The 258,934-nt window shown below is 36.9% G+C and overlaps 1 protein-coding gene, 2 non-coding genes and 1 pseudogene across 4 annotated transcripts; all 4 read right to left on the reverse strand.

Annotated features, from left to right (window-relative positions):
• Positions 1-8,973: 8,973 nt before the first annotated feature.
• Positions 8,974-221,801, reverse strand: XPR1 (xenotropic and polytropic retrovirus receptor 1). Of its 2 annotated transcripts, none has more exons than XM_047840768.1 (15): positions 221,566-221,801; positions 194,431-194,482; positions 87,906-88,001; positions 76,753-76,976; positions 73,753-73,902; positions 73,400-73,483; positions 68,341-68,422; positions 58,711-58,901; positions 58,320-58,499; positions 52,299-52,470; positions 50,931-51,125; positions 23,027-23,193; positions 18,810-18,949; positions 12,771-12,992; positions 8,974-9,596 (listed from the first exon to the last, which is right to left on the reverse strand). In XM_047840768.1, exons 1-15 carry the CDS (start codon positions 221,632-221,634, stop codon positions 9,536-9,538), a joined length of 2,085 nt encoding a protein of 694 aa, XP_047696724.1. In that variant the 5' UTR covers positions 221,635-221,801; the 3' UTR covers positions 8,974-9,535. The 2 variants fall into 2 exon arrangements, with proteins under 2 accessions (XP_047696724.1, XP_047696723.1); XM_047840767.1 differs by having other exon boundaries at positions 87,906-88,007.
• On the reverse strand, positions 37,918-37,998 carry LOC125155883 (small Cajal body-specific RNA 18). Its single transcript, XR_007148399.1, has one exon. It is a non-coding gene; the product is annotated as a small Cajal body-specific RNA 18 (non-coding RNA).
• Positions 38,077-38,218, reverse strand: LOC125155893 (small Cajal body-specific RNA 17). Its single transcript, XR_007148409.1, has one exon. It is a non-coding gene; the product is annotated as a small Cajal body-specific RNA 17 (non-coding RNA).
• On the reverse strand, positions 123,671-126,064 carry LOC125155434 (cullin-4A-like; annotated as a pseudogene).
• Positions 221,802-258,934: the final 37,133 nt, after the last annotated feature.

Raw genomic sequence — 258,934 nt, forward strand, 5'->3', positions numbered from 1 at the left:
AACTCATAAACCGTGAGATCATGACCTGAGCCAAAGTGGAATGCTTAACCAACTGAGCCACCCAGGTGCCTCCCCCAAGCCCACTTCTATAAGTCCATCCACATACCCCTACCCCGGACCCCTTATCCCTAATTTTCCTGTTTTTCCTCATCAGTTAGCCAAGCCATTTGCCACTATATATATTCTAACCTTGGGGCACTTCTCTTTTCTACACCAAGTGGATGACCAAGTGCAATATTCAAAGCTCTGAGCATTGGGAGGATTTTCTCTCATTCCTGTCTTTCAATGCTACCCCTGTGTGAGCCTGTAGTACAGCTGCTATCCAATTTCAGCTTTCACACGTGGACTTGACCCAGCCATGAAACAACTTGGGTTTTTCCCTCCTTTCAGTCAGTCTTACAGGATCCCTCATACTTCTATAGATGTGCCCTGAAAGAGGAACTCTTGGGAAATCATGGTAGATGACAGTCTGAATTACCTGCTAGCACAGCCTGCTTGTGCCCTCTCATCCTGCTCGTGCTCAATCCTGGAGGTACCACTTCCACTTTATGATGGATCGTCCCTGGGTCAGTCTCACCGGGTCTTATAGGGTGCTGCATTTGATGGGCAGTTTTAGGGACAAAATTAGTTGTTGACTCTTTCTACTAGGGCCCCCTAGCACATTTGGAGTTGTTTTCCAAAGGCATACAATTCTTCACTACAGATGGCATGGCCTTGCTGGGAGCCTTGGGAACTTGCATTGTGATTCTCTCATTGGAGCTTGTCACAAACTCCACATGATGTCTTTCCTCACTCTAATCCCATGAGGTCTGTCAGATCATATGGCCCAAGGAGCAGGATTACCTGCATGGTAGCATGGGCTGGTTGCAGAGGCCTTTTCTGCTCTGGGACTCACTTAAAGCTGGCTGCCTTCTATGTCACAAGGTGCCGTGAATCAAAACGGTATCTCTAGGTATTGAATATGCTGACTCAAGAACTTGAAGAGGCTTACCAGGCATGTTTCCATCTTCATGCTGAGGTACAAGATGTAATAATTTGACTTTTGTTTTACACATGTCCTGGTTATTAGACCTGATTCTTGGACTCCTGAACATGTTACAGCTCCTGAATTATCTCAGGGTTTAGCTCCAACTCTCTGAAACACACATGTCTTATAAAGGTCTCCAGTGAGCTAGCCACCTCTTGCCCATCTGACCCTGTCAATATAATATTACTGATGTAATAGATAAATGTGACATTCCGTGGGTGTCCAGATGGTACCAATATGTTTGAACTTAATATGGCCTTGGAGTAAAACTGTAATGTATATAACTTCCATGGAAATGGGAATTCTTTCTGATCTTTTGTTCTGATTGAAAGAGAAAAGAATACCGTCATCAAATCAATGGCTGTATACTATATACTTGAGGTGATATTGATCTGGTCTAATGCAGGCACTGGCCTGCAATTGGGGTTATTATATCTGAGATTGTGATAGTCTAGTGGCCCTTCCTATTCCATCTGGTTCTTTCAGAGACCAGACTGGTCAAAATAATAAGGATTGAGAGGAATTGATGAATAGAATATGGCAATAAATCTCTATTCTCCACTCCCTACAATATGACTTTACATTTTTATATGTCTGGGGTGGAAGGTTAATTTAAGACACTTCCACTTGGCCTTTCCCAGTATGATAGCTGTTATTTTGCCGATCAAGTATAGTATGCAAAGCGGGGGTTGGGCCAACTGCAAAATAGGTCATTCCAGTTATATATTGGCAGACTGACCATGGATGCTGTGGATCTCTATAAACTGGACACTGGTCAGGACTACATTTATTATCTGGCCACTATCATCAGACCCACTGTAACATGGGGGCCATGATGATTCAGGTCTTGGGCCATCAATAACAACTCAGGCCCTATGTCCAACTGTCATCAAATGTCTATTTCCTTTTCCCTAAAGCACAGTTACCAATCATTATTGTGTGTACTTGCCATGATATTGCAGCATTTTTCCTCCTATGGACCCAGCCACCTCTTCTGTCAGCAGTTGTGGGTCTGAAAACTGGCTCAGGTTCAGAAATCGGGCAAGGGATTGTGAACTTTTATTGGGGCAACTGCCCTCAGCTTTGTAGTTGTCTATTGTTTATTTCTTCTGCTAGTATAAGCTGAGTAGTACAAGCTGGGTGACTGCCCACCCATATCGTTTCTAGGGACACTGTTCTAGTAATCATTCTCTTAACTTTCTATGGTTCTGACCCTGTCGGCTGCCATTCTGACCTTGCCAGTGATGATAGTAATTGTGACTTCCTGGCTTTGGATGGTTTTGTGCTGCCATCTGGCTCTAATGTTTCAGTCTTATCATCCCCACTGCTATCAAACAACATTGCTCTGTGGTGGTATCTTCACACAAGAGTCAACTCTGAATTTTTAGTGATGCTAGTGCACCTCTGAACAGCGTACTCCTTAGGACCTTTGTCCATGGTCTGTCCTTTTGGGCTTCCAGCCATAGTGTATCCAGAGCACCCCCTTTCCTGAGCTTTTAGCCCTACCTTCACTGTCTGCCAAGGCAATTCTGGAATTTTAAATCCGCTCAATAACACGGGCCATCACTTTTTCCATGTTTCTAGGAGCCATGCTAGTAGCAAGTTGGCACCAACTCCTGGAATCTTTGCTAGGGAGTTAAATTCTGTATCTTGGGGAGCACTTCCAATTTAAAAACTCTTCTCTATTCAATCTTATATTCTGGCTCCTCTCTTCAAGCAGCCTCAGGATCTCCTCCAACTCCTATCAATATCTGTAGACTGTCTTATGTCTCCTTTAGTGTATAGTCCCTATCCTCCCTTAGCTGGCCCAGCATGTCTCCAGCTGAGTTATGAGAATCCTCAGGGGTGCATGTGCTGTCTTGCACAAGAGAAGCCTCTTTACTGTCTCCCATCATGGAGAGGGGATGGGGTGTGCTAGTAAGGATTATGGGTTAATATGTCTATAGACTCAGACTTTTCCGAGGGGGTTGTGGAATCAAAATCTTTGCAGGGGTTGGGGGAGGGATCCAACTAGATGTTGCATCTGATGTGCCCCATTTTCCCAGTGAGGACACTGACCTTGCATAACAGACCTGCCTTGGTTGTGTAACTGTCTGAAATTCTGTAACTCTATTAAGTTCTGGCTTGGTCTTCATTTTCTCTTCCTTTCTCTTTGTCTTCCACTGTACGAAATGAACTTTGTATGCAACTAAAGAGGCCCTCTGTTTCCACATTTGGCTTTCAATTGTCTGGTACTTGCCCTCAGCTGTTTATTATCCTTCTGTAGGCATCAATGACACTTAGAAAAGCCATCCAATCTCATCGCCCTACAGCTACTATCTCCTCTCTACATGGATATGTAGTGGTAACAGGAGTCCAGCTCTCCAAAATACAACATATCATTTCACCTAATACTTGAGATTCTGTGTATATTAAAAAAAGACCTGTTGCATCAATCCATTAGATGCCTAATATTATCTAAAGAAAAAAGGCCATTTAAGATTATTTTTTAATTTAGTAAGAGTTAAAAATTTTTTCACCCTTGAAGTCTGTTTGCCCTAAACCCTCCTACAAGTTAGTCCAAGTTAGAAGAATCATGTTCAGGAATCCAAGAAACCCAGAGAGAAAAACACAATCACACAAGCCATTCACCAATGACAAAGGAGTCAGCAAACTGTTGGAAAACAAGAGCTTGTAATAATGAAAAAAGGACAGAGTTTGTAACCAATCACTTATTTTCTTTTAAAAACACAAAACCACATTAACTTTTTGCTTTATACAACCATCTAGAAACTATAAAACAGTACCACATTGTGCATTTAACCTACTTATCAAGAAGGGAACTCCACACGTCGTAAGAATTCTACCCATATAAGGAAAAAGGAGACAGCTAATAGCATAGTCACAGATACAACATGAGTCCAAGCAAGCATCAATTCTTTGACGTCACCTTTTCCATTTACCAGAGTGGAGAGAGTAAGAAAGAAAGCAAGGGAGAAAAAAGAGGGAAAGAAGCACCCACAGAGAACTAATCACATTCCAGTTACTTTTGACAACTATAGCTCAGGGTTTCATAGATAGTATCATTTGACCAACACAATGTGGTAGGGGGTGAAGGAAACATGACTAGAGGGAGAGGGTTTGAAAAGACAGATACATTTTACACCCTATTCCCCTCCTAAATAGTCTTGATACAAGCTTCTGTGCTAATCCAGAATATAGCAAGAAATTAATCTTAACAATGTGATAAAGCTTGAATTCTGCTTTTTTTTGCAAATGTGAGTGGCTCACAATTTTACTTTACAGTTCAAAAGAATAACAATGTCATGACCAATTACAGGATTCTTTCAGGATTCCTTACAATCTTTCTCCCTATTCCCACCATGCTGGTGTTGCCACAGGACAATCAGGGACATTTGGGTAGGAACTTCAGGAAGTTTCGGTAGTGAGATGGAATCCTTGCTTTTTCTTAGAAGTCCACACCTTTCTGGTACTAAGTCTCCCCTCTGATTTGCGGTTGTACAGAGGAAAGGGCATAGAACTAAGGTAATATGGTGGAAGTTTAGTCAAGTAACTGGCTTGAAGGTATACAAGATGAGACTGTAATTAGCAGACACACTAAATCCAAGGCAAACAATTGGTTATTTGATTGTCCTCCTTAGGTTGATGGCACCATAAAAAACTGAAGGTGGCTCTGATATACTAATAAAATAAACCAAAGGTCTGCCACAAGGAAACATACTTTAGATGAAAATTAGTATAATGTTTCTCTTCACTTCAGGGGAAACTCTCATCTTGTCCCTCTCACTTCCTCTTCCACCATAAGTATGCAAATATATTCTGGAAGATTCTTAAGGGGCAACTCAGCTATCAGAGTTTTGCCAACTTATGTAAGAAAGGCCATTATGAACTGTACCAATCAGCAGGCTCATCTCCAATCCCAGGCAAACCTCTCATCACTTAAATTAAGCTCTTCCCAATCTAATGAGATTATTTTACTTGTTCATGTTTGGTTGAGTAGATGTGGTTTAATGCCAGTTAAATTATTGATTTGTAGCACTGACCATTACAAATGTCTTATGCTCTAATATAATCAATTCTATCCCACATTATCACTGTGCTCTGACACTGTATATATAGATTGAAAATATAAGGCAGAAAGTTAGCTTTTAAGATTTACTACCAAGATGGACACCTGAAATGCAGAAATGTGTGAAGTAATTTATAAAATCTCATTTTAACTCTAACTCTCCTAATCATCATAATCAAGAAATAAAATTTAGATGCATCATAAAATGAACTAAGCTGGTAAATTTGATTCTTCTTCACCATTTTCTCAAGTTCTACCATAATTTGTATTGTCTTCACCTAGTGACTACAGATCTTATATGTAATGATGCTGGCTTTTTTATTAGGTTTGAGAAAACTGTGACGATTTTGTAGTTGAAAAGGCCATAGATTGAACTTTTTTTTTTTTTTTGAATCTGAGAAGCAATCTTAATTTAAAAAATTTAAATATGCTATATAGCAAGAAGTACTTATTTTCTAAGACAGGCAACTTTCATGCAAATTAAGGAGAATCATAATCTGAAATCTGTTTATCAAACAAAGTGTAATCACTTCAGAGAATAATAAGTTTTTGAATAAAATAATGCCATGGATATGGTTATTTTCTCAATTATTTTCCTTAGACTAATAAGTTTTCAGTTATTGCTTAGAAAATTGCATTTGGGCATAAAGAACCATTTCTTGAATAATGCAAAATAATGAAAAATGATGGGAAAATAAAGGCAGGTCTCTACCAGCAACATAACCACTGAGAGGAGAAACAGCGAGGCATCACCAACGCCACTGAGCTCACACACTTTCCTAACTGTCCTGCTTCTTGCTGCCAGGATCCAACATCTTCCTGCTCCTCTCTGCTATCTCCACAATTATTTTATTTTTCTTCAACTAAATGTCTGTTAATCTGATGCCTGTACAACTCAGTGATGTCATTTTTTTTTTATTCTTAACTTGTTTTACTTCACTTGTTAAGAAAGGATGAACTGCTTTCTCATTATCACGAATGTACTTTGACCAAACCATGGTGAAAGGATACCATATATCCACAACTTACTTCTGGTAAAATCTGTTAAAATCTTAAAACTCTCATGTTGAAAATTTGGGGGAGTTATGGATCCTAGGGACTAGGTCCTTCTTTAAGGGTCCATATAGGTTACTGATGAGGTGTCAGGCATTCTCTCACATCATTGCTTCTGAATCTGAAGTTAAGCAGCTTTCTTAAGAAAAATGAGATACTAGGAAAGTAAGTTGTTTATGGGTTTCCAACTTCTTTCCAAATTTAAAAATTACCATTATAACCCAATTAACAATGACTTAATTTTTGATCATTTTATTGTCTGTCTGTATGGCATGAAACTATCAACTATTCATTCCATTCTAATGGCATAGGCAGGCTTAAGTATAGGTGCATACTTGTGAGTAGAAAATAAGCCATTTTTTCTGGGTCTTCCAATTTTTTACACATGTCAACGAACTTTATTCTTTTATTTATACTTCCTTTTCATTCCTTTGGGGAGTATTTAAACTGATGACATAAATTGATTCTCAAATATAATAAAACTAGAATTTCCAAACCTAAAATCAGATAAAGTTTTACCTTTGGTTAGATTGCTGCTCCTTTAAAATGACCCTGTGATATTAATTTCCTAAGAGTTCTAAGAGTTTCAGTGTACAGACGCCTCCAATAAAATATTAGGTAGGACACAGCATTGGCAACTGCTAGGGCATAAAAAATTTAGAAGAGAAAAATGTACATTGCCTTTTTTTCAAAGAAAAAAATTTAAATGTATATTCTGTCTCCCAAACTCTTCCTCTTGATGAGGAATAGCCCTCTTTTCTCTTTACAGCTTTAGGAGGAAAACGAAGCTGTGTGTTTCAATACTTATTTGAGCATCTGTCATGGTAAGCTGAAAGTTACAGAAATCTTATCATTCTTGAATAGACTACGCTTATAGGACAAACATATCAGAAAAGGAATTCTAACATTGTATTATCTATGAAAAAATAATACTGATTAGGGCCTAGGATCGTAACAGTTGAAAAAAGACCAAATTGGCCGTAGGATACACTGAAATAAAAACACTGGGGAGTTCAAATACCAAAAGTCAACTGTAAGACTTCATGTGTGTCATTATATAGTTTTACTAATAATAGAAAATGAAGTTGACAATTCAAATTGCTCTGGATACACATTAATTAGTACCACCAGTTTTATTTGTACAAGAAATGACTGGTCCACTGGACTTATCTAACTCAGTAATAATTACTGTTATTCCTCGACAGACCAGTGATATTTCCCCCATAGTTTTAAAGTACAAAAACAAAATAGAAAAAAAAAATCCCAAGTATAAATAATGCAACCTTTAATCTATTTTGGGTCACTAAATTGTTACCACTGATTATGATGATTCAATTTATTTAAACTAAAAAAAAAAAAAAAAAAAAAAAAGAGAGAGGTAATTAAACTATTCCGCTTCAGTTTTTGGGCCAACAAACATTGCTTGGCAAAACATAAAAAAACAACAAAAGCCAAAAATTTGTATGATTTTTCAGAAAAAAATCTCAATTTGGAAAGGGAAAAAATTTGGAAGTTTATCAGAATAAAACTGGAATAAACTCCTTTGGAAACGAACTATTTGTCAGTTAACAAATAGTGGATGGAATTCTGGCAGTAACAGTTGACTTGAATATAACCTACTGGATCACGACAGGTATGAGTGAAGACCTACAATACATGGCAGAAGGGCAGATGACAAAAGGGGCTTATTAATGGGTAACACCCACGTGTTTAAGACTAAGGAAGTGATAACAGCTCGCTTGTCTCTCGTCTAAACGACAGAATTTACTTTCACGAATCCACTGATGTTGATGCTGGAATCTTCAACTGGATCTAGGGGGATGGGAGGATTAAAACACACTTCACTTTTTCCTGGAATTTATATTAATTTTGATAGATAACAAAATGCTCAATTTAGTGCCAACCACATTCAAGAAAGTAAAATCCTTTAAGGTTGGAGCTTATTTGGATGATTTAGGAAAACAGGGAAGAAATTAGACAAGGAAGTAAAAATGGGCATTGTGCACAAACCATGAGAGTCCGAAATGTCTAAGAAATGTATTTTTTGTTTATGACCGAAGTTTAGACCCCCAAAATCTTAAAAGCAGGCTTTCTCTCACAGGAGGGCATGAAATACAATATTTATCCTTTAAAACTGCTGGGAGAAATGGCTGCCAAGGTCTGTTTTATTAATGTAATGTGAAAGAGGAAGGATTATTTGTTCTTTGCTCTCAAATATATGGTTTCCCCAAGACAGACTTTCAATTTGATCAAATTTTGGCTAAAGTAGTGAGTCCAGATGAAAAAATATCCAACAAAAGTGTAGGCAGTCTCTGAAATAGCTTTATCTTCTAGCTCAGAGTTAGGAAAGGTTTCAATTACCCTAAATGCTGAAGCTTAATAAGGCATAACTTCAGTCGTTATGGTTGGAGAATGGGCAAATATATTCCACATCTGTTCCTTAAACAAAAAAGTATCAGACCTCTTAAAAAATTTCAACCAGTTGTGTGGAAGTATATAGATGCTTTGTTAGGAGAGACATGCTCAGGATTCTAAAGCAGCAGCAACTTAAAAACTCAGTTATAAAACTTTGGCTTAAAATTAAAAAAAAAAAAAAGAAAGAAAAATCAAAGTCAAAGTGGTGCAAGTTATCTCATGAAAGAGGTATTGTGGACTAAACCCTCAAATGCGGTCCAACATTAGTTTCCCCTGTCTTCTTTCACTGTTACCACCTTCATTGCACAGGAGTTATATCATTCTTTTATGGTTAAGTTTCATAAATAATGAGAAAACTATATGCAACAAATACATCATATTTCCCACCCACCCAGCAACCCTCCCCAAAATAAGAAAAGTTACATCAAATTAAAAAGTAGCTTCGTGAATGAAGGTACTGCTCTAAGTTGCACTTTCCCTGCAAGTGCAGCCAGTGCTTTTGCGCTGGGTATGAAGGAAAGGAAAAAATTCTCCACATAAACGGACAAAAAAGTTAAAAACCAATGTCCGGTTTCAACCAGTCAAAACCGGGCCAAGCGGAAGCCGAGGTATCTCGGTACCGTCCCATCAGAGGGTCCTTGCAATGCCTGTTCTTCATCCTGATAGGTATCTGTGTCCTTGTGATTGTAAACAATCCATAAGATACTATGTTTTTGTTCCTTAAAATGTCCTCTGATTGGCAAAATGAAGTAAATATTTGTTTTAAAAATAGAAAATGAAAATTAAACCAGAAGAAAAGAAAAGAAACACAGTGAGCTTGTTTGGAGTCCATAGGATCCGATCTGGAAGAGCTCGGAAAATGTGTTATGTGTCTTCTCCTGTTTTCGGCTGGAAAGGTACTAGAGGTTGCGTTGGTCGAAGAAAGAATTGTAGAGTAGGAAAACCAAAGATGTTAAACTAGACCAGAGGCTTCAAGTGTTAGCTTCATCATCTGTGTCTTCTATCAATACCTTAGTGTCACGAGCCTTGGATCTAGGGGGAAAAAAAGCACATAGTCCATTATTAAAATACAAACGTGTCATGGTATTGGATACATTTCCAATCTTACCACCATTAAAAACACATTGTAGGGGCGCCTGGGTGGCTCACTACGTTAAGTGTCCGACTTCAGTTCAGGTCACAATCCCACAGTTCATGAGTTCGAGCCCCACATTGGGCTCTATGCTGACAGCTCCGAGCCTGGAGCCTGCTTCAGATTCTGTGTCTCCTTTCTCTCTCTCTCCCCTGCCTGCTCTCTCTCTCTGCTCTTTCTCAAAAAATAAACAAACATTAAAAAAAATACATTGCAAAAGGGCATTATGTACTGCACCAGATGGACTATTCTTGGAGTTTCATATTCAATTTCAGGTATTATTGGAAAAACATTAAGAAAATAGACTGCAACCAGAGGAAGATAAAAAGAAAAATGGCAGGTCATGTGCAACAGAGAGAGAAATTATCCAAAATGAGAAGATCTGAGTTGATCAGCCATAAAAAAATAATGAAATCTTACCATTTGCAACAACATGGATGGACCTAGAGGGTATGATGCTAAGTGAAATAAATCAGAGAAAGACAAATACCATATGATTTCACTCACATATGGAATTTAAGAAACAAGTGAACAATGTAAAAAAAAAAAAAAAGAACACAAACAAAAAAACCCAGACTCTTACATATAGAGAACTGCTGATTGCCAGAGAGGAGGTGGGTGGAAGGAGGAGTGAGATAGATAAAGGGGATTAAGAGTACACTTATTGTGATGAGTGCTGAGTAATGCATGGAAATGTTGAATCACTATATTGTACACCTGAAACTAATATAACACTGTATGTTTATACTTGAATAAAAATAAAAGGAAAAGACCTGAGTTTGAGTATTGACTCTGTATGATGTAACTTTTGGAGTGTTAATTTTCATCTCTGTAAAGCAGGAATAATAATACCTATTTATATAATAGTACTTTTACCTCATGGAGATAGTGTCAATATCAAGTGAGAAAATGGATGAAATAAACATCAGCAAAGTATTAAACAAATTATGATGAGGTTGACAGAAATACTGCCATTTGAGGTACACACGAAACAAGGTGAGTAAGCCAGCAAAAGAGAAGACCTAAGGAGAGGCATGACATTTGTCTCCAAAAAGTTGACTAAGTATAATGTAGCAGAGGGAGGAAGCTATGTTAGAAAGTTATGTTAGAACTAGCATCAACTGGTTGAAGTTACAGTGAAGCATATTTCAGCCCAACATAAGCTATTAGCCACAATAACCATCCAATAATAAAATCAGGTGCCCCATCTATATAAACTTCATTATCATTGACAACTGTCAATCAGCATATGATGACCATCTCATCAGGATGCATTAGAAGAGATTCTTCTACTAGATGAAAAGTGGGATAAGATAATGTTAAGATACTTTTAAATTCCTAAGTCCTATGAGGTACAAGTGGTACTTTGTGAAGTGGGTATTATTACTCCCACTTGACAGAGGTGGAAAACTGATGTTCAAAAAGGTAAAGAGTGTGCTAAAGGTTGCGTGAGTCACAAAGTCTGTACTCAAATTCAGAATTTATTTTAGATTCTCTGCTCTCTCCATTGCACATAACCTGTTCCATTGTTTTTTAAGTTTTTATTTATTTTAGGGAGAGCGAGAGAGCATAAGTGGGAGGAGGGACACAGGGGGAGACAGAATCCTAAGCAAGCTCCACAGTCAGTGAGGAACCTGATCTCATGAACCATGAGATCATAACCTGAACTGAAAACAAGAGTGGATGCTTAACCAAGTGTGCCACCTAAGTGCCCCTCTGTTCCATTGTTTTAAACGTCTTCTTCTGGTTGCAATCTAATATCTCAGTGTTTTTCCACTTAACACCTGAAACTGAAAGTAATAATCTAGTGCCAAAAAGCTTCCTGGTTTCTGAAGCAGAAATAACATATGTTTAGACTGCCCTCTGCTGGTGACTAATAAGGATCAGCCATCCACATTTAGTAGCTCAATGAGACAACTGCCTAGTCCTCCAGTTCTTTTCAGCACTTACCCTGCTGACCCCACCTACCAACCCCTAGTGCCCCTCCTCCTGCTTCAAACTCTACTTCCTCACCATAATCGTATCATGCTTTGTTTTGATGTTCTTCCCACTCACCTCCCTGGCCATTCCTTTCCCAATCCTTTACTTCTTTTTTCTCTTGCCCATGTTTCCTCAGGCTTAGCTTCCTGTTTTCTGCCCTTCTTTTCTGTACTTTGTCTTCTTCAGAGAACTTCCAAATTCTATTTGAAGCCTGAGCAATTTGTACTCTGCCCCCTTCTACCTATGGGTTACTATTACCACCTCCTATTTTTTTTTTTTTTTTTTTTACTTCCTCTAAAACATCTCCTTCTATTATTTTTAGTCCTACTGTAAAGCATCCTAACCCAAGTCCTCAATGTCTGAAATGTAAGAATACTGCAGTGGCCTTCCAGTTGGTATTCTGGCCTTTAGTGTCCCCTTTCCCAACATATTTTGAACAGTGCCATTAAAACTCATGAAAACACTACTTTCCTGTCATTCTTTCATGAAAAAAAATTCTCTGACTCCTTCCTGCCTACAGGATCAAGCTTGTTTTTTCCAGCCTTTTACAATTATACTTCATCTATTCGGCTAAATTTTCTTACTCTAGTTCTAGTCACATGGCTTTTCTCTCTGCCCCTCATTTCTACCCTTATGTTTTCATCCTGTGCCTCTGGCCTAGTCAAGCACTCTCTTATCCTTTAGAAAACTGCTCATGCTCAACGTCATTCCCATCCACTGTGAAATCTCTAGATTCCAAATGCAGCCACAATATATTCTACATTATTGTTCCTTTTAGGATCATACAAAGTTAATGACTTATAAAAATACTGCTGTGGGTATTTAGTAAGAAAATAAACACAATGGCTTATATTTATGTAAGCTATTCATATATAAGAGCTCTTTTTGTGAGGAAACTGGTCTAAATCCCATCATAACCACTCTGTAAGCAGGGGCCATATTCACTTCAATTTTTTGATGAAAGATAATGTAGAGGAATTAAAATGGTTGAATGCCAGTAAATTCATGTGGTTCAACCTGATACCATCTTAGCTTGTTAACCAGTACTAACACCTGAAGGAAATTCGTTTCAGAAAAGCGGAAGCCATACATACTGAGAAGCGAGGCGAGGCCGGCGCAGGGATATGCTCTGGCTATACTTCCACGGACGGTTTTTCTGGCGGTTTCGTACCCCATCATCCTGGTCCATCATCTGTTCTAGGAGTGTCTGGTCATCTGCATTCAGAGGAGCCACAGAAATGTCCCGCACGGCACGGAATTCACCACAGTTATTCAGATGTTCATTCTCCAGGCGGAAGAAGTTCCACACAAATCGCCTTAGCAAAATAGGGTAGGTAGGTAAATTACTTATAAAATTTGAACATACTGTTGTAACCTGTAAACCTCCCAGTGTATCAAGTGTCCATTCAAGAAACAAAAACAAGGAATTAAAGGTTAGAATATTAAAACAGGAAAAGATGGTGTGGTGGGGAGGGGAGGGAATAAGAATGGCATAGACAAAAGGAAAATTCCAAGGGGAAAATACAGCAGCGGGATGGCTATGTGTCTGCAGTTCATGGCAGAGTCTAGGGCTGGAGACTGCATAAAGACAGTTATTTCAAGTCATGGGATTAAGATAAATGTAAGTGGAGGAAAGAAGAGGGCAGAGGATTCAACCCTGGAACACTCACAACATTTATAATTTGGGAAGAGGAAGAAGAGCCAGTAAAGGAGTTAAGAAGGAATAGCCAGGGAGACATAGGAGTTTGGCTTCTGAGAAATGACGTGAAAAAAGTAAAGTAAGGTCAGTACCAAGAACAGACACTGGATTTAGCAAAACAAAGAGGCAGTATGATACAAGAGCATAGATTCTGAACGACTGTCTAGATTCGAATCATGACTCCATCATTTCCTAGGTGTAATGACCTTGGATGAGTTACTTAACCTATGCTTCAGTGTCATGAGGAACGTGGGACAGTAACAGTATCTACCTCAGAAGATTGTTCTGAGGAGTCAATAAGCTGATACACATAAAGGGCTCAGAACAGTGCCAGGCACATAGTGGGCAATACATGTTTGCTGCTATTGTTATTATTACTGTTATTATTAACACAAGATTATTAACACAAGCAATTTAGTTTGAGTATTGGGAAAAAAGACGAGTTGAATTAAAGGGAGAATGGGGGAGGAGTGTGAGAGTGGAGACAGCAAGTACAGACATCTTTTGAAGAGTTTTGTTGTAAAGGAGACAGAAATGGGCATGAATTGGAGGAGGAAAGTAGATTCAAAGGAAGCTCCTTGCTTTTGTTTTAAATGGGTGATAGAACATCTGAGTCTATTATTAAGCAGATAATTTTAAAGGAAAAATGAAATAAGAACCTCAAAAAGGAATTTTTTTTTATCTGTAAAAAAACATTTTTTTTTTTTCAATTTATAAAGCAGCATCATATGTGGAAGAGAAAGAAGTGGGAAGGGAGTAGGTCTTATAGTGATGGAGAGTTTCAGGTCCTAGACCTAGAGATTTGGGAAAGTGAAGAAGAGGGGTTGACACATGGTTTGGAGAAAGTACTGACAGCAGCAAGCACAGTTTCCAGACGCTGTCTTATTTTATCAGACCACCCTGATAGATGTGCCCATCCTGACTCAGAGGAATGCTATACACATCTGAAAATATCTTTATTTCATTTTCACTTGTGAAACGTATTTCCAGTGGATAAAGAGTTCTAGGTAGGCAATTGTTTTCTTTCAGCACATTGAAAATATCATTTTATACTTTCTTTTTTTAAGTAGGCTCCATGACCAGCATGGAGCCCAATGTGGGGCTTTTACTTATGACCCTGGGATCAAGACCCGAGCTGAGCTCAAGAGTCAGATGCTTAACTGAGCCACCCAGGGGCCTCTGAAAATATCATTTTAATGACTTCTGGTTTTCATTGTTACTTTTGAGAAGTCAGCTGTTAAACTGCCATTTCTCTGACGTTAATCCTTTTTTTTTAAAGGATTTGACGATAATCCTGCTTTTTTAAAAAAATAAGCATTTTAATTCAAGTATACTATAGATATACAAAAGTGTGCAAATTATTAAGTGTGCAACCTGGTTATTATAAAGTGATCACACTTTATAATTACCACTCAGAAATAAAAAAAAAATATAACATTATCACACCCCCAAAGCTGCCTTTAGGTGCCGTCCTATGTTCTAGAGAGTTTACTGATTTACCTTTCTTATTGATTTATCTTTCTTATTCATTCACGCATTCATTTATTTCTAATGTTTACTTATTTTTGAGAGAGAGACAGGAGGCAGAGAGAGAGAGAGAGAGAGAGAGAGAGAGAGAGAGAGAGAGAACCCAAAGTGGGCTCTGTTGCTGACAGGGGGAGAGCCCAATGGCAGGGCTTGAACTGTGAGATCACGACCTGAGTCAAAGTCAAATGCTTAATCTGACTGAGCCACCCAGGTGCCCCATACCTTTCATATTTAGTTCTGCAACGGAATAGATTTTGTATACAGTATGCGGTGAGAGTCAAGATTCATTTTCCCCCCATATGGACAGCCAGCTCAGTTGATTCAATATCACTTACTAAAGAACCTCTTTTTCTCCACTATTATTTAGTCACTTTTGTCATAAATCAGGTAATGTCAATGTATGTGTGGAACTGTTTCTGGACTCCCTTTTCTGTTCCAGTGGACCATTTGCCTATTCTTTCACTAACACTAGACACTGTTTTAATTACAGTGGCTACATAGGAAGTCTTGATATTTGAGAGTATAAGTCCTATAACTTTTTTCTTTTCAGCATAGTCTTGGCTACTTTTTTTTTTTTTAATGTTTATTCATTTTTGAGAGACAGAGGGACAGAACATGAGCAGGGGAGGGGCAGAGAGAGAGGGAAAAACAGAATCTGAAGCAGGCTCCAGGCTCTGAGTTGTCAGCAGAGAGCCTGACGTGGGGCTCAAACTCATGAACCACGAGATCATGACCTGAGCTGAGGTTGGATGCTCAACCAACTGAGTCACCCAAGTGCCCCTAGTCTTGGCTATTCTTGATCCTTACTGTTTCCATGTAAATTATAGAATTGGCTTGTCAATTTTCATACACATAATCATTCATTAAATTTATTCCTAGGTATTTGATATATTCTGATGCAACTCACAGTGGTATGTTTGCTAAAATTTCATTTTCTAGTTGCTTGGGACTGTTTGTTAGAACATTACATTTTTATTTATATTAACCTTATATTCAGGGACATAGCTATGCTTATTTTAAAGCTTTTGTGTAAATTCTTTTGAATTTTCTGCATATGCAATCATGTCATGGGTGAGTAATTAGTTTTATTTTTTCCGTTCTAATTCTTACACTGTCTCCCCAATGCACTACCTATGTTTTCAGTATGATGTTAAAAACAAGTCACAACAGGCATAATAATCTCATTCCTGATCTCAAGGGAGAGCTTACAGTGTTTTCCCATTAAATATGACCTTATTTATGTTTTTTGTAGATAATATTTAAATTATTTATGAACAAGTATTGACTTTTCTCAGTATTGTTTTCTACATATCTGAAGATTTTTCTCCCTTTATTCTGTTAATGTGGTGAGTTAACACAGATTAATTTTTAAATGTTAGTGATTTTTGAATATTAAATCTCACATTCCTAGAATGAAACTAACTTGCGATGTACTATGCTATGATGTACTACGCTTTTTATATACTGTTGGATTCACTAGCTAATATTTTCTTCAGGAGTTTTGCATTTCTTTACAAGAGACAGACTGGTCTTCCTTGGAATGTTCTCCTAGGTTTAGAGATCAAAGCCATGCTGGTTGGACAAAATGGAACTGGGAAGTGTTCCTTTTATTGCCTCTTTTCTCTGGAAGAGTTTTGTGTAAAACTGGTAACATTTCCCACATTTCTGGAGGAATTCCTTGGGCCTACCATTTTCCTCATGAGAAGTTTAATATGAATATAATTTCTTTAACAGATATAAGCCTATCAGATTTTCTATTTTATTGGTTTTGATAAACAGTGCTTCTCAAGGAATTTGTCCATTCCATGTCAATTTTTAAGGTTTATTTATTATTTTTGAGGGAGACAGAGGGAGACACAGAATCTGAAGCAGGCTCCACGTTCTGAGCTGTTGGCACAGAGCCTGACATGGGACTCAAACTCACGAACTGAGAGATCATGACCTGAGCCAAAGTCGGACGCCTAACCGACTGAGCCACCCAGGTACCCCTCCATGTAAATTTTTTAACTTACTGGCATAAAATATATCTTGAGGATTTTTCTATTTGTAATTTGTGCATTCTTTCCTCTTTTGCTTAATCATTCATGTTTAGGGGTACCTGGGTAGCTCAGTCGGTTGAGTGTCCAACTCTTGGTTTTGGCTCAGGTCATGACTTCATAGTTTGTGGGATCAAGCCCCACTTTGGGCTCTGTGCTGACAGTGTGGACCCTGCTTGGGATTCTATCTCTCCCTCTTTCTCTGCCCCTACCCTGCTGGCACTCTCTCTCTCTCTCAAAATAAAAATAAACATTAATAAAAAAGTCATGTTTAGACATTTATCAATTTTATTCGTCTTTTTAAAGAACTAACTTTGGCTTGTTAATTTTCTCGACTTTGTTTTCTATTCCATTAATTTCTGTTCTTTATGTTTCCTTGCTTCTACTTTCATTTGGGTTTGATTTGCTGTTTTAAAATCTTCTGAAGCCAAAGCATAAGAGACTCTTAAGAACTGAGAACAAACTGAGGGTTGATGGGGGGTGGGAGGCAGGGGAGGGTGGGTGATGGGTATTGAGGAGGGCACCTTTCGGGATGAACACTGGGTGTTGTATGGAAACCAATTTGACAATAAATTTCATAAAAAAAAAATAAAATCTTCTTGAAGCTGTATATTTAACCAATGTATACACTTAAAGCTATATACATTGCCTTCTAAGCATGGCTTTAGCTGCATTTTCTTCTGTCACATTATCAGTTTCATTATGTTTAAAATATTTTAAAATTTCCATTACAATTTCAACTTTGACCCCTGGGTTATTTAGACATGTATTGCTTGATTTCTAAACATTTGGAAATTTTCAGTTATCTTTTTGTGATTTCAGTCCTCTGAAATTTGTTGAAACTTACTTTACGGCCTAGCATGCGGTTAATTTTGGTAAATGTTCTACATGCAAATAAAAGAATGTGTATTTAGTAGTTGAATGCAGTGCTCCATATATGTCAATTAGGTCAAGTTGGTTAATTAAACTATTACTGAGAAAAGTATGTTAGAATCTTCCCCTAAAATTGTAAATTCACCTACTTCTATTTTTTACCAATGTCAGCTTTTTTTTTTTTTTTTGTTTAACATATTTTTAGGCTATGTTATTAGGTGCATACAAATTTGAACTTGTTATCACAACTGAATCTCAAAATTGCTAGGTTTGGCAAATATACTTAGTGCAAAATTAGCTTTAGTGCTTTGCTTACCTTTAGGGTATCTGCTTTTACTTAGATTTTGGGCTATCTTGTTAGATTACTGATGTTTTTAGGAAGGCTTAAAAAACAATTCCTCTGGAATTTTTATTGTTTCCAGTGAGAAGGCTGCCTCCTGAATAACCCAGAATGCCAAATTGCAAATAATGATTCTCAAAAGATTTTTATTTTAATTTCTAAGACTTTTTTTTTTTTTTTAAGAGAGAAGAGAGAGAGAGAGAGAGAGATAGGAAGTGGGGGAGAGGGACAGAAGGTTAGAGAGAGGGAATTTTAGACAAGCTCCATGCTCAGTGTGGAGCCAGACATGGGGCTCAGTCCCATGACCCTGGGATCATGACCTGAGCCAAAATCAAGAGTCAGATACTCAACCAACTGAGCCAGGCAGGCACCCCTGTTTTAAGGCTTTTTACCTCCCAATTTCCACTCATGAACCTTCCAATGGAGCCCAATTCTAAAAAAGCTTAAAAGCCATCATTAGTAATTATTTTAACTTTCCAAGAATTAATCTTTTAGATCTTCAAGTAGGATTTCCCAACTCTGAGGCTAATGAGAAGTTTGAGAAAAGTTAGAAAATTTAAGCCTTTCAAGTATATGTTTTAATGAATTCTAATTTGTAAGTACTGGGGGTTTTTTTTAGGGGAAAAAACTTTGATAGACTTTTTGGTAGTTTGCTTACCGGAAAACCTCAAGAGGAGCAAAGACAGTAGCAATGATGTCCCCAGAATGAGGCAACAATGTCATGGAGGTAATTGAGATTTGGATAGTCCAAGCAAAGCGCAGAATCACATCCTCTATGATGGCACAGTAGTAATAGGCCTGAGGAACAATAAGCAAATTGAGTACACTTACCATTATGTTTCTCACAAATAAGCATACCTGTCACAGCACCAAGACTCACACATGTCCCATCAACAAGCACAGATTAAAGAGGAAAAATGGTTTTATTTTTATTTTACTGTTTTAGAAGATCTCACCAATTTAATTTTTCTCATAAATAGTACAATATTCAAAATGAAGTTTTACTGCATTTCATTAATCACTTAACAAATATATTTTATTCTCATATTGTATACCATGCTCTCTTTTAGACCCTAGAAATATAAGCCAGATGAGATCCTTGATCTGACTGAGATTATAAAGTGTACATCATATACTAATAATGACTCAATAGCAAAAAGATCAGCAGATTCATTAACTGTCATTTGTACTTTTATTCTCAAATTGCTTCACTCTGCATTTGAAGGAAGTTTTTTGCCTTGTTTTTTGACATCATTAAATAAAATGAAACTTGGATATCATACACATGGTTAAATTTAAGGAATGTTCTATTTTTACATGAGAAAGACAGCATTCAATAATTTTTTTCAAGTGCTAGTACCTAGTATCTAGGCATCCAATTTTAGCTATACAAAAGTTTTAAGTACACAAACTGCCAATAGACCAGAACTATAATTCATGGATTTGCTCATTCTTAATCTCTGGATAATCAGCTTTTTAAATATATGCATTTAAAAACTGGAAACTAGAACTGCTCTATATTACACCATAGCATTTATTTTTTTTTAAAAATTAACACAGGAATACTAGTCATGTTAGAAGGCTATTTAAAAAAAAAAAAAAAAAGCAGTCCGCTTGCCATCTTCTCCTCTCAGTCTCTACAATTTCAAAATTTGTAGCTATCTGTCCGAGGATTTATCCTCCATATTTCTAAATAATGTGTATATATTGCTATATCCTGGTTAATCAATTGTAGATGTTATCCACTGCTTATTATCATAAATCTTATGAAGATTTAAACATATTTACATTTCTCTGTTCCTTTCCCCATCCACCAGTGTAGCAATAATGCAGTTTTTTGATAAATTCACATGCAGTGAATTCATTATTAGGCTTCAGTAAAGAGCTACAATTTCATGTTACTTTAAGAGTCCATCTTAAACTGATCTACAGTTGACTATGTGGGGGCTCATGTTACCAAAAACATGGAAGTCTTTTGGGAGGAATAACTTAACATGAGGTCATGAGACAAAGAAAAGTTTTAATATGGAGATAACAAAGATACTTTCTGGACCTGGATGTGGTGCTCACTAATATGCACTGTTAATTCCTAGGAACTGATTTCAAGATTCATATAACTGTGTTCTTAAGTTTTAAATGAAGCTACACTGGACTCCACCAAAAGTTTCTTTTCCCTTTTCAAGGAGAATGAATCTTATTCCAATATCTGTCTTTTTAAAATTGAAAGGAATGTGGTGATCCAGCAGAACATTTTTCTTATAAATTTGCAAATTATAATGGAGGAAAGCATATACTTTATTTTCTAGGGTCATGAAAATATGCAGTAAGGAAACTGATTGAAAAACTGTATTCACTAATTTTATTACATAGAAACAAATAAGTTAGAACTATTTAAAAGGAGGCATGGATTAACATTTATATAAAGATACAAACAGTTCATCTAAGCAATCAGCATAAGAAGTAAATGTATTATATGGCTCAGTAAGATAAGAACCCAAGGAGCAATAAGGCATATGCATCTGGTGAGCACAAAAGTGCCATCATTAACCTGAGCTCATGTCTGCTCTCTGACTTGACCTTATTAACATTACTGATTTCTTTTCTTCCTTCCTTCCTTTTTTTTTTTTTTTGAAGATTTTTTTTTAAGTAATCTCTACACCCAACATGGGGCTCGATCAAGATCAAGAATCACATGCCCCACTGACTGAGCCAGCCAGGTGTCCCGATTTTTTCTTCAAACGAGATTTACAAAGATATGTCTAGTACCTAGGCCATATATTCCAAATTTGCACATTGGAATTATTGCTATAGCTTATATAAAAAAGATCAGTCTTTTCTGTCTTCATTTGCTTATGTGAAGTTACCCTACTCATTCTTTGTACCCACTCTCCTACCATCCATCTTCAGTCGTCACATGTGAAAACAGCCTTCCCTACTCACCAACTGAATATTACATTTTTACACACTTTTCAAAGTACGGTTTTGAGGTAGTGATGACATTTTGACATAGTATGAAGTATTAGTGACCCAATCTATACATCCCCCCCCATCACAGAATTTTAGAACTGGGAAAGGATCAAGAGATAATCTAATAGAAGAGAATACACTGTAGTATAGTTGCCTAAAGTTACGTAGCTAGTTAGTGAGAGACCTGGGATCAGAATTCACTTACCAGGATTTCTAGTTCACTGTTTAATTTCTTTCAGTATTTGAGTAAAGATACTCTTGGTCTTTTGACTTTTTAATTCAGGTCCTCCTGCCCAAATACAGATAAAATCCTAAAATAATTCCTAAGGAACTATCCATGTATTTTCAGACTACATTGGCACTCCACATTAACAAAAACCAGCTGAAGTAAATGAAAAGAGCAGTCTTCTTGATGCACTGAAGGAGTCAGGCACTTCCTTTCCTTTGTGCTCTCAAAGCCTTGCTCATTCAGTCAAGTATTTATTCACTGACTCCACAAATATTAAGTCTACTATATGCCAGGAACTATGTTGGGCAGTGAGGGATATGAATACCTAAGCAGATAATTATAATACAATGTGATAATTGCTGTAACAGAAGTTTGTAGAGGGTAAAATGGGATTAGGACAAATGGCTAAATATGCTTGGAAAAATAGTCTTTTTAGAGACCGTAACACTTAAGCTGACTTTTTAAAAGGAGGAACAGGAGAGGATGTGGGGAAAAAGAAACTCTTGTGCACTGTTGGTGGCAATGCAATTGGTGCTACCACTGAGGAAAACAGTATGGAGAAAAAGAAACAGAAATACCATAAGATTCAGTAATTCCATTACTGGGTATTTACCCAAAGAAAACAAAAACACTAATACAAAAAGATACCTGTATTCCTTTGTTTTACTGAAGAATTATTTACAACAGCCAAGACATGGAAGCAACCCAAGTATCCACTGATGATGAATGGATAAAGATGTATACACACACACACACACACACACACACACACACACACACACACACACTGGACAATTTATTCCTCAGCTATAAAAAGGATGAGATACTGTCATTTACAACAATATGGATGGACCTGAAGGTACTATGCTAAGTGAAATAAGTCAGAAGAGCAAGACAAATACCATATGATTTCACTTATGGGGACTCTAAAAAACAAATTAATAAACAAAAAGCATAAACAGACCCATAAATACACAGAACAAACTTATAGTTGCCGGAGCGGTGGGAGGTAAAGGAATGGACAAAATGGGTGAAGGGGAGTGGAAGGATACAGGCTTCAGATAGGGAGTAAATAGGTCACTAGGGTGAAAGGTACAGCACAGGGGTTACAGTCAACAGTATTATAACAGTGCTACATGGTGAAGGGTGGTAGCTACACTTGTGAGCATAGCCGAACATACAGAGTTGTTGAATCACTGTGTTGTACACATGAAACTAATGTAACACTCTGTCAATGATAACTTCACTTAAAAATAAATAAAATGAAAAAGGAGGAGCAAGAGTTTGCATGGCAGACAAAGGGGAGAGAAGAGGGTATCTGAGATAGAGGGAACTACATGTCAAAATTAGGTCACAAATTTTGTAAGTTATTTATTCTTCTGTTCTAGACTTTACCACATTTGCAATTTGTCTACTTACCTGTTTAACATAGTTTATGGCCTCTTTGAGAACCAGAACTTTACTTTGTTTTTATTTTCTATAGTGCCTAGCAGTTGGTAAAAACCTGACATTTTTGTTGACAGAATGCATTAGTATTTTTTGGTAATTAGTTGTTTTTCTTCTAAGTATATTAGGTTGGGATTAGGTATGTATCATAATAGGGTTTAGCTGGTGATACACTTGAGTTTTTGGGTTTTTTTTTTTTTTTTTAAAACAAATACAAACACTTTTGTACATACTTTTTGGGGGTATACAATCTCTTCCCGGAGAAAGGTGTTTTCTCCAGCATTCTTATCAAAGAGACCCCAGTCCATCTTCAGATCCCAGATGAGGGTATAGCAGGAACTGATGATACAAAACACAATCCAAAGGTAAAAGAATACCATGGTGTCTGAGTGACCTCGCTCTAAAGAAAATGGAAAAGTAAAAGAGAAAATTACTAGATTAAAGTAAAATTCTTCATTAAATAAACTCATTTAAAAAGCAGATTCTTTCTTTATACAGCTCCATAAAGGAAGTAAGATTTTATATAAATATCCCTGGTTAGGGACACTAATAGAAGTTAAATAGTAAATCTGATTCTCCTGAAGTACAAAGGAATCATCAAGCATTTATCAAGTACATATAATTTGTACAGATGTGCATTTTTGGAGGCTGTATGCTGAATACATAAAAATCCAAATAACTGCAATGGAAGTTTTGAATATTACAAAAGATGTCATTTTAATTTTTGCCATCAGGTGGCAGGTTAGGGTCAAAGATGAAAAAAAATTATGAAACCCCACTAGTAAGAAATGTATCACATGTGTTTCAACAAATTCTTACATTGTTTTTATTTTAGAACATTTCCTTGGTACACTTAGATCTTGTCAATACTTACTGTGAAGGCAACTAGATAATTTTAATTCTAGATAAAATGCCAGAAAGCAACAGACTGATGAGGAATTTATCCTTAAGGACATATATAAAAGCAAATTTCTCTCATTCACAAAGCATATTTTTGCTTCTTTAGAGGTTGTTTATAGATACAAAATGCTGGGAACACTATAAAGTACACTAAATCAGAATAAAATAATTTGTGTATGTACTTATATAATTTAGTATTTTTCACTCTTAAGTACTTCATATATTCTCTAAGGAAATTCTTTGCGAAGTTTTGAGAGTCATCATGATGTTATTTGTGTTCTCTAGGTGCAGGATATAGGTATATAACTACTAATACAGTCCTCAATTATCAGGAAAAAGAGTTATGAAACATCTAATTCAAAAAAGTTAAAATTTTGGTTAGTTTCCCAAAGGTATAGAAAATAAGGATGTATCATGCCCTAACCACAATCCTTCCTATTACAATAAATTAAAGGGTGCCTGGCTGGCTGAATTGGAAGAGTATGTGACTCCTGATCTCCGGGTTGTGAATTCAAGCCCCATACTGGGTGTAGAGATTACTAAAAAAATAAATAAACTTAAAAAAATAAAATTCTTCCTACTGAAACAAGTTTTTATTAATCATTTTTAGGTATTAAAATATTAATTGAGTACAGTATGATTCAAAGGCACCCTTTAGAAATTTATATTACAGTGAGTGAAAATAGCCATTTGTTATTGATAAACTTGAGCTCAAAATGAAGTATAAACAAAGCACTAGGGGAACATCAAGGAGAACAGGAATGTTTCCAACAGCAGGAAATAAGGGGAAGTAGCATTTGAGTTATTTGTAGAAGAATAAACAGTGTTACAAAAGTCAGGCAGATGAGGCAAGGACATTCAAAGCTGAAGGAAGATAATGAACAGTCCTAAGGGTGGGAAAGTACAGGTGTGTTTGAGGAGCTGCAAGTAATCTAAATATAGTGTGGATGAAATATGGAGGATATAAGATAAGGGGTCTGATTTAAAATGAGGCTGGAGGGGCATCTTGGTGGCTCAGTTGGTGAAGCATCTGACTCTTGATTTCAGCTCAGTTCATGATCTCACCGTTTGTGAGAAGGAGCCCCACATTGGGCTCAGTGCCGACAGCACAGACCCTGCTTAGGATTCTCTCTCTCTCTTTCAAAATAAGTAAATAATAAAAAAAAGAGGCTTAAAAAATAAATAAAATGAGACAGGAAAAGACACTTGGGGTCTGACTATGGAATGCTCTCTTGGCACTTAAGATCAGATCTGTATTTAAAAAAAAATAAGCTGGCAGGTTGCCTGCATCAGAATTACAGCTGATTTTAAAAATACAGATATGTTAGAGTTCTAGTGTTAATCAGTTCATACCAGCTCATAAGAACTGACTGTTATATTTTCAAAACTAAGCTGATTGTTAAAGTTATTATTAAAAATTAAATTACATAAACTTACAATTAGTTCTATAAAAGCAAAGGTAATAACTCAAAATTCATTACTTCCTAATTAATTTACTGAATTTTGCTTTTATCTTTTTTTGGATTATGGCATGTTTATTTTATCTGTATAATGGGAATATTATATAATGCTGTGCTGATATACATCTTTTCCCAACATTCAATGTTATCTTAGTAGCTTAACCTGGCTATGGTGGAAGTATTTACACCATGGAAATCAACAAACACTACAAATCAGTACCTCTTATCCCTACTCCTACCTAAGAGCTGGCACAACACTGTTTAGCTTCTTCTGGACCCAGAAACCAATACTTTTTAAATGGTCCACAGTGATACTAATGAACAGTCAAGCTTAGACATAAACACATTTTCAGGTTTAAACTATTTCTTTTTTTTTAATTTCTTTTTAATGTTTATTTATTCTTGAGAGAGAGAGTGACAGAGTGCAAGCAGGGGAGGGGCAGAAAGAGAGGGAGACACAGATTTTGAAGCAGGCTTCCAGGCTCTGAGCTGTCAGCACAGAGCCCGACGTGAGGCTCGAACTCGTGAACACAAGATCATGACCTAAGCAGAAGTCAGACACTTAAACAACTGAGACACCCAGTTGAGCCAGGTTTAAACTATTTCCACAAAAACTCTTCTTCACCAATTGTGTTGAATATTTATACTACAACATTGTGCCACATAAATTATCAATATAAAAGGCCTAACAAAATATTTACTTCTCTAGTTTAGTTGGATGTGTTCTGACATGTTTATTTCACTCTATAGACAGAGTCTAGCTAAGTATTATTCAGTAAGCAACATCATGATTGCATTAAAAATTTTTATAACTTATCTACTAAGGTTTGCAAAGAATAAAGCAAATTCAGCACTTTAATAAAGTTCACACTGTTTCTATATTTTCAAAACAAGATCAACACAAAGAGAGAAAGACAAGCAACTTAACTGTAAATTATATCTGCAACTCTTTCTTTAAAAAGTGAATGCATGGGGCGCCTGGGTGGCGCAGTCAGTTAAGCGTCCGACTTCAGCCAGGTCACTATCTCACGGTCCGTGAGTTCGAGCCCTGCGTCAGGCTCTGGGCTGATGGCTCAGAGCCTGGAGCCTGTTTCCGATTCTGTGTCTCCCTCTCTCTCTGCCCCTCCCCCGTTCATGCTCTGTCTCTCTCTGTCCCAAAAATAAAATAAATGTTGAAAAAAAAAAAAAAAGTGAATGCTTGGGCGCCTGGTGGCTCAATTGGTTAAGCGTCCAACTTCGGCTCAGGTCATGATCTCGTGGTTTGTGGGATTGAGCCCTGCGTCAGGCTCTATGCTGATGGCTCAGAGCCTGGAGCCTGTTTCGGATTCTGTGTCTCCCTCTCTCTCTGCCCCTCCCCCGCTCATGCTCTGTCTCTTTCTGTCTCTCAAAAATAAATAAATTCAAAAACAATTTTTTTTAATTAAAAATTAAAAAAAAAAAAAAAAGAAATTTAAGGGGCTCCTGGGTGGCTCAGTCAGTTAAGCATCCGACTTCGGCTCAGGTCATGATCTCATGGTTCGTGGGTTTGAGCCCTGCGTCAGGCTCTGTGCTGACAGCTCAGAGCCTGAAGCCTGCTTCCTACCCTGTGTCTCCCTCTCTCTGTGTCCCTCCCCCACTCGTGCCTTGTCTCCACCTCTCTCTCCAAAAATGAATAAACATTAAAAAAAAATAAAATAAATTAAAATTAAAAAGTGAATGCTTACTATGTGCCAGGCACTTTATATACATTATCTCATTTCATTTTCACAATAAACTATATTTCTGTTTTCTAGTAAAAGTAATGAAATGAGAATAAACAGATATTCATCAAGAGATAAAAAATTAGTATTTCTCAAGTAAGTTCAGGTAACATCAAGTTTTTACTGAAAGCTGATTTTCTAATTACTAAAGAAATCATCAAATTCAAATTATTATATAAAAGGAGATTGTATGTGGGGGGGGAGTTCAAAAGAAAAGAATTAATAATGAAACAAAAATCAATGTGCTAGTTTTTTTGATGTCTTAGCTTTTAAACACAAGTCCTATTCTTAGAGTGTAATTCTTAAAATGATATAATGGGTCAAGTGTTTCTTTCCTTTCTAAGCTCATATTATTTCCATGAAATTTCTGTGAAACACATACAAGGCCTTACTCACTTTTTAAAAGGCAGGTATTCCAACAGATTATTTTGGAATAAGAAATGTTTTACTTTACTTCTTCAAATAATGATTAGCATATACCTAGTCTACATGTGTTACATTTTGGTCTCTTTTTAATTATTACCCTTATTTGATCTTTCCCATCTCCCAAATGAGGAGTGCTTTTCCCTGAAATCATCTGCCTTTATTGGTATTCAGGGACTGCACTAGAAAGATATTATCACTTTAGGCAAGCAATTACATCTAATTCTCTCTTGGCTAACTCTGGTAGCCCACTTTAGTGATGTTCAGAATCACAGAAAATCAAGTCATTGCTATTCTACCCTGGGCTTCTATTATACACCCACCATGTTAGAAGCATAATTCATGCTGGAAATATTTATGGCAATGGTATCTACTGAATCTAAAACAAATAAAAACAAGCTTCTTAGGGTTTTGTACCCATCATTATCATAAAAGGGATAAAACAAAATAACATGTTAGGAAAAGTGCTGAGAGAGAAACCAGGAAAATTACATATGAAAATCATCCTGAACCACGTTTCAGGAAAGACATTTGGTTTTATTGTATTTTTTTTTTCAGGGAAGGTATTTTAAAAAATGAAAAAAGTGGGACTGTGTTAAGAGAAAGTGAATGGTGTTCTTTTCAACCAAAATCTTTCAACCAGTAAACTGTTTTTTAATCTGAAATTAAATTGAAAAACAAAATAGACTGGACACTGTTTTCAAAACCCAAACCTACACAGGCAAGCTGAGTTATGAACGAGTTTGGCATCTAGCAAATCCAGTTTTAGTCCCATAACCTAAAACATCAAAACACTAAACTGTAAGATTAATATGGTTCTCTAAAAATTAATAGATATAATACTTCCTTGATCTTTAGTGTGTATGTATGTTTCTTTTTAATTTTAGAGACACAGTGAGTGTGTGAGCAAGGGAGAGGGAAAGGGGGGGGGAGAGAGAGAGGTGGGGGGAAAGGGAGAGGGAGAGAGAGAGGTGGGGGGGAAAGGGAGGGAGAGGGAGAGGGAGAGGGAGAGGGAGAGAGGGAGAGAGGGAGAGAGGGAGAGAGAGAGAGAGAGAGAGAGAGAGAGAGAGAGAGAGAGAGAATGAATATCTTAAGCAGGTTCCACGCTCAGCTCAGAGCCCGACATGGGGCTCAATCCACAACCCTGGAATCATAACCTGATCTAAAATCAAGAGTTGGATGCTCAACTGACTGAGCCACCCAGGCTCCCCTGTTTTAGTTAAAATGTGAGGTCACATGTATTATACCTTCTTAGGTGATTATCATATTTATCCTCAGAACAGGCAAGAAGACATTATTATTCCTGTTTTATAGTTAAGAAAGCTTAAATTTCGAGAGATAGTAAGTGGAAAGATAACTGGATTTGAAGTGAGAAAATCTGGGTCTGAATCCAGACTCTGCCTCTTTCCAACTCTGTGATTATAGAGAATCCATAATCTTAAAATGATTGAGACAAAAATGGAAATCATTAGGGGTGCCTGGGTAGCTCAGTCAGTTAAGCATCGGGCTTGGGCTCAGGTCATGATCTCACAGCCCCACGTTGGGCTCTGTGCTGACAGCTCAGAGCCTGGAGCCTGCTTTGGAATCTGTGTCCTCATCTCTCTCTGCCCTCCCCTGCTCATGTTCTGTCTCTCAAAAATAAATAAACATTAAAAAAATTAAAGAAAAAAAAGGAAATCATTAGGTCTACGGATAAATGAGGAAACTAGAAATAGGAATCTTTATCCAAGGAACTTTTTTGTACTAGTCAGCTTTCTCTATGTCCATCTCAATTCTAAAATGAAAAGGCAGTTCTATAAAACCATGAAGTAATATTAAAAACATTTCTATGGTCTGTGAAAAACAGAATTTAAATACTATACACATATTACTTCATTCTGTATATAAAATTATGTTTGTAGAAAAAGACAGAGGTGTCTATCCCTGATAAAGGAAGATTATTAAGGGGAGTCACTTTCAAGCATTTCTGAATTTTCTGAATTCTATTTTTATAGTGATATATACACATCCATGTTTTACTTGTATAATTAAGAAGAAAAAGAAAAAAGTGGGCTAAGGAAAATAGTTGCTATTAGGGTAGTGACATTTTAGAGAAAACTTAAACAAGTCTTTAATACTGCTACATTGTTTTTATAATAAAAAATAGTACAGAGGAATTCATTTTTTCATGCAACAAATGTTTAATGTCTACTATAAGCTGCATTGTTTACTATATAGTTATAAGATTAACTCAAAAGACAAATTTATTTCTATATTTAACAAACATATGGTGAATGTCTACTGGGTTCCAGGTATATTTTAGAGAATGGGGATGTATATAGTGACGAACTATTAAGGGCTTAAGTGTAAAAGAAAAGAGTTATAAAATAAAAACACAGCACGTAAGTACAAATGTAGAACTGTGCATAGTGGAGGAAATCAATCAATAAACCAGGCTTTCAGGAGGGGTAACAGCCAGGAAAAACTTCCTGAAGGAGGTACTACTTGAGTGGAGTCTTGAAAGTTAACAATCTTGAGTTAAATAGGTTTATGAGGCAGAGAGAGAGAGCCATGTCAAACAGTGTAGAAACCAGCCATCCATCCATCCATCCATCCACCCATCCATCCAGTGAGTGAGCACCTACTACATGCACATGGTAGTAAATCTTATTCATTAATGAACAAATTTCCTGCCCCCATGAAGCTTACTACTTAATGGGCATAGACAACTATCAGATATACAATAAGGTAATTTCACACAGTGAAAAGTGACATAAAGAAAAAAGAAAATGGTAATAGGACAGACAGGTAGAATTCCTTTAAGACAGTGTTCAGACAGGGAAGATCAACCAACTGAGCCACCCAGGCACTCCCAAATCATAGCAAATTTAAGAAGACCAAAATCATGCCAATTTTCTTCTCTGACCTCAATGGTATGAAACTAGAAATCAACAAGAGGTAAGTAACAATATCTACAAATATGTGGAACTAAGTAACACACTTGTAAACAACTACTGGGTCAAAAAAGAAATCAAAAGGGAAATAAAAAATTATCTCAACTGAAAATGAAAATACAACATATCAAATATTGTGGGTTAAAGCAAAACGCAGTTTGGGGAGGAACATTTGTAACAAATGCATATATTAAAACATTAGAAAGATCTCAAATAAATCATCTAAATTTATACCTCAGGGAACTAGGAAAAAAAAGGGGAAATTATGCCCAAAGTTAGTTCAAAGGAAGGGAATAATAAGAAATCAGAGCAGAAATGAATGAAATAAAGACCGGAAAAACAATACAAAGGATCAATAAAACTAAAAGCTGGCTTTCAAAAAATAAACAAAATTGACAAACCTTTAGTTATACTAAGAAAAAAAGAGGACTCAGATAAACTAGAAATGAAAGAGGAGACCTTACAACAGACACTATAAAAATACAGACTCATAAGAGACTACTATGAACAATTTTATGCCAACAAATTACATAATGCAGAAACATGCCTAGAAACATACAACCTGCCAAGACTGAATCAGGAAGAAATAGAAAATCTGAACAGACTAATAACGGGTAAAGAGGCTGAATGAGTAATCAAAAACTCCCAACACAGACAACTCCAGGACCAGAGAGCTTCACTGGAGAATTCTACCAAACATTCAAAGAATTAATACTGATGCTCCTCAAACTTCCAAAACATCTAGGAGAAAACACTTCCACACTCATTCTAAGAAGCCAGCATTATTTTGATACCAAAATGAGATAAAGACACCACAAGAAAACTATAGACCAATATCCTTGATGAATAGATGAAAAATTGTCAACAAAATATTAGCAAACTGAATTCACAAACACATTAAAAGGATTATATATCATGACCAAGTGAGATTTATTTCTGGCTTGTAAGGATGGTTCAACATATACAAACCATTAAGATAATATACATATCAATAAATGAAAGATAAAAATCACATCATCTCAACAGATGCAGAAAAAGCAAAATATAACATCCTTTCATGACAAAAACTCTTTAACAGACTGGGTATAGAAGATAACAGACTTCAATATAATAAGGGCCATATACAACATAACCCACAGCTAACATTGCATTCAATGGAGAAAAATTGAAAGTGTTTCCCCTAAGATCAGGAACAAGGCAAGGATGTCCACTCTGACCACTCCTATTCAATACAGTACTCAAAGTCTTACCTAGAGCAATTAGGCAAGACAAAGAAATAAAAGGCATCCAAAATTAGAAAGGAAAAAGTAAAACTGTCATTATTTGCTGATGATATGATCCTCTATACAGAAAATCCAGAAGTGCCCGGGTGGCTCAGTCAGTTAAGCATCCAACTCTTTTTTTTTTATTTTTTTATTTTTTTATTTTTCAACGTTTATTTATTTGTGGGACAGAGAGAGACAGAGCATGAACGGGGGAGGGGCAGAGAGAGAGGGAGACACAGAATCGGAAACAGGCTCCAGGCTCTGAGCCATCAGCCCAGAGCCTGACGCGGGGCTCGAACCCACGGACCGCGAGATCGTGACCTGGCTGAAGTCGGACGCTTAACCGACTGCGCCACCCAGGTGCCCCAGCATCCAACTCTTGATATCAGCTCAGGTCATGATCTCAGGGTCGTGGGATTGAGCCCCGGATTGAATCCCCGTGGGATTCTCTTTTCCTCTACCTCTTCTCCCCATTCGTGTGCTCTCTCTCTCTCAAAAATAAATAAATAAACTTAAAAAAAGAAAAAGAAAACTCCCAACAGTCAAAAAACAGTTGGAATTCATCAATGATTCCAATAAATCAGCAGGATACAAAATCAACATATACAAATCAATTGCATTTCTTTACACTAATGATGAAACATCTGAAAAAGAAATAAGGAAAATCAACCCACCCATAATGGCATTAAAACAATAAAATAAAATACTTATAAATTTAACCATGGAACTAACAACAGACAATAATATCGTACTATAATTATATGTGATCATGCTGTATCAGCAATCATATTACAATATATAAATGCATCAAAGTAACACACTGTACCCCTTACGCTTATACATAGATCAATAGAACAGAATAGAGAGCTCAGAAATAGACTCACACAAATATGCCCAACTAATTTTTGACAAAGGCACACAAGCAATTTGATGTAGGAAAAATAGCCCTTTGAATAAAAGGTGCTGGGGCAATTAGACATCCATAGGCAAAAATACGAACCTCAATCTGTCATACACCTTATGTAAAAATTTACTCAAAATGGATCACAAACTTGCAAATAAGACATAAAACTCTTAGGAAAAAAACACAGAAAACCTACAGGATCTAGGGCTAGGCAAAGAGTTTCTGGACTTGAAACCGAAGGCATGATCTGTAAAGGAAAAACTGATAAGCTTAACTTCATAGAAATTAAAAACTTTTGATTTGTGTAAGACCATGTTAAGAGGATGAAAAGACAGGCTGCAGACTGGGAAAAAATATCTGCAGATACTACCCAGTGACTTGTATCCAAAATATACGAAGAATTCTTAAAGTTCAACAATAATGAAACAAATAACCCAATTAAAAAATGGCGGAGAGGTCTGAACAAACACCTGACCAAAGAAGATACACATATAACAAATAAGTATATGAGAAGATGTTCAACATCAGATGTCATTAGGAAATTACAGAGTAGATGGGCACCTGGGTGGCTTAGTCGGTTGAGCGTCCGACTTCAGCTCAGGTCACGATCTCACAGTGTGTGAGCTCAAGACCCACATCAGACTCTGTGCTGACAGCTCAGAGCCTAGAGCCTGCTTTGGAATCTGTGTCTCCCTCTCTCTCCACCCCTCCCCTCCCCTGCTCACATTCTCTCTCTCTCAAAAATAAACAGTTAAAAAAAAAAAAAAGGAAATTACAAAGTAGAACAGCAATGAGATACCACTATGCACCTAACTGACTGGCTAAAACCCCCAAAATTGACTACCAAATGTTGACATGGTGCAGGCAACAAGAACTCTCACGCACTGCTGATAGGAAGCAATATGGTACAGCCAGTTTGGGAGACAGTTTGGCAGTTTCTTACAAAAAACTAAACATAGCCTTATCATAACTGTACACCTAGATTAAGTTGAAAAATTATGACCACACAAAAACCAGCACACATTTACAGCAGATTCATTCATAATTATGAAAAACTGGAAGCAACTAAGATGCCTTTTAGCAGGCAAATGAATGAACAAAAGTGGTACAACAGAACATTATTTAGCGATAAAAAGAAATGAACTATCAAGACACAAAAAGACATCAGAAGAACCTTAGATGCCTACTGCTAAGTGAAAGGAATCATCTGAAAAGGCTACACACTGTATGGCTCCAACAACAGGACATTTTGGAAAAGGCACATTTGTAGAGATAGTAAAAAGATGAGTGGTTGCTCAGGGGGAAGAAGGAGGAAAGAAAGAGATGAATGGGTGAAACATAGGGGATGTTTAGGATAATGAAACTATTCCATATGAAACTGTTACAGTAGATATGTATCATTATGCATTTTTCAAAACCCGCAAAACTCTACAACATAAAAAGTTAATTTTAATGTAATACACGATGTTAATGACCGAGGTAACTGTATGACAATGAGATGGGACGGGGTGGGGCGGGTATAGGGAACTCTACGTACTATCTGCTCAATTATTCCGCAAATCTAAAACTCTACTAAAAACTCAGGCCCATTAATCATTAAAAATACTAGAAAGAAAATCCTTGTAAATGTTATCTAACAAAGTGCTAGTATCTGAAATATAAAGAACTCTAATAATTCAAAAAAGAACCAAACAATCCTATTCAAAAATGGGCTAAAGACATGAAGAGACAGTTTACAGAAGAGGATATACATACCAAATAAGCCTATGAAAAGATGTGCAACAGAATTAAAACCACAATAAGATATCATCACACACCTATCAGAACGGCTAAAATTTTAAAAAGTGGCATCAACAAAGGCTGGCAGGGATGCAGAGAAACCAGACCACTCATACATTGCTGATGAGAATGTAAAATGGTACAACCATTCTGAAAATAGTTTCGTAGTTTTTCTTAAACATGCAGCTACCACACGCTTGGGGATTAATCACAGAGATATGACAATTTATGTTCATCAAAACCTGTATATGGATGCTTATAGCAGCTATGTCCATAACAGCCTGAACTAACTTAGAAACAACATGTCATTCAGTGGGTGAATGGTTAAACTATAGTACATTCACATCACGAAACACTACTTAGCAATAAAAAGGAACAAGTTTGATTTGTGCAACAGCCTGGATGAATCTCCAGAGAATTATGCTAAGTGAAAAAAAGCAGATCTCAAAAGGACTATATGATCCCATTTATATTAACACTCTTGAAATGATAAAATTATTAAATGGATTGCTAGGGGGGTGGGAGAAAGTGGGGGTAGGAGGGAAGACAAAAAGGTAATATGAGGGATCCTTGTGGTGATAGAAACTTTCTGTACTAGTCTGTATCAATGTCAATATCCTGATTGTGATATTGTACATACTTTCGTAATATCATTGGAGAACCTGTATGAAGGTTACATGGACTACTATTTTTAAAAACATTTTTTAAATGTTTATTTATATTTGAGAGAGAGGCAGAGCACAAGCAGGGGAGCCCTGGGAAGACAGAGAGAGAGGGAGGGAGACAGAGAATCCAAAGCAGGCTCCAGGCTCTGAGCTGTCAGCAAGAGAGCCCAACAACGCGGGGCTTGAACTCACAAACCGTGAGATAATGACCTGAGCTAAAGTCAGATGCTTAACCAACTGAGCCAACCAGGCTCCCTGAGCTCTCTATTTTCTAACAACTACATGTGAATCTATAATTATCTCAAAATAAAGAGTTTAATTAAAAAATATAACTTGGCTGTTTGTCTAAAACCCTTACTGAGTTAACCACTCCCTCTTGTGAACCACCTCAGTACATTACATAATACTGATAATTTGCGTTCTATTTTGTTGTTCTCCCTTATGAAACTAGGAGCTCCAGAACGAGTCTTAAAAGATATGTCGTGTTCATCTATACATGTCTAGCATCAAACACAGTCTAAAACACTCTAGGTGTTTTATAAATGTTGAATAAAATAGATGTGACAGAGGTAAACAAGAAGGCAATTCAACTACTAAGTTGTATTTATATTCAATTTACTATTTGTTGTAATTCTTATTTATTGGCTTGTCAATAATAAAAGGATCTCTTCAGTGATTAAGATTGATTGCTGCCTTTCCAAACTCATTTAGTAGTACAACCAAATAACAATATTTCTGGAGTGGATAAAATTATGTGTTTCTGTCTTTTCTCCTACGAAGAGACACAGTTTCATTTATTAAGTAAATGGAATAGTATCAACCATAATCACTTTACAAAGAAATATAAGGATCCTGGGGCACCTGGGTGCCTCAGTCAGTTGAGCATACAACTCTTGATTTTAGCTCAGGTCATGACAAGCCCTGTGTTGGGCTCTGTGGAGCCTGCCTGAGATTCTTTCTCTGTCCCTACTCTCTCTGGCTTTCAAAAAAAAAAAAAGAGGCAATATAAGGATCCTATAAACTTTTAAAAAAAGTATTTATTTTAGGGTGAGCACAAGTGGGGGAGGGGCAGAGGGAGGAGGAAAGAGGATGGGAAGCAGGTTTTGTGATGACAGGCTGACAGCAGTGAGCTCGATGTGGGGCTCGAACTCACGAACCAGGAGATCATGACCTGAGCTGAAGTTAGATGCCCAACCGACTGAGCCACCCAGGTTCCCCGTGGATCCTATAAACTTTTGACAAGGTCTCAAGTGCTTATTTTATGAAGCTGTAAGAAAGCTTCAGGTAGTACATTCATATGACTAGGAACTTTTTTCTTAATTGAACTGGAAAAAATCAAGTCATAAACACAAGCTAAAGTTATAGTCAATTAAAAATGGAAATAAGATTGGATAAGGTTTTAGCAGCAATAATAGTAGGGTACAGTAATTAGAGTTGAATAAAGAATATAGATCACAAAAATGGAATCTAGAAATGTAAAAAATAAAAACAATATATATTCTACATTATGGCTAATTAACAAATTTAAAAAGAAGTGAGAATATATATAATATGAGGCATGCCTAGAGAGAGAGGGAATGCCAAAATCTTTTCCACCATTTTCCATACAACTTGCCAACATTCTATACTAGTATAACATATCAGATCTAAAAATGCCATCTGAAACAATTCTTAGTCTCAGAGTGAAACAGTCCAAGACTGTAATGCCTTTTTATAGAAACCTTCATTTCTTTTCTTTCAAATACCTTTTCTTTCAAATTACCTTTTCTGTCTAATTAAATGTTAGGAGCAAAACCTGTATTATTTCAAACTTTACCAGTACTTCTGAAACATCTATCCAAATACTTATTCTAGGAACCATCTAATCAATTGTAGTCATCAATACGCTTTGAGATTTAATTAAAAATAAAAAGTTTAAACAGTCTCTAATTACTTTAAGCAGAATAAAAGCTGATGGAAAAACATAAAATCTTTTTCTCAGTAAAGAATCCTTGATACTTTCTGGAGTTTTTTGGGTTGTTGTTGAGACTTCCATTAGAGTAATAACACTTTTGGTCTGTCTCTGCCCTGCTTTCTCATTCCTCCCTAAGGAACTTTACACCTATTTCCTTAGAGCCTTTTTATGAAACGGGGACTGCTGTTATCAGGTAACATGTCCAAGGTACTAATCCAAAGCCCATGTTCTCATTTAATATGTTCTATTACTTCCCTACCATTCATTGCTTGGCAGTCCAAGATCTCCTAAACAGTACAGTAGGAGGAAGCAATATCCAAACTCAGTAGTTTCCATATTTCCTCAACACCATATCCATTTATAATTTCTATTCTTTAAATTCTACTAGTATTTACTTAAGTGTGGTCAGCAGAAACAACATGAGGCACATGTTAAAAAGGCAAATTTTGGAGTCATCATCCTAATCCTACTAAAAATAACTGAAGTTGGGCCTGAGAATAAAGCATTTTTAAGTAACAATCTATGGTGATTCATATACATACTAAAGTTTGAGAATCACAGCAATACATCATGCTACCTTGTTGGAAATATAACTTTTTAGTGTGTAAAAAGGAGTATATTCAGGGACAGAGAATTCTGGTTTTGCTACTTCTGCCATGTGACCTGGGTCAGGCAATTTAAGCTTCCTAGCTTTAAAAAAATATAATAAATAGTATCTGTTTTACTTCCTTTCAGGGTTGATATCAGATACAAAATGAAATAATGAGTGCCAAGAAGCTATGTACTGGCAAATAGCTCTATTAGAATAATAAAATATAAGGGGCTAAAAGCAGGGTGCCTTGGTGGCTCAGCAGTTAAGCCTCCGACTCTTGATTTTGGCTCAGGTCATGATCTCTCAAGGTTCAGGAGATCAAGCCTCTGGTCAGCCTTTGCGTTGACAGTAGGGAACCTGCTTGGGATTTTAGCTCTGTCTGTCCCTCCCCTGCTCATGCTCTCTCTCTCAAAATAAACTTAAAAAAAAAAAAAAAAGGAGCTAAAAGAGCTTCAGAAATATAGTTCAGGCCTTTTAATTTTTTTAAATTATTATTAATATCTTTTTGCCCGGTCTCAGTCCGCTCTGAGCACATTCCATCACCAGGTTCCTAGAACTCAGATTGCGCAGTGGTCACGTCATCATTGACCAGGTCTCACAGTTACAGCTGCAGAGGCCTCCCTAAAGCTCCCTCATCTCCAGCCTACCTGCTGCCCCTAATCTCTCCCGGTCCCGGTCCCCAGCCCCACTTTGCCAGACACATTTTCATAATCTTCTCAGGCTCTGGGTTAGTGGTGACACCAGCAATGGGGCCTGATCATATAAGGAAGATACCGCGAACTCATTGGGGGCTATCTCGGGGACTCGGGGCGTCCCTGCCCTATGACACTCACTATACTCCCTTGGATGCCAACCACCCCCACCTCCGGCTCCCAGTCGCAGGGCCCCTCTCAGGCCCAGAGGCCTAGGCTTCCAGCAGGCCTTTTAATTTTTTTTAAATGAAAACAACTGTTTTTCTTGTTTATAGAAAGATTATACATTCACCATAAAAATTTCATAAAAAGGAAAATAAAGTGATAACATTACAATCACTATTTATAAATTTTGACATTTAATTTTTATTCCTGCTTTAGAAATTTTTAATATTCTTTCATTTCTTGCATAAGAGTAATAGAAGAATGTTAAATAATAGTGATGATGACAGATATCTTTGTTAGTCCAGATTTTATTTATCAAAACAATTTTTTTTAAGTTTATTTTATTTTGAGAGAGAGAGAGACAGAGAGAGCAAGCAGGAGAGGCACAGAGAGGGAGAGACAGAATCCCAAACAGGCTCCATGCTGTGAGCAGAGCCCAATGTAGGGCTCGAACTCACGAACTGTGAGATCATGACCTGGGCAGAAACCAAGAGTTGGATGCTTAACCGACTGAGCTACCCAGGTGCCATGAGAATGTTTATAATATTTCACCTTTAGTCATGATAGCTGTGTCTGTGTATAAAAAATATAGTACTTCTATATTTAAGATGGATCCTTACAAATATATATATATTTCTTAATTAGGGTCTCCTTGGCATTTGCTGAGATGATCACATGGCTGGTGACATGGTAAACTATCCCTAAAGTATCTCAGTCATGGTATATTATTGTTTTAATATTCCAGTGGGTTCTAGCTCCTAATGTTTTATTTGGAATCTTTGTAGGTATACTCATGAGTAAGACTGGGTTATACAGTTTTACTGAGGAATATCTTTCTCTGAATTATGCAGGTTTTTAAAAGAAAAAAGATGCTTTCTTTTTTTAAGTTTTGAAACACTTTAAATGGCACAAACTGTTCCTCAAAGTTTTGAAAGGTTTCACTTGTGAAAACATTTGGGTCTGACACTTCAACAAGAACCACAGGAATAAGGAAAGCTGTCCTTAATCTATAATTTATATTTTCTGTGTTTTCCTGCATTTATTTTGCTAATTTATAATGTCCTAAAAATAAACTGTGCATTTTATCCAGATATCTACTCATAATTATTTTGAATTCCTCCATGTCTGTAGTTGCAACCCCTTTCCTAATATTTTACGTGTGAATTTTTTCACACTTTCATCACAGATCATGGAAAGGATACTAATAACCAACTACCATCAATTATGCTATATTTACACAATTTAATCCTCATAATAAATTTGAGGTAGGAATTATTATCTCAATTAAAAAAATTTTTTTTAATGTTTATTTATTTTTGACACAGAGAGAGACAGAGCATGAATGGGGGAGGGTCAGAGAGAGAGGGAGACACAGAAACTGAAGGAGGCTCCAGGCTCTGAGCTGTCAGCACAGAGCCCCACACATGGCTCGATCTCACAGACCGTGAGATCACGACCTGAGCTGAAGTTGGAAGCTCAATCGACTGAGCCACCCAGGCGCCCCTATCTCAATTTTATAACCTCTAAGAAGTTAAGTCACTTTCTCCGGGTGACATAATTAGCAAGTGACTAAGTTAACCTAGTCTTAGTCCACTTAGCTGTAAAGCCTACATTCTCTCCCTCAGCACAATATAGTGCCTTTCACTAAGATGGTGCTTTTGAAATTCCTACTGTCAGAAGACTTGATTAAATTGAGCAGAGATGGATGTAGCTCTCGAGGTGGAGACACTGTACTTTCTGCAACAGAAGGTTTAATGAAAGATTAAAAAACCCTGATTTCAGATATCAAGTTTTTTCAGTTCTTGAGGAAGGAAGTATACTTAGTCATATAGATCTTCCTCTATTTACAATGGGGTTACATTCCAATAAACCCATGAGAAGTTGAAAATATCGAGTCAAGAATGGGTTCAATATACCTAATCTACTGTGTTCAGAACACTTGCATTAGCTTACAGTTGGGCAAAACCATCTAACACAAAGCCTATTTTATAACACAGTGTTGGATATCTCATGTAACTGCCTGAACACTCTGCTGAAAGTGAGAAACAGAACATTTCCATGTGTTGGTTGTTTACCCCTGTGACTGCATGGCTGACTGAGAGCTGTGGCCGCTGCCACAGCCCAGCATCATGAAGAGTATCACATTGCACATTGCTAGCCTGGGAAAAGATTAAAATTCAAAACATGAAGTATGGTTTCTACTGAAGGAATATCATTCTCACATCATCAGGAAGTCGAAAAATCTTTAAACTGAACCATCTTAAGTCATGGACTGTTTATGTATTCATAACTGAGAAGGAAAGAAGATTATACAACAGATCCTAGACTTTCAGTTCATATTTCCTCAGTAATTCAGTAATTTCTACACCAGCTATGAAACTGAGTAGGCTTCAGTATTCCACTTTGTTTGGTAGATGTTCATTTCCTTTAAGGAGAGTAGAGACAAAATAGTTTCAAGCAATACAATTCTACTTTAAAAGAAATTAGGCCTACGGTTATTATTCAGAAGCAACTAAAAAGTATTTACAGGCAGTCTTGAGAATACTACATGAGGAAACACATCCATGTGATATTTAAACACTAGGTAGATGCTTCATCTTCCCTCCTATTAAGTAGCAGCCCTATTTTTTTTTAATATGTGAAGAAAATACTGCTTTCAATATAAGAAAAATTCCTTTAAAAATTTCCATGAAAACTGTATCTTATACCTCAAAGTACCAATGAAACTAAGCATTAGCTCAGTAGTCTTTTCTTTAAAAAAAAACCTTTTTTTTAATGTTTATTTATTTTTGAAAGAGAGACAGAAAGCGAGCAGGGGAGGGGCAGAGAGGGAGACACAGAGTCTGAAGCAGGCTCCAGGCTCTGAGATGTTAGCACAGAGCCCAACGCAGGGCTTCAACTCACAAGCTGAGACATCATGACCTGAGTTGAAGTCGGATGCTTAACCGACTGAGCCACCCAGGCGCCCCAGTAGTCTTTCTTTTCCTATTTTGTTCACAACATTCTAAGAAGCATGCTGGCAAAATTCCTTATTTAACAATATATATCAAGAAAATAGCCAGCTTTGGGAGCCTGGGTGGCTCAGTCGGTTGAGCATCCGACTTCAGCTCAGGTCACGATCTTACTGTTTATGGGTTCAAGCCCCGCATCAGGCTGTGTGCTGACAGCTCAGAGCCTGGAGCCTGCTTCAGATTCTGTGTCTCCTTCTCCCTCTGCTCCTCCCCTGCTCGTGCTCTGTCTCTCTCTCAAAAATAAATAAACATTCAAAAAAATTAAAAAAGAAAATAGCCAGCTTTAACAAATACCTAATTGTTACCACAGGTATTTCTTTGCCTTTTTTTTTTTTTTTTTTTTTTTTGAGAGAGCACAGCATGAGCAAGAGAGAGGGGCAGGGAAGATGAGGGGAGGAGAGAGAGCAAGAGAGAGAAAGAGGGAGAGAGAGGGAGAGAAAAAGGGAGAGAGAGAGAGAGAGAGAGAGAAAGAGAGAGAGAGAGAGAGGAGAGAGACAGAGACAGGGAGGGAGAGAGGGACAGAGAGAGGGAGAGAGAATCTTAAGCAGCCTCCATGCTCAGCAGAGAGCAACACAGGGCTTGATCCCATGATCCTGGGATCATGACCTGAGCCAAAACCAAGAGTCAGACACTCATCTGACTGAGCCACCCAGGCACCCTTCAGGTATTTAAGTGAATTTTAAAACCCTAACAAAGAATACAACTCTAATTATTCATATTAAAACATTTTCTTATCACTTGAAACAACACTAATATGTTAGTATTTGCTTCCTTCCAATTCAAGAATGACTTTCAATTATCTGGCAGAGAAATTACTTACATATTTGGACTGACTCCACTTTGCTCTTACTAATAAATGTCTTTGACTCCTGTTCCTGGCAACGTCTTTGGCTTTCCATGAATGTGGTGGCCATTAGGATGAAAGGATCAGAAAATGGGCCTATTCTCTTAAAAGTACTGCTTGAATTATTCTCTCCCAATGTAGCTTTGTGCTTTCTCAAACAAATTTATTTGAAACATGTAGGAATACCATACCGTTCTATCTGATCTTTCTTTGCTTACCACAATTTAACATTTGGGAAGAGCTCAGAGCATTCTATAAACTTAGAAGGCAGTATGACAGACTAAAAATAATCACTGGGTATGAATTCTAGCTTTGTCACTGAACAGCTACTTGATTTTGGGGGCTACACTGTTTTATTAAGATTCATAACCTGGGTTCTTCCACTTTACAGATGTAGGACTTTGGCAAGTAACTTAGTCTCTCTGTTTTCAATTTCTTCACCTGTAAAATGACAAGTGCTTACCTCTGACAAAGATGCACTCCCTAACCTAACTCTAGTTAGGCTCCTCCAAGCTCTCTAGGCCTCAAACTTGGTGTCTGTTCTTGTCAAGCCTATGTCACCTAGTGGTAGCAAGAATCTCACTAAGCCATTTTAGAGAGAACCCCTTATCCTCAATATCTGATCATTCTAGTTATCAAAATTCTTTATCCTCTACCCTTCATCTAATCACTCTGGTCTTCCTTTTGGCAAGAATCCTCCTGTCAAGTCAGCTTAACCAGAATCGTCCCTCACCCCTGATGTTTCCTTTTAGTAATTTTCCAACCACTGACCCTTCCTCTTGGCTATAAATCCCCATTTGTCTGTTCTATATTCAGAATTGAGCCTACCTCTCTACTGAGATCTCTTTTCCTCTACTTCAAAACTTCCTGAATAAAATGTGCTTTCGCCACTTTAATTACATCCAGCTTTGATTCTAATACCTCACAGGGCTGCTGTGAGGATTAAATGAGTTAATACATGTTAAATGCTTAAAAGAGTGTTTGGCCCATAGAAATATTCAATAAATATTACCTTTTAATAATATCATTATTCTTCATCTACTGTTTGTAGGTGCTTTGCATTACTTTTGACAAGCTACTATATAATATTCTACGTACCATATTATATTCCTATTGATGGACATTTATTAGATTATTTCAGTTCTTTACTTTATAATGTTGTAAACATAAATTAACTTCTAGCCACTTCTCTAATTATTTCCTTAGAAAAAGTTATGGAAAGGGACTTACTAGTTCAAAAAGTATGAATGATTTTAAGACTCCTGGTAGGATTACCAAATTGCTTACCAATTTATACTCTATCAACAGAATGAGTGCTCATCTCTCCACATCCTTGACAGCAATAAGCATCATCACTTCTTTGATTAAATATTTCAATTTTCATCTCTTTTGCAATCAGTAAAGGAGAACATTTTTCATATGTTTATTAGCCATGCTTAATTACCCTACAAAATTATCTGTTTATATCCTTTTCCAATTAAAAAATTAGTTAAAATTGATTTGTTTTGTGTCAGATTAGGTTACAGTTTAAAAGTATTCATTCTCCCCAACACTCTTCTCTCATGATTCTTGCCCCATAGATGTTGGGTTTAATAATGGCTTCAGGATGGGCAGACTTCCTTTGGGCCTAGACATGTGACTTGCTTAAGCCAGTAGGAGGTTAGCAGCTATGAAGAAAGCAGATGCTTAAAATGTGTATGCAGTAGAAACTGTTTCTGCTAGTACCATGGGAAGAGTTTCCTTGGGGTAACTACTGTCCCTTTAGTTGGGGCTCCATGGTGAAACATGTATAACAGACAAAAACCAAACATGTAGGGAAAAGTCAAAAGCCCAGCAGGAACAGTTGCCTAAAACAGAGCTACCCAGCCACGTCCAGCCTAGTTCCACCAATTCCCAGCTGACCCACAGATGCATAAATGAGAATAAATTACTGCTGTTTTAAGCTACTGAGTTCTGGGGAGAATTATGATGTATCAATAGCTGATTAGTATACTTACTGTATTATACTATAAAACTCTGAAGCAAAGAGATTCATTCATATATAATCTACTACTTAAGCCCTTATATTTGCCTATTCATTTTTTCCTATTCTTTTCTTTCTGCTGAAAATATCTAGACACAATAACTTTCATTGATGTGTATACTTTCCACCAATATTCTCATGTACAATTATATATAATAAATTGAAATGAAAATTTAAAATTCTGTTTGCAAGCAATTATCTTTAAATTCCTTTCCCGTTAGGTAAAATTGTTCCATAAGTTGAATTCATACTGTTCAACTTCTTGAATTTAAGCATCACAGAGTTCTCTCCCTATTTCTAAGAAATACACAGGTTATTTCTAAACTTTAAACTTTGTGCTTGAGTATTTCAAAACAACATAATTTATACAGAAATGCTAACAAACTATATCTACCAGTTGTATGGTAGACTACAGAGGTGTAAGGTGACTACCGAAAAGACGACAAAAATGATCTCAGGGTATAAGGATATGTATTATTTTTTTAAGTTTTTTTTTTTTTAACATGACAAAGAAGATACAAAGGAAATGTAATTTATTCAAAGCTGTAATTAATACTTTTAAAGCAAAGCAATTTAAGGTGAAATATAAATGGGATTGTTGGTATAATATTTATAAAACCATTTAAAATTAGCACAATGCCAAGTAGATAAAAGCTACTCAAGAAATATTTCTAAAGTCAAATTAATAATCAGAAACAAACAATATCACATTTGATTTTAGCACTGGCAGAATTTAAGCCAATATTGACAAATAATGAATCCTTTAAAAAAATCTATTTCTTGTCTGCATTAGTTAGGCTAGAGGAATTACAGCCAAATATATCAAATTTCAAAAGGGTTAAAGATTTGAGCTATTTCAACAGTAAGTCAAAAGTGAAAGCATTTAGGGGCGCCTGGGTGGCTCAGTTGGTTAAGCATCTGACTTCGGCTCAGGTCATGATCTCACAACTCGTGGGTTCAAGCCCCGTGTCGGGCTCTGTGCTGACAGCTCAGAGCCTGGAGCCTGTTTCAGTTTCTATGTATCCCTCTCTCTCTGCCCCTCCCCTGTTCACTCTCTGTCTCTGTCTCAAGAATAAACAAACATTAAAAAAAAAAAAAAAAAAAGTGAAAGCATTTATTCAAATGCATTGTTTTCTTTTTAATTTTTTTTTAGTTTTTATTTATTTTTTGAGAGAGAGAGAGACAGTGCAAATGGGGGAGGGGCAGAAAGAGAGGGAGAGAGAGAGAATCCCAAGCAGGCTCTGTGCTACTAGTGCAGAGCCTGATGTGGGGCTTGAATCCACAAAACCACGAGATCATGACCTGAGCTGAAACCAAGTTGGACACTTGACTGACTGAGCCACCCAGGCACCCTAAATGCATTGTTTTTAAAAATTTTGTGTGTGTGTTTAAAAAAAAAGTTAATGAGGGGCGCCTAGGTGGCTCAGTCGGTTAAGCACCCAACTTTGGCTCAGGTCACTATCTCGCAGTATGTGAGTTCGAGCCCCGCGTCGGGCTCTGTGCTGACTGCTCAGAGTCTGGAGCCTGTTTCGGATTCTGTGTCTCCCTCTCTCTCTGACCCTCCCCCGTTCATGCTCTGTCTCTCTCTGTCTCAAAAATAAATAAACGTTAAAAAAAAAAAAAAAAAAAGTTAATGAGGGGTGCCTGAGTGGCTTGGTTGGCTGAGCGTCCAACTTCAGCTCAGGTCATGATCTCCCAGTTTGTGAGTTTGAGGCCCCCATTAGGCTCTGTGCTGAAGCTTGGAGCCTAGAGTCGGCTTCGGAGTCTGTCTCCCCTTCTCTTTGCTCCTCCCCAGCTTGCACTCTGTCTTTCTCTCTCTCTCAAAAAAAAAAAAATTAAAAAAAAATTTTTTTTAAGTTAATGAAACAAAAGTTTCCCTAGAGAATTTTTAAAAAATTGGTGTTTCTATTACAACAAGACTAAAATTTGGAAAGTCTGGCAAAGCAGCCAATTATTCAGGGTAAAAACAGTTACATACTGGCCATACCCCAGAGAGGAAGCACTTCAGGACTATGTGTGCCCACTCAAAACAATGAAATGCTTATTTGCTCTGAAGGCACTGAACTACTGCTGAGGAATCCTCATTAGGGGGCACAGCACCCCTTACAGAATGTTAAACAAGAAGGGGTCTGGATGGGAACTGGTACTGCAAAACAACCAAGCAAACAAACATAAGTATTTTTAAAAATCTAATAGCAAATGTGTGTTAGCAAATGCTAATAAAAAGTCTAAAGTAAAATATTAAGTATTTTTAAAGTAAGGTTTTTTTTCTTCTGTATATTCAGAGAAGAGCAAAAGAGCAAAATCCACTAAGAATTTATGAATATTTTAGAATGTTGGAAACTGTAAATGAAAAACAGAAAGTCTAATGAAGTGCGCTCTCTCCCCATCAACGGGTCAGAAATAACACAATGGCTTTTTCTGTTATTGTACCTCCCACAGGCTTTTTCTTGCCAAAGCCAAGAAACCTCAAGGACATACAAAAAACATTTAAAACACTTTCTTGTCTCCTCCAATCCTAATTCCAACAAAAAAACTTGTAGGAGTTGGCTTTAAATTTAGGCTTGTAATGAAATGTGATTTCTTAAAATATGGAGATTGGCTGCTAGCTAAATTCCTTTGTGTCTAAAATTAATGATGGAAAATAAAATACACTGCAATGTTTAAAATGTGTTTCCTTCTTATTATACCAAGTGACAGCTAGCTGAAATATAATAAGTAGTCTCCCTAAAACGGGTCTAAGCCCCTCCCTCACCTTTAAAAAAATGACTCTAGGTACAGAAGTAACACTTGTGCCTTCATTCATCATAAGACCTAACCTTTGAAAAAATCTTGAAAATACCCCCAATAATGCAGTTACTATGGTAACTCTTGTAGGCTAGTTCTCTGAAAAGACTCACATCCTTGAGTCTGAACAGGGATACCTCACCATCTTCTACACCTCCCTCCCCTCATAAAATTTATCCTTTATGGTAATACTTACAAATTCAATAGAAAAAGATCTACCTCATTAACCGTACAAAATCTATCCTTTTGGCTCAATGATTATGTTTAAAGTGTATGTTTTCTGATACTTTTCCTCTTGGAATATTGTCCAACAAAACAATAGAAAGCAAATTCTACTAAATGCCAAATTTCCCTGTTTTATGCTTTTTGGTAAAAAGAAAATTAGTGATATAAATACTTAATATGTATCAACAATACAAAGGTTTTTTTTTTTTTTAATTTTATGGCTATGATAAGATATATAACCAATGGTCTCTCTAAAAAAATGCTTGGTTTTTAAAAATTTGACTGTGGGACTTGAATCAAGTTCAGTGAGTGAACATCTGTGTTACATGAACAAGAAGCCAAACACATTCCTAACTGGTACTTGTCCATTATAATGCCCCTACCGAAGGGATCACAAGGGTTTCTCTTAGATTTTCCATAAAGAAAGACACACATATGGCAGCTCTAGACAGCAAAGAGAATTGTATTTCATTTAATGATAAATTCCATTTGTGTAGCACGTTAGAGTTTATAAGGTGATTCCATGTACACTACACCTTATTTAATCATTACAACAAATTTGTGAAGTAAACAGAATAGATACTATTATCTCCACTTAAAAGGTGTGGTTCTGCCTGAGGGAACAAGAGGAAGCCCTAGGCGAAAGAAGAACAGAAGTGGGAAACAGCAACACTTCCACCACTCACAAGTTACACAGCCTTGGGCAAAACACATAATGGGATAACTGGAATTCTTCACATAAACAATAAAATAGCTTAACTATTACCTCTGGGAAGTCTCTACTGGGGGCCGGATTGGGACTTATGTTGTCTGTAGGCTATTATGGTCCCCTGCTTATTTTAATGTCTTTTTTTCCTATTGTGGTCAAAACACTTAGCACAAAATTTACCATCTTAACCACTTCTAAGCATACCGTTCAAAAGTTTTAAGCATATTCACACTGTTGTGCAACCAATTAATGCCTTTTTACCTACTTCCCCTACTAGATCATAAATTTTTAAGGGCTAGAATGTTACTTTGTTTGTTGCTCCATTTTTAGTGCCTAGCACAACTGATACATAGAATATTCTCAGTAATGTTTACTGAATGCATGTTTATTCTATCTGCCTATCTATGCACCCAGCTACCCATTCATTTACCTACCCAACTCAGAATTTGAATTGAGATGTTTACACAGGGGTGTCTATAAACATGTTAATTTAAGTCAAAACTTTTTCTAATTTGGGTGACTGGTTTTCCAATTAGGGGATATGGCAGATAATCTCTATAAACTGTATGAGTGTAATCTGCACTACCAAGATTAAAAAACAACACCATTTAAACAATGTCATAAGATACTGACTGTCCATAAACAAAGAAAGAGAATGATTCTAACGGTTAACAAATCCTTTTTCCATTTAGTTTATGTTTAATATTTTACTTCCTTCAGTTTATTTTTAACTTTTTGCTTTCAATAAGAAAACCTGATAGATTAACAAAAATAATTACTGATGATGGACTACTGTGCATATTTTTTGGTATATAACTGAGGATCTGTCTAGAAAACTTAGCGATGCTCCAACAATTAAACTTCTACCCTCATGTATACAGCTATTTAACAAGGTTTCTCTGAGCTTCCCTATACAAAAACTGCAAAATGGAACAGAATAAGTAATATAGATTTATCTCAATAAGAAATGTCTATGTGATAATTATTAAAATTTATAACATATCTGTAACATTACTTTGGCCAGTTATAATTACAACACAGAAAAATCTCTTAGCATCTTCTAGTAATAGGTAATAACTTAATTTCAATTTACATATATATGTATCAGACAAAAGTCATTAAAACATAAAAATACAAATCATGGTGAGTATCATGCTTTTGTATTTAGATTACTTGGACACATTTAGTAGAAACATTTTAGCAGTTTTGTTTTAAAATGTGAATATTTAAAATACACTGTAAAAAAAAAATAAGTGGGGGGGGGGAAGGGGGGCACCTGGGTGGCTCAGTCGGCTGAATGACCTTAGGCTCAGGTCATGATCTCACAGTTCATGAGTTCAAGCCCTGCACCTGACTCTGTGCTGACAGCTTAGAGGCGAGGCTGGAGGCTTCTTCATATTTTGTGTTTCCCTCTCTCTCTGCCCCTCCCCACTCATGCTCTATCTCTCTCTCTCAAAATAAATAAACATTAAAAAAAATTATAAACACACTGTAAACTACATTTTTAAAAATTATTTAACCTTAAGATGAAAAATTTCAGATGTAAATTTTAAAACGTCAGAAAATACAGTTTAAATAATAGTTTAAAATAATAAAATAAAAATGATAATAATATAGTTTTAAAAATTCTTTAAAGGGATACATGAAACAAAAAAAAAAAAAAAAAAAAAAAAAAAAAAAGAAAGAGAAAGTCTGACAACCACAATACCATCCAAACCACTGCTTCTAGCTTTAGGTTATTAAATGTGAAGCCAGTGCAGGTTTGAGGAATTCAGATTTTCAGCTTCATACTGAAGAGTACCAGTATAGTTAAAGATATGTTATGTCCTAAAATATTCAACCCCAAACCACTGTTACCCAGGATGGGAGAAAAGTAAAGGGTTCTTAAGGCATAGGGTACCATGTATCAAATCCGTTGCCTGACTTATAAATTCTCTAATCACAACCTTGTGAATCATGATGCATGCCCCGACTAAAGAACAGCATTCCTCAGCAGGAGTTAAAATTACAGGAGCTTTGAGGATGTGTTTCCTTCACTGAGGCACTTAGTTAAATTATATCATTTAACAAGAGTGCCTACGTAGTGATAAAATTATTGGCTGCATTATCAATATTACTGTAATTGCAGAATCTACTGCTAAAAGTGGAAGTATGTTATAAAGTGTTCTACTGGACCAAACTGCAAGCCTCACAAAAAAACCACTGCTCCAACCTTTCAAGACCATCAGACATACTTTTTAGATAAGTAGCTAAGAGGTACTAGCTCAGGCTCCTAAAATACAGTGTCTCAATTAAGAAAAAAGTCACTGAAAAAAATTTACTTAAGTATTTAAAAATAATTACAATAATTTCAATAAGTAACATTTCTTTACCACCCAGCCTCTAAGGTGTGGGCTGATACTGATTTAAAAAGACAAAGATGGAATGCATTTTAGTAAAAGGAAGCAAGATCTTTGATTGACAGTTCTTGGAAAAAGGTTAAAAATTCAAAAGGACTGACTGCATGTGGCTCAGAACCTAAAAGCTTTTTTCTCCTCTCAACAGAAGAGCAGTCTCAAGTAATAACTGGTTGCTATGGAGATAAGAAACTAGAGAGATCAGAGAACTCAATTTGCAGTTAAATGGGCTGGAAACAATCCTTACTACTTGGTGAAGGAAAGCGATTAAAAATATACATGATTGCCAGAGGGAATCTTTTTCACCTAGCATTTTCCAACCTCATTAATGAACAAGAAGGCTAAAAAACCAAAACCAAAACAAAACAAAACAAAAAACCAACAACAAAGGAAAGCCCAAGGTGTCTAAGATAGAACACACTGAACATAATTCAGGGTTTCACATATCACAAAATCCTTCCTATTCTGGATGACTTTTTGACGGTACTTGTTATTAAATGCTGGAATGAGACTCAAATTGTGTTCAAGAACAAAATGGTATAGCTGAGGGGACTGGAACTTCAGTGGAAAAAAAGAGCATGATAAATGGAAAAGGAACCAGAGTAAGAAGCAGATGTCAGTAGTAAAAACCCAGGTTTTGAAAAATCTCGTCACAGTCAATCGTAGAATACCTTTGTGAGTGCTGTAAAGGGCTGCGAACGTCACCGTGAAGAAAGTTGTTGAGTATTTCCCAGCATTAACTAAATGAGGAAAGGCCCTTTTTGTGTCTCGGTAGCGGCGCAGGCACTGGATGAAGCGAAGCCAAGCAGGAATGCACTGAACGATGGCCCGCACACCATACGAATATTTGTGGCAAATTTCTGGTTCTGTGCAGATTTCAAAGAAGAAGAATTATTATTAAAAAAAAAAAAACAAAAGACAAGTAACTTGTTCACATCATTTTGTTATATATTGTAACCACTCTCAAGTCCATAAAAGCAAGAAGCCTGGTTTCTGAATCACTTTCTTCTTTGTAACTACTATATTCTCAAACTTTTCATGAGCGATGAAAGCCAAAAAAGGAAGGTAAATATATAGGGTGGACCAATGAGGGAAAATCTGCCCTCCCAGATTTCTGACAACCTGTTCTGGAATCGTTTTCTTTGGAATGTGGTAAAACTGTAAGAAAATTAGAAGATGAGTACAGTAATCAAAGGAAAGAAAACTTACTCTGTAATTTGAAATACTTGGAAAACATACAAATGCCACTGGTGACTCTAGTTAATTTCATGAACTCCAAACTGCTATATCACAATAGGTAGAAAATGTACCTCATTAGCCTACTTTTTAATGAAGAGCAGAGTTTATATTTTTAAATGAGAAGAATGAAGTTGGTAAATACATTTTTCTTCAAATTCTGGGAATGCATTATAGTGGGATCAACCTACAACAAAGTTGTGGTCTGCTAGCAATCAATGAATATGTGTTGCCACTGGCTTCATTAGCTTTTTGCTAGTCAGATGTTACATAATCTGTCTAAATTTGGTCTTTGTCATTAAGGCAAAATTCCTTAATAACTCGAACTCCTGGCATACACCAAGAGTGGGAAAAAGAACCAGAAAAAAACACCCCAAGATCCTCAGTAAGAATTAAAAACGATCTACAATGACTTCTCAAAGCCCTTGATCTAAGTCTAAATACTCAAGTATTTTTGATCATTATAAAGCAATACTGTGATGGAAACTGTTGGCACTAAAGCATCTGTGATATAACTACCAATATACTAGAAATTTTTACTTTTCTTTTTTTTCTAAGTTTTAGAATTCCTTAAGTGTAAGTTGCAAATCTCTTGGCAAATGGATGACTGAAATCCTAACATTTAATTTAAGAGCCAAATTGTATCAGATAAAGAGATTGCTAAAAGAGTGCCAAGTACATTTAATTAAGTTTGTATTATTGGATGAGTTTTCACCGTGATCTTACATTTCTTAGTTATCATTCCCAATATTTCTTGGTTTACACTGGCAGTTCAGAGGTATGGATGCACATTCATACCCTACCTTCTGAATTATTTGGCAACAGGCCCCCACTTTCATCCCATCTGAGCTCAAAACTGTAGAAGCAGATCATATATTCCAGGTCCATCAATATCACTGACAGGCTGTTCAGCTGATCGGCCAGCCAGAAATCAGCAAAGCCTACTTTATGGAAGGGGGCTGTAAATACTCGAAACTGGGAGAAAGAAAAAAATAAAAAAAACACAGAAACAAGAAAGTTCATGTTAAATTTCTCTAATTCTTTTCTGACCAAGCAGCATGATTACTTTAGCTGATAAAATGGAAACCAATGAGCCAATCACAAACACATGGACCTGGCAACAGTGGCTAGGTTGAGAATTAGTAGTGAACGGAATGAGTTGAATAGATAACTAAGAAAGGAAATTTAAGTGGGGTGAAGACAGGAATAGCTACAGTTAGAAAACAGAAAGCAGAGAGGGTGGAAAGAGTTGAAGCTGAAAGCAGAGAGTAGCAGAAGGGAGAAGCACTGAGAGGATGTGTAGTGTTAGGGCTCTAGGGTAAATTGTGCTAGAGACGCATGCTCTATAAAAATTTCTGGAATATCCTCCTTCTTAACTGGGATGAGAGCTTTGCTACCTGAATAGAAAGCTCTTCTTTGCCTACAAGGGATAGGGAGGGAAGGATGTGCAACAGTTGAAGCATGCCTGCCCGTTCTCTCACTGAAGTCAATTTCACTAATGCCATGGTAATAATTGTATTTGTCTTGAAATGATGCCACAAAAATAAGCTCACACCCCACTATTATAAAAATAATGTTAAATGAATTCAGATTAAATGTACTGAGCACTAATCCATGCTGCATATTTTTCTCAAAATGCTTTTTTCATAGTCCACTAACTACAACAATTCTATGAGCTTGGCACTATTCATATCCCCATTTTACAGAGGACCTACAACAAACTCATCCTGACCTATTCTGTGGAAGACTGTTTACCACTGCAAAGGGAAATCTCCTGACATTGCAGAGAGAGGATGGATAGATACTAACGTAATCATCAGAAACAGGCTCCAATAGTGCAGAATGCCGTGAGATGCCCTGAGAAAATTGAAGATGGAATTAAGACAGCTTTAATCCTCGCCCTGTCAGACCGTTTCTATCTTAAAAGCTAAAAATGAACTCCTAAAACAAGGAATTTTGACTAAGCAGCAGTTTTGAGAAAATGAGTCTAAATCTATAGCTCTCCTGCCATCTAGCTATATTCATTTAGCAGACATATTCAGCATGAAAACTAATGGCTCTCTTCCCTCAGACTTGGCTGGTTCTTTCTATTCTACCTCTAAACACTTCTCTTTATTATTTGAGGGAGATAAATGGCTACATTATGAATCCATCCTAGATATCAAGTGTCTATGACAGGTATTGCCTTGGGGCTTTGGACGTTAGATCAGGTATCTGCAGGACCTAGTACAGGCTTTGTGATATTTTCTAGAGCGGATATATTTTGAGGCCATGGCTCAGTTTTGTCATCAGTCTCTTGCTCTTTCAATAAGTTTGCAATAAGCCTGAGAGACAACCTATATCGTTTGCAACCATAAGGTCTAGATACAGCAAACTCTTTTTGGTAGGGGGTGGGGGCGGAGTGAGAACTGGGGGCTTAGTGGTTGAGATGTTAGTCATTTATTCATGAAAAGGTTCTGATGCCAGTTTATAGAGTATTTTAAGAAACTGTGGGGTGCAGAGTGGACTTTAAAAATTCAAAGAGACAAACAAGAGTTCAGAACATAACACCAAAAGGATCAAGAAGTCTAACTCAATCTCTAGTCATGGACTTTTGTGAAAATTATAGCCGAGGGCAATTTTCTTATTTCTCATGGACATGAGACAGACTACCATTACTCTCATAATCTGCCAAATTCAGCCTCAAAAACTAGCTAAGAGAGTAAACCTCCATATGAGCAGAGGAGGAAGAGAATGCACTAAATAAGAAAAGAGGGAAATGGGACTACGAAAGGGAGTGGCATGAAAATAGAAACTGGAAGGAAGGGAAAATTTATAGAAGAGAGCAGATGGAAAAAGGAAGAGGAGGGAGTAGTAAATGTTGGTATAATACAACTAATAAAGGAAGGAATATAATTATAGTCATTCAGCATTTAACACATGTCAGGCACTGTGGAAGTACAGAGATAAATAAAACAGTTTCTTCTGTCAAAGACCCACAGTCTGGTTGAGCAAATATATACCTAAGGAAATAGCGACAGCACTGTGTAGTAAGTGCTATTACAGATAAACATGCAAAATACCCTAGAAATACAAAGAAGGGAGAGAGGGAGTAGCTGCATCAGAGACAGGGTAGGGCTGAGTTCATACTGAATTCCCTGATGTTTACACATAGTCAAATTCATCTTAAATTTATCTGAATTCCCCTTCTTGAGTGAGAATTCTTTCTTTTCTTATTGTGGCTAAGGTCTTTCAACTTCTACATTGTTGTGATTTTGCTTAAAATGACAATGACTCACTGAGTAACAGTATTAAGAAAGCTACAGACAATTCAAAAGATCTGATGTTTTACTCACATACACAAAAAAGCCATTAATAAGTTATTAGAAAGGATATTAACTAACATCATTTTCTAAGTTAATGCCGATAAATATTAAAGAAGATGAAGTTTAATTTCTGCTTTTAGAGGCTTGTGAATAATCACACTCTTTCAATTTTTATACAAAATATATTTATTAGTTTGAACTACTAGATCAAAGTTAAGTATCTTAAATGAAGTGACTACCAGGTTTAATTGTTAAATGGTAGTGGTCAGGAGTACAGATTATGGAATCAGACTGCCTGGGCTCACATTTCATCTCCATTACTTACTGGCTGTGTATTTAACTCCTCTGAACTTGGATTTCCTCATTTATACAATGTGGATTAATAGCAGCTCCAACCTCATGGTTATTAAAAGGATGAAATAAATGAACACATATAAAATGTCCAGAACAGTGCATTATTAAAAGAGACTATCTCTCTGTAATCATAGTAGAGACATATGTAAAAATTTTACTATAAAACCAAAGAAAATATTGAAAAAATCAATTCCCCAATTATATAGGAAAGGACTTTAATTTGAAAACTTTAAGTAGTCTTCTAGAAGAATTGATTGGTATTTTTGTTTAGAAAATCTGAGGCATTGCTTATGTTTCCCAAATGGACTTCCAATTAGGGCAAATATAGATCTACAGAGATTTATGACCTAATAATACAAATAAACTGTACCTAATTTGACATTTAAGTATCAAAATAAATAAATTTCTTTAAAAAATTTTTTTAAAGTTTATTTATTTTGAGAGGGACAGTGAGGAGGGAAAGAAGAGAAAGAATCCCAAGCAGGTTCCACTCTGATAGTGTAGAGCCCAAAGTTGAAGCCACACACTGTGAAATCAAGAGTCAGACACTTAACTGACTGAGCCATCCAGGCACCCCTAAATAAATTTCTAATAAAAATTTTTTTAGCTTTTTTGAAGGAGGTGTATAGCATATAAATTCCATAGATTCAAATTTAAATATGGATATAAACAACATCCAGTGCGTACCACTATGGCCAAATGATACATGTTCTTTTCCATTTTTTAAAAATTGAAGAAGGAAATGTACTTTTACTTAATGATGAGGCTATTAAAAAAGCTGTATCAGAGAAACAAAATATTTTTAACACTAGAAATAAGTCTCAGGGTAAATTTTTTCAGTAAGATTTGAATTAAAATAAGTCAACAGGTCACTTAATGTTAAAATGCTTTATATGTGTAAGATTTTCCTGTATACAATTATTATTATAAATATAACAAACCACAATGCTTCTTTCTGCATTTCACTGATTCTGATAGCACACTTATTATTCTTATTCCTTATTACATCATCATTGCCAACCTATTCCATCCATAAATCCTCATTTATTAACATACAGCAAATGCATTAATAAATGTCTACTCAATGGGGAATCATTTTGCTAATCAGAGTAACTGGTCATGCATCAATCATAGCTAACTATTTAAACAGAGAAGGATGTACTGGGGAAATGTTCACTTAACACACAACGATATCATTCCATTATTGCAATGATGCAATCGTATTAACATCTGAGTCTTTGAAACCTCATTTCAAAATAACTTTATAGAGATTTTACAATAATTGAGGCAGGAAATAATAGGTATTTATAATCTTAACATTATTTCCTTGTAACCAGAAGAATACTACATTTTTGTGCAAATAAGTTTTAAAACTCCACAAAATCTAGCAATAAAATGACAATCTCAAGATAAAAAAGGTAATCTAATTTTGTTGTACTAACGGGAAATGATTTATTTAAAAAAAATTTTTTTTTTAACGTTTATTTATTTTTGGGACAGAGAGAGACAGAGCATGAATGGGGGAGGGGCAGAGAGAGAGGGAGACACAGAATTGGAAACAGGCTCCAGGCTCTGAGCCATCAGCCCAGAGCCTGACGCGGGGCTCGAACTCACGGACCGCGAGATCGTGACCTGGCTGAAGTCGGACGCTTAACCGACTGCGCCACCCAGGCGCCCCATGATTTATTTTTAGTATGAATTTCAAGAGAGAAAAAAATGGTCCAAATATTTCTTCTGTCTTACAAAAAATCCTTTAAAAATCATGTGTTCTAGATGATAAAATGTGTTAAAGGTGATTACATACATAAGACTTTTCAAAATACTCTTGTACATCTAAGTTCTACACTTAGACCTACAGTTTGGCCTAGTGGTGCTATACATAACAGGAATGATTTGCTCTCTTACTTATTAGTATTTAATGAAATTAGAGGAAAATAGGGATATTCTCAATTTGTGGTAAAAATCCTACCAGAATAAATAAGAAATACAAATAAATAACAATCAACTTTGGGGAAAAAACATGAAGGAGATCTAGGCCATTTTCTTTTCCTGATTGCTATAAATACTTACCTGTACTGGAATATAAGTGGCTTTTTACTTGTTGTGTACTTACTTACTATGTTTTTTTTAATAGGAAGAGCATATTTTATATCTTCAGATTCAAAAAATTTAAATAATGCTATATATAGGGAATGTACTGCTAAGAACAGCAACAACAAAGAAAAAAGTTCTGCTAACCGTAAGGGATATACAAAAGGAAAAAGAATACTCTAGTTTCCAAGGTAGTATACTTTTCTAAGGTAGGAAAAAGAGTAAGGCAATTATTATAGGAATTCTGAAAGTATGTGTAGAGATTGGTCAATTGAATCACTAATCTTCACTTTACTGTTAGCTGTAATTCATAACCTAAGAAATAATTACAGGAGAACATTACCAATTAATTGTCAAAACAGAGCTGGTTTAATTCAGGAGTTAAGAGAAGTCCCTTCCCCAAGCTATCTTTACACCATTACAAAAAATACAGCAACTATTTTTGCAAGAGATTCTATATCCTGATGTTTAAATTGAGAGATTTTGAGATTAAAAAATAGGTAAAGTGGAAGAAGAAATGGAATGTATTATAAACAAGAATCAAAGTCAGTTTCTCAAATTAAACCTGGTAATCTGGTAAAATATGCTTACTGATTTTAGAGAATGAATCTTTCATAAAAATAAAAATGTGTGGTTGACTATTTCTATCAATTTGACAGGAAAATAATAGTTTTACCACTTTTTAAAAAGGAAAAAAAAGAAATTCACAGAGTTCTACATGTTATCACAGCTGGCTAAGTAATCTGTACTAAATAATAAGGCACTTAAATAGATCACGAATTATTTATTATTAATTTGTAAAATAATTTCAATATCTGGACACTTCATACTCCCTTTTAGGAGGAAAAAAACTGCATGAATAAGTATTTCTCCCAGGGCCACTGCACTATACAACATGAGGTGTACCAATTACACTATATTCTTTACCCTTGGAGCTAGAGCACCACTCACATAGATTAATTACAAAGTGAACCATGCCTTCTGGAGTTGTGCAACAGCAGCCTTGGTTCCTCCTGGACAAAGCCAATGACCAATACACCACTCTAAAAATGGGAGACAAATTTCTGGACTTACCAGTAGTTTAAGCAGCCAAAACCGGGATTTGTAATAGAAAGTTTTGGTGGGGTTGATAAGAAAGAAAAACATAAATCCATAAAGGACAAGTGGATACACATATGTGGGGATGACACTAAGTGGAGCAAAGAAGCATGCCAGAAGGCTTAGGCACCACAATATCCCGAGGAATCCAGCAATCTGATAAAGGATGGGAAAGAAAAGAGAAAAATTGTTATTTTTATTTTTTCCATTACTCAGAAGTATCTTCAATAAAACAAAGGTAAGATAAATGTTTAGATGTTAAGTCAATAATCTTCCTCAAGTAAAAGATGGATTTCAGCACCCACTAAACCAGCGATATAGCTAACGTGAACTATATTTGTGGGACTTTATGTCTTGCTTTGATTACCTCAAAAAGATGTTGATGAGACAAATTGCTTCTTGGATTAAGTTCAAAGATGAGCACATGATTCACTCCAGCCTGTCTCCAACCATATGTGTTGATGCCCAGTAGAAAAAGGAATTCAATCAGAAGAAAGCCACCCCGATAGATTCTTATCAAGGGCCATATATTTCTATCTGTTTCAAGTTTAAATACAGCTGAAAAAATATCAATTAGTTAGTTAGAAAATTCATAATGTCTCATTTAATTGTCTTTCCTCATAATTCTTGATGACACAGTCCTTGGCATAAAAAGTTTTTATAAATAAAGCCTAAGCTTAGATTATCTCAAGAGCATGATAAACTTGTTTCCAGGTTCTTTCCCTTCATCATTTCATTCTGCAAAATTTCACCAGAATGATTTCCCTAAAACTTCACTTTGGGCATGTTAGTCCATTGTTCCATTAGTTTCTTAGAAATACAGAGAATCACAGAAATACAGAGAATCACATATGGGATGACATAACTTCCTTGGCTTTGTTCAGTGATTAAACTGGTTATAGTATTACCTACCTCGCAGAGTTGCCGTGAAGATTAAAAGAAATGTGACACATGAAAGCGATTGAAAATAAAAGCAAGTGAAAACTGAAATGTCATATAAATGGTAACAGTTAATATTTACAGAATGCTTACTATGTGCTAAGGACTGTTTTCTATTATATTTTGACATATAATAATTCATTTTACTTGTTTGTTTGAGAGAGCAAAAAAAGGAGGGGTAGAGGGAGAAGAAGAGAGAGAATCTTAAGCAGGCTCCACACTCAGTACAGAGCCAGATGTGGAGCTCGATTGCATGACCATAAGATCATGACCCGAGACAAAATCAAGAGCTGGATGCTTAACTGACTGAGGCACCCAGCTGCCCCCTTTTTTATTTTTAAATTTATTTTTAATTTTTATACATAAAAATTCATATAATCCTCACAATGGTTCTGTGAGTTAAAAACTATTATCTCCATTTGACTGGTGAGGAAATTAGAGCACAGAGAAGTTAAGTAATTTGCTTAGGATTACCAAGCTAGTAGAGGGCAGAGCCAGAGTTTTAACTCAGAGAGTTTTGCTCCAAAGCGCACACTCTTAACCACTACATTCTGTTGTCCATATGCCCATACAAATGTGTAGTTCCACTATTACCCTATAGCCTTCCAGTTACTGTAAATTCAAACACGGTCTTGGAATTCAAGTTCTCTATCAGTCGGATCTCCAACTCACTTTCCCAAACTTATCTCACTGGGCTCCTAAACATTAATTCTTATCTCCTGATAAATTTTATTAGTCTTTTCACAAGTTTGCTTTTTCACACTTGCTTATATTGTCCCCTGTACCTAAAATGGTCTTGCTCTTTGTACCAATTCAAATTTTACTTAATATTTCAGAGCCAAATCCTTATCTATTCACACATTTATTGAATCAGTGTTTCATTTTGAGCCTAGTCTGTGCCAAACATTTCAGTTTGGCTAATGATTTCTCAATTTTCCGTATAACTATAAAATTTATTAGACTCACTTGAAATGTAGTTAGATACTGGCTTATACTTAATTTAAATAACCATTTATTAGTTATCTTTGTATTCCTACAGTACATAGCATTTAATAATTTAAAAATAACAGGGTAGTGAAAACCTTTGCTTTGGAGTCAAATACTAAAGACCAGACTTAAAATTCTAGCTATTCTAAGGCAATTATTTTATTTTTCCAAGTCTGCATTTCCTTGCTGGAAAATGGGGATAATATCTATTCTCATAAGTTTGTAAATAAGATTAAATGTGATCAACATATATTACATGCCTAAAACAATAACAAGTATTCAGTATATATCAGTTTCTTTTTCCTTTTGCTTGAGGAAACCTCATTTTGTTCATTAGTTCCACAAAAATTTATTAGATGCCTTTTATACCTAACACCACTCAAAGAACTGGAGATTCAGTGATAAACAACAGACAAAATATATGTCTTCAGGAAACTTCTATTCTGTATAATATCATACTGTCATAAAGGTTTTGAAGAAAAAAAAAAGTAGGGTAAGGGGATGAAGAATGATGTTATTAGGTGCTATTTTAGGTAGGGTGGTGAAGAGGACCTCTCAGGAGATGACATTTGCAGAGATCTTAAGGCAACAGAGAATGAATCATGTGAGTATATGGAAGAATAAGGCTCCAAATAGTAAGTACAAAAGGCCCTAAGATAGGTATGAGCCCGGTGCTCCAAGAACAGGAAGAAGGCCAAGGCCACTATAATTGAAATAAATGAGAGATAAAGTCATAAAGAGTTAGCCAAGAGAAGATCAGGTAGGACCTTTATAGTATCTTGTCAAGACTTAAACTTTTCCTTTAATATATGAAGCCAATGAAAGGTTTTATACATAAGTGACAAGACCAATTAATAATATTAAAAGGCTACTCCAGCTCTTACATAAAGGGACTACAAAGGATCAAGCATGATAGCAAGGTTAGTCAGATTATAAATAAAAAACTCTATATGGATTTAGATCCTGGTTCTTAAGCAAAAACCATAGATACAACAGCCAGGAAACAAAAATAATAATCCTAAGTCTCAAAGAATGCGCAATAAAACTACGAGAGCTAATAAATTCAGCCAAGTCGCACACTGTAAGATCAACACACAAAATTTAGTTGTCTTTGTATACATCAGCAATGAACACCCTGAAATGAAATTAAGAAAACAATTCCAATTACAATAGCACCCAAAAGAATAAAACACCTAGGAATTAATTTACTCAAGAGGTGAAAGACTTGTACAATAAAAACTACAAACATTGCTAAAAGGAATCTCATGTACATGGACTTACAAGACTTGATGTTGTTAAAATGGCAATGCCAAAGTGTTTTGGAGATTAAATACAATCCCTATCAAAATTCCAGTTTTTTGTTTTTTGGTTTTTTTGCATATATAAATAGAAAAGTCATTCCTCAAATTCACATGGGATTGCAACAGGTCCCAGATAGCTATAACAACACTGAAAAAAGAAGAGCAAAGTTGGAGGACTCACATTTTGTGGTTTAAAAATTTACTAAAAAGCAGTGTGGTACTGGCATAAAAACAGACATACAGACAGAATTGGGAGTTCAGATATAAATCTATATACGTGTGGCCAACTAGTTTTCAACAAGAGTGCCAAAATCATTCAATGGAAAAGAATATTTTCTTCAACAAATGGTGCTGGGATGACTGAATGTCCACATGCAAAAGAATGAAGCTGAACCCCTATCTCACACCATGTACAAAAGTTAGTTCAAAGAAAGAAAAAAAATTGAAAAATCAGGCTTTATCAAAACTTTTTTGCATCAAAGGCCATTATGAAGAAGGTGAAAGACAGCCTATACAATGGGAGATAATATTTGCAAATCATGTATCTTGGTAAGGATTGAGTACCCAGAATATATAAAGAACTCTTGTAACTTAAAATAAGAAGACAACTCAAAAAATAAGCAAAGGACTTGGGGAGACATTTTTCCAAAGAAATATACAAATATCCAACCAGCACATGAAAAGATGCTCAAAATCATTAGGGAAATGCAAATCAAAATATTAACAAGATACTACTTCACACCCACTGGGATGGCTATAATTTTTTAACTTTTTTTAACATCTATTTTTGAGAGACAGAGAGAGAGACAGAGCGTGAGCAGGGGAGGGGCAGAGAAAGACGGAGACACAGAATCCAAAGTGGGCTCCAGACTCTGAGCTGTCAGCACAGAGCCCGATGCGGGGCTCCAACTCCCAAACCGTGAGATCATGACCTGAACAGAAGTCAGACGCCCAACTGACTTGGGCCACCCACGCGCCCCTAGGATGGCTATAATTAAAAAAATAAATAAATAAAAAGGAAAACCATAAACACTGATAAGGGCGTAAAGAAAATGGAACCCTCTGGGGCGCCTGGGTGGCGCAGTCGGTTAAGCGTCCGACTTCAGCCAGGTCACGATCTCACGGTCCGTGGGTTCGAGCCCCGCGTTGGGCTCTGGGCTGATGGCTCAGAGCCTGGAGCCTGTTTCCGATTCTGTGTCTCCCTCTCTCTCTGCCCCTCCCCCGTTCATGCTCTGTCTCTCTCTGTCCCAAAAATAAATAAACGTTGAAAAAAAAAAATAAAAAAAAAAAAAAAAAAAAAAGAAAATGGAACCCTCATAAATTTCTGGTGAAAATGAAAAATTATGCATCTTCTATGCAAAACAATTTGGTGGTACCTCAGAAGATTAAACATAGAATTACAACATAACTAAGTGATTCCACTCCTAGGTATATATCCAAAAGAAATGAAACCAGGTACCCAAGCAAATCCATGTATATGCATGTTTTCAGCAGTACAGTACACATTAACTACACATCTAGCACTCCAAAATACTATACCCATTTTCACTCATTCACTTGAATAGCTTCACAGTATTTCATTGCACAGAGGTAAATAACATCATTTAGCTCATTAAATAATTCCCAACTGATGTACATTTGAGTGGTTTCTAGGACACTGTTACTACAAACAAAATGGCAAGGAATACCCTCCTTTCATATATGTCCTTGGCATCCTGTTCAAGTATGTTTGTAAGATAAATTTCTCAAAATAAAATTGCTTAACCAAAGTGACTGTATTTAAAAATTTACATATACTGCCAAATTATCCTTCAAAGACACTGAATTAATACTCTTACTATTAGTGTATGAGTGGCTATTTCACACCCTTCTATAAATACATCGTGACATTTAAACACATTTAAATGGTCAAATTCCTATCTCTGTCAAACCAAAAAATGAAATATGATATATTGTTATTGTATCAAATTAAATAACAGTTACTAGAAATCTGTAAGAGAACAATTTTTTAAAAATCTAATCAGGTAACTTCTCATCTTCTCAAAACTAAGTTATCTGAAATATGTGAATTTCAGACAAATTATTAAGTATCAGATCAAATCCCTTGGAGAAACTACAGCAATTACACACATTATTTTTTGATGTGAATGAAAAAAGAATCGTGCTTGTACATGCATTACTACTGCTGTGCTTCTCTCTCTGTGTTATCTTTCAAGTACCCGCTGGGACATAAATAAGCATAGACAGCTGGCTGTGCACTTACCCTGCCTCCCCCCCACCGACCACACACACAAAGATCAAACAAAGAAGAGTTGTGAGGTGAGAGAACATAATGCAGAAACCACACACATTAAAAAACAAATGAGGCTGTCTCATAAAACAGTCTATATTTACAAAAGAAAACAAAACCTGAGTTTGTCCCTGAATTAAAAAAAAAATTTCTTTTCAACTCACATGAAAAAAATGAAGGTTATTTTTTCTTATTATTTAATTATGATGATGATGATGATGACAACATCACCACACTCATCTTGGAAATAAAAGAAAAAATTTCACACATAAATGACTGAGGTTTTCTTAGAAAGAACAACTCCCATCATATACTCCATATAATTTATATTGGTGTAGTGCTTCACAACTATATAAACATGTGTCACTTACACTTCTTAGCTGATGTCCATGAAATGGTCTCAAGCTATCTCCTTCACACTAGGTGATTTTCTCATTTCTCTTCTTCATAACCCAGTCCCTCCTCCTATGCCCCACCCTCTTCCCCCACCAACTAAATCTCTACTCATCTGTCTCCTCTTGGAATGCCCTTCATTCCATCACATCCAGCATAAATGCCATCTCCTTCATAAAGTCTTCCCTGATGCTTTCATTTAAAAGTAATTACTTTGTTCCTTTGACCTGCTTAGAACATTTAACATTTTCCATCTTGTAGTATATTATTATTGTTTTAATATATGTCTTAATCTCCCTGGCATAGAAAACTTCATAAGGAAAGGGATTTTCTTATATCTCTTAAGGCTTGCATCAAGCTTAATTATGAGGTACATAAAATTTACCTGTTGAATGAATGAATTCTAAAATAACCCTGTGAATTTAAGGTAGTACAGTCACTGAACAAATAAGGAAATTATTTAAAAGAAGTTAAATGAGAGGCGCCTGGGTGGTTCAGTCAGTTGAGCTTCTGACTTCGGCTCAGGTCATGATCTCATGGTTCATGGGTTTAAGCCCCTCATTGGGCTCTGTGCTGACAGCTCGGAGCCTCGAGCCTGCTTCAGACTTTGTGTCTCCTTCTCTCTCTGCCCCTCTCCCACTCATGCTCTGTTCTCTCTGTCTCTCTTTCTTTCAAAAAATGAATAAACATTTAAAAAAATGAAAAGAAGTTAAATGATATCCTTAAACCAAAACAATTAACAAATAGTAGTGTTGAGACTGAGATACAGGCTAGGCCTTTTGAAGACAAGTCAGTGTTCCTTCCTTAACAACTGGCTTGATAATCTAGGGTTAGGTTTTTTATTACAATACTCCCATGCAGTCTATATAAGAAGACTGCACTCACCTAAAGAAACAGAACTAGATTAAAATATGATAATAAATTATACCAATATTAAATCATGAGCTTACAGTGGGCCATAATTATTAGATGTAATTTTCAGTAGTTGGTAGGAAGGAGAATTCTAAAAACACAAATGAAAACACACTGTCAATAGGTCAAGTTCATATGCTCTCTAAGAGTCATTACAGCTTGGGTTATAATTTCATAATATGTAATTGACAATCTTAATTAAGAATGTTAATGAGGAGAAACAACTTTGGTAAATTTTTTCTTAAACATCTGCTATATGTGTTGTACTGTGTTAGGAACCTAAAATACAAAAAATGAAAATACACAGTCCCTGCAATTGAGAATAGTAACTGTGACAGTGATAGAAACTTTCATGTTCAGGCACTATTATGATTACTAAACATTGAAAACAGAATATAATGGATATTTATACAAAACCATCGTATTTTTTACGTTTATTTATTTTGAGAGAGAGAGCATGTGCGGTGTGCGGAGGAGGGGTATAGAGAAAGAGGGAGAGAGAGAGAGAGAGAAAGAGAGAGAGAGAGAGAGAGAGAGAGAGAGAGAGAGAGAGAGAGAGAATGGCCAGCAGGCTCTGTGCTGTCAGTGCAGAGCCTGACACGGGGCTCGATCTCACGAACTGAACCATGAGACTAAGACCTAAGCTGAAATCAAGAGTTGGATGCTTAACTGACTGAGCCATCCAGGCACTCCACAATACCATCTATTTCTAAGTTTCTTTGTAGACTTTCCTGAGCAAAATTTAATCCTTTATTCATGATTCAAGTTATCATTATAAGCGTAAGTACACAGACTCTTGAGGTATACCATGACTATTTGCCCTTAAAGTAAAAGTTCTTGAATGCAAGAACCTTTGAGTTTGTGTCTTTTTTGCTGTTTGTGTGTTTTTGGTTTATCATTTAATTCCATCTCTGTCCTCTTTCATCCATTCCAATTTCCACCAATATTTTGTTTATTTTTTTAATGTTTATTCATTTTTGAGACAGAGAGAGAGACACACAGAGGACAAGTAGGGGAGGGGCAGAGAGAGGGAGACACAGAATTTGAAGCAGACTCCAGGCTCTGAGCTGTCAGCACAGAGCCCAACGCGGGGCTGGAACCCACGAACTGCGAGATCATGACCTGAGCTCAAACTGGATGCTTAACCAACTGAGCCATCCAGTCGCCTCTTCCACCAGTATTTTCTGAGCTTCTTCTATGACCCAGGCAGTATTCTAGGTGCTAAAGATACAATGGTGAACAGGAGACAAAAGTCCAGGTATCAAGGAACTTACATTCCAGTGGGAAAACAGATAAAAGAAACATAAATATGTAATATTATGTCATGTACTTAAAAGTGCTCTGAAAAAAACTAATGTGGGCTGAGGAGACAGAACAGGCTATTTTAGGGTAGGGTGATTAAGGAAGGACTCAGTGAAGAAGTGGCATTTGAACAGAGACTGTATGAATGAAGTGAAGAAGTAAGCCACACAGACATCTTAGGGAAAAAGCCTCTTAGGCAATTGCAAGGGTTCATAGATGGGATGATATTCAAGGAACACCATAAATGTACTCGGAAACACAGTGAGACCAAGTGTGGGGAGGATGACAGGGTATAGTCAGAAAGCCCATAGGGGCAAGACCCTACAGGGTCTTTTAGTCTATAGAAAGAAGGTTCAACTTTATTGTAAGAGAAGCCATAGAGAGATGCTGAGGAGGACAGCAATATGATCTAACTTACATTAAAAAAAAAGAAAAGAAAAGAAAAGATATTGGTGGCTATGAGGAGTCAAGAGTGGCTGCAGTGAGCGCAGTGAGGCCAGTTCAGAAGGTTGGTGCGGTGCACTAACAGGACACGGCTGCTTATACAAGGATGGCATTGGTGGAAGTGGTCAGATTCAAAATGGGTGAAGGGGGTGGAAAGTACAGGCTTCTAGTTACAGAATGAACAAGTCACAGGGATGAAAGGTATTATAAAAGTGTTGTATGGTGACAGATAATAGCTACACTGTGGCAAGCACAGCATAATGGAAACTGGTTGAATCACTATGTTGTACATTTGAAACATCTGACACTCTGTGTCAACTGTACTTTACACACACACTGTTAAAGACAGAGCAACAGGCTTTGCTGGTGGATTGGAGATAAGGTATGAGAGAAAAGAGAGGCTAAAGGTTTTTGGCCTGAGAATCTGATGAAAAAAAAAATGATGATATATAGAAAAGAAAGTGTATTTGGGGGTAAAAAATATTTTTGTCCATGTAAGTTTGAAATGCCTATTACTATCCAAATAGTCAATAAGATATCAGAGGAGAGAGTAGACGTACTTGAGAGTCACTGCCATACAGGTAATATTTATGGCCATAAGCCTGAATAAATTGCCTGGGTAGGAAATGAATGTCAACAGAGAGAGAATTTGAGGATTTAGTCCAGCAGTACTGCCCAACATTTAGATGTCACAAAGAAAAGAATAGTTAGCAAAGGAGACTGGAAAGAACTTCCAGCAAAGTTTAACAAGAAAAGCTGCAGAAGGTGGTTTCCCAGCAAAACCAAGTGAAGAGTTTCAAGAAGGGATGATTCACAATGTCAAATGCAGCTGAGGGCTATGTCAACTTCTGTTGGGAGGTTTAGTAAGATAATGCCTCCCTTGCTGTTATATCATTTCTAGATGTTGGGAGTGCACTTGCTTCCAGCAATCCCTTCTACCTCTTTCTAATTCGTAACTTAGAGGGTAGGAAATTATACAACCCAGTTTCTTAAAATTATATGGAGTAATTGTAAATATGTTCTGGAAAGGATGTGAGAAAGACTCCAAGAAGCAAAGTAAATAAACTTTAGTGCACAAATTTTGTAATCTTATTTACTCTCATCTGTGAACAAGGGAGTTGAGGTTCTTGATAACTGAACTCTGAAAATGTATAAAGAAATTGTACATAAAAACTAGAAAACATGGAGAACAAAAGTCATAAACTAGTAATGTTGTAAAAGGAAATATGTCCGAAAGGAAAAGCAAACTAAACAAATGACCAAACACTGCCCCATCTCCCCCAGTCATTTATAAGAACAAAAAACAACCCTGACAGATTTCTCTTTCAGAAGCAGCTTTGTTAGTTTGATACCAGCTTTGACAGAAGGACAGAATATAACATGGGCATATTAGTAAGAATAATTTAGCTTAAAATTTTAAATGACTTACCGGCAAGCACAAGGGTAATATTCAGTACAATGAATATTCCACAAAACAGGCCAACTCTAAAAGTAGTCCATGCTGGTGCAGGCTGTAGATAGAAAAACGGCATGCCAGGTATAGGGCAAAATACTGCATACATTTAGCATATGATCTAATAAATTAGTACTATGAATCCCAAAGCTCTACCATGAAAACAAAGATATTTTATGAACTGAATTTTTATAAATCAGAACCAGAGAAACATCCTTCATCCTCCTAGAATATGAAAACAGAGTAGCCAGTTATTCAAATTCTTTTACAGAAATCTGAATTACTAAATAAACAAGATTATAATCGTAGACGTCAAAGTATACATACACTGAGTTTTCCTTATAGGAGAAACCTGAGTGCAATTTCATTTTTACAATGTATACATCTTTAAATTTCATAAGTCACTCTTTACTCAGAGTTCATGTAATTGGTAGAAGGAACCATGGAGACAGTGACAAGATTAACAACAACTGTTTTCTATACTACTTACACTATTAATACTGGGATAATTTAAAGTGAATTTTTATTTATTTATTTTAATGTTTATTTTTGAGAGACAGAGGGAGAGCGTGAGTGGGGGAGGGGCAGGCAACAAGAGACAGAGACAGAGACAGAGACAGAGGAAGAGAGACAGGATCTGAAGCAGGCTCCACGCTGACAGCAGTGAGCCTGATGTGGGGCTCAAACTCATGAACTGCAAGATCGTGACCTGAGCCAAAGTCAGATGCTTAAGCCAATGAGCTACCCAGGTGCCCCTAAAGTGAATTTTTAAAGACATGCTAGAGGGGCGCCTGGGTGGCTCAGTCGGTTAAGCGTCTGACTTCAGCTCAGGTCATGATCTCACAGCTCGTGAGTTCGAGCCCCGTGCTGGGCTCTGTGCTGACAGCTCAGAGTCTGGAGCCTACTTCTGCTTCTGTGTCTCCCTCTCTTTCTGCCCCTAACTCACTCACATTCTGTCTCTGTCTCTCTCAAAAATAAATAAACATTAACAAAAAAATTTAGTTCTGTGTTTAAAAAAAAAAAAAAATAATAAAGACATGCTAGAGATTCTCAAGAGACTGGTATATCTGAATCTCCAGAGTATAAAGGTTAAAGAATATTTTTCTCCATTTTAATGCAGATTTATATCAACTGCTTTCTAATATAAAAGAAAGTACCTGATATTTTAAAAGTAAAGGGATGAGAAACACAGGAAAGAGAAAATATTGTGGATTTAAATATTTGCAATGAGTGTTATAAAGAGATTCTGCTGGTTTTTAAGGTGATATTATATTTAAGATGGTTTAAATGTTTTCTAAAAACCTTTAAATGAAAAAAAAATTGAGACTCCCTCTGACTTACATATTATTAATCAGTACAGGTATCTGCAATTGTTAGTTTAAGACTGAAAGCATCCAGAGGGAAGACAGTCATTTGTATTTAAATTTTTTTTTCTTTAGTTTAAAAAATTGTGTAATTTATCATATAGGAAAGAACACATAAAATGTATTTGAACTGTTAAGGAACTGAATAATAAAGTGTGCCTATACCTATCACTCATCTTTAGAAACAGAACATTTCTATTAACTTTGACATCTCTAACCCTTCCATATCCATAAACCTTCCCCCCTCGCCAAAGATAACCATTTACGTGTTTTTTTTTTTTTAGCTTTACCAACTCTTCATGCATTCAGAAACACCTTAATTTTTTGAGATTAATTTTATTATTAACAGTTTTACTGAAATATAACTAATATATATTAAAGCATACACATTTAAAGTATCTAATTTGATGTTCTGATATAAGTAAACACTTATGAAACTATCACCATAATCAAGACAATGAACATATGTATCACCCGCCCCCCCCCACCCCCCTCCCCCGCCGCCAAGAGATTCCTCATGACCTTCTGTAACATTTTTCCAATCACCACACGCATCCTACCACTAGACAATCATGGACCTTTCTGTCATTATATAGTAGTTTGCATTTTCCAGAGTTTCAGGTAAACAAAACCATATAGAGTTTGTACTCTCTTTTGGTCTGGCTTTTTTCACTCAGTGTAATTATTTTGAGATGCATCCATACTGTTCCATATATCAATGTTTATTCCTTTTTATTGCTGAGTAGTATGCCATTGTATGGATATACCATAATTGTTTATCCATTCACCTAACTGATAGATATGAGTTGTTTCCAGTTTTAGGCTATTATGAATAAAGCTGCTACAAAACATTTGGGAAACATCTTTTTTTTTAAAAAAAGGATTTTATGTATGTATGTATGTGTGTATGTATTTAAAAGTAAGCTCAACACCCAAACTCATGACTCCAAGATCAAGAGCTGAATGCTCTACCAACTGAGGCAAGCAGGAGCCCCTGGTATACACATCTTTATATGAAAATATGCTTGCAATCTGCCTTGGGTAAATACCTATGAGTGTAATGGCTAGATTATATGGTAGATGAAGGTTTAATTTTTAAGAAACTGCCAAATTGTTTTCCAATATGGTTGTATTATTTGATATTCCAATAGCAGCATATGAGATGTCAGAGCTTTTGTTCCTCCAACATTTAGTGTGTCATCATTCTAATAGGTATATATTATCTCATTATGGTTTTAATTTGTATTTCCCTATGACTGATGATATTGAACATCCATTTATGTTTACTTGCTACTTATCCATCTTTGATTGTGTGTTTGGTCAGATTTCTTGCCCACTTTTAGTTTACGTCGTTTGTTTTCTTATATTTGAGTACTGGAGTTCTTTATATGTTTTGAATACAAATCCTCTGTCAGATATATTTTGTAAATATTTTCTCTTGGTCTGTTGCTTTTCATTCTCTTAATATTGTCTTCTGAAGAGAAGTCTTAAATTTTGATGAAGTGCTTTTGGTTTTATTTGTTAGATCTCTGCATAAACCAGCCATCAGGATGTTTTCCTGTATCCTCTTCAAAAATGTGTAGTTTTCTGTTTCATTTAGGTATACTTAAAATTAATTTTTGTATATGATGTGGAGTTCTAATATTTTTCTTTTGCAGTTGGAAGCCAATTGCTCCAGTGCCATTTATTGAAAAAACTATCCTTTCTAAGCTGAACTGTCCTTACATCTTTATTAAAAATTAGTTGTACTTAAATCTTTACATCTGTCTTTACATCTTTATTGAAAATTAGTGCCCAGGGGCGCCTGGGTGGCTCAGTGGGTTGAGCATCGATTTCAGCTTAGGTCATGATCCCAGGGTCATGGGATTGAGCTCCGTGTCGGGCTCCACACTGAGCATGGTACCTACTTAAGATTCTCTGGGGCACCTGGGTGGCGCAGTCGGTTAAGCGTCCGACTTCAGCCAGGTCACGATCTCGCGGTCCTGGAGTTCGAGCCCCGCGTCAGGCTCTGGGCTGATGGCTCAGAGCCTGGAGCCTGCTTCCGATTCTGTGTCTCCCTCTCTCTCTGCCCCTCCCCCGTTCATGCTCTGTCTCTCTCTGTCCCAAAAATAAATAAACGTTGAAAACAAAAATTAAAAAAAAAAAAAAAAAAAAAAAAAGATTCTCATTCTCTCTCTCTCTCCCCCTCTGCCCCTCTCCCCTACTCACACACTCTCCCTCCCTAAAAAATAAAGAAAAAAAATTTATTTAATTAAAAAAAAAAGAAAATCATTTGTCCATGTATTCATTGGTCTATTTTTGGACATTTTATTCAGTTTCATTCATCTACTTGCCTATCTTGACACTAATACCACACTGTTCTGATTACAGTAGTTTTAATAAGTTTGATATGAACTAGTCTCAATCTTTCAACTTAGTTGTTCTAAAGTTTTTATGGTTATTCTTGGTCCTTTGTATTTCCATATAAATTTTTACATTTGCTAACCAGTTATACATACATAATAAATATAAAGACCTATTGAGATTTTGAGCTGGATTGTGTTTTATCTATGGATCTATTTAGGAAGAAATGATACCTTAGAAATATTGGGTTTTCTAACCCATGAAAATGGCATATCTCTCATGCATTTGTCTTCTTTATTTCTCTTAGCAATGTTTTAGTTTTCAATGTAAAGATGCTGTACATCTTGTGTCAGATTTATCCCTATATATTTCTATTTTAATTATAAACAGCATTTAAAAATTTGATTTCTAATTATTCTTGATTTTATATATATATATATATACACAAATATATGCAATTTATTTTATATGTTCATCTAATATTCTGCAACCATGCTAAACTCACTTATTAGTTCTAGTAGCTATTCTAATAATTCACTGCATTTTTCTACACAGGTTATCATGTCATCAGCAAAAACCCCACCAGTTTTAGTTCTTTGTTTAAATCTGAATGCCTTTTATTTCTTTTTCCTACCCTCCTGCACTGGCTAGAATCTCTAGTACAATTTTGAATAAAAGTGGTTAGATTGAATCTCCTTTTTTTGTCCCTAGTTAGGGAGAAGGCATACAGTGTTTCATCATTAACTATAATATTAGTTGTAGGTTTTTGCCTTTTATTAGGATAAGGAAGCTTTTTTTGTTATGGATTTCCATTCCCCTGTGGTCAGAGAACATATGCTCTATGACTTAAATCCTTTTAAGTTTATTGAAACTGGTTTTATGACACAGAATACATCATTTAAATGTTTTGGTATAACTACTGTGTAGACATCATTTAATAATTTTTTAGAATTTTTTTTAGAATCTTGGCATTTTGGATGAAGATATGCAATACCCGAGCATACCTGAATCCTCCACCACATATCACGAAATAAAAACCTCATCTTAATCATTTAAGGAGACCCAGAAATTAGGATGTCAATAAAAATAAACAAGAGAAGGAGTACAGAATAAGAAGAGAAAGGTGAGAAGACATTATAATTCATCATGAAGTGAGATGTGGCATTTAATATTTTAAAAATGAAATAACAACAGTAATAACTACTTTTAAACTTTGGCTGACATCTATTTTTTTAAGTAATGAAACTAGAATGTTACCAGCTAAACAGATTATGTTGATTACTAAACAGACAAAACCAACTGACCAGACAACTGGAAAAAATACGAACCTGAGCAGCTCCCAAAGGGGGAACACGTAAACGCTTCATAGCTTTTTGTCTGTCACCATCTTCAAGTTCATTAGTCACTACAGCCTAGAAAGACACATTAAATTTTGACACAGGTTATACTAACCTTGAGTAATACATAAATAATTCTGAACCATTTATACATATGGTATTCTGATAACCTCTTGGTGACTATATACTGAATAAAAAGCAAAACAAAAAAATCATGAATAAGATTATTATATTCAAAGCCAGCAAGTAATTACAAAAAGGGAACAGAGATGAGGAATTATTTCATTAAAAATAAGACATTAATTTTATTGAAAATGTGTGGCACACAAATGAAATTACTATACCTCAGTTTCAGAGATGAGCTGGTTGATTTTCTTGCACGTATAAAAAGGCGCCACTTCTACATGAGCCACTCGCCAATCTGCTCCACGAGACGTTTCCAGGATCTTGTCATGCTTTTTGAGGATTTTTCGAAACCCTGTAAAATTCAGATTCTACAGAAAGAAATGAGAAAAACTACTGTAATTTCCACCACCATAAAAGAAGGAAAACAATAAGCACTATGCATTGATGAGCTGACTGAGGACTGAGGACTGAGAGAAATGGCAATGCTTTCATACAAGCATTTACTACTAAAAAGATAAGACTCTTCTTTCTTATTCCATCTGTTTATTTCAAGGTAGTATACCATCAGTAATAAAAGAAACCCTGAACTATGAATCCTAGTATTTCTATTTCAAGTAAATTAATAAAAGTCTTAAACTCAAAACATCTTTATTTCCATTTTCTTATGTACAATATTCTCAAAAAGGCTAGTTCGTATTATTTTGCTTCATGATCAAAAGAAGACTGTCAGAAAAATGTTTGGATTTATCATACACTGACTACATTTCTTAGTTTTGTTTTCCGAAGGACTGGCATAGCTATGTATTTTACCTCTAATGTGCAACCATTTACGAACCAGCATGGAAAAATGGAAAATCATCTATTTCTTTTAACTTTCATTTTACTTCTATCCACTCTCAGTTTGGGGATGGGAGTGTGAAGAGAGTCAGTAGAAGTGATCACATACATAGGGTTTCACTGATGGTGGGTGAGAGCTTGCACTCTTTCTCCATTTCCACAATATCAAAATAGTATACTTTTCTACATTCTCAAATTGTTGTTTTTTTGATCAACATGCAAGAAAAAGCAAGAAACCGGCTTTTCACAGTTCTTTAAACCAGAGGCTTCCAAATTTGTTGATCACATAGTCCTATCAGTAAAAAAATTGAATACTGACTCCAAATTAGACTTTGCATGCTTCCTAGTTTGTATATAATTTTTTTTCTCATACTTTAATAAATCATCTTAAACTTTCCTTGGGGTGCATACACCATGAATTAAAGACTGCTTTCAATTTTCCTTTCTCCTCACTCTCAATATAAATATATTCTTACAGAATAGCCAGCCTCAAAGAACAGAGAATGGATCAGAACTTTTATAATTAATGATTATTTTTGTTTTCCCAAACTTTTTTTTTTAATGTTTATTTGTTTTTGATGGGGGGGGGGGGGAGAGAGAATGAGGGAGCATGAGTGGGGGAGGGCACAGAGAGATAGGGAGACACAGAATCCAAAGTAGGCTCCAGACTCTGGGCTGTCTGCACAGAGCCCAATGTGGGGCTCAAACTCACAAACCATGAGTTTATGACCTGAGCTTAACCAGCTGAGCCATCCAGGCCCCCCAAGGAGCTTTTTATAATGACCCCACACAAAAGCTGCTGGGAAAGTTAATAAAACAAAATTTAAGAGGGGTATTTCCCTGTAACACAGAAGCATAATCAATGAAATATGAAACGTTAATGTTTTACAGCATTATAAGAAAGAATATTTTTGTTTCTTTTTAAATATAAATTATAATGCTATAGATAAATTTCAAAGGAAAATAATTTCTCATGATATGCTTTACTATTCTTCTTTGAATAATAAAATATTAAATTATCAAAGAAGAACACAGAATTACGAAAGAGATGGAAATAAGTACATGCATTAACAGCTTAGAATACTGCAGATATGAGACTATAATGTCTTCTTATTTTAAAACTCCCAATTTACCCCTAGAATACTTTTGTTGTATAATCTTGAGTTTTCATCCTGTGATGACTGTAACCACAGATTATCAGTACTAATCACAATAAAATGGAAAAAGAATAGTACGCAAAGTCACTAAATTTAGAGATTAGAGAAGCTTTTGCCTACTGAAATGTTTATTATTGAACAAATCATCTGTTCTTCTATAAATCTGTTATAGAGTCAACTATGTAAACAAATCTGTAAAGAATTAGAAATTAATAAATGCCTTCAATTTCCATAATTTAATGTACATGGTAGTAAGGCTTTACAGATTGGATTTTAAAAATAGTCATATATCCTAATTGCATAGATATTCAGTCTCTATATATATTTGCTGTGACCTAATTTCTTTTCTCTCACAAGAATTCTTTTCTACTTAAAAAAAACCTTTATTTTAATTCTAATGTAGTTAATATACAGTGTTACATTAGTCTCAGGTGTACAATATAGGGATTCAGTAATTCCATAAAGATTTTTTTATCACAGAGTCATATTGCAGTCTGCGGATAATAAAATTGGAAGGATTGTTAGTTGTAAATTGAAAAGTCAGTATCTTTTATAATATTATTAGTGTTAGTTTCAGGAAAGTTAACTGTCTAATTGCCTTTGTGGAAATTTTGCTATAGGTTTGGAGGAATATAAAGCTCTTACATAGCCAGCGGTGGTTAGGTAAACATATACAATTTCTTATTTCTATTCACCACTACCACAGATGCCTCTAAAAACAGGAAGCAAACCGTGAGTGAATATAGTGAATGTTGTACAAAAAGTTTTCAAAAACTGATCTTCAAAAACAGAAACTTTTCACAAATTTTTTTGATGTTTATTTTTGAGAAAGAGAGAGAGAGAGAGCAGAGCAGAGTGGGAGCGGGGGAGGGCAGAGAGAGAGGGAGACAGAATCTGAAGCAGGTTCCAGGCTCCGAGCTGTCAGCACAGAGCATGATGTGAGGCTCGAAAGCATGAATCATGAGATCATGACCTGAGCGGAAGTCAGACAGTTAACTAAGCCACCCAGGCGCCCCCAAAATAGAAACCTTGTTACACTATTTTGCTACCTTTGATATGTGGTTTTTAGCCAATTAGAACAACTGAAATCACATTAAGAACCTAAAAAATAATGACATGCTAAAGATTTCCCTTTTTGGATTGGCCCATTAGTATAGTTCAAGGTTAATTCCAAATTTCTCAATTATTTGAAGATTCCATTCTCCAGGGTAAAAACTGAAGTACCTGATAGTTCTGCAGCAGGATAAGACTGAGGTAGAACTCGCTGAAGGCCAGTTTAAGGTCTTTAATATTCCTATGTTGGACACGTTCCTCGTGGGACAAGTGGAAGACTGGCTTTCTGCGTTGTCGCAGTGTAGTAACGCCAGTGCTCTCTTTCTGTGCATCCAGTGATGACTGAAGCTCATTCTGAAGTGTAGCAAACCTGCGCTGAGCCTCCGCAAGCTTCTCTGTTAAAAAAAAGAAAGAAAGAAAAAAGAATTTCAAAACATCAAGATAAAAAAGCTGGTAAAGTTCTCACTGACTTCTGAATTTTTAGTATTTATTCCAGTTTGTTTCCCTAAAATTTCTAGGAAAAAAAATGTTACATGTAATATTTAGAACTGGATAGGAAAAAAATGTTTTGGTGTAACATTTCATCCTATCATTCTATCCCACGTTTCCCTCCCTGTAAAACCTCAAGTGTACCCTTTGTTTTTACAGATGAAGATACAGAATTTAAAAAGCCATGAAAAGTGAGAATGCAAAATGGTACAGCCACATTATAATCTGGAAAAGAGTTTATCCAGTCTCGAAAAGTTAAACACAGAGTTAGTTACCTTAAGATGCAGCAATTTCACTCCTAGGTATATACCCAAGAGAACTGAAAACATACGTTCACACAAAAACTTGTACATATACATGAATATGTATTCACAATAGTCAAAAAAAACCTAGAAAAATAGTAAAAAAAAAAAACCCTAAATGTCCATTAACCAATGAAAGGATAAGTGAAACACACACACACACACACACACACACACACAGGAAATATTATTCAGTCATAAAAAAGAATGAAGTACTGATAGATGCTACAACACGAATGAAACTTGAAGAAACCATGGTAAGTTAAAGAAACCAGACACAAAATGCTACATGTTATCTTATTCCATTTATATGAAATGTCCAGAACAGGCAAACCCAGATACAGATTAGTGATTGCTAGGGTCTAGGGGGTTGGAAGAATGGGGAATGACTGCTAATGGGCATGGGGTCTTTTGGGGATGATGAACATGTTCTGGAATTATATAATGGTGATGGTTGTACAACCTCGTGAATATTCATGATTTGAATCTCTCTCCTCGGGAATAGCTCAGTCTCTTTTAATAGCTTATGTGAGTAGTCAGGCTTCCTTGGGATAATCTCCCATTCTTTTTTTTTTTTTTTAATGTTGATTTATTTTGAGATAGTACGTGCACATATGTGTAAACAGAGGAGGGGCAGAGAGGGAGGGAGACATAGAATCTGAAGCAGGCTCCAGACTTCAAGCTGTCAGCACAGAGCCCGACATGGGGCTCAAACTCACGAACCACAAGATCCAGTGGTTCCAACTGAACCACCCAGGTGCCCCGATAATCTCCCGTTCTTAGTCAACTGATTTGGGACCTTGAATACAGCTGCAAAATCCCTTCAGAGCAACACCTAGATAGATGTTTGACTGAATAACTGGGGAAAGATAGAGAATACATGAGGAGGATGGAATCTCAGAGGCCTCCTTAGAATTATGCTATCTCTGGACTGATGCAAATTTCTAGAGACTCCAAATGCCACTTGGCCCAGCAGTCAAATGGAGATTTATAGTGTTCAGGTTTAACTCACAGTGGACCCAGTTGGTCCATGAACTCACACTATGATTACTTTCTCAGTTCTAGAATGTATAACTGAAATAGAAACATCAGGCCACTTGTACAAATCTCACATTGATTCTGACCCAGGGATAAGGGCCATTATTGTCGGAAGGACTAGTGGAAGTTCCAAGAACTTCTCCCTATCAAGATAATAATCAAGAAGCAAAAACACATCCCTAGGGGAACTCCAGAGCTTAGTGCCACAACCAGAGACTTGAAAGATACAGGGATGTTGATATCTATCGTTCCCCATTTAATTCATCTATTTAGTCTGTGCAGAAGTTGTATGGATCTTGAAGAATGTGGATCACAGCAAATGTAATCAAGTGCTCATTCTGATGTCAGCTGCCATTCTAGATGTGGTATCATCACTGGAGCAAATCAACACAGCCTCTAGCACCTGGTATGCAGCTATGCACCTAATAATGCAGCTTCTTATCTGGCAGCAGATGCCAGCATTGTCTGAGCCCCAGAAATGGCATCATTCCCCATAAGTACTGGTCAGCCACCTAGTGGCAGGTTGAATGCAACTGGATGCAGGGGGCAGATCTGTCCTCTCTGGAATAAATGTATTCTTGATATGGTTGTGCCTTCCCTGCTCATAACATTTCTGGCTAGCACCACTATTACCTGGAATGTCTATCCATTTTCATGGTATACTACACAGCTTTGTTTCTGATCAAAAAACTCATTTCACAGCAAAGGTAGTAAAACAATAAGCATATCCATGGAATATAATGGTCCTACCACATACCCAGAAATTGCTAGCTCAAAGAAAGACTTAAAATGAGAGACAAAACTCTTGAAGAATAGGGTTCTGCCTTATAGCATTATATTGGTGTTTTCGCAAACACAGTCAAAATACAGAGTCTACGAATCAAGGAATGGAAGTGGGAGTGGCTCCTTTCACTACTGTACTAAAAATTCACTCACCCAATTTTTGCTTCCCAATCTGCAACTTGAGCTCTGCCTATTGGTTAGTTCTCAAGAAGAAATGCTTCTTTCAGAGGAATACAACAACAATTACACTGAATTGGAAGATGAGAAACACCTGGCCATTTGGGGCTCATCATACTACTGAACCAGTAGGCAAAGAAGTTGTTTACTGATTAGTGATTGATCCCAATGACCAAGGGGAAAGTGAATTGTTGATATACAATAGGAGCAGGGAGGACTGTGTCCATAACCCAGGAGACTCTTTGGAATATATCCTAGTATTTCCATGACAAGTAATAAAAATTAATGGGAAGCCGCAGACATCAAAGAAAAGAATTATTGACGATTCAGACCCATTAGGAATTGAAGTCTGGGTCATTCTATCCACTAAAGAACCCTAGTCAGTTGGGCTTCTGGCTGAGGGCAAAGGGTAGCGGAAAAGGCAAAATCATAGATACAAACTATGGCCTCTTGACTTCACGCTCTTTTACATAGTTTGTATTTTCCTCTTTTTGTTGCAATCTGGTTAACTTCATAGAGCTTCAGCTCTATGTTCAAGTGTATAAATTCTCTTTTTAAAAATTTTTTTTTTAACATTTTTTTTTTTTTTAAGAGGCAGAGAGAGAGCATGACCAGGGGAAGGGCAGAGAGAGAGGGAGTCACAGAATCTGAAGCAGGCTTCAAGCTCTGAGCTGTCAGCACACAACCTGACACGGGGCTCGAACTCATAAGCAGTGAGATCATGACCTGAGCTGAAGTCGGACGCTTAACCGACTGAGCCATCCAGGCGCTCCTATAAATTCTCTCTTAATCTCTACCTAATTTATAGGTTTAACTGGTTAAGATATTAAGTTCAGTGATTATATTTTAATTATTAAAAGTTCTAATTGGTTATTTTAAAAAGTCAATTTTGATCGTTTCTTCTTTGTTCATGGTTTTGATATTCTTCTATGTCTTTAGCCATACTAAGCATATTGTTTTACTTTGTATCTAATTAATTTTGCATATTTTATGCAGCATCTTACTGTTTTGTAGTTCAGAGGTTTTCAGGATTTCTTCCTAATCATCCATATTGTAAGAAAAAGAACTATTTACCTATTTTCAAATCTCCAACTGAAAAGGCAAAATGAATCTCAAATTTCTTATTAAAGCCAAGCATTTCCACTGCAAAGTTGTTTATCTTATTATCCTTCTGATCAAAAACAATATAGAACTTTTTGGTTCTTTCTTGGTTCACTGTGCACTTAATGATTCAGTAATTTTTTCGTGATGCTTCTGGATCAAAAGATACATATAACACTTCTGTTTTATTAACAACTTAAATATTTATGTCCTAACCAGTTAAAAGCCATACAAAAAAACAGTATACACAAACACATACACAATATATAATGAAAGAATGTGAGACAAGGTCAACTATAAATTACTTTGTTGATTAAAAAGCTTAGGTAACTTGTAAGACCCAAAAGCCAGAAAATCGTAAGTATATGAATGATCAACTTTTACTGTTAAAAGACTGATATATGAATTTGCTATCTGTTTACCATCCTTAGCCACAAATGTCAATACATAAATTTTTGTAATTATTTACATCTTTCATCATATGGATATTAAAAATGAAAGTAGTCCAAAAAATGGAAAGAAAGAAGAACTATTACTTCCTGCATGCCAGCAATGTCATGAAACAAATGCCTCCCCATCTGGCAAACTCCTCACTCATTTTATAAGGCTAACCTCAAATATTATTTTCTACGTAAAGTCTTTCTTGCCTAACAACTCTCAGCTACAACTTGAAACTCCCTCTACAGGGCTCTCATTAGACCACAAACATGCATACAAAGCACACTGAACATATAATTCTTTGTTTATATGTTTGTTTCATTAACCGTGAGCTCTCTAAGGCCAATGCTTCTCTCTTGAGAGCAAAAAAAATCTTCATGTTTTAATGGTGAGCAATTTTCTAATACCTTTTTCAGATATACTTTACACAGCATAGAATTCACCGATGGTAAGCATAGTTTGGTGATTTTTAGTAAATCTGTGGAGTTGTGCAATCATCAACACCATTCAATTTTAGAACATTTCCAACATCCCATACACTTCTGTCATGGCCACTGGCTGTCATTCCTCATTCCCACCCCTAGCCCCAAGTAACCACTGATCTGCTTTCTGTTTCTATAAACTTGCCTTTTCTGGACACTTTTATAAAGGAATCATAACGATGTGTTGTCTTTTGCATCTGTCTGGATTCTTAACATAATGACTTTGATGTTCATCCACAGCAGTTTGTTCTTTTTATTGCTGAATTATACTTTGTTGGGTGGATATACCACATTTTGTTTAAATATGCATGTTGATGGACAATTGTTTCTATTTTTTTACTATATAAATTATGCTATTAATATTCACATATAAATTTTTGTGTGGACTATCATCATCATCTTTATATTATAAGAGCTTGCAGACAGTAGGCTCAATCAATGTTTGTTGACTGAGTGAATGAATGAATATGTAGGAAAAACTCTCTAGTAATCCAAGTGCCTATAGAGAAATAGAGGAATAATAAATGCCAGGGGTATTTTGCTAGTTTTTGAACCAGTGATTCTCTTCCTTAAGGGGAAAGCTATCTGGAAGAGCACATAAAGGAAAATCCTTGTTTGGAAGTAGGGGAGTATAAAGCATATTTCAAAAAAGAATTCAGTATTACCATAGTTACAGTGTTATACTTAGAAAAAGGGTTTAATACTTATCAATAGGTTTAAAAAGGATGAGAAACACTGCTTTTGACAAGTGTCCAAATCTATTTTTCAATGACACCACAGTTTTCTAGAGTCAGGGCTCCAAAAAGTTCAAATATATGGGACAGCACAGAATTTGGGAAAAGGTATATATGTACACAAAAATGTACTTTGGCCTATGAATTAAACTCTACAAATATACTTAAAAAATAAAAATGAATATTTCTAAGTAATTTCATAAATACTGATAAAAATAGCCTATCTTGGCAATAAATTCCAATCTCTACACATTCCAGTAAATCCAGTGACTGAATGAGAACAGATTATTTTAAGAATACATGCTGAATGCCATAAGCTCTCAGATAATAAAATATTTCATAAAAATTTCCAATAACCATTCAAAACTTTCAAAGCACCTATATGTCCCTTAAATACATTAGGGACATCAGGGTTAACGAGATCTTATTTTTATTTATTTATTTATTTGTTTATTTATTTTGAAAGATACAGAGTACAGAGTACATCTGAGCTGTCAGAGCAGAGTCCAATGTGGGCTTGATTTCACGAACCATGAGATCATGACTTGAGGTGAAATCAAGAGTTGGACGCTCAACGGACTGAGCTACCCAGGGACCCCAACAAGGTATTTTTTTTAGTTTTCACCAGATTTATATATATTTTACTTTTAGAGAAAAGTTATTTCAGAACTATAAACTATCTTAAGAATAACAAAGCTATTATAGTTATGCAACTCAAGAATAATTGTTGATAAAACAACGTTAGTGTTTTAGAATACTTTGATTTTTTTGTATACTTATCTTGCAATGTTATAATCTTGCTAATTCAATTTATGGATGTCAGTATTATTTGAAATACAAAATTTGTAAGACAGCTGACCCATCCTAGATGATTCAGGGTAGTTAATTGTTATATTACATGACATTTTTGTGCTTTTATCTGGAATTCTTATTACCTGAGATTGTTACACCTCAAATACTGAAGTCTAAAATTTCCATGTGTGGGTAAAACAACTCCAGCCTCAGCAGACTATCTGTTATACTCCTCAATCCCAAATATGTCATGTACTTTGATTTCACAATGCATCTGGATAGATGTTTCCCTGGAACACTGCACTCCAACTCCTCTCCGACTGTTATCCTCAATATGCTACTCCAAGAGCATGTGGAGATGCCTACGCATTTTCAAGGATGCAATTTAAATTTTACTTCTTGTGTAGGCTTTTCCTCAATCCCTCTCTTTTCCTCTAAGCAAAGTCAATGGTTCTTCATGTCACTTTCCACAGTACTTTGCAAAATTTGAAAATACCAAGTATCATATTGTACATAAAAGAAATAGTACAGTTGACCAATACACACAATAGCTATTCTACCATTCCATTCAACTATTTCTTTTCATGTATTTTTTAATTTTTATTTTAAAGTTTATTTATTTTCAGAGAGACAGAGACAGCATGAGTGGTGGAGGGGCAGAGAGAGAGGGAGAGCAAGAATCCCAAGCAGGTTCCACGCTGCCAGCGCTGAGTCCGATGCAGGGCTTGAACTCACGAAACCATGAGATCATGACCTGAGGTGAAATCAAGAGTCAGATGCTTAACGGACTGAGCTACCCAGGTGCCCATATATATTTTTTAAATACCCGAGATGACCCCTCGTATTTTAATTCCCTGACCCATGTGTAGAGTTGCAACCCACAGTTTAAAAAAAACATTACTTTTGATGACAGTCGGCTTTTTTATTAAGATGCCATCCGGCAACTGTGTTACTCCATGACCATGGACATTGCCCATCTTCTCAGTCTTAGAAAGAAAGAAATGATATGACAGAAGAGAAGGACAGTGGATATGTGGATAGTACATAAATAATTTCCAACTTCTCCCTACCTCCCCATTCTTTAATAACTCTGAAGTAAATGATTCTGTTGAAATGAACTCAAGAGAATCATGATGTAGGAAAAAATAATAGGACAATGGGAATTTTAAACAATATCACAGACCCATGATCACGCTAATTAATATATACTTAATCCATGTCTTTATACATATGCAAGCAAACACATACACACATATCAGTCATTAAGCCATAATTTAGCTATGTGGGTACTAGATACATATGATCACTTGTAAAATGAATATTTACTATTTCAGTGAAAGAGATACTTATGTTTTATTACACACATTCAGTGGCATAATAATATACAATGCTTCAAATTCAGTAAGAATAAAGAAAAATAGACATAATAGGATTACAGGAATAACTGTAATAGGAATAGTTCTGAGTAACTATTATCCAATTGGTCTTGCATATATATGAAGCCTGAAAATATTCTATAGCCAAGAAATAAATCTGTTTCTAATGCCATAATTTTCATACTTCTGAATAACACTACTGTAATTTCATTCCTTCCCTCCTACCTTTCCCACTTCCCTCCCTCTTTTTTGGTAAAGAACAGAAAAGCTCATAAAATTGCTGTGAATTCAGAATAATTGAAGCCAAAAATTTAGGACAGGTCAGAAAAAACAGACTGTTTAGAAACAAAGGAAGAAGCCCTTAGCTATTTAAAAGATTCCAACTGGGGCGCCTGGGTAGCTCAATAGGTTAAGTGTCTGACTCTTGATTTCGGCTCAGGTCATGATTTCATGGTTTCGTGAGTTCAAGCCCTGTGTTGAGCTCTGAGCTGACAGGCGGAGCCTGCTTGGGATGCTCTCTCTCTCTCCTCCCCCTCACCCCCTCCACCCCCCTGGGTCTTATAGCACTCTCTCTCAAAATAAATATTTTTTAAAAAGGCTTGCCTGTTTTAATAATGGAATATTAAAAGCAACAGACACATTCTAACATTTTGTTTTTATGTAGGCACATAAAAACATGGCTTAGAAGGTAAGTACTTTGAATGGAGAGAGAAAGCAAACTGGTTCAAAGAGAAAGGTATTGTAACATGAAGTCATTAATATTACCAATGGAAAAGGATATTACTGATCACCACAAAAAAAGATCTCTGACACTATCGCCTCTAGAATTGATGCCATTTTTAGTACTAAAAGAGACTTGGAGATTCAGTAATTAGTAATGTTATCACCAAAAAGGAGCCTTCCTTTAAAAAAACTTCCCTCTCCTCCCACGGTCTAAAAGATTTTATATATTAATATAAATAAAATAAAGAGCAATACAATGACTTACATGACTGACATCAAACTATTGTCAATTGTTTCTAACTCATTACATGTGGAACCCTAGAGGACTGGGAATGAATTTGCTCATCTTACAACAAGGTACATAGAGGCCTGAGAAGGTTAAATGGTAAACTTCTTCTAAAAAAATAGTAAGGTTTAGAAATCCAAAACATAAACTGGTAGGTAACAGAACTGGTATGAAAATAAATATGTACATTTTAGTAGTATTCATTCTATGTTTTGTTTGGCTTTTATAGCATTTTTTGGGGGGTACTTAAAAGCTTCAGTCAAGACTATATCTCACTTGAAAGTGACCATTATTAGCTGACTATTAAATAATCTGTGAGATATAAGTGGTGGAGGCAGGTTTATACGCTAAACTCATCCCTGTTATTTTAGTTATTTATAGTTTTTCTGTGTCCTAGTCTCTGAGGATTGCTGTCTATAAGATAATCTGCCACAGAGCAGGTGGCTAAATAGGGAGGAAAATGATACTGTCTAGAACAAGTGCCAAATTCTATTTCTGTCAATCATGTCTTCATATTACCCATCACTTCCTGACCTGGCAAAAAGTCAGTCTGAAGACTATCAATTTGTACCTCCTCTGTGGTGACATCAAGAGACATGCCCTACTGGTCCTGCCAACACACTAGGAAAAAGGAAGTCATTTAATCACAGCCTCCAAACTTTCAATAGTAGAAAGCCTAAAATTATTTTTGAAAAATAATGAAATTTAAGATACCATTTTTCAAACTAGGGTTATAACTCAATATGGGGTCATAAAAGCAATTGTGTGGATCATAAATTGGCATATTATAAGTCAAAGAGAAATAATTATAGAAAACAATATATACTACACATAGTAAGGATATTATTCCATGAAAAAATATTAATTATTTAAATATACTGCATATACACACATATATAGATGCATACAAACATACATAAAATACACATATCTGACTAGGTGTGATGGGTCACATGTGTATACAGTTTTTACTACAACTTAACATACAGTATGTATCTCTTATTAACAGTAGATATTTTTTTTTCTTGTATACCAATAAGCATTATCTACTCTTTGTGATCTCAATAATCCACATAGAACTGGGCTCAGAGATCTTTCCAAAAAAAATCACAGAAAAAACAAAGCTAATAAACTTGACCTTTATATTTTTAATTTACAGGCATAGGTTATATCCTATAGCCTTTTCTCAGTCTAAACACTCTTTCCCTGCAAATGCCTTCCTCTTAGCTTCCTCTTCCTCATTCTTCATTACATGGCTGCCCTCTCCTTCTCTGTCTACACTGCTAGTTCCTCTTTCACTCCTACTCCTAATTATGGAAATTATCTCTGTTCTTGCACATTGCAATTGTTCTGTACATTTTCCCCTTGTTGAAAATCTATCCACTGCACAGTTTCAAATAATATTGCTATTTTGTCTCTGCATTCTAGGTACTTACAGTGTAGTGCAAAGGACATGCTATGCCCTTTAATGGCTCTGTGTCTCTGCATAAACTGCTCTCTTTGCCTAGGAAGTCTAGCCGTAAGGGAGAGGTGAGGAGAACTAAGGCATTTGCTTCCTTTTTTGTTTCTTTTTTGCTAAAAGGCAGTGACTTGCTAAGGAGATTAAACCAGTTAAAAGGAAAATCATAGAATTTATTTACTAATTCTTAGAAGAATTTAAGACAATGGAGTTGGGTCCAGAAAAACATTTTGGAGCATGGAAAAGGGCACTGATTAGGACCTGTGGGTAGCTTTGAAGACACAGTTAAGAATGTAACAGTGAATTTACACTGGTTAAAACTTGTTCTGGTATGTGATTTCTTTCCCCCAGCTATCCTAAGCACCCAGGGAATAGGCATGGAGAAGGAAAGGCTGGATTGGCTCACAGTTGGAATTTTGCTAGGCAGAAGCAGTACAAAGCAATGAGAGTAAAAGGATTTAAAAAGCGCAAGGGACAAAACGGTTAAGATGACTAACAGAGGGAAGTAATTCTGGGAGGGGTCTTGTCAACTGGAATAGATGAAGGAGTCAAGAAACTTGAGCTCTGTGAGACAGAAAAACAGAAGTTAAAGGACTAGGGGAGTAAACATATATAAAAAACAGAATTTTAAAGGGTCAGATATAAATAAATAGAAGTTCTAGTATTTCCTCCTCAACTCCAATAGCATCTTGTAGATGCCACTCTGGAGACAATGCTCTAGAGAGATAGAAATGAGTATTCCATACAATGGAAAGACAAAAGGAATGTAATTAATAAGCAGGAACTGCTTATTTAGCTTATTTAGCTGTAATTTAGCTTTGAGATGATAAAATCAAATTTCTGAGTCTTTAAAGCTTTAGCCTGGACTTGAGCGAAGCTCTACAAAGTACTGGTTCACAAGGAGGTTCCCAAATCCTTGCAACTGCAAAAGAATCTAGGCAATGACCATATTAGGCTTAAATACTGAAGCACCAGATGCATTCCTACCTTAGCTATAGAAAACATCCCTAAATGCAGTATAGGAAGGAAAACAAGCCACCATTTTAAAATAATGATCAGAAGGTTAAATAAACAATGACATGCAGAGTTTCTCTTTCTGTAACAGCAGAAATTCTATTGTATGTTGTACCAAAAAACTACTCACCTGAATAAAATGTGTTGATTTTGGCAAGTTCCTTTTCACAGGTTTGGAAAAATTTTTCTTCAAACTTGGCAAAATACCTCTTTACTGTGTCCTCATCTGTAACTGAAAGCAAGGAAAACATTTAAATTTAATGACCAAAGGTCAATTAAGAAAGCTAGGGAAAGGGTGCCTGGGTAGCTCAGCTGGCTAAGCATCTGACTCTTGATTTCAGCTCATATCTTGATCTCAGGGTCATGAGTTTAAGCCCCTCACTGGACTCCATGTTGGGCGTGAAGCCTATTGGGAAAACACAAACACAAAAACCAAAACAAAAACCAGGCACCTGGGTGACTCAGTCGGTTAAGCGTCTGACTCTTGATTTCAGCACAGGTTATGATCCCAAGGTCCCTGGGATTGAGCCCCGAGTTGGGCTCTGCCCTAGCAGGGAACAGAGTCTGCTTGGGATTCTCTCTCCCTCTCTCTCTCTGCCCCTCCCCCACTTGTATAAGCTCTGTCTCTCTTGGTTTTGGCTCAGGTCATGGTCTCACAGTTTCATGAGTTTGAACCCCGCATCAGGCTCCACGCTGGCACTATGGAGCCTGCTTGGGATTCTTTCTCTCTCCCTCACTCTCTGCTCCTTCCCCACTTGCGCTGTCTCTGTCTCTCTCAAAATAAATAAATAAACTTTAACACATAAATAAACTTAAAAAAATACATTAGGGAAATAAAATTTAAACTTACTACTTTCTTAGTATTCAAAATGACAACAATGAATTGTGAACCATATTAAGAAAAGACTACTAAAAGGCCTCTTTATAGGAATGCAGCCATTTTTTAACTGGATGAGACTCTAAATCTCCACTATGATAAATTTACAGTGGTGGAGAAAATAAGTGTTCTAAGACTTGGGGACAGGAAGACACTACTGGAGACAAAGGTGATCAAGGAAGAGTCAAGGTGTTGGGAGTTGAAAATGAATAGGATTCAGCAAAAGTAAATATTTCAGGGAATAAAAAAAGGAACAAAAATGAAGACATGAATATGTAATATGTTCCTGGAAAAAAAAATGAATCAATTGTTCCTACTATATTAAATTGCTATCAACTCATTTTCACTTAGCTGCACCAGCATAGAAAAATGTAGACTGATGGTTATAAATTAGATATTTTAAGGCTACAGATGCTGGGTATGAACATAAGTGGGTTGAGCAAATGGGTGACTGTGCAAGTATAGTGATAAATGGCAACAGACATCTTCAGGATAAGGAGTGGTATGCATTCTGGCAAGTGAGAGCATATGTCCATCTAGCTAGTTGCTGCCCTGTGGCAATAGGTGGTTAAGGTTGTCAGATCTTCCAATTTTCAGGAGAAGTCATAAATCTAGATATTTTAAAAACACAGTATAGGCCAATCAATATATGTCTCTGCAGGCTGGATCCACTTTGTGAGTTCTATCATATAGCTATTAATTTACTGAACATCGTAAGTACAGACATATGTAGCTTCAGGAAACCCACCTCCCCAAGCCTAAATGGGTATGTTTCTTGCCCAAGTGAGATATGACTAGACTCCAGATGCTAATTATAATACAGAACTATCCTATTTCTGGATCTCTCGGGCATCCTAAGCTTAAAATGTCTAGGAAAAAGTATAGATTCTTTTATGTCCCTCAGATGTTTCAAATCTTAGTGCAATCCCCAAAACCCTTAAACAATTCAACTATCCAGGAATAAGAGAAAATGGTATTTCCTTGAGTAATATGCAACACCTACATATATACTATTTCTTTGTATCAGAGATACTTTAAACAAAAACAAAAGTTTAAAGTGAAGTTGTAGAGGTGCCAGAGTGGTTCAGTCAGTTAAGCATCCGACTTCAACTCAAGTCATGGTCTCGCAGTTCTTGAGTTCAAACTCTGCATCAGGCTCTGTGCTGACAGCTCAGAGCCTGGAGACTGCTTCAGATTCTGTGTCTCCCTCTTTCCCTGCCCCTCTCGCACGCTGTCTCTCTCAAAAATAAATATTAAAAAATTTTTTTAATTAAAAAAAAATGAAGTTCTAATAAGCATGTCAAATCTATTCATTTAATTTGAGTAATGCAAATGTGAAAAAAAATACCACTACACAAAACCTTGAGTTTTATTTGTATATCTACTTCTTTATTTCTTATGCTTTAGAACTTAATAGATAATGCAGGATTCTACCGATTTTGCAGAGAAGAAAGGATGGCCACTCTTAACTTCCTCATGTAAGCTCAGTAATTTAGGTACACTAAAGGCTATAGCTGCCCAAGGCCACTGAGAATTATTTTTTCAAAGTATAAAGCAGGTCAAAGCTTTCTTTTAAGGTGACCTTGAGTTAGAGATGACCCATGGTAACAGATGCTACTCTTATAATAACATCTAGCTGTAGCTGATTTAAAATAAGAGTTAATTACCTATTTTCTTTTCATTTTTATTTTATTCTTCATTGTATTGTTAGGAAAGAAAACCTAAAACCAAAATATGGGCTTGGTCATACTTACTTTGTTTCCCTATTAACAGAGAGCTTTCATTAACACACATTAACATGAGATGATGGAAATAAAGTTGTTCACCAAAGCGATTTAAATATAGCTTGTTTTAAAAAAAATTTTAGGGGCGCCTGGGTGGCACAGTCCGTTAAGCGTCTGACTTCAGCCAGGTCATGATCTCGTGGTCCGTGAGTTCGAGCCCCGCGTCGGGCTCTGGGCTTGATGGCTCAGAGCCTGGAGCCTGTTTCTGATTCTGTGTCTCCCTCTCTCTCTGCCCCTCCCCCGTTCATGCTCTGTCTCTCTCTGTCCCAAAAATAAATAAAACGTTGAAAAAAAAATAATTTTAACATACTAATATTTATATAGAGGTTGCATATTCAGCAACATCAACTATTTAAAATATTACTAAGAACAAAGAAACCAAAAAACCTAAATAAGCCTCTGAGAAACTAAAACATAATAAATTTTATGTATTAAAGTACGTAACATTCTACTCATGAATCAATCTCATATGAATTCTTCATTTCCTCAACTAGGGACTGTTTTATCTAAAATACCAGCAGTCTCTGGGGCGCCTGGGTGGCGCAGTCGGTTAAGCGTCCGACTTCAGCCAGGTCACGATCTCGCGGTCCGTGAGTTCGAGCCCCGCGTCAGGCTCTGGGCTGATGGCTCGGAGCCTGGAGCCTGTTTCCGATTCTGTGTCTCCCTCTCTCTCTGCCCCTCCCCCGTTCATGCTCTGTCTCTCTCTGTCCCAAAGATAAATAAACGTTGGGGAAAAAAAAATTAAAAAATATATAAATAAATAAAATAAAATACCAGCAGTCTCTTATGTAGATTTCTGGTTCCCATATAACTTAATGCCCACAAATTACAAGAGGGTAAGACAAGCTTACAGCACTAAAAAGTAATAGCAAAAAAGAGAGAAAAGTAATAGCAAAAAGAGGGAAGCATTATACATAAAAATAGATTTGCATATACAGATACTTTCCATTTTTGAAAGTTCAAGTTACACCACTTTACTTTTACATAAAAAGACATAATATCAGTACCTGTTTTTGCTAACTGAAAAGAAACCTGAAGAGGATTTCTGCTTTTACAAAAAAAAAATGTTTTTTAAAGTTTTCAGCATTTGTTTTGCAGCAGGCCATTACAAAGGCAGCCAGCACCCTGGGCAGTGAGAGTGACCCCACAAAGCACCTTCCCCGAGAACTGCACTCAGTATCTCAGCATCAAGCCACCATAGCTTTGAACCATGTCAGTGAGCATCTGTGCCTTATCTTGATTTATTTTGTGCATCTGTGACCAAAGTATATCCTAAGGTATCAGAAAAGCATAAGAGAAGATATTTTGGGGGCCTGGGAACACTAAAAATTGTTTCTATATAAATTAATGGTAACAGTATCTTCACTATACATCATTTTGGCTTATGAAAGGTTTCATAGGAACAGTCTATTTTGGGGGAAACTTGTACACAGAGATTTAAGATTAAGATAAAGGGAGCGTCAAATCAGTGGAAAGAATGGACTATATAAAAACAGGGTTGAGCCATCCATTTAAATAAACTCCAAATGGAGTTAAAGAAACAATATTAGAAAACAGCAGAAAAAAATTAAATAACCCTACATGGGGAAAGTTACCCTACACACTACACAAAACAGGCCATAAAGAGAATGATTGACATTCTCACATAATGAAAAATCTCCATTCTACAAGATACCAGAAGCAAAGTTAAAAGACAGGGAAAATGTATCCGCAACATTTAAAATAAAGGATTCACATGCAAAATAGACTTTAAAAATTTCTTACAAATCAGTATTACAAGATATTCCATAAGAAGAATGGGTACATTAAAGGAATCCATAGAAAAATACAAATGGCCAATGAACAAAAGAAAGGATGCTTAACAGCCCAGATATCAGATGTTACTTCAAAATAATGAAATATAATTTTTAAACCATCATAATGGAATAAATTTTAAAGTATTTTTTCAGCAATGGTAAAGGTAAATGAACTCTTGCTCCCTGTTGGTGAGAATGTAAATTTGCAAATCCATTTAGGAAGGCCATCAAAATTTTCAGTGTGTTCAATCCCATATGTAAGAAATATATTCTAAAGGAATCTCTGCACAAAAGGATGTGTGCACAGGGATGTTCGTGCAACACTGTTTTTAATAGTAATAAAACAAAGTAACATCCAACAAAAGGGGAACAGATAAATTATAATATCGTATAACACTATGCAGCCATTTAAAAAAGATAGACATACATCCTGCTTATGTATGAAAATTGTAAGACACTGCTGATGAAAAATTTAAATAAGAGAATATATACAGCATGATCTCATTTATGAAAAAATATGTGCATAAATCAATATTCATATGTACATTCATAGAAAGAAGACTGGAAGAATGCATAACAAACTGTTAATTGTGGTTATTTCATTTGAAAGAGGAGAAAGTATGAAAGGGAATCTCACATTTCGCTATCTATATTCATTGTATTGCTTGAATTCATTACAATGAGATGTAGCCACGTATGATAAATTACGTTGTATAAAGAGTATTATTAACTGGAAGGAAAAAAAGTAACATGCGGCATACAAATCTTTAAATTACACATAGTAAAATCTAACCAGCACAGCTAGTTGAAAAAAAGTTAACTGTATCAGAATTTAGATGAAAACAGGATGATTAAGCCCTTCACCTCAGTTATGAGAAGTTGGTGGAATGCTGACTTCTAGAATATCCATTTCTATTATGCTTCCTATAACCTATCTGCTGAATAATGTTAGAAATCAATAATCCTAAACTGAAGAAACAGAATTTTAGTGTTCAGAAATCAACTAGCCAGTTTCCCGTTTTAGAGTTGAGAAAATACAGGTGTAGAGAACCTAGATAACACGAGGATTTTTCCCCCTCCAGTAACAATGTAAATTTCACAGAAACTCACTATATTTTCTTATTATAAAATAAAGAATATAAAAGTGACATCTATTTGTTACTGAAATGTTATACACTGAACTGTGCAGCCACTCTCTCCCAAAATTTAAATGTTGAATCCCTAATCCCCAATGTGACTGTATTTAAAGTTTATTTATTTTGAGAGAGAGCGCACAAGCAGGGGAAGGGCAGAAAACGAAAGAATCCCAAGCAGGCTCCACACTGGCAGCACAGAGCCCAACGTAGGGCTCGAACTCACAAACTGTGAGATCCTGGTCCGAGCCAAAATCAAGAGTCAGACACTTAACCAACTGAGCCACCCAGGTACCTCCTCGATGTGACTGTATTCAGAGGCAGGGCCTCTGAAGAAGTTAATTAAGATGAAATGACGTCATAAGGATGGCCTTATTCCAAAAGGGCTGGTGTCCTTATTAGAAGAGAAAGAGACATCAGAAATACCCCTGTATGTGGACACCGAGGAAAGGCAGGTGAAAAGTAGCCAGAAAAGGCCCTCTGCGAGCCATACTAGAAGAGCTTGCACCTGATCTTGCATTTTAATCCTCCAAAACTGTGAGATCATAAAGTTCTACTGATTAAGCCACACAGTCTATGGTATTCTGTTATGACAGCCCAAGCACACTAATACAATGAATTTAACATGTCCTTAATTCAGTAATTAATCTCAAAAGATTAAGCCTACTTTTAAAAAAGGTAGCATAAATAACTACAAATCTTAACAACACATATCAACAATTCTAAGATTAGCATCAACAGGAAAAATCCCTGGAAGACAAAGGGGTGAAAAAAATCCAGAATTGGTCAAGAATGATTCAGAGAACACTGCTGTAGAGAACCCTTTGCTCTGAATTAAATAAATATTAAGTCAGCTATACTAAAGAGACAGGGAGAGAAAATAAGGGACAAGATTTCTTTGTCATTTCTATTATGGTCAAAATTTTACCTCAAATTTGGAGATGACAGAGAATTTTTTTCTCATCCACCCCCAAATTAGGAAATTAATAGCAAATGACTCTAAGAGTACTAATCAAGGTAAAACATCCCCACTGCATAGCAACCACCATCAAGTGCTTTTTGCTGCAACTGTCAGGAATATTTTTCTTTTTATATAAGACTTGCCATTCTACTTTCACATGCAGTCTCTCAAAAATCTACTTCTTAAAACCATTATTAATTTCTTCAAATATCTTATATGTTCCATTCAACTTTTTTTAAATTTTTTTTAACGTTTTATTTATTTTTGAGACAGGGAGAGACAGAGCATGAACGGGGGAGGGTCAGAGAGAGGGAGACACAGAATCTGAAACAGGCTCCAGGCTCTGAGCTGTCAGCACAGAGCCCAACGCGGGGCTCGAACTCACGGACCGTGAGATCGTGACCTGAGCAGAAGTCGGCTGCTTAACCGACTGAGCCACCCAGGCGGCCCCCATTCAACTTTTTATTACAACTTTCCATGTTCTTAATTTCCAGCTCTATGATACTGAGGGGAGGGATTTTTTTTTTTTTAATCTTTTTAGATCTTATGTCCAACATAATGTCTGGTAGACAGTATGTGCTTCATACATTATTTTTTGAAACTGCTAATGTTGAAATGATGTTAATAATGTTTGCAAAAAATTATGATGTATTTATTAAGTTTTAAAAAATGAAACTCCAGGGGCACATGGGTGGCTCAGTTGATTAAGCGTCTGACTCTTGAATTTGGCTCATGTCATGATCTCATGGTTTATGAGATCGAGCCCTGCATCAGGCTCTGCCCTAACAGGGTGGAGCCTGCTTGCGATTCTCTCTCCCTCTCTCTCTCTGCCTCTCCCCCAGTCACATACTCCCTCTCTTTCTTTCTCTCTCAAAAAAAAAAACACTAAAAAAGATGAAACTCCAATAATTGGATATTCATGCACAAAAGAATTAAGTTGCATCCCAACCTCATGCCATATATGAAACAGCTAAATGAATCAAAGACCTAAATGTAAAAGCTAAAACTATAAAACTTTCAAAAGAAAACAGGCATAAATCTTCATGACCTTAGATGACACAATGGTTTCTTAGATATGACACAAAAAGCAGTAGGGATGAAAGAAAAAGTTGATAAATTGGACTTCATCAAAATTAAAAACTTATGTGTTTGAAAGAACACTATGAAGAAAGTAAAAGAACCCCCACAGAATGGGAGAAAATATCTATAAACCATATATCAGATAAGGTCTAGTATCCAGAATATATAAAGAACTCTTAGGATTCAACAATAAAGACAGATAACCCAATTAAAAAATGGGCAAAGGATCTGAATAAACATTTCTCCAGAAAAATATACAAATGGCCAATGGCATATGAAAACATTTCAACATCAACAATCATTAGGGAAATGCAAATCAAAACCACAATGCCACTTCATATCCACTAGGATGGCTATGATTAAAAAAGAGAGAGACAGACAAACAGACAATAACGAAAACTGACACAAATGAAGAGACATTAGCACCCTCATACATTGCTGGTGGGAATGTCAAAATGGTGCAAGCACTTTGGAAAACAGTTTGGCAGTTCCTCAAAAAACTAAATATACAATTACCATATGATCTAGCAATTCCACTTCTAGATACATACCCAAGGGAAGCGAAAACATGTTTACACAAAAACTTATACACAAATGTCTATAGCAGCATTATTTGTAATAGCCAAAAAGTGAAAACAATCCAAGTGTCAATATATCAACTGATTAATGTATAAACAAAATATGGCCTACCCATATAATGGAATACTATTCAGCCATAAGAATGAATGAAGTACTATTACATGCTACAGCATGGATAAATCTTGAAAACGTTATGCAAAGGGAAGAAGCCACGCACTAAAAACCACACATTCCATTTATATGAAATGTCCAGAGCAGACAAATTCACAGAAGCAGAAAGTAGATTAGTGGTTGGCATGGGCTGTGGGAGGGAGGAGGAGGGGATGAGGAGTGATGAAATGTTCTGGAATTAGACAGTAGGGACAGTTGTAGAAATTTGTGAATGTATTAGAAATTACTAAATTATATACTTTTAAAGGGTAAATTTTGTAGTATCTGAATTATATCTCAATAAAATACATTTTAGCTCCAAATGCACTGATAAATTAAAACATTCATTTACTTATTCAACAAATAATGATTGTGCCTATTAGATGCTAGGCTCTGTGCTAAATGATGGGGATATGTAAGTAATGATGAACAAGGTGGATGTGACTCCTGTCCCTTAAAGACTGTGCATTCAAGTGACTGAGGCAGAAAGAAACTCACACAAATAAAAAAAAGAATTACAAACTGAAAAGTGCTGTGAAGGCAACAGGGTATAAGAAGGGAGGTAGGTACTGGGATGTTTAGCTATCCTTCAGGCAGGGTAAGAGATGGTCAGCAAAGATCTCATCTTAGGAGATGACATTTAATCTGAAACCTGAACCTAAAGGACGAGAAAGAACAAGAGCAAGAGCAAAATAGTTCCCAAGAGTGGCAATAACAGATTAGGAAAGGAGCTGGGGTGCTTGAGAACCTGAAAGGCAGGTTACTATGGAACTGAACAGCAGGTAGTGATAGGAGGTTAAGATTAGGGCGGTAGGCAAAGGCCTTTACACGTGGGAAGGCCATGTCATAGAGTTTGAATTTTATCCTAAGTGCAATGGAAAATATTGAAGGGTTTTAAGCAGGAATCTAAAAAGTAGAATTAGTTTACTTTCACTAAATGATTATTTAAAATAGCATTTCCCAGGACATTAGGTATGAGATGAAGGGAGAAGAATTCCAAGGAATTCAAGTAAGTTTGGGAAGTATGAGTGCAAACAGAAGTCAACTGATCTCTTTAAGGTAATAGTTCTCAACTGGGGATGGTTTTGCCTCCCAGGAGTTATTTGGCAACGTCTGGAGACATTTTGGGTTGTCACAACAGGAAGGGTATTGCTAGAATATAATGGATAGAGGACAGGGATGCTGCTAAACATCCTACAAGGGCCAGGACTTCATCCTCTCTCTCCCCTCCTTCTCAACAAAGAATTATCCAGTCCAAAGTGTCAACAGTGCCACAGCTGGAAAACTCTGCTTTAAGGGTAAAGAAGCATTACTATGCTAATATGCATTGTTATTATTCTATGAGAAGGAGATATAGTATATTGTGTTTCTCAAAGTTATTTATAAGAATATAATCTTTCTTTGGGGAGGAGGGGGAACGGCAGGGGAAAGATGGGAAAGGGGGTGTAGAGTATCTAGCAAAACTTCCAAGAACATTACTCTGTGGAACACTAGTTGAAGAGGCACTAACTTTAATATCACCTCTTTATATTTTTATTATATTCCATATCCAATAGTTGCTATGACTTCGTAGCCTCTCAAAAACTACTCATAAATGAAAGAGCTGATGAATAAAAATTAACATGTGACTGTGTTCCATCACATATAGGAAGAATATTTAGCACTACTGATTTCACGTTTTTAAGGAGAAAAGGTGTTTTTTTTTAAGTGTGATTTACAAATTAGGAATAAATAACTTGAAATTCTATTTTTTCTCAAATGCTACTTCATCAACAGATGGGTGAATTATATAAAGCATATGGCTAAGAAGATTTCAAAAATAAAAATGTTACTCTAAAATCACTGGTGTAGTAGAAATAGAACTGGGAGTCATTCATTCAACAAGTATTAAGTCCCCTGTATGTACCAGGCAGGCACCAGGGATACAATAATAAGCAAAATGCATGTAGACTCCACCCTCAGAGATTACGCTCTACCTGAGGAAACAGATTTTAATCAAATAATCACACAAATACACAAAATGTAATATGGGTTTTGAAGAAAATGTAAACATGAGAAAAAATAGCAGTGGGATCTATCTAGTCTGCAAGGAGTTGAGGGAAGGGAGGTGTGGGAGTTTCTGAAGAAGTGTCACCTCAGATAAAATCTGAAGGATAAGTAGGCATTTAGATAGAGCTTAAGTGCTCTAAGCATATATGCCACAACAGCATATAGATGCTGTGGAAGGAGGCATAGTACATCTGAGAAACTAAAGACTATGTCACTGGATGGAATCCAGGGGGCAAGGACAACAATGGTGGCAGTTAAGGCCAAACAGGCAAGCAGGGATCTGATGGGTTAGGATCTTGAAAAATAAAGGGCTAGCCTTTTTCCTATGACCAACGAGACATCTTTGAAGAATTTTAAGCAGAGGAATAATTGTGATCAGATATGCTTTGTAAATAAAGGGATATGGGAGACCACTCAGATGTAGCACAATAGTTACCATGATAGCCTTAACTAGGGTGAAGTCACTGGAGATAAGAAGTGGAGAAATTCAAGACACAATATTGAAATCAATATGGTTTTAGTGACATATTGGATATGGTTCTATTGTCAATTACCTGTATTACCTTGAGTAAGTGAATCTCTGGCTCTTGTTTTCTCTTTGACAAATGAAAGCATTTCATTAGGCAATCTCTAGGTCCCCCCTGCAGTTCCAAATTTCCTATTCCATAATTAAAGCTGCTATTTTCTGTAAAACCCAACTACACTGAAGGGTCCTAAGCAAAACTTTATGATCTATTTTGAGGTTCCATCAGATGAGGTTAATTAAAAGTGCTTTTAAAATAGTCATGGTAGAACAACAAAACATTCTTTTAATTCAGACAGTGACATGTAATTGAGATGAAATTATTGGCACTAACTCTGATACAATCAAAAGTATTTATCACCTCAATGAATATTTACCTAATGTCTGCTAGGCAAAAAAATAAAAAAATAATAAATGAAATAGTGGTAATTCTAACATGAGCGCAACTCAATAGTAAAGCAGGTATTATATGCTAGTGTTTTCAAATGTGTTTTGTCCCTGTAACCTCTAAAAGAATTTTGGAAAACTTTCTTACATATATTTAAGTTATGACAAAAGATTCTGTACACATTTAAATAGTTTAAATGTAATTTTTGGTGCACTGTAATTATTTACAGTTTAAAACAAAATGACACTGTTTCTAATGTGGCTAATGGAATTTAAATGCCATCACAATATGGTAACTACTATCATTCATTATTAAATATACACATAAGCTCTTCTTTAACAGTTGGAAATTTTATATCACTTTGGGTTTTTTTTTCCATTTTGTTTTCTTGAATTTGCATTTCTACTCTACTCATATTACAGAATTTATTCTAATATATTTTTAGGTTGGAAAGTTATTTATTGATCATCCTATCATACTTCCTAGCCATTAAGTATATATAAATTACAATTTAAATACAAAAACTTTCCTAACCATAAAGCTCTAAATATTAAAATTTCTTCTGGATTGGGTTACCATTAGAATTATTAGAACATACTACATCAACACAATATAAATACGTAATAAATTTTGACAAGTATTAAACACAAGTAAAATGTTACTGGGAATTGGAAAATAAACTTAATTTTTAAATTTAAATAGATAGAGCTTTCCTCCCAATTAGCTCATATACCCACTGATAAATGTTACATTATTGCTAGCATGATGAGTATCACATTGGTAGAATTTAAGAATATTGTAGAATGAGACAATTAAGAAACACTGATATCACTATTTTTCATTTTATAGATATAACTGCTGAGAAATACTTTTCACATAAATAAGCTCAGACTGAAAGTTTATTGTAGCAATGTGAATTTTCTGAACTACTTACAAGTGTCTTCCAATAACTGCATAGGGATTTTTTGTTAAAAATTAATTTTAATAATACACAAGCGGACAATTAAGTCTTCTTTCCAATTCATTGACAACAAACAATGAAAACAATTTTACTTCAAAAGGATTTGTTACCCTGTAAAACAAAAGGATTTGTTACCTTGTTTTTTAAAAAAAGTTTATTTATTTTGAGAGAGAGAGAGAGAGAGAGAGAGAGAGAGAGAGTGGGAGAGGGGCAGTGAGAAAAGGAGAAAGAGAGAATCCCAAGCAGGTTCCACACAGAGCCTGAGGCAGGGCTTGAATTCATGAACCTTGAGATCATGACCTGAGCCGATATCAAGAGTCAGACACTTAACTGACTGAGCCACCCAGGCATCCCAGGATTTATTACCCTGTTACTCACATTCTTAGCATCTACACCAAGAATTTGAGTATCTCAGACTATTCCTTTGGGGGCTACACAGGTAAAGCATTGTTAACAAAATTCAGATTTAGCAAAAGACAAAGCTTTCTTTTAAAAAATCAGGGCAAGACCATTTGAAAAGGAACTGCTTGGCTGCTGGCAACTACTAAGGCAAATCAATTTCAGGATTTAGTATGGATGGGAGATTTGGAAATGAATTCCCTCGAAAGACAATAAATAAAGGACTTTCTTCCAGCACTGTTCTTCATCGAATCATCATGACAAAATACTAATTTGTATACAGATGATATTTCCGAGAGAATTACTTATTCTTTACTGAATGGTTTCCACTTGCTAATTCTGATAACCTAATTATTTACTTCATATAATTGAAAGTGACTGACATTATTTAAATCCACTTACTAATTAAATTTATCTAGTTAAATCCACCTTCAGCTGAATTATTACTAATCACAGTTCTTTTTCACTTCTGCAAAGCAACAGGTCATAAATATTATTAAGAATGGAGTTACTATAAACAAAGAAATATAAAATATCTGATTACCCAAGATGAATAGTATTAGTTTAACTGAATTTTCAGTTTTTTCTTTTTTTTTCTTCTGGCAAAGATGAGTACAAGAATGAACCATAAGAAGTAAAACCACTCTGGTTACTTATTCCAGGCATAAAGCTTTCAAAGAACTATAATTATGTAACTATCTCATTTCTCTCTAAAGTGCCAGGCACACAGCTAAAGATAGAATGCATTTATGATGAATGTAACATCAATATTCCAATCAGATATAAAAAGTGAGGAAACAGGTTTCTAACAAAAAAAGTACCGAAAAATTAAGGTATGTTTTATTCTTTGTTAATTCCTTAAGCTCCATAAATTATTGAAAAATTTCCTCTATATTCCCAAATTTTATTCTGATATCAAAGCAACATAACAACTAAAATATATACATATAAGTTCTTAGCTCAAATTCCCTAAAAGTCAGGGTTTCATATGTTTACCTCCTCTGTATTTTGGGACGATTCAGTATTCTTCAAATTAGGCCAGAAAGCAACAACCAATAAAGAGACTCTTCCAATCATTAATAGATAATTAACAAAATGCATCCCAGAATCATACTGAGAAATATGAGACCAAAGGAAAAGTATATAAAGTACTGAAATTTAGGAAATGAACAAGTGACTACTAAAATGAAATTTTTAAAAATGTTCAGTGATTTTGCATATTTTAAATAGGAGATTTGGACAGGTGGCAAAGTTCCTATTTTCTCAAGGAAAAAAAGAACACTTTCAATTCAAGTAAAAAAAAAAAACCAATTTCTGATCCCAAAAATAACAGTTTTGGCTCCTAATTACATATAGACAAATTTACCACCTAAGCAACTAAAGCATACTCTGTAGCTGCATCCCTCTTAAAACAATACATGGATTGAGATGGTGACATAGGAGGCTCCTGAATTCACCTGTACAACTACTTACAGAGCAATTCCTTTCTGGAAAAAAAAACTCCAGAAACTAGCTGAGGACTCTTACATATCAGACGAAAGAGAAAATGCCCACATCACCCTTAGTGAAATGATCAGGAAAGACTGAGACACACTCTCACCATAAACCCCACTCCCCTAGCAAAGTGCCAGACAATTGGGAGGGAACTCCCAACTCCCAGCTTCTCCCAGAGGAGAGAAGGGGTTGATTCCCCACATCTAAGGAAGACACAGAAACACAATAATGGTTCAATGGTTCAATGGGTTCAATAACCCAGTTTCAGCAATGCAGATAATCCAGACAGAATATCAATAAGCAAACACTGGACTTAAACTACAAGTTTAACTAGATGAGCCTAACAGACATTTACAGAACATTCTATCTAACAATAGCAAAATACACACTCTTCTTAAGTACACACGAAACATTCTCCAGGATACATCATATGTTAGGTCACCAAACAAGTCTGAATAAATTTAAGAAGGGTGAAACCATATCAAGCATCTTTTGTAACCACAATGACATGAAAACTGCAAACTCTATGTCTCAACCAATATAGCTATCCTGAACTATATTCACTTTCCTGGATCAGCCATACTTTTCTTACCTTTGGATCTTAACACAAGCTGTTCTTCTGCCTGAACATTTTCTAAGTACTCCAAAACCACCTCTTCCTTTACCCCCAACATTTATATTCACATTATCTCCCTTGTTTCCCTTACACTTAGCCTCTTAAATAACTCTTCTCAGAAACATTACTAACCATAACAACCCCGAGAATATTGACTATAAACAGTCTACATCTCCTGGGACAAGGAGTGTCAGGTAAATTTCAGGCACAAGAAGAGAAGGAGTACTAGAGAATTGTGCCTTGGGAGCTAAAAAAGAAGAAAAGCTACAACGAACTTTATGTGTTGGAGTGGAATCAGAGATATCTGTTTGAATTAATGGTTGTTAAATATATGTAGATAAAGAAACACAGAAATAGATAGCGTGTTTATGCAAGGGTTAACACACACACACCCTGGCTCTATCCACTATCAGAATGTAGGAAAAACGTTACTCTAACAATGAGCACACCTAGATCTCAGACCTTGATTTTTAAATACCATCTCCAATAAAAGGAGTCAGGGCTCTTAGGAAGAGATTGATTCCAGGGCTGGGGCAGGGAAAATATGAGATGAACCTCGAATATCTTTAATACCTGAAAATAAATTCTCACAAAAGGATGGGGGTATGTCAAAATGACATAAGAGCCAGCCCCAGCCTGAAGAAGCTTCCAAAGTCCAAAGGAATAAAATAAAGGATAATATTGTTATTATAATCCATAGAATAAAACAACTGTCCACAGGTCCATATTGATACAAATAATTAACTGAATAAGTAAATAAATGTGGGGGAAAAGACAGCTCTCCCTTACAGAAGAAATCTAATTAGTACAAGTAGAAGGAATGAGGGACTCCCCGGTGGCTCAGTTGGTTAAGCATTCGACTCTTGATTTCAGCTCAAGTCATGATCCTATGGTTGTGGGATCAAGCCCTGTGTCAGGCTCTGCGCTGATGGCATGGAGCCTGCTTGGAATTCTCTCTTTCTCTCTCTCTCTCTCTCTCTCTCTTTCTCTCTCTCTCTCTCTCTCTCTCTCTCTCTCTCTCTCTCTCTCCCCCCCCCCTTTGCCCATCCCCATATATGTGCATGCACACACATGCTTTCTCTCTCAAAATAAATAAATAAAACTTTTTAAAAGAAGACTTAAAAAGGGCGCCTGAGTGGTTCACTCAGTTAAGCGTCCGACTTTAGCTTAGGTCATGATCTCGCAGTTTGTGAGTTCGAGCCCCACGTCAGGCTCTGTGCTGACAGCTCAGAGCCTGGAGCCTGCTTTGGATTCTGTGTCTCCCTCTCTCTTTGCCCCTCCCATGCTTGTGCTCTGTTTCTGTCTCTCAAAAATAAACAATCATTAAAAAAAAAAAAAAAGAAGGAATGAGAGCAATGTAAAATCACCATTAGGCAAACCACCACAGTATTTAACTGATGCAGATTAAGATAAACCTATGGATGCTTAATCAGTACACAAAAATTTGAGGAGCAAGAAGATATTTGCCCATACAAAGGGAAAAATAGTAACTTCACAGTGCAGAATCTAGGCAGACACCCTTTAAGCAAGTAATCAAGGTAAACATTACCAATAAGACATATCAACATCATGTACCACCTGAAATAATGCATTGTGAAGGGCACATCGTTTCTATGGTATTCTTGACAAAAAGGCATAACCTGAATCTACGAATGGAAAAACATCAGACCAAAAAAAAATGAAAAGATATTGTACAAAAAACTCATCAAAGTCCGGTATTCATCAAAGTGTCAAAGTCATGACTAAGGAATTGTCACAGATTGAAGGAGAATAAACAGATAAGTAACTCAATGCGATGTGGGATTTCATCTTGGATCCTTGTACAGAAAAAGACACAAAGAGAAAATCTGGTAAAATTCTAGTAAGGTCTATAGTTTAGTAAATAATATTGTACCAACATGTTAAGTTCCTGGTTTTACTAACTGCTATGGTTAAGTGAGATGTCAACACTGAAGAAAACTGGCTAAAGAGCATAGATAAAGTACTATTCTTGCAACTTTTAAGGTTAAAATTATTTCAACATAAAAAAAGATTAAATTGTCTAAGGTTTGAAGGCAAACAAATTTAAAAATTAAAAACAATTTAAACCTAGACAAAAGAATGATTTAATTGTGATACCATTTCTCAAGCTACTTAATGTATGAGTCTAATAACAAATCTTAAATATCAATATTATATATTCAACAGCAAATATTTTCTAAAATACCTGTTATGTGCCAGGCACTGTGCTATTGACCAGGCATGCACTGATCAAGAATGCTAACACAATCCCTTTGAGAGAAAACAGATAACTAAGCAAGTAATTATAAGAGCAATGCATATAATAAAAAAGAAAGCACAGGATGCTAAGGGGGCATAAGAGGAACTAAGCCTGTGTATAGTGGTCAAGCAAGTCTTCCTGACAAAAGACACTTCAACTGAGATATAAAGAAAGAACTGAGGGTTATGGGGCAGGAGGAAGTATGTGAGTGTTGAGAGCATGGCTGACTTGAGAAAAATATCCAGTACTGCTGAACCATACCAAGTGAAAGTAATCTAAAATAAAGCTAAAGATAGAGACAGGAGGCACATGAAGGGGCTTACTGTGAGATTTGTAAAAGAGTAAGGAGGGAAATAATATGGCCTGATGCACTTGTACACTTAAAATAGGACACATCATAAATTCAGGGGGTGAAAAAGTTCTACCCACATTTAGGATATCTGTCACCAGGTGAAACATAGCACATGTTTAGGGAAGACAAGACAGTATAAGCTTAAATTCTATGTTTAGGCAACTTTATCATACAATTTAGATCTTAAAACAAATGCATACTCCTTAGCATAAATGCAGTTCTCTTCAGGTGACTTAGTTATTGAAACTCAATTCATCTAAACATCTTTCAGCTCTCTTCTGTGTTTTATGCCAAGGTCGCTAAACTTTGTACACGCCTTGGCTCCTATATTTCTCCGAGCGGCCTGGTGTAGGCAAAATACTTGTTATTCAATAAATACTAGGAGAGATCATAATTATTTCAATAAATATTTCACTTAATTTGAGAGTAAGAGGTGTTTAATCCTACCTTTGCTTTGTCAATTGTCAAAGTAATGATATGCTCCTTTGAGAGACAGAAGGATATGCTTTTTGTTACAGGGTTACAACTCCACATCCTCAGTGTTTAACTCTGAATATGCATTAGCACCTCACTGACTCTTTCACAAAGAAATCAGACCTTAGGTTTAACATTTAAAAAGCATCAAATTAAGGAAAATAAGTATTCAAATATAAATAATACAATATTTCTAAGAAGGAACAGGGTGGGAATTCTCCTTTATAAAAGGAAAAACACTATTCAAAGAGTTCCCAAGACATAAAAATAGACACAAAAGAAAATCAAAGACACCCTAAAAACTGGCATTCTTAACCATAAGTTCACAGATCAACTATAAGGAATTCCTCCTGAAACTAGACATAAAATCCTAGGACACATCTGCATTTTTAAAAAAAATACTTAAATTGATTTATTTCCCTTAAAGAAAATTAAGACTCACTACTTCCAGAATGCTAAAATTTCTGAAGAGAAGGGCATACAAGAGCAAGTCTTTCCTGTTCCAGGATGCCTGGAACAAATTAGTGCAAGCGGACTGCAACTGACTGAACTTATTGAATGTTAGCCAGTGAAAAGCATTGCTTTTTTTCTGAACTTATTGAAATCTTTAGTGGTAGAATTTTTATTCACATAAAGAGAAGTAAAGTCCTTTTATTTGGGAAAGATCCTGAGAAACATTACCAACAACAGCTTAGAGCCTAAAGAACACTGAGAAATGGCTCTAGTTACTAAAGGAAGGAATCTGAAGTATCTAAGTAAGCTGGAATGGGGGCGCCTGGGTGGCGCAGTCGGTTAAGCGTCCGACTTCAGCCAGGTCACGATCTCACGGTCCGTGAGTTCGAGCCCCGCATCAGGCTCTGGGCTGATGGCTCAGAGCCTGGAGCCTGCTTCCGATTCTGTGTCTCCCTCTCTCTCTGCCCCTCCCCCGTTCATGCTCTGTCTCTCTCTGTCCCAAAAATAAATAAACGTTGAAAAAAAAATTAAAAAAAAAAAGCTGGAATAGATTTAGTAGAATAAGAAGCCTTTAATTCTTATACCAAAGTTTATGTGCTCCTCAGACTCACATTTAATAGTTTCTATTTAACTTTGTTAAAGGGTAGCATACATAAGTCCTGCAGACTAAAATACCTGATGATTTTGTTACACAAAACCCTCTACATGTTCTGCCTTCTCGAAGTCCTGAAGAACTGCATAAATGTAATCTTAATCACGTCCTGGATCTTAATTCAGGTGCATTCCCCAAAAAGGTTTAACAGAATTATGGGGCTTGAGGGTTTCACACAGAAGCATCAATTCTGACCATTTATTTCTGGCACATAAAGTCCAGAAGCAGCCCTATAAATCTTCTACGGATGAAGCAGATCCTCCTAGAAAGCTATGAACAGGACATAATGTACGTCTCCAGTGTTTACACAGCATTCAAACTAAACTCCACAGCAAAACTGAATTTTAGGCCATACCTCCACTCATTAAGTTTAAATTTTTTTTTTTTCAACGTTTATTTATTTTTGGGACAGAGAGAGACAGAGCATGAACGGGGGAGGGGCAGAGAGAGAGGGAGACACAGAATCGGAAGCAGGCTCCAGGCTCCGAGCCATCAGCCCAGAGCCTGACGCGGGGCTCGAACTCACGGACCGCGAGATCGTGACCTGGCTGAAGTCAGATGCTTAACCGACTGCGCCACCCAGGCGCCCCCCCACTCATTAAGTTTAAATAAAAATTAAAAAAATAAAAGTTTCTTGTGGTAAGAGTAATTACTTAGTCTTTGTTACGAAAGATCATCAGTACTCTTACCATTCATCACTATCCCAGCCACTATTTTGAAATATCTTCTCCATGAACAGATATGTATGTGCATGTGCTGTACAGAATTGGGATCATTATCTATGTGTGCAAAGTTTATATTTTTATGTAACATTCTGTTAAGAGTACATAACATTACTATATATCCTCTTAATATCATGATTTTAAGGGCTTGATAGTGTTCTCTCATGTGAATGTTCTGGAATTTATTTTGTTTTCATATTACTTGGAATTTACATTATTTTTTCAAACTTTTGCTACTTTAAGCCATGCTAGAACAATTTTACCCTTGCATTTTTTATTCATAAATCTGACTCTTAAGAAAAAGTCAAAGATTATGGAATATTTACAGTTTTAAAAGGGAACTTTGAAAAACATTTAAAAGAGAACCAAATTATAGCTAGCAATTACTGAATACTTACTATGTTCTATAATAAGCTGTGTGGATTATCTCTCTTAACATTTACAACCACAGGGCAGGTAACATTTTTATTCTCAGTTTTAAAATGGAGAAATAAGGCTAAAGAAGGAAACTGTCCATGGACACAAAGGAAGTTAGTGGCAGAGCTAGGATTAGAGCCCAGGTCTCAGGCCTAAACTTTTAACTGTTACAATAACCTGTCTTAATGTTCTCAATGAGTTGGTGAATATAAAAGTACTAATCACAAGTAAGGAATTAACCCAAATCAAATTTTATCATAACCCAAATGCCTATATTTCCTGAAAAGAAGGGGAGAACCATAACAATGCCAGACACATACCAATTTTTCTAGTTCACTATCTCCTATGACTATTTGGAAATTATTATATTAAAAGATCACCAAATACTATATACAATGAGAAGCCTACAGGCAACTTATACCTAGTTAATATTCTATAGAAATCTGCAACAAACAAATGCACTACAAGAATTACCATTTTACATATTTTTACAACTCTTACACTATGAAAATGACTAAATCTTTAAAAAAAATTTTTTAATGTTTTTTATTTATTTTTGAGAGGCAGAGAGAGACAGAGCATGAGAGGGGGAGGGGCAGAGAGAGAGGGAGACACAGAATCCAAAGCAGTCTCCAGGCTCTAAGCTGTCAGCACACAGCCTGACGCGGGGCTCAAATCCACGAACTGTGAGATCGTGACCTGAGCTATGGTTGGTTGCTCAACCAACCGAGTCATCCATGCACCCTTAGATCCATCTTTGAACAGTCCATTTTCTCTTGAAAACTACAATTAATTCCCATTACCATTTAATGAACAAAATTTCAATTATTTTCTAACCAGTCATCCCTATGATATCTAAATTCAATCTCCTATTGAATTTGAATGAGTGAAGTGAGTGGGTGGGAGCCTTTTCTAATTATTAAAGCTCTTCTACTTATACTGCTTTAAAACTGTCAGCAATTCAATTTTTTTAATGCTGTATTTCAAAGTTTAATACAAAGATACAAAAATTTCTTTCTTTTTTGAAAAATAACAAAGAGAAATTATCTGTTTGGAACTCAATTAGTAAGATTCCCTTCTTTCTCTTAAACCCAAAAACTGATTCGTAGTTTCTTTTTTTTTAATTTTTAAAAAAATATTTATTTTTGAGAGAGACAGAGAGAGACAGTATGTGAGCAGGGGAGGGGCAGAGAGAGGGAGACAGAATCCGAAGCAGGCTCCAGGCTCCGAGCTGTCAGCACAGAGCCCAAGGTGGGGCTGGAACCTAAGCTGTGAGATCATGACCTGAGCTGAAGTTGCTTGCCCAACCCACTGGGCCACCCAGGCGCTCCTGATTTGTAGTTTCTAACAAGAATTTGGTTAAATGAGGAATGGAAGGACCAAGAGAAGGAACAAGAGAAATTCCTTAAAATTTGCTTTTTTGGGGTGCCTGGGTGGCTCTGTCAGTTAAGTGTCCGACTTTGGCTCAGGTCATGATCTCACAATTGGTGAGTTCGAGCCCCACATCGGGCTCTGCACTGACAGTAAGGAAGGAGACTGCTTAGAATTCTTGCTCTCTCCTCTCTCTCTGCCCCTGCTGGTGCTTTCTCTCTCTCAAAATAAACAGTTGGAAAGATACATAGATAAATAGATAAATAAATACCAAAAAATAAAAAAATAAAATTTGCTTTTTTTCCCTTTTGAGTTGAGCAATTGTAGCTTCAGCCTCAAAAACTATGACTCTTTGGTCACCATTTTTGGAGGCAAATTTATTTGATAACAAATAAAACCTGTATTAAACAGGGTTATGAATAAAACTTCTGTTAAAGGGAATTATGAAATAATAAATTTGTAGTTCACTGCTCACTGTTTCAATTTTTTTTCACTCCAAAATAAGAAATAAAGGGCAAAAGAATATAAACATGTAATGTAAGAACACAAAATAAAACCTTACTTATTGATGATTTTTTTCCCCCTGAAAGCACTTCCTCCCTCTGGAACAAATGTTTTTGTAGTTTTAACCCATGTAAGCCTTATTTACCACAATTTACTTTCGAATTACAATTTCACTGAAAGGTTTTAAAAAACTGCTAGAAATATTTAACGTAATTCACTTATAACTACAATGACAACTTCTTTAAAATTTTTTTGAAATTATATCCCATTCCTTTAAGTTTACATCTCAAGCCTGAGCCACAAACGTAAAAATTTACCTCTTACTTAGAATTATATTTGACAATTAAACATACCCAACACATGCCAGTGTTCCTTTCCTTAATGACATCAGAAAAGTAATACAATTTACCGAAACTATCCTCATTCCTCCAAATTTTAATTTCATTCCTTTCCATTAGCACCAAGTTGTACAGAAAACATCTGTTATATACCTATATAACGTTTTCTCGAAATTCAAATTTTTGCCTTATTGATCTCATAGCATTAGGATATGTCTACAGTACCAACAAATGCAATCTTCCCAGATATTAAGATAAAAATATTAAATTGCAACCTACTAAATACAGGCAGAAGGGCATGATGACAAGGACTGTGAACGTGGAGACAGAAAATTTAAGTTCTCTCACTTCCATAAATGGTAAAGCTATACAACCACAGTGAGTTAAACTCTCTGTACCTCAGGGATATTTTGTTTTCTCATTTTTTTCTATTTTCTTTTAGATTTCAAGGGTTTATTATCTCCTTGAAGATTATATGATAACGCCATTAAAAAAATGATGAAATGGTAAAACCCGCAGTACTATTTTACATTAAAAGTTCGGAAAAGGGGGCATACATTTGAAAGCAGTATCAGGTGGCACTTGATCCGAATTTTTGAAGTTGAGGAAAAATCTAGAAGTTACAGAGAATAGAAGAGATATAGGGATGCCTGGGTGGCTCAGTTGGTTAGGCTAATCCAGCTCTGGATTTCGGCTCAGGTCACTATCTCACGGTTTTTGTGAGTTCGAGCCCCACACTGGGCTCTGCGCTGACAGCGGGCCTGCTCAGGATTCTCTCTCTCTCTGCCCCTTCCCCTCTCGCTCTTGTGCACTCTCTCTCTCTCAAAATAGATGAATAAACACTAAAAAGAGAGAGAGAGAGAGAGATTAAAAAATAAGAGACACACTTTGCAAAAGGACCTGGAACTGAATAATGAAATCAGCACAGTATATGTTAGGAGATTAGACTAGCTGGAGCTGATGCAAATGTAAAGATCATTTAGAATTTGATGGATTATATACATTGTGGCTGCAAAAAAAATGGTTTTGAGGCCAGACTGCCTAGGTTCAAATCCTAGCTCTGCTACTTACCAGCTGAGTGCTTGTACAAGGTCTAATTCTTTCCACTATTCCTAGACAGAAGCAATAAAGCAATGGAAAGAGAAAGGACTATACCAATGCAGTGATCTATTTATCTATTATCTTGAGTATACTGTGGTGTCCAGTTGTTTGCCTATCTTTCCATAGACTGCACATTCTTTGGCTAGTTAAAAATCTCCCTGAAAGCTGTTTCTCTACAATGCATTCTGTTATCACTGAAATAATTTTAGAGTTCAAAATACCTAAGACATTCCCAGGTATAAAGCTCATCTTAGAGATGCCTATGTTAAAAACCTAGAATAGAAGCATGACCAATGTCATGTTAATGCCACAGATTCCCATTACAACATTTAACAGAAAAAAAATAGTCACTCACAAAAATGTATTTTTTTTAAAAGCACATTTATGCTAAATACCCCTTTTTAGAACTCACAATAATCATAGCTTAGATCACTGGTCTCTAAAGTGGGATGACTGAAATTGTGCAAAGTAATCACATGGGGTGGGCAAGAAAATATTAGATTATCTATTTGTACATTTTTTTCAAACAAAAATTAAGCTTTACTAATATGTAAACTGCAAATAAATAGTTAGTACCCTTACTTGGTCCATAGTCTGTCTGACAGTCATGTTTACTTTCAGTATGTGAGGTATTCTAAGAGAAAAGTGGGAATTCTACAACACAGAGAATTCAACAACAACAACAAAAATAAAAACAAAAACAAACAAACAAAAAAATCCTGGTTCATTCATTCAAGTCCATGCTGAGGTTTAGTAAGTACCTTAGTAAAAAAGTTTGTGGACTATGTTATAAAATGTCAAATTACCCTCACAAAATGCATAAGCAGACTGAAAATATTCCTGCTAGCATTCAATCAAATAAAGTGAATTACCAACTGGGAAAGAAAGAAAGAAGTTGGATCTCTCCTTCACACCTTATACCAAAATAAATTCTAAATAGATCAAAGAGTAACCATAAAAAGTGAAACTACAGAAATGCTAGAAGAAAATACAGAAGTTTTAAGTGTCTCAAATCATAAAAGTTCTATAAATGCAACTACATAAAAACAGAATCATTTTCTAAATGATACAAACATCATCACAAGTCAAAACCTAAACCACAAATTGGACAAAAGTATACATAACTCATATAACAAAGACCTAATTCCCTTAACATATGAAGAGCTTCTCTAATAATTTTTTTAAGCTTATTTATTTGAGAGAGAGAGAGAGAGAGGAAGAGAGACAGAAGAGCTGAAGAGGGGCAGAGAGAGGGAGTGAGAAGCCCAAGTAGACCCCAGGCTGTCAGCGTAGAGCCCAATGCAGGGCTCAAACCCATGACATGAGATCGTGACCTGAGCCAAAATCAAGAGTTGAATGCTTAACCAACAGAGCCATCCAGGTGTCCCTCTGATAATTAACCCATTCTTTATATACCTAGTGAGCAAAGACAAACTCTGCCAGTATGTGTTAATGAAGGAGTGAAGGAAAGAAGCACCCATACATTCCTGTTAAGAGCATTAAAAAACAACTCTATGGATGGCAATTTAGCAATTTTCATTTCTAGCAAATTATCCTAGAGATACCCACACAAGTATAAAACAACATATGTAAAATAGTCATTATAGCATTGTTTGTAATATCAAAAGACTGAAAAGAGCCTAACTGCCCATTATAGTAAGACTAAATAAATAACAGGAAACTTGTATAATGTAATACCACGAAGCATTTTTTTAAACAAAGGAGCGGTTGGAATACTTACAGAATAATCTCCAAAATATGGGCCCCTGGGTAGCTCAGTCGGATAAGTGTCCGACTTCAGCTCAGGTCATGATCTCACAGTTCAGGCCATGATCTCACAGTCTGTGAGTTTGAGCCCCACGTTGGCTCTGTGCTGCAGCTCAGACCCTGGAGCCTGCTTCAGATTCTGTGTCCCCCAATCTCTCTGTCCCTCCCCTGCTCACATTCTTTCTCTCAAAAATAAATGTAAAAAAATTTTTTTAATAAAAAAAGAAAATAAGTTGCAAAATATTGTGTAAAACAAATGAAAAAAATTCTAAGAAACTTGTGCAGTAATGCCTTAGGGACACCCAGCCACATAGCGAGGGAAAACAGATGGAAGGAAGACTTTCACTATACACTTTTGTATATTTTGCATTTTTACACAATCTATATATATTTTCTACTGAAAAACCTAATTGATATACCAAAAAACAGCACTGCAAAAAAAAAAAAAAGCAAAGCCATCAACAGAATATCTTAACAACATAATCATAAGCAAACAACATGAAAAAAGTGGAGCAAGCACTTACATTCCTAATATAAGGTCACAATCAGTCACACTTTGAAGCAAAATTAGAAATGATCTAATCCAGATCTGACAAATTTGACTAATGAAATTCAAAAAATAGTAATAAGGCTATCTGAAATACATCCATTATCATCAACAACAAAATCTGCCTTACGTATTTATTGTGATGTGTACTTTCTAGCTAATGACAGTATGAAGCTATCAAGATTAACAGGGCATTTAACAACTAAGTATCTAAAACATGGAGATAAACCTTTATGAATTTGTCAGCAATGACTTAAAGTCCAAAGATATTCCAAGTATTTGATAAAATTTTAGAAAGCATAATGAAAAATGTTTAGAAACTGCTTTTGTAACTTCTTCATAGCTACAAAGAGCCACATACCACTGAGGAAATGGATTCCTTCTGCCATGGAAAGAAAAATGCTAGAATGATGCACAGAAAATATATGGAAACAAAAACACAATTACTTTTCATCATATACTACTGGAAAACACGTAAAAAACATTGCTGATGGCTTGAAGAAATAAAAAGAAGAAATTATACAATGTTGGCTATTTGCTTGAATAAAAAACAGATTTTCTAATATGTCTCAGCTTATGAAATTGCCATATTTTATTTTAATGGGGAAATACAAGAACAATTTTTGGTGATACACTAAAAACATGTACTGGAGAAGATACATTCTTTAAGTTTCTATAAACACAATATTTCTTTTTTTTTTTTTTTATTTTTTTTTCAACGTTTATTTATTTTTTGGGGGACAGAGACAGAGCATGAACGGGGGAGGGGCAGAGAGAGAGGGAGACACAGAATCGGAAACAGGCTCCAGGCTCTGAGCCATCAGCCCAGAGCCTGACGTGGGGCTCGAACTCACGGACCGCGAGATCGTGACCCGGCTGAAGTCGGACGCTTAACCGACTGTGCCACCCAGGCGCCCCAAACATAGTATTTCTTTATTAAGATTCTGCAAAAGGTATAATTTAGGCAACTATTAAATCATGCCCTGATGCAATATTTTTGGTTAGTGCATTAGTTTTAAAACATTAAAATGAAACATATAATTTAGTAAGTTCAGAACTGGCTATTAAAATTCAGCAAAATAGGGGCACCTGGGTGGCTCAGGTGGTTAATCGTCTTGACTCTGGATTTCAGTTCAGGTCATGATCTCACGGTTCATGAAATCCAGGCCTGTGTCAGGCTCCACGCTAGCAGCGCAGAGCCTGCTTGGGATTCTCTCTCTCTCCCTCTCTCTCTCTGCCCTTCCCCCCACTTGCTCTCTAAGTAAATAAATAAAAAGCTTAGCAATACAGATAATATAATTAAATATAATATAAATATAAACAATATTTCAGCAGTTGTTCGTTTACTACCTTAGCACAACTCTTTTGATTTTGTGTATCATGTTATTCAAATCCTTTTTTAAACTGATGTAGTTATTTAAGTATCCAGATGTTTACATCTTAATTTCCAATCCTAAGAGTAAGCTCATTTGGAATAAGAATTTTGGAATTCCCTCTTTTGCCTAGAATTTGTTGATTTCATTCTTAAATTCTGGGATACAGAATACTTTTATTTAAAAAAATACTTTTTAGGGGCGCTAGGTGGCTCAGTCAGTTGAGCGTCCAACTCTTGATTTTGGCTCAGGTCATGATCTCACAGTTCGTGAGATTGAGCCCCAGTCTGGCTCTGCACTGACCGCGTGAAGCCTGCTTGGGATTCTCTCTTTCCTCTCTCTCTGTCCCTCTCATGCTAAGGAAATAAATAAACATTTTTGAAAAAAAACCTAATAAAAACAGTAACATAGTTTTACATATGTTAACTAAGAAATACACATATACCACAGTAAACATGGCACTGTACCTTAAAAAGATCTTAAGTTTGCTTGTAGAAATGGTTGTCTGAAAGGCGTTTATGAATTATTGTGAAGAGGGCTAGCCATATAAAATCAGCGAAAGTTTATACCAGATGTGAATGGGTATGGCACATAACACAAGTGGTAAAATAAGGTAAATGGTAAATGTTTGAGGTGTGCACATGTGTGTTTTTTGTGTCTTTCCACAGAGCTTGGTTTAGTTGGGTATAATATTCTGAGTTTACCTACTGTTTCTTAAGGGTGAAACTACACATAAATAAACACAAAATTCATGTTGGGGTCTATCTGTTCCCTAATACAGTAATTGTATTGGAACAAACTCATGTTTTCAAATCATGTGTTACATGTTTCAAATCATGTGAACTAATTATATTTAGAAACTAACATCTGGATACTCAGTGTGCTCATTGTTATTGGAGTTTTGATTCCCATTCCCTCTTAGTACACAAAACTAATGCATGTATGCATACATACCCATGTACGACATCAGCCTATGTATGTTGAAAACTATGAGCTCATCGTAATATCTCCAATGCCAGCCCAACACCATACAGTTCATTCTAGCTTCATCCTTCTCCATATCTGTAATTTCCTCCCCTAAAAGAAGACTGGCTCCTATTACCTTCAACATATTTAGTTATTTCATCAAGCCTCTGTGTGTAACCAACATGACTGCAGTGACCCACTCCCACCCATGCAGGTGCCTTCTTCATCCCATTCAGGTTCCAATACTGTACACTGGGCTTTTGGAGTAAATTACTAGGTGCAGGAGAGTAATGGGGAGAGAGAAGGGGAAGAGAGAGGAAGAGAAAACAAAAAATGTTTGCTTGTTTTTTAAAAAAGGAGACATGAAAAATTTTGAAGGAGAAGAACCCACTGTTACAAAGTTATTTTAAAATATAAGAAAAGAGAAGAATACAGGCAGACTTTGGTTCCACATCAGTAAGTACTTTTCTGCAATATAAAGCAGTCTCATCCTTTATAAAACATGATACTGTGGAAAATTTCAAACATACACAAAACTAGAGAGAATAGAAATGAGCTCTCATAGACATGTCAATTAGCAGAAATAAAACAAACATATTGGACACAGGCAAAGAAACTATTAATCAAAGTAAATGATGCTAACTTTTCCACAAGGGGTCATTTATACAGTATAAGACACAGTAGGACCCAGGGCTCTACTCTCCTTATGGAACTCATATTCTATAGGAAGGATAAACAAGACATTAAATAAACTAAGGTACTTTCAGATTGTTTTAATGGCTATGAAGAAAATGAAACCAGGTAATACGACACTGAAACAAGTGCAGGGAAGGTGACATTAGAATGAGTGGTTTGAGAACATGTCTGTGAAGAGGTGGCATTTGAGTTGAAATCTGAATGACAAGGAGGAGCTAGCCTGGCAAAAACGTGAGGACAAGTGTAATAGAAAATGCAAAGGCTCTAACGAAAGTTAGACATGTTTGAGGACATACAGGTTTCAGTGGTGGGAAACAGTACTGTAAGAGAACTATAAGAACAATAGTTGTGAAAGCTGAAGAAATAAAGTGCAACTTAAAATACATATTCACCCATGTGTCAAACATTTATAGGAATGTACATTTAGCACTGTGCTAAGACTACACTAAAAGTGGAAGACATTTCCTACTCTCAGCCAAAATACAGTATGTTGATTTTATAGACCTACATCACACTGATAACAGTACAAGATGATATATAATTAAGTGATAAAATATTACATTACTACCAAAAAAGAGGAAAATTAGTTCCTCTTGGATTATTCATTAGCAATGCCACTGAAGTGACAATTCTAGTATTTTCAGCACTGACTTTATAAAGATGATTACCTTAACAAGTACTTTCTAATTATTCTTTTTTTCTTTTTTCCAAAAGAGTTGTAACTATGATTTGTTGAGTATCTACATTATGCTAGAGTCCTGAATTTCCAGAATGCCATTACCATTTTGTACAGAGCAAAGCTAGGCTCAAAGTGATTTGCCGAAAGTCAACCAAGTGGCTGAGTTACGATTCAAATTCAGATTCCACTACTAACACAGTGTCCTTTCTACATAATTATCCTGGGCTTTTTTTCTTTCCTATTTTTTTAATGTTTATTTATTTATTTTGAGAGAGAGCGCGAGCACATGTGTGTTCAAGGGTAAGCTCTCAGAAAAGATAAAGGTAAGAATAGGGAGATACCAATATTATCTAATGCTTTATGGCAAACTTCCTATCCAAATAATTTTAACATCTACAATGAAACCATGCCAAATGAACCGCCAAATTTAGCCATATAATTTACATGACAGAGTGAGACTAAATAATCCTTTAAAAAATTCAGTCATCTAACCTAACTACTATCCTTTATTTTGTCACGTTTCTTCTGATCTTATTTATAACCAAAGTTCCTTTTCCATCCACTGCATCTTCTGCCAGCCAAGGTTAGCATTCAAGTCTGTAAGTAAGTATTAATTAATACAATAAACATTCAACTTTCACTTGAAGGTTCAATCTTATTTTCTCTCATACTCATACTATCTCCTTCCTCTTTTTCCATTACTAAGTGTCACAGACGATACTATCATTACATTGGTTTCTATATTTATAAGGATCCCAGCTCATATCCCCAGACTTATGGGCGACACATTTATTCCCCTTAGACATTAACTCTTCCTTTCTCCTTCCTCCATGATGGAAACAAATTTCAACAGTCTATATGAAAGATGAGCTCAACAACCCTTATACATTTAAAATTATAGACATGCTGATGAAATTTATTTCAGTGATTACTGCCATCTGCTTTTTCTATTTTACAGGAAAGAGGGTCTGCCACTGCAAATTGAACTATTGGTTCATTTAAATTATTCTACCTCTGAAAGTAACCTATATTTAATTTTCTAGGAAATGTATAAAACATCAATACATTGTTGTACAATGTTATTGTACATCAATACAATAACTATAATATTATGGAAGAATACACAAAATTTCAAAATGCTATCAGCAGGTTTGGCTGTTTTATAAGTAAATCTTGCTTTCCTTACAAAGTAAATCTACTAATATAAAATATGTCTTAAATTTTTAAACAGTGGCAGATAAAAGATATGGATTAAAAGAAGCTTCAAAGAAATAGCTTCAGTTTTCTGTAAAAATTAGAAACTTACATTTTCTAATACATTCCATTCCAAGTATTATTTATTAGGTACTGATATGAAAGACATCTTTTGAATGACAGGGCTTATTAGAAAAGCTATATCAAAGAGTTCCTCTATTTACTAACAGCATGAAAATTTGGTCATAATGATCTCAAATTAAGGAAGTTACTAATATCAGACAAAAAATACATAAATGAATAAGGTATGCCTGTAACTTGTAGGTTAACAATTATAAAAAATATAGGCATACGGATCAGAAATAAAAAAATAATAGTTTTTAATCACAGACAACATAATGTGTATGTACTATATCCTGAGAAATCTACAAAAGCAGTGCTATTACTAATAAGTTAACGAGGTTTTGGATTATAAGGACAATATACAAAATTTAATTGTATTTCAACATTCTAGCAATAATTATTCTAGAACAGTATCATCTATGATACCATCGAAAGTATGAAGTGCTTAGGGACAGACTGAGCAAAATATGTGCAAGATCTGTACATAAAAGTGTGGAAAACAGAAACTATTTGGAAAACTAAAAATGTTAAAAAAGACAAAGTAAACAAGACTTAAATAAGTGGAGAAATACTACATGTTCATGAACTACAATGTTCAACATTGTTAATGTGTCAATTCTCACCAAAATGATCTGTGGGTTTAATGCAGTCCCAATCAAAATCCCAGCAGGGTCTCTTTGGGGTTTTGTTTGTTTTTACAAAATTTGACAGGATTTTAAAATTTATTTGGAAATGCAATAAACCTAGAATAGCCAAACAATTTTGAAAATGAAGAAAAAAACTGAAGATTTACACTGTCCAATTTCAAGACTTACTATGAAGCAATAGTAATGAAAACAAGCGTTACATGGGCATAAGGATAAACCCTGTGGAGTATAACACAGAGCACAGAAAGAGGCCGGCATATGTATGGTCACTTGGTTTTCTATAAAGATGCCAACATAATTCAATCCTTCCTGTATATATTTGCAAACATACGTGAGAAGGAAACACTATTACTCTATGTTATTCTTCTGGAAGTAATAGGATTAGAACGTGTAAAGGCTTACTTTTCCCTGATTAGTAACTATTAAATCCACATAGAAAGGTATCTCACTGTTTCATTTTCTCTATGTTTCGCAATTAGTTCCTCTCCTTTGGGAGCTGGAAAGCAATCAGCTATGCACCACAGAAATACAGCTGGCTTTTCTTTTATTTAATATAGATGAAGGTAGGGGAAGTGAGTATACTCTGAATGCGTAAGAAAAAAAACCCTGTCAAACAGGAGCTTTAAAAAATGTTTTATTCTAGATTAAAAATGAGAAGAAAAGTCAAAATGACAGAAAATATAATGCTGTTAAAGAATCCATAATATATCTTTGGAATGAAAGAAAATCAGCTTGTGACTGTAACCAGTGTCAAAATGTGTTGTTGTTTTTTAAAAATAAGATCATTTCCTTATTAAACTGGATTGGGGACAAAGGGGAAAAAGAACAAAAAGTTTCAAAATAAAAGGAAAAATTTAAATTACTCCTATTTCTTGGAAAAACATTTTCCAGAAAAATTTGACAAGTATTATGATTCACAGGAGCTTTCCAATATTTAATAAACATTATATTTGTTATGCCTATAATGTCCCTCTTTGAAACAGAATTGAGTATTGGTATTTTTAGACATGAGAGCTCCCAGCAATGGAATTCAAAAGAATACACTATTCCCTCAAATCTTCATTTGTCCTTTTTAACTAAGATCTGTTTTTAATATAAGGATGAAAGTGACAATACTAAAGAATATAACAGCCTTGAAGTTGAAGCCAGTGTTAAGAGTTTTTTCTTTCACCAACCCTGATTACATTAAGTAGGGTAGATATTTTTATTTTCTTTAAAAAGGCTAAAGGGGAGAAAAGGAGAGGAGAAAGGAGTATTTAATGAATGCCGTTCTGTGCAACACAGAGGTGTTCTGCTGAATGTTTAACAATCAGCCCTTGGGTGTGTGTGTGTGTGTGTGTGTGTGCATGAAATGTGTGTTTGTTATAAATACTGAAGGCTATAGGAAATAATTTAAAAATTATAATAAAATATACAATAGTCTTTATTGTAAATTTCATAAAGCCAGCTTACTCTCACAGAATGCTCTTCTGATTTCGCCAAACTCATGAGAAGCCAACCGAGGGTTGCAACTGATGAAGTGTAATTCCAATCTAAATGTTATTTGACATTTTCATTTAAAGAATAAAAGGAAAGTGAAACAACAATGATGTATGTCATAACCTCATTCGTTCATCAATGATATCAGCAACTTCTTTGCTGAATTAGATAATACATGCATACCTTGGAGATATTGATGGTTTGGATCCAGACCACTGCAATAAAACAAATACTGCAAAAAAGTGAGTCAAATGAATGTTTTGCTTTCCCAGTGTATACAAAAGTTATGTTTAGGGGTACCTGGGAGGCTCAGTCAAATAAGTGTCTGACTTCGGCTCAGGTCATGATCTTTCTGCTCATGAGTTCAAGTTCAGATGTCTGCACAGAGCCTAGAGCCTGCTTTGGATTCTGTCTCCCTCTCTGCCCCTCCCCCACTCTCGCAAGTGCGCTTTCTCTAGAATAAACATTAAAAAATTTAAAAAGTTATGTTTACACTACACTGTAGTCCACTAAATGTGCAATAGCATAATGTCTTTAAAAAACCCAATATACATACATCTTAATTAAAAAATACTTTATGGGGCACCTAGGTGGCTCAATTAGTTAAGCGTCTGACTCTCGATTTTGGCTCAGGTCATGATCTCATGGCTGTTGAGATCGAGCCATGCATTGGGCTCTGAGCTGAGCATGGAGCCTGCTTGAGATTTTTATTCTCCTTCTCTCTCTCCCCACCCCGCCCCTGCTCACGCTCCTTCTGTCTCTCTTAAAATAAATAAACATTTTTTAAAGTACTTTATATGCTGGGGAACCTGGGTGGCTTAGTCAGTTAAGCGTCCAACTTTGGCTCAGCTCAGAGCCTAGAGCCTGGATCCTGCTTCGGATTCTGTGACTCTCTCTCTCTCTCTCTCTCTGCCCTTCCCCCACTTGTGCGCTCTCTCTCTAAGATAAATTAATTAATTAAAAAATATATGCTAAAAAATGTTAAACATAAGTTGAGCTTTCAGCAAATGGTATCTTTTGCCGATACAGGATCTTGCCTCAGTGTTGACGGTTGCTGACTGATCAGGATGGTAGTTGCTGAAGGTTGGGATGCTCAGGCAAATTTTTTTTTAGGCCAATTAAACTAATTTTATTCAGAGTAAGTTTATATATTCAATTACAATATTAACACTCTCTAGAGAGATTTTCTAGAGACAATAAATGTAAAATTTAAGAGGTAGAAATCTATTTAGTCTTTTATAGACCACATATTACAGAACTTGCAAATGAAAATTTACACATATAGAAATGATGACAATACTTAAAGGGTGAGGATTTCCATACTGAAACCCGTAAGATGCCATATTTTAAACACACATGTTTCAAAAAGGGAGAAACTTTTTTTTTTTCTGGTGCAAAAAAGGTGATTTTATTAAAGCATGGGGACAGGACCCATAGGCAGAGGCTGGTAATAAATTTGGGAGCTGGGGAAGGTAAAATCAAAAAAGGGAGAAACTTTTAATAATTTAGCACAAAATCAAATTACATAGGTGGTACATCCCAGAAAACACTACTTTAAACATGGATACCTGGATCAAAATTCGTTTGGTAGCTTTTAATCAAAAATGAAACATGCTTTTATGTAAAATATAAAGTACTTTTAAATGTTTCTAGAAAAGTCTCTTTGTTACAGTTAAAGTACTAACTTCATCATCTGTGCTCAGCCTCACCTATACACACACAACATGAAATCAGGTGCCAACAAAATCCTGAAGGCAGGTTCTCTTAGTTGATGGACACTTAGGTTGGAAACAAGAGCCCTTCGTTGGCAAGCATTAAGAAGAAATAGTGTCAAAACCTGGCTAATCACTTACGAAAACTAAATACTGACATCCCTTTATTTCCTTTATCTTCCATATGCTTTAAACTCTTATGACTGACTGTTTCGAGTGAGGTTTCATGGTGAGATTTCTCATGTCTACTGAGAGAGCCCTGGGTTGTGTTGTACTTGCTGCGGTGAACCCATGAGCATCTCTGTTTGACTTTCTCCGAGCTGTTTGCGAATTTTCTGTTAAGGGGTTTGTGAAGAGTGTGTCTGTGTTCAGTCTTCTAAGATTGCATCTAGCAGCCCCTGTTTTTTGCACTGTGGTAACTGCTATTTGAATTTTTTAACTGCAGCATTTGTACTGTTGCTCTAATAAAGTTTAGTTTGTTTTAACAGCCATGAACAGGGATGGCTATTGTTAACTGTTCTATAACCATTGTAAAAAGTTTTATAGGAGATTTAAAGTTTTTTTTTTTAATGCTTATTTATTTTGAGAGAGAGAGAGAGAGAGAGAGCGAGCACGCACACATGATCGGGGGGAGGGGCAGGGGCAGAGAGGGAGAGAGAGAATCCCAAGCAGGCTCCCTGCTGTCCGTGCAGAGCCCACCATGGGGCTCAATACCATAAACCACGAGATCATGACCTGAGCTGAAATCAAGACATCATCATTATCCTGTGTTCAACCTCACCCATACACACACAATGTGAAATCAGATGCCAACAAAATTCTCTTCATCTTTTGACAAAATAACCTCTGCTTCACAATATCAAGACTTTAATTATCCAGTCATCTCTGCAGCCCATGGAGGGTCTTTTAACTATACATTCATAATCACACACACATGCCAAACCAAACCTTCAGTGTTCTGCCACAAGAGCGACATCTTACAAAGGAACCTCTTTTAACCAATATTTTCTTGTCCAATCTCAAATTCATTCTGCACAGAGCAACAGAAACTATTTAAACGCCAAAAAGAGTAAGAGGAAGAACTGGAGGGAAAGGCACATGTGCCATTTGCAAACCCTTAAGCTTTGTGAAGAGTGATCCAAGAATCATCTCTTCTTTCTAATTCAAAAGTCTCCATGCTCGTTCAATATCAGAAGTCCTGGAAAAAGCACAAAAGTGCTTCACTGCTCTGAAGTTATATTCTAGTGTCTCACTGAGAGAAAACAGCTGGCCAACACATCAGGCCATGCAGTGGTCCTGATTAGAATTGTCTTTGTCTCTCTCCATACAGCCTCTGTAAGAGATTCAATTCTTTTTCCTATCTCCAGGCTTTACTGGAAATTTCAGCTGATTATACAATTCAAAACCCAGAAGATTATGACTAAGAGTCTTTCTTGAGGTGCCTGGTTGGCTCAGTCAGTTGAGCATCTGACTTCAGCTCAAGTCATGATCTTGCAGTTTGCGGGTTCAAGCTCCATGTCAGGCTCTGTGTGGACAGCTCAGAGCCTGGAGCCTGCTTTGGATTCTGTGTCTCCTTCTCTCTCTGCCCCCCCCCCCCCCCGCACTTGTGCTCTGTCTCTCTGTCTCTCAAATATAAATAAACATTAAAAAAATGTTTTAAAAAAGTCTTTCTTATCTTCATTATTCTGACAATAGCAGCATCACCCTGATACTGTCTGTCCTGAAACACTCTCTCAAGTGGTGCTGACTTGTCCTTCAATGGTCTCCTTCATCTGGATCTGGTTGATCTTTATTAGAAAAACCCTGAACTCCCCAGTGAACATGAATGCGTCCCCATCTTTCACCTCCTTCCTTTTGGGACTTTTAACCAGAACCTGTGCTTTGCCACAGGCCAAGGACTCTAAAGCTCTTCTCAGTTCACTGTCTTCTAACCCTGTGGACATTTTTTAAATTTCTTCAAGGGTGAATGGATCCCCTTCATGGAACATGAGGACCACCAGCATGTGGAAGAGGGACACACGGAACTCCTTTTCTTCCTTAAACTCTGCTTTTAAAACAGCATGACCTGGGGTGTCTAGGTGGCTCAGCTGGTTATGCGTCCGACTCTTGGTTTTGACTCAGGTTGTGAGATCAAGCCCCACATTGGGTTCTGTGCTGACAATAGGGAGCCTGCTCGGGATTCTCTTTCTGCTCCTCCTCCACTCATGTTTTCTCTCTCAAAATAAATAAATAAACTTTAAAGAAAAGTGCCCCAATTTAGTTTGTCACTGAAGTTTTCAACCATTGTGTTTTCCGAGATAAAATGTCTTAAATATTTCCTGAAGTTTAACCATTTCTGGAGTTAAATGCACTTCCATAGATGAGCGTATTTCCCAGGATCCTACCACAAGTACATTCACTGTTAGACCTATAGAGCATGGGTCATTTTTATTGTGCACATACTGCTTGAAATGAACCATGAGGTCCTTGGAGACCTCCATGTCCTTGAATATGCCTTCTAGCTTGCTGGTGAAAGCAGCATCACGCTCATGCTTTAGTTTTGACAACATAGATTTTTCAGCATCTACTGAGGCACTCTTCCCCACAAGGAGTCTTTTTTGCTGAATCTTTTTCATAAAATGCTTCAACGCATTTGAATGAACCTGAATATTATCATGACCTTGTTAAGAATCTTCTCCAGCTCTTCATCTACTGCTTCTTTAACACTCACTCTTAATTTTGAACCAACAAGCTTTGCTATCAATTCTGCAGGCTTATTTGGCCTCTTATTGATAAATGTTTCAAAGGAGTCCTTCATCAAGTTGAAGAACTTCTCATTTCTCTGAAAACACACTTCTATCACATTGCCCATCAGATCCGTAAAATCCATCAGTTCCTGTCTATGTCTAGGTCTATGTCTTTTTCAGGACTGATGACAACTGTTGTCCCAAAAGTCTGAATGTACTTGCTCCAGTGCGGCAGCAGGATTTGCTGCCCGCCCTTCATGTGGCTGAACAGCTGGTACATCTGAATGAGGTCAGGCACTCTGTTCTCATCAAGCAGGTGGTCAAGCCCTTTCTGCAGAATTGCTGTTAAATGTACTCCTAATAGCTGTTTCTCCACATAAGCAATCAGTGGTTTCTGTGTGCTGTGGTCTAAATACATGATTACTTGGTCTCCTTCTTCCTCTAAACACTTACTGACATGGTTAAGATATTCTGGAACCTCTCTTTCTTGCATTAATCTGTGGCTTTCTGCATCATATAAACAGTTAGTTTCTGCCAAGCCAAAAATTTCAAATGGATCTTAATATACCTGAAGGTCAGAGAGCATACTCAGCTGAGTTCTCAGTAAATTTCAATCCACTGCTTCAATGTTCCTTTCTCATTAAATTAATAGCAAATTTCCATCAATACTTTTACTCAGATGCATTTTTATCACTAATGATCTGCTTTCTAAAAAGTTCCAACCCCATATTCCAGACAGAAGGAAGTGGGGAACTCAGAAATACAAAAATGCAATCCAAAAACAGAAAAATACTTCTGATAATGATCATTTGTCTGCAATGATCTTGCCAGCACACGTTAATCTTCTTTAAAAATAAAACACCATCTAGGCTTCTCTAAACTGAAGGATCTGTGCTTGGACATGATCTTCACAGACCTGGAGCAGCTGTTTGTAGAGTGTTGAAGAAACTTTCTGAGAACAGGTATTTTCAACATCCTGGTAGAGCTCTTCCAGGTTGCATCTGATGGAGGTATCACGCTGTATGGCTTTCACTACCTCATGATGCTTCTGCCAGGTATTCTGAGCGCAGCTATCAGGCAATTTAGGTCTGTCTCAGAAATTTTTGATCACTAGTTTCTTGGAGGGGCCACCACCCCTAGGTTGGAAGTGATGGCCATGGCGAGGAATGCAGGCTTGGTGAGGCTGTTGGTGTGCCCAATGAGTGCCAAGAGGTTGCCCTCTCTGGGGGTATCATTGGCCAGGAATGCAGCCAGGAAGCAGTGGCTTCCACCACACCCTGCTGGCTGCCCAACCACCACCTCCCAGCCAGCTTAGACAATTCTTTTTTTTTTAATGTTTGTTTATTTTTGAGAGACAGAGCGTGAGTGGGGGAGGGACAGAGAGAGAGAGGGAGACACAGAATCAGAAGCAGGCTCCAGGTTCTGAGTTGTCAGCACAGAACCTGACACAGGGCTCAAACCCACCAACCCTGAGATCATGACCTGAGGCAAAGTCCAATGCTTAACCGACTGAGCCACCCAGGCTTAGACAATCCTTAAAATAAGAAGACAACAATGAAGTTTGCTGCATTAATTGACCCTTCCTTTAACAAATGATTCTTCTGTAGCATATGATGCATTTTACCCACAGGAGGACTTTCAAAATTGGAGTCAATCTTCCCAAACCTTGCCACTGTTTTTTATCAACTATGTTTATGTAATATTCTAAACCCCCCCCCCCCCTTTTTTTCTGTCATTTCAACAAAATTCATAGCATCTTCACCGGGAGTAGATTCCATCTCAAGAAACCACTGTCTTTGCTCATCCATGAGAAGTAACTCTTCATCCATTAAAGTTTTATCATGAAATTGCAGTAATTCAAACATAATAATGAAAAAGTTCAAAATATCACAAAAATTATCAAGATGTGACACAGAGACATGAAGTGAGCAAATGCTACTGGAAAAAAATAGTGCCAATAAAATTACTGGATTCAGGGTCACCACAAAGCTTCAATTTGTAAAAAACACAGTATCTGTGAAGCTCAATAAAATGAAGTGCAATAAAACGAGGTATGCCTGTAGTTTACAATATTTCATCAACTTCTGAGTTACTAACAATAACAAGCAACAGACCCAACAAACTTTTAAGTTTAATCTGCTTTATTGGTATTTTTCTATCACTCTGTTACATCTAGACAACCATCAAAACAATAAATCAGTATTTTTCATAAATAAATCAAAAAAATAAAATAATACCAATTTCTGTGGTATAAATACTATCATGCAGATTTCAAAGTACCAATGTAAATACACTGAACACAGAGTTGGGAAGAGGTATGCAACAGCACATCATTATATGGTATTTCACCATACAGACAAAATAGACATATTGTACGATGTAGCCAAATAATTAGGATGTGACCGGTTCAGCATTATTTTTGCTTTTAACATAATTTAAAGTTTGTATCATTTAATTTTTAATGACGGCTGTGTTTAACAATCAGCTCATAAGATCTCTAAAGTTTTAACAACTGGCTCTTATGAAGGGGTGCAAGCCAGTTCCAGTACACTACTGGCTGGATCTCATGTAAATGCTTCACAAACAAGGGAACTAAAACTTAGCATTGATTTGTTTAGGATCACATAGTAGGTAAACAGTAACTCTCTGATTCAAGGTGATATATGACTGACTCTAAATTTGTGCTGTATCATATAGGTTATCAAAGATATAATTTATACCAAACCTCATTAAAATTCATATAAGGATGTTTTTCTTTGCAAATGTTTAAGCGGAAACCTGTTTCTGTTGTGCTTTTGATTTCAAAGAACAGACACTCTAATCACTTTACATAAGGGAGAGTTTGCTGCATGGACACAGGGTTTTGGTCAAAAAGCCAGGGACCCACCCACAGAAATCTTAACAGAGATGTACTCCTTGGGAAGTAGAAAGCCACAGCAACCGTGGGATTGGCCAGTCTTATCTCTTAATGGCTATAAAATCTCTATTTTTCCGTGTACGTGTGTTTACTCCATACACACATTATCTCACTGTTTCTGCCCTGCAGATTTCAAAGTCAGAATAATATTTCTGTAATGTCTCATATTTAATTAGCAATAAAGCATTCCTTATTAACTTATTAAAAAAACTTCACTATCCAAATTTAAGATAACTTATTCATTATCTACTGAATGACAGTAAGTGCTAAAGAAACAATAAATAATCCCTATACTTAAGAACCCTAAAATTCTAACAATGAAGACAAACTTTTTTAAATTTTTAAATTAAAAAAAATTTTTTTTTAATGTTTATTTATTTTTGAGAGAGAAACACAGAGTGTGAGCAGGGGAGGGGTAGAGAGAGAGGGTGACACAGAATCTGAAGCAGGCTGCAGGCTCTGAGCTGTCAGCACAGAGCCTGATGTGGCACTCGAACTCACAAACCATGAGATCATGACCTGAGTCGAAGTCGGACACTCAACCAACTAAGCCACCCAGGCTCCCCATAAGGCAACAAATTTTTAAGTAATTCCTGTACTCATGTCCCTCACCACCCCTCCCAAAAAAATTCCCCCTTTCAGGGGTTAATGAAGCTTACCCAAAGAAATGTATTAAAGAATAGCTCGGTTCTAGCAAGATCTAGTTTTTGTTTGTTTAGAGGGGAAGAAAACAGTTTTTTAAGTGTCCTATTAAAAAAAACAAGCAATCAAGGTTTTGGTTTTGAGTAAGATGTAAGCATATGCCATCTGTCTCTCCCACTGAATTCATCTGTAAAACGCATGCAGCAGTTATTTGAAGGCTCTGAAAAGTAAATAGGATCAGACAGTTTGCCGGAAAAAACCAGAATTTGAAGTGGCAGCAAAGCAGCCATCAGTTTGGCAATTTTTTCCTTATTGATAACCATTGGCCTAGACTCAATGACACCCCCAAACCCAAAAGTGGCCATCAGCGCAGACTGAGCTCCAAACAGCCTGTAAATCCGATTTGAGGAAAAGAAAAGGGATCTCTTAACACTCAGTGGAGAGAATCTCTCTTTTTTTTCTTTTATCCATTTTCTTACACCCTAGACCCTAAGAAATTCTGTGGTAGTGGTGGCAATGACAATGGTAAGAACAGGGACTTGCAGAGGCTAAAACACTAAGGTAGGGAAGGATTTCAGCTCAGGTCATGATCTCACAGTTCATGAGATCAAGCTCCATGCTGACAGCACAGAGCCTTCTTGGGATTCTCTCTCTGTCCCTCCCCCCACTCGAGCTCATTCTCTCACTCTCCCAAAATAAATAAATAAACAACAACAAAACCCAAAAGGAAACAATCAAGTATAAATATAACAAAATATACATAGATCTGTAGCTTTAAAACTATAAACCATTGATGAAATATATAAAAAAAGACCTAAATAGAGAGACTTACCACAGGTCATAGATCGGAACACTAAACAGTAAAGGGGTCAACTTTCCCTAAATTGATCCATAGATTTAACATACTTCCAAATCAATATGCCAGGGGGATTTTTTTGTACATACAGATAAACTGAGTCTAAACTTTATATGGAAAAGCAAAAGAACTAGAAAAACCATTAAATTTCTGAAGAAGAACAATAAAGTCAGAGAAAGCACAGCATCTGATTGTTAAGACACTGTCCATAGTACGGTATTGGTAAAAGGACAAACAGCAACATAACGCAATAAAACAGGACAGAGTCCAGAAGCAGACCCTCAAAAATATGGCCCATTGATTCTTGACAAAGGTGCAAAGACAATTCAAAAGAGAAAGTAGAGTCTTCCAGAAAATTATATTAGAACAAGTGGACATCCATATGTAAGAAAATGAACTGGTCTAAAGCTCACACCTTCTATAAAAATTAACTCAAATGAGATGACAGAACTAAATGTAAAACTGCAAAACTTTTAGAAGAAAATAAAGGAGAAAATCTTTGTGACCAGAAGTTAGGCACAGAGTTCCTACAGATGACACCAAAGTGAAAAATCTGAAAAATTGGACTTCACCAAAATTAAAAACTTTTGCTATGCAAAAGAACACTGTTAAAAGAATGACAAGACAAGCTACAGACTGAGAGAAGTATCTGCAGTGCACATAATCAACAAAGGACTTATATTCAGAATACATAAGGAACTTTCAGCACTCAACAGGAAGGATACAGACAGCACAAATAAAAAATGGACAGAAGACTAGGAAACAGAGATGGCAAATGGAAAGATGCTCAATACCATTAGCCACGAGAGAAATGCAAAATAAAAACCACAGTGAAGAAAATGTTCTGAACTTAAGATTGTGGTGATGCTTGCACAACTCTGAATACCCAAAAACATCAAAATTGTTCACTTTGCGTAATTTTGTGTTCTGTAAATTATAATGAAGACTCTAAAAAAGAACTACAACGAGATACCATTTATTTATACACATATTAGAATGGCTAAAATAAAAAAAAAATACCATATCAAGTGTTGGTGAGGATGCAGAACAAACGGAACTCCTATGTTGCCAATGGAAATACAAAAGAGCCGCTCTGGAAAACAGTTGGGCAGTTTCTTACAAAGCTAAACCAGACTTAACAAATGACCCAGCAATCCCACTCCTGAGTATCTAGAGAAATAAAAAACTTATATTCACTCAAAAACCTATAATAAAAGGAATGAGTTATTGTTAAAGTAACAACTTGCATGAATCTCACAGGACTTACACTGTATGAAAGAAGCCAGTATCAAAAAGTTACATACATATTATTCTATTTATGTAGAATAAACTATATAGATGGGAAAAAGACAAAAAAACAAAACTATAGAGATGGGAAACAGGGGTTATGTGTAGGAAGAGAGTGGGACTGCAAAGAGACAGCTCAAGGATTCTGGGGTGACAGAACTACACTGTACCCTGATTGTGGTGGTGACTACACAGATTGATACATATGTTAAAATTCATAGAACCATACACCCCCAAAAAGTAAACCTTACTGTATGTTTTAATGTTTACTTATTTTTGAAAGAGGGAAGGAGAGCACAAACAGGGAGGGGAAGGGACAGAGAGAGAGGGAGACACAGAATCCCAAGCAGGCTCCAGGCTCCCAGCTGTCATCACAGAGCCTGAGGTAGGGCTTGAACCCACGAACTAGGAGATCATGACCTGAGCCGAAGTCGGATGCTTAACTGACTGAGCCACCCAGGTGCCCCATCCTTACTGTATGTTAACTTAAAAAATAAAATTTTAAATGTCAACAATCAAATAACAGTATCAATTTATATTATCATGATTGCAAGAGGCCATTTCCCAGCAAGGAGAGACATGAAACAAAAAGGAAGAATATAATTTTTAACAAATCATTTGTTTTATAAAATGCCATTTTAGGTTATAAGCTGAATTTCCTCCAGTCTTACCAGCCTGTAAGTGTATTAGTGATAACACCCATGTTTACAACCGGTTGCCCTTACTTGTATAATATCTCATATCTCCTTTCAGTCTCCACTCCCCCTGGACCCCAGTTATTTGTGAAAGGTTTTCTTAACATCCTGTTCTTATTTCGTTAATGTCTGATTCTTATAGTCACTTAAGGGAAGTACTTTACTATTGCTAATGCTGACTTTCCAAATCTGAAAATCCTTAAAATAAAAATATGTTTCTTTAGTCCTCAATACATAAGAGACATGCTAGGTTCTTGCAGAGGTGAGGAGAATGCCCTGTCACTATAGTTACTTCAGGTTCCTTGAATGTGCCATGCTCTCAACTCTAGATCCTGATAAAGGTTCTTCCCTCGACTTGAAAAACTTCCCCACCTTTATCCTAGCTAATTTATCCTCCAAATGTTAGCGTTAAAACTTTAATACCTTAGACAACATTCTCTGATCCTCTCAGATTTTGTTAAATTCCCTTGTGATATTAGTCTATAGCACTCTGTATTTCTTCTTCACAATGCTTACATACTTTTAATTACTTATTCAAACTCACTGTTGAGTTATAGACTCTATGAGGATAGGGCAAGTATCTATTTTGTTCATTGCTATGTCTAGTATATGGTAGGCACACATGACTGACTGGTTCCTGTATATCTTGAGAGGTAATGATCTATCCCTGGAAGTGTGAAGACTGCATGACCATCTCAGTCATAATGCAAAAGGGATTCATGCAAGGGATGGGAGGTGAAACTAGAAGACCTTCAAAATCCTCTGAAACATCCTACAATAGTGTGAATTACAAAATTTCACCTAATAAGAATACAATGGAACATACACTAAAACTATTCTGAACCCCAGGGGCGCCTGGGTGGCTCAGTCAGTTGAGCATCCAGTTCTTGATTTTGGTTCAAATCATGATCCCAGGGTCGTGGGATCAAGCCTCGCATTAGGCTCTATGCTGAGCCTACTTAGGATTCTTTCTCTCCTGCCCCTCTCCCTAACTTGGGCTCTCTCTCCCTAAAATTAAAAAATATATATATTAAAATTAAAATTAAACTATTCTGACCATAATTTATTCTTTACTACCTTATTTATAAATCTATTTTTAAAACTGCAATGCCTCAGAGTTATTAACAGTTAAGATAACTAATATAAATTAATGTAATTAATATCATTATATTGTAGATGAAGGTAATCATTAAGAGGGAGTTCAAGTGAAGAGAATGTCAGCTGACCAGCTCTCACCACTTGATCAGTCAATAAAATATTTAATAACTATAGATAAATCAAAGACTTCAAGCTTTGGTTAGACATAGTATTAGCACTAAATATACCTAAAAGATGTTTGAAATAAAAATTCTGAACAATATTTAAAAATTTAAAGGCCCAAGCTCAATTTTGTCTACCCAACTGAATTAACAGATGCTGCCTGTTTTTGTTTGCAATACATACCATTTCAAAAAAATTAATTATTTAGCTAATATTTTCTTTCTTATGAAATCTGGTGTTAATTGGAAATCAATTTTTCTTAAGTTTAAACAAGTTAAATGTCTAGAGAGCCACAATGTAATACCCAAATCTGTTTCAAATTATTTAAAAAGACACTATTTGATCACTTTTCAAATAGACTTGGACTATTAAATACAGAACAGATACATTCTGTCTGACAATATGTATTTTTGAATTCAAGTGGGTTTTTGCAATTCAACAGACATTATTCAATAAAGTCACACTAAAAACATATTGAGATCAAATCTCCCTTATGAGTAATCAAGGGACCTAAACTGCATCTCTGTCATTCCTCACTGGCTCATTACCAACAAGGATCTCAAGATCCTTAACTAGTAACATCTACAAAAACCAAATAAATAAAAGTTACAAGTTTCCAGTAAAGGTCACATTCTAAGATTTACCTTCTTTGTGCTTCAACTTCCCTTCTAACAGAGAGGGGCACTGCTGATTAAATAATTTTTTGTTTATTTATTTATTTATTTTGAGAGAGCAAGAACAGGGGAGGGTGGAGAAGGAGAGGGAGAGAGAATCCCAAGCAGGCTCTGCACTGTTAGTACAGAGCCCAAAGCAGGAGTCAAAATCTTGAACCATAAGATTATGACCTGAACTGACATTAAGAGTTGATGCTTAACCCATTGAGCCACTCAGGCACCCCTGATTAAATACTTCTTTTTGCAATTCACCAATGACATCCTTATTGTTGCTAAGACAGACCCTTTTCAGTCCATATCTTCTAAGAATCCTCTGCTGCATTTCACAATTCTGACCATTCATATTTCTTGGCACCATATCTCTCATCTTGGTTTCCAAAATACTAATCTTCAGGGTTGGTTCTTCCTACTAAAATCTACCACCTATATGAGGAAAACATCAAAATCTTTATCTCTGGCCTATATTGAGATCTAGACTTATACACCATGCTGAACATCTGCCCATTACCTGTCCCCAAAGACCTTGGATTTAATTTACCCGAAACTGAATTTGGCAACTTGGAAGTGTACTGGAATCAAGATTACCCAACTTGAAATCCTGGCCCTACCACTTTCTTATTAAATGTCTGACCATGGAAAAAATACTCCAAATCTTTCTTTGACTGTTTCTCTCATCTATAAAATAGGAGTAATTATAACTAACCTACACCTATAGGTTACATTTTATAATGGTGAATAAAATCAAGGTCTGAAATGGTCAATCCTTATCTCACCGTGGAGATTTATTTTATGTTGAAATATGACCTGTATGGCAATGGATTTGCAAAACCAAAAAATTACAGCACTTCTAAGAATCAAAGATGTAATTTTCACACCACCACATTTTAGCGACATTTCTGTTACCAGTGAATTCTGTTATCAGTGAAGTATACATCTTATTTTTTTGAAAAGTTGATATTAAATTGATAATAACTAAGGAATATTAAAGTAGATACTGCCTCTCAACATAATGATTATTTCATTCACTATTTAGTCTTTATTTGGGCTTTAGCAAATCAAGTGGTATTTAGTTTAGATAAGTACTGTTTATTTGTCTCGTTATCATAATCAACTAGCAGCAGCAGCATGTGTAAAAGAAACCACATTTATTTAAGCTCTTTAAAGTGAATCTGTGATTTAATCACAAGCTTCTTACTCAAAATTTTGCCAATCCCAGTCCCTAGCACCCACAAACGCTTACTTTCCCCTTCAAAGTATGCTGCATTATGGTTTTTGCAAATCCCAGGTACTTTCACCTTGGTAAGCCACTACCTCTATTTTTTAAAATATTGAAAGTTACATTTTATATCTGCATTAGTATAAAGATGAATATAATCCGGGTTGGGTTCATTATTACATATTCATTATTCCTATATTCATTCTTCTTTTGATTTTAAAATAAATTAAAATTGAAACTTTTCTGCAGGCTCCTAAGAGAACTGTGGGCCCTAGGTACTGTGCTCACAGTGCCTAGAGGATAAATTAGCCCTGCTTCAAGATCCTGCTAAAATGCCCACTCTCCTAGATATTCACTCATCTCTTCCCAAACTTCCTCAAGGCCAAATGCCACCTTCTTACTCTCACAGCACTTGGTTCTCTTTTTCCTTGTAACATTTATCTCACTGAATTAGTTAAGAATCTTCTTCCTCCTCCTATGGATCATGGCTTATTTTTTTGACCACCTCTCACCTCCAGGATTTGGCACATGATCCTGGTTTTTTTATTAAACTATGTGTTAATGTATTCAGGAGAGAACCCACTTTTTTTGTTTCCATCTTTGTTTGTAGAAGGAAGAGTAAAATCAGAACTGTTAGAACAGAAAAGACTGATGAATACAAACTGTCACACACAATATCCAGATAGAAAGAGGTTTTTAACCACGTGATATAAGATCATGAAATAGCCAAATGTCTCAAGGCAAGCTAACTACTACTCCTAGTTGATAAAGTATCAGGATGATCTTATGAGAAGTTGTTAATTCAGTGTAATATAGAAAACTGAAGATGACATTAGACGGCCAAGGTTTAATGAATATAGAACAAAGAGGAGATTCCGGAGGAATTGAAGACAGGTAAGAGGAAAAAAGGAGATCATTTTACTTAACATCTTTCTGAAAAGGACTATATTATATCCTTTAATCTCTAAGCAGATGGGAGGAGTAGGTTCTTAAGAGGCAGGGGCTCTTAAAAAGGAATAAAATGAAAGCAGTTCCAGCCTACTACAAGGAAGTAAAAGCAGTTCCTTTTGTGAACTCATACTAGAGAAGACAACTATCACATATAGGTTGACTGAAAGAATTTGGTGCCTTTTGTGGCAAATTGGCCCTAGTACAATAGTTAGAGTATTTACTCTCCGGTTACTTACAGAATTAATAAAGCAATGGTTTTAGAGCTAAAAATATGTGCACATGCTAAACTTCAGTTGTTTTAACTTGTGAAGTTTTTGTTATATAGTATTGCCAACAGTTACTCTATGACTTTACTATAATTTTGGAATTATATAATATAAATAGCTTCAATAACTTATGAATGCTTTAGGCTCTTACAGAATCTGACTCCCTAAAATCTCCTGTCAAATATAAAGCAGAAACTAAAAAAGGGGGAGATACGTATAAATTGCATGGTCTTTAAGAAGATACAAAAAACTCTAAAATTTTTCAGTGACAAAGCTATAGAGCTTACCAGTAACTCTATCATTCCAAAACTGTGGGAAAAACCCTAAAAAATAGAGGACATCTGCTGCATTAAAATATAAAATTAAAGAGAATGTTCTCCATCTACCCAACACAAGTATTTTGTAATTTTAAATACAAAGAGTGATGATAAATCGAAATGTAGAGGTCTTGGGGGATATTTGATAATTCCACTGACCTGTGTAAACACACCACCTGTCCAAAACACACTAGTCTATAAATAATCATAGCTCTTAGCATCCCCAAAATGGAAACATCGTTTCAGGAGGAGAGCAAAGCAAGAGAAACAACTGTGTCAGGTTGAAAAACAGTCTGAACTCTATTTTGGGACCACTGTTCTGATGGTCAAACATTTTATTTTCTTAGGTAGTATTTTTCAAAAGAACAGTCAAATCACAGGTTAATAATCACAAATTAACTTATCAGTTAAAAACAAAATAAAATTACACTTTTGTTCAACTAAGTTACATTACACATCAGATCATTTTATTCCATAGGCCAATTTGTCAAGTAATTTCTTTTTAAAGATTTTTTTTTAATGTTTTATTTATTTTTTAGAGAGAGGGAGAGCATGAGTGGGGGAAGGGCAGAGAGAGAGGGAGACACAGAATCCAAAGCAGGCTCCAGGCTCTGAGCTGCCAGTACAGAGCCCAATACGGGGTTTGAACCCACGAATTGCAAGATCATGACCTGAGCCAAAGTCAGACACTTAACCGACTGAGCCACCCAGGCGCCCGTCAACTAATTTCTAGTTTCATTTAATCCATTCTGAAAATGAGAGTTCTAAATAAAGTTAAAATGTATAACTGAATATATAAAATAAAGTAACAATTTAATTTAAGTCTAACTCTCTCCTTCAAACATTTGTTTAAATGCTCATTGTATATAAAAAAAATCTAAACCCACTACTGTGTCTTAGGACATATTTTACCTATATTGGGACAATGACTTTCAAACTACGACCCACATAACCAGTGGCAAAATGATACTTTCAGTCCCTGCTGAAACCCAAGCCAGGCAGAACTTCTTTCCTCCCCTCTCTCAAAGACCTACTTTGATACTATGTCAAGTGGTATTCCAAACCAATTACTAACAACTAACTAAGTCTACCCTCAGTCTGTCAAATTCAACACTCTGGCTAAATGTCAACAAATGGTATCAAAAAGAAAAAATAGGAAGATAAATTTATCTAAATGCTGAAATCTTATAACCTGGATTTCCTCCAGTGTCAGTACAAAATACAGAAATCACCCTGTAAATTCTAATGACATCTAACAACCACATGCTCTGATTTTACTCTCTGATCAATTCTACCTTTTAAACATTCTGATATGGATAGTGTAACTGATTAAGACATTCTAAGGGCATAACTCCTGAATAGAAGAACACATATAGAATTTTATTTACTGGCTGGTACAAAAAAAAGACTATAACATTCTAAGTCTGTGTTTTTTCAAACTTTAGCATGTATCAGAATCCCTTGAAGAGTTTGTTAAGAACATAGATGTCCAGATCCATCCCTTGAATTCAGTAGGTGTGAGGTAAGGTCCAAGCCTAGGTGATACTGATGCTATTGGTTCAAGGGAGTTCATTCTGAAAATCACTGGTCTAATAATGTTAAATTATAATATTCATTTTCATGTCCTACACACAAAATTGTACCTCAAATTGCTCTCTCAATTTATAAATGTTACTTTATGCTAACAGTTTTCAAATTTCTCTTATTGGATGATAGATAATTACTATAACTTATTTCCTCCAGTCTTTTATGTTATACCTCTACCAAAAAAAAAAAAAAAAAAGTTTTAGGGCACCTAAGTGACTCAATCAGTTGAGTGTCCAATGCTTGATTTTTGGCTTGGGTCATGATCCCAGGGTTATGGGACCGAGCTCCATGCCGGGGTGAATGTAGAGCGTGGAGCCTGCTTGAGATTCTCTCTCTCCCTCTGCTCCTTTCCCCTGCTCACACACACACTCACTCTCTCTCTTTCTCACTCTCTCTCAAATAAAAAAGAAAATAAAAGTTTCCACAATGCAAGTTGAAAGTCTTCAGCAGTTCTATCCTATATCATTATATGATTATATTTGTCATTCCTCATCAATGAAATTTATTCTCTAAGACACTATGCTTTGGTTTGGTTTAGATAACTAAGTTTGTTTTCCTCTTAATATTTCTTGAAAGATAATCTAATAAACATTATTATCATATTTAAAAAAGCAGCTCTTCTCCTATCTCCTAGCATTCTCTGTTCTCTTTTCTTCTGTCAGAACCACTTATTTTTCATAAATCACATTTTGGCTCTAATCTCCAAGAAATAAACAAATCAATATTTGTTAAATATCAAATTCAAACATTTGATCCACTAGACAGAACCCTAACCTACCTTCCAATCTTATCTTTCAGATTCTCTTATATAATCCCTGTTCTTGCAAGTCTATCTGCTAACTTCCCATTAGATTTCATCCTTCTTCAATGAAAAATTCTATGCTCTCCTCTTTCAATTAATATCACCCTTAAAATCAGTTTAAAACAGGTATTAACACACTTTTCCCTGACTGCATTCAATTCATTATAACAATTTTTAATCTGCTAACATATATTACATCTGAACTGTATTATTTTGTACCTTTCAAAACTGCGTTTTTCATTCACTGTATATTTTAATATTAAAAAAAATGTGAGGTTCTTTAATTTTTTCATATCTCCATTTAAAGAAAGCTATATTCCATATAAGACAGCATGCAATAAATGCTTACTGAATACCACAACTCTGACAAATAAACAAGTTCAGTAAATATCAGTGTGGAAAAGAATGTTAGTGCTTACCAATATAATTGTAACTCCTCTTCTGCTTGGCACACAAATAAACAATACTTTCCAGTTCCTGTGCAATTAGGTGGGGCCACATAACAGAGTTGTGGCCAACAGAATGCAGATGGGAGTGATAATATTCCACTTCTAGGTCTGGGCAATTAAAATCTCCCACACAATATCCTACACTCCTTCCGTTTCTGTGGTGACCTTAGAGGTCACAGGTTGAACATGACAGAAATACATGATAGAAGAAGCCTGAATCCTTAAATCCCTTTTTAGAAGAAACTTATCTGGGAGAATAGCCTGATCAGGCATATCCACATTGGATTTTGTGTGAATGAGAATTAAACCTTCATTAAGTTAAGCCACAGAAACTTGCATTGATCTGTTACAAAACTGGCACTACTAATACTAATATAGCCAACAATGTTCAGAAAATTAAAGACATTGGGTTTTTTGCAATTTCCCAGAGATTTAACTGTACATTGTTCTAAGTACAGTCTTAGAGTATTAATAGACTTTTTCATTCATCAATCAACATTCCTATACTATATTAAACTATTACAATAGACTATACAGTATAATGAAGTAGATGATACAGTCTGACACCTAAAATGTATTTGAAAATGATTTCTTACATAGTATTAGAACACTTACATTATTTTATTCATTTGGAAATAGAATTACACTACACCTGAACTCTTCACAAGGGCTCTTTATTTCTAATATCTATGAAAAGTAAGTTTTTCAAATAAAAAGGGAGAAAAACAATTAATATTGTGGCCAGAATAGGTTTCTTCCATTTAGTATGGAACAAGTGTTAATTTTTAAGCCACAATACCTGTGTCATCATATCCCATCATACTACCCTGATCCAAAATAAAGCAAGAGTCAAAACTTTTTTAATAGTCACCTGAGAACCACTGTTTTGAAAAGTACATTGTGCACACATACATACACACAAACCATTTGCTATAGACAACAGAAAAAATGAAGCAGGAACAATTTAAACTGTGTATCCTTATTCAAATAATCAAAATCATTTGATTTCTTGGTTTAAAAAAAAATCTTCCCTCAAAGAGAAAATAATTTTAGGTGTACAAAGCACATGGAGTTAAAAAGTTAAAATACAATTTAAGATTTTAAGTATCAGCAAGGACACCAGTTAAGATTTCCTAACAGAGAATCTCACGTAAAGACCAAATTATTTTGACCAGTGTTACTTTCTATTCAGTGTACCAAGTCTTTAATTTAAAAGAAAAAAAAAATGTTTCCCCTAGTCTTCTGACAGCCCTCATTTTATTGGCTTCCTGGCGTTATAACTTCTATCGCCAAGATAAAATGTTGCTAACAAAAATGTGCCTTTCTAAAGGTAAAGAAATCAAGAACAGATGATCCCCCACTGCTAGAGGAAACTGTAAACCTCTGTGAAATATGTAGACCATGTCTCAAAATAGGCCTCATCCCCCAAAAACTTTTCCCTCCCTAATCTATCACATACTAGTTGTTAGACTTAGTACAGTTAAAGATTTTAATGAAAATCATGACATTAGTGTTGGTGAAGAAATCCAGAATGTACTTAGGAAACTTTTTAAGTCCTACCATCCTTTGGCTAACTACAACGTAAGAAGCAGCTTTCTTATGTTGATACATTCATTTCTGATACAGCGTTAAGCTGTTCTCTGTAGTCCATATATGAACACTGTGTGTAACTCAAAGAGGAAAAATGATAACTAAGTCACATTAGTAAAGAATTAAAGAAATCTAAGAAACAATTTCTGGTATGTCACTGATATACGCCGCACCATGAGGAAAGTGTTGCAGTCACTGAGCTAGGGGAATAAAAAAGTCTGTCCAATTCTTAGTAAAATTGCAATGTGTCTTAGCAAAATACTTAATATGAAAAAGAGTTAAAACTCTGTAAGAATTACAGAATTACACCATTTTTTTCCTTCTTACATATAATATCCCTCCTGTTTCAAAAGGGATAATAATTATAAACAAGCATTTGAAAACAAAGGGTAATATTTTTCTTGTTTGTGTTATTTCCTATCAATATATTAAGTCTTTTAAAGTGTCTCATATGCTTAGCTAAGGAAATACAATAATCATAAAATTCTTATTTCTGTGTCATAATTTTAGCTTTATTATGTCAAAAGAGGATAAGCCAGATTAAACCTATTAATAATGTCTGGAACATATCTGTAAAGAAAAAAAAATACACAACTCTTGGTGAAATCATGATGTGCTTGTATTATTTTTTTTTCTGCTGCACATTAACAGAAGTATTAAAAGAGAAAATATTTATTAAATGTACTACTTGGAGGATCTTGGGAAGAGGAATTTGCCCAATTCCAGCATGTGTGACGGAAGTACTTGGCTTGGCTTCTGTCCTGGAGAGGCTACTAAAAGTTCAACCTAATTTCTTACAAAAAGTTCCAGCAAAGCAAATTTTTAAAAAGATCTATATGATCAATCACTATTCTTGCTGAACTTACATAAAGAATAAGGCCAAGTTTGTTGAAACTAGATTTGTTTTACATGCAAATTAATCTTGATTTGGCTATCTCTGGAAATGAGGGTCTTTAGAGAGAAAAACTATGTTGCAGTAATGCACGTTTATGGATGTTAAATTCTAGTTGTCTTTAAATGTTTGCCTAAATTAGACAACTTGAGGTAAACCTCAGAAAAACTGTCACAATAGCATAGGTATGGACAATCTTCTTGCTTGTCATTTTATGGGGATAGTAACAGGACCCCATGGGTATATTATTTAAACAACTGGAAAATGGGATAGATTTCTCCAACAATTATATGCAAAGACTTTTTCACTGTAGACCTTTCAATAGATAAAGACTATAGTACTTTATTATTCACTTGAGGTCGGGTTAATTCATAAATCTCTAAATATGTACATCATATCCTTCCTAAATCTGATCTGACACTTACTAGAAACACACCCTATATAAACCCAAAAGACCTGGTTTATTTAAAGGATTAAAAGTACTTTACAGCAGGGGACTAACTCCAAAATGAAAAGGCCCCTACTGGGTCATATTACTCCCACTGCAATAAAGTTAGAGAGGTACTCTTCATGCACTCCTGTATCTAAATAAAACCCGTACCCCCTTTACAGGAAATCAGCGAGCAAACTAATGTGCCTTCTTATTCCTGTGAATCTGTGGAAGACCTCAAACTTCTCTTATGATGGCTGCAAACTTTCTTTTTCATTCTCCTTTCCCAATTTCTACTAACAATTCCTTCTCACAATGAGCCATTCAAAAGGATCATCACAGATATTTGAGTTACAAACCAAAAAGACCAATCTGATTCCTGCTGCCCGTTCCCAGTCCCATCTGAGGATGCTTCAAGCCTGACATCTAAAAATCTCACTGGCAGCACTGGTGGACACTGGGTTTGTAATGTGCTCTAGCAAAAAGCTGTGTATACAAATGCTGTGTATCCAGATCACCACAAAAATATTTCTGGATTTCTAGCTGACATGAATACTCAAATTAGCGCTTTAAACAATTGCTCTCTTTCCCTTAGTGATTGGTTATTAATCAATAGGTTTTGCTGTTTTCTCCCATGTCTTTTTGCTTGGTGCTGAGATTCCATCACTACAGTGACTTCTTGACGACACAAAATCCTTAACCCACAGAGATACCACCTTACTGTCCACTGTCGGATTCAGCTGCCTCTACTTGTCGTAACTCCTCCATACCTTCCCTGACTGACGAATATTGACCCATATAGGTAGAGACAGCTCTACGCCCCTACTCAGCAGGAAGAAGCTACAGAAGATGACACTTTCTACCTTCAACAACCTTAAAGATTTAAGGGTCAAAATTGTTCAGAGGGGATATGATGAGGAAGCTTGAGGCAGGCTGAGGGGCAAAAGCACAAGCTAGCACTCCCCCCCTGCCCCAAGGTGGGATCTGTGTGATATTCCCTGGACACTCCTGGCTACCCAAGAACAAAGGAAAGGGGTTTAGGTGCTTGCCATGGTAATATGGGAAACTAAGGCAAATGAAAAATTAAATTCCCTTACTGCCTATAGCCCATTGACAAGGCCTTGTGACCGATGGACCAGCAGAGTGACCTCCCTCTAGGAGCTCAGCTGCCTCAAGAATGACACTTTGCTAGAGGCAAAAGAGAACCCTGGCTTAACCTTGTCCCACCCTTGAGGATCCTATAAATCTACTTCCTTTATCCCAACTGTCCCAGGATATATGCTGGCAATCATGCTCCAAGCTTATGCTCCCCACCCCCTTTGCATCTGAAGGGTCTCATGACCGAGGTTCTATTAAACAGCTAGCCCCTCAAGGTCCTGGAAACTTTGCCTCCAAAATTCCTTAGAGACTTACTCTATCCCTGATCCCCTCCCAACCTGAGGGTATATAATGAGTTACCCATCAGGACCCCAGTGCAGCTCTTCTTGCCCATGGGTCCTATCCCCATGCTTTAATAAAATCACCTTTTTGCACCAAAAAAAAAAAAAAAAAAAAAAAAAAAAAAAAAAGTAAACAGAATTTACACTAGAATGCTGACTGAACAGGTTAATCTTGATTTCTAAATATTTACTTTATGATTTCTGTAGAAAATCATGGGAAAAGTTCATAACTGCTTTACTTGCTATTCCAAAGAAAACAAAAAATGTAAGTAAATTTAATTATCTAAACATATTAAGGAAAGTTTCTACAAGGTAGAGCTAAAACCAAAATAAATTTTTAAAACTCCAGTGAAATCTATGCTTATTTTGATGGCTAATCAACTGATAGCTGTATATATTAAAGTCATTTTGTGTAGATCGCAATAAATTTTAATTTTTGTAATAGATTGTATCAAATTTGTGATATACATTATGTATCCGATAAATGAATAAATTGCTAAAGTCAAATTTTCACATCGTTTTTCCAGCTATTAAGGAATTTCCTGAACACCTTAAAAAAGTCATAATTTCTATGTCTCACAAGACTGCCTACTACACTGATAGATAATGTAATATACTCTACATAAGAAATGTACACATTTTTGTAGTGTGTAAGAATAATGTAAATTGATTCTTTTATTATATTTCATAGCAGAGACTTTTGTGGGAGGAAGCTAGACTGCATTCTCAGGTATACTCACAACTGGGATATATCTCTGAACCCAGTCCTACAATGTATAAAAAAAAAGTTCCTCAATTATACCCCTTGCCCAGTTAATTCCTCTACATACCTCAATTCAAAGATCACTTCCTCAAGGAAACCCTCTCAAATTATCCACCCCCAGCTCATCAAATCTCCTACTATAAACTCACAAAGAACCCTGCACTTCTTCAGATTACTTGTTAAAAACAAGGTTGAGAACTTGCATGATGCTTCTCTATATTATTAGACTATAAACTCTACAATCACTGGGTCTGTATCTATCTTGTTTACAACTTTACCCTCTTGCACAGTACAGGTACTCAATCAATATTGCTGAAAAAATGAAAGATTAATAAAATGGTCTAACTACTAAGAAAGTACTAGTATTAAAAAAATACAATTTTCTAACCTTTCAGTCAGACGAGTTTATTGTTTCTCCCTATCACCTTCTCTAACAATAAACTTCCTTGTTGCATATCCTTTTCTTAAATGGCACTTAAAATGTACACGGTCCTAATCTTATATCTCCCAATTAAAATATAAACATCTAAAGGATAGATACTATGTGCCTTACTAGGAACTTTTGATCCTGTAGAGTATTTTGACTTCAAAAATATTTACTTTATAGTGACCACAATCTTCAACTCCCTCTTACTTGTCTTCTCTCATCAGATCTGTCCAACAGCTCTTTTGTAAAATGTCTTATGTTGCTTCTGTTGCTTTTTCTGCCTACGTTACCTCTGCTATCAGTAAACAAAGGAAATTTCCTTCAAAATGTATTCTATAGCTGGAGGAATAAAAGTGACTGATATTGTCAGAGGAAGGTCAAAAAGTATTCCTTGTGAGAAGAAATGGTTCATCTAAATTATATACAGGAAAGAAGCTTATTTTTTAATGGTTATTACAGCATCCTTTTAATTTAAAAAAAATGCTTACAGACTTCTACTTTTGAGAAGAATGAAGCCAGTCAATGCAAACATACTGCAACAACTAAAAAAGGCTGGATAAATTTTAAAATCTTATTTATAGAAGTATCAGAGCACTATGGAAGCCACAAAGACTTCGAGACAGAGGAGAACTATTCAGAGTAGAGTTAATCATCCATCACCAGTTGCTTTTTTGTTTCCAGACCTAGTCAATTTCTGATTCAGGGCATGGGCTATGGACTGGGCTTGGCCTAGATAGAGAATCTCTGAAGGTGGGGTGGGGAACAGAACCCACTAGCTTTTAGCGGTTGTATGGGCTCACAAACTTGAGCATACACAAAAACCTGGCAGAAAGGGGCCCTGCCTCAAGTACACAACTGATCAGTATGCTTCCTTCTCAAGACATTTGCCAGGTTTTGAAGGTACATAGGGCAAGAGGCTGGAAAATGGGCTGAGAACCACTGAAAAACAGAACTGATTTCCTGTAGCATTTCAGCACTGAAGTGACAGAGATCTGCCAGGCTCTCAATCAAACCACCTAAAAGCCAGGATTTAGGAGCAAGGACAACAAGAGTTTTAATGAAACTACTAAAACTGTATTGAAGCCCCAACCAAGCTCAATCTCTGACTGGATTGAAATATTCACCCACTGACCTATCAGCCTAAGAGAGAAAAGAGGAAATCATCTCTAGTCAAGGAAGACATCATCTGAAGTCTCTGAGCTTTTTTAATATAGTGTTCTACATACAATGAAAATAGGCAAGAAAACATGGTAACCAAGAGGAAAAAAGCCAGGCAATAGAGGAGACTCACAGATCATTCAGATTATTGGATTTAAAAAAAAAAAAAAGGACTTGAAAAATATCTATGACTAATATTTTAAGAAAATATTGGAAGAAATGGATATAATAGATGAAAAGATAAAAAAATCATGAGAAAAAATATAGAAACAAATGAAATCGATATTACACAACTGAAAAATACAATAATGAAAATGAAATTAAGAATTCAGAAGGTGGATTTAATAGCAGATTAGATAAGGCAGAAGCTAAGATAAGTATACTGGAAGATAGTTCAATAGAAAGCATCAAAACATGTTAAGAGAAAATGGAAATACAGAAAAAAGTGCTAGAGATGTGTGAGGGATGCAGAAGGGCTAGTATACATGTACACATGTAGTTAGAGTCTCTGCTTCAGAGACTGGAGATGGAGAGAATGGGGAGAAACAATATTTGAACAGATAGTGGCTGAGGACACTTCACAAACCAACAACAAAAAAATCCACAGATTCATTAAGTTCGGCAAACTTCAAGCTGAATAAACACAAAGAAAACCACACCTAAGCTCATTCCAGTAAAACTGCTGGAAATCAACAACAGAGGGGGGAAAAACTTAAAAGCATCCATAGGAAAAGAGGCTAATATTACCTTCAAAATATATTACTTCAAAAAGCAACAGTAAGACAGGCAGCTGCCTTTCCATTAGAAAATACTGAAGCCAGAAAGCAATGGAATGGAATCTTTTAAGTGCTGAAAGAAAAACTGTCAACCTGGCAGTATATTCCCAGGGAAAAAAATCCTTGAAAAAGAATGGTGAAATGAAGTTTTTTGACAAACAAACTGTGGCAGAATTCTCTGCCAGCAGATAGATCTGCAGTAAAAGAAATACTAAAGGCAGTCTTTTACAAAAAAGAAAATCAGGGGTGCCAGTGACTCACTCAGTTAAGCATCGACTCTTGATTTTGGCACAGGTCATGATCTCACAGTATAGTGGGACAAACCCCCACGTAAGGCTCTGTGCTGACAGTGCAGAGCCTGACTCAGACTCTCTCTCCCTCTCTCTGCCCCTTCCCTGTTCATACTCACACATTCTCTCTCTCTCAAAATAAAAAAAAACATTTAAAAAAAGGGAAAGGAAAATGATCTCAAATGGAAAAACAGAAATGCAGATAAGGATGAAGAATACCAGAAAGGGCAAATATGGAGTAAATAAATGTGGGGTTAATGACTATTAACTGTAAAAATATTTGTAATTATTTGCAGAATTTAAAATACATGTAATATATGTAGTACTAAAATGTGCAACAATATATAAAAAGTGGAGGGCAAAAGATGAAGTTAAAGGCTCTAAAGTTCTTCTGAGGATGTGATAAAAAGCAATAATTTGCATTTGAGTTAATAATTCAAGAATGCATTTTATAATCTTCAGTGTTAAAAAGTGTAATATTTATCAGTCTCTAGAAAAATGCAAATATTAAATATCTGCCATTATAAAAGCACAAATTATATAAAAATTATATAGTTAATTAGACACATAAAGCCATTGCAAAGCCAAACAAATGATTATTGATGTGAATTTACAAAAACTAAACAAAACTTGACAGAGTAGATTTCCACTAGAAACCTTTTATCCTTATACAAATATTTCAGGTATAAAACTAAAAAATCTGTTATAAATACAATACAGATATGCTCAGGCTGACAGCCATAAAAAGGAAATTATGTAAGTTGGTAGAGTCACCTGAAGAATGAGTCTAACAATATAATCAAGAAGATAGAAGGTATTACAACATACGTATTCCATATTTACCCAGGCACTCGGCATCCCTAAATTTGGGTCTGATTAGAGCTAATCCAAGGAGACCTACACCTGATGGTTTATATACCAGGACATTTACCGGGGAAAAGTGGCTGTAAATCTGTGGACATAGAATATAATAAATCACATATACAACCCAAAAAAGATATACTGTAAGAACCAAGAGTGTTTAAGGTCATAGAATTATTAAAGTTCTACTCTAAGGGGCATCTGGCTGGCTCAGTTGGTTGAACATCCAACTCTTGATTTAGGCTCATGGTCTTGGGGTTGTGGGATCAGGCTCTGTGCTGAGTGTAGAGCCTGCCTGAGATTTTCTCTCTCCCTCTGCCCCTCTCCCTTGTCACACTCTCTCTCCCTCTCTCTCTCTAAAATACAAATAAAATAAAATAAAATAAAATAAAATAAAATAAAATAAAATAAAATAAAATAAAATAAAATAAAATAAAATAAAATAAAATAAAATAAAATAAATAAAAGTAAAATAATAAAGTTCTAAGTCAATAGAAAAAATTTTAAAGGATACATTTAGGGAACTGTGAAATAATAGAAAAAATACATATTTCAGTCCCTGTCCCCAATTCCTAGCACAAAATTCTGAGTTCCTAAAACCCTTGTAATCTCCTGAGTAATAAAAACGCTAGGAAGATCTTTTGTTCAATTGTTTGGTCTTTGACCCTGGTTCCTGATACAGAGCTCCTAAATCCCATGGAGTCTCCTGGGCGATAGGAGCATCTTTTGTTCTAGTGAGAAAATGTTTAGTGGGCTCCTAGAAGGGGGCTGGTCACCAGAAAGACCAAGCCATGACTAGAAGCTTGGAATTTTCGGCTGTATCCCTGATCCTCCAGGAAGAAGAGAGGGGTCAGAAATTGAGTTAATGACTGATCACACCTATGTAATGAGGCTTCCATAAAAATCCCAAGGTACAAGGTTCAGGGAGCTTCCAGGTTGCTGGGAGAGTAATGTGCCTGGAGAGGGCATGGAAGCTCTACAGCCCTTCCCACATACTTTGTCCTGTGTGTATCTTTCATCTGGATGGTGATCTATATCCTTTATCATATTGTTTTATAATAAACCAATAAACATTAAGTGAGCATTTCCTTCAGTTCTGTAAGCCATTCTAGCAAATTACTGAACCCAAGAAACAGGTCATGGGAAACTTGATTTATAGCCAGTCAGTCAGAAGTGCAGGTGACAACCTGGGACTTGTGACTGGCATCTGAAGTGGGGCCTAAGCGCTTAACTTGTGGGATCTAACACTAACTCCAGATAGTAGTGTCAAAATTGAATGAAATTATGGGACACCCAGATGATGTCACAGAGAATTGCTTGGTGGAGGAAGAAAACTTACACATTTGGTAACCAGAAGAAGAGTCAGAAATGAAGCGTTCTGGGGCGCCTTGGTGGCTTAGTCAGTTGGGCGGCCGACTTCAGCTCAGGTCATGATCTCGCAGTCTGTGGGTTCAAGCCCCACATGAGGCTCTGTGCTGACAGCTCAGAGCCTGGAGCCTGCTTCTGATTCTGTGTCTCCCTCTCTCTCTGCCCCTCCCCTGCTTGCTCTCTGTCTCTCTCTCTCAAATAATAAACATTAAAAAAAAAAAAAAAAAAAAAGAAATGAAGTGTTCTAAGTGAGTAGTAAAGGAAAGACATACAGAAGAAATGAATTTTTCCTACTCAGGAACTATATTCAGAAATTATACTCACCTCTAACTTGAAGTGTTCCTCACACAAGGAATTTATGCTTTTACCAAGTTCCCATTATAACTGTTAGGTAGAAGCTAGACAAGAGCAGTGGAAGGAATGCCCCGAGGCAGAGTCCCAAGTCCTTGAAGGGGAATGATAGAGACATGAGCTACAGGCAAGGACTATGATATAAAAAGCTACATGATATAAGCCCAGGAGCTCAACATCCTGACCTTATGGCTTCTAAGACTTTGGGTCTGACAGATCAAGAGACACAGGTATAGAACATACACTCTCCTCTCCTACCTTTGCCACAGGGTAACCACTAGAGTCATCACAGTGCATTTGCTTTATGGGATACAGCCCACCCCACACCCCCAGACTCCCACATTGAGAAAGGCTGCCATGATAGTTCCAGTACAAACTTTGTACTCAAAATTTCCCCCTCCCAACCTGTGGGAGAAGCTGCCCAAACGATTGGAAGCAGCCTCCATTAGAGAGCACCCTACTGTACTCCACAGCTCCTCCTAGACCAGAGAGACCCAATAACATCCAATTAGAAAACAACATAGGGGCCACTTTGACCTTGAGAAACCTGCCTGCTCTACCACCTTAAGAGTGTACTTTGGCTGTAATAAACTGCTTTGTGCTTGCTACTTTCCTTCTGGTTTATCTTTATTTGAGCACAGATCCCCACAAAAATGTTGTGGTGGAGAATCCAAAGACCAAGACCTTCATTCACACAATACAGACTCCATCTCACCCCTAACATTACCATGGGTCACATAATATGCCTCAGTTTGTATCCACTTGGGGACACAGTTTCAGAATCTACCTGAATCACACCACAATTTGTCCCAGTAGTTTTTTCATGGTGACTCCAGGCCAGAAGAAATACCTAATACTTCCATTTATTAAATAGTTAGATCCAAATAACTTAAGTAGTTAGGTCCTCTTGAGCACCATGTAAATTCTAAAATCACTGAAATCACACTGGACACCACCATGGGCAATTCCTGATTTCAGTGATTCTCATACAGTACTTGTATGTTACCTCAAAACCACTGAAAATCCACCTTCACAAATATATAACATCAAAAGGAATGTAGTAAAATTGTGAAGTAACTATAACTGGTGGTTTAAGCACTTTCTAACAGATACATTTCCCTCAAAAATGTAATGTAAATCCTGTTAGTTTCCTATGGCACTCCCGAACATCTCTTGTGCACAGTTTGGACATCTCAAGTACAGTAGATATCATCAATAACTCTGTGAAAGAATGAGTAAAAGGTTATTAACAGAGACTGAACACATAACAGACAATTAGTAAGGGAGAGAAAAGGGAGTAGGGTACAGACAGAAGGTATGAGAGAGGAAGAGTGAGTGGCAAAGAGAGTTTTTAACAGAATATTAACTAGAGAACAAGAAAAAGACAAAGACAGGAAGAAACAGAGACAGATGGTCAAGGAGAGACAGAAAGACAAAGAAGGAGAGACAAAATGAAGGAGACAAATGGACAGACAGGGAGAGAGAAAAAAAAAACAAAAGGCAAAGGGGGAGAAACAGGTTGACTGGTGGTCAGGAACAGAGACACAGTGAAGTAGGGAGAGAGAGACACACAGAAACAGATGAACAAATACAAGGAGAGAGGGTCAGACAAGGGTGAGACACCATTAGAAAGACAGGGAGAGCGCCTGGGTGGCTCAGTCGGTTGAATGGCCAACTCTTGATTTCAGCTCAGATCATGATTCCAGGGTCATGGGATCAAGCCCCATGTAGGGCTCTGCACTAAGCATGAAGCCTGCTTAAGATTCTCTCTCTCTGCCCCTCCCCACTCGACTCATGCATACACACACATATGCTCTCTCCCTAAAATAAGAAGAAGAAGAAAGGCAGGGAGAGATAAAAGGGGAAAGAGTGAATCAGAGACACAAGGAGAAACTGTTGGTGAGAAAAAGGCAAGAAGGACATGGCTATCAGGACCAGGAAGGCACAAGTGAAAGGAGAAAAGACTAAGAGAGACAGACAGGCAGTGGGCACACAAGAGAAAAGGAGAAAGGAGAGCAGGAAGGAAGAAAGGAACTCAGGGAAGACAGAAGGGAAGGAAGCTTCCCCTCACACCACCTCTACCCAGGGGAACAAAGATTGTATCATCAACTCATTACTTAAAGGCATGATCCCTACAGTTGAATAATACATGAAAAAGAACCAGGAATTAGCACAATGATTTAAAAAAAAAAAAAACATTTTTTTTTTAATCTTTATTTATTTCTGAGACAGAGAGAGAGCATGAGTGGGGCAGAGGCAGAGAGAGAGGGAGACACAGAATCTGAAGCAGGCTCCAGACTCGGAGCTGTCAGCACAGAGCCTGACAGGGAGGGGGGGTGCTCGAATTCACAAACCGTGAGATCATGACCTGAGCCGAAGTCGGTCGCTCAACCGACTGAGCCACTCAGGCACCCCAGCACAATGATTATTAATGATATATTAGTATTAATGGCACAGCTCTGAACACCAGGGGTCTTTCTGGCCATAGGGGAAAATGTCTCACTCTGCACAGTATTAGAAAATATGATCTACACTCTTACTTCAGATACTAATATCCTCATTGACAGAATTTTGTAGAGTTTCGTGAGCTTCCAAGGGTCTCTGCTCCAAGCATCCAATATAATTTACCAATAATTTCTTTTTTCCTAAAAAGACTAAAGCCACTAAAATAAAGAACCAATTTCAAAAGAGGAAAATATTACATTCTAATTCATTATGTTTTCAGGACACACCAGCAACACATTGCTTTTCAATGTGTTAAAAGACTAACATAAGCTGGTTTTTTTTTTAAACAATTTATTGAAATTTCAAAATTAATGAAACAGAAAGTAGACAGAAGAATAAGCCCCAATATGTCCAATGTTCAGCTTCAACAATTATTAACACTTTGCCAATATCATCATCACATTCTAACCACAAAAAATAAAACTATAAATATATTTGTAATTTTTTTATTGTTTAAAAATTTTTAAATGCATTTTGATTTAAACATATTGGGACTTTAAATCAATTACTATACTGCTAATTATTATGAAATTATCATACAAATGTTTAATTTGGTTTTCCAGAATTAGAACCTCTGTTCTTAGATTCAATAAAGCAATGTCTATGCATTTCCTTGGTAGCTATATATGCCAGGTTTTCTAAGTATTTTACAAATGCAGATTATTCAAAATCTGTTCCAGGAAAACAAAGTGTTACCATCCAATGATCAGGATTATGTTTATAAAATTAATTTGGAAAATATATTATAGTTTATATAATCCAGTGATTCTCACACTTAGCTGTACAGTATAGTAAGCCAAAGGGCTTTAAAATATACAGATGCCCAAGTTCCAAGATTCTGATTTAGTCAGTTTAGGATTCATCCTGTACATTGAAATGCTTTTGTTTTTGTTTTGAATGTTCCCCCAGATGATTCTAATGTACAACCAGGGTTAGGAATCACTGATCTAGTCCAGCTTCCTATCAAATACAAAATTTCCCTCCAATATCCCTGTGTAGTAACCATCTGACAACCAATTCCAGTATTTACTATATCTCAATCAATTTACCTTGTTAAACAAAGAAAACCAGGGGGGCCCTGGGTGGCTCAGTTGGTTAAGCATCCAACTCTTGATTTTGGCTCGGGTCATGATCTCAGGGTTCCTGGGATTGAGCCCTGCATCTGGCTCCCCAATGACAGTGCAAAGTCTGCTTGGGATTCTCTCTCCCTTTCTCTCTCCGCTTCTCCCACTTGTGCATGCACACACTCACTCTCTCTCTCAAAGGAAGGATGGATGGAAGGAAGGAAGGAAGGAAGGAAGGAAGGAAGGAAGGAGAGAAAGAAGGAAGGAAGGAAGGAAGGGAGGGAGGGACGGAGGGGAAAACCACAAGCCCAAGGTGTTGTCACTTAGAAGTTCCCAAACCAGGGCTTAATACTCCATCTAACTGCAGTTTCAACCTCCCTAGATAAGAGGACTTAAAAGGTCAGTCAGGAAATTATTCTTTCCATCAGTGCCAATGGATCCTCATCAATGTTACCTGGATACTCTCTGTCCCCCAAAGAAAAATGAGGTAATCTGAATAAGATACTGCTTTTACCCTAGTCTCCCCTGAAACAATTATTTTCTTTTGCTAATCACTTTCTTCACCCCCCCACCCTCCATCTTTAAAAATCTTCCATTTTATACAACTCCTTAGAATGACTCTCTACTTGCTATATGGAGTAGATGGAGTACCGCCCAATTCATAAATCATTTAATGAAGCCAATTAGATCTCAAATTTATTTGTTTAAATTTGTGAAACAGATTTTAGGGCAATTTTGATTATTTGAAAGTTCTAACAAGCAAAATTTGCTGCTCCATACCTACCTACCAAATTTTTACCCTATGTAGTCATATAAAATTCTTATTCTTCTTCATTATCAGAGCTATGAAGAAAAATTCAATATCCTTTTAAGAACATGGTACCTATTACCATTCACATTACTCCAGAAAAAGATGATCTGATTAGTGCTTCACACAGTATTATCACCTTTCTTGTTCTATACAACTTCATACAGAGCATTAACCTTTTTTGAAAGCTGTATCTTACTACTGGCTCAGACCAAAGAAACAGGTAAATCCCTAGATATTTTTTATATTAACTATAATCATGTTATCATTCTCCCATTCTACAGGTTTTTTAAAGTTATCATTTATCCCATCCTAATATATCTAACAGTGGTGTGCTGATAAATGTTCTCTAATGTGGCAGGCTGATTTTGTAGCTTTTACCAATATCTATAATATAAATACACCCATCACGGTCAATTTCAAGCTACTAACTAACACCAAACAAGGGACTGGGAAAAGATGCAGACATTTATCATAAGGCCACATGAGGCAGCTCCAGCACACCACTAATTACAACTCATCACTCTTAACTGGAAGTTTCCATCACAATCTTTAGAATCCTGTTTTGAAAATATATTTTTCAGCCCTTCCTACCCCAAAGATTCTGATGCAGAGTGTACAGACTGGAATCCAAGCATTTGTATATTTTTAACAATCTCCAGGTGGTTCTGAATGACACACCCCCATAAAAAATTTTTTTTTAACTCATCAAGATCTTTTTTTTTAATGTGTCTTCTGTCAAAAGAGACAAATTTTTTAATTGCTTCATGAAAAAAAATTTAAACCGTGCCTTGTCTTCATTAAAATAATTACTAAAAATAATAAACTAAAACTTTCCCTTTCAGCTGGCACAAATCTGTCAATACTCTGTTAGAAGTAGTTTAATCAGCCACAAATCCCCCTGTTACCATCCATCTCACATTTTTCCTCCTGTCCGCTCACGTGGCATGACAAGTTAAAAAACTGTCTTCCTGAAATTTTCTGCCTATGTCATTCTCCTAATCAATTAGGAAAACCAACTTTAAAAGAAAATTAGGTGAGTTTAGCATGACTTGCTTTTGTGAACCAATATGCACTCCTAGAAGATGAGCAAATTACTGAACACTCAAAAATAATACATTTAAATAAGGTCCAGTTCCAGGAAAGAGGGAGTAACTAGAAGCCAAATAGCACACACATTCAACAACTGGAATACTGAATAAAATACCTAAGTGATCTGTTTTAAAGTAGCAAGTAGCTGCTGAAAGAACATACACTAGAGGTAAAAGACCCAATTCCAGAGAGAGAAGAACCTTAGAGAGGTGAATTGACCTTCTGTAGCTGCTGAGCCTTGCACACTGGCTTATTTGATGCTGTGGCATGAAGCCAAGACTCTGGACTTTGCCTGTGCAAAGAACTGCAGCTGGGAGCCAAATAAAGCAATAAGGTTTTTAACAGTGACAAATGCTTGCACTTTAAGAAATGAAGAAAAGAAACAAACAAAAAAATATAAAAATAAAAGGTGGGGGCACCTGGGTGGCTCAGTGGGTTAAGCATCTGACTTCGGCTCAGGTCATGATCTCTCAGTTTGTGAGTTCAAGCCCCATGTCAGGTTCTGTGCTGACAGCTCAGAGCCTGGAGCCTGCTTTGGATTCTGTGTCTCCCTCTCTCTCTGCCCCTCCCCGGCTTACACTCTGTCTATCTCTCTCATAAATAAATAAACATTAAAAATGAAAAATTAAAAAAATGAAAAAAATAGTAAGTTAACCCAAAGAGGGAAAAGGAAATAAAAAATAATAATTTTAAAAAGCAGAAATCAATAAAATACAAATCAAGGCAAACAATAAAGAAAGGAAACCAAAACAGTGCTTTGAAGAGATCAATAAAATTGACTTTCATTCATACTGATCAGAAAAAAAGATAATATACAATTTTCCAAAACTGAAATGAAAGACAACCTATGTTACAGATCTTGGAATCATCAAAAAATAAGAAGGGAGTATCACAAATGCCTTTTGCAAATAAATCTGATAATTTTAGAGGTAATGTTCAAATTCCTTGAAAGACAAAAATTACCAAACCTTACTCATGAAGTATATTAAACTTCTAGTAAAAAAAAAAAAAAGAAAAAAGAAAAAAAAAGAAAAACCTTCTCATAAAACTATAGCGCTTTTTATCAAATAGAGGAACATAAGTCTCAACTCATTCTATGAGACCATCATTACATTCCAAAAAAGGAAAACTGCTGACCAATATACCTCATGAACAAAGACACAAAAATCCTTCACTAAATTTTAGCAACTCTAATCAGGAATATATAAAATAATTAATAATAATAATAATAATAATAATAATAATAGTGTCATGACCAAGTGGGATTTATCCCAGGAATACGAGGTTAGGTTTGACATTCAAAAATGAGTCAATGTAATTTACCATATTAACAAAATAAAGAAGAAAAAATATACAGTTATCTCAATAGAGGCAGAAAAAGCATTTGACAAACACCAACATCCATTGTTCATAAAATCTCTCAGTAAAATAGGAACAGAAAAGGTAACTTTCTCAATATGATAGAGGATCAACAAACACCTACAGCTACTGATTCCACCAGTGTCTCCATACTTATTTCTGAGACTTTATTGAAAAGAATTACTTCTTGAAGCGCCTGGGTAGCTCAGTCAGTTGAGTGTCAGACTTCAGCTCAGGTCATGCTCTCAGGGTTTGTGAAGTCAAGCCCTACATTGGGCTTGCTACTGTCAGTACAGAGGCCGCTTTGGAGCCTCTGTCCCCCTTCTCTCTGCATCTCCCCCAATCACACACTCTCTCTCAAAAATAAACATTAAAAAAAGAGAAAAGAATTACTTCTTCAGTGTGATATTCAGGAGGTATATAACAGATCTAAAAATAGGATTAATGACCATAGAAGTAACTCTAACAATAAATTAGAACTGTAGTGTTCTCCTTTGCATCCTTACCTTATTTGTGGAGCAACCTCATTACCTAATAACAGGTAAGTCTCCTTATAAATTTCGTCTTTTGCATCTTATTGTCTCACATCTTTTTATTTATTTATTTTTTAAATATTTATTTATCTTTGTGAGAGAGACAGACAGAGTGTGAGCTCGGGAGGGGCAGAGAGAGGGAGACACAGAATCCGAAGCAGGCTCCAGGCTCTGGGCTGTCGATGCAGGGCTCGAACTCATGAACCATGAGATCATGACCTGAGCCGAAGTCGGACGCTTACCTGACTGAGCTACCCAGGTGACCCCTCATATCTCTTTTTAAAGACATTCCGAGCTTCTGAGGCTAAACAGAATCTGATTCTACTCTTAACAAAAACTTTGGGAGGTCAAGTGTAATACTAGCCTCTGAATGAAAGGCCTTCTACATCCATCAGGGGCTTTGCTGATCAACGAAATTAACCAATTGATAAATTTATTAAATCCTCAAAGCAAAGGAGACATAATGAAGTTTAAGTTCCACTGCTGCCAGACCCAATCTATCAGAGGAGAAAAATAAACATTTTAAAAATGAGATTGTTTAACTTTCAACTATTTTTTTTTTCAGGTAAGCTCTATACCCAATGTGGGGCTTGAACTCACAACTTGGAGATCAAGAGTCGCATGTTCCACCAACTAAGCCACCCAAGATCCCTAAACTATTTTAAAATTTAACAAATAAAGAACTATCAGTTATATACATGATAAACAAAGCCAAATTTATTTGACTTTTCCCAAAACTGACTCATTCTCTTTATTCCTATTGCTTAAACAAAACTGTTAATACTGCTCATTTCACTTAGTGCCTCCCTCCTACTATTCTCTCATCTACCAGTCCACAAATTTTCTCCATGCCATTTTATCCTCTTTCATAATTTTGATTATGTTTATAAAATTATGTGTGCTCACATCTGCCCAGATCTCCCTACATCTTCCTCTATAATGTTGGTCTACCACTGGCTAACCACTCACATCTCCCTCTCCGTTTTTAAGGATTAACCTAATTGGTTCAGTGAGACGTAACCAAGTCAGCTGCCCAACAGTACCCTACAATTTTATTCAAACATGTCCTTTTTTTTTTTTTTGGTACTGCAACAGCATTGTATGGTGACACATGGTAGCTATACTTGGAGTGTACATAGCATAATGTACAGAGTTTCTGAATCACTACTTAGTACACCTGAAACTAATACAACATTGTGTGCCAACTATACCTCAATTTATTTATTTATTTTTTTTTAATTTTTTTTCAACTTTTATTTATTTTTGGGACAGAGAGAGAGAGCATGAACGGGGGAGGGGCAGAGAGAGAGGGAGACACAGAATCGGAAGCAGGCTCCAGGCTCTGAGCCATCAGCCCAGAGCCCGACGCGGGGCTCGAACTCACATACCGTGAGATCGTGACCTGGCTGAAGTCAGACGCTAAACCGACTGCGCCACCCAGGCGCCCCATATACCTCAATTTAAAAATGGGGGAAAATACATTGAGATACATTATCAATTTTCGTAACACCAGAGCTAGAAGACTGATGACGATGAGAGAGGGGCAGAGTGAGACTGACAAACTAAGAGAAAATTCATATTCACTGGAATAGGAAAGAAAACATCTGACTTCTAGCAGCAGAATTCTAACGTGTAAATAATTTCCAAAAAAGAATTTAATGCTTAATCAAACCACTCAAACTTGAGAGTGGTGAACTAAAGATATTTTAGACATTCAAAGTCTTTAAAAGGTTGGGGCACCTTGATGGCTCAGTCGGTTGAGCATCTGAGTCTTTTTTTTTTTTTTTTTAATTTTTTTTTTTCAACTTTTTTTTTTTTTTTTTTTTTTTTATTTTTGGGACAGAGAGAGACAGAGCATGAACGGGGGAGGGGCCGAGAGAGAGGGAGACACAGAATCGGAAACAGGCTCCAGGCTCCGAGCCATCAGCCCAGAGCCTGACGCGGGGCTCGAACTCACGGACTGCGAGATCGTGACCTGGCTGATGTCGGTCGCTTAACCGACTGCGCCACCCAGGCGCCCCGAGCATCTGAGTCTTGATTTTGGTTCAGGTCATGACCTAGGGTCATGGGATCGAGCCCTGCATCAGGCTCCATCCCAGGGCCATAGATCAGGCCCTGCATTGGGCTCTGCATTGAGTGTGGAGCTTGCTTAAGATTCTCTCTCTCCCCCTCTGCCCTTCATCCCCAATCACGTGCTCACTCTCTAAAATTTTTTTAAAAGTCTTTAAAGGGTCACTATCCCCATATTCATTCTAGCCCTCAGCTCTGTAAGATGCATTATGTATTACTGTCTCTTGCATTAATCTTAAAGCATCTTTTGATGAGCTATAGCATGGTAATTAGACAAGCTTCTGAGTTCTCTGATAGAATTCTGAGTTATCACTATCGTACAGCTATGCACATTTACACAGATCTTTCTAGTTGCTGAAACAAAGAAAAGATTTTCCAGTCTCATGTGATGATTTCAAATATTCAGGTGTTAGACAACTGCATATACTAACTAGTCACTATTAGAGGCTGGAAATAGATCTATTAATTTCAGCAAGGTTAGCCCTGTCTAGAGTTGTCCATAGTGTCAACTCAGCTAAAACAAAACAAAACAAAACAAAATCGCCACTTTATGGATTATGGCAAGACATGTTCAGCAAAAACCAAAATTCCTTCTTTCCTTTTCAGTCCTCTCCTGCTTCATAACTATTATCAGAAGCAGGAATGCACCAGTTCAGCACCTAGCTCATTAAAAGGTGTTTAATAACTAACTGTTGACTGGCCACCTGCTGAACTCACTGACTAGAAGACTGTATGAAGCCTGGCTCCAGAGCTGCATGGTTAATTATCTTTCCTGATTCTACAGTCTGGGAGCAATATGGGAAATGCCCATAGTAACTGGTCATAAAGGCCTCCCTAATTAGCAAGCAAATCAAAGTATGTAATAGAGAAAAGGGTATAGAGGAACAGAAGACCAAATTCTGACCTTGGCCTTATAGATGATCAAACTGTACTTTATATATGCAAATTGATGTATGATCTGGAGAAGATAATTAACTCTTAGATAAAATCTGAAATGTCACTGTTACAATTCCATGACTTTTTTTTAAACTCTGAGTTTTGTGTTAAAATCTAAATTACATTCAGGTCATTTGCAACTCAGTGTGAAGAAGCTTCAGGTTCATTTACAAGACAGAATATAACACAGAGTACAAAGCTTTGTGAAAACAGGGAAAAGGGTATACAAACAAGAGTGGATAAAGTCAGAGGGGTGCCGGGGTGTCTCAGTCAGTTAAGCACCTGACTCTTGATTTTGGCTCAGGTCATGATCTCAGTTTGTGGGTTCGAGTCCCATGTCGGGCTCTGCACTGATGGTGCAGAGCCTGCTTGGGATTCTCTCTTCCTCTTTCTCTCTGTCCACGTGTACTCTATCTCTCTCTCTCAAAATAAGTAAACCAACTTGAAAGGGAAGGAAGGAAGGAAGGAAGGAAGGAAGGAAGGAAGGAAAGAAAGAAAGAAAGAAAGAAAGAAAGAAAGAAAGAAAGAAAAGAAAGGAAAAGGGAGAAAAACAGAGAGAGGGAAGGAGAGGAAGGAAGGAAGGAAGGAAGGCAGGCAGGCAGGCAGGCAGGCAGGCAGGCAGAGATTAGCTTCATTTCTATGAGGGAGCAGCTCCATAGACCTCTGTGGTATTGAGCTTCCCTTCACATGCTTGAGGGCCATCCAAAATCCAAAACGGAAATGAATTTTCATCTTTAAAATCCATTTGTAGTAAAACTCAACATGTATGTGATCTTTGCAATCTTGATCTTTGCAATCTTGCAATTTTGATATCAAAACCCTCTGGTAGCTACCTGGAGCATTCACTTGATGTGTATGATGCTTGATTTCTGGTCCAACAGTCAGTCTTGTTTACTTCCAAAATGCATTTTTAATCCACCCATTTAATTTGGTTTCCACTTGTGTACTAACTTGTTATTGCAAACTAGTGTTTTGAAAGTGGTTTTGCACCAAATTGTGATTTGAACTTGTTTTGAATAACCTGTTTTGATGAAATTGTTTTGAAGTTTGATATTAAGAATTCCCCCATCAAGCTCTCACACCTGCAAGGCCAGGCCTCTGGTTCCCTTTGAGCCACAGTCCTTCCAGCCAGGAAGCTAGTGTAGGGCACCCTGATGGGCTTCTGAGGCAGATCAAGCTGTGGTTTACCAGGCTTTTCTTGGGTAGCCACAAGATGAGTGGATCTCTGCCTCAAATATTTTCTATAATGATCTATATCTACTGTGCATTGGAAGCCACATAATGAAGCAATATAAAGTTGAATAAAATAAAGCCCTAACTTTAAATTCATAGATGATTAATAAAAAATTTCAAGTAAAAAAATTAATTATATTAGACAACCTAGCAAAAATGGATAAATTCCCAGAAATATACAATCTTCCAAAACTGAATCAGGAAGAAATAGAAAATCTATATAAACTAATTACTAGACAATGAAATTCAATCAGTAATCACAAAACTTTGAACAAACAGAAGTCCAGGACCAGATGGCTTCACAGATGAATTTACCAAACATTTAAAGAAGAGTTAATACTGATTCTCCTCAAACTATTCCAAGAAAGAGAAGAGGAAGAAAAGCCCCAAATTCATTATACAAGGCCAGCCTTACCCTGATACCAAAATTAGATGAAGACACTACAAAAAAAGAAAACTCCAGGTCAATATCCCTAATGAACACAAATGTTAAAACCCTCAACAAAATATTAATAAACCAAATTCAGTAATATAGTAAAAGAATCATTCACCAGAGTCAAGTGGGATTTATTCCAGGGATGCAAAGGTGATTCCATCTCTGTAAATCAATCAGCATGATACATCACATTAACAAAATGAAGGATAAAAAACGTGATCTTCGCAACAGATGCAAAAAAGCATTTAACAAAATTCAACATCAATTCACGATAAAAACTCTCAATAAAGTGCATTTAAAAGGAACATACCTCAACACAATAAAGGTCTTATGTGAAAAACCTACAGCTAACAACATACTCAATGGGCAGCTTTTTCTTTAAGGTCAGGAACAAGACAAGGATATCCATTCCCACCACTTTTATTGGAAGTCCTAGCCAAAGCAGTAAGACAATAAAAAGAAATAAAAGACACCCAAATAGGTAAGGAAGAAGTAAAACTGTCACTATTTGCAGATGATGTGATATTGTATATAGAAAGCCCTAAAGACTCCACCAAAAAACTACTAGAACTAATAAATGAATTCAGCCAAGTTGCAAGATACAAAATGAATACACAGAAATCTGTTGTGTTTCTATACACTAACAACAAAGCAGCAGAACCAGAAATTAAGAAAACAATCTCATTTATAATTACACATAGACACAAAAATTCTTAGGAATAAACTTAACCAAAGAGGTGAAAGATCTGTATTCTGAAAACCATAAACACTGATGAATGAAACTGAAGACAGCACAAATAGATATTCCATGATCGTGGACTGGAAGTATCAATATTGTTACAATGTCCGTACTACCCAAAGCAATCTACAGATTCAATGCAATCCCTATCAAAATACCAGCAGCATTTTTCACAGAAACAGTATAATCCTAAAAATTTGTATGGAATCAAAAAAGGTCCCAAATAGCCAAATTAATCTTGAGAAAGAAGAACAAAGCTAGAGGTATCACAATCCCAGATTACAAGATACACTACAAAGGTACAGTAATTAAAATAGTATAGTATTGGTACATAAAAAGACACATAGATCAACAGAACAAGATAGCCTAGAATTAAACCCACACTTATATGATCAATCAATCTAAGACAAAGGGGGCAAGAATACAGAATAGGGCAAAGACAGTCTCTTTAATAAATGGTGCTGGGCTACATGCAAAAGAATAAAACTGGACCACTTTCTGTCTCCATACACAAAAATAAACCTAAAATGGATTAAAGACCTAAATACGAACCAGAAACCATAAAACGAGCAGAAAACAGGAAGTAATCTCTTAGACATGAACCTTAACAACAAATTTATGGATAGGTCTTCTCAGGCAAAGGAAACAAACGCAAAAATAAACCACTGGGACTATACTAAAATAAAAAAAAAACTTCTGCACAGCAAAGAAAACCATAAACAAAATGAATAGGCAATCTACTGAATGGGAAAAATATGTGCAAATGACAAGTTTTAAAAATCTTTAAAAATAACAATTATGATGATGATGATGATGATAGGATCAGTACTGTAAGAAAACCATACATAAAAGTTTCATGAGAAGACAAAGATTAGAAAAGGACATGACATTTAGCTGGGAGCATGAGTTTGCTAGTTACATTTCAAGACAAAGGGCATTCTAAAACCACAGAACTAAGATGCACAAAATCAAAAAGACAAAAGTAATTGTTATCCAGACATCAGCATCCCTATTCCTATCTTTGAAGACAAATAAATAGGTCTCAGGTAAAAACAATCACTATAAATAAAAATATTCATGAATTTGTGAGGTCAAAATGAAGGTGTTTCAGTTAAAATGTTTTTTTTTTTTTAGCTGCAAATAACATAAGACCTAAATAAAAATGGTTTAAACAAGAAAGAAATTTATTATCTCACATAACAGGAAGTCTGGAAATAGGGCAATTCCAGGGTTCATTAATTTTGGATCAACATCAAAGATTCAGACTTTCCACCTTTTTGCTCAGCCACCCTCAGCATGCCAGCTGTTCCCCTTGTAGAAGATGGCTGCATCAGTTTCAGGAACAATATCAACACAACAAATGTCTATGCAGGAAAGGATTTATTTCTTCTCTTGGGTCTCTTCTTATAAAAGCAAGGAAATCTACATAGACATCCATACTCCAGAAATCCTCACCTCAGGTTTTATTTGGCAAAGCAGTCACATGCTCACTGCTAAACAGTGTCCTAAACCAGTCATTTTAAAACTTTTTATCTCATGACCTCTTGTACACTCTTAAAAATTATTAAAGACCCCCAAAAAGCTTAGTTTATAGGAATAATATGTATCACAATTTACCATAATAGAAAGAAGTTTGAGAAATGCTTACAATATGTATTTATCAATTTTCTTAAAATGAAAATAACATTAACTAAAGATAACTTTTCCAAAAGGTAAAAAACTTAATGAAAAAAATGGCAGTGTTTTATTATAATTTTGTAAATCTCTCTAATACCAGTCTTCTCTTTCTTGTCCGTTGAGTATCTCACATCATATAGTCTCTGGAAAAATTCCACTATGCACTCATGATAGAATAAGATTTTCTTTTTAATTAGTAACATCTTAGCAAATAATGATGAAAAGAGTTTATACATCACACACTCCCAGAAAAGATCTCAAAGACCCACTAGGGTCCACATTTTAAGAACCTCTGGCTTAAACCAAATGCAATTCATCCCCTGAGGCTGGGAAGGGTTCAATTTCCCTGGAACAAAGCAACTCAAAACCTGAAAAAAACTAGAATTCAATTAGCAAGTGAAGAAGAGTAGAAGAAAGAGAAAGACTATTTAAAAAACAAGCTATAGCAACCAACAGCAGCTAGTAAAGGTGATTGAGAAGGGAGGGTTTAAAAGTCTTAGAAACTAAAAAACTGTCATAAAATCAATGCTCTAAAACAAAATGAGGTTTAATTTGAAAAAACTATTAAGAAATCACTTGTAACAGGAGCGCCTGGGTGGCTCACTAGGTTAAGCATCCGACTCTTGATTTTGGCTCGGGTCATGATCTCACAGTTCCTAGGATTGTGCCCTGTGTCAGGCTTTGCTATGACAGCAAGCAGCCTGTTTGGGATTTTCTTTCCCTCTTTCTTTGCCCCTCCTCCCTCTCTCTTTGTCTCTCTCTCTCTCTCTCTCTCTCTCTCTCTCTCAAAATAAATAAACTTAAAAACAAAAAAGAAATCATTTGTTACAGAAAATTTGTGCTACACAGAATATTTACCCAAATCTTACAACCACTATGAAACATTTATGCAAGTAAACAAATAATCTGAATTCCTATTCTATAATCCCTGAGATATTAACTACATTCAGTTTAAATGACAGAAGAGAAGCAAGGGTTGAGGTAACTAAAGTACAGTACAATTACTTTTATATAAACAGAAACATGTGTTAACAAGGCATAAGAATCACTATACTGTACACCTGAAACTAATATTACACTGACTAGAATTTAAATAACAATTTTAAAACAAAAATAATAAATAATAAATAAAAACTTGTTTAAAAAGAAAAAAACGAGGTATAAAATCATAACTGGCAACTTCATTTGTAAGGTAAAATAAGTTCTGCAAAAAGTTGCAAATTGACTTAATTTTATCAATAGAGAGTTTTTACTCAGACCTATGGAACAAAGTGTTTTACTCTTTAATAGTTGTTAATCCATTAATAGCACTAACAGTACTGCCTCACAATTCAAACTAATTTTAACTCGTTTTCTTCCAAACACTGGCTCGCTATTCAACAATATCCTATGAATTTGACACCATTCACCGAATACTGTTAGGAAAATTCTCACACAAACCAAGTCATACAGTGCCTGCAGGCTAAAGATACTGAGAAACTACTATAGAGCATTATGAAATACACCCCAAACTTTAATTACTTGTCAAAGACTTAATTACATTAAAAAGTAACTACAAAAGGCATTTGAACCTATCCAGTGTCCCACACCTACAAAGTTGGAACTCTTATAGGTACAGGTACTTGTATTTCACCACAAAGTTAAAACTAAACAAGTGAAATTTAGAATACCCATAAATAAAAATTGTTTCAATAATTCATACCAAAAATATTTCTACATACATCAGTGATAATATCTTAGCAAAACAAAGTACATTTTATTTCATCCTTCTCATTGCAAATGGCCAGGAGAAAAAACAGCCTCCAAGGTCACCAACTTTTTTTTTAAGTTTACTTACTTATTTTTGAAACAGACAGAGAGAGAGAGAGTGAGCAAGTGAGGGAAGGGCAAAGAGAGAGGGAGAGAGAGAGAATTGCAACCAGGCTCCGCACTGCCAGCGCAGAGCCCAACAAGAAGCTTAAACTCACTAACAGTGAGATCATGACCTGAGCCGAAATCAACAGGGGACACTGAACTGACTGCACCTCTTAGGCACCCCAAGGTAACTTTAAACAGGGCTACCTTCACATCAATAAAGTGAACCCTCCAGTCCAACCTTAACTCCTCAAAACAATCCATGCTCCCAAATTCTTCATATTCCTACTTACCTTAGTAATCAACCAAAACTTCCACAGTAAACCTACATTAGATGTCAGAATGAAAGCAACCTTAGAATCATATCATTCTGTACAGTTAGAAGAAAGAAAATAATAATTGTTCTTACCCATTTGAAGATTTCTACAATTCTCAGGATGTTTTATAAAAATTGCACAATGGAATCTGCTTTTGAAAAATAATATATTTAGGTTCCAGCCAACAGAAATGAAAGCTTAATTCCAAGAGGAAAAAAATAATTTGAGAAGCCACATAAAACCACAATGTCAAATGTCTTAACCATGTAAAAGAATAAAAGAGGGCAAATAAAAGAACAAAAAAGTTGGGGAGAGAGAAAAAGAGTGGGTAAGAGTTAAGGAAAAAGAGTAATTGAATGAGAAACATGTCAAATATAAAAAGAAGGTATGTTATCTTTTTACTTGTAAGAGGTCCAAAACTGATCAGAAGAACTGTAATTTCTTACTCAATCACTAACTAGTGACCCTGGGGAATTTGGTTCGTCTCTCTAGGTTTCTGTTGCCTCATCTTCTAAATTAAGGGGAATGGACAAAGTCAGCTTTTCCCAAAGTGCTTCACAGAACTTTAGTCCTTAAAAAGAAAAAATGGTTCCACTTAAATAAATTTGTGAAACATTAATTACTGTATCCCCCTTGCTCTGAGATTCACAATGTATAATAAATAATAAGTAGGGAATTCCCTAGAGTTAAAAACAGTAATAATAATATTAATAAACCATAGTATAAAATCCTATTTTTGTTTTACAAACTGTTTCCCAAACTTATTTGGTCACAGAACACTTGCTCATAAATCATTCAACATACCACAGAATAGTCTTTATGAAACATGAACCAAATAATCTCTGAAATCTCTTATTACTTACATCTATGAGTCTAAGTTTATATTTCTCATATATGCCACTAGACATATTACCATTAGAGAGTACTCATTTTAGCACACAAATACATATACGGCACAATGAAATTCAGGTTCCAACTTGGGAAACAGGGCTGGGGGCAGAAGAAATACTCTGAAGAAGTCATCTTCTAAACAGAGAAAACCTGTTTCTTCTTATAAAACTGTAAGTAGGGAAACCAGCCAAAGATCCTTCCTGACATCCAGGAAAAAAAAAAAGAAGAAGAAAATGACCCTAATGTGGACAGGAATAGGTATTTCTGCCATAGAACTGAAAAGAGTGCCTTTTACAAGTCACTCTTGGGAATTCCAAGCTGATGGCAGTAATACTTAGTATTAGGGGAATTTGAGTAGCATGAATGCTCATAATGGAAATTGTGACAACCACCAAAAGAAGAAACACACTCAGACAGAAAGAATTCTAGAGCTGATACAGCCCAGTTTATCTGATACATGAATCCATCGACAACATTCCACATGAAGGATCGTCCAGTCCAGTCTTTCACTGACTACCTCCAGGAACTAGGAATCACAGGGATAGCTCAATCTTTTAAGATGAAAATAATCTCACTAACATTTTCTTGTTGATCACTGATTTTTTTTTCTCATATAGATGATTTCAAGACCTTTCAAAGACCTCTTCTTTCTGAACTATAGTTTGATGACAAGATGGTTCAGTGGAAACAATGTTGAAATGATCTCCAGAAACTGAAAATCCAATCTTCAACACTTGTCACTGATTATCTGGGTAACACTGAGTAAACCAATAGCCCCTGGCTTTGGTTTTCTAAATTGAAAAATAAGGCAATTTCTAAGATCCATAAACACTCTAACATCCTACAATTCCAAGATTCATTATGGCATGGTTCATCCATTATAAATCTGTTTACCCTGGCTAAGGGTTCTAGTGTGTCTAAACCCTTCAGTGTGGTGCTCAGAATTAAATACAAATGGTCTATTCAGTAAAGAAGAGTGCAATTATTATCTTCCTTTTTCTTAATACTAAATTTACATTAATAAAAACTTTTATCAAATTAGATTTTCTGAAGCCAAATTACATTCAAATAACCATACCTTGTATCCAGGCACTGTGGATCCTAACAACTCTTAACCAATACCGCACTAAAGTTGCTCTCCCTTATCCCATACTTTCCAAACTGATTTTTTGGTACTGAGTATAAGATTTGAGATTTTTCTTAATTAGCCATCTTGATATGTTTAGGTCACCATCTCAGCCTTTTGGATTTCAATTGATACTCCAGAATACTAGCTATTCTTGCCAATTTATGAAGTGGTTGATTTCAATAGAATGCTACTATCAGTAGTTCTTAACAAAAACACTGATTAAAATGCTAATTAAAATGGATGATCAACAGAAAATAGTAAAGCTTATACCCCAAAATTCTAGAAAAAGAAGAGCAAATTAAACTCAAAGTAAGCATACAAAAAGGAAATAAAGGTCAGAGAAGAGAAAAATCACTGAAATAAAAGCTGGTTCTTTGAGAACAATAAAATTAATAAACCTCTAGGCAAGACTGATCAGGTAACAAAAGGAAGACACAATTGCAAATATCAGTAATGAATGAAGTAATATAGCTACAGCTAGCAAAAGAATAATACAGAATATTATGGGCAACTATGTAAATCAACAATTTAGATTAAATGTACAAATTATTTGAAAGACATCAGCTACCAAAGTTTACTCAATAAGAAATGAATAATCTAATTACCCCTACTTAAACCTTCCCAGAGAGAAAATTTTAGGCCTAGATGCCTTCATTGCTGAATTCTATCAAACATTTAAGGAAGAATAATACCAATTTAATACAAACTCTTCCAGAAAACTGAAGAGGAAAGAATTTTTCCCAATTCATCCTATGAGGCCAACACTACAGTAATGCCAGAACAAGGCAAAGATATTACCAGAAAAGACATCTATAAACAATTACAGATGTAAAAATTTTAATAAAATTCTAGCAAATCTAATTCAGCAATATATTTAAAAAGTATGCAATGACAAAGTAGAGTGCTATATATGGAGTATATGTATCCTGCCAAAATTCATATGAATCCTAATGTTCAACGTGGTTTTATTACAAGATGGGGCTTTTGGAAGGTTGCTTAGGTCCTGAGAGTTGAGCCCTCATTAATGAGAATAGTGCTCTTTACAAAAGAGACCCTACAGAGATTCCCTCATACCTCCTACCATGTAAAGTTACAGTGAGAGGGTGGGTATTAGTGAAGGAATGAACCCTCAACAGATACCAAATCTGCCAGCTCATTGATCTTAGACTTCCCAGTCTCCAGAACTGCGAGAAATAAGTATCTATTACTTATAAACCACTCAGTTTATAATATGTTGGTAGAGTAGCCCAAACTTAGAAATAGTATTTATCCCAAAAATACAGAGTTGATTTTACATTTAAAAATCAATGTAATTCATGATATTAACAAACTAAAAACAGAAAACTATATGATCATATCAATAGATGTGGAAAGAGCACTCAAAAAATCCAACACTACTTACTCCTGATAAAAACTCTTAGGAAATTAGGATAGAAAGGATGTCCATTCTCACCACTTCTATATCCAACATTCTGTTAGAGAGTCTGTCCAGTGTAATCAGACAAGAAAAAGAAATAAAAGATATCGAGATTGGAAAGGCAAAAGTAAAACTGTATTTATTAGAAGATGACATGACGGTATGTGTAGAAAATCTGACAGAATCTACAAAAAAAGTTCCCAGAACAAGTGAGTTTAGCGAAGTTGCAGAATACAAGATCAAAATACAAAAATCAACTGTACTTCTATTTACTAATGGTGAATAACTGGAAATTGAAATGGAAAGGCAAATACCATTACAACAGCGTCAAAAAATGTTAAATGCTTAAGAATAAATCTGACTAAAGATGTTAAAAATTGTACACTAAAAAGTACAAAACATGTTGAAAGAAACTAAAGAATACCTAAATAAAAAGATATATCTTATCTACAGGCTTGAAAATTAAAGATTAAATTTTATAGATTTATAGAATTAAAGATTAAAGATTATAGTTAAGATGTCAATTGTCCCCAGTATAGAGACTCAACACAATCCCAATCAAACTTTGAGTAGGCTTTTTGTAGAAATGGATACCTTATTCTAAAATTCACATGGAAATGCAAAAGACTTACAATAGCCAAAACAAGCAAAAGAACAAAATTAGAGAACACTACCCGATTTCAAATTTATTAAAACCTACAGTAATCAAAAAATAGACCCACACATACACAGACAACTGACTTTTTTTAAATATGCAAAAACAATGCAGTGAAGAAAAGGATGGTGTTGGGGCGCCTGGGTGGCTCAGTCGGTTAAGCGGTTAAGCGGCCAACTTCAGCTCAAGTCATGGTCTCACGATTTGGAAGTTTGAGTCCGGCATCAGGCTCTGTGCTGACAGCTCAGAGCCTGGAGCCTGCTTAGGATTCTGTGTCTCCCTTCCTGTGCCCCTCTCCCACTCATGCTCTGCTCTCAAAACTGAAAAAACATTAAAAACAAAAAGAAAGAAAGGATGGTTTTGAAACAACTGATACCTGTACTCAAAAAGTGAATTTTGTTCCATACATCACATCACACACAAAAAATTAATGCAAAATGTACTGTAGACCTAAATGCAAAATCTAACAATGCTTTAGATGAAAACATAGAAGAAAACCTTTGTGCCCCTGTGTCTTAGTTCAGAATGCTATAACAAATCACCACAGACCAGGTGGCTTAAACAACAAAAATTTATTTCTCATAGTTCTGGAGGCTGGGAAATCTGAGATCAGTGTACCAGTGTGTTCAGGTTCCGGGGAGACATTCTTTCTGGCTAGCAGTCAGCTGCCCTCTTATGTATCTTCACACAGCAGAGTACAGAGAAAGGAAGCAAGCGCTCTTAAGTCTTTTCTTATAAGGGCATTAACTCCATTAATGAGGGCTCTACTCTCAGAAACTAATACCTCTCAAAGGCCTCACCTCCGAAAGCCATCACATTGAAGATTAGGTTTCAACATATGACTTTAGGGGGAATACAAACATTCATATCATAGCACCATGAATCACACAAAGAATTCTTAGATCTGACCAAAAGCATGATCATAAAAAACAAATTTATAAATGAAACTATATTGAAATTTTAAAACTTCCACTCTTGAGAAGACAAGTTTAAGGGCATGAAAAGACAAGCTACAGACTGGGAGAAAATCTTTGCAAAGTCTACCTCTGATAAAGGTCTGGTATCCAGACTATAAAAAGAACTCTCAAAACTCAGGAATAAGAAAACAAGGAATCTAATTTTTTAAATGAGTGAAAAATTTGAACAGACATTTCACCAAAGAAGCTATACAAATGGCAAACAAACACAAGGAAAATACTCAATTATCATCAGTCACTGGAGAAATGCAAATTAAAACCACAATGCGATATCACTATATTCCTACTAAAATGGCTGACATTAAATAAACTGACAGTACCAAGTACTGGTTAGGACATGGGAAAAATGGAATGCTCATACATTGTAAGTGGGAATGTAAAATGGAACAATCACTTTGGATCTGAAAATAATTTGGAATGAAAAAAGCCTAATAAATGAAAGTTGACATTGTATAAATAAACATATTTACATAAAATGTTAGGAAATGCAAACTGATCAATGGTGGAAAAAATCCAGTTAACGGAGGAAGGGTAAAATTAGATGGGGTGGGAAAGAGGGATTATGAAAAAGTGTGAGGAAACTTTTGGGAGTAATGGATATGTACACTATCTTGATTATAGTGATTATTTCATCAGTGTATACAAATGCCATAACATCAGACTGTATATTTTAAATATATACAGTTTCTTAAGTATCAGTCATACCTCAATAAAGCTGTTAAAAATATATATTAATCAGGAATAAGAAAGAAAAAGTGCTTTTGTTATCATTTTACATGCTTATAAGACTATAGGTATTCAAGGATTATCTTTTTAAAAATGCAGAGTAGACTTCATTTCATTTAGGAGAAAAATTTTTTATAAAAACAAAATATTTGGGTGGCATGGGTGGTTTTGTTGGTTGAGCGTCCAACTTCTTGATTTTGGCTCAGGTCATGATCCCATGGTTTGTGAAATCAAGCCCCGAATTAGGCTCCATGCTGACAGTGCAGAGCCTGTTTGGGATTCATTCTCATTCTCTCTCTCTCTCTCTCTCTCTCTCTCTCTCTCTCTCTCCCCCTCCCCCACTCGTTCTCACTCTTTCAAAGTAACTAATAATCTTTAAAAAAAAACCAACAAAATGCTTAATTTTATAACACAGAAAATTAAATGTTGTCTTTATGAAACTGTTTATAATTTTTAATTGCATGATAATACATCCATAAAAACATTTAAGAAAATTCATAACCATGCTTGGTTGGCTTAGTCCCATGTCGGACTCTGTGCTTAGTGTGAAGCCTGCTTAGAATTCAATTTCCCCCTCTCTCTGCCCCTCCCCCACTCAAATGTGTGTGTGTGTGTGTGTGTGTGTGTGTGTGTGTGTGTGTGTGTGTGTGTCTCCATGCATGCACTTTCTCTCTCTCAAAATAAAAATAAACTTAAAAAAAAATTCATAACCAGATTCCATTCTCCTGTTCTTCTGAATACCTTGGGCTTAAAGTAGCCAATTATCCTAGGAAAAATTACCCTGTAATAAAATCTCAACTAAAAAAATTCGTAACTACAAAGAATCATTCAGACATGTATATTTACTGATAAGATTTTTCTTATATTTTTATGGTAGTAAAATTATATAACACAAAATCTCCCATTTTAACCATTTTTACATGTACAATTTAGCAGTATTAAGTACACTTACAATGTTGTACAACCACCACCACTATTTCCAAACTTCTTCATTACCTTAAATGCATATACTACAGTAATCACCAAGTGTTTATTAAATGAAACAATAGCAGGAAATTGAAGATACTTTAGAACCAGTCTTGTAAATCACAGATGATGTGAAAGTCCACAAGAACAGAAGACAAAAATTACTGGCTAGTGATTAAATCCATCTGATAATTCAGAAAATTTATATTTGTAATATGTGTTCAATTATGCTGCATGTCTACTTAATCTAAAAACAGTGTAATACTGACTGAATATAGTGACCTCAGTCTACTTAGCTTTTCTAATTAATTTGACATAATTGTTTTATTCTAATTTCTCACTAGGGGTTCTTAAGGGACCTAAATAAGAAATGCTAATTGGAGATACCACTGTCATCCTCTTTGTGTTACTACTTTAGCACCAACACCAACACCTCCATGGAGAACAAGAGATTATGAGAAAAAATTGGTATATAGATTGAAGATATCCACAAGCAAAAGCAGAACCCCAAAAGATCTCTTCTTACTAAGAAATAAAAGCTCAAATCCTTCTAAAATATTTTTTACAAATGTCTAGAATTTATGTTTACAACAAACAACTTTTTCTTCTACTGGGATATTACAAATAAACATTGTGCAGATTTTTGGGAGAGTTAAGGTAAAAAGAAGAAAAAGATAACTAAAATCAGGAAGCATAACTCTCACTCTTCTAGGGTCGTAACACACAACCTAAAGAGAAGAGAACGAGGTCCTCCTGTATCCCACAGCCTTATTCAGATAGTGTTCTGTAGGCACATTAAAAAGTTTGAATCTCCCAAATCCAAACACCACCATGGACAGCTCTAAACTGAAAAAGAATTCCACAATTAAATAAATTAAATTACTACTCCATTCTAGTCAAAAGTGAACAAAAAAAATCTATTCAAGTGTTTACCTTGTTGCTTCTTTTTTTGACTATTATCAAAACAAGAAAAATACCATTCTAGCAATTGTTTAGATTCCCCCAAATTAGAAACTTAAATATGAATGCAAGGAAGTTTCAAAAAAAAAATTCTACAAGTGACATAGACTGAGAAATTAGCAAGCAAAATAATGCCAAAAATTACTTTATTGTAAACCTGGTTTTCCATTTAAGTAAATTCCACTTAAGAATTCTCTGTGTCTTGGGGTGCCTGGTTAGGTCAGTCCGAAGAGCACACAACTCTTGTTGTCAGGACATGAGTTCAAAACCCATGCTGGGTTCAGAGATTACTAAAAAAAAAAGAAATAAACTTAAAAAAAAATGGGGACTCCTGGGTGCCTCAGTTGGTTAAGCCTCTGACTCTTGATTTCAGCTCAGGTAATGATCTCACAGTTCAAAAGTTCGAGCCCCATATTGGTTCTGTGCTTACAGTGAGAGCCTGCTTGGGATTTTCTCTCCCTGTCTGCCCCTCCCCTGCTCACTCTTTCTCACAATAAATAAACTTAAAAAAAAAGAAAGACAGAATGGTGTGTCTTGATAAAAGTGATGGTTGCACAAAACTGAATATACCAAAATGCCACTAATCTCAGTATACTTTAAAATCCCCACCTTGGACTCTGTGCTGACGGTGCAGAGCCTGCTTGGGATTCTCTCTCCCTTTCTCTCTGCCCCTCCCCCTTGCTCTCTTTCTCAAAAAATAAACTAAAAAAAAAAAAATTAAAAAATACAAAATAAAATCATTAATTTTATGTTATGTTAATTTCACCAAAAAAAAAAAAATGCTTCTGTGCATATTCTGAGTCATGTACCTAACTAAAAATCATGAACCTGCTTTTCCGAATACTCTTAAAGAAGCAAGCATGTGGCCTTAAGTGTTAATGGCAGACAGCTGGAGGACCCCAACATGAAGAAAGACACAACTACAAAAACATAAAACTTGCAGAACTGGAGATTGGATGGTACCACTTAAAGCCAACATTCCTCTGTATTTCCAATTGTGCAATCCATTCAGAACAGCACCAAGACTCTGTTTTTGAATGTGGATCATGTGGAACAAAGAACTCACAATGACCTCTGAATTCTAACCTGCATTAGACTAATAGCCCCAATGTTGGGTCCAATTAGAGTCCAACTTTAAAAAAAATTTAAGCCCCTTAGAAATTTGGTGTCATCCTTACAGCTCACTATTCTCCTCTAATAACCCTTTGCTTCATTTAAAGTGCTCTACTGAATCTCCGCTGAATGTCCTATGTACTTGCACCTCTGGTTTTGTCCTGTTGCTTCTCTGTGCCTAAACAGCCCTCTCCTGCAGCTGTAACTATGCTTCAAGACCCAATTCAAATCTCACCTCTTCCATCACTCATTCTTTTACTACATTATTTATGAACATTCTGCTATGGTCATTGTGGATAAACTGCTACTGAGAATATCTACCCAATATACTGTGTTATTCTTATACTGTTAAAAATTCCTCTCTGCTGTAAATACCCTAATTTAGTTACTGTGTCGTTAGTGAACTGTATCATGTTTTTCCTTAAGAAGAAAAACTAGTTGTAGTCTTTTAAAAAGATAACAATCCATCCTCCTACCAAGATGACAGACATCCCATACAGAAGAAATAAGAGTATAACAATAATAAATCTTACAATATAAATCCTCTTATTCTGTTCCATCCTTTCTATAATTTTTTTTTAACGTTTTATTTTTGAGACAGAGAAAGACAGAGCATGAACGGGAGAGGGTCAGAGAGAGGGAGACACAGAATCTGAAACAGGCTCCTGGCTCTGAGCTGTCAGCACAGAGCCCGACGCGGGGCTCGAACTCACGGACCGCGAGATCATGACCTGAGCTGAAGTCGGACATTTAACTGACTGAGCCACCCAGGCGCCCCTGTTCCATCCTTTCTAAAAGGAATGCACAAATTTAGCTATTTCATCTTCTTATTATAGCAACCAAAAGATTCCTTTGTGAACAGCCTAGTAAGAACATATTTCATACTGCACAGCAATTGTGGAACAAGAGAAACTCTTTTTTTTTTTTTAATTTTTTTTTTTTAACGTTTATTTATTTTTGAGACAGAGAAAGACAGAGCATGAAGGGGGGAGGGTCAGAGAGAGGGAGACACAGAATCGGAAACAGGCTCCAGGCTCTGAGCTGTCAGCACAGAGCCTGATGCGGGGCTCGAACTCACGGGCCGCGAGATCATGACCTGAGCTGAAGTCGGCCGCTCAACCGACTGAGCCACCCAGGCGCCCCAAGAGAAACTCTTAAATATATTTAATCACACTACATTTGCAATGCCTGATTCAAAGTGTAGACATTTCAAACTCAAAACAAGATTTATGTGCCTCAGATATGTACATGCAAAATTAATTGCATTTTGATAACACACCAATATAAATTCAATTTCCCTTTCTAATCTCACTGATTACACCTCTTGTAACAATCACAACTGATCAATTTCTCATCAAGAACCACAAATTGGCACTCTGCCTTATAGGTGATGAACTATGTTTCACCTCTTAACCTTCAATGAAGAAAATGAAAATTTAATCAGTATAGGTAGATTCCCTACTCCACTCTAATCCCAAAGAGCTGTACATGTGGTTACTATACCTAACAGTATTATTCACTCCTAAAAAAATCATCACATTTCACCTTTTCAGCTAGAGTAGATACTTTCTTAGTATACTAAGAATCTAAGCTTTAAAGAATAGGTATTTTATCTTATATACATACATATGTGTGTGTGTATATATATATATATGTATATATATACACGTATATATATATTTTAAACATGTGCATGTACATATATGTGCGACATTACATGTATTTCTTTCTGCTAAAAAACAAAGCCTAAAAACAATGAATAACTCAATGGCATTGACACTTTGAAAGAAGTGCCCAGTATGTGGCTTCTAAAGAAATTAAGACTCCTTGGTTATCACTAAAAGAACTAATAAGAGGGTTTTGTAAAATAGATACTCCCAGGTCCCAAGCTGGAAAATCATGAGTGTGGAAAAATTCTGTTATATCAGATAGAAAAGAAGCTATCAAAGATTGTGACAGTCATATCAAAATAAATGAGGAAACCACCTAAAGAGGCTCCCACTGGGCCAAAGTTGAAAATCAATAATAAGGATAAAAACTATACTGGACAAAAACACACCAAGTATGTTTAAATAAAATAATTCATTAACACACTTAAAAATTTTTCACTGGTCATCTTTGGAAAATGTTAGAAAGCCAGTATTATTTTCAAAACTAGAAAATAAAGGATGAGAATTAGGCAATTGACCTACCTTTCCTGTATCTATAGCTAAAGATAACCAGTTTACAAAGGAAAGTTTCCCTTTACAGAATTCTGGCTAATAAACACAGGAAAGCTGGAATATCACCATTTTATGAACCTTAATGAACTCATGAATCTAGGACTAGGCGTTGACCATCAATAGCTTGTAACATTACAAAGACAGAAACAATCTGATATTATATGTGCCCCCTAATAGAAGTACACACCAGCACCTATAAAGTGTTCTTGGGAAAAAATATATATGCATAACCTTTAATCTGAATTAGATCAAGCTTCTAGATTTAACTATGAATTTACAGGAGATACAAGAATAGAAACTATGTTAAAGTACACTACAGGAATGTAATCCGTAAAATCCAGACCCTGGGAGACAAAGAAAACCAAACTAGCCAGTTTGTCCTGCCAATAACAATAATAATAAAAATTTTTAAAGAAGAACAGAAAATATAAGATAAATAAAAGAGTTGGAGAGGAAACCTATAGATCAACTCTGACCAAAAGAACTTTCTTCAATGAGACAAATATTCTGTCCTGTAAGGTTGCCCCTAACTTCATGGGGCTACTGAGTACTTGATATGGTGGTAGTGTGATTAAGGATCAGAATATTCCATTTAAATTTTAATTTAAATTAATTATTTATTTATTTAAATATAACTTATTGTCAAATCAGTTTCCATATGACACCCAGTGCTCATCCCAACAAGTGCCCGTATTCATATACATTGCATTATGGTATATAGTATGTATATTGTATGTTAGTATATTATATATATATAGTATGTATATTGTATATTAGTATATAGTATATATACTGTATATATAATATATAGTATATATTAGTGTGTTATATGTATATAGTATTGTATACATTGCATGTATGTGTGTGTGTGTGTGTGTGTGTGTGTGTGTGTGTGTGTATACACCACATCTTCTTTATCCATTCATCAGCTGATGGACATTTTGGCTCTTTCCGTAACTTGGCTATTGTTGACAGTGCTTCTACAAACATTGGGATTCATATATCCCTTTGAATCAGCATTTTTGTATCCTTTGGATAAATACCTAGTAGTGCAATTGCTGGGTCATAAGGTAGTGCTATGTTTAACTTTTTTAGGTACCTCCATATTGTTTTCTAAGGTGGCCACACCAGTCTGCATTCCCAATTTAATTTAAATTTAAATAGCCACATGTGTCTACCATATCAGATGGTGCTGCCATAGACAATGAAGAATTAAGGGACTTATTAATCAATCTGCAGTGCATCATATGATGGATCTTATGTGAGTCACTATTCAAACAAGTGAATCTTTTTTTAAATGTTTACTTATTTTGAGAGAGAGCATGTGTGCACACAGGGGCGGGGGGGGGGGGGGGGAAGGGGAGGTGGAAAAGGAGAGAAAGAATCCCAAACAGGCTCCATGCTGTCAGCGTGAGGCCCAGGCGGGCCCAATTCCATGAACCATGAGATCATGACCAAGCTGAAATCAAGAATCTGATGCTTAACCAACTGAGCCACCCAGACATTCCACAAATGAGTCTTTAAAAGAAAAAAAAAAAAGGTATAAAATAATGAGGGAAATGTAAATCCTGTCAGATATTTAATAATGTTAAGAAATGACTATTACTATTTTTATGTGGTAATTGTATTTTGGTAATGGGGCAGAGATTATCCTTTAAAAATATTTACAGATAAAATGATATAATTTCTGAAATTTGCTTCGAACTAATTAGAAGGGAATGAAAGAAGATTAGACATTGTATCGATAATGGCTAAAGCTGGGTGATGGGTAAATGGGATTCTGTATACATTCCTACATCTGTATGTCTTGTAAAATTGTTGTAATAGAAATTTTGGAGGGAAAAGAGGACTGTTAACTAGTATGCCAGGAAGACGTTTGTTTTTTTTCTTGTTTGTTTTCCCCAAGACAGATACTAGAAATATAAAAGAAATCCCTAGGAGGGATGGTTTGGAATACTTTGCAGGTAACTCTGGTTACAGGCAGATAAACTCTTTATTTTATACACTCAAGCCTAAACTATCTATTGCCCAGTTTTTCACTTTCTGGATGTCATACCTGAATTTTTCTTTGACATCATTCGACAGTTCCTTTCAAAGTGGTTAGAGCAGAATGTAAAAGCAAATGCCTCATCTGGACCTACAGATATGGTTCACGATTTGAAGTAAGGACATTACAATGTATTTTTTCATTTTAGACTTGGGGATATGTATAGTAGGACAAAGACATACCACCATCACCAACCCCAGCCAAAAGATATCCATGTCAAATCCCTGGAACCTGGGATGTTATCTTATTTGGGAAAAGGTTAAGATATAATTAATAATCCTGAGATGAAACCATCCTGAATTATCCAGGCAGCCTTAAATCCAATGACAAATATCCTTAGATACCAGGAGAATAAAGAGACAACGTTGAAGGCAAAATGAAGAGTCAGAGATTGGAGTGAAGTGGCCACAGCCAAGGAAACCGGCAACCGGTAGAGGCTACAAGCGGCAGACTCTCCCCACCAAAGTTCTAGGAGTGTAGCTCTGTCAACACCCTGATTTCAGACTCTGGCCTCCAGAACCGTGAGAGAATAAATTTCTCTTATTTTAAGCCACAATAAGTTTGTGGTGGTTAAAACAACCACCGAAAACTAATACAAGGAATTATCTACTCTTTCAAATATTGACTACCTAGTCCTTCCTCATACTGACTCAATAATTGGAAGTTACTGTGAACCTAAATAACGTTTGAGCATCTTTTCCATTTTGAAGGCAGGAATTTTTGTTTCTTTTATTCAATGATGTATACCTACTGCTGGAAACTGCTCACTGATCATAACTTTATGTTTCTTTCTACCTTTCTCAGTAGCATTCTTTCATTTAACAGTTAAAGTGGCTCTGCCCAAAGGAAAAAAAAGGCATAAAGAAGAATTTATCTTACTTCAAACTCTGCCATCTGAAAGCTTTAACAATGTTCCAGATGTCTAATAGCTAGTGTGGAAACTCTATCTGAAATCACCAGTTTCATGCATCTGGTGTGTTACCTTCTCCTCTCTAATGGAGAGTATATACCAAGAAGTCCCAGAGCTTTTTTGTTTCATGTTTTGTAATTATCCCCTCTCTACTTCATGACCCTCCCTCAAACTTATCATAAAAAAAAAAGAAACAGCACTGTGTGGTAAATGACACAGTATCTTTATAAGTTACTGATTTTTATAAGGGAAGGAAAAATTGAAACACTGAAAATACTCTATTCTGTGGTGTGGAAAGAAAGGATAATAAACCTACATCCCAAGCATTTCTTCATTTCTTCTAGCTTCCTACCTGTATGCTACTCAAAGCTGATATTCATTTTTGCCATGTAATTTTACCACCTACTTATATCATTATCTTATCTTCTAGCAATGAGCATCCAACTACATTTAATTCTCCTTCTGTGAAAGAAAAGAAGGAATTTCATCAACCTGAAGAATAATGCTGTTTACTATTCAGAAGCATATCTTTCCAACCAGTGAACTGGTTTAAGGTTAGTGGCACCTTTAAAGAACACACAATATTATTTCTAAAGGTAATAATACTTACTATCTAGAAGCTACTATTTCCACAATATAAATGAATATGAAATTATTTTCCACTGCAAACATGAAATAACACCCTTCAGAAATAACTTCATTATACACCTGAAACTAATGTAGTGTATGTCAACTATACATCAATTTTTTTAATAAGAAACAAACAAACAAACAAACTTCAATACATGGCTTGAATATCAATCAGATCTTTTCATCCTTTCTTAAAGAAGCTAATGGAGAATTAAAATTGTTATCTTTTTTCTTAATGTTTATTCTTGAGAGAGAGAGAGACAGAGTGCAAGAGGGCCCAGGGGGTTGGGGGGGTGGGGGGCGTGTGTGGCAGAGACAGAGAGGGAGACAGAGAATCTGCAGTAGGCTCCAAGCTTTGAGCTGTCAGCACGGAGCCCAACACAGGCCTCAAACTCAAAAACTGCAAAATCATAACCTGAGCCAAAGTTGGACGCTTAATTGACTGAGCCACCAGGTACCCCCCAACATACATTACTCTTAAAGAGATGACAATTATCTTGTTGGCTTAACTCTTGTCTCAACTTTCACTCTTAGCCATCTGTATTTCTCAATGGCTCTCAAAACAAGGTTGCAGTGACTACAAATGAATCTAGTGTCTCATTTTTACGGTTAAACTCTCTACTAGTCCCTGGTATACTGTCCTCTCATGCAATATTAACCCACTAAAAGCAGAAAGATTTTTGAAAATTGATAATAAATGATTAAACGACACTAATAGACAAGTGGAACTTAGAAAGGACACTCTCCTGCCATTGCTCACCTGAAAGTGTAGCAAATTAGATATAGCTCTCCCTATTATGAATATCAAATCATTTTATTTCTAGTTCAGAAGAGTCATGTAAATAATTTTTAAGAAGATAATGATACAGGATAACAAAATGAAAACTGGGGGGAGGGGAGATAAAAGATTATAAATATCATGAGAAAAGTAATATATTATGAATGCATACATTTGACAGTAATTATATACATGCAAAAACTACTTCATGAATTTTAGAAATGCAATTCAATCTTCCATCCTCTAGGACTAAAAAGCAAGCTCACATCTGTTAAAACAACAAAGACCTGGGACAGAGGTGAGGTAGAAGAAGATGCCTAAGTGGACTCTGTCCATTCAAGCATATAATCGGAATGAATAATTTACAAGCATACTTTCATCTTCAATGCCACTAAGAGCTGAATTCTAAGGAGCTTAGGGAGACTGTAACACATCTGCTAACCAAGTTCAATAAGCAGAAGGAACCTAAGCAAAAATGATCCAACAAAACCTGTTTACAAGATTGGGGAGGCAGTGGAGAGACTAAAGAAATGGCAGAATAGCAGAGACTAGTGTAATAATGGTCAGGGACCTGTGTCCTTAACTATATCTATTCATTCCACCTCAGAAAATCCAATAGCTGTATTAAGCCAACTGAATGAGAGAGCTGTATTAGGCTAACATTAGCTATATCTTCTCCCCATCAAAAAGAATATAACAGGCAAAATGTAAAAGGGAAACCTTTGTTTACCAAGATTTTTTTCAGTAGGTCTTTCCATTTTAATTCAAATAGTCTAAAAAGTATATTCCACGGAGAACAAACTGAGGGTTGATGGGGGGGGGGGGGCAGGGGAGAGGGGAAAATGGGTGATAAGCACTGAGGAGGGCACTTGTTGGGATGAGCATTGGATATTGTATGTAAGCGATGAATCATGGGAATCTACTCCCAAAGCCAAGAGCACACTATATACAATATATATTAGCTAACTTGACAACAAATTATATTTAATAAATAAATAAATAATATATTCTACCTAGTAAACATATATGAAAAAAAATCTCCAACAATTTATATATGATTTTTCAGATTTATGCCTACTTCATGTATTTTTCAAAGGAAGCATATCAAACATGTAAAAACATAAAAAGTAATTTAATGTCTTAAAAAAATACACAGTCATTCAACAGCTTATAAAATATGATTTTTCAGCAATCAAATGAAACTCTACATTTGGCATCAAGACAACAAGATGCCACAAAAACACAAAATGTTTAAACTAAGATATTGTATCATCTGCTTCTCTACCAGTTCTAAAGAAATGCTACATTGTCACCTGAGACTATACCTTATGAAATTACAGTGTTAGCATTATAAAACAATAACAATAAATAATATGCTTAGCCATCTAACCAGGAGGTAAAATTCTGCATCTAAAGATCAAGTTTAAAAATTAAAAAACAAGGGGCGCCTGGGTGGCGCAGTCGGTTAAGCGTCCGACTTCAGCCAGGTCACGATCTCGCGGTCCGTGAGTTCGAGCCCCGCGTCGGGCTCTGGGCGGATGGCTCAGAGCCTGGAGCCTGTTTCCGATTCTGTGTCTCCCTCTCTCTCTGCCCCTCCCCTGCTCATGCTCTGTCTCTCTCTGTCCCAAAAATAAATAAACGTTGAAAAAAAAAAATTTTTTTTTAATTAAAAAAAAAAATAAAAATTAAAAAACAAAAATAAGAACAAGAAGCAAGCTACGTTATTTTGCTCCTTTTTTCCCCACAAAGAGTACTCTGGCTTCAAGGAAGATTGAGCAAAAGGATTCATTTTTATTCCTACTCATTAATGTGCTCAATAAATATGTAAGGTATTTAAGATACTAGGTATAAAACAGGAAAAAAAGAAAAAAATCTCTGATGTCAAGGGACTTATATTGGTCTCAAGAAAGCTAATAAATCATTGTGGGGGCGGGGGGGGGGGGGGGGAGCCATAAGATACCAGAAACTGAGGGGCACCTGGGTGGCTCAGCCAGTTAAGTATCAGACTTAGGCTCAGGTCATGATTTCATGGCTTGTGAATTCAAGCCCCACATCAGGCTGTGTGCTGACAGCTCAGAGCCTGGAGCCTGCTTCAGATTCTATGTCTCCCTCTCTCTCCGTCTCTCAAAAATAAACATTAAAAAATTAAAAAGAAAAAAACCAGTGACAAACACTATGCAAAGAAATAAATAAAATGGTTGACATAATTTAAGTGACTGAGTGGATACATAAGATTGAATATTCAGAAGGTCCTTCAAAGAACACAGCTACAGAATGATCAAATGATTCTCATCATGGCAAGAGCTAATAAAGCCTTACTCAAAGAGAAAGCTTGGCCTGATTCAGGTACAGAAAGAAAGGCAATGTGACTAGAGCCTAGTGAACAAGGGGGAAAATGGTAGAATGTGAGGTCATGAACACAGAACCAGATTATTTAGGGCCTTGTAGGTTAAAGTAATAAATGTTTCCATTATACTGTCACACTGTATGAAGGAGCCTTATGAAACTCCACTGTCATACTTTTTATAAAATTATTGTTGGGGATAGTATTCATCACATACACCAAATGCTCTTCATGAAGGTCCAAAGGAAGAATTTCTCTCAAATCTCATGTTCAGTAACAGCTGAACTTTTTCTAAGAAACTGATATAAATTTAACTTATGTGAATTCTGAAGTTAATCATGCTCTCATCTATTCCCTGATAAGAATTAGCTTCTAGCAATTGTATAAAACCTTAATGGCATCTATTTTTTAAAATAATGTTTGCTTTGGGGCGCCTGGGTGGCGCAGTCGGTTGGGCGTCCGACTTCAGCCAGGTCACGATCTCGCGGTCCGTGAGTTCGAGCCCCGCGTCGGGCTCTGGGCTGATGGCTCAGAGCCTGGAGCCTGTTTCCGATTCTGTATCTCCCTCTCTCTCTCTCTGCCCCTCCCCTGTTCATGCTCTGTCTCTCTCTGTCCCAAAAATAAATAAACGTTGAAAAAAAAAATTAAAAAAAAAAAAAATGTTTGCTTTTAGAATAGTTTCAGATTTACAAAAAAGTTACAAAGATAGTCCAGAAAGTTCTCATATATACCCCACAAGTTTCATCATTAATATCTTACATGCCTATGGTACATTTGTTACAATTAATAAACTGCTACTGATACATTATTACAAACTAAGATCTATAATGTACACAGATTTCCTTAGTTTTTACCTGATGTTCTTTTCCTATCCCAGGATCTTTACAATATCTAGTTTATACACTAAATTTACTAGAGCTTTATCTCACTATTCTTTTTTTTCTTAATGTTTATTTATTTTGAGACAGAGAGCATGAGCAAGGGAGAGAGGAGGGAGGGAGGGAGGGAGGGAGGGAGGAAGGGAGAGGGAGGGGGAGAGGGGGAGAGGGAGAGGGAGAGAGGGAGAGGGAGAGGGGGAGAGGGAGGGAGACAGAGGGAGAGGGAGAGGGAGAGGGAGAGGAGAGAGAGAGAGAGAGAGAGAGAGAGAGAGAGAGAGAGAGAGAATCCCAAGCAGGCTCCACGCTGCCCCAAGCCCGACATGGGGCCTGAATTCACAAAATGTGAAATCATGACCAAAATCAAGAGTTGGATGCTTAACCAACTGATCCACCTAGGTGCTCCTCACTATTCTATCTTAATTCTCCCCTTATTCTAACCTCTATAACTACTGTTATCTAATATATTTTATCTAATTCTATAAATTTTCCCCAGTACTTCTGGGAACCATGTGGAGTAACAACAACAATAAAAATGAGTAAAGAGACATTTCTTGAAAGATACAAATAGCTTTTTCCCAACAAGTCAAACAGTTCAGTATTATTCAAGGCAACACTTCATACACCTTTTAAAATACAGAGGGTCAAAATAATATCCAATTAAAAATTTTATTCAAAGACATCTTTTAAATAAAAATGAAAAGAATATAAAAAATCATTTTTATATTCAATATTAGTTTAATCTCTGGAATTCTCCCTTTGTCGGCACATACAGCATCTGTAATCCTGATTGTCCTTATTGAGCCATGCAACATTAGCATGGTCTCAGATCACACAAATCTAAAATGGGGGTGAGGCAAAATGATATTTAAAAAAAATTTTTTTTTTCAGTGTTTATTTATTTTTGGGACAGAGAGAGACAGAGCATGAACGGGGGAGGGGCAGAGAGAGAGGGAGACACAGAATCAGAAACAGGCTCCAGGCTCTGAGCCATCCGCCCAGAGCCCGACGCGGGGCTCGAACTCACGGACTGCGAGATCGTGACCTGGCTGAAGTCGGACGCCCAACCGACTGCGCCACCCAGGCGCCCCCAAAATGATATTTTAAAGTCCCTTTCAGTTAGAAATGTCAATGATCTGTTATTTCTGTGACCTAGGTTTACCATCAGGTTCTCATATTTTGCCATCACAATTAAAAAGTAGAAAACATTAATGCTTCTAAAGGAAAGACAGTAATTTTAAAAAGAGAATGTCAAAGTCTGAAACTGTACTTGAAATTAATTCAGAGTAAAAACAGATTAATATGGCATATAAGTTATATGAACAGTATATAAATTTGTACGTATATAAATTATATAAATTAAAAGTACCCTGGGGATGCCTAGGTGGCTCAATTGATTAAGTGTTTGACTCTTGACTTCAGCTCAGGTCATGATCTTACAGTTCCTGAGTTTGAGTCCCGCACTGGGCTCTGCACTGACAGTGCGGAGCCTGCTCAGGATTCTTTCTCTCTTCCTCTCTCTCTCTGCCCCTCCACTGCTGGCGTGCTCTCTCTCAAAATAAATAAATAAACTTAAGAAAGGAAGGAAGGAAGGAAGGAAGGAAGGAAGGAAGGAAGGAAGGAAGGAAGGATTTTTAATGTGCCCTGGAGAAGAGGGAAGTTTCCCCCAAAAAGGTATAAATATTTACCCAAGTAGATTAATTCCATAAAGTCACTGAGATACCAAATTGGGGGGGGGGGGGGGAAGCATGAGAGAAAAGGTAAAAAATGTATCAATTTACATTTACTACTTGTTCTCTATCATTGAAAATTTGACCATGTCAGATGGGTATTGCAATTAAGAGGTCTATTTTCACATGTATACTAAATTATTTTGTCTCAAAACAATCCCGATTATGAAGGTGTCACTAATTCACTGTTGGGGAACCATGAGTTGGCAGTTTCATTTAATCTGTCCCAAATACCCAAAACCTCACTGGCAGCAGGAACTGTAAAAATACAATACAGTTTAAAGGTTTTTATCATCACTTTCCAAACATTCCTAAAATACTACTCCATTAAAGATTAATACCAAGGATTCTGAGTATCTGTTCTCTACACTAAAAAAAATCCACAATTCTATAACTTTAATATTCTCATTCTACTGTCATGCTATGCTGCTCTACAAGTCTTTCTGCAGAAAAAAAAAATTTAAATAGTAAAATGCTTTAATTATTTATGCCATTATTTAAAAACCAATAAGGGGTGCCTAGATGGCTCAGTCGATTGAGCGTCTGACTTCAGCTCAGGTCATGATCTCAATGGTTTGTGACTTTGAGCCCCACATTAGGCTCTCTGCTGTCAGTGAAGGGCCCACTTTGGATCCTCTGTTCCCTCTCTCTCTGCCCCTTCCCTGCTCATGCTCTCTTTCTCTCTCAAAAATAAACATTAAAAAAAAAAAATAAATAAAAACCAATAAAATGTATAAACTTTAACATAGAATTTTGTCACTTTTTCAGTCATATAATATTTCCAAATGTAAATATTTATCAAAATAATAGAGATTACACAGAAGAGTAGATAATAATACATATCAAAAGAGATTAAATACAAGTTGATAAGGAATGCTTGAAAATAAGTCCTTAAGCTTTCTTAATGTATATTACTTCAGAATATGAGCATTTCCTAATTACATGACATCTATTTTAAAACTTGTTTGAGGGGCGCCTGGGTGGCGCAGTCGGTTAAGCGTCCAACTTCAGCCAGGTCACGATCTCGCAGTCTGCGAGTTCTAGCCCCGCGTCAGGCTCTGGGCTGATGGCTCAGAGCTGGGAGCCTGTTTCCGATTCTGTGTCTCCCTCTCTCTCTGCCCCTCCCCCGTTCATGCTCTGTCTCTCTCTGTCCCAAAAATAAATAAATGTTGAAAAAAAAATTTTTTTTAAAATAAATAAATAAATAAATAAAACTTGTTTGAAGTTTATTTATTTATTTTGAGAGAGAGAGAGAGAGAGAGAGAGAGAGAGAGCAGGGGAGGGGCAGAGAGGGAGGGAGAGAGAGAATCTCAAGCAGGCTCCACAGTCAGCACAGAGCTCAATGGGGGGCTCAAATTCATGAACTGCTAGATCATGACCTGAACCGAAACCAAGAGTCAGATGCTTAACCAAATGAGCCACCCAGGTACCCCAATAAGAAATCTATTTTAAATAAAAAGAGACCCTTTATTTTCCAAAAATCAATGTATATATCATCCATGAAATTCACTCTCAAAGGATGAATGAAGCAAAATACCATAAATCTGCATATCTACTTATTTGAGTAAAAAAAAATAACTTTAAGTGAACATGTCTTGATTTCTTAATGCATTGAAATTATTTTGGGGGGCAAACTGAGATCTTTTTCCCTAAGGTCAGGAAGAAGGCAGGGATGTCCACTCTCACCACTATTATTCAACATAGTGTTAGAAGTCTTAGCCTCAGCAATCAGACAACACAAAGAAATAAAAGGCATCCAAATCAGCCATGAGGAGGTCAAACTTTCATTCTTCGCAGATGACATGATACTCTACATGGAAAACTCAAAAGATTCCACCAAAAAACTGCTAGGACTGATCCATGAATTCAGCAAAGTTGCAGGATATAAAATCAACACACAGAAATCAGTTGCATTCCTATATACCAATAATGAAGCAACAGAAAGAGAAATCAAGGAATCAATCCCATTTACAATTGCATCAAAAGCCGTAAAATACCTAGGAATAAATCTAACCAAAGAGGTGAAAAATCTATAAACTGAAAACTATAGAAAGCTTATGAAAGAAATTGAAGAAAACACAAAAAAATGGGAAAATATTCCATGTTCTTGCACAGGAAGAATATTTTTATGAAAATGTCAATACTACCCAAAGCAATCTACATATTCAATGCAATCGGTATCAAAATTACACCAGCATTCTTAACAGAGCTAGAACAAACAATCTTAAAATTTGTATGGAACCAGGAAAGACCCTGAATAGCCAAAGCAATCTTGAAAAAGAAAACCAAAGCAGGAGGCATCACAATCCCGGACTTCAAGCTGTATTACAAAGCTGTAATCATCAAGACAGTATGGTACTGGCACAAAAATAAACAGACACTCAAATCAGTGGAACAGAATAGAGAACCCAGAAATGGATCCACAAATGTATGGCCAACTAATCTTTGACAAAGCCGGAAACAATATCCAATGGAACAAACAGTCTCTTCAGCAAGTGGTGCTGGGAAAACTGGACAGCGACATGCAGAAGAATGAACCTGGACCACTTTCTTACACCATACAGAAAAATAAACTGAAAATGGATAAAAGACCTAAATGTAAGACAGGAAGCCATCAAAATCCTCGAGGAGAAAGCAGGCAAAAACCTCTCTGACCTTGGCCGCAGCAAGGGAAACAAAAGCAAAAATGAACATTGGGACCTCATCAAAATAAAAAGCTTCTGCACAGCGAAGGAAACAATCAGCAAAACTAAATGACAATGGACAGAAAGGGAGAAGATATTTTCAAATAAAATATCAGTTAAAGGGTTAGTATCGAAAGTCTATAAAGAACTTATCAAACTCAACACCCAAAAAACAAATAATCCAGTGAAGACATGAGCAAAAGACATGAATAGACACTTCTCCAAAGAAGATATCCAGATGGCCAACCGACACATGAAAAAATGCTCCACATCACTCATCATCAGGGAAATACAAATCAAAACCACAATGAGATACCACCTCACACCTGTCAGAATGGCTAACATTAACAACTCAGGCAACAACAGATATTGGCAAGGATGCGGAGAAAGAGGATCTCTTTTGCACTGCTGGTGGGAATGCAAACTGTTGCAGCCACTCTGGAAAACAGTATGGAGGTTCCTCAAAAAATTAAAAATAGAACTACCCTATGACCCAGCAATTGCACTGCTGGGTATTTATCCAAGGGATACAGGTATGCTATTTCAAAGGGGCACGTGCACCCCAATGTTTATAGTAGCACTATCAACAACAGCCAAAGTATGGAAAGAGCCCAAGTGTCCATCAATAAATGATGAATGGATAAAGAAGATGTAGCGCACGCACACACACACACACACACACACACACACACACAGACACACACACACACAATGGAGTATTACTTGGCAATCAAAAAGAATGAAATCTTGCCATTTGCAACTATGTGGATGGAGCTAGAGGGTATTATGCTAAGCAAAATTAGTCAGAGAAAGACAAAAATCATATGACTTCACCATATGGGGACATTAAGATACAAACAGATGAACATAAGGGAAGGGAAGGGAAGCAAAAATAATATAAAAACAGGGAAGGGGACAAAACATAAGAGACTCTTAAATATGTAGAATAAACAGAGGGTTACTGGAGGGGTTGTGGGAGGGGGGATGGGCTAAATAGGTAAGGGGCATTAAGGAATCTACTCCTGAAATCACTGTTGTACTATACACTAACTAACTTGGATGTAAATTTTTAAAAAATTACTTAAATAGGGGCACCTGGGTGGCGCAGTCGGTTAAGCGTCCGACTTCAGCCAGGTCACGATCTCGCGGCCCGTGAGTTCGAGCCCCGCGTCAGGCTCTGGGCTGATGGCTCAGAGCCTGGAGCCTGTTTCCGATTCTGTGTCTCCCTCTCTCTCTGCCCCTCCCCCGTTCATGCTCGGTCTCTCTCTGTCCCAAAAATAAATAAATGTTGAAAAAAAATTAAAAAAAAAAAAAAAAAATTACTTAAATAAAAATACAAAAAAAAAAAAGAAATTATTTTGTTTGGTTGGTTTATTTTTAAATGAGGAAAAAGCCCACTTTATTAATGAAAAGTAAAGGCACTATCTTGAAATGTCTTACAAAGTTGGAAGAAAATAATTCACTAGTACAAAAAACTGCGTCTGTGGTCAACTTCTTATTAACACTTTCATATTCTAAGCATTTCATCAAATAAACCACTTCACTCTTACAAAATCCATTTCAAGTCACTGTTCTTTTGACTATAATTATAAATCCATTCTACCTTAAACAAAAGTAACATGAAATGTGAGGAAGCTACTTATTTTACTATACCTCATCTAATATAACAAGTCAACAAAAATGTTTGATTTTAATAATGATGTTACGTTTTACCACTTAACATATGTAATCAGTACAGCTATTACTTAGATTCAATTCAATAAACATTTTTAAAAATATCAATGCCCTATGGATGCTTTAAACAAAAAAATACTCCCATATCCTCATAGAATAATCAAAATATTAATGAACTTAAGAAGTCTATAAACTTAATTACTATTTAAAAGAAATTAGCATTCACAGTATTGATCAAAAATTATTTAAGATTTATGGCAGGGGTTCTCAACTTTGGTTATTATTAGAATCACTTGGGAGAGTGTAAAACCACCAATGCCTGGGCTTCACTCCCAGATCCTATTTTAATTGGTCTGAGATGGGAACCAAGTATCAGTACTCATAAAACAAGACAAACAAACAGTGGTAAACTGAATTAAGCATATAGCAGATTTGAGAAGTACCAACTCATGGTATGCTATGATATTCTTCAGTTTTAAGGTAAAAAAAAAACAAAAAAAACTTGCTCACTGGTACCAAAAGTTTTAAGCCTACTAAAAACTTAAGGTATAGGAAACAAAGAGAATGAAAAGAAAAAGACAATATTCAAAAAGATAATCAAGTCCTAGCAAACATTTTTGCCTTTAAAAATGTTAAAATTTGGGGGGCACCTGGTTGGCTCAGTCAGTTGAGCATCCAACTCTAGATTTCAGCTCAGGTCATGATCCCAGAGTTGTGGGATAGAGCTCCACATCAGGCTCTAAACTGAGCATGAAGCCTGCTTAAGATTCTCTCTCTCTCCCTCTGCCCCTCTCCCCTGCTTGCATTCTCTCTCTCTCTCTCTCTCTCTCTCTCTCTCTCTCAAAAAAGAAAAAGAAAAAGAAAAAGAAAAAGAAAAAGAAAAAGAAAAAGAAAAAGAAAAAGAAAAAGAAAAAGAAAAAGAAAGAGAAAAAGAAAGAGAAAGAGAAAGAAAGAGAAAGGAAAAGGAAAAGAAAAGGAAAAGGAAAAGGAAAAGGAAAAGGAAAGGAAAAAAAAAGCAAAGAAGGTGCCTGGGTGGTTTGTCTGACCCTTGATTTTGGCTCAGGTCATAATCTCACGGTTGGTGAGATTTGAGCCTCACATGGGGCTCCATACTGACAGCTTGGGATTCTCTCTCTGCCATGCATGTGCTCTCTCTCTAAATAAATAAATAAACAAACAACAAAACAAACATTCAAATTTAATACCATATAAATACAGTAAATTAATATAGTACCGGAATCAAATTAGACAAAATGATAGTCACTTTAATAACATTTTCTAACCTCAATACCACACAGAACAGCATTTCTTTAAACCACTTTTCAATATCTTCAATTCTCAAGTATCTCAAAACAGAAAAATTCATTTTAAGAAAATAAAAATTACATGGTTTCAATGTGAGTAGAAAGAATAAACCAGTATGGAATATTTCCCTTGTGAAAGTAGCACAGACATCTGCATGATCAGCCTACAATACTCCCTTTAAAACAGGATCCAAAGAAGTTAATGCCTCTGGATGATGATATTAAAAAAAGTTCTTTTCACTGTAAGTATTTGTCATTTTAGCATACTTTCATAGAATTCAGTTTTTCTCTAATAACAGCTAAAAGTGTATGAAAATTACGAGCAACGTGAGCCACCATGAAGGGATAAATAAAGATCACCAGAACTTCCAATACCTGTCAAAATATGTTTGTTACAAAATGGATGGTAAAACTTAGAAAGAAAAGGAAAAGAAAAGAGAAGAAAAGAAAAGGCGAACTAAAGATAAGTACCATGACCTTGAGAATAAAATTAAAAGAACCAATAGTAAAGCAAATTAAACAGAATGAAGAAATCAGTTAAACTTCCATGTAATTTCATTTTTATTACATTCTTAAAATACTTTGAGATGTACTTTTTTTTTTTTAATTTTTTTTTTCAACGTTTATTTATTTTTGGGATAGAGAGAGACAGAGCATGAACGGGGGAGGGGCAGAGAGAGAGGGAGACACAGAATCGGAAACAGGCTCCAGGCTCCGAGCCCTCAGCCCAGAGCCTGACGCGGGGCTCGAACTCACGGACCGCGAGATCGTGACCTGGCTGAAGTCGGATGCTTAACCGACTGCGCCACCCAGGCGCCCCATGAGATGTACTCTTTAAGACACATAAAATAGGAAATAATAACCCAATAGAGAACTAAACATTGTGATAAATCTTCAGTGTTTTCCATTAAACATTAGAAAATTAAATACATTAAATATATTATAATCCAAAATTCAGTGACATATTATAAAACTAATAATACCTAAGTGCCAATACCCTGGTAAAGATTTCAAGATGTTAAAGGAAGCACATTTTGAATTCAGAATGGCTGGAGATGAAAGATGTAAATTTCTATGTCATTAAAGAAATGAGATTTTTAATTATAGATCTATAGTTTTATTAAATAACTTCAGCATCTGTCACATGTTGTAAAAATAAGCCTCCAAAAGCTTGTCACTAGAATGACTTCATAGAATTTCAGTTTGGTATCTCATAAAACATATTAATCTGTACACACTCTAGATTATTCTTGGCATATACTTTTTTTTCAAATATTTATTTACTTATGTTTTTATATATATAATTTATTGTCAAATTGGTTTCCATACAACACCAAGTGCTCCTCCAACAGGTGCCCTCCTCAATGCGCATCACCCACTTTCCCCTCTCCCCCACCCTCCCATCAACCCTCAGTTTGTTCTCAGTATTTAAGCGTCTCTTATGGTTTGCCTCCTTCCCTTCTGTAACTTTTTCCCCCTTCCCCTCCCCATGGTCTTCTGTTAAGTTTCTGAGGATCCACGTATGAGTGAAAACATATGGTATCTGTCTTTCTCTGACTGACTTATTTCACTTAGCATAACACTCTCCAGTTCCATCCATGCTGCTACAAATGGACAGATCTCATTCTTTCTCATTGCTTGGCATATACTTTTTTACATACATCTCTTCTGAAAAATGTGGTATAAAATCTTAAAAGATTACTCAGCCTCAGAGGGAACACTCCCTCAAGAAACTGTTGAATTAGTTCAGTTATTTAATGACACAAGAACTCTTATAACTTTAAATTACAACTCTCCAAACCTATCAAAGGTTAAACCCATAAAGAATGAGCTGGTGAGCAGAAGCTGAAGTAACAGAAAAGATCAATAAAGATAATTGGAGAGAGATAACTATTGTCCTTAGGTCAGTGATTTTATGGCAGCCGAGCTGCACACATGCATACATATACATTCTTATATCACTTACACACACATATATGTAGTTTTTTCCTACTAATCCACATCTAAAGACATAGCATAAATAGAAAGTAAAAACTATGTTGCTCAGACTAATTACGGATTAAGGACTCATAAAGGCTGCTATAAAATACATTGGAGGGAGCAGGAATGACACAAATAAAAACTTTGACTTTAAACCAAACAGATTGTGTATCTGTGATTCACAATGCTGAGGTGATTTAAGAAGATACTAAGAGATCCATCATAGGATAAATGTAAGCTAAACAAACAAAAAAGTTTGATTGAAATATAAAGTAATCATAAAATACATTTTTAAAAAGCATAAAAGATCTATATAATAGGGCTGGATATATTAGTTTTATACTATTCAGTTTAAAATATCTTCCCTTTAAAAGGGGTTTTATGTGACTATAATAGGGATTAATGCATCTTACCCTCCACAGAAGGTGCCTGATCCTGAGCTGAATACAGCATATCCTTGAAAGCCTATTAGAAAAAAGAAAAGTTCATGAAATCACAAGTAATCTTTACACTAAAAGCATTTGAAGCTAAACAATTACCTCTTTTTCAATATCCAGATAGTGACTACATGATTCCCTAAATTGAAAATTTAATAAAATACTTCAATTAACTTTAATAAAGTTAAAACCCAAATATTATACTTTCATATCAATCCAGTATTGTCCAATCTTTAAGAAAATGGCTAATATATACATTTTAAAAATTAAAGGCCATTTGGAAAAGAATGAAAAATCTCCTGAGAGATCATAAACTCTCTTGACTAAAAGAAAATGGTGATAGAACAATGGTCCTTGAGAAATACATGGAACACTGCTTAAGAAAATATAAAACACTAGATACAAATTTTTAAAATTATAGTAACATAAATGTAACATAAAATTCAGCATCATTTTCAAGTGAACAATTCACTAGTGTCAAGTACATTCATACTGCTATGCAGACAATCTCCAGAATTCTTTTTATCTTAGATACAAATATTCTTCAATGGAGGTTTGGAAAGTCCTCCATATGAGTTACAGGTTTATTTTTTTTTTTCCCAAACCAGTGAATTAGCTACCAACCATATTTAGGTAATTTGGATCATTGCAGTTTGGTCTCCCAATCAGTGGTCTGGGCCAGGACTGAAAAGTACTTCACTATACCTATCAAAATAGTAGAATCAATCAAGTGGATAAAGCTCCAGTGCTGACGAGCCATTCATAAACAGGTGGCTTTATCCAGTTCCACAGCTTCAAAGCTTTAAATGCAATCTAACCTTTGGTGGTCACCCAAAGTGGCCTCCAGCATTCCTCAACAATTGACATTTGGAGTCAGACAATTTGTTGGGGGCAGGGAGACAGTTCTGTGCACAAGATTTTTAGTACTATCCCTGCCATCTAGAGACCCATTAGACTCATCTAGATACCAATAGCAATGTCTCCATCAAAGCTTTGTGACAACCAAAAATGTCTCCAGACACTGCCAAATGTCCCGTGGGACACAAAATCAACATGCCTTGACCCCCTGCCCAGAACCACTGCCCTAGAGTCACTAAAGCATATAAAACCCCCCAAAAGAAGAAATAAACCTTGAGGGTGACCCATTCTGTATTCAAGTCTAGTAAATTGTATTCTTCCCAGGTGAATTTACCATATGCTTTATACCAGTCACCAACCTGTTAGTTCTATTACTAACCAAGCCTGACAAGATACAGTAAAAAAGATTTCCAGTGAAGCAAGGAAAATTAACAACTTTAATTCATTTTTGTTAATTTTAACCTATGTTTTATAAAAATTTTTGTAGGGAAATTATACTTACAAATTTTTAATTTTTTAATGTTTATTTTTGGAAGAGACAGAGAGACAAAGCATGAGCAGGGGAGAGGCAGAGAGGGAGGGAGACAAAATCTGAAACAGGCTCCAGGCTCTGAGCTGTCAGCACAGAGCCCAACGCAGGGCTTATGAGATTATGACCTGAACCAAACTGGAACACTTAACTGATTGAGCCACCCAGGCACCCCTATACTTAAAAATTTTAACATCATACATGTTTAAATCTGTAATATTCAGTAAGATTTACTATATAAAATTTGAGTTACAACAGTAATGTAATTGTGGTATAATAAAAAATATTTGCTGTTTGTTTCAGGTTCCTGGCATAAAGCTCTGAAAACCTTTGGAATCTATTCTTTTGTGTACTAATGAGATAGCTCATGGGGGGTGGGGGAGGAATGGGGAATGGCTCTGATATAGCTTCAGGATGGGGGCTGGTCCCCAGAAAAGCCAACAGCCTGATTAATGTGATTAGAGGGCTAAAACTTTCAGCAGCACCCCCAAATCTCTGAAGAAGAGAGAATGGCTGGGGATTGAGTTCAATCACCAATGGCCAAAGATTTGTAGTCAGCCAGACAGAAGTGTGGGTATCCTGGGTACCCCACTTATAGCTGGTATCTCAAGCGAGAGTAGTTTTGTGGGACTATGCCTTTGCCCATGGGGTCTGGATATTTAGTGTCAGAATTGAACTAAGTTACTAGATACCCAGTTGGTGTCAGAAAAAAGAACTGGTCAGAAGTAGTGACAGAAAACATGTAAACAAAAACCTTTTTTACAAAATCTTCATTACTGGGCCACAACTTTTCTAAAATTGCATTTGAAGCTCAGCCTCATCTTTACTGACCACTGATTCTTAAACTTATTTGTGTACAAAAGCCCTGAGTATGATAAAGGTATGGAATTTCTTTTAAGAAAAATTTATATCAATTCATTATATTCTTTACAATTTCAGATGTCTCAGGAACCACTAACTTCTAACCTAAAAAAAAGAAGTTAGTCCAGAAGATTTTATCCAACCTCAGAAAGACTTTATGTCAGTGTGGATTAGGATTTTTTAATTTTTTTTTAATGCTTATTTATTTTTGAAGGAGAGACAGAGTGTGAGTGGGGGAGGGATAGACAGAGATGGAGACACAGAATCCGAAGCAGGCTCTAGGCTCTGAGCTGTCAGCACAGAGCCTGATGCGGGGCTCGAACTCACAAACTATGAGATCATGACCTGAGCCGAAGTCAGTCGCTTAACCGACTGAGCCACCCAAGTGCCCCAGTTTGGATTAGAATTTTATATTAAAGTCTTACACAAGTGTAGAGTGGTGGTTATGTTACAGTCTTCCATCAGATATTTTAAGAGAGTAAATTAATAGATTGCTTAGAGCAAAGTAACTCTCTCTAGAAAAATGTAAGGAACACATACCCAGCCAGAGAATACTTACGGAATTAAATCTATCATAACAGCAGGTAATACTAGAGACTCAAATATCTGAATGAAGTGTTTCTACTTCTGGAGTATAACAGGCATGTATACCAAAATTAAATGATGCTATCAGGAAGCAAATAAACCATTAACGACTAGCATAGTGGCTTCTACACAATAGAAGCTCAATAAATAGTTCTTGAACTCAAAAGTATTTCTTCTTTGGAGAAAATTACTTTAAACATGAACAAAGCACACTGAAAATGCATACCAAGTAGTACCTTAGTGATGAAAATGAATTAAATTTGCAAAAGGAAAGCTTACCAAATTAAGTTTTTAAAAGACAATTAAAATTTTATAAAAAGAAAAATGATGATAGCCTTCATTTTGATTGTAAATCTGAGTCACAATTTCATTGCAATCAAAACAATTCTGGGTAAAATCAGAGACAATTATTTTTGCTTCTTACTACTTCAGTTTTCCCTTGAATAAGAGGCCTTCTAAGTTTTTTATTGTAATAAGTCTCTAGAGAACTCCATAAACAGGATACCTTTCTATTCCTGTGACAGGAGAATAGCCCCAATTAGGAACTACGAGGGGAAGAGCCTACAAAGTAATGTCTATATTAATTATAACTATAGATTGTTATCTACGATATGAGAGCATTTGCCTAGGAGCAGAATCCAAATACACAAAACAACATATTCAAAGAGTTTCCTCGATTTATGCTGTTTTACTTTAAAGAAATCCAGTACTTTATATAAAACTCCGAATTTGTATACTAAAATCAATATACATTCATGTGCATTACAAGAGATTTCTTTGATTTCCAAAGGATTCAAAACAATCTTTTATATCAGCATCTTTAAGGTAATCTGTTAAATTATTTTTGTTAGGTTATAAAATATATTAAAACAAAACTCTGTTAGTGCTTGTAAGAACTCATATAACAGTAAAATCTTACAAATTAAATCCAAACACAACAACAAAACCAATACTATTCAACCAACAACATTAATGTGACAGGAAAAAAATATGTTTGCTAAAACAAAATCTCAACTGGCAACATGAGTACAATGCTGTCATTATATCTGTTCTTCTGAATTTGGAATACCCATATGACTATTAGATGTGATATAATGCTCCTAGTTCCTCTCTCTACTATGAGGGAGCATAATACAGTGACTAGGAGCAATGGAGTCAGACGATGCATATGAAAACCAACTCTACCACTTAAGAGCTGTGTAACCTTGGGAAAATTAACCTCTCTGTATATCAGTGTCTTCATCTGTAAAACAGAGTAATCTCACATACCTCACAGGTCTATTATGAGAATTAAAAACTCTTAAAACACAAATCCTTATATTAATTATAATTCATGATTATAAATGAAGAACACTTAGAACATAAAAGATACTCAAACAATGTTAGCTAATCCTTTGCAAACTACCGCAAAACTTATATCATACAGTGGGCTGTAGCATCATTTGGCCATCTACTATTTGGACATGAATACATCATTTATGTATTAGATATGCCTCAGTCTTGTAGTAGTAGTACAGTATTCTACCTGGAGCCAACATGACCAAACAAGCATAAACACAGGCACTGCAACTCCCGGCATTTACCAGTTTATAAGATGGTCATCTAGATGATCTAGACTATGCTATTATATTTTTAGAAAATCACTGTCATAAACATACTATATTTTTAATTCTCATAACCTACAGACTCCTAAGAAAATACATGCAAATCCCAGTTTGCATAGCTTTAAACAAGGTCTCCTAATTATATTACTTAAACTTTCTGTAAGATATGTATCTATTGCACAAAATAGGGTATAGTTCAAACCTAACATGTGTGTTCAATAATACTGCCAATACAAATTTCTTATGTTGTTAATTTTTAATAACCCGTAGTAGATCATCATTAATCTCCTTTCCAAAGCACAGGCAATCTCACAGGCCTTTCCACAAACTCAGATCAGAAACTAGAAAAATTTCTACTTCCTATCAACTCACCATTAGCCTCAAATATATACTACAAATATTATCAACTCCATCAATTAAATAACCTATGTTGTTCTCATTGGCTTCAATATTCACTCAAAGCACACTGGAATTTAATTATTGATTAATAAGCAATAAAATAAACACAGGCATTTAAAGAGGAAGGGAAAGGGATTATTTGTTATAAACCTTTAAAACAGTCATATTCCCTGTTAACAGTGTTTAATAATTAGATAAAATTTACATCAGACTTTTTTAATCCAAAAATTTTTCTAAATGGAACTCCTGAATAACAAAATTTTGATATATTCTTCAAAATATGTACATCATGAGGGGCGCCCAATTGGCCCAGTCAGTTAAGCATCGGAATCTTGATCTCAACTCAGGTCTTGATCCCAGTGGTGAGTTCAAGCCCCACGTTGGACTCTGTGCTGGGCATGAAGCCTACTTTACAAACAAACAAACACAGACATCATGAGCTGATTTAGAGCACCCCATAAATATTCTCCAATGACTTCTTTTTCAGTTTCTGCTTCCTCTTTTTGCATTCCCTTTTTAGTTTTTTTCACCAGAAATACTGGGTAGTCTGTGAGTAATGTGCAAGTCAGGTACATATGACATGGTTTCTTTGTCTCATCATCTAGAAATCAGTCATGTTTTCATGATATTAAAGTGTTAAGGACAGTTCTGTAAATCATGTTATATACCTCAAGAGGGCATCCAACATTCTCATATGTCCTATACAAAGAATCACCATCTAATGAATCTTCATTTCTATCCTCAAATAGAAATAAACTAACCTAACTCTGTTTTTGATGATAAAAATAATTTGTAAAGTCAATAAAAACTTACACAAATTCTTATAATCTAATATATTAAAGTTTAAAATTAATGTACTTTTGTACATACTTAATCCAAAATCTACAGTATATTAGGATTATGCACGACTCATAATTTTCATGGAATTTAAAGCACCCCATCAGCAAAAGGCAGTTCACTATGCAAAAGTTGTTACATTAAATTATAATTTCAATTATTAAATGTATAAAATATATATTATAAAACAGGAAGAACTAATTTGGAATATTCACATTTATAAGTTACTGCACTAATATATTCTGATATTCACTGACATGGCTTTTACTATTCTATGTAGATATCTCCCAAATCTGTATCCTCAGCCACATGTCTGCTAACACAAACTCAGAATGTCCAAAGTTCAATTCATTTCTTCCCAAAACATGCTCTTCTCATGTTCTGTATTTCTTTTAATGTCATTGCCAGTATCCATAACACAGAGATTCACAATCTTAGTCATTCAACAAATACTTATTGAGTACTTGCTATGTGCCAGGCACTGCTCTAAACACTTAGAATACATCATGAGGAAAATAAAAATCCCTGTCCTAGTGGAGTTAACATTCCTAATATTCTCCTTTTCACCCATGAGTTTAATGATCCGGTTCATTCAATGCCACTACCACAACCTCATTTACATATCTCCCGTATCCTTTTTACCTACACTATTACTGTGAACTCTGACCTGGTTTACCAACCTATAGATTTCCATCTCTCTAAAACATCTTACAACTCCTGCTTCTTTATCAATATTCCCAAAGCACCAGTCTGATTCTCCTGCTTAAAAACTTACAAGGATTTCCCAATGGTTATAAAATAAAGCCCATAATCCTCTGCTGGCCTCTAAGGCACCCAGGATGGTTCAAACTATCTTTCTAGGCTTATATTCCAAACTGAAGAAAATCACTTTCACTTTCACAATCTAACCCTAAAGCCAAAATGAATTACTTATTACTCATTTTAGGAACTTCAATATTTCTTCCATCTTTGCCTTTGTTTACAACTACTCTCTCTACTACAATCCCCCACCCTACCCACATCTTCTAAACCTAACTTCCAAATCTTAACCATTTTTCAAGGTCTAGATCAAATTTAACCTCTTTTATTCATTGTCCTGATTTTTCCAGCTGGAAATCATCACTCTCTCCTCTGAAATCCTGTAGTACTCTATTTGAAACCATTTATAGCACTTAATATTTCCACCTTATATTTTAATTATTTATCTGTGTCACTTGGTCCCCATATGACTATAAAGTATGGGAATTAGCCACCGTGCTTGTACTTGTATAAGAGAGGTGCACCATATTTATAGATTATTAATATCATCATTAAGGAAGTTACCATGCTTTATTCATTCAATGATTATTGGATGTCTGCTCTGTACATTATGCCAGGCTCTAAAGAAAATAATGATGACTCAAACAAGAAGTCACATAAATAAATTATAACACAATATATTAAATACGTTTTAAAAAATGAGCAAAGCATATTGAAAGTCTAAGGCAGTCGCAATGGGGGGCAGAAAAAATAGGTGAAATATGGGAAAGAGGAGGACACCAAGAAGCAAAAATCAAGAAGCAAAAAAGAAACAATTAAACATGAACTAAGGGAATTAAAGATCTTCAAGATTTTGAGCCCAGGTAAAAAGAAGGATGATTAGTGACACTATTAACTGACCTGGAAAAACACCAAAGAAAAAACCATGAGCAAAAAAAGATAAAAGAGACTGGATGACAAACCACTTTGGTATCTACAGAAAAACTGAGATAGCAGACAGATTAAAATAGAGATCTACAGTTTATTTTTTTAATGCTTATTCATTTGTTTTGAGAGAGAGAGAGAGAGAGAGAGAGAGAGTGCAAGTGGGGGAAAGGGTAGAGAAAGAGGAGACAGAGAATCCCAAATAGGCTCCACACTGTCAGCACAGAGCCCGACATAGGACTCAATCCCACAAACCCTGACATCATGACCTGAGCCAAAATCAAGAGCCAGACACTTAACTGACTGAGCCACCCAGGCACTTCAGAGATATACAATTTCAAAGACAGGTCAGAGCTAGTGGTTAAGAACTGGGAATCACCTACATAAAGGTGACAGGAAACTGCCTAAGCTTGGGGTGCCTGGCTGGCTCAGTCGGTAGAGGTAGAGTGTGCTACTCTTGGTCATGAGTCTGAGCCCCACGCTGGGCATGGAACCTACTTAAAATAAAAAAGAAACTGCCTAAACTGTAGGTAAATATAATTTCTCAGAAAGTGAGAAGTGGGCCAAGGACATAATCTTTTGGAATACAAAGCAGCAGACAAGACAATGAGAAAAAAATCAGACATATATATATATATATATATATATATATATATATATATACACACACACACACACACACACAGTGCCACAAAAATTAAAGGAGCATTTCAGGAAGGAAGAGATATTAGTCAATGGTATTGTAATAGTGCTGTATGGTGACAGATTGTAGATACACTTGTGGTGAGCATAGCCTAATGTGTAGAGTTGTCAAGTCACTATATTGTATACCTGAAACTAATGTAACAATGAAAAAAGAAAGAAGAGGTATTAAAAATTATCAAAAGTTGCTTAGAGAAGAGATATCTGCACCCCCATGTTCAGTGCAGCATTTATTCACAATATAAGGCATGGAAACAACCTAAGGGTTAACAGATGGATGGATAAAAAAAAAAAGAAAAACAGCAAATAGAGTAGTGGTTATGACGGGGGGGGGGGGGGTGAGAGGATATCAGTTAAAGGTACAAACTACCAGTTATAAGGTTAATAAATTCTGAGGATCTAATGTATAGCATGGTGATTATAGGTAATAGTATTTTATTGGATACTTGAAAGTTGTGAAGAGAGTAGACCTTAAATGTTCTCACCACAAAAAAGAAATGGTAATTATGTGATGGGATAGAGGTGTTAGTTAATGCTATGGAAGTAATCATTTTACAATATATCAATGTATTAAATCATTATGTTGTACACCTTAAACTTACACAGTGTTATGTCGATTATGTCTCAATAAAGCTGAAAAATAACTTAAAAAGAAAACAAACATCTGAGCTAAGCAAAACAACAATCAAGGAAGGGTGCATAATACTCATAATTTTTCTGTATCTTGAGCAGGATGGTGAATATAGATGTCTATTCTGTCTAATTGGAATGTTATCTATCCATCTACCTATCTAATTGGAATGCTGCAACTGAATTATAAAGAAAAATAGCTAACGCTGGAATGCCTACACTCTTTCTACTTCAGAGCCTATATCTGAAACTATCCATATGTAAGATTTAAAAAAATATAACCTTAAGTTAAAGGAAAGAAAAATAAAAAGCTGCTTAGAGATCAAAAAGAAAGAGAACACTAAGAGGAGGTTATTAGATCTGAGGATCAGGAGCTCACCTGTGACCATCAATCAATGGTTTCAGAAGAGTGATCAGGCAGAAGCTAGATTAGATTGGGTTGAGTACACATGAGAGCTGAGGAAATGATGGCCACAAATATCGATCAATAATAAAAGCAATCATAGTTACATTTGAATGCCTACTATCACATATCATTTTGAATATTTTAAACACACTACTTTAATTTTATGAAACACAGAGCTTTAACTCCTTAATGTAAACGTGATTCTCATTTTACCACTGAGATCTGAAACTCAGGTTACTAAAGTATCCCACCCAAGTTTTGTACATTCTATAATCCATGCTTGAGAAAAAGACACACAGCCCGCTATTTCAAATGAAACCTTATTTTCTAAGATTTACTTCCAATTTTGGCAACTCAGTTTTCTGATATTCTTTTATTTCTAAAACTTTACTACCATTAGATTTTTATATCAAGTGAGGGACCTAGCCTCTGAGATGATTCTTCCAAAGATGAATCTTCCAAAGGATTCTTTCCTCCCGGTAGTAATGTTCTTGTGCAACCCCTCCCATACAGAATACAGCTGACCTATATAAACAATAGAATATTGCATAAATGACAGAATACTGTTTCCAGGGCTAAGTCATAAAAGACTCTGTGGTTTTCATTTTACTCTCTCTTGGATTATCTACTCTGAGGGAAGCCAGACTTAAAAAAAAGAAAAAAAAAGAAAAAAAAGGCAGCCCTATGGTGAGTTCTGAATGGTAAAGAACTGAGGCCTTCTGAAAAAAAGCCCAAATTTGCAAATCACCAGAGTGAGCTATCCTAGAATTGGATCCCCCAGCCCCAATCCAGCCTTGAGATAACTGCAACCCCAGCTGACATCTTGACTGCAACTTCACACAATACCCTGAGCTAGAACAACCCAGTTAAGCTGCTTCCAAACTCCTGACACACATGAGATAAACAACATGAGATAAATGTTTATTATTGTTTTAAGCTACTAAGTTTTGGGCTATATAGATAATTAATACATGAGGTAGATTCGAAAAACATTTTTATATCACAGAATGTACATGTTATTAGATCATAACCAACATCTTCTGCTCATCTTGATCAAAGTAGCTAAGATGCTTATCCCTATACATATACCAAATAATGGAAAGAAAACTTATGACAATTTTAAGGAAGTGATTTATTTAGCAATAATAAGCAAAATTGCATTCCCATATATCAAAGCCACCAACACTGTAATTTAACTCACACTGAATGCCCTTGAGAAGGCATACAGCCACACTTTTAACCTGAAGCAGGTCTGACAGAATAAATCAGCATCTTCCTTGTCTAAGGATGCTATTCTGACGATAAAATAAAGCTGATAACAAATGCTCTCTTCTAACTAATTAAATCTATATGTCTCGTTCTTACATTTATTGTGGTAACAGCTGTAAATTCTGAGGGCAGAGAGCAACCTCACCTCAATTTTTATAGGCCACGGCATCTAGCACAGTACAAATTTAAAATATACTGGTAAACTTCACAGACTTTGAACACAAAACATAAATGTCCGAATCAGCACATCAGTTAATTTTTTTAAGTGTTAGCTATTATTTTTATTGAGCTTTTATAGCAGTTCTAGTTTCATGAACTATCAAAATGCAAAGTCCTTCCTTAGTTTTCTCAATTTTCATTATCTTTTATCTCTACACAAAATTCAAACCATTTTTATTTACTAGACACAAGAAAAGTTCTTAATGCTTTTGGCTTCCAGCTCTCTTTAACATGTAAGTTTTATACAGGTTGGTAAAACATGTTAGATTTCTGCCCAAAAATAATAGTTATCACAACATAAAATTCTCACGTTTGCTCTTAGTAACAGTTTGCCAGTTTAACTGAACAAAAACAAAAAGGAATCCAAAAGCTCTGCAATATTGCAATACTGTTTCCAATGTCTATAAAAATTATAAACATGGTTTCTTTCTTTTTTTTTTTTTTTAAGTAATCTCTACACCCAATATGGGGCTTGAACTCAAAACCCCAAGATCAAGGGTAGCATGTTCTTCTAAGTGAGCCAGCTAGGTGCCCCCAAAATGGTTTCTAATCTATGGGTCTCAGACCACTTCACAGCTTCAATTTCAGTACCACAAAAACTTAATAAATTGGGTATTCTCTGGAGGCTGAATAACATTTCCCACAAAAAAAATACTACTAATCAAAATACATTTGTACTTAATAAAATACTACCATATTTCATTGAGTCTAAGACATCATCAATTGTTAAAACACACCATTATTTTATGAATCATTAAGAAAGAAAAGCATTGCCAATTAAACTATGACATCTGTAAGATGAATCCCAATTTCAAAGGTGTTGGATACTGGAACATGGGAGTGTGCATCCTAGAATCTATGAAACACAGTAATTCATTTTGTCAAAAGGTAGTTTCTCAAGCAATGAATTCTTTTTTATTTTCAGGTTTATTTATTTTGAGAGAGAAGGAGAGAGAGGGCAAGGGGGGCAGGGCAAAAAAAGAGAGAGAGAGAATCCCAAGCTGGCTCCATGCTGTCAGCGCAGAGCCCCATGCAGGGTTCAATCTCACAAACCCTGAGATCATGACCTGACTGACAAGAGCCAGACACCTAACCAAGTGAGCCACCCAGGCACCCCATCAAGCAATGGATTCTACAAGTCCAGCTACCATCATTTGGTTTCCAAGAAATTTTGGGGCGCCTGGGTGGCGCAGTCGGTTGAGCGTCCGACTTCAGCCAGGTCACGATCTCACGGTCCGTGAGTTCGAGCCCCGCGTCAGGCTGTGGGCTGATGGCTCAGAGCCTGGAGCCTGTTTCCGATTCTGTGTCTCCCTCTCTCTCTGCCCCTCCCCCGTTCATGCTCTGTCTCTCTCTGTCCCAAAAATAAATAAACGTTTAAAAAAAAAAAAATCTAAAAAAAAAAAAAAAGAAATTTCATGACACTTACAGAGAGTCTTCTTAAATTAAGTACTAACACCCTAAAATGTCCATTGAATAAATGAGTAAAAGTTACTTCAGTGGCTTATTTTTAATAATGATAGAAATTAACAGCTATACTTTACTGAAGAGTATCTTCTATAGATCAGGCTCTTGCTGGTACTTTCATATATTATTACATATAATTCTCACAATAACCTTGAAAGGTAGGTACTATCCTCATATCACACACAAGAAAACTGAGGTTCAGAGAAAAAACTTTGTAAAGGCCTCACAGACAATAAATGAGGGAAATGCAATTAAGCCAAAAATTTAGATAAAATTAAAGCTACTTTCTCTACTGTCTTCATATATGAACAGATCTCATAAATCCTCAAAGAACATTTTGCTTTATCCTACTTGGTCCTCAAAGTTATCTTCCTCGTTCTGTTAGTAGCCAATTTTTTTTTTTTTAATATTAATTACAATCTATTGTCAAATTGGTTTCCATACAACACCCAGTGCTCATCACAACAGGTGCCCTCCTCAATGCCCATCACCTACTTTCCCCTCTTCCCCACCCCCACATCAATCCTCAGTTTGTTCTCAGTATTTAAGAGTCTCTTATGGTTTTCCTCCCTCCCTCTCTGTAACTTTTTCCCCCTTCCTCTCCCCCACGGTCTTCTGTTAAGTTTCTCAGGATCCACATACGAGTGAAAACATATGGTATGTCTTTCTCTGACTGACTTACTTCACTTAGCATAATACCCTCCAGTTCTGTCTACATTGCTACAAATGGCCAAATTTCATTCTTTCTCATTGCCAAGTAGTATTCTATTGTATATATAAACCACATCTTCTTTACCTATTTGTCAGCTGATGGATTAGGCTCTTTCCATAATTTAGTAGCCAAATTTCTCAAATGGTAAGTACATACATGTTGTCTCAATGACTTTAACCTCTTAAAACCTGGAAGATAGTTTGCAAAACACAATTTATGTTCAGAATCCACCAATAAGCTCCCTTTGTCACATCCAAAGCCTATTCTTTTTCTTTTTTAATGTTTATTTATTTTTGAGAGAGGAAGAGAGCAGGGGAGGGGCAGATAGAGAGGGAGACAGAATCTGAAGCAGGCTCCAGGCTCTGAGCTGTCAGCACAGAGCCTGACGCAGGGCTCAAACTCTTGAACTACAAGATCCTGACCTGAGCAGAAGTCGGGCACTTTAAGTGACTCAGCCACCCAGGCGCCCCTCCAAGGCCTATTCTTAATTCTCATTCTTACTGACCTGTCCACAGAGCATATCACTGCTAATAACCCATTTATCTCTATATCTCCAGTCTTGTAACACGTATTTTCCAAGACTTCCTCCGTTTGCATCTTTACTTTTTGCCTTACATACTTTCCCTTAGTGAATTCTTTAATTGCTATCTCAATTATAATAATCTTATCTCTTAATACCATTTTTCAAATCCTAGCTCCTTCTCTACACACAGACATCTCACACATGAAATCAGCATATTTAAGATCTAATTTCATGAGTTTACCATTCCCAAAGGTAGCTATCCTCTACCAGTTTCCCTAGGTTTAAAACTTTATATTGAATTCTTCCCTCCTTCACTCCTTATAAAATGAATACTGAGGCACCTACACAATAAATCACTGTGCTAAGCACTAGAAAGTGATGCATTAAAAAATGTTTAATAGTATTACTTTATGCCTACCAATATTTTTATTTAATTTCAAATATTAATGATAATAAAATGATCCAACTACTAAAATATTGTGTATGTTTGCAAATTTCACCATTTGGAAGGAGGTTGTTACTTTAATGGGATATTCTGTGTTTAGCATGGCAGATTCACAAAATATGCATTAAATTATTATTAATAATCACTGATATCATTAAAAATTTTAAATCATTGTAATTAAAGCTGGTTAAATAATGGTTTATTAATAAGTGTTCCTTACATAAAACCCACCATGTTAAATAATAGTCTCTAAAATGAAACAAAGGTTAAAGGAGAATTTCAAAATACTGCATTTGATCATTTCTTTCCCTAAAATATTTTTTTTCTCTAATACTGTATGTTTATGTTTATTTTTTTTTCCAACGTTTTTATTTATTTTTGGGACAGAGAGAGACAGAGCATGAACGGGGGAGGGGCAGAGAGAGAGGGAGACACAGAATCGGAAGCAGGCTCCAGGCTCCGAGCCATCAGCCCAGAGCCTGTTGCGGGGCTCGAACTCTCGGACCGCGAGATCGTGACCTGGCTGAAGTCAGACGCCCAACCGACTGCGCCACCCAGGCGCCCCTAATACTCTATGTTTATAAATCAATTCTACTAAGGCTTCATAACAAAAGAGTGAAAGAAAAAAAAGTTACCAGCTTTCTTCCCAGTTTTCCTTCTATCCCAAAAACTAAAGAAACTGTCAAAAATGTTTAAATTAATCTTTTTATCTCAGCAATAACCATCAACAAGTAACAACAAAAACTTTGTGTTCTGTGAAATATCAGGCTTTTTTAAAAAGGTAAACTTCTTTCATCTTCCATTTATCCAATAAATGAATGAGCAATATCTAAGTTGTTTTTTCCCAGTTAGAGTTTCACTGATTCCCTTCCCCAAGTTGTCTCAAGAATAAATAAATTAGAGGACACTTGGATGGCCCAGTCAGTTGAGTGACCCGCTCTTGATTTCGGCTCAGGTCATGATCTCATCGTTGTGAGATTGAACCCCAGGTGGGACTCTACACTGGACATGGAGCCTGCTTAAGATTCTTTCTCTCCCTCTCCCTCTGCCCCCCCCCACAAATAAATACATAAATAAATACATAAATACATAAATAAATAAATAAAAACTAAAAGAATAAAATCAACTAGGAACCTGCTCAACTGTTAGTTTCAAACCACTAGAGATAGATATGTAAAAATGGCTAATATACATACAACACTTACTATACGTAGTATTATTACTTACACATATGTACTAAGTGCTTTCCAATTATTAATTCAGTTAATTTCATATGATCCTCTAAAGTAGGCACTATTATCATGTCCAATTTAAGGATGAGAATACTGTAACATGGAAAGGCTAAATGACTTGCCCAAGCTCACAGGGTTATTATAATAACTTCAATTTCAGTGGTCTCTAAAGCAATGTACTTTCTAATTTCTCCATCTATCAAGAACAGAACTGTTCAAAGTCCATGATACTGACCAAACAAATTCTAGAGAAAACATTTTGCATCCCTCTCTAGCAAATATCTAATGGCAGTATAATTTGAAGTACTTATATTTCAAAACTCCTATTTCAAACAAATATATTCAACTCAAAAAAGAAAGGTTTATAAAAAGATGTATGAAATCTGTGATTAGAAGTGGTAACTAACCTGCTTATCAACACTTTTGTTATCTACTATTATAAAAACATTTGAAAAACAATAGAAAGATACATCTCAATATATCTCAATATATCTCACTGATCACATTTGAGTTTATTACCTAAAACTAAAAAAAGAACTAAATCTGCATTCACTGACTAAACAAAAGAATAAGAAAACACTAAATTGATATCAAAGTAATTTATTTCTAGAGCTCTAGCCACATTCTGTGGGGACAAACATGAACTTTTCTTATTTTCTGCATTCATTCTTCAACCATGCTCTTATAAATTTCTTTCTCAACCTTTAATGACATCCCAGGTAGATCCCATGGCCTTTTGGTCACTTTCAGTTATTTAAAAAAGAAGTTGCTAGGGGCACCTGGATGGCTCATTCAGTTAGGCATCTGACTCTTGATTTCAGCTCAGGTCATGATCTTAGGGTCATGAGATCAAGCTTCATGCACAGAGCCCACTTAGAATTCTCTCTCTCCCTCTCTCTGCCCCTCCCATGCTCGCTTACTCTCTCCCTTAAAAACAAAAATTAAAAAAATTAAAAAGTTGCTAAACATGGTAGACACTGCCAGATGCTTGATGTTGACAGGTATCTATTACTCTGCCTGACATATACACAGTAAGCATTAAGTAAAATTATATATCATCACTATCAAATTTTATCAAATCTAAGATGTAATATACACCATTAGTAGTAATTAATAGTAACTAATAGTAATATACACCATTATTTTATGTGCTTCTAAAAATGAAACATGTATCTGCAAATTAACCTATAACACGACATTAATTATAAGACATATCCTGATTTTGGTATTAAAATATGGGAAAAATACACACTAAAATTGATTAATTAAGCTACTATTCAAGCCCTCAATATTTTCAGCTATACTGTTTGGTTTTCCTGTCTTTGGCCTTATTCTCTCCAATACATCTTCCAACATCTAAATTATACATTTCACTTTGCACTGATCCCTCTCCACTAACCTCTTCTTTAAAATCCTTGATGTTTCACACCCAGGAAGTGTTTAAACTCAGCAAGGTACTCATCCCTTCACCCCTTGATCCCTCCCAGTCCGCCCTTCCAACCTCACTCCATTAGTTCTCCAACATATCCACTAAACCAGATTTCATTAATATGCTTAGATACTTCCACCTATTTATGCCTTTGCCTAGTATTATTCTGTCTGCCTAGATTACCCCCCATGTGGAGCCTGCTTGAGATTCTCTCTCCCTTTCCCTCTGCCCCTCCCCTGCTCATGCTCTCTCTCAAAAATTAAAAAAAAAAATTAAATGTTTATACAGCAGTGATAGCGCCTCAGCAATGTACATTGGTGAGCAGGAAGCTAATATTCTTATCCCAGGCTCTCCTATCAGCTAGTTTCAAGACTCTGACCACATAATCTTGGCCTCTCTACCTCAATTTATTCATCTATAAAACAGAGAGGTTGAGAAGGTCTTTCTCAACTCTAAAACCAATTCTAGTATTAGAAATTAAATTTTCATTAAAAAACTGAAAAGAACTAAAAGTAGATACCCACTAAAAACTCCCAACAATTCACTCAAGCTATTTGGTTATACTTAAGAATACACATGTGAATTTCACCTCAACTAAAAAAAAAAAAAAAAAAAAAATACAGTCTATAACTTAAATAATGTCTAATTTACAAGTGAACAGGGAATTTATTTCAAAACCACATAATTGTTCTTAGGTGGTTTTATTACTATATATAAAAAGGTTAAGGACCATTTTTAATATAAATATTAATATTTAACATTAATTCATTCATTAATTATTGATATAAATATCACAGATAACAGGAGTAATGGCTAAAATCAACAAAGCCATTTTCCAAGAAAACTTGAATTGGGCAAGCCCAGAGTGACAAATTTTAAGGCTCAGTTTATACAACATTAATACCATTGAGCTCTCTACAGGAGAAATAATTTTTACAACAAATATATAGCTCTTACTATGTGCCAGGCATTGTTCTAAGCACTTTCTATATTTTAACTCCTTTAATCCTCCCAAAGACCTAGAACTACTATTATTATCCCTATTTTACAGATGAGGAAACTGAAGCACAAAGTGGTTAAGTGACTTGCCTGAGGTCTCTCATCTAGTAAACTGTGGAGCTGGAATATGAGCTAGGCAGTATGGTTTAGAGTTTGTTCTCTATGCATTTTGAACATACTAGCATACAAGGCAAAATAATAAGCAATAAAGTGAATCAGGGTAATTGTGTTAACTCAGCCACTAACCAAGTCATGTAACCCTGAATCACTCAACCTCTCTAAACCTCATTTCCCATTAAGTAAAAAAGGGAATTGGGCTAAATAATCTCAGAAATAATTAACATTCCATGATCTATCATCTAGAAGCCAAATGCCACAACTGCAGCATACAACAGCTATGCCCACTTTATCTTCCTCTTTTTACTCTTATTACTAATATCTTATCTTTTTCTTATGGCCTCATCTTCATAAGGTCCTCTATTTACCAGCTGCCTATCTAATAATAGTTACCCTGATAATCTTGAGGAAAATATAAATTAACTCTGGCCTCCAGACCACACTCTACTACCTCCAAAACGTGCAGACTGAGACCTAGGACTGAAAATAGACCAGCCATTACTTTAGCAGATGCTCAAGAATAGGTCAGACCACATCAAACTCTATATATGTATAAATTAAGGAACTTATATATTTTTCCAAAGGTAGTAATATGAATTAAAAGAAGGTTATCCACAATTAGCAGTATCAACATAATCAATTACTCAATGGCTCTAAGACTCAATTTCCCCAATCTATAAACAGAGCTGACAACCTACCTTAACGGCTTGCTAATAAAGAGAAAATGTTTTTAAAGTACTTAACATAGTGCCTAATACAGTAAGCACTCAAAAAATAACATCTGTTGTTACTTACAATTCCTGTATAAAAGCAAGAGCTCTAGGAGGGCCTGAGTGGCTCAGTCAGTTGAGTGTCCCACTCTTGATTTCGGCTCAGGACGTGATCCAAGGGTCATGGGATCAGGCCCTGTGTCAGGCTCCACCACGCTTAAAATTTTCTCTCTCTCTCTCCCTTAGCCCCTCTCCCTCTCTCTTTCTCTCTCTCTCTCAAATAAAATTTTTTTAAAAAGCAAGGGTTCTAATGTATGACAGATTCAATTTCAAATCCTACTTGGTCTGCTACTTGCTAGGTATGTAGCCATGAACAAATGATTAATCTAAAATAAAAATAATAAATCATCTACCTTGCAAAATTGTGAAGATTAAATGAGATTATTCTATGTAAAGCAGCTGACACTGGGTTCCTAACTGCTCGATAAATGTCAATTCCATTCTCCTTAATGACAAGCAGACCACATATCAACTAATTCAATTCAAAGAAAAGAGAACGGAATTGGGAATCCCCAAGAAGCCAACTTTTTCCCCCCTTACATCCTTTGCAGTGGGGGAAATACCTGAGAATTCTCATCCAAGACATTCCCTATTCCCCTACGCGCTTCCTAAAACTGGAGAACTTTTTCTCAGGCCATCTTTGAACCTTCTGAAAGGAGTCCTGTGTTCTAAGGCAGTAACTCTCAGAAACCCTTTCAGGGAGGGGTGCCTGGCTGGCTCATTCAGAAGACCATGCAACTCTTGCCTTGGGGTCATGAGTTTGAGCCCCATTATTAGGTGTAGAGATTGCTTAAGTAAATAAACTCAGAAAAAATTAAAAAAAAAAAGGGGGGGGTGCCTGGGTGGCTCCATCAGTTAAGCGTCCAACTTTTGATTTCAGCTCAGGTCATGATCTCACACTGGTAAGATCAGCTCCACACTGGGCGTGGAGGCTGCTTCAGATTCTCTCTCTCCCTCTCCCACGCCCTTCCCCTGCTCGTATGCTTGCACACATGCATTCTCTCTCTCTAAAAAGAAAAAAAGAAAAGAAAAAAAAAGCAAAGAGAAAGAAAATGAGGAAGAAAGAGAGAGAGAGAGAGAAAGGAAGGAAGGAAGGAAGGAAGGAAGGAAGGAACCCTTTCAGGGAGCTCAAAAGATCCAAATTCTTTTTTTAATAACACTACAAAACTTCACTTGTTTTTTTCATTCTCATTCTTTCACAAGTAAACAGTGGAGTTTTCCAGAGGCTGCATGAAGTGTGATAACATGTCTCTAGTAGAAGGTGTGCTTGTTACACTCCTGTGTTTTAAGCATGTCTCAGTTTTAATTTGTAATACAACATGTATCAGTAGACACTAGAATCCTCGATAATTTTTAGGAGTTTCAAATGGTTCCAAGACCAAAAAGTTTAAGAACCACTGCTCTAAGGTACAGAAAAAGCCTACAAAGCACATGCATTACTCTGTGAATTACAACTTGACCAATTTAGCCTAAGTAAGTCACATAATAATCTAAAAACGTCCCACTTTACTGAATGATTACATTACAGCCCTTCAATTTTCAAAACAATCTCTGGTTCTCTCATCATTTATGAACAGACAGAACTATGTCTAAGGACTTATATCTCCACATTCCTAGTCCTCAGTCTTTGTAAATACTGCAGGTCACCCTCAATGAATAAGAGACTATATTTGCTTAATTAACATATTGTCCTCTTGTTACAGACTATGAAGTTGTAAGTTATGCTTACAGCAGGTTAATTATACTTTCCCCTGACCTCTAATAAATGAACAACTTTTTAAGAATTTTCTGATCAGCCCCTATAGACACCATACCTGCATGATGATGGGAATGGGTAACTAAATCTGTTTCTATTAACAAATTAGATGGAAAGGTATTTGAACAAAAAAAGTTCAAAAGTTCAAAAAGCTAAGGAGAAAGTCTCTTAGTCATTTACAAGTGACCCAAATTTATAACAATGTTCCAAGTCCTCAATCTGCAATCTTTCCTTTCTATACCATTTTTAATTCTGAAACACTGCGCTGACTGAAATACAAAGCCAAAACCAGAGGTGCCTGGGTGGTTCAGTTAAGCATCTGACTTTATCTAGGTCATAATCACATGGTCCCTGAGTTCAAGCCCCACATCAGGCTCTGTGCTGTCATGACAGCACAGAGACTGGAGCCTACTTCAGAGTCTGTGTCTCCCTCTCTCTCTGTACCCACCCCCCCACTTGCTCACATGCGCACGTGCCCTCTCTCAAAAAAAAAAAACATTTAAAAATGAAACAAAAACAAAAAATACTATTGTTTTTTCTATTTTTTTTTTAATATTTATCTACTGGGGGAGGGGGGAGGTGCAGAGAGAGAGGCAGAAAGAGAAACCCAAGCAGGCTCCACACTGCCAGCACAGAGCCTAACTTGGAGCTCGATCTCATGAACTGTCAGATTGTGACCTAAGCCAAAATCAAGAGGGAGATGTTTAACAACAGAGCCACACAGGCACCCCATCTTTTCTATTTTTAAGATAATGAAAGAGCTTGAGTTTCAGGACAAATCTATCAGCCTACAGCAAATAGTAGAACCCCTATAAACAGCTGTTGGAATGAATGGATAATTTAAGGCATTGGTTCATGAGCTTTGTCTACTTGGCTTCTTTCAGCATTTACTAGGTAAAAGGAATACGTGAAAAGGCAAATACAACTGGGTAAGAACCCTAGTGAATTTTGACACTGCTCTCAATTGCAAAGACTAGTTCAATACCAGGCAATCCGCAAACCAGCTTTGGTTAAGCTGCACAACTTGAACAAAGTCTTCCAAACCTTTTTTAAATATCATATCACTATCAAAAACAAAAACAATAGCTTACTATGTACCTCCTCCAGTATATGTACATTTATTGATAAATTATATCCTTCTACAACTGTGTACATAATAAAACAGAATTTTTTAAAGTTTCTTTAAAAAAATTTTTTTTTTTAATATTCATTTATTTTTGAGAGAAAGAGAGACAGAGTGTGAGCAAGGGAGGGGCAGAGAGAGAGGGAGACACAGAATCTGAAACAGGCTCCAGGCTCTGAGCTGTTAGCAAAGAGTCTGACACAGGGCTCAATCTCGGGAATGGCAAGATCATGACCTGAGCCGAAGGCAGACACTCAATCCACCGAGCCACCCAGGTGCCCCTAAATAGTTTCTAAAAGATGAGACAATGATAAACAATTTTTATCTTTCATTCATAAATAGTACAAAAATATTTTCAACCTAAGAGATTATCAATAGCAATACTTTTAGAAAACAACATACCTGAAAAGCTTCATTATTTTTAAAAATCTAAGCTTAACATTTTGTGATATAGTATTTCAAAGGTCTAGCTTAAACTTCAAGAATTAGTTGATTATGAAACTTAATTATAATGGTTATAAATTGAAAAACAAACCACAAAGGCTCAATATTCTTAACACATAATATATGTTTATGGTGAAGTTCACTATGGACGACAGTGAACTTACTTCAGGTGTGCCTGTGTGGCTCAGCCGATCAAGTGTTGGACTCTTGGTTTCAGCTCAGGTCATGATCTCAGAGTTTGTGAGACTGAGCCCTGAGTCAGGCCCTGGACTGATAGTGTGGAGCCTGCTTGGGATTCTCTTTCTCTCCCTCTCTCTCTGTCCTTCCTGCGCTCTCTCTCTCTAAATAAAGTTTTGAAAAAAAATCTTATTTCAAAGAATTATCCTAATTATTTTGAATTGGGGGGGGCAAACTTCTTGTCAGATCTATTAGAAGTATGATTGTTTTTGTCTGTAATTTGGCTTACCAAAAGCTAGTACTAGAAGTAGAATTGTCAGCTCTGCCACTTTTTTGTTCACATGTGCTTGCTTTAGTGGTATTACTGTTGAGGTTCTTTATGGAAGTCTTTTTTTTTTTTTTTCAAGTTTATTTATTAACTTTGAGAGAGAGAGAGAGAGAGAGACAGAGAGCAAATAAGGTAGGGGCAGAAAGAAGAGGAAGAAAGAGGATCCCAAGCAGGCTCCAGGCTCTCAGCACAGAGCCAGATGCGGAGCTTAAACTCATGAACCATGAGATCACGATCTGAGCCAAAATCAAGAGTCAGAGGCTTAACCAACTGAGCTACCCAGGCACCCCTACAGGAGTCTTTTTAAGTCCTATCCATTTTATAAGAGTTAGTTTAGTCGAAACTAGGTAACATCTGTAAATTCTACATAACCATAAACTGGAATAATTGCTATTTGCTTAAAGTGAACACACAAGTAAGAAACCTATTAGCAATCCTTCTCTTTTTCTCAGAACACCTCCTAACAAGGCCATCAAACTCACCCATTTATTAAATATTAGTAAAATTTTGTCTTATCCGTAAAAATGAATATAACTAACAGTTCTAATATTATCTTCTCTTACTCAATGGGAGTTTTGGGTACTCTCCTTTGGGGGCCATGGCACGAATATACTTAAAACCCATAGCCAGCACAACTCAATCAGTCTCTCAAATGCTTTCCAGATTAGGACTGGATTTGAAGCCAGGACTAACTTTCCATGGTCACCCCAGGTCAAATAAGATTCTTAGGTTCTTATGATCTGGGCCTTCATCCAAAAGCTGATCCAAAACCAACCTTGAGGGATGGATGGACAAGTATAATCTTTCCAGGATACTCATCCTAACACACTTTATTATACAAATATAATAAAGAATAGTAATAGGTTCCTCTCTTATACAACATTCATTCACTCATTTAAAAAACATTGGTAAATGCCAGGCATCTTATGGACACAATCATTTACAAGTGTTATCTTAAATACGCTATACCATACTTTCATTTGCAGAAGTGCCTGAAAGAAAAAGTGGCTTGTGCCCCATCGGGTGGCCAAACTGGAAATTTCAAACAAGTTCTAGCAAGACAAGTTAACCCTAACTAATCAACATAATACCTTTGGGAAATTGAAGCCTGCAACACAAGTGTTCTCATGGGATAGTTCTATAAATGAAAATCACAATAATGGTCTCTGGACCTTTGTTTCTTTGTCTGAAAAAAAGAGGAAGTAGATAGTGTTCAAATTCCCCTGAAACTCTAAAATCCTGAAATTTAGATACCTCATTATTTTAGGAACCTATTCAACTCCAGTATACACTGAAAAAACCATTCCTGAGAAACCAAAGCAGCACAGGACCCTAGGGATGAAAACACAAGTCAGCAGCCGAAGGCACCAAATATATTTGCTTCTTTTGCTAATATTCTGTAAAATATTAACATGGTCATACTAGTCTATGTGGTTGAAACTGGTCTGTTAATTTTGATTAATCAATCACAGAGCTCTAAAATTGCAATCACTGATTCTAAATTTTTTTTAAAGTGCTCTTATAAAGATTTATTGATGTTCTATTTTCTATGCCAAGATTTACACTCAAATAGATTACTGGAAACAGGGATGGTCTCTGCTCATTTGTGTTTATTCTCTGTAAAAGCTATTCACAAGTGGATCAAACAGATTTTCTTTATATGGTTTCTTCTTATTGCTCTCTTTTATGCTTTATTATTCTGCCTACGAAGATTGAGTTTATGAACTCCACAATTTATTTCTGAATTAGAAATTCTAATAATTTTTAGGTTATTTATGAGTAATAACACTAATAACAATTTTAACATTCCAAAAAGCAAAAACCATTAAAAGTTAAATCAAAAACTATGGGGGCGCCTGAGTGGCTCAGTTGATTAAGCGTCTGACTCTTGATCTTGACTCAGGTCATGATCTCACGGTTGTGAGTTCAAGCCCCACACTAGGCTCTGCGCTGGCAGCAGAGAGCCTGCCTGCGATCCTCTCTCTCTCTCTCATGCAAATGTACCCTCTCTCTCTCAAAATAAATAAACTTAAAAAAAAAAAAAAAAAACCTATGAACAGGGTGCCTGAGTGGCTCAGTCAGTTGAGGGTCCCATTCTTGATTTTGGCTCAGGTCATGATCCAGCATCAGGCTCCGTGCTAAGAATGGAGATTTTCTAAGCTTAAGATTTTCTCTCTCTCTCCCTGTCCCTCTTCCTCTGCCCCCCTCCCCACTGGCACACTGTCTCTCTTAAACAAACAAAAACCTATGAATCACAATGGACCTTGAAAAGCTCTCTGGCCCTATATATTCTTATCTTATGGAAAAGGAAAGAGCCCTGGAAAGATAAAAAGATTGTCCCCAGAGTCTCATGGCTAACATATACAATAACTAGCATTTATTGTGTGGCCATGTATACACAATAATACACATAATTATAGATGTAAAACAAAATTTTCAGTTTCTATCTAATGCTGTGCTTATCTCAAATAAAATTTAATGTAGTGAAATGACATAAAAACCAAAGAAGCTCAACAGTTCATCATGGTCCACAGCACTAGAAAGCACCCTAGTCTAGACATCAGGGGTAATACCCTAGAATTTCACCACTAGTGCTTGAAAAACAAATTCAAGTGTCTATTGCATGAACAGTGTTTCATGAGCATAATCTTCATATATCAGAAACTACGTGTTACTGCATCATAAGAAGATTTTTTTCTCCAGCAACAGCTAACATCTTTTAGGATGTCGTTTTTCCCCAAAGTTTTTAAGTTGCCAAAATGCCCAGACTCTGAAAACTCTTATTTATGCCTCTTTAAATATTTTCAAAGGAACAGCACCAGCTCTTGAGAAACAATATAGTAACACAAATCCCAACCCTATAAAGAAATCTTTTTAATGGCTCCAATTCACAAAGAAAAGTGCCCCTTATTTAATTGTGCCTACCAAACAATGAGTTCATCTGGGACAGGAGTTAGGTAGTAGGGACTCTGCAGAATAAAATTTCAATTAGCCACAATAAATGAAAAATTTTTTAACACCTTATAATTGCCCCAGGAAAGATAATGCAGTCACGCATGTGCTCAGGAATTCTGACCCTCTGTAACCAACCTAGAGTAACCCAATTGGGGCTAGTGTCCAAAGGGAGTATATGAATGAGGAGTCCCAGAATTACTGTGGTCACTCCAGCCACAAAGCTGACATTACAAATCAAGAGGTAATTGCATTTTCAAACTAAATCTTATGTTTCCCCTTCCAGCCTCAGCTACTCCAAATTAATACAATTCTATGAAAGTGCTGTAATACTTAAAATTAATCACAGCATACAACTAGCCACTATTACTTTTGCCCAAATCGAGCATTCCATACATACTATATAACAAGTATAAGATGTTGCTTCAGCATGCTTTTCCTATGCCTCTGTGAAGAACTGGCAGTGGTGCTGAAAATTACTACTACAAGATGAAAGACCAATGCCCTCCTTTCAATAAAAACCATCATCTGGACTCTAGCCAAGGTTTTAAAACTGACCGAGTGTTATTGGAAACAATAAATCAAAAACTCCACAGGCTGAAAAGCTAGTCCCTTATTTTATTCTTACAAAATGTAGCCACAAAACACTAAAGAAAATTAAGTGAAAGAAAGCATTAATAATTCTGGGTGTTTCATTTCTGGCAATAATCAAATACTGTATGTTACAAGGTGAATTTATTTTACAATCTTCAAGGTTCTGTTTACTTACACCTCTTTCCCTGTCTTCCCCAATTATTACAACTGCTTTATGAAAAACAAACTTGTGCTATTGCCTAAACATCCTATCACTGAACTTAAACAGACATAGACAACTAAAACATTTTAATTCATAAAATGTAGCTAACATATTTGAGTTCGTATTGATTTTATACTCTTTGTTCCTGCACATACATAGATGTGAATTCCTGGAGGTTACAGATAAGTCTTTCTTTCTCTATCCAGGAGCTGAATTGCCAGTTACTGAGAATAACCTATTGCAGTGCTGAAAAGCTCTTTAGGTATCTTGCCTTCTGAAAATATACACGGGTTCATTATCCTTACTCGTTCCTATATTAATGTAAGGTTCCTCATCAGTACCTACTGAATACCCTCCAAGCTGTTATCACAGCAATTAGGGGGGAAGGGGGCCATGATATCTACAATACACAGGTATGTTTTAAAAGTACATTGTTTACAATACAGTACTTTTCTCCCTGGCTACCAAAATTTTAGAAAAGAAAACCTGAAAAATTTAATTATTCTCTTCTCTTCCCTCCTTCCTCTTCCTCCTTCACTCCATTCCAAAACAACAGGACAGTCAAAACCAGAGATGTGATTACTTTGTATACTTCATGCAATCAGTAAAAAGACCGTCACCGTCTTATTATCAAAACAGAATAGATGATTACAATACGTTTGCATACAGTAACCACTGCATATGTGATATACATTTAAACCAAATTTCAACCCTGTTACAAAGCCTTTGTCAACAGTGGGCAAGTGCGGAAAAGCGGAAGGGCTCTGTGGAATGAAGAAAATCGCTAACGGGGCTTATCTCGGAAGAGGATTCCTTGGTGAGAGGTGAGCAGAGAGAAACAAAACCTAACCTTGGCGAGGGGGCGCTCGCCCAGGGTGGGGACGAGAGGTCAGAGTGAGTGGGGAGGAGGGGATTAGCGCGGAACCGCCGCGACCCCGGGCTGCCCTCCCACCACTACTCCCCCACCTGCGGCTCGCCCTCCCACCACTATTCCCCAGCCCCGGCGGAGCTGTGCCCTCCCTCCCGGCCCGCCGCCTGCATATCCGTTACCCCGGCGGCAGCGGGGCTGCGGGGGAGGGGAAGGTCAGCGGGGCCCAGAGCGGGGCAGCCGCGGCGGGGATGCCGCAGTGGCTCCCCGCGGCACCAGGTCAAAGTCCGCCCAGGCGCGGGGAGGCAGCAGGAGCGGAAGGCGGCAGCGGAGGTCTGCACTGGCGAGATGGTGGCCCCTCCGAGTCCTCCCACACCCCAGCTGCTGCCGGTACCTCATACTGGATGTACTGCTTCCTCCACTCGGGAGTGATGTGCGCGGAGAGGTGCTCGGCGAACTTCATCCTGCCGTTTCCCCCTCACTCCCACTCCGGTCCAGCAGTTACTGGCGGCGGCGGCGGCGGCAACAGCGACTCCGACTCCTCCCCACATGGGCCCCGGCGCGGCACGGCGCTGCGCTTCTCTCCTCCTCCGCCGCCGCCGAGGTCTCCTCAGAGCCGCCCTCCCGCCATCTTCCTCCTCCTCTCCATAGCCCCGCCCCGTCCCGCCCTCTAGACGTCATCGCCATGGTAACCGCCTACGCCGCACCAACGAAGAGGGAGGGATAGGGGGCGGGGTTTGGGGGGGAACATTCCTCGAGGCTCCTCCCCTTCTGGGCCGGACGTGCTGGAGGCACCTCCCCTGACCTCTTCCGTCTGACTCCCGTTGGCCTTACAGCTGCTCTCTACCGCCTGCCTGGAAAGCGGTAGTTTTGTTATTGCAATTAATATTAACACGTAGAAAAAATAATTCACACAAGACGTTTGTATTTGCAAAGAATTGTGCAGTTTTTCATTTTAATATTTGTTCTTCATAAAACTCTTAAGGATGGATCAACATTAATCCAAATTGAGTGAGTAAAATAGGCTAAATAGTTAAAGACAAAATGTATTTAAAAGAACTGTATTTTACATGCTCTAGGTGCTCAATAAATGCTTGTTGAATTTAATTACAGACGTCAGTGCCAAAAATTGCACGCTGCTTATGAATTGCAATGCAATTATCTAGTCCCAGGGCTACCAGAAAGGTCAATAACAACACCTGAACCCAAACCAGTACTGGGGAGGGATGTAGCCAGAGAAGAGTACTACCTGGACCTGTGACTTCCTGGGGATTCCGAGTGAGGTTGAGAGGAAAACCAATATTGGGAGGAAAGAGAATCCCCTAGGGGTACCGTGGCAACCCCACCCCCAGGAAGACCACAAATGAATCAGCATGGAGCCTGAACTGTCCTAAGGAAGCATAGAGAATATAACGCTCACAGAGTTTGGAGCTCCTTTTGAGTGTGGGAGTGCTTGTCCTAGAGGATCTGATTTGGGACAGAAACCAAAGTTCTTCCCTGAGTGAAGAAGCCTTGGATAATAACAGCTAGCATTAATGAAGCACTCACTGTGTGCATTCCAAACACTGTTCTAAACCCCTTACATGTACTCTGCTGTCCTTTAATTCCCACGATTTTGCTGAGACCCAAAGAGACCAGGGACTACTGTGACCAGGACAGTATTCCAAGATATCAATCTTTGCTGTTGGGTTGTTTGTTTGTTTGTTTGTTTCTCTCTCCTTTCCCCTTTCCCTTCCTCTTGACTCATGCCAGTAGGCGTTCTGCAATCATTTCCTCTGGAGAGAGATTAGACATGATGGAAAATAGGCATAGGCTATGAGTCTTTCTAACTCTGGTACAAAAGTTTCAACCACTGATAAAAGGGTAGTCATGCTAACAAGGAAAAAAAAAAGGAGTGAGGACTCCTCCCACCTCAACATCATACTCCTCTCCCCACCATAACAATCCCCCTCTACTGGAGGTTAACATTCCTAGGAGAAACAGATAGGTAAAGAGAAGACTATGACCCCAGTAAAGAGACAGAACCACAGAGAGAAAATGGCTGCACGATGCACCTAGCAAGATGGAACCAGGAGCAAGTACAAAATAGAATGCTGGGCCCTTAGCCAGGTATGAACTAGAATGCTACATTCTTGGCAGCAATTCCCATTGACCATGCATCCTGCTCTCAACAGCGCCATACTTTGCTGTCTTCACTGTGCATAAGATTCTGGATCCAGGGCCTGACCCAGGAAAGAATGGAAATCCTCAATACTAGCTCTATAACCAACAATTGTTAGTATTTCTCATGCCTGATCCAGAGCTCCGGCACTCAGTTAGATATGAAAATCTTCATTTATTACAGAAGTAGATTTAATGTTTCCTTATTCTACATTACTTCAGGTGTTTCACCGCCAGAAACATCAAATTCCTAATATTTATTGAACAGGTATCTAGCAGAGCTCTGTGCTAGATTCTATAAATAATAGCCTGAGTAACTTTATTCTGAATCAGAAGGGCCCCTCGCTTACACTTTCTTTTGTAAATAGGCAAATAAGTCTTCATTTAACAAAACTATACTGAGTACTATGATATGCTGGTCATGCCACTTTGGGAATGAAGGATAGTTCAAAAATAGGGGTGCCTGGCTGGCAGTTGATAGAGCATGCAACTCTTGATCTTGGGGTCATGAATTCAAGTCTTACAATGGGAATGGAGCCCACTGAAAAACAACAACAAAAAAAATTTAGTGTCTTTTTTTTTTTTTTTTTCAAGGACATCACAGTCTGGTCAGAGAGAGAAGCAAACAGACCAAGAGCTAGACTCTAGTGTGATACATGCTGAATTTGAGGTATGTACAAGGAAACAAACATGCAACTGACTGGGAAGGAAAGGATGACATTCCAGAGAAGGTGCCTTTGAAATATATTCAAACAACTATGACAGAGAGAAAGACACTCCAAAGATCTCAAAGGCAGAAAGCAAAGAGAAGTCAAGATTGTTAAAAAAGGTCAAAAAGTTGTCTGACTGGAATATCCTTTAAGGCAGCTAAATGTCCACTCTTCAGAGAAACTCTCCCTGGTCCCTTCCCTTCTTTCCACAGTCTGGCTCCCACATCGCCCTGGAGCAATCCCCTCACTGTGTAGTCAATGGTAATTTGTGTCAGACTATGAGCTCCTTGAAGACAAATTGTTCATTTCTCTTGTTTTCTCCAGTTTAGCACGGCACCTGGCATTTAAGTATTCCATAAATGTTAGAGGAACAAAGAAAAGAAAGAAGGGAGGTAACAAGGAAGAGAGAGGCAGAAGAGGAATGAAAGGGCAATTTTCATGGAAGGAAGGTGCAGGAAATAAAATTAAGTTGGAACAAGACTGTGAAGGAATACATGATGACCACAGAGGCATGATGTGGGTCTTTGAAGATACTGAAGCAGTTAAGTGACTAGCTGTGGCTTAGGAAAGCAGTAGTAGATTCCTAGTTTAGAACACTAGATCAGGAAATAGACCTAAATCAAAATACCAACTCTGGTATTTTTTTGATGTTTATTTATTTATTTTGAGAGAGAATCCCAAGCAGGCCCCGTGCTGTCTGCGCAGAGCCCTCACTAACCATGAGATCATGACCTAAGCTGAAACCAAGAGTCAGACACTTAACTGAGACACCCAGGCACCCCAACTCTGGCATTTTTAATAGGCGTGACCTTAGGCAAAGTACACTAGCTCCTAATGCCTCAGTTTCTTCATCTCTCAAATGGGGATAATAATACCTCAGGTTATGGGGATTAAATGAGATCTGCATATAAAGGGCTTAGCACAATGACTGGTTGACCATTCGATAATCAGCAGCCCCTAAAAAGCCTCTGTCAGCAGTATGAAGGGTGGACTAGAATGAGGACAAATCAGAGACCAATATACTAACAAGGACCTATGTAGCACTTTCTCTGTGCCAGATGCTATTTTAAATACTTTACAAATACAAAGTTATTTAGTCCTCACAAGGACCCCAGGAGGTAACCACTGTCATTATACTCATTTTACAGATGAGTAAACTGAGACAGAATACTTAAGAATCTTGCTCAGGGGCGTCGAGGTAGTTCAGTCAGTTGGGCTCCAATTCTCGACTTTGGTTCAGGTTTTGATCTCAATGGTTCGTGAGTTCGAGCCCCACGTTGGGGCTTGCTTGAGATTCTCTCTCTCTCTTTCAAAATAAATAAATAAGCATTAAAAAAAAAAAAAAGAATCTTGCTCAAAATCACCTAGCTAGTAAATGGTAGAGCTGGATTTGAACCCTGGCAATCCAGCTCCAGAGTCCTTGTTCTTGACCACTACATTATGCTATTGTTGCCCATCATAGTAATGGACAGAAGGAGGTATAACATGGGATTCTAACTCTAATGAGTAAATGGATGATGTTGCCATGAACTGAGATAAGGAATGGAAGTGGTGGGCGCGTTTGGGGGATTCCTGGTTGTGTTAAATAGTTAGGAGTCTATGAGACATGCAGTACTCCAATTGGCAATATGATCTAGGGCTCTGAAAAGAAACAGAAGAGCTGAAGACTAGGGGGAGCCATTCATATTTAAGTGAAAAGTAAGTCCTGATAAATCTGCCTATGGAGGGAGCATATGCTGAAATGGAAAGGGGTCCAAGGGAGCATCCTGATGTTAGTCTGATAAAGAAGATGAAACAAAGCAGGAGGCTGGGGTGTGGCCAGAGTGGGCAGCACCATAATCAAAGAAGCCATAAAGAAGATGAAAGTCTCATAAAGGCAGCAGTGATCAACAATGTCCAATGTTACAGAGAAGTTGAGTAGAATGACTTCTAGGCCAATTGGGTTTAGCAATTAAAGAGTCACTGGTAACCTCAGAAAAAGTGACTTTGATGACATGAAGGGCTGCAGAAGTCTGAGCAGCGAACAGCATTTTGTTTTCATATATCGTAAGTTGCATTTATTCTGTGTACATGTTATAGAAAAACCTGGAGTGAGAACTTAGTAGTACACTCAGCAATTTATCTAGAAATTCATAAGTGCTGAGTCTGAACACTTTATATTTATCACATCTAATTCTAAGTTTGGGAACAGTTATACTTACCACAAAGTAACTGTTCTAAAACTTAGAATTATGTGTGATAAATATAAAGTCAAACTGTTGCTTGAGCAAAGGAGACTGGTGATCATGCTGAAAGGTAAGGATCCGACCTGAAGAGGGATCAAATCTTGAGGTACACCTCCCATTGAAGCTGAATGAACAAAGGCGTCACAGGAATAAAGGCCATGTTCTTAGTACAACCCAGACCCTAAATTATATGTGACCCATTGCACTTTTAAAATGTGATAGACTTGGGGGCGCCTGGGTGGCGCAGTCGGTTAAGCGTCCGACTTCAGCCAGGTCACGATCTCGCGGTCCGGGAGTTCGAGCCCCGCGTCGGGCTCTGGGCTGATGGCTCAGAGCCTGGAGCCTGTTTCCGATTCTGTGTCTCCCTCTCTCTCTGCCCCTCCCCCGTTCGTGCTCTGTCTCTCTCTGTCCCAAAAATAAATAAACGTTGAAAAAAAAAAAAAGTGATAGACTTATAGACCTACTGTGGGTTCAGTAGATGGACTTCAGATGATTCATGACCCCCATAAAATCACAAGTAAAACCTGGCGTGTTTTTTGAATATTTTTCTGAAGAACGGGTCCACATCATTTCCCAAAAGTTTCTACACCTCAAAAATATTTATTTAGAACATGAGTGCCAAAGCACTAAACACCCCTCTCAAGAAACCAAAAACAAAAGCCAAAACAAACAAACAAACAAACAAACAAACAAAAAACTAACATAAAGAATTTACAAATGAAGTTTCAAATGACTCAATTCAGTAATTTCTAGAAATACTTTATTTTAACACAATTTTGGTTAAATACACCATGAATATTTTTTTAAGGAGCAAGGAGGGTATTTTACAAGTTACAAAAGAGCATTTAAAATATTCTTTCATTCATGGGGTGCCTGGGTGGCTCAGTCAGTTAAGCATTTGACTCTTGGTTTCAGCTCAGGTCATGATCTCATGGTTTGTAAGTTCGGGCCCCACATCAGGCACTGCACTGACAGTGCAGAGACTGTTTGGGATCCTCTCTCTCCCTCTCTCTCTGCCCCTTCCCCATTCATTCTCTCTCTCTGTCTCAAAATAAATAAATAAGTAAACTTAAAAAATAAATAGGGACACCTGGGTGGCTCAGTCAGTTAAGCATCCAACTTCAGCTCAGGTCATGATCTCACAGTTTCTGTGAGGGGTTTGAGCCCCACGTTGGGCTCTCTGCTGACAGCTCAGAGCCTGGAACCTGATTCAGATTCTGTGTCTCCCTCTCTCTCTGCCCCTCCCCTGCTCACATATTCTCTCTCTCTCTCTCTCTCTCTCTCAAAAATAAATAATTAAAAAAAAATTTAAATAAAAAATAAAAAATAAAATATTCATTCATTCAGCAAAATATTTATTGAACAGCTACTAGTTACTGGGCATTGTTCTAGACACTGTTCTAAATAGAGCAGTGAATAAAACAAAGTCCTTCACCTAATGGAATGTGCTGTCATATGGGAGGATATAGACAATAAACAAATTAACCAGTGTGCAGTAGGTTAGATGAGGATAGATTTAGGGAGAAAAATAAAACAGAGTAAAGTATAGAAAGACTGTTGTATGATTTTATATAGAGTAGTCAGGAAGGGCCTTACTGATAAGGTAATTTTTAATCAGAGATCTGAAGGAAGGGAAAGAGAGAACTACGTAGATAGGGGTTGAAGATGGAAGTCGGGTGGGGGAGTAAGATTCAAAGGAGAGGGATCAGCAAGTGCAAAGGCCCTGAGACTAGAATGTTCTGTGTGTTGGAGAAATAGAAGGATGCCAGTGTGATGAAGGAATGTTTCAGGGAGGAGCATCAGGTCAAACAGATAGTTGGGAGCCAAATCCCTTAGGGTCTTGTAGGCTACGGTAAAGACTTGGGCTCTGAGTGAATTGAAGCTTTGGAGATTTTATGTTTTTTGGGTTTTGTTTTTGGTTTTTGTTTGGTTTGGTTTGTGTTGGGTTTTGGTATTTCCTTTTCCCTTCACATGTGGGAATAACCACCTTTTTTTTCTATGCATTTCTAACAACTATAGTAAAATATACAGAACATACAAATTTTTATTTTAACCATATTTTAAGGATACAATTCAGTGGCATTAAGTACATTCACAGTGTTGTACAACCATCATCACCATGTATTTCCAGAGCTTTATCATCATCCCAGCTAGAAATTCTATACCCATTCCTCCCTCCCCTAAAGTCCTCCCTCCCTGACAGTCCTTGATAACCTCTACTTTACATTCTGTCTTTATGAATTTGTTTATTCTAGGTAACTCATATATGTGGAACCATAAAATAGTTGTCCTTTTGTGTTCAGTTTATTTCACTTAGCAAAATGTTTTCAACTTTATCCCTGTTGTAGTATATGTCAGCATTTCCTTTTAATTCTGAGTAATATTCCATTGCTACCATTTGCTAGACATAAATACACCATTTGTTAGTGGTAAACAATAATCATTTATGGCATTCATTAGTGGCCAACAAAATATACTACATTTTGTTTACCCTTTCGTAAGGAAGTACCACAAACTACGTGGCTTAAAGCAACAGAAATTTATTCTCTCACAGCTTGGGAGACTTGAAGTCCAAAGTCAAGGTTTCAGCAGGTTTATGTTCTCTCAAAGTCTCCAGCAGATGATCTGTTCCATGCCTTTCTATTGGCTTCTATTGTGGCTGGCAATCCTTTTCACTTCTTGGCTTGCAGCTGCTTGACTCCAATCTGTGCCTCCATCATCAAATGATGTTCTTCCTGTGTGTCTGAATCTTCGCAGGGCTGTTCTCCCTCCCTTGTGTCTGTTTTCTTATAAGAACAACAGTCTTACTGGATTAGGGCCCACCCTAATTGAGTATGACCTCATCATAACTTGATCACATCTGCAAAGACCCAACTTCCAAATAAGATCACATTCATATGTACTGGGGGCTAGAATTTAAACATGCCTTTTGGCGGGATATTATTAGATGGGGAGACACAAGCTAACCCACAACATGGGAACACTGGAAAGACAATATTGGAATAATCCAAGAGAGAAATGATGGTAGTTTGGAGCAGGAAATCTGGAAATTGGCTATATTTTGAAAATAGAATCAACAGGATCTACTAGTGGATTAGATGTGAGATGCGAGCAAAAGAGAGGTATCAAGGATGACTCCAAGGTCTTTTCCCTGAGCAATTACAAGAACGGGATTGGGGAATGTTACAGAAGGAGCAAGTTTGAGGTGCAGGGTGAAACTCAAGAGTTGAGTTTGAGTGTAAGGTGTTGAATATGCCTGTCAGATGTCCAATAGGCAACTTAGAATTTGGAGATCATCAGAGAGGCACTGGATGGAGATACAAATTTGTGAGTCAACAAAATAAAGATGATGTTTAAAGCCATGAGATTCCATGGGATTGCCCAGGAAGTGAGTGTAGATAGAAAAGAGAAGAGGTTTGAAGACAGATCCCTGGGGTATTCCAATACTTAAAGTTTCAGAAGGTGGGGAAGAATCCACAAAGACGAAGAAGAGTTTATGATGAAAGGAAGCCAATACAGTGAGAAATGGTCATTGTTTCAGGAAATATTTCTGTAAATAGGAATGGAGTAATAAGATGATAGGTAAATTGGAATGGGATAATGGAGGGTTTTTTTTTTTTTTTTAAAGATCAGAGAAATACAGTAGGTATATATTCTGATGGAAATGATTCAGTGTAGAAAGGAAAACTGACTATACAGGAAAGAAAGGGGATGTAAATTTCCTCTATGTAAAACTTGACATAAAATGCACATGTGTTTGAATAGTGAGACAGGATCAAGAATGATGTTCAGAGTGGTTACCTCTGGGTTAGAGATTTCAAGGGATGTTTACTCCTTGTATTATTCTGTATGGCTTTCAATTTTTACAAAGTGCATTTATCAAATCTATAAAAACAATAAGTGTTCTATTTAGATAACCCCAGAATCAGTAATGTCGAATGAGTGTGAAAAAGTGTCTCCCCAGCAATTGATACTGCAAACATTAGGGAAGAAACCGGTGGACGAGGTGGTACAGAAAATCCAGGGGACAGAAGTTCAAGCAAGGAAGCAAGTTCAAGCAAGGAAGAAGAATGCAGACAGAAAATTAATCCTTAAAAGGAGGAGAGGCTTGATACCATTTGAGACTTGAGGGTGAGGGTGGTAGTAATGATTGGGGTAGGCATACACACATTTGTAGATGGAGAGAATTTGAGGAATCCCTCTTCTCTGAAGGTGATAAGTTCATCCATTTGCTTGGGAAAACGGGAGCAGAATAAGACCATGGATTTGTCTTTTTTCCCAGCATTCCCATCTGTGAACATATTTATTTACCATCAGTGCCCCATTTAATATTGTTCCTACCACAGAAAGAGAAGTTGTCTATGGATTTCATTTGTCTCGCCTTGTATCCCATCACCTATAAGCACAAGCCCTTCCAATGGTATTACAACCTACTGAAGACTCGATTATGGTATCAGCTAAGAGACACCACTCTGAGTAGAGAGCTGTGCGATAGAAGGAGACAATGCTCTATCCAGTAGCCAATACATGGGGCTGCTTCTCCCAGTCAGCTGACCTGAGTCTAAAAACCAAAGAGTGGAAAGAATGGTAGTATCACCTCTCATTATTGAAGATGCCTCAGTGCAAATCAAGCAGGATCACCAAAGGTTCAGACCCCTACAAATAAAAATTCAAGTTACCCCATCAGATAAAGTAGCATAACTAGCTGACGTGCTGGCTGATGGTAAAAACAAAAACAAAAAAACAAAACAGGAGATGAGAGTGGAAGAAAGTTATAAATAGCAACTACGGGCTTTGGGATCAGATGCAGAAATAAGGTCTGTACTAGCTACCCAGATTTCTTCCTTGTTTTGTTATGCAAACAGAAACAAAGTTCCTTTGCTTACCCTTTCCTTTTGGTGTAATGTTTCATTTTATTGAATTGGGCGTGGTACACTTTATAAGTTAGACCTTAGATTTCAGGACATGAAGGTGGTATTGAGACCAAACCAGAGGGGCATCTGAGGGTTCAGTCGGTTAGCCTTCTGACTTGGGCTCAGGTCATGATCTCATGGTTCGTTGGTTCGAGCCCCACATCAGGCTTTCTGCTATCAGCACAGAGCCCGCTTCAGATCCTCTGCCCCCCTCTCTCTCTGCCTCTTTCCCACTGTTTCTCTGTTTCTCTCTCTCAAAATAAATAAATAAACTTAAAGAGAGAGAGAGAGAGAGAGAAACCAAACCAGAGGAGGAATGAACATCCTCATGGATCCGGGAGTTTCTTCTGCTGTCTGAGACAACAGCCCGCTCCTCCAGCCCTTCCAATGTTTTGGAAGCATTTAGTCCCCTGTATTCAGGCCTTCCTGCTTAAAATTGCTATAGTGGTTTTCTGTTATCTGTACTTAAGCCCTGACCAAAAAGGCAAAGCAAAGACAACACTGCAAAGAATGAAAAAGAATAAATATGTTTATTTTGTTGTTGAAACAAAACGGTTACGGAAGAGTGGTTTAGATTATTTGTTTTCATTACTTAAAAGTTTTTGCTTGTTATTCAGGCTATAAAAATTGCTGAAGGCCATTATGCAGCTCACTCTAACATGGCTTTGTCTTTTATAAGTCTCACAGATGTCTTGATCAAAGAAGGAGAATCGCTGTTTTCTGCCAACACTCACATCTTTAAAGTCAGAGAGCTAACCTTTCCCAAATTGCAGCTAGCTCCTTGGGGACAGGAACCATCCCTATCCTATTCACTCTTAACAGCACTTAACAGAGTAGATTCCACATAGTAATATAAACAGATTCCTTAATATATGCTTTTTTCTCCCCCGGGAGTAATAAGCATGACAATTTTTGGATTCATGCAGATCCATTCTTGTTATTAAAACATGTTAGAATCTAGGCTCTTTCCCCGACACTTGGGATGGCTGGAAACTTAAGCCGCAGTGAGAGATTTGTAATCTACTCCTGGATGTAGACTATCCAGAAAATTGAGAAGTCTGAGGCATGCAGGGAATGGGGGTCTTGTTATCAAATGTGATGAAAGCCCTACTTGGGTATGTAAGAGACTTTTGATATTCTGTTCAGCTGCAAGTACCTCCAATCAAAAAATTCCCAATCTTAAGGAAGTATGATTTTAATTTTAGGTTTTTTCCTTAATCACTTTGATACACATTGATCACAGAGAATTTAGAAAGCACAGGAAAGTGCAAAGAAGCAGAAAAAATAGACACCCACTCCCATCTCATCGCCCAGGGGAAACCACTATCAACATTTGGGCATATTACTTTCACCTTTTTAAGTTAACACTTGAGAGGGTAGAGAAAGTGAGAGGTTGGAGCAAAAATGTATCCCTCTCTTATACCTCTTTAAGTGTTCCTGACATCAGGGTACCGGTCTCTGAGGCAAGATTCTCCCTCTTCATTAAGACCCCTCCACAAGCTCCCAGAAACCTCTGACTTGGCCATTGGAACAAAGAGATGTTTTGTCTTGACTCAAAGAAGCAGTTCCTCTTCTTTGCGTGACAGATTGATATTAAGAAAAACCAGTTAGGGGAGCCCAGCATGTCCTTCCCACCAGTATACAGTGCATTCCATGTCATGTCTTTCCAGCTGTCTTCTGAGAGCCAAGATCTGGGTAGAAGGAGGGGGAAAGAGGGCCATGAGAGGAACCAATTAGATCTGGGGAGATAGGAAGAAGGGTGTGACTGTAGAAAGTGGAGTGTGTCCGTGTAACTAGAAGGGTGTGAGGAATGCAGATTGGGTATATTGAGCAGGTGTATTTCAAAGATAATTCCTACGGGCTCTTGCTGGTGAATGTCACAGAAAAAGCAAAGAATGGGGGAGGAGACTTGGTAGGCAGGAGACTGCCTACTTAATTAAGAAAAACATTCATCATTTCCTGCTCCTGCTCTCTGTGTATCTCTTAAAGCTGGTTTCTGATGACAGCCTTACAAGAAAAAAAAAAAAAAAGTTCATTTGTTCACTTCCTGAAATCCTGAGATGGACCACAGAGCCCCAGGCAAAGCATGCTCTAAAATGCAAGTCAATTTTTCTCTCTGCACTTGAATTGGTGGTTTAGGTCTTGCTCAGTGGAATCTCCCCGGAAGTGCATGGGACAGATTCTCAGTGGTGACTCCAGTGCTAAGCAGTTGATTAACTTCCAGATTGTTTGGATTAGAACCTAAATAATTCAGTGATCGATATCGGTTGATACTTTTTTCCATACACCCCTAAAAAACAACTTGTTGACTCTATCTCCAAAGTGTCTCTTGAATCTGTTCACTTCTTCCTGTCTCCATAGCACCAGTCACCATATTGTCACATCGTAACTATAATAATATCTTCCCAGCAGGTTTCTCCCTTCTGGCCCTATTCCACTGTCCACACAGCAATCAGAGCAATCTTTTTTTTTTTTTTTAATTATTTATTTAAATTCAAGTTAGCTAACATACAGCATAGTATTGGCTTCAGGATCAGAATCTAGTGATTCATCACTTACATATAACTCCCAGTGCTCATCCCAATAAGCACCCCCCTTAATGCCCATCACCCATTTAGCCCATCCCCCCACCCACCTCCCCTCCAGCCACCCTCAGTTTGTTCTCTGTATTTAAGAATCTTATACAGTGTATCTCCCTCTCTGTTTTTATCTTATTTTTCCTTCCCTTCCCCTACATTCACCTGTTGTGTTTCTTAAATTTCACATGTGAGTGAAATCATATATTTGTCTTTCTCTGACTTACTTCACTTAGCATCACGCCCTCTAGTTCCATCCACGTTGCAAATGACAGGATTTCGTTCTTTTCCATCACCGAGTAATATTCCATTACATATATATACCACATCTTCTTTATCCATTCATCAGTCAATAGACATTTAGGGTCTTTCCATAATTTAGCTATTGTTGATAGTACTGTTAAAAACATTGAGATTCATGTGCCCCTTCGAACCAGCATTTTTTTAATCCTTTGGATAGATACCTAGTAGTGCAATTGCTGGGTCATAGGGCAGTTCTATTTTTAATTTTTTGAGGAACCTCCATACTGTTTTCCAGAGAGGCTGCACCAATTTGCATTCCCACCAACAGGGCAAAAGTGTTCACCTTTTTCCACATCCTTGCCAACATCTGGTGTTTCCTGAGTTGTTAATTTTAGCATTCCAGTCAGAGCAATCTTTTAAAACATAAAACCCGGGGTGCGTGGGTGGCCCAGTCAGTTAAGCATCTGACATGGGCTCAGGTCATGAACTTGCAGTTTGTGAGTTTGAGCCCCGCATCAGGCTCTGTGCTACAGCTTGGAGCCTTCTTTGGATTCTGTGTCTCCCTCTCTCTCTGCCCCTCCCCTGCTCATGCTCTGTCTCTCTCTCTCAAAAATAAATAAATGTTGAAAAAAAATTTAAAAGACAAATCCCATCACACCTTTCTCTTGCTTCACATCATTTAATGCTTCCCATAGCACATATGATATGACAGAATCTTTACCAAGGCCACACACAATCTGTCCCTGTCCTTCCTTGCCTTCCTCTGGTCTCACCTTCCTCCTTATTCCCCATGCTCCAGCTTCACTACTCTTTTTTCAGTTTCTTTGAGGCATCATGGCTCTACCTCAGAGCCTTTCCATGTGCTATTCTTCTGCATGAAATATTCTACTTCTCCCTTCTCACTCATCCTTTGAACTTCAGCTTAAATATCATTGACCATCCATGCCCAGTCTAACTTAGGCTCTCCCTCTTCTACATGGCACCCTGTACATTTCTTTTACAGATCTTATTATTTTTTTTTTTGAGAGAAAGAGAGAGAGAGAAAATGCAAGCAGGGGAGGGACAGAGAGAGAGGGAGATACAGACTCTGAAGCAGGCTCCAAGCTCTGAGCTGTCAGCACAGAGCCTGACGTGGGGCTTAAACTCACAAACTGCAAGATCATGACCTGAGCTGACGTCGGACACTTAATCCACTGAGCCACCCAGGTGCCCCTTACAGATCTTAAAATTTTTAACTACATATTTGTTTGTGAGATGATTAAGGTCTAGGTTCCCCAACAGATGGTATATTTAAGAAGACAGAGATTATGTTTTCTGCTTTGCTTCTGCCCTATCCCTTAGTGCCTGGCATAGTACTTGACCCATAATAGGTGCTCAGTACTACTTTTTGAACAGATGATTTATAGAGTTTAAAATAATAATTACCTAAAAGGTAATTTCCTTGCGTCTGTTTTCCTCTAATGCAGGGCATCTAAACACTCAACAAATATTTGTCGATTGATTTATTGATTAACTAACTTTAGATTGATATTTTGATTGGAAGAAAGGTATCACACCTAGAGGCAGACACATCAAAGACACCCAGCTGTGATTACGGTCAACCCTTTTCTTACCATGGTGAAGGTGAAAACTACCATAGTGAGGATTAGGTACAAACATTTATAATTATTTTAATGATAGAGCCTCTCACAAGAAAAAGAAATCAAGGTATACTACAGCTGAATGTTACTGTGTGTTATCTGCAGTAAGAGGCTATGATTGGTAGGGCTGTGGACTTAAACATCTCACTGAACTCAGTAGGCTCGGAAAGAGGAGGGGAATAGAAACCAAATGTGAAGTGGATGGAGAAAGCCCTTTCTAATATGGCAAAAGATGATATTTTTAATCACGAGCAGCCACTCCAGTAAAAAGCCCAACCTAACAGTTATTGATGATAAATATACTGCAGATACAGTTCTGTATAAAATTAATTTAAATATACATCATAGGAAGCTGCAAGCTTGAGAGCTAAGCTGCATTCACCCTAGGATTTCTGTTGATATTTCTCAGCATGTCTGGGTATAGCAGTGGCTTTATTTATACCAAGGAGCACCATAACAGCCATCAGACCAGGGGAAAAGAGAGACCAGGCTCACAAGTTTGGTTCAAGGACTCTGGTTCAAGGTCGGTTTCAGTGACAGGGAGGGATAAGTCTGAAACAGCATCTGTTACTGATTATCTCAGTCCAGCTGAGCTCAGGGGGCAGGACCTGGAGAAGAGAGGACAGAAACAAAGCATAAGGTGGAGTGCTCTGTAAACTATGTGTGTGGGGGCGTACAGACACGGGGTCAGATCACAGTGTGGGCCATGGGAGGACTCAATGGACACAGCAGACCAACAGCTGGATCAGAGAAGGCACAGAAGGGGACGCCAAGCTGCAATGGCATCAAGGAGACGCTGGCACCTTCAGTGAGCATTGTCCCTCTGGGGCTTCTTTGAAGGTTCAGAAGCATTTGCAGCAGGATATTGACCTTGGTGGCAGTGAGAAGCACCACTGTAACAAAGGAGAGAAGAAGGGTATGGAAACAAAAGAGTACTAGCTCATGTCCACCTAGGGGCGCTCGTAAACCCTTCGGAACTACTCTCGGAAGGAATTTGTTGTGGGTTGAAATGTGTCCCCCAGAAAATTATGTTGGATCACTAACCCCAACACCTCAGAATATGACCATATAGGAAACACACCATTGCAGATGCAATCAAATTAAGATATGGTCCTTAGGGGGGGCTCAAATCCAATTTCTGGTGTCCTCATAAGAAAGGGAAAATGCCATATGAAGATAGAGACACACCTGGAGAACGCCAAGTGATGACAGAAGCGGAGACTGAACTGATTCAAGAGCAGAGAATGCCAAGGACTGGCGGCCACCACTGCCAGGAACCAGGAAGAGACGAGGAAAGATTCTCTTCTACAGGTTTTGGAGCACCAGCGCCCTGCCAATACCTTGGTTTTGGACTTCTAGCCTCTAGGAGTGCGAGACAATAAATTTCTGTTGTTTGAGGCATCTCGGTTTGCGGTACTTTGTTACAGCAGCCCTAGGAAACTAAATAGAAATTCAAGGAAAGGAGTTTTTCACAGTAAACAGGACATAGCCAAACAGATATTGTTTCATTGCTGTTGTTTGACTCTAATTTTTCCCATAAATTTGTGAGGCCGGAGAAACACAATTTCTATAGAACAATCACATAAATAACATGGCAATGGCTAAGCTTTTATTTGCTGGCTTGTATTTAGTCAGTTAATGTGCTGCTATCTGGTATATTTCATACAACTTTAAGACTCGCCTGCATCAAATGAAATGAGATAATGTATGAAAAGCTCTTACAACAGCACCTGGCACCCAGTAAACCTTCATAAATATTGGATAGGATCATTATTACAGTTGTCTGACTATCCTGATCCCAGAGCTCTCAGCTGCTCCCATCTCCTCCGCATCCCAGAGCTGCTGAGGAAACCTCACCCCAAGGCAGTCAGGTGTCTCGAAAAATCAAACATCACCAAACTCACCAGAGTCCCCTACCCTGCCTTGGTTTCCCTAGTGAATGCTCTCTCCCATTCTCTACAACCTGTATTTCAAATCATGTTTCCTCAAACCTCCATCACCTTCCATTTCCCAACTCTCTTCATCAAACCCATCAGCCCATGAGTATCCACAGTTTCCCCGGGCTTCTGCCTGTAACCTGGCTTCTCTCTAGTCCAAGTAGTCATTCTTCATTCTTCCCTCTTTCTGATTCACACTTTCGATTCATAACCAAGTGTTATTAATTCAACCTCCTAGATATCATGCCAATCCACTCACTTTGGTTTATCTCCATGGCTGCCGGCTTGGTTCAGACAAGCTGATTGACTCACTGTCCTGCTTAAATTGCTTGAATGACTTTCTACTGTTCTACAGATCGAGAAAGTCCTTCCCAAGCTCACAGGGCCTACCCCTGCCCCAGCCACTCTTAATCCAAGCTCCATCAGTTTTTCTAACCTCACCTCTTTTCTCTCTCTGTACTTCTTACATGCTATGCTCTAGGCTAGAAAGAAACTCAAAATACCTTTACTTCCTGATTAAAATAACACTTTTGTAATGCTTACTATGTTCTCAGCACACAGTAACTCATTTGTCAGGACAACACGCCCACCAACTTAGCATTGTTACTATCCCCGTTTAAAGATGAGCAAATAGAGGTACAGAGGTTAAATGACTTGCCCAAGGTCACAGGGAAAGTAAGTGGGAAGCTGGGATTTGAACCAGAAATATCGGCTGCACAGTCCACATCACCGTGCCATTTGCCATTCTCTCTGACCTTGTCCTTCAGACTCTTTCCTGAGCTCCAGCATTCATCCTCTCCCTCTTAATTTGGCTGATTCCTGTAACACCTTCATGTCTTAGGGTAAGCATCCCTTCCTCAGCATCAGACCTCCCCGCTCTATGTCCTCATGTGTTTGTCGCCTTTCTATTATTATTTAACATCTTTCTCCTTTGTTAGACTGTTAGCTCTAGGAGGACAGGGAATATGTCTGCTTTGTTCACAGCCTTATTTTTAATGCTTAGCATATGCCTGACATACAGGAGAGTTGGTATTTTTGACTGAATAAAAGAATGGACAATTACCAATCACCTTGAAGAGCTCCTGTGTATGTAGAAGGCATAGCACAGTACCTGGCACACAGCATGGACTTGATAAATATTTAATATTGTGTTCAGAAAATTGCAAAGTGTCTGGTTTGACCGGTGTCAAAGGTGTGAAGAGAGGTTTTGGCAAATGGCTCGAGTCTGTTTAGCGAAGCAAAGGAGGAGAGAATTGCATGATGAAAGCGGTTATCAACAGCCTATAATCTTGCAAAGGCAAATATTAGCCTTTCAAAATCCCTTCTCCCCAGCCCAAGATAGTTTTGGATTTTTCTTTAACCACATCGTCCAACTTTCTCGTAGCTGACTTCAGCAAAGTATAATTGGTGTGCTCAGGAGACCTTGGCATACACGATCAGCCCCATGCACTATGACCCAGGTGAAAACAAAGATCGACTGTGGCTGCCTTCGGTGTAACACAAAGGGCTACTTGCCCCCTCCCTGCTGGAAAAATGTCTGACGAAAATTCTAATCTCGAGCACAATTGAAGATTTCCTATTCCTATCTCTTTTGGACAAAGTAAATAATTTATTATCCTCAAAAGGCTTCCTGGAACACTGGGTTAATCCCTTTGAAAGGATACATCTGGACACCCTAACTTCATTACGATTCTAAACTTGGATGTTACCAGGTATATTTTTTTCTTTCCCAAACTGAGTGGTGCCAGGGAGTCTAGAGACAGCCGTCAGCAAGCCAGGTTCAAATCATCGTCTCTCAGAGGCTGTGTTTTGGCAGCCACAGCAACAGCAGGCTTAGCCTTTAAGGAGCACTAAACCTCTTGTCACCCCTGAATGACCCTCGACGGGAAAAGGAAAGAGAAGGGGATGACTTCCAGGGAAAACAGCTGCTCCACCACCTGTACAAACACGCACCTAACTAGCCTGACATGAGAGTCCTCGGGGAAAGGCTTTGGGAAACCAGAGGAATTGCCAACATGTGGAGTCAAGCCTCCGTGCTCCGCGCATGCCAGCGCCACAAAAGATTGCACGACCTGTCAGAAACCACCAGTGGTACAGAGCTGCTTTATCCCAAACCGTTTTGTTAAATCAAATCCCCACCAACTACAGGGTAGTGATTGTATGGGACTCTTAGGACACGCATAGGATCAGCGTCTTTGGCTCTATTCTCACACCACAGGAGGTATCTATCCTTTTACAACATTCTGGTCTATGGCTCGCTCTTAATTATATTTGACGCCAAGAACCAGTTAATGAAGGGATATTTCGTGGCCTTCAGCAAAAACTTCGGGCTCAGCAACCGAGGAACTGAAAGCCCTGACCTCAAGGCAATCTCCTCACCAGCCTCCTGCCTGATGCATATTTCAAAGGTTTCCAGGTTTTAAAGCATGGATTACCTTTGCAAATGAAAAATTGAGCAAGCAAAAGCATTTAGTGGCATGCTATTACAGTTCCAGTTATGTTGAAAAGGCTGCTTGGTTTAACTAGAGGCAGAATTTCAAGTGAACAAAGAAATAAATATCTTTTTTTTCCCCATTATTTCCTGTTTATTCTACCAGGATTTAAAATATAGTGTATTTTGATCCCCGCCTAAGGTTCCTTGTGATTATAACATGCATATATCAACCTACTGAAAAAAATTATGCATATTGATAAAATATTTAATAGCTTCAGGGCCATTCAATATCCAACCACCCCCAAATAGGTTGTTTATTTTATCTAAACAGGATCTTGCATGGTAATACAATTTTAAACTCCACTCAAAAAGCAGTCTTATTCTTTCAAATATTTCAAACCTTTCATTTGTAAGAAAAATTATTAAAATAAAGCAAAAGAATTCAGTGTTGTCTTCACCTCTGGAGAGTACTTAGTCATTATCTGCCAAGTATGTGGTGTTTTAATGGATGCCATTCATCCGAATACCTTCATTGTATACCTACTATGTGCCAGGTACCTCCCGAAATGAAAAAAGTAGTCTTTGCCCTCAGAAAGTTCAAATCTAGGAGAAACAGATAATTACAACATTATGTGATAAAACATTATGACAGAACAATAAATGCTAGCTGTACTAGCTATGTAGACGTGTAAATGAAGGAATTAATGAAGGAATGAATCAGTATGATTATTTGCAGAATATCAAATTCAGCATGGAAAGTAGAAAATAAATATGTGGTATTTAGCAAAAATGAAGCGTGAAATATTTTTAAATGAAAAAGGTTTCAAGAGGGTTTTAAAGATGAAAGACTTGGGGCGCCTGGGTGGCGCAGTCGGTTAAGCATCCGACTTCAGCCAGGTCACGATCTCGCGGTCCGTGAGTTCGAGCCCCGCATCAGGCTTTGGGCTGATGGCTCGGAGCCTGGAGCCTGTTTCCGATTCTGAGTCTCCCTCTCTCTCTGCCCCTCCCCCGTTCATGCTCTGTCTCTCTCTCTCCCAAAAATAAATAAAAATAAATAAATAAATAAATAAATAAATAAATAAATAAATAAATAAAAATAAAGATGAAAGACTTTAGCTGTAGGGTTACAAAAGAAATGAGAAGTCCTACATTCAAGTTATTAACATGAGGGTAAAACCAGACTTAAATGCTAAACACAGGACAGTGAAGAGCTAACCTGCATAGAAAAGTAAGAGATGGGAATCAAATGGTTACATAATGCTATGATTACTCAAACTCTTATTTTGAATTTATGAATGTCTATATCCAATTTTCATGACATAACTATGTTAATTTCTCCACTGTTATGCAATTCACCACACCATAAGTCACTCTAAGTGAAGGTACTAGAAAGTGGTAGAAGGTAAAATTGAGCCAATTCTGCCCCTTTGGGCCTTAGAGTGCAACATAATTTCCATTTTCACTACAAAAGGAACAAAACCCTCATTTGTCACTCCCTCAGAAGAAAAATAAAAATTTTACACATTAAACAAAACTTTTCAAGGACTTCTATGGGCTCAAACCCAGTCCCAGAAAAAAGAAAGAAAAGGGAGGTGGTCATGCCCAAAAGAATGGCAAGTTTTTGGTCTAAGAAGGCAGTATGTTGTTAACAGATTTCATGTTGAAGAAATGTGTTCCAATTTTATAATTATTTTGCTATACAACCCTGGTCATCATTGCTTCATCAATACAACAGGGATAATAATGCATGCCCTACACATCTGCTAGCAATGTATGCTTTTTTTTTTTAAGATTTTATTTTTAAGCAATCTCTACAACCCAGCATGGGGCTCAAACTCACAACCCAGGGATCAAGAGTCACACACTCTTCTGACTGAGCCAGACAGGTGTCCTGACAATGCATGCTTCTTAAATAAAGTAATATATATAAAATAGTTGAAAACATTGTGAAAATATAAAAATCCCGTATTAGATTTGCTGCATATTTGAATGACAGAGTTCCAATAGGCTGGTATTTTTCATCTATAAAGGATGAGTTACCATTTTTTAGGGAAATTAAAGTGTATTACAATATATGAAATCTCCTCTAAAAATCTATTCAGTAATAGGGATGAAATAATAGAAATATTACCATTTCTCTATTTCAGGAGTTTCTATTTCTTTTCTCTCTCCTTTCTTTCTTTCTTTCTTTCTTTCATCCTTTCTATTTTAAGTAGGCTCCACACCCAAAGTGGGGCTCAAACTCACAACCCTGAGATTAAGGGTCATATGCTCTACCAACAGAGTCAGTCTGCCACCCTGGGAGCTTTTGTTTCTAGATCCAGGGCACAGATTGTTTCTGCATTCTTCTTTCTTTTATCCTTGCTAACCTTTTCATCATATCTTCATAAAAATATCTGTTTGTTTGATGGTTTTGTTTTTAAGTTTATTTATTTATTTTGAGAGAGAGAGAGGCAGAGAGAAAGAGAGAGAGAATCCCAAGCAGCCTCCACACTATCAGCTCAGAGGTCGATGTGGGGCTCGAACTCACGAACTGTGAGATCATTACCAAGATTAAGAGTGGATTGCTTAACCGACTGAGCCACCCAGGCACCCCTCTTCATAAACATTTCTAAGGCTATTTCTTGGCTTTTCCTTTAATATTTTTTTAAATCACATTTTATTTGAAAACCTGAAGGAAAAAGATCATAAACCTGTTCTTTCCTCTAACAAAGTCTAGCCTAGGTTCTGCCAAGAACATCTAGAAATTGTTAAAAATAGCACATTTCTTTATTTGGACTCAATTGACTTGTACTTCTGTGGACCTGTCGAAATGTTAAATGATAAATTATTATCTCTGAATAGATTCTTCCTTGCCCAAGACACAGTTGAAAAATGTATTTTAGGTGAGTCATTTAACTGGAATAATTTCCCTTTGGATTACTAGAGTCATTAGGGGAAAAAATATAAAACCATGTGAGTAATTTTCCATGTATCTAGGGTTCAATATCTGAAATGTTTCATAGACCGTCTGCATCACAAGGCAGTTTATTTAAAAATACAGGCACATCCTCCTCTCTGCTTCTGGATGTCCCTTCCTCTTTTGCAGCTGAAGGCAGGCTCATCAGCGATGAACAGAGGGTCAGCCAATACCCCTTGTGCCTGTGTGTCATCATTCTGAGCTAGGAATGAGCATGTCTGAAAGAGTCAGCAGAGAGCCCATCCATCTCCTTCCCATCATCACCCCGACCTTTTAATAAGAACAGCAATAACAAACGTTATTAACAACAATCAAAATAGCATGTGCACAATGCAAAGGTACAACTTCTGTAGCTAAATAGAGCCTCAGCCAAATGGCCACCCACACATTTGCTGCTGTTACTGGGGAAAGAAAGGGATTGTTGCTTTGGCTTAAAGAAGGGGGAGGAAAGGGTAGAGGCAAAGGAGAGGAGGAGGCAGAACCCTGTGTTTTACCGGAGTGTTCCAACTGAGAAAATCATTTCTCACCCTCAGTAAGGAGCAGGTGAACCACAGGAACAGACAGGAGAGCCCATTGTTTGTGACCCCTGCCAGAAATTGCAAGGAGATTCGGACACTCATCAGGAGACGCAGTGCCCTGCATGAAGATCTCAAGCTTTGATTTTTTTCCTGAAAGGAGACATTTCCCAAAAATGTATAGCCAACATTCCTACCATTAGAGTCTCGTTCTATTGTATATTACATGGATGCTCTGCTAGGGAAATTTGATCAATATATTAGACTCCTGGCAGAAAGATGCTATCAGACAATGCATGTATGCCTTGACATAGCTCAATTTCCATCTGTCCAAGAAGGTATTGATTTTTCTCTCACGGAAGTGCACACACACATACTAAGAGAGCTTACAGAGGATGGGGGCTGGGCAGGCATTTATACAAGAACAGACAGCTGTGCGATTCCCAAATGCATTCAAAATACCCTCTGTCTTGGTGACTTAATATTTGGATGATCTATACAAGCCCTTCACATCAGGATTAAATCGGTGGCTAATAAGCAAACACAGTATTCCTATGCTCACTCTTTGAATGCTAAGAACTCTATCTTCTCAACTCCTTGAGAAAACGTGCCCCTCTTGGAATCATACGCCAGGCTTACTTCATAGGAAGTCACATAGGAAGCCACATCTTCCTAACTCAGCTGGAATTAATTTTCTATCTCTTGATTCCAGTCTTCTCAGCTAATATCTGGGGACATGTTAACACTTACTTTACCGCTCTATTGTTCTTCCCTTGTTTCTGTTGGTCTCTTTCTGATTTAGACTATTATGGTAGTCATTCAAGCTGCTCACTGAATATTTCCAGTTTTTCACCTTCTGAGCGTGGACTGAATTTTCTGCCCCCTCTGTGGTTAGGTGGGGCTGTGTGACCAATTTCCCAGTGAGTTGTGAGTAGAAGTAATCTGTGTCATTTCAGGTCGATCTTTCAATTGCCTAGGGAGAGCTTCCAGAGGAAAATATTGCTACACTCGACTTTTAAAAATTAAGAATTTCAATATGGCAAAAGATATCATTACTGAAATTAAAAGGCAAGAACCAAAACAGAGAGAAAATATTTTCAGAATATATAACAAAAGGTTAGTAGCCATATACAAAGAGAGTCTACAAATCAATAGAAAAGTGTGCCTCAGATACTAACAGGCATTTCACAGTAGGGGAAATATAAGCAGGCAATAAACATATTAAAAGATACTTAACCTCAGTTGTAACTGGGAAAATGCAAATTATAGCAACAACATGCCATTCTTATCTACGGGATGAACAAAATGAAAGCTCAAAACTCAAAAAACTTAAGTATTTCCAAAATTGACCAAAGAGAGGAGAAATAGGCATTCTCATTTCTGCTGGTATAAGCTTTTTAAAGGACAATTAGCACTATCTTTCAAAAATTTTTGAATGAATATTTGACCTAGAAATTCTATTTCTAGGAACCTAGCGTATAGAAATATTTGCATGTAATATTAACATTTATTGAACACATACCATGTGTGCAGCCCTAACTCCTTTATTTATAGTAATCATTTACCCTGTGAGGTAAGTTCTATTCTTATCCCATTTTGCAAATGAAGAAACAAAGGCACAGAGAGGCTAAGCAACTTGTTCAAGCTAACACAACTAGTAAGTGGCAGTGCAGGGATTCAGACACAGAATAGTCTCTCCTGCGTGAGACGGTAGGCACTATGCTGTCTCTCTCAAAAAGATATGCATAGGGATATTTATGGCACCCTTATTTGTAATAGAAAAAAATGAACAAATGTAAAATTCATCAACAGAAGGTATGGTCACATGATAAATTCAAATTATAGAATATTATGCAATAATTCAAAAGAATGAGCCCAAGAGAATTGAAAACATACAGTCATATGGAAACATGTAAAATATTCACGGTAGCATTATTCATGTCAGTCGAAGAGTGGAAACAATCCAAATGTCCATCAACCACTGAATGGATAAATAGAATGTGACATACCTATCAATGGAATATTATTCAGCCATAAACAAGAGTGAAGCACTGATGCATGCTAGAACATGGATGAATCTTAAAGACATTATGCTAAGTAGCGAAGCCAGACATGAAAGGCCAGATATTGCATGATTCCATTTACACAAAATGTCCACAGTAGGCAAATCCCAGAGAGACGGAAAATAGATTTGTGGTTGCCAGGGGACTGAGGGGACAGGAGAATTAGGGCTAACTGCCGATAGGTACAGGGCTCCTTTTTGGATGATAACAATATTCTGGAATTAAATAGCGGTGTGGTTGAATACATAGTGAATATGCTAAAGACCATTGAATTGTACACTTAAAAATGACGATCTTTATGTTATGTAAATTATCTCAATTAAAAAAAAGAATGAAGTAGATATCTTCAGAAAAATGTTAAATGAAAAAGGCAAACCTCAAAACAATATGAATAGTATGTTTTCATTTATGAAAAAAGGTATGATATACATGTGTTTGTAAATGCATAGGAAAAAGTCATACTGGTCCATTCACAAGAGGTTTCCACTGGAGAGAAAATGTATTTGGGAGAGAGTAGTGAAAGGGAGACTCACTTTTCCCTCTATATACTTCGGTTTTGAGTTTCTTAACAAAAAGCATGTGTTACTTTTATAATTTTAAAAACAAAAATGGAAACAAAAGCATTTTAACATAAACAGGCAAGTAACCAAAAATAACCTCCAGAAATAAACCAGGGGCAAAATAACGTTGTGTGATGGGAAAGCTCTGAACTTATAGTCGGGAGACAAAGATGCGTGGCTCAACCCTGCCTTAGTTATGTGGGAGTCTTTAGAAAGTTCATCTAGCATCTCTAAACCTTGGCTTCCTCATTTGTCAAACAAAGGGACTGGACTGAATGACCGCCATGAAACTTTCAGCCCCCGAATCTTTGGATTCCACGCTAGGTAATTCTCCCTTCCTGCTTTGTTGCCAAGGTTACTTGCTGCTCCAGACTTTCAGACCATGTTTTAGACAAGGCATCAAATACAATCATGAATTTACACATACTCCAGGATCACAACCTTACAGGGAAAAGATCATCAACCTCATTGCCCAGCTTCTGCTTAATTATGACCCTTTTTCTTCTCTATGACAGCAGTTAGTTACATGGGCCTATGGCTGAATTGAGTAATAAAATAATTCTTGGACAAACAAGATAATTGACCAGTCAGGTCATTTTTGGTTTGTTTTTTTAATACGTTGCAATCTCATTTCAGAAAGCATGCTACTCTGAAATAATTTATTTTCCTTTCATCATGTATATAACCTTTCTGTTGTCTTTTCATTAAATATTCTGACCCTCGACAAAGAGAAGGCTATAAGAGGAAGAGGTGCAATTGTGTTAGGAACTCAGAGACGCAAAGAAAAAAGGGCCAGTTAAGTACTGTGTATGAATGAACAAATGAATGTATCAGAAAGGAGAGACATTTTTGTTGTCTTCTCCACCAGCGTGTCAGACCCTCTGCCTGTGGCTGGGCTGCTGCAGTGAATGGTGGAGATTATATGCACATGTGGAGGGCCTGAAAGAGGGTCCCCCAGAAGCAGAAGCTCATCCTCAAAGAGCTGGACCAATTCCATCAAGCACCATGGAAGCATGAGTAGATGCTCAGAAAGTTCCAGCATTCTACCCTCTCCTATTTTCCCTGGGAGACATTGAAGTGCAAGAGAAAGAGCCCAGACTTTGGAGCCTATAAACCCTGGGCCCACATCCTGTTTCTGCCATTATCTGTGTGACCTTGGACTACTGTAAAATAGGTAGTCATGAAGGTTAAACAAGATAACACTGCACACTGTAGGCAATTAATGAAAAATATAATGGCTTTTCCTTTCTTAATTCCTAAAAGAGCCAGGCCTTGAGTGCTGCCCAAAGCAGACCTTGAAGACTTCCATGGAACTGTTTCTTAGAGCAATGGTACAGCCCCACTTAAAAAATAAAATTAGTACTTTTAATGCCATTTCCTCCTTTTTGAAGAAGGGGCCCCACCAATTAGTTAGCTAGCCATGAGGATATGGCAAACTAGCCAAGTCTTCCCTTGAAGCCTTTACCCATGGCCTGAGGTTTGGAAGAAACTCCTACTCCCCATTCCTCTTGGATAAGGGAGGATGCACACCTCACCAACCACTGTCTCTGAGTCAGTCCCTCACTAGCTTCTTCCCCTTCGCTCTTTTATAGGGTAGAGATGGTGATGGCTAGACCAGACGGTTCTGCATCAGAGGTCTAGCACTTTGTTTTGGAATGTGTGGGTACTTCTTTTTTCATCCTTTGCATTTGGAATCCTAAGACTGACTATAAGGGCCTGGGCTATGAGGGAGCGCTGGCTTCCCCAAACCACAGGGGTGCCAGAATATTCTCAGGAAGATAGATGGACTGGCAAAGAAAGGAGGGGAGATCCTTCAGTGCTGGCTATCCTCCTTCCCAGCTGAGGGAATGTATCATTTTCTGATGGTGGAGGTTGGGTTCCTTGGGCATGGCACCCTTGTGCAGAGTGGTTCATTCCAGAGAACGCCCGCAGCTGAGCATTCTCAGACAGTTCATCATGGAGGGGACTGCCAGGCTGTTGGAAATGACACCCCCAGAAAAGCACTGTTCCAGGCAGGACCTGGGCCCGGATCCAGAGCTCTGCTGCAGCATAGTCAGCAAGACTGCAACACTGTTGGGGCTTATAAATGGCCCAACGGGGACCCTCCACCTGGATTGAACTTCATACATGAAGCTTGACCTGCCTCAGACCCTTTCATAGTTTTTACCCAGGATATTCCCCTGTCCTGGGTGGCAAAGAGACTAGGAAATTCACATGCCCGGCCTCCACCAGAAAATGGGCAGCAATGAGAATTTCCAGTTGTAGCAGGAAACCTGGCAAACAGGCTGGGTCTGCATCAGGGCTCAACCAGGACAGGGCCAGCGTGCAGCAAATGGGAGATAGGCTTTGATCATGTAAAATGGTAATTTCTCCATTTGGTCTACTACCCTCCTATCAAATTCATGTATGTTGTCCACAGGGAATTTGCTTCCTTCCATAGAGCCAAGAGATGAGTTGAAGGGACATTAAATTTCAATTTTGATTCCTCCTAAAGTTAGTGCATCTGACCCTCGGTCTGAACCAAGGGTAGTCTGCTGGCCTTAATCACCAGGATTTATGGTCAGCCTGGCTCACAAGAGATGGTCTTCAGGAGCTAAAGCACTTCTGGAGAAAATGACTTATAAGGGCTGGGTCTCCAGCTTCTATTGGACTCATGGTGTTACTCAAAATGCTGTTTCTTGCTTAGTTCACTCTCCCTTTTCCAGATTGACCATCAAGACCTTCAGTATCTCAATCTTCCTGCACAACCTCCATGCCCTTCACTCCCAGCAGAATCCTCACCTCCTACAAATTCAACTGTGTCCATCTTCATTGTCATCTCCTTCTCTCTTATCTCAGAGGCTGAGGTTTTTCCTCTTCTGGTCAAGGCCTCCCCCTACGCTCTTAACGCGTTCCCACTCATTCAGAAAACTTGCCCCCTTAGTTTTTCCTCCGCTCTCCTACCTTCTCTACTGATCCTTCCCCTTTAACCAGTCCCTCTGAGAGTGAAGCCAACAGATACTCCCTTCCTTGACTCTATCTTCCTCCATCCTTCTGAACCAGTTCTGCTCCAAAAGAGGCAAGGTGGGAGGCTCAGGGAGGCTGGAGTTGGGGTCTGGGTGCCCAGCTGAGAAGGGGCTGAAGTAGAGCCCTAGGGCAAGGAACAGAAAAGGAAACTGAAAGCAGTGATTACAGGTGAAACCTACACAGAGAACCATAGAGATGGGCCAAACACTATATTAATCCAAAACATACTGGGCAGAGAGGGGGAAGTGGATGGGGGTTAAAGGTCTCTATCTGAGGCTGGGATCATAGACCCAAAAAATTTCAGGAAGTTAGATGAGAGCCAGGGCAGGATGACTTCTCAGAGTGTGGATACGTAGAGTCCAGCTTCCATTTATGAGGTGCCTATAGCCTTGCCCGTGGGTGGGGACAGAGCAATTAAGGATGCCAAGCTTAGGGTGCCTGGGGCCTCAGTCAGTTGAGTGTCTGGCTCTTGATTTAGGCTCAGGTCACTTTCTTGCAGTTTGTGGGTTCAAGCCCTGCATCAGGCTTTGTGCTGACAGCTCAGAACCTGCTTCAGATTCTCTGTCTCCCTCTCTCTCTGCACCTCCCCCACTTGCTCACGCTCTCTCTCTCTCTTTCTCTCTCTCTCAAAAATAAAACATTAAACAAAATTTTTTAAAAAGGATGCCAAGCCTGTCTAGATGTTTTTCCTTCTCTGCCATCCTCCTTAGAAGTATTATCAGCAATCACTGCCCTACTCTCTTAGTCCAACTTCATTTTAAAATTCAACTGCAGTCTGAATTCTGTCTGCACCTTCCCACCAAAACCTCTTTGGAAAAGATGACCAATGGTCTGTGCATTGGTCTCTGCCCTGAGAGAGGGGAGAGAATTCACTTCATGAATTCCTTCTCTTCTTCCTTCACTGCTTGCTGCCCAGCGTGTATACCTACCAGCTTCGTTTCAGTCTCTTCTAACCACAGTCACAATCATCAGGCAGTTCCCCTACTCTAGTGGATTTGAAGTCAAAAGTTTTGCTGTTAAGTGCAAATTTAGAACTCTGGTTCCTCTCTCTCTCCTGGCCACCAGACTCACATCTGAACTGTCTCGTGCTGAAGTCTTGTTACTTGCGTCTACAGGGCTGGGCAGAAGTGTCCTGTGGCCAATGCAAGGGCTGCTCAAAAAGGGAAGAACAAGTAATGGAGGGCTGACTAACCACAAGCTGTCAGATCAAGCTATTTCTAAAAGAACAGGGATTTTGAACTTCTTTCTGGGGTGCTTACATACTCCCAAACTACCTGCATAGGATAACTAAGTTAATGTGCTTGCTTTGGCAGCACATATACTAGGATAATTAAGTTAAAACATCCTTGAGTATATGCTTGACTTCACCTCTCTCCTCAGTGTGGGATCAAGAGTAGACTTGATAAACTTATAAAGCTGTTATAAAGCTGTCACTGTGGGCACTATCCTGAAGGGAACTCACACTTGTAAAAGAGAACCTCCAACTGGCAAGTTCTTTTGATTCTGTTAGTTTTAATTCCTCTGAAAGGGACTCTCATTGGCAGTTAATCTTTTCATGCCTGGCCTTCACTGGGAGGGAGCTCCTACCTTTGCCTGGGAAATCAGGAAAGGCCTCACAAAGATGGTGACGTTCGAGATAGCCTTAAAGGGTGACAGGGGCTGTAAGTAATGTGAGTGTGTGTGGCAATTTCCAAATTTTACGGTATTATTCTAAATCCAGGGCCTTCATTCAACTATTGTTTACTTTATTCTTTTTCTAAATCATAACAGTCACCTTCATTCTTTAAACATTCCACACCTGAAGAAACTAAAATAAGTCAGTCTTCCTCCCTCTCCCTCCTCCCTTCCTCTGTCTCTCTCTCTCTGTCTCTCATTTCAGTGTGGACACTTAACAAACTCTAAAATAATATTCCCTCATTCATTCACTCAATATTCGGTATCTACTATATGCTACGGGATTTTATAGGTTACACAATGCATTTTACAGATAATTTTGTTTAAGCCTTATAACCACCCTATGCAGTACTGTTACAAAATGCACTTAATTTGGAAAGCTGAGGCTCTATGAGGTTAAGTAACTTATTCAAGATCAAATTGCCAAGTTATAGTGGGAAAGGGGAGAGGTGAATCCGGGTTGAATCTCCAAAACCTATGTAATTTCCCCTACAGCACACTGGCTGACTCAAAATAGTAGGTGAGAGCTGATATAATTGAACTAGGTATCAATAATTTGCCATCAGGCACTTCCTAGTAACATCTGACATATTCTAGCTGAACGTTTTCCTAAACTGAGAGTTGAGGTTATATAACCAAAACGATACTTTTCTAAAATAATTCTGTAAGTTTGAAAAAGTTCTCTAAGCAGACTAAAAAACTATTTTACTTTAAAAACAAGTTTTTTTTTTAAAGTTTATTTATTTTAAGAGAGAAAGAGAGACAGAGAGGTGTGGGGACAGAGAGAGAGAGAGAGAGAGAGAGAGGATATCCCAAGCAGGCTCCATGCTGTCAACACAGAGCCTGATGCAGGGCTCGATCTCACGAACCATGACATCATGACCTGAGCCAAAATCAAGAGTCAGACGCTCAACCAACTGAGCCAACCAGGTGCCCCCAAACAAGTTTATTTTTAATGAGGAATACCTGTAGAAAATTCTCTCTCATGGGCACTTGTCCTTGTCCTCTGCCCTGAGAAGTGTACCCATAATATTTGTTAATGTATAATAATGCTGCCTTCTACATTCATGGATCCTTCATTTCCCCACCGCTAAACTCCTTATGTTTGCTTTTGGTTAGCTCAGCCCCTATGATTGTAGGACTAAGAAATCAGTTCAATCCTTCTTAGTAATTTTATTTTTGCATCTCCTTCCTTTTTCGGGTTGGAAAAGTAACAGATGCTTATTGTATAAAAAGCAAATCATACAGATGTCTTAGGAAGTAAAAAGCCCTGGCAATCCCACCCCTAGATGTAACAGCTATTAATAATGTGGTGCATATTTTGGTCTTTTAAATCTCCTCTATCCATATACTAACACATATTATATTTATACATATTTTTACATAAATGAGATCTGCCATACATACTGTTTGGCAATTTTTGTTTGTTTTTGACAAACATCTCAGCTATCTTTGTCAGTATCTATAGATTGATCTCAGCTTTCAGATAGCTTTTGACAAAGGCAAGCATCAGCTTCGCAGAAACGGAATGAATTTCAAATGTTTTGCCAATGCAGACCTTAATCCACGCAAAGTCGATGTGAGAGTGTGGGAATAGTGCTGTATATTGAAAAAAAAAAAAATCAAAGTAGGTTAATAGTTGCTCCTACTAAGCATTACATTACTGTAATAACTCAGCATTTAAGAAAAATTAGGCCATCACAACCACTTTTAGAATCAGCAACCAATGGACAAAAGGTAAAATGAGGAACGTTTTGGAAAATGCCCTCTGGTGGAGTTGGCTTCAGGTAGTGGATTGTAAACTCAGAGGCATTTTCAACAACTTGCCATTAGCTAGAACCATACTTCTCAGCACCTCAGCACTGATCTGTTAAAGCCTCTCCTTTAGCGAGAAACACGAGACAGATGATTCAGTGTGCTGGGCAATTCATTAACCCATCAAGGGCTTTCTTCCTGAGCCTGGATAACAGGCAGAAAAAGGAATGTAATCCTTGATGAATAATAGAGGGATGGGAGGGATGGGAACACACACAGACAAGACAAGAGATGGGCTCTCCTCCTCCATCTGGAACAACCAGTCCTCTTTTGAACTTACACAGATTTTCACTATAGATTGATCCTGCCTGGGAGCAGGGTGAGGTTTTTTTTTTTTTTTCCCAGTTGTCTTGGAAATGGGAAGTGAGACATGCGATAGACCACGCTCTCAGAAGACCACGTGTCTAGGATTCCAGGTCATAGACTGTCCATAAAGAACCAAAGAAGTAGGCCGCACCCTGTTAACATTTTATAAGACACCAAAGAGAATATACGTTCTCAGGTCGAGCCATAAAAATCAACATTAGCTCAGAGATTACCTGACCTTTAGCTTGCTTGGGACCCAACTCATAGGCCTCAGAAAACAGAATGCACTATGTTCTTTTCTCTGCTTTTCCGTATCATTTGGGCTTATCAGGCAATGCTGATGCTAGATTTACAGAAAGCAAATGTTTTGTTAGAATGTGTTATTGCTATTTTTCTTCTTTCCGTCCAGGTTCTTTATTCCATGAGATACCCAACTATGATTCCTGGCTTGGAATCTTCCTTTTTCAAATGAAAAATTTAATGGCGCCGAATATTTAGAAGCAAATTCTTCCTCTTTTCCCCTAAACCTTTGGTTTGCTATCATTAAGACAAGATCCAACAAGCAAGTTGCTGGAAGATCTGTATACTCGCTCAGGGCAATGCTGTGTGAGTGTAAGAATAAGTTTGGGAAGGATAAAAGAAGGCCAATTGAAATTTCTTAAGCTATTTGCAGAGATTTCTGAAGTTGTCAGCAATGCTATTCTCATTAATAATGTTTATGTTAATAATTATTAGAGTGACCAGATGTTGCACTTTGCCCATGAGAGTCTTGGTTAATTCCTGCAGTTCTACTATAATAATTAATAGCACCCACTTCTTCTTTCAAAAGTGTTCTGTCTTAGATGCTAGATAATACGGTCACTCTATTAATCATATAATCATTCTGCCATCACAATGGTAGCAGGGCTATGTAACCACTCAATTGTATACTAACTATATATCAGGTGATGAGAGTTTTCTGTCAAAATTTTAAATGCACATATCTTCCACCCTAGAAAGTTCCTTTCTACGAATCTAGTCGATAGAAATTATGAGCAGAAGATTTGTATGTGGGTATATACAAATATATACACATGTATACACACATAAGCACAAGAGAATGCTTATTAAAAGATTTTTAAAAATCTAAATGTCTATCAATAGTCTGGTGAGATGCAATGCAATCCTATTAGCTATTATAAAAGAAGGTGGGAGATCTGTATGGTTGATATGGTGAAATGTTTAAGATGTATTTTTAAGGAAAGAAGCAAGTTGTGGGGAATCTGTACCTCTAGTGCTTATTATAGCTGGCTCCAGGGAGCCTTTGGGTTCTCCCCTAACCTCCTCCTACTCCCACCCCACAAACCCCAACAAATCAACATCAACCTAAATGCTAACTGCTGTATATTCGAACACAGCTTCTCCCCCAGTCTTTGCATCCAACCAGACTGCCCTGTCCTAAGCCTCTCCAACCTACAATTCTGGAGATGCCATTATCTACAATACTATCTTGTTGTTGTAATGCATATACTCTCAGAGCTATTGACCAGGATTACTTCTGGCCAGTGACTGTTCTCCCCTTCCTTATTTTTAACCCATAAGCATAATTGCTTGTAATTTAAAAAGCAAGGGGTGCCCAAGTGGCTCGGTCAGTTAAGAGTCTGACTCTTGATTTCAGTTCAGGTCATGATCTCACAGTTCCTGAGTTCAATCTCTGCATCACGCTTTGTGTTGACAGTGTGGGGCCTGCTTGGGATTTTCTCTCTCCCTCTCCCTCTGCCCTTCCCTGCTCGTGCTCTCTCTCTTTCTCTCTCTCCCTCTAAAATAGATAAACATTTAACAATAAATAAATAAAAAGCTAGTTTAAAAGGAAAATATGTTTAGTCAGCTTGCCATGTAAGAGTATATATTTTAGGTGTATCTAAAGCATCTGGGAACCCTTTATTTAGAGACAAAGAATAGAGAGACAGACCTCTGGCATTTTTCCTGTAAATATACTTTGGAGTGGATGTGGCATATTCTGTAGTTATCTCCCAATTATCAAGTAATTGCGGAAATAAAGTTGAAATGTAGCGTCTCGTTTCCAACTTTTTCTCAATCATTTTAACTGAATCAAACAAACATTAGTCGCTTCCTCTGAATCTCTTCGGGAATAGCTTATAAAATATAAACCAACTACTTAAAAAAGGATGGACTTCCACTTCCTCTTTTCTTTTCCTTTCTTTTTTTCTATTTTTATTTCTCTGATGTATCTTCTAGGCCAAGTGTGAATCTAAAAGGCTCACAGCAGACAAAGGAAGAATTGAACGTGCTTCACTGTGTGAAATGAACAGATCAGATTGTACCCTTTCAGTTTTCAAGGGTTACAGAATGTTTCCACTTAGTGTTAATTTTAGAGTTAAATAAGAAACAAAGAAGAAATACGCTGCTATAAAAATCTCGGGTTGGCACTGCCTTTCATAGATAAACGGGTTCTAATCTCTTTCAGCTCTCTGTCCTCACTTGGACCTCACTTAATCCACTTGGTTGACTAATTATCCTTGGAGGGGAGACTTCACTCCTGGCTCCTTCCTGCTTCTCAGTTTCCCTCCCACCCTCCCACCCCCATTTCCTCCTCTGCCTCTCTCCTGCAGGACTAAGCACTTCCTCATCTCTGTTTTCTGATACTCTCCCAGAGGGCTTAATTTCTCTTATTTCCCTTTGTTTCTTCATTGGTACCCATCTCCACTGCCACTCTCTAACTAGACCGTGGCTTCCTTCACTGCAAGGACTGAGCCATATCCATACTTGAATCATCAATGCCCGGCACAGTACCTGGTGCATGGTAGGTGGTTACAAACATACTTCGCACGTTGTAGGCAGTTACAAATATTTGTTTAATAAATGAAACCTTACCACAGAAACAAAACATAACAAGATCGCCACCTCTACTCCACAGAAAGAAGCCACAGAACACCCTTCAAACCACCAAAGGCCCCCCCAGGGAAGGAATTCTCTTGGGCAGGGACAGCTGTGTTTCGAACTGGCCCACTGGCTTGGATTCAGATCGTCTGCTTTCTTCCACCAGTGGGTATAGGTTTGAAGTGCTTTTTGTGACCGCCACATTTTGTAGTTCCCCTAACCCTTTTTCTGGGATGTCAGAGTTCGAACCTTGGAACCCAGTGGGCTGAGACAACATGCATGCCGCATGCACCGGCTGTCATTGCGGGGCTTCGCTGTACACAACACTCTGCATGAGCTGGCTCATGAGACACACGACTCGTGTCATTTTCCCTGTAACCAGGGGTGACCTGGAGCACTTCAGGCCAGGAGGAAATTAGCTTCTTGCACTCTAGCTCTGTAGTTCTGACTGCAGATGAGTCTGGGCACCATCTCGGCATCCATCAACATGACTGAATTAGTTCCTGCTCTATCTGATGGTAATGGCAATGGCGCCCGGCTGCAGGAAAACTTCCTGCTTGGCTAAAAGAGGTTGTGACCTGCTTGCACATGGATTTAATGGAAGCGTGAAAATCTGCATTTAACTAAAGCTGTAGTATCAACAATTAGAGATGCAGTAACATTAACTGGGCAACCTCTCTTAAAACCCAGTGACTAAGAAGCCATTAGCTATTGAAATGTTGTGAATTAGTTTAATATGTAAGAACGGTTACTAAAATTTGAGATCTGTCTGTGAAGCAGGCACTTGGTGGGGGCTGGGGAATGCGAGACTACAGCAGGTGTCGGAGAGAGAAGTGGTTTGGTAGGACAGGCATTGGTTACTAAAGACCACAGACCTGGCACTGTAGAGAAGATTAGGGGTGACCCAGAGGCTGTCCTAAGCACTTGGAGAATTGGGTGAGTGATAGAGAAGGTTAAGAAAAGAATTCTAAGAGAATTAATGAAAGACTGAGACTGGGTGGCTCAGTCAGGTGAGCATCCAACTTCGGCTCAGGTCATGATCTCACAGTTCGTGAGTTTGAGCCCTGCATCAGGCTCTAAGCTGTCAGCATGGAGCCTGCCTTGGATCCTCTGTCTCCCTCTCTGCCCTTCCTCCTCTCGTTCTCTCTCTCTCTCTCTCTCTCTCAAAAATAAACATTAAAAAAAAAAAAAGAATTCTGAAAGGGAGAATCAGAAGACCCCTAAATGTTGTGTGGAAAATAGTTCTCATTGCATTTGTGATCTGCAAATATGCTCTCATCTGGTAAGATGAAGAACGGTAGGTTGATCTAAGGCGGGACGTGCAGGAAATACTATGGGCAGCGTGGATGAAACTGTGAGGTTCTGGTGATTTGTAACATAACATTTTTTTTTTAATCTTCAGAAGTAACATATATGCAGGAAACTTGGAACACCCAAAAAGGCAAAATGGACCCAACAAACCAATAAAAACAAGTAATTCTATGTCCCAGATATAACGAGTGTTCCATTTTCGGCACAGATGCTTCTGGTCTTCTGTTTCTGCACATATCCATGCATGTGCATATCTTTTCCAGAATGTAAACTACACCTTACTGCACATACTGTTCTACAGTCTGGGCCTGGTATATCTTGAAACATGCTGATGAGGTTGCCGTAAGCAATTTTTCTTTATCTTTCTGTTGTTCTGTACACTCCGTCCTTCCCCCACCCACCTCACTACCCTAACCCAGGGAGGGTGATCCCACAGAGACTGATTGCCAGGGACTGACCTTGCTCCACCCAGGGGCCTCTTTGTTCGCCGACAGGGTACAAGGGCTCAGCTTAAAAAAGATGGCAAGGCTCTGCAGATTTGTACATTACTTTGCATATATTTTCTTCCTAAGTAGAAGAGGCTTTTAAGTAAGCGTGTAAGATAAAACAAAATGGATTGATTAATGTAATCTACAGCCTAACATTCAGGGCCTCCCGTTTGTGGAACTAAACCACAGAATCACAGCCTGGGGTAAGAAAGCCGACTCTGCACGCACAGGAAGGAGCTGAGATCGGCCGAAGGAGACACGCATTCATAGTACATACCAGGGTAGCTGCCCTATACCTTCTCCCACCTCCAGGGCTTTATATTCTTGACACTGGCGATAGGGGGGCAGTGGTGTTGAGCCTCCGTCGGGCCCCGCCTCTCCTTCCTCCTACCACTGCCTTAATTCAGTCCTTATTTCTCATGTGGACTACTGCAAAGCCTTATCCCTGTCTTTTTACCCCTAATCTTGCCCCTCTCTACTCCATCCTTGCCATTTGCAGTGAAATAATCTTTCTAACTTGAATCTCTCTGTCTGTTTGTGTTACCTACCACTATGTAACAAGCCATTCCAAAACTTAATGTTATAGAACAAGCACCATTTTATTATGTTCGTGGATTCTGTGGGCCAGGAATTCAGGCAGAACATAGCAGCATTGGTTTTTCTCTGCCCTTTGCTATCTGGAGCTTGGATGACTTGTGTGGTTGAGACCAGAAGAGCTGGAGTCGGAAAATGTACTCCTAAGCTTCTTCTTCACTTGCACATCGGTGCTTGGACTGCAATGCTGAAGGACAGGTTCAGCTGGGATTCTTGTCTAGAGAATCCATGTGGCCTCCTCAATATCATGGCCTTGGGGTAATCAGATTCCTTTTATGGTGGCTCAGTGTTTCAAGTGCTAATGTCTCCAGGGATCATGGTGGAAGCCTCCTGGCTCTTTATGACCTAGCTTCAGAAGTCACATGGCTTCATTTCCACTGAATTCCATTGGTCCAAGCAGTCACTGCCTGGCTCTTAAGTCAAGGGAAGGGGACATAAATTCCACCTCTAGATGAGAGCAATGTCAATAATTTTGTAGCTATGTTTTTAAACATACCTACCTACCTACCTATCTACCTATCTACCTACCTATCTGTTGAATCTATCCATCCAACAATCTTCTAGATTTGTATAAACATAAAAGACAATTTCAAAATATATACACCAAATTGTTAAAGATGAGAGGGAAGGAGACATCTCTATACTTCCAAAGGAGGAGAAGACTAGTGGGATTACAGTAATTTTTATTTTGTACAGAAAGTTGCTTCCCCTATAATCTCAAGCCTGATAATACTATGGCATGTCCTAAGTTGGC

Source organism: Prionailurus viverrinus, chromosome F1 (assembly GCF_022837055.1).
Source record: "Prionailurus viverrinus isolate Anna chromosome F1, UM_Priviv_1.0, whole genome shotgun sequence".
Lineage (NCBI taxonomy): Eukaryota > Metazoa > Chordata > Mammalia > Carnivora > Felidae > Prionailurus > Prionailurus viverrinus.

Bases quoted from the DNA above. Each gene is read 5' to 3' on its own strand.
- XPR1 (XM_047840767.1), bottom strand. From the start codon at position 221,634: ATGAAGTTCGCCGAGCACCTCTCCGCGCACATCACTCCCGAGTGGAGG. The intron at 88,008-194,430 runs GTAAGATGCATT...CCTTGCTTTCAG, and splicing joins TCAGGCACCTTCTGTGGAGG to TTACAGATGAGGACACAGTA. The intron at 73,484-73,752 runs GTATAGTAATTT...GTGTCTTTCTAG, and splicing joins AGCTCATCTCTGAAACTGAG to GCTGTAGTGACTAATGAACT.